Here is a 288,358-nt window from a genome sequence, read left to right as displayed (position 1 = left end):
AGCCCACTTGGGCAAGATGTATGAAATTCAAGAATAATGTGATTATTAACATTTGCACTTTGTGATGCCCATATGGGCAAGATTTATGTTGAAATTTTTTTTCCCACATTATTTGTCGTTTATTTTGTTATGCACCGGGCATTAGTTCTAGATGACAGCCCACTCGGGCAAGACTCAATTATTTCATTTGTGAATAGATATAAAATATGAGCCGATGCAGTGCTATAACTAGTATTTAAAAACATACTGTGGTGATACTTGTGTTTATGAATTTTTGATCATTCTAAGATGGCGACTACAAACTGGTCTGAAATGACTAATGAAAGTCCTCTTTCCTTGTTTATGAGTAAGATATGTAAATAGCACTTTGCAATGATCACATTCACCGTGACCAAGCCTTAGTGGCGAAACGCGTCGGTAGGGAGCTGCTGATTTCGTGCCTCTAAATAAAATCACTAAAGCATCAAAAGCAGCCTGTGAATTTCTTCGAAAACGGGAGGAAAAAGGTTTTGTGCATATCGAGGGTGTCCGGCACCCGCACAGGCTCGCCGTGACAAGAGACGAGGAACAGCCGGGAATGGTTGTCAGTGTATATATATATATATATATATATATATATATATATATATATATATATATATATGTGAAAAGCAAACGCCCAGGAGCTTGGGAAAGAACACGACCTCACTCTGCCCTCCGGCCTTTTCATGCAATATATATATATAGAACTCCACAGTCCTGAGGCACGAGGGGTAATGGAAATTAGAGTGCCTTTATTCCAAATATGGGTAGCAGCATAACGCGTTTCGTCCAGGAAACTCGGACATGATCACATGATGACACTCTGCCGATTTTTGCTGTTTTTGCTCCATTAAAAAGAAGTGCGGATGAAATGTACCTGCTGTGGGCTCTCTTTTTGCAGGCAAACTTTGCGTTTAGATGTTTGCGGCAATGCCTGAGCCGTGTGATGAGCCCCGCTGTGTGGGCACCCCTGCTGAAATGTCAACCGACATGGCGGCATTACGGGGCAGGTAACGCAGATGGAGGAAGCAAACAACAGCCTGAACGTCACAGAAGTGTTCTTTTGCAACCCACTGGGGATTAATTTGAGAAAATAGGAATGACTACACAGCACCTCACATGAGGAATACTCAAACACTACAAATACCAGTATGCCACGAGAGTGGCCACGCCCACATGGGCGGGACATTGTGAACTTTGGTGTGTTATTTAATTTGCCTGGAAGCCATTCAGTAACAAAGCCATAAGCCCGTGAGGAAGTGCTCGAGACGCACGAAAGGCAACCCAGATCATTCATATCATAGTTCAATACTTGCATCGTTGTTACGTTGGGGAGAGAATCAATACGTTCAAAAACATACTCTAAAGACTAGCACTTGAAACAGGTACAATACTTATCAATGCACTGAAATAACCTGCTGTACAGAAATGAAATAGATCTGCATGTTCATGAACTACACTATAAACTTTACAACGCTGTCTTTAACATTTCTGCTGTAGACTGTTATTCTGAAAGTGATGCTGTGCAGGGCACTCTGGCTACCTCCCTTCAATTGCGTAACCTGACCTTTAAGGAAATGTTTCCTGAACGAACTGCCTCTGGGAGGTGGGGGCCCTGTGAATGCCATCACTCTGGCCCTCACAATGTCAATTGACAAGACACATACCATCAAGCAAGACATAAAACAGACACGTACGACAAACATCTTTTCTGTGACGTTCTTGCATCTAAAAATGTTGCACCAAAACTTATTAAAGTGCATATATACAATAACACTTCCCTTCATCAATCTTTAAATGAACTTTAAACAACTATAAATTGTAACAGATATTCAATCCTATTTTGTTAATATACATTTAAGTATATGCATTCCCTTCCATTCTCCGCTGCGAAGAATACATTTCTATTTTTACCAGTTCTGTTCATACCCACAGAAAACTGTTGTTGTAGTGTGTGGTTTAGTCTTGGCGCAATGCCTGGAACCTGTGGCCAGCCCACGATCATTATTTCAAAGCCAGTCCAAAAGAGTTTTCCTTATCCCTTCAATGTATCATATCATCAAAGGCCGTGCTGGCCATTTCTCAGTAACTATTGTTTTTTTCACTCTTTGTACTCTACAAAATTATCAGGCGTTCCCTTCCACCTATTTGTCTCCTTTCCTGTCTCATTAGTTCTGTGTACCCTCTTCTTTGTTCTACACATAATTTCAGAAAGTCTTTAGTAAAGGACTTGAGATCTGCTTTGGACCATGGGACATGTACAAATGCCACTTTATTTCCCTCCTCCCCAGGTGGAGGGGGCACATTTCATAGGGGCATTATCAATGTGGTGCGTTGTGGGCGCTTGGAAAGAAATCTGTGGACATAAATTTGGCTATATCCCAAATATAATATGGAGAGAGGGGGGCTGTTCCCATATTCCGTGTTTGTCTTAGGGCCAAGGCTTGTGGCTCAGAAGCACAGTGGGCCTCAGGACCATAGCCCATTAAGATGCGGTATTGTATTTTATTTTTCTGTGCATAATTTTAACAGCTCATTTTTCTTTCAGCAGAACTTGGAAGGTGCATAGGCTGCATCCTGTCCCATTGTTACAAGAGAAGCAGTATTTGAAACATCCTGTCGAAAGTTCTATTTCCTGAACTTCCCCATTTATGAGTTTGTGCGCAAGAAATTTGCAAAAGATCTGGCCATCATGGGACAGCTTGGTGTGTTGTGCCCCTGTGGTAGAGAATGCAAGTGCATACATATGTATTCAGCATTGGCAGATGTATCCTTTCCAAAACACATTTACTTTGCACTGTAAGGGTAAACACACTTCAGCGCACCCCCCACTTCCTCACAGAGAAGAAGAGTGCTCACTCACGTACATTAATCTAACTGAAGGGATGTGTCTATTTTAAGATAACGGGGCTGTTAACACTGCCTGGGAGCACAGCAAATGGACGTGTCACCTAGTCTGTTACAAAGAAACAAGGGAACCCAAAAGGTATAGTATAGGGACCTTGGGCAGTATCATATTATAGAGAACATTGGTCCCTATTTTTGGAGCAGAGATTACATTCATATAATAATCATACTCTAAATAGTTAGTATGTCTTTTGTCCAGCCGGACAAGAATTTATTTTTCAAATAAGAACAAAATTAAGGAGTTGTTTCAAACATTAGATGACAAGTGGGCACAGCCGTGACCCACAGAACATTGAGACACAACAACGAACACAGAATGGCCAAAGGGCAAGGTAAAATACGTCTGTACACTCGTGTTTAGAATTTTACAGACTTACATCATTACTTTATACACCATTGCACATTACAATATTGCTTAATCATATTGCATATGGCGTATAGGTGTCGACGACGTTTCGATGCCAGCACTAGATACTGGGCATCATCCTCAGGACAATTAGATCAATCATTGTTGTCTTAAATAATACAGTTACACAATGCCTTTATCACATTACTGCAGTGAAAGTGCAAGGGCACATACGGGCGGGCGCGATGGCTCGCATTCAGTGCATGTGCGGGCGCGAATACTCGTGTTCAATATTGGAGGTCGGCCAACTGGTGGGACCGTGAATGTTGGGGGATCTCACTTAATATAGAAATCTCAGATCCAAACATGTGCGCGATCGCACGATTTCAAAAGCGGGAGCTCAACAGCATGTCCGGCTGCACGGTGTTGAGTTTGGGCACAGAAATCGGTGTCCTCATGTCAAAGTCAGATCAGTCAAAAATGAAGATGTACAGTCAAATTTGATAACTGATGAAGACAAGTATTAACAACAAAAATCATAAAACTTAAGAAACTTATTAATGCAAATCAAGGAAAACAATAAATTATGTATCCCTTCCGTGTGTGAAACAAGGCGTTCACCCCCCCTCCTTTTCTCAGAATCTGACACCTTCCACCCTTGAAGCTAGTGAGTGTCGCAGGCAAGACTGGAAACAGCAGAATTTCACCCTCCCTGAAACATCAGAAGTCTTGTGCTACCTATTTTCAGGTAGTTACTGCGTGGTCAAATATTTGCCCTCACCAAACCCCAGTGGTGAAGGTGACGGTGCAGCAGATACAACCCAAGTACAAAGCACATCATCAAGGTGCGAGGTGAACCCTGAATCATAAACAGCAAGAGAATACCAGGGGAGTATCTGCAGTTACAACCCCTCGCGACGCTGGGTGTGCTCAAACTGAGACAGCACCATGGGCCCACTTCCGAGAATTTCCACTGAATCCTCCTGACCCTGCTCCCACAGAGCAGGGTCCCCAGACCTATCAGTCTTGTTGGAGCACCACTGGCTACCTAGAAACACAAATGTAACCCTGATCTAAATTCTGAATGAAGCACCAGCTGCAAACAGTTCACACCTCTAACTAGTATTTAAATCTGGAGGGGATGCTAATCACCAACCCTCCGCCAGTCCCTCCAACAAAGGTCCTAAAGGGGCTTGTCCGCCCACTCATGACTGAGTTCCCTCAGAACTCTTACTAGACAATAGGGGTGCTCTAGCTTTGATGGCACCCTAATCTTCCCTTTTCTGTCCCCTCAGGAACAAACAGATGCAGGTCCCCTCTGGACCAGAAAAAAAAGCTTGGCAATGAATGCCCACACACAGGGCCGTAAAAAGAATACACAGAGCCACTGTGGAGACATAGGCAGCAGGTGAAGTGAACAGAGAATTTTTTTTTTACTGCTCGCAGTCTCCACCAAAATGTAGAAACTGAAAAGATCTGTAAAACCCAAAATCATAACTCCTTCACAACCACCTGAGTAAAATAAAGAGAGTTTATTTAACGTGCACGGGAGCCCCAGATGGGTGTTGAGTGCTTGAATAGCAGAAGTAAAACACAAGCATTTATAGACGCAGACCACAATATTTCATTATAATTTGTCTGTGTAACAGGTCATGTCTAGGCCCTCATGTCCCGGCAGGTGGTGAAGAAACATTTTGTGCTCAGAAACTTACTGTGCATTGTTACACAAGAATACATTGGAAATCACGCTATGTGCACATGAAAAGTCCAGTGTATCTAGAGCAAGACAGTTAACTAATACATTTATGCCCAAATGCAATCACAATGGTCTACATTAGCTGTTGTGGCTGTATACACTTTTGAGGCCTACAGGGCCTGTTGCTAATGCAAGCAGGCAGAAATGTAATAACATGGAAATGTAATCATCGTGCAAGCCATGCAATGTGTCGTGTTGCAGGCAGCTTACTGAAAGCAAAGTTCTAACTCTTATTTAAACATGATATCAAGCAATTATTATATTTGTATATAATTCCCATCATCATTGAATTATCACGATGTCAAATTATACAAAATGGATGCCACCACTGTTATCTAAAATTAGCTTCCACACTATAAATATCAATGATCTTGAGAGGAGTTCCCGAATTAAACATGGGATTACAGTATATTCTGAGCTACCTGTTGTAGTCTGTGTAGGGTGGGTGACAGTGAAGCTCTTCCTAGGAGCATAAATAGGCAGTAAAAGGAGAGGATTAGGCGTTTTGAGGACCGAAAGCCCCTGACTTAATGTGGTGATGGTTGGAGAAAGGCCACCTCTTGAATAGGTTTTTCTGGTAGTGGTAAAAATTTCTTAATAGGGCAACAAAAAGAAAGGGATGTTTACTGTGTATGGTCATTTGAAAGAGAGAATAGGTGGTACGTGGAGAGGACCAACCGTGGTTGAGATGCACGAATGCAGGTCGATCCATGAAATGGCAGACTGGTTGGTTATATTCATAAATCGAGGGTCCTGTGACTGGTAGACAATCTAGAGACCGTGAACAGACCTGGTCGGCATCAGGAATGTTGACAATTTAATGCATGGAATAAGAAAGTTATAGGCTTGTGGTGAGTGAAGGGGATGGGACGTTAACGACAAATAGGGGATGGGCTCATTTGTTTAGGAGGTAAGAGAGATAAGGTTTATCACTGTGACAGTAGGAGCATGTTGATTTGTATGGCCCACGTGGCCAGGGATGCCTGTTGTTATTTCTCTCCTGCCTCCACAATGACCTTGAGTACGAGTTTACTTGTCCTTCGTCTTGTCCCTAAATTATCACTTTGACACAATTTTCATTAAAAGGTCTTGCCAGGACAACTTTTCCACCAAATTCCACAAGAGTGTCGTGCCCACTTGTCTTGCTCGGTCATTGCAATATGGGGCCGGTATAACAACATTTTCCATGAGTGCCTTCAACTCCCAACGCAGACTATTGGAGCCACTCAACCAAGCTCAAACATTATCCTATTGTCCCCATTTCACTGCTCCGACTGAGACGTCAGAGGCGAGTGGAGAGACTGAAACAGGTTGCCATGGAAATCTTTTTATTTCAAACGGGTGCTTTCAAAAACAAATATGTGAAGTGGCCAATATCCAATACTGTCAGCAGCTGCAGTTGTAGGCAAAGAAAATGAAGCTTACTAAAGTCAGGAATGCGAAGGAGTTCGAGCACTTGGGGTACAGAGGCTCTTGAGAGACTCACATGTCAAGGACTAGTTGAACCTATGCTAAAACTGCTTCATACAACCAGCGTGTGCAAACACACTCATTAGTCTCCGTCAGGTACTCTTTATTCCTGCCACAGGAAGTCTCACATCAATGCTCTTTGCATTGTATTGTATTGTGGGTGTATACAGCTCTTGCTAGTTACTACTTTCGACAAGGCATTAAAGAGCTTTTAAAACAAACTCTCAAAGGGGGCGTCATGTGTTTCCTTTTGTAAAAAAAAAAGATCTACTTTTAAATAAGAATTGTATCTGCCAACTTCAATATGAAGATAGACAGGACCAAGGAAAGATTTTAGCTTAGTGTAACATTTTTTTTATTTTATGTTTCCAGATACTTGATGGGCAAGTATTTCCTGAAACTTCTGAGTCTGACATAGTAGTTCTCAACTTAAAATGTGTTGCATATTATGCCTGCATTATACAAAAAAACATAATTAATTGTCATTTGAATTTTTCTTTTGGGGTTTTCCCTATATTCGTATTTGTATTTTAAACGTATTCCTAAATGTTCAAAAATACACACGGCATTATTATTAAAAAAAATGACACAAAGCAAAGCAACAGTTCCTTATGTGTGATCTATTGTGCATTGTACTTCATCAAAGGATTTTAATATAAAGTGTGTTGGAGGTCTGATAGAGAAACAAGTATACACAAATGTATAGTTGTATTTTTTTTTAATACAAACTTTATTGGGTTTTTCATTTTATTACACTACATTCCAATATTATTCTTCGGTTAAGCATTTAACTTCTGTTATGTAAGCTCTGCAAACATAAAATGGTACCTCTCAGGTTGGTCAATCCAATCCAAACCCCCAAATTAAGGCACACATCATTGCAAGACATTATGTCAATGATATGTATTTACAGTAATTTGAACTTCGATCCATCAACTCCCTCCCCAACTCCCCTCCAAACCTGGGCTCTGATTGCATAAGTTCTAAAGTCGTATTTACGTCCCTCTTCAACATCCTTATTGAGACCGTGACTCAGTTTGTGCAAAGGTCCCCCCCCCCACTATCACTGCAGATCATCCATGCACATCTTGAGCATGTTTCCGATTACTGTGAGTATGGAACATCCGGGCATTGTCTGGGTTTCTGCCTTTGAGGGCCTCCAGTATTGTGTCCCACTCTATTGATATTGGATTTTTACGGAGTGCACTGGCTTCCTCCCTATGCAAGGCTCCACTTTCTGCTCCCGCCGATCTGATCAGGTCACTATGCCATGTATGTAGTGAAGGAGATTTGGTTGATTTCCAGCGCATGGTGATAGACCTTTTAGCTACCAACAGCGCCAAATCTAAGAAACGCAACTGGACTTTGTGCACCTTTCTACGTTTACTGAGGCCCAACAAGCACTCTAGTGCCATACCCCATATGGTAAGATGTGTAACTTCCTCGACAATTTGTTTAACCCCTCTCCAGAACTCTCCAAGGTTCGGGCAAGCCCATAGTATATGGAGCAGGTCAGCCTCTAATAACTTGCACCTGGGTCATTGACGGGTAGTGGATGGGTACATCCTCTGTAGTCTGTGTGGGGTCAGGTAGGCTCTGTGTACTGAAACCACCTCTTTATCCTCACAGATTGTGGATCCACCTACCTACCCTGATGTTTCTGGATATGCTCATGACGCAATTCACAACAGTGACAATGAGTATGTCCAAATGAAAAACAAATACAAAAAACCTTTTGTGTGTCTTTTATGTTGTGTGTTTTGTATGTCTCTCTTTCTTACAGGTCAATTTGACTGTTTGGGGCTCCAGGTGACTGCACCTGTCTGAGCCAGTCTTATCTGACAACCAAACTAAAGGTGAATTTTTGCTTTTTTTCAGGGCATGCAACTGCATGAACCAAAGATACCGCTGTAGGCACATTGATAGCCTCCGTGTAATCTTTTTCACTTTTTAATAAGTAGAATTACACCTTTGAATAGAAATACGTGAGTAGGGTTGGGAAGTTGTGCCCCGTCCTGAAGAAGGAACACCAGTTCCGAAACATGTCGACGCACACCAGAGGTCTAGTCCCTAATTAAGACTCTGAACCTCGCCTTTTGCACACTTTTTAACAGCACCAGCTAGGGGTATGGAATAAAGTTTTTTTCACTACACCCACTAGCCAGGTACTTTTTAATTTCTCACCACACCCTCCACTCACATTAATCCCCTCACGTGCACTCAACACACACCACACATAGTCACTACTTGTCAACGCTCCCTCGTAGTCGCAGGTCGTAGCGTGCCGCAAGCCCTTAGCGGGGTGCGAAGACCCCGATGATGAAGCATGACACCAAGGGGCCTGTTGGTGTGTGAGGGGTATTTTACACTACACTGAGTGCTCCCCATCACTGTGGTGCACACTGGCAGTAGGATTCTCCTTGTTTATTTATCAGTGCCCGTGGAGAAGGAATCCTATCTCTTTTCTCTACCTCCCTTCGTTGTTAATTTAGGCTCTGTGTATAATCATGCATTGTATGAATTTTAACTTTGTGTTTCGGGGTATTTTCCTTGGGTATTCCAAGATATCTGCCCACTCTCTGTCTGTGAACTCCCGTCCCATATCCGACACCCATTGTTCCCTAAGAGTGTCAAGGGGGAGCCTCACTTGCACTCAGAAACTTAAGTATAGCCACTTAATGAGGTGGCTCCCCTCTCACATATAATATAAAGACTTAACTAGTTCATGTGTCGGAGGTTCTGGCCGGGTGGGAGACCATTGCTTTTTAACATAATGCAGTAACGCTTCATGCGTCACATATGATGTATTGGGAGCCCCCATTTCCTGTACAGAATTGTCATGGTCCATGAGCATCTCACCGCTGAAAAGTGCACAAATGTATAGTTGTATAACACTATGTAATTGTCCAATAAGGACAATCGAGGTATAACACAATCAATATTCGTAGCAAACAACCCTAACCATACCTTCCCTACTGTATTGTCCTTTGGAAGATTTGGAACGATACCTGAGACTACTCTGAAATCTGCCTTTTCACCTCAATTTTAACCCCAGGTCAAAAGCAACCATAACAACACTGCTGTGTTATGTCTATTTGTTTAGCTATTCACCCATGAGGGTATCCAGGTCCTTTCACAGGTGGGTCGACGGGAGCCTCCAGGAGAGATTACTTGAAGAGCCACGTCTTCTGCATCTTGAGGAGCACAATCAGTGATGAGGAGATTCTGATATGATGTGGGCAGTTGTTCCATGATTTGAGGGAGATGGCCGAGAAAGCACGACCTCCAGCTCTGTTTTTGTGTTTGCCGGGTACATGGGCTAGTGAGAGTCTTGCTGAGCAGAGGTATCTGGGAGGTTGGTGGAAGTGTACATGGCTCCTGAGGTAGGCAGGTACTATCTTGTGTAATACTTTATCTGTGGAGTTTAAATTGAATGTGTTTGTGTATGGAGAGCCAATGAAGTTCTTTAAGGTGTCTGGTGATGTGGGTGTGGTGAAGTAGGTTGAGGTTGAGGTTGACTTGCAGTGGCATTTTGGATGGTTTGGATCCTGTTCAGGAGCTGTTTGGTGATAACTGCGTAGAGTGTATTGCCATAGTTGAGCCTGCTGGTTTTCACGGTCTGTGTGACTGTTTTCCTAGTGTTCTCCAGTGGTCACATGAAGATTTTACTCACCATTCTCAGGATGTGAAAACAAGTGGCGGTCACCGCATTTACTTGGAGGGCAATATCAAGCTTGTCATCTCTGATGATTTCTATAGATTCATGTAGATGTTAAATAGGGTTGGACTGAGAAGTGTCCCTAATGGGACTCCACAGATGAGGTTATTGGCTTCTAATGTGTAGGCTGGCATGCTGAATTTTTACATTCTTCGTGTGAGGAAAGAACAGATCCAATTGAGGGCTGGTCCTCGGATGCCTGTTTCATGTGATCTTCAGATCAGGGTGGAGTGGGAGACCGTGTCGAAGGCCACTTAGAGGTTGAGCAGAATGAGGGCTGCTGTTTCCTCTGTCAAGGGTCCTGTTGAGGATCATCCTGATGTTGTTTGTGCGGCGAAGAGGGCTGTGTTGGTGCTGTGATAGGGTTTAAATCCTGATTGCATGAACTCTAGGAGTTGGCGTGCGTCAAGGTGGTGCAAGAGTTGCTTGTTTATGGCTTTCTCCATGACCAAGGCTGGGTAAAGAAGGAGGAAGAATGGACACTAGTTTCCTAGCTGGGTGGGGTCTAACCACTCCCGCACTGAGTGAGGTCTCCTTGATCCCATATAATCAATGGGGTGAAAACAGTATAAATCATCAGTCACAAGAGTTATGTTGGTAATTTGAGACAAATTGACACATATGGCATGAAAGCCATTCATCCCTCCCCATCACCCCTTTGTTTGGCAATGAGAACTTTTTCGCGAAAGGGATAGGGCCACTTTTTAATCTTGGAAGAAGGGGAGTTGCTTTTTTCTACAGGGGCACCATTAGGGCCTTTAGGAATATTAAACTGGCGTACATGGCCCCTGAAATAAAACATTTTCATTATATACAACTCAGACATTGGGCAATGCAGCCGGCAGTTATGGAGAGAGTAGTGAGTGCCTGAAAGGCATTTGAGGGGTTCCTTCAGAACCTCACATCCACATAGTGCCTGACCTCAAGACTATATGTTACCCTGACCACCCGTTATAGTACAGATACATTTGCCACATAAATGGGAAAGGGAGCTTGTGCTCTCTTTGGATGACAAAAAATGGGGGTAAGACTTTCTCGGAGCAAATAACTACACAATACATGGCCAGGGAAAAGAAACAATCCACAAACCCCTATTCTAGTGCATTCAATAGCACGGTTACACTGAACAGACTTTTTAAAACCTGAAAACTGCTGGCGGGGGCTTGTAGAGCCAGGTACACTCTTGCCTATAATATGCAAATGCCTGAAGCTAAAGAGGTCCTGTACTGATATTCTAGATGGGATTAAACAGGCTACTGAAAGCGAGATGGGAATTCTTGGCCATCCAGCATAAATTTCATACCCCTTACACTTAGTTTGGAAGAAGATATATCTCATCTACTGCTGGTAGTGAAAAAAAGTAATCTTATCACTGTGGGTTAACAGCAGGGCACTGACGATTGAAATGTGGCTACAGAGACTCGAGGCACCATTGTGCTATGAGAAATTGCCGTACAGCACCCTGGGTCTAGAACCTGTGTACAGTAAATTGAGTTAATTAAACTGAGGAACCTAGTGCTACACTCCCTAATCCGAGACGACAGCGGTCTCACTTGTCCTCGGAGATTGAGATTTCTGTACCTCCTAGACATAACAGTATATGTATAATGTGAGACGGTGGCCTGTGCATATATTGGCGATAAAGATGAGGTCTGTTTTGACACTATGCTGTAGGAACTGTACATTAGCTAAGAGGAGGAGTGGGATGTATCCTCGGGGTTAGTGGGAGAGGTAATTTTCACAATGAAACACACATCTCAGTCGTCCATGTTGTCCTTTCATGAATGTATGCACAACACCTCCTGCTGGCTCAGTGCAAATTTCCTGATATTAACCATTGACAAAACTGAGGTCATATGCTGCTTCACGGGTAAACCCAGTACAAAAGGGGGTGGTGATGGATGGAGCATCTGAACCAATCAAACACTCACACCCAGTCAAAAGATCTGGGTTTGATCCATCACCGTTCTTTAGCCCACTCTGCCACCCCAGTTCAGACATGGCTATATGCAAATCAATCTGACCCTGTGCCTCATGGGAACAGTCCAGCCCGAACTGCCAAGCCATGCCTTCCCTGGACCGGAAACAAGCTTCCGAGGACCGGTTTCTGGCATTCCAGCCGTCTTCAGCCCAGCTTGCTTGAATCCAGTGGCAAAGTGAGCAAGGGACTCACGTCTGAGCATACCCTGCCACACTTATGGCGGCCAAAGCAGTACAAAAGGGGGTGGTGATGGACGGAGCATCTGAACCAATCAAACACTCACACCCAGTCAAAAGATCTGGGTTTGATCCATCACCCACTGCTGATGGACATCTGTCCCCTGAAGACAATTTGGTCCCCGTGGTTACCATGTTGTTATAAAATCTGGGAGTGTATTTCAACAGCGGTCTCTCTCTCTCTCCCTCTAGCCATGTCAACCAACTCTTGTCCAACTGGCTTGCTTTAATTGGAACACTACATAAAATCCCCCTTCTACTCTCACCACATAGGAGCGTAGAGTGTGTTGTTGAGCAGATTGGATTATGGTAAAGCTGTGCTCTTGGGTGCACCCAGCTATTTCATTCAATGCATGTACCATATAATAGTGGTTCTAAATCTTTTGACTTGTGTGGACCACTACTTCATCTTTACTGGAATGCAGGGACCACTTACTGAATCATTATTGGAGTTTGGAGACCAGCCTTTATTCTCATTACTGGAAGCCGAAATTCCCAGCCTACGCAATTTCGAGGATTTGAACTGCAAAGCAATGCACAAAAGTACAGACACAAGCATTCATCAAACAAAATACTCAAATGATAAACCATTTTATTCAATCCACTAAGAAAATAGAATTTTTTTTATATTTTAATGTGAAGGTTGGAGCTTTTCTAAATTCAGCAGACACACCCTTTGTTCAGATTTTATTCTGTTTGATGCACTTGCACTGTTTCGACGAATCTGAGGATCCCAACTTAATTTTTGGCCACCATTTTCAAATTCTTTTACATTTACATATACAGAACGCTTTTTAAACTTTAAATTTTCACATTTTCCTCCTTATTTATATACACATTATTAATCTGTTTTTTTTTATAAGCAGTCAATGACTTCCTGAGTAGGTGCAGCGGACCCACAGAGGTCCCCAGACTACAGTTAAGAACGGCTAACGTATACAGTCAGGCCCAGCCCAATCTCTCCTGCTCTCTCCCTGTCATGCAACGCAGCGCAGCCTCATTGGGGACTGCGCTGCGCTGTCTGACAGTTACGAGAATCTGGGCCATAGTGTTTTGTTTCCCTACTTTAGTATTTGCTTTGAAGGCTGCTGAACTGGTTCATTAGGAGCAAAATATCCCTGAGGTTAGTAAATTGACTCTCCACTGTTTCAAATAATATCATAATAATCAAAGAATATTATTATAATCAAATAATATTAGATATATGGACAGACAGACAGCTAGATAGATAGATAGAGAGAGAGAGAGAGAGAGAGAGAGAGAGAGAGAGAGAGAGAGATAGATAGATAGAAAGATAGATAACCCGTGGCAGTCACCATTGGATAGTTAGTTAGCACCACGTTTCCATAGGAAACACATTTTTTGGTTTGCCTATAACATTGGCTCAGTTTGACTAATTCGCTCAAAACTTTCCACAAAAAAGTCTCATCCACTTAAGCTCCTTCTTGGAAAGGTTTATGGTGGTCCCAAAACGCATTTTCCTAATGCAGTTTCCCAGAGAAAAAATAAACATGGCTACAGCCAAAACAGCTAATATGAATTACACCAAATTTGGCAAAAAACTAGATGTTTGTTCAGAAAGCATACTTTTTGTGATTCGGTGTAAATCCTTTCATTACTTTTGAAAAAATTAAAGTTCAAAATGTATGTATATTTTATGCCACAGAGAATCTGCAAAACTAACAAATCGAAAGATATGATCTCATTGGTTGCCACCACATCAACAAAAATGTGGCACCAGCCATTTTAGGACTCGGGCTTAGTACCCTGTCCTAAAAAAAGTTTATAAAGAACATGTAGGTGGGAGGGTAGCGATACCCTACTCCCCCAGGCCAGGTGGGGCCAAAAATGTAATTAAAAAAAGAAATTACATTGAATTAGTCGCAGATCTACAAATACCTTGTAAAATGTTTTTCAAAAACATGTGCTCTGGGCTTTTCAAACAAAGCCCCACCCAGGTGGGCCAAGGCCTGGAGTTCAGCGCAATCTTTTATTATGGGAAGGGGGATGTGTGGGCCACCTCCCTGATCCTCTTTGAGGCCCCAGGGACCCCATCTTCCATGGTTGATACATAAATGAAAGGGGAGGGGGTGTGTAGCAACCCTTCCCAAGCCTTCTTGAGGCCCAGGGGACGCAATTCCCTGGGGACGATATTTAAATGAAAAGAGGGAGCAGGCATGCGTTCTCCCTCCCTGTGCCTCCATGAGACCCCAGGAAAGTATCCCACTGGGACTTGGCGATGGCAGGCATGATACCCCCCCTCTATGAGCTATACTATCTCCCTGGGGACCCTTTCCCCTAGGGCGGGCTCACTCACCGTGTTCTGGGGACCCAATCCAGAAAGCTGCTCCCACAGGATGGGAGCACAAAGGTTTCTCCCTACTCATGCTGTTGCAGGCAGGGAGAAACAACATTGCTGTCACCTAGCGGAAACTGAAATAAAAGCTCTTCCTGCCAGGTGAGAGCAGTGTTTGTAGCTCCTGCTGTACCCAGTATGGGTTCTGGCAGGGGAGCTGGCAGAGCTTGAGGGCCTTGGGGCACCATCCTCAGCCCCTAACATTGAAATTGCTGTTGTGTGCCGTGGGTGGGCACCGGGACACCACAGTTTCAAAATGTAAACTAAAGAAATGGTTACCGGCTCCTGCATGGCCCATAGACCCCCTTTCAAGGAACTGGTGGGGCTGCAGGGGGCCTGGGGCTTCCCCGTGACCCCAAACAAAAATTAAACTTATTGCTGGCCCGAATGGGCACCGGGACACCCAAAACAAAATAAAAAAGCCAGAAAAAATTAATAATAAATGAGCGGCAGGAGCAGCTCATCAATTATTCATTGCTCCAAGCAGGAAGCGCCCCATAATGCCCTGCAAGGGCCTTTAATGTTATTTTTGAGCCTGGTGATGCCCCCTAGAGAGGTCACTACAAAGCATTTTTTTTATGTTTTTGGGGCTGCAGGAGGTGCAGTAGCCACCTCAGCCACATTAGAAAGTAAGTCTGTTGGGTCATCAAATTCATGACCCCAGGAGAGTTAAGCATAGTTTGTTAAGCAATCCTAGCTGGAGCTCTATGCTCTTCAGCTGGAGTGCAGCGCTCTCCTCTGGGTGTTTTTATGGCACATTTTGTGAGCTAAGAATGTAAAAGAAAGACTCAAAGACATATTGATTTTTTTAAATAAAACTTTATTAAAACTTTTTATGTCAATCAATTGACACAGCCAATGTTAAAGATTGCACTATGTGAATTAATGACATACATTTGATTATAGTTATCAGTGATTTTTTGACAAAGACAATAGGTCTGCTTTATATATGTTCATATCCTGACCCCTTGATAAAGTCAATGGAATAACATTTTATATGTTGATGTTCTGTGCCTTTAACAAAGTCAGTAAGTCTGCCTTACTTAAAATAACACCCTTTAAATCATAACATCACATAGTCAGCCTGCACATACACCTCAAGGGCGAAGGCAGTGCCCAGCAATGGTTGGGAGCCAGCGAGGTGTTGGTTGCAGGTCCTGGCTGCGGTCCATATGCCGATGCACAGAGTGTAATATATTATTAACATTGTTGAATATGGGGAGGGCCCATATTTCAATAGAGATGAAGCCTTTCGTGAGTCATGATGCCAGTCCCCTCCCTTAACAATGGTGGCGTATTACACTCTGTGCATCTGTATATATCCTATGGCATTCTTACATGTGTATTTTTTTTAACATAAAGCAATTAATCTAGAACAGTATGCATGGGGTTAAATCACAACAAAGATATATCTTGACTGTTTGGAGAGTTGTTTCCCGTTGTAAAATAATTGTTGCATGGAATCTTGTGAGGCCGTAAAAAGTGTTTCCCACGTGCCAATCTTGTTATACTCTGGTAATAAACTCAAATTTGGTCTTTGCCCTATAGTTCATTGAAGGTGAGGTTTTTGTCCAGGGTGAATCCAAGTGACTTGCAATGCATGATAGTTGGGGTTTGAGGCTACCACGGTTAATGTCATTAAGCCAGGTTTGGAATAGATGTTGCTTGTTGCACTTGGGGCCAGATGTAGGTAAAACGTATTTACCGATTCTTAATTACCGAATTTTACCGATTCGGTAATTAAGAATCGGTAAATAAGAAGGGGGGGTATGTAGGAACATCCAGATGTTCCATTTACCGATTCGGTAAATATCTGTATTTACCGAATCGGTAAATACCGACCGGTAAAGCTCCATTCATTCCTATGGGCTTTGAAGCCCATAGGAATGAATGGGGCATTACCGGTCGGTATTTACCGATTCGGTAAATACCGATTTTGACAAAGGTGCAGGGGGTGTCACTTTGACACCCTCTAGCACCCCCAAAAAAGGTTCGGGGGCCATTTGGCAGGCATACCTGCCCTAAGGGCAGGTCTGCCTGTCATATGGCACAGGTGTGCATGCACACATGTGCATGCACACCTGAATCGGTATTTCACCATCAAATTGAATTTGATGGTAAAATACCGATTTCTTAGGCCTTGTGGGACTCATAAGAGTCCCACCTACATATCAATTTTACCGATTCTGTAAAAATACCGGTCGGTAAATTTACCGACTGGTATATTTACAGAATCGGTAAAATTACCGATTTGCCCCGTTTCTGTCCTCCTACATCTCGGTAGCCAAATACCGGTCGGTAACGGCCGAATTCGGCCGTTACCGACCGGTATTTGGCTACTTACATCTGGCCCTTAGTGTGTCTCAGTGGAGTTGTGATTCAAGTATGTGCTGGACATCCAGGCTTGGGTGAGATGCAGATAGTGTATGAGACTGTGGATGTTTGGAGCAGAGAAGACATTCAAATAGTGTTGTATTTTACTGGCACATTGGTTAATTTTAATGGTGTTCTTCTAAGTAGTTCCGCGCAACAAATGATGGCTGGAATGCTGAATTAATCAAACATTCATCCCCAGTCAAGAGATCTGAGTTGAATTCATTGTTCTTTTGCTCACTACACCACCGCAGTTTGGACCCAACCATATGCAAATCAGTCTTAACCCTGTTCCTCATTTGAACAGTACAACCCGGGTGGACTCAACCATACTCTGGAGTTCAGAGGTATTTTCAACTGGATATAAAAAAGGGGTCCACATCAGTTAGAAACTTCTGGGGTATTGCCAAAAAGATTTCTCTGTATTTTGTAGATACCCCTTACAGGATAAAAATACCCTTGGATAGTTATTGAAAGTGATGTTTCAAGCATCCATAGTCTGTTGCCGTTCTGGGTGGCACTCCCTTGTGAGTCTGAAACAGAATTACCAACCCATTTGTGATCAGGGCCCAAATGCCAACGCAGCCCTTTTACTGACGACCAAGCTCCATTCACTCTGAAAGGGCACACAGGAGCCCAGTGCAAGCCAGAGCGCTTCAGGGTAGGAAGCGCTTTGTAAATGCTGCAATGTATAACAATTCTGGGACTTGTTTCACTATACGTATTCTAAACATGGGCACGGGAGCTGCAGTCAGCAAGGTTGTGGCCTAATGGCTAGAGGGATCGACCTCAAAGCTGAGGAACCAGGGGCCATATTACCAAGGTGAAGTATCGCCGCTTTTTCGGCGAATTGTGCCGAGAAAGCGGCAATACTTCTAGCGCCCTATTAACAAGGGCATGCTAACGCCTGCCTCAAGCCCACTTTGCATGTCAGCAAGAAACATCGCTAATGACATGCAAAGTGGGCGTTCCCACGTCCAACCACATGTAAAATGTGGTTGGAGGTGGTAACACCCTATTACCAAGGCAGGCGTTAGGAGAAGGAGACTTGCAATAAACTCGTTTATCGCAGGTCTCCCAACGCCTGCTCTGATCAGGTGTTAGGGCATTGATAACATGGGGGTGTGGATCATAAAGCTGAATCCACCCCCCCCCCATATTATCAAGGCACACATTAGCGCGTGACAACAACGCTTGTTTTCACACGCTAATGTACCCTATCGCCGTCTATCGCCGGATTGAATATCGCCTACGTGTTGCGTGTTGATAATGACGCGCTAACACGGCGATAAAATCCGGCGATAGCCGGCGATAGGGAAATGTGCGATGTGCGTTTTTTAATGCACATCTTGGTAATATGGCCCCAGGTTCCCATGCAGGGGCCTGTGTCGGCCTCATGGTTACAGCCCGGTGGGTTCACTCAGCCTTTCAACCATCTGAGGTCGATAAAATGAGTACCGTTGGGTAACAATAAACATCTGGGGCCTCATTTATGAAGGCCTTGCGCCACTGGTACGTCACTTTTTACCATTTTAAAAGTGACGCACCGGTGGCGCAAGACCTTCATAAATAAGGCCCCTGTTATTCAGCTCCAAGATACTTATGGGTGAACGTGCGCTTTACAAATACACGCTATGTTATGTGTCTGTCTGTAGCAACTGGCGTACTTCAGGTCTAGTTCGCGCTACATATAATTCCCCCCAAAATAATGAAAGGCACCTGGCAGCTGTGGTTGTCTGTCAGAATTTCAACATCACAAATCTTGTCCTGCAAAATATTGAGTGCCGAATATACTGACTACCGATTTATCACCTAGGTAAATAGATTTATTTTTCGTAACTCCTCAAGTTACACACTTTGATGATACATTCATCTTCAAGGTACACAGATGTGTTAATGAATAGTACTAATTCCATGGTCGATATTTTTGTCGGTTGATGTTAAAAACATGATATGCTGGTAGTGCACCACCAGCGGTGGGTGTGCGGTAATATTAAAATGAGTGTTTAACTTTGTGATTCACACACACGACATTGCAACGCGTATTCATCATACTTGCTGACGTAGACCATATCAGAGGTTTATTTTGGGCATTTTGAAAATTAGGAGCGGATAAGGTCAAAGGTAAACGACCTTTTTAGCATTTACTGAACACCTCACCGAATGGCGCTCAGCCGGTGGTGCATGCTATGGGTTTGAACGTCTGTTTAATAGCCCGAAAGGTATTCACGAGGACGTTTACACCCCCACGGAGTGTGTGAGGAGACTACTAATTGGTGGCTGCTCTGTTAAACATTTGCCAGTCACCAGTACTGGGTGTTATTTTTAATCAGCCTAAATAGTTGCATTTTTTTACCGTGTACTGTCTTGCCATTGTAATGCCCCTTTAATAGGAAAATAAAATGTGGGTGTTTGAATAAAATGTACACTGTTAGCGCCGAAAAGGGCTTTAACGCGGCGCATTTCCCTACACGATTCATCAAAGTAAAGTGCGAATAGTTCAGCCCTTCACTGACGAGGCACAGAGCAGGTGGAACAAATTTAAAGTACCTTCATTTTATTGGCTTTTTAGAAGGACTCCTCGACTTGTATTCAGATTGCATGTTTTTTTTACTGAAAATCCATGAGGGTTGACATTATTTTGACTTCATACCGTTTCTAAAGTCATAAATCCTGTCATTGAACAAAACACGTGTACAGTCTTCCAAAGAACAAACATTAAAGGTAAAGACTATGGAAGACGGGCTCATTATATGCACAAAGGGTGTTATCGGAATAACTTCCTATCTAATTAAGATATGTGGAAATTGTTGACGCAAATGTCTTCGGGCCTGATTTAGAGGGGGCATTTGTGGGAACTCTGCCAGAAATAGCGAAGTTCCCTTCCCCGACTTCGGGCCTGATTTAGAGGGGGCATTTGTGGGAACTCTGCTAAAAATAGCGAAGTTCCCTTCCCCGACTTCTTCATTCCCTGCCATATTATGTAGGCGTGTGGAGGAGGGATCCTTTAGGGTGATCCGCATTGAGCTAAGGCTCCATGAGGAACAGAATTGAGTTGGCTGCTCGATTTAGGGTGGCCGGCCCACCCCAGTTTCCCGTCGGACATAACTCCCCCACGTCAGAAACATTTAAAGGATGTGGGTACTGGAAATGCCCTCCCTCTGTAAGGGTGCATTAGCAGGACCCAGATACGGTTCATGGAGGTAACAGATGCAACCAGTGGAGTAACCGGTGGAGTAAGCAGTGGAGTAACCGGTGGACTAACAGTGAAGTAACCAGTGGAGTAAGCGGTGGACTAACCAGTGGAGTAACCAGTGGACTAACCAGTGGAGTAACCAGTGGACTAACCAGTGGAGTAACCAGTGGACTAACCAGTGGAGTAACCAGTGTAGTAACCGGTGAAGTAACCAGTGGAGTACCTGGTGGACTAACCAGTGGAGTAACCAGTGGAGTAACCGGTGAAGTAACCAGTGGAGTACCTGGTGGACTAACCAGTGGAGTAACCAGTGTAGTAACCGGTGAAGTAACCAGTGGAGTACCTGGTGGACTAACCAGTGGAGTAACCAGTGGAGTAACCGGTGAAGTAACCAGTGGAGTAACCGGTGGACTAACCAGTGGAGTAACCAGTGGAGTAACCGGTGGACTAACCAGTGGAGTAAACCAGTGGAGTAACTGGTGGAGTAAGCAGTGGACTAACCAGTGGAGTAACCAGTGAAGTAACCAGTGGACTAACCGGTGGACTACCAGTGGAGTAACCAGTGGGGTAACCGGTGGAGTAACCAGTGGACTAACCAGTGGACTAACCAGTGGAGTAACCAGTGGAGTAACCAGTGGAGTAACCGGAGGAGTAACCGGTGAAGTACCGGTGGATTAACCAGTGGATTAACAAGTGGAGTAATGGGTGGAGTACCAGTGGAGTAACCAGTGGAGTAACCGATGGAGTAACCAGTGGAGTAACTAGTGGAGTAACCGGTGGAGTAACCAGTGGAGTAACCAGTGGAGTATCCAGTGAAGTAGCCAGTGGAGTAACCCATGGCATAAGAGGGGACAGAACAGAGATAAAGAGAAGGAGCAGAGCTACGGGGAAGCCCGGCAAGGGGATATATCTGGATGGGAAGATTCAGTGACATGTTCCATGCACCGGGTGGCCACCACCATGACATATGGAGTCGCCTCGCGTGAAAAGGGCTTTCTAGAATGGCTATAAAGCTTAACGTCAGCGGACTGCCCAGTGCCAGAGTGGCAGACAAGCCAAACATCTTTTCATTGCCACACCAGGGGTTGATGGAACGCTTTGTTTTTCCCTTACTTATTAGTAATCAATGCTCACTGAGCTAAATATTTCCCTTATTCATCTGTAGGAGCTATTACAATATAACGAGAGAAACTCAAATTGAAAATACAATTAAAGAATTGAAAACAAATATACAGCATTAAAAACGTTATGAAAATGTGTCAATCACAAGATATTGGGATCGTGTTTAAGTAACTCCTCTTAAATTCCAGGCATCTCCTGACTGAATTTACTTGGATGGCGCACTTGGTTCAAATGACACATCATAACCCTGTGTTCCATGTGGAAATGCTAAAGCGCCTTCCTAACATGTCTCAGAGAAAAGGATAGTCATAACAATAGAAGGGGTACACCCTAGAGACATGGCAATGTCTCTGAAGTCAGACAGGAGGTGCACACAAAGGAAAAAGATGGACAAATTCTCCTTTTTTAAGAAGACCCCTCACTCACCAACCTAGTTGGTGACATGCTTCATCATCGGGGTCCCACCCAAACAGCCAAGTGCCGTTCGGGTGAGCTGAAACACCTGATTACAGTGCAGTGGGTATTTTGTGATTGAGTGAAAAAAGTGAGTGAATTTAAAAATTGGCCAGTTTTAACTCCTTGACGGGAACTATTTATTCTGGAGCAACTAAACAAGGAAGGAAACGCCTTACAATAACAAGGACTCATAAACAGAAGGTTCTAACAACCCCTGTATCAGTGCTTAGCATGAGCCGGTGTCAACACCATACTTGGAACGATCTACCATATGGTGGCGCTGCTCATATAATTTAGAGATGAGCAGAACAATGGTTGTTTAGGAATACAATATACATTTAAAATTGTTAATACCTACCTCCCGAGCCATTCATTTAGCTTTGGGGACCTGAAATAATCGGAACTGTCACATTTACTTGCGAGAGAGATGGTTAGTAGATGTTTTGGCAGCAATGTCAAAGGCGATGGGTGGTGTAAGCTGCAATGGCCTCCTGGTCAGAGCCCTGGCACTTAATATGTTACACATTATCACTGCCCTGTATAAACCCCAGCGAGTATGTAATCTTCCTCTTTTAAATGCTGCATCAACAACCACGGATCCCACAGATCCACAACGAGAAAACAGCTCCTGAGTTCAACTCACAAAACTCCTTTTCAGAAGATCTTCACGCCTGATTTTCTGAAACAAATAAATTAAAGTTATTTCCAAGAAAGCTTCTAAACGAATAATATAACATGCACACGGGTATCTTCCTAAGACTGCAATACAAAAACAGCATCCTATCCCATATAATCTACCAATTTTTTTTTATATATTGTAGAGCTTATAAATTGGTGCCTACATAATATTTTCTTTTTGTTTGATAAAGATTTATACAAACAAATAAGGGGTGTGGCAATGGGGGCCTGCTTCTCCCCCAGCTACGCATGCTTGCATGTTGGCTGGTGGGAGGAGCAGGTCCTCAAAACCACCCATCGGGCACTCTACGATACACATATTGTGTCATACCTGAGATACATAGATGATGTGTTCATTCTGTGGAAGGGTTCCAAAGAGGAAGCTTGTAGATTTATAGAGGAAATTAACAACAATACTCTTAATCTCAGATTCACTTCCCATATTCACACAACAGAAATGGAATTCCTAGATGTAAGGCTGTATGTCAAAGATGAGAAAATTGAGATCACCCTATACAGGAAACCCCCTTCTGGCAATATTACCTTACATGCGACCAGTTCGCATCCAAGACACCTCATTGCCAGTATTCCCTACGGAGAAATCCTTAGGTTGAAGCGGATTTGTAGCAATGAGGTAGATTTTAAGAATTGTCAATCTGAGCTGGTCAGACGGGTAAAAATCAGGGGGTATTCAGATAAAATTCTCACAAAGGCTATGTAGAAGGCTAGTAAAAGATTTAGAATTATTAATGAACATTTAATTAAAAAAGATATTGTCCATGAGTCAGTGTATGCAAAGTACTAGCAGCAAATACTTATTCCTATCCAATGCAATCAATTTTCATCATTTAACAAATACATTAGGTTTTATTTATTGTTGAGAATGGCGATCTTTGAATGATTAGCTTACTCTTTTTTCAATAGTCTCACTCAGGCCGCATTGAATGTTATTGAGCCTCTCTATCCTGTTACTCTCACACTGTTCCCAGTTTATGAACATTGGTTCTGTTTCAGTGTGGGAGAGCTCTTTTTAATTATGGTCAACCTCAAGTCTTTTTCTATATCTTTTTCACTAACGTGGTGGGCAAAGGGTGCATTAGGGGTACAGCACAGTATCTATGTTGGCTTATCTTGTACCAGATTTGTTGCAGTCTTGCCAATGTATAGCAAGTTACTGGGGTATATTATTGCACAAATAACATTATGTTATATCAATGTAACTGTACAGTGTGATATATGATAAACTCTATAGTCAAATGGTGTGGTACCACATGTCAAGTCACAAATGGAGTAATGTCTGGTGTTGCAGTGGTCATAAATAGTGGTCCATTGATTAGGGAGTAGGCGGAAGATTTCTGTTACCTTAAGAAATGTATTAGTGCTAAAGATTAAAAAAAAATACGTTGTGGTTTTTAGTTTGCCAAGGTGGCCCTAACCATGGTCATACCATGATGAATTTGCCAACTATCAATAGCTTGGGTTTCTGTCATTCGCTGGATGTGTTATTACTCTGCTATTTTCGCAGGTGAGTGGCCATGCACCTTTTTTGTTTTTGAACTTGATAATGGATGCTATCATTATTCTTTATGAGTCTGCCACTTAGAATTTTTACTTAGTAGGGTTTGTTAAGTTTTATGACTCCATATTTTCTGTATCTGAGCCTTCATGGCATTTCATTGTATTTTTCTCTGAAACTCAATTTAAGTATTCTGTATTAACTGCACTTTTTGCATTATGTTGAGTGTAGACTTTAACCGCTAGATCAATTGGAGATACTGGAGAGGAATTATTTTGGTAAATTATCCGAGTGATTAAAACTTGGGGATCAGATCATAATTGGGGTTCGTCACCACAGCGGAACTGGCCAAAAGGAGGTTGCTCGGGTGCAGACTCTGAAACCTGAGCAGGAAATATTTGACTGCTGATTTCCAGTCAATGTTGAACTCCATCTGTTATTCTAACATTTTAGAGTTTGACCGGTGCCTTCTCACTTTATTGTGGCATATGTGGAATCTGCACTCATAAGAAACTATTTCCTATTTAAAAGTAACTTTTCGCGGGGCGTGGTCTTGCTACACATGGAGTGAGATGCACGCCGAGGGAGCTCCTGCCAGCTGCTGCCTTAATAAGCTTTTAAAGTGGGATTGAGGCTTTCCTGGTGACGCTACATGGAGTGCCTGGACATTTGAAGGGATTAGGCATCCCCTGTCCATTTGGCACCCGAAGCAGATTACTGGTGACAATACCCTCAGCGGCCCAAGGTCGGACCCCAGCCAGGGTACCTGTAGCCGCCATCTTGTGCCTCCCATGCATTTCAGCAACCCCGGCCAGCGTGAGCCAGCACTACCACCACGGTGCCACACCCGGGGACCACATCGGATTTTCTGGGGTCCGGAGTGAAGGTGCGGACGTCCGGACCTCCCGCTTTGGCACACGGAGGGTGTGCTGTACTACAGTTGTGACCACTGTCGCCATCTTGGGTCCTCCAGCTCTGTTTCTGAGAGTGGGCTGCGGAACCTGAGCTGTATGTACTGCCATCCCTTGGGTCCCCTGCAAGTGTGCCCGGACACCGGAGGCCCCGGGACACCATTTGCCCACATGGCGCTACCCCCTGGCTACTAACAATGGAGTGTTTGGTGGCCTGGGAGTGGGGGCCTACCACAGATGCCCGCAGCCGCCATCTTAGTCTCTCCTAGGCCCCGGGGAGCTACGGAGGACGGGGGCCTGTCCTTGACACAGCGCAACACCCTGGAGCTCCTTGACCGACCCCCTGAAGAACTGTAGCGGGGGTCTGGCGACTTGGTCCCATAGCTCAAATACACGGTGAGTGCACCGTTGCATCGCTGCTGAGACTGCTGTGTGTCTATCCTGGCCCTGCCTGTGCAGCATGAGGGAATACGTTCCTGAACTCTCTGCAGATTACTCAGCGTAGCGTCTGCCTTCTGGAGGCCCTGCAAGACTGTTTTTCGGGCTGAGGTGATTGGCGACGCATACTGGATTCTCCCCCAGCACACCATCCCCTTCTTATGCTCATGGCACATGTTGCCACCAGGCTCTGATCTGGGCATATTGCTGTTCTGTCTACACCCTCCTGAAGGCCGGCTGGAGGGGCCTCTCTCCTTTTCCATACGCCTTAGAGACTCAAGTCCTGCTCGGTGCCCATCTACTCAGTATGGAGTGCGCACATCTTGGGCTCCTCTGATGCCAATTCTTTGAACTCTACAGCCAAGACACGTCGGAGCGGCCTGGTGTCTTGCTTGGAGGGCTTGGTCTAGCGCTGCCCCACGTCTGAAGCTCCGTGTGACATTCCTTTTCATGCGCCTCCATGGGTGCTCCCTCGGTCCTCCTACGCACCCTGCTTTGGCTCCTGTGGGGTGTGGGAACCGGCACCTATTGAGAATTCACGGGGGGACCCGCAGATCTCCCACCTTCATCCTGCTGGCACCTTGGACTCAATTTCGCAGCTTGGGAGGGACTGGGGGCCATGGATCCTGGGGGGTTGGGCCTTCGCTCCCTACCTCTTATCGGCGGACAGCCACACTATGGTGGCCTTCCTCTTCTTCGGGAGGAGACATCCAGCCCCCTGCGACACCCTCCTGACCTGGCCTCACGTATGGCGCGTGGGTGCCTGAGGGGTCATGCCACGCTCCAAGGTTGGGAAAGACACAACTGCACTCCTGAAAGACAATCCTGTAACAGCCTTGTGGAACAAACCGGGCTCTACCTCTGCTGCAGATATGGCTTCCTCAACCGGGGGTCATCCGATCCTGTCACCCAAGCTTTTATGGCCAATTTTATGCAAGAACTCAAATCTGAAATTAACTCCCTACGAACGGAGGTACAATCTTGTGTTAAACATTTTAGGAGAGATGTTGCAAAAATTGGAGGGAGAGTTGACGACCTCGAGAAAACGGTTGACGCCCACACAGAGGATCAAGAGCAACTTTCGCAACACCTGGCCCTCTTGGAGGAACATCACATCGAGCTCCAAACCAAGCGGGAGGACTTAGAAAATCGGAGTTGCCGCTACAATCTGCACCTGAGAGGTGTCCAGGCTGGAGCGGTGGGCTCTGCTATCATGACCTTTGTTGCGGATCTGCTCCACTAAGTTTAGAGGGGATGATGATGCCTCCCCGCCTGTGCTTGATCGAGCCCATCGTGTGTCAGGCCCTCCTGGTCACTCCGGCTTCATTCCTGACATATTGGCCAGGGTCCATTTTTTCACAGAATAAGAGACCATCCTTAAGGCAGCACGTTACAAGTCAGAACTAGATTACAAGGGCTCTCCTATACAGTTGTACCAGGACCTTGCTCCAACCATTCTTCGTCGCTGCAAGGACTTCAAACCCATTACAGATAAATTAAGGGAGTTGGGCTTCCAGTATCAATGGGGCCATCCCTTCGTGCTCAACTTTCAATGGGAATCGAAATGCTGGTTGCTGAGATCCTTCCAGGAGGCTGCTCAACTACTAAGCCTCCCGGTCGCTACTCCACTCCTCCAGTCCTTCACGATTGCCTTCTCTGGGCCGCAAACCTGCAAAGCCTCAATGGGTTAGTATCTCGACTCCGGCGCCTATCTAATCGGGGGGAGCGCTCTGCCTCTCAAGCCAAACAGGACATTATTCAACACCTTCACTCCATGGACAGTGGGCGGTCTCCTTCCGGCTCTCAACCAAATGAGATCTGAACAACTAGCCACCTCTTAAACATGCCATTGACCTCCGTCGCCTCCAGCGACCCTGTGGAGAAGGGTCTGTTCTTCATGCACCTGGCTTGTCCACCCCTTGCCCGGTACACATCAAGGCAGTGGTGCCGGTGTGTGCTTCCTGCTGGTGGTGCTGAGTGCCTGAGACCCACTCCTCCTCCTATTCCTCGGAGAGTGACATCTCTGGGATGGCTTGTGCCCTTGAGCCTAGCTTGCTGCTGGACTGGAATAGGACATGTTGGCCTTGTTGGCCGTTGTTTAATTTGGATATCTTATCTGTTTCTTCTTTTTCTTCCTTTCCTTCCTTCCGACCTTTACTTCTTCTGCCTCGAGGGAAGGGGCGCCTTGCTACGAAATGTACGTCACTGTTAGATCGAGGGATGTTGGAAGGTGTATCGGCTCTTCTCTGTTTTCTGCTAGGTAATGGGGCAAATATTGAATGTATTTGCTTGACAGGGGGGCCGGACGGGGAACGTTGAGGGGTGCTGTTCTATAAGTTGTCCTCCCCACATGCGATAGCACTTGTGTATAGATTGCCCTTACCATGACTTCCGTACCCTTCCTGAAATATATCTCCCTGAATGTAAAAGACCTTAACTCCCCTAATAAGCGTTGCCAAATTTGGTGTTACCTATTGCAACAGAATCCAGACTTTGTCTTCTTACAGGAGACCCACTTGTTAAAGGCCGAAACCTCCCGCGTGGCTTACCCTAAATATCCTTTCCAGTATTGGACGTCTGCACCTACCAAAACAGCTGGGGTGGCCATCTTGTGCAGGGCAGGCATCCAATAGGGAAACTCCAAAATGGTACGTGGCAAAGATGGTAGATTCTTTAAGCTAGAGGTTCGGATAGGACCATGGACACTCACTTTGTAATATCTAGGCCCCTAACCAGGCACAAGACTCCTTTATTCGGGACACCCTGCGAGAACAGTTAACATATAACGAACATCAGCTCATCCTGGGGGGTGATTTTAATCTAGTGTGGGATGCGGGACTAGACCGTAGTGAAGGCTCGTTTCATGGAGCGGGGGCCATGTCCGCTTCTTTGAAAAAACAACTAACTGATCTTGGTCTAACAGACATATGGCGATACCACTCCCCAATTATGGAGATGAGGCGCCCTCTATGCCCCTGCCAGCTGCACAGCTGAAAGCGCCATCATGGCAGTCTTATTCTCAGTCTTTTTTATTGCTTAATCATCATTAACCATTTTCTCAACAATCTTTTTCGGTTGAACTGTATTAGTTCCAATCACACGCGGAATTATTTGCCATTTTCCAAACTTCTTATGCTCCAATCGTGACCATCCGGACTTAAAAAAGGAACACAACCAATGCCACAATTAATCCACGGCAGTGCTTTTATAAAAAAAAAATGCATTTCGGGCAGTCAAGTGCCCTTTTTCAGGGTCACTGCCGTGAATTTTTAAAAATTCTTCCAGCCTCTGCTCCGTCCCAAACTGCCATTATGGTGCTTTCAGCTGTGCGGTGGCAGGGGCATAGAGGACGCCTCATCTCCATAATTGTGTTTACTCAGTGTCGTTTGGGCAAAGGCACTCATGCCAGTTTGCACGCGCTCTTGGATTATAGGACAATGTTTAGACAAATACAAAAAGACGGTGTGCATCCCGACCCTCAAAATTGATACCACTCCCCAGACACGCAAAACTACTCTTATTACTCACACGTTCATCAATCTTATTCCTGTATAGGTTATTTCTTTGTGTCACACCCCCTTTTACATGACATCCTCTTGGCATCTATGTCCAATATCTCCATCTCGGACCACGCCAATGTGGAACTCTTGCTGCACGATCATACATCCCATTCACGCCATCCTCCCCACTGGAGACTCCTCCCTTCAGGATCCCGTGGACTTATCTGAGCTCTGTGACTCTATCACATCTTATTCCTTGTCCAATTATATACCTGAAACCCGCTTCCCAGTGGTCTGGGACGCCTTCAAGGCCACAACTCGGGACTATATCACCTCCATTGCGATAGCTCAGGCTCGGGAGGCTCGCTTGCTTGAGGATAACCTGTCCAGCGACTTAAAAGCGCTGGAAAAACTCGATCAAGAACATCCCCTTGTGCTTCATAAACAACGCCTAGCCGTGCTTCGTGGCCAACTACGGGCCCATAGGACTAACACAGAGGAGCAAGCTCTCCTGGCCTTAAAGCAATGCTACTATGAAGGGGGGGACAAGTTTGGCACGGTCCTGGCTCTCCGCCTTCGGAAATGGACCTCTAAGGCTCACATCACCAAAATTAAATTTGATGATGGCACATGGGCAACCACCGAAGCCGCCAAATTGAAGGCCTTCCATTAGTATTACACATCTCTTTATGCACGAGACCCACCCAACTGGGACCAGATCCAGCCAACACTGGTCCCTGATCAGTAGTCACCATGCGCAACTCCTGGAGGACTCGCTCATGCTGGAGGAACTTACGGGTGCACTCAAGGATCTCCCTCTTGGTAAATTCCTGGGTCCCGATGGCCTCCCAGTCTCCTTTTATCACACTTTTACCCCACAGCTTCAAAAACATTTACTCTGCCTTTTTAACTCTTTCTCTGACACTGGAGGGCCCTCCTCCTAAATGACTTTGGCTGAGATCGCATTGCTAAACCAGGGAAGGTCCCCACGTTATGTACCTCTTTCCGCCCCATCGCGCTTCTAAACACGAAACTCAAACTATATACCAAGATCCCCGCTATACTACTCGATCCACATCTACCTGGACTTATTGAGCCAGATCATGGCAGGGCATGGATAACATGCGGCGCATTAGGCATTTGGTCGGAAAGTCCCACCACTGGAATATACCCGTGTGTCTGTTTCACTTGATGCTGAAAAAAGCATTTGACCGGGTGGACTGGGCCTTCCTCCGGGCAGTCCTACATAAGATAGGGCTGGGACCCTAGATGATTGCCAGGATCATGGCTCCCTACATCTCACCTCAAGCCCAGGTGCGAGTTAATGGTCAACTTACGGGCCCCATTCCGTTCACAGGGCATACGTTAGGGGTGTCCTTTATCCCCTCTGCTGTTTGCCCTTATTGTTGAGCCTCTTGCCATCATGATACACTAATCCCCTGACATTACGGGCATAGTTCATTGAGGCGTGGACCATAAAATCGTTCTGTTCGCAAATAACCTCCTTCTTACAATATCTAGACCACACTCCTCCTTACCTGCCCTTCATGGGCCGCTTCAGTCTTTTGAACTGATCTCGGGCCTTAAAATCCACCACGCCAAATCTTGGGCCTTGAATCTCACAATCCCTGACTCGGAGCTCCCGCACTCCAATCCCTGGTCCTGTACCAATGGGCATCCCATTCCATTCAGTACTTAGGTCTCAATTTGACTCCCACCCTCAACACGAGGTCACAAGCTAATTGGCAAGAATGTAAAAAGGCCGTCCTAGAGGAATTGCGAACATGGAAATCTCTTCCTATTTCATGGCTGGGCGTGAACGCGATTAAAATGTTGGTGTTCCCGTATATTTATTTCAAACCCTGCCCACACCTTTTCCGCAGCATCAGATCCAGAATCTTCAGCACGACCTTACCAACTTCATGTGGGGAGGGCGATGGCCATGCTTTTCCAATAAAATTCTTATGCTTCCAAGGGATATGTGGGGGTTAGCATGCCGTAATTTGATGGAATACTACCTGGCCTCCCACCTTCGAATTATACCAAACTGGACTGCATAGGAGAGCGAGAAGGTTTGGTTTCATATGGATAGGGTGGTGGCCTGCAGGCCCATTTGAGATCTCGCCTGGCATTTGTGGGAGGTTCGGCCATGCAGTGCCTATATGGCTATCCCCACAAAAACTGTACTGGATATTTGTGATAAGCTAGCACTGTCCAGGGGTCTTACCTCTTTCCCTTGCCCTCACACCCCTATAACACTCAACTCACACTTCCCGCCTGCTCTGAATCCACTCGCCTTCTTGGCCTGGCCAGATGGGGATGTCAGACACTCCGGGACCTCTTTCAGGGAGATGTCTTCAAATCCTTTGAACAATGTAAAAAGGACTTCCATCTCCCAGAGGGAGCTAGGCTCCAATATCTCCAACTTCGGCACTGGGTACAGGCATCATCCTCCATGCAGGCATTCACTCGTCCTTTTACCCCCTTTGAACGACTGGTGCACTCTTTTGATGGCTCCAGGGGCCTGATTTCTCGCACCTACCAAGTTCTCCAACACGCCCCAGGGTTACTCTACATACCTACCCGTCACGATGGCAATCCAACACCAACACAGACATTACGCCTTCCCAATGCGACCACCTAAGGCGCGACATCCTGACGGTTTTTCATAGCATCTCGCAGAGGGAAACTGAATACAAGGTCATGACACAATGGTATTACACTCCCCACAAGCTGCACAAAATGTTTCCCAGATCTTCCCCTACCTGCTGGAACTGCACAAGATCTGTTGGGGACTTTCTCCATATCTGGTGGCACTGTGTGCTCTAATCCACGTACTGGAAATAAGTTCTTTGTCACATCAAACAGGTGCTTGGTTACCCATTGCCCGAAATCCTGTCCACAGTCGTCTTAGGCCTCAAGCCAGTGAACCTACTTGCCAGGACACACAGGGATTGGCATCTAAGCCTGCACATACTCGGCGCTGCTAAACAAATCATAGCATTATATTGGAAGAAAGCAGAACCACCTCCAGTGACTGTTTGGCCATGGAGTTACTCACGGCGCGATAACAACTTTGGGATACCAAATTTACAAAAATTTGGCAACCATTGATAGAATATTTTAACAAACTGGAAAACGCACATCTTCAGCCCCCGAAGCTTCGGGCTCTACATCTATTTGAAGACAACATAATCCCCGCTGATGTGGACAGCCTATGGGGGCCCAATAGACATGCCCATTAACACCTACACTACATGGGGCTACTCTTCTAAGATTTTACACCCCTTCCCAAATATGCTCACTCCACTTCGCAGGGGGTTGGTTCATGGACCCGGAAATGACTGGTCCCCAATGCCTACACGTCACACAGCTCCCTCCTCCAGTTGGGACCTTTCACCATTTAGGCACTCCACACAAGCGGGTCAGCCTCTCTCCCCCATTAAGGCAATGTTAATGAACAATGATAGCCTTGTGAGGCGCCACTGCTTTATTTTTTACGTATTCACTCGCCGATCTTCTGGAATGTTTTCTGCTGTGCTCCTCTCCCTCTCCTTCTCTCTCTTTGGTCTTTTCCTCCTTTTTCTCTTTCTACTCTTTCCATTTTAATGTCCTTTATTATCTTGATTGTTGTAATGTCTTTTTTGCTTCGTATGCTCAGTTAATAGATTTGAAACAAAAAGTAACTTCTCCCTCCAAGTGAGGGGCCAGACTGTGAACTCTTCTTGCGCCCTGAAACATCTATGTCACTACATTTTGAGAATAAAACTTTATACTACAATTAGAACCAATGACTGCCAACATAAGATAGTGAATGTGTTACACATATGAAGTATTCTTGATTTGGGGAGGCACCTCTAGCAAACTTAAGTTTTTCCACTTCTGGCATAATAGTGGCAGTCCAGATCTTCAGTCATGGCCTTGGACCCGCCCCAAATTACACTACTTGGACATAATGCTGAACATTGAGAATAATATAATGGATAGAGCTCTGGGAGCTTGTAAGTCATATTCTGCATAAACATTTCAGAGAATGTCCAAACAGTAACACATTGTTCAGTTACTGTTGTGCTAATACTAAAGCCCTGCCAACATTTAACTTTGTTTAGATGTGGGGGAGGAAGGGTGATGTTTTGAAGGGACAGGGTCTGGAGTGAGAGCTGGGCTTTGGGCCGAACACCCCCAGACCAACCTTGGATAAGGTTAAGGGTCAAAGAGTAAGATCCGGGCTTAGAACCGGCGCTGCCTAAGCTGTCCTTCCCACTCACCCAGAAAAACAAATTACAAAGGTTTCTGAGACTGGTGATGACTTCCTAGGGAGGTTGTAAAACCTCTGGTGGATGTCACCTGCACAGGCACTCCATACAATGAGCTGGAAACCCTCTTACTCTGTAAGTGAGTAAGTAAAGTTTATTGTTTAGTTAAACCCTCTTGCTCTGTATATATCCTACGGAATATTGCGTCTGTGCTGGGAAATCATGTGAAGTGAGCTGATATCACGTGATAAAAGGTGGCACTGTGTGAGTTGGCAAGTTAGATTCTGGGGGAAAATCTTCACCTTCATAAACAAAGCGTAGGGGTGCACACTAAAAGTCGTAATTTCTTCTAATTAAGACAAAACATATACATATCTGATATTATATTATTTGAAACCACTTGTAAGTGTTAAGAAAGATTAAATTGGCCATCGTCAATTTCACTTTTTTCATGTCAGTTTTTACCATTAAAGCTACTCCATCTGCACAGACAGGCTGAAAACAGATATCAGCTATGGTGAAAATGTTCATACCAGCTCTACACTGCAGGAGGCCGTAACTAGAATTATCTAAATACTTATCGGCAAACTTCATTATCCTGAGTCAAGGCGCTTCTCGGCCAAGTCCTTACCAATGAGTTGGTCACACCTCAGACAGCCCTTTGCAAGTGCTTGAGTTTCCTTGTAATCTTTCTTTAATTTTGACCGTAATTATAAAGACCTCTCCCTCTGTAATGTCGTCCTGAGTGGTATCAAACAAAGAATATTGTTGGTGCCAGTTACGGGAGAAAAGATGGCATGTGAATGTGAAGAGGAGCACCTTAACTTGGGTACTGAAATGTTGCCATAATTAATGAGATCATACCCCCTCTTATGTGCTCCTTGTCCCAGTCATCACCAATGAGTATGTGAACAAGCAATGGCAAAGCCAATAGGTCTCACCTATGCGAGAGCTATTGGCATTGGCAATGTGTTTTAGTCATGTTGTACACCAGTGTGGCTGCTGTTCAGCTTGGCTAAAAGTTAGTGGTGTGGAGTGAGCTGGGGTGGGTTGAGGTAGATTGAAATGGGGTAGAATGGGGTAGAGCTGAATGGGGTAAATTGGATAGAGTGGAGTGGGGTAGATTGGTGTAGAGTGGGCATACAGTGGGATAGAAAGGAGTAGGGTGGATTGTGTGAGATTGGGTGAGATTGGAGTGGGTAGATTGGGGTAGGGGAGTTGGGTAAATTAATGTGGTAGAATAGTGTGGGGTGGGTTGAACTGGAGTAGACTGTGGTGAATTGGGGTAGATTGGGGTGGAGTGGGCTAGATAGGAGTAAGGTAGATTGGGGTAGATTGAGGAAGAGTGGAGTGGGATATATTGGGTAGATTGGAGTGGAGTGGGGTAGATTGGGGAAGAGGGGGGTGAAGTGGATTGGGGCGGATTGGAGTGAAGTGGGGTAGACTGGAGTGGAGTGGGGTAGATTAGAGTGGAGTGGGGTACATTGGAGTGGAGTGGGGTAGACTGGAGTGGAGTGGGCTAGGTAGGTAGGGTGAATTCTAGTAGGAATGGAGTGGGTTAGATTAGGGCAGTTTGGAGCGGGGTAGAGTGGAGTGAGGTAGATTGTGGGGTGTGGGGTAGATTGGAGTGGTGTGGGGTAGATTGGAATGGGGTGGGATAGACTGGGGTACAGTGGAGTAGATTGGGGTAAACAGGAGTGAGGTGGATTGGAGTGGGGGAGTGGAGTATATTTAATTGGGGTAAATTGGGGAGGAGTGGAGTGGCGTAGAGTGGGGTGGAGTGAGGTAGACTGGAGTGGAGTGGGGTAGACTGGAGTGGAGTGGGGTAGATTGAAGTGGATAGATTGGAGTGGGATATATTGGGGTAGCTTTGAGTGGAGTGGGGTTGATTGGGGAAGAGTTGAGTGCAGTAGACTGGGAGATATTGATTTGGTGTGGGTAGATTGGAGTGAGGCAGATTGGCTAAAGAAGAGTAGGGTACTTTGGAGTGGGGTAGGATAGATTGGTGTGGAGTGGATTGGGGTGGAGTGGGTTAGATTGAACTGGAGTGGGGAAGATTTGAGTGGCATGTGGTAGTATGGAGTGAAGTGGAGTGGGGTAGATTGGGTTGAGTAAAATGGAGTGTGGCAGATTGGGATAGAGTGTAGGAGGGAAGATTTTTAGTGGCATATGCTAGTATGGAGTGAAGTGGGGTAGATTGAATGCAGTAGAATGGAGTGTGGTAGTTTGGATTGGGGTAGGGTGGAGTGGAGTGGAGGGGGATAAGTGGTGTGGAGTGGCCTGGTGTGGATTGGAGTGGCGTGGAGTCGATTGGCATGGTGTGGCATGTCGCAGAGTGCCTTAGAGTGGAGGGGAATAGAGTGGAGTGTAGTAGCGTAAAATGGAGTGACGTGGCATAGAGTAGAAGGGCATAGAGTGGGATGGTATAGTGTGCAGTGTGCATGGTGTGTTAGCGCACTGCCATTACAGACTACACATTTTCATTTGAAAATACCATTACCTTTGCACCAAAATACGGTTTTACTGCACACAAACGATAAAGTGTTCAAATGTCATCACCTAGTTCATTGATGTGTTTTTGAACGTATTCAAATATTTGTTTCCACCACTCAGAATTACAAAAAAATTCTTCATTTGTATTAACACCGATGTATATTGAGAAATATCAGCACAGTTCATTTTTTTGTTGTGTGCTAGAAAAAAATCTCACACCTTCTCCTCTTACATGGGTACAAAGCTGAATTTTCACATAAATTCTCTCACTTTAAAGTCAGAGAAAGAAAAATAAACCGCAAGATCCCTTGAAGAGAGAGCCTTACAATTGGCCTCTGACTTTGAATGCACAGCAAATGTGACAACATACGAAAAATATTTAAACACCCATTTACAGAAAGTGAGTTAGTGGAAGAATACAGCAAATAAGGTTTAGGCAACAATGAGGGACGAACTCAAGCTGGGTAGCCTAAAGCAAATAAAGCCAGCTAATAGAAAGCCGGAAAATGTTAGTTACAAGCCAAAAGGCCAGTAGTAAGCAACAGAAGAAATGCATTCCTAGGTCAGCTTTCGGATCTCCCCAAGATGCCTTTAGCAAACCAGACAGCTGCACTGTCTGGTAGGCTTCGACCTAAAAAACACTAAGCTGTCATAACAATATTGACATGCGAACAACATTTAATTAACATTCAGAATATTCTAATTTGTAATGCACATTACATATAAATGATGCTTTATTTTTCAATCATGTTATATTGCAGCCTTAATAAAGTCTGAAAGGACGAAACACACTGGTTGCCCTGATTGACCTAAGTAACCAGCTGCTCGTCCTGCATAAGTGGGACCACCTACGATGAAGGAAAATAAATCCAAATTTATGAACTGAACTGAACTTTATGCCTCTTATAACAACTATGTCCTTTTAATTTTCCATCTTCGGAGAGGATGGCATCCAAATGGTAGAACTTTGTATTGGAAGTGGTCCTCCCTTACTGCATACCTCAGGTATTTGTGAGACAACTGGTTCCCTGGAACTTGAAAAATATGCATTCTGTAAGTCTACTGTTGCCATAAAATATCCTTTTGACATCAACTAAAACATTGCTTGAAACATCATTCTGAATGAAATGTAGCAGATATATTTATTGAGGATTTTCAGATCGAGTACTAGCCTAAATTTCCCCTCTGGCTTTGGTACTAAGAATATTATCGCATAGAAGCTAGAATTTCTCTGTCATTGAGGAACTTGTACAATTGCTCCTTTTTCCAGCGGGTCTGGAATTCCAAACAGCATTGCTTGATACTTCTGATCTGTTTTCAGAATTGGAATCTGTAGAAAGTGATATTGGTGAGGCGTAATCTATGGAGTACCTGTCCTCCAGCCGCGGCCCGTGCAGGTAAGAGCGGTGGAGTGGTGTGGCTGGATGGGGGCGGATTTCGACAAATGGCGACAAGGGGAAATTATTTATTTACTTTATTTTCCCTTGTGGTCGTCTGTCGAACCCCCCCAACCCAGCCCCACCGACCCACTGCTCTTACCTGCATGGGCCGCGACTGCCCTCCTCCACTATTTTGAGGACTCAATCGTCTTATACAACTTTCTCCCACTGCAGAAAACAGTTTGCTGATCTGCTGCCCACTTGCTCCACCTTATAGTCAGAGTTCATGGTTTGCTTGGTGGAGTTGTGTTATGACCGAGATGTGTTACCAGTGTGGTTGCCCCGCCTCAAGCCCTGCCTCTAACAGGACATTAAAACTCTTGGACGTTTTGATTCTTCTTTTTTTTAATGAAAGATTTCTTCAATGCTGGTACTCTCAAAGGATATAGCATTTTTTTTTACTTCATCTCATATCTGAACAATTTCGCTTGACTATGTACCATACAGTCTGGGCCCTAACAATGGTTGTGTATGGATTAAAGACCTCTTTGTTTGGTCTGGTTTCGATAATGTTAATCATAGCAGTCTTCTCCCTGTCTCCCTGCCATGGCTGCCCCAGGTGCTGTGGCCGACACCCATAAATGAGTCAAATGTGGTATCAGATAGAACTAAACTTACAACTTTATTATTTCCAATAATTCTGTGTGGTCCTGCTGTTCCTGTATGTAATCAAAGAGAGTGTGGCAGTCTTTAAGCAAAGCGTGGGCAGCACATGCTGCATAAGTGTTGGCTTTTAAAGCATAAGCTCTCTCGAATGTTTCTTTCTCCTTTTTTCCACCTCATCTGTGAGGTAAGCCTCTTCCAAGGCCAGCGAGGAAGATGCTGCCATATTTGCCAAAATGTAGTTACCATTTGTGGTTTGTGGAATTTCTTTCTCAAACCTTTCAAAGAGGTATCTTTTTTTAACAAAAATCTAGGAAAGGTGACCTTTTCTTTACCCTTCAATTCTTTTAATAGCATGTGCTTTACTACATAACCTAAGGGCAATGCATATACCTGTGATACTATATACTGTTAAAAAAATCTCCTTGTAGCTGGGGTTTTTGCACAAACTTCAAAACCTCCATTATATGCTCAAACATACCCTGCAATTGCCATTCCAGCATATTTCCCTAACGGCGTTCCTCCAGGTCCCTGTCAGGGTCTCCATCTAGCCTCTGCCTGTTGTCTTGTGGCTCCTGAATAGCAGTATTTACTCCTTCTTGTATCACAGATTACAGATGCTGCTTGGAATTTGTGAATGTTTCCTCAGTCTCAGCCCCACAGGCTCCTTTGTCTGCTTCTGCTTTTCTGCCCATTTAGCTGGCTCATCAGCTGACACAATGTAGCCGCGCTATGAACTGACTGTGTTTATATAGGGTGTCCTAGCAGCAGCTTTCTTCTCGCGAGATGAGAGCTGCTGCTAAAACCACAACGTGCCTCTGCCTAGATCAATATGTGTGCATGTGTTGAGTGCACAACATAGACCGGGATTATATGTCAGGACCAGAGGCTCAGATTATGCTTCTTTCTCTTTACTAGCACCCCTCAGGGGCTGATGAAAACATCAGAAAACAGTAGAAATCTGAAGTAAACTACACATCACATAAACCCTAATACCATGCCCCCACCACAGTCCCCAATGATCTTCTGTCAGAGTAGCCAGAACTGAGACACCATCTTGACTGCATCTTTCATTGCTGCTCCACAGTCAAGAAGAGTGTCTCTCACATTGTTTTTCAGTGTTGCATTTTAATCTGTTTAGCTGTGTTGCGTTTCAGTATTATTGTGCTTGTATGACTTGCTTGCTGTGTGGCCTGGTATTACAGTGTGCACCCAAGAGGCTAACAACTTCTGTCTTCGCTGGTTGCCGCAATAATTTGATGCCGGCTCTCCCTTTTGGCCACAGTGTATTTTCTTACATCTCTTGATTGTCAGCATGTGTAGCACCCTTCCTCACACCTTTCAAAATCTTTCAGTGATTTGTGCGGGCCTCTTCTCCTGTGGTAACCCCACTTGGGAGTGATGAATGTGCAAGTAGCCCAATTGGGCTACCCGCTTGTGTAGTCCTCTTTTACTGTCTTCTGCCATCGCTTCTCACGTGCTCAACCGCTCCCTGTGGTCGTCTACACGCTTACAGCTATGGTTCCATCCCTGGGCTGCCATAACAGGGGCCTAAAGGATGTTCTGCTCCTGCATGATGCCCTGACTGACACAGTCTTCTCAGGTCTGTAACAATTATTTTGGCACCTATTGCTTCTGTCCTGCCAGGCTTGCCGGACCCGGCATCTTGCTTTCCTCTGGGGATATTGTGTTTTGGTGACTTGCTTATTGACTCTTGCTGCCCCCCCTTTTTTCTTTACAACAATGTCAGACTGTGATCCTGTTGACCCAAATGACTATGAGACCTACGGGCCAGAAGAAGATATGGTGTACTTTATTGATGATTACCTTGTGGAAGTTTTCAACCACTCTATGTAGCATCCTTGGGCAAAGACGTCCTCTGCCCCCCTCTTCCGCGCCCGTCAGGCTCCTCGCAGTCATTGACAGCTCAAGAGCCAACTAACCAGTGGCCCTACACTGAGACTATTGCTAAATGATCGCAAGGCATCTTAGGTGAACACACTTAAAGTGTAAAGGCAGTGTCTTGCAACCAGAAGCCAGAACTTCCCTCTGACTCAGACTCTGACTCTCCTTCTTCCTCCCTCTCTGATCTTACCAGACCATTGTGCCAGTCCCCTCCCAGACAGCTCCCTGTGGTCCATCCCTCATAAACCACTGAATTTTGAGCCAGACGAAATTGTCCACCCAAGATTTTCTGACTGGACCCCAGCCCCTTGGTGGCCGCGCAAAAGCTTTGAGAAAGAAGTGCGTAATCACCCCAGGGCAGAATGTCCCAAACTGGATCTTCCCTATAAAATGTTGAAACTCCTGGCATAGATCCAAGTATGCTCACATTCCTGAACAAATATGCCTGCGATCCTAAAAAAGGAATTGACCGGGCATTATGAGCCTGTCAGGACAAGTTGTCCTTGTGTTTGCTTAGGACAAGTTGTTGGACATCTCTGGCCCCATGGCAAAAATATTGGAACTAGCCCTAGATGCTCAGGAGACTGGTAAAATTGTGATTCCTGAAGTACTTGCCTGCTGGGCCCAGCGGGCAGTGTGTCTCTTCTGCAACACCACTTGTGCCCTCACTTTGGAGAGACGCAAATCGGTCTTATTGACAATCGACCCCAAGCTGATTGAATTAGCCACATCGGAGGCTAGCTCCCTGACTGAAGGGAAGCTCTTTGGAGACTATTTCATAAAATAAATTAGGCAGTTTGTCAATTCTTTCAGTGTCCTCCACAAGGCTCACTCCTACCTCAAAAAAGTATTTCACCCCCTTTTCAGACAAGCAGGCCAAAGATGCTTGACTGGCTAAGCCTTTTCCCAAGGTCCTCAGAAGGGCTCCTGTTTTCTACGTTGTGGGAACTGGCAAGATGGCTCTCAAGTGAGTTTCTTCCCCTGCAGATCTATGGGCTTCGAAGATCATTTCTATAGGAGTGGTGCCAGTGTCCCCGTGGCCTCCTTCAATGCTCAGTATACAGGTAATTCCTTTTCCTGGTATTCCCTTGAGGGGGGCAGGCTACATCATTTTATGCACAACTGGAGAAAGATTTCTACCAATGCATGGGTTCTGGAGACTCTCCAGGGTTACCGTGTTGAGCTCACTCAAACTCCTGTTCAACCTTCTCTCCCCCCCCCCTTTCTATTTTTCCCAACAACAAATGAGCATTATAGGCTCAGAGATTCAGGAGCTTCTAGCGAAGCAAGCCATTTTTTCTTCTTGTCCACATCCCAGAAGTTTCTGCAGCACTGTCTTTCTTGTCCAGAAGAAGGACAAGGGTCAGACACTGGTGCTCAATTTAAGACAGTTCAATCAGTATGTGGTTTATCCCACTTCAACATGGAGGGTATTCATCTCCTCTACAATCTTATCCAAGAGGGAGATTGGATGGTCCTCTTGGACTTAAAAGACGCATCCTTCATGGTTCCTATTTTTCCTCCCCACAGGCACTTTCTGAAATTCCAATGGAGGTTCCAATGATTCGATTACCTAGCTCTTCCTTTCGGGCTCTTGTCAGCCCCTTGGGTCTTCACGATACTTAATGAAGCTGGTGATTGAAAAGTTGAGAGTGATAGGAGTGCAGTTGATTATCTATGTCAACTACATGATCCTCTTGGCCCAGTCCCAGGACACACTACTTCTTCATCTCTCCTCGACAATGTCCCTTCTGCAGGAGTTGTGTTTTGTTTTCAGTCCCAAGAAATCAGTGGGGGTTTTGTCTCAGCAGATGGAACTCCTATGCTTCCAAGTAGATTCAGTCAAGGCCCAGCTTTTACTCTGGGTTTCAAAGATGAAGCTGAAGAAAAGGGAACTGAAGTTATTGGTGTGCAAACAGATGGTGTCATTCAGATCTGTAGCACGTTTTGTGGGCCTTTTGACTTCCTCCATGCAGATTATCTTTTCAAGACTTCTACACTACAGGACTCTTCAGTGCTTGAGGATTCATCACCTTTGACAACGGTTGACATATGATTGTCAAGTTCCATTGTTTCAGGAAGCCAAGGAGGAGCTCATGTGGTGGTTGCAGCACATGGAAGCCTGTAAAAGCAGAGCCATCTTCTGAACCGTTTCTAATGCTTTTATAGACTACAATGCCAGTCATTGTGGCTGGGGTGCCAGATCTGGATCATTTTCCATAGGAGGTCAGTGGTCTACAGATGAACTTACCTTTCACAAAAACTGCCTTGAGCTGCTGACAGGATCTTCCGCAATAAAGACTCTATCCCCAGGAAGATCAACTGTTGCATCATCTTCCGGATTGACAATGTCTCTTGGTCCACTATCAACGGACTAGGCGACGCCAAGTCACAAATACTAGCGGACATGAAAAGTATTTCTGGTACTTCTGTCTTCAACACAGGATCACATTGGTGGCAGAATACCTCCTCGACAGGGAAAATGTTGTGGTGGACTGGAAGTACAGGTGTTATGGTGGATCACTGCGATTGAAAGCTCTATCTTCCAGGTCTTTCAGATGATTCATCATGTGCTAGGCCCCTGCCAAGTGAACCTGTTTGCCTCCATACTGAACTGTCAGTTGAGAGATGTATACAGTTGGAGACCGGATCTGGCTGCAATGGCCACAGATGCTTTTCTTCAGGATTGGGCGACACAGGTGAACTATGCATTCCCTCCCTTTTCAATGATCCCCAGGGTTGCGGCTCAAGTCAGATGGAAATGAGCGATGTTGGCATTGGTCACTCCCATCTGGAAAACCCAGTCATGGTTTCCAGTCTTTCTGGAGATGTTGATGGATTTCCCGCTTCCTCTTCTGTTGTTTCCGGAACTGTTGAAGGATCCATCAGGAATATTTCAACCTATTCTTCTCCAGAACCAACTAGCTCTCCTGGCTTGGAATATCTCAGGAGACAGGGCCAGATTGCTGAAACTACAGAGGAAGCTGCCCGATACCTACAGCAGACCTGGGCTCCAACCACCCACAAACAACATGCTTCGGCATGGAGGAAATGGGTGGGTTGGTGCTTACAACAGATTTTGGATCCCGTGGGGTCAGATCTAAAGGATGTAATCAGTTTTCTGTTGGAACATGCCTATTCGGGCTGGTATTACAGGTCAGTAAATAATTTCAGATCAGCTATATCTGCTGGTGATGCCTAGGTGGATGGCAAGCTGGTAGGTATGCATCCTTTAGTTTGTAAACTGCTCAAGGGTTGCTAGTACGCCTAAACCCACATATGCTCAGTTATGAGATATGAATTGTGTTTTAACCCTTTTGACTTGACAATACTTTGTTATATATGACACAACTTTCAGCTAAACTGACAATGTTATTGTTTCTCATTTCGTGTGGACAGGTTTCAGATGTGCCTTAAATTTGGCAAGTAGGTTATTTTCTCCCAAAGGTGTATGCTTTACTATTTCAAGATGGACTAAGACTACGCTAAAGTGTATTGATTATTCAGCTTATTCTCATAATAGCAAACTTTGAGTTTAAATGTTTGAAAACATATGACGATCGCACACTTGTTTGTTGGACCGATTTGTTCGGAAAATTATTGTTGGCGCTTCAGGGACCGTTCAAGCCAGTGTCACCTGCGACTCTGGCCCGGTGGGTTAGATGTGTCATGGCGGTAACTGAAATTAGTATTTTTGTGTATTATGCTCATTCTACTAGAGGCCTTTTGTGCTGTGATCTAGATTGGAGGATATTTACGAATGGCTGACTGGTTGTCTGATTCTATTTTTAAGCAGTTTTACTATACACCTATTGCACATGCAACCTCTGTTTGAACCATCATAATCTGAGCCTCTGATCCTGACAATTTTTTTTTTAAATTCTAACTTTGGAACAAAAGTTTTCGATTCTATTAAGGACACGGAGGTGAGGCTTATCCCACCCGTTTTGGATCAGGTAAGATTGCTCGCCAGAACTTGTCGGGTTGGCATATTTATGCAGTTTGACACCAGAGGTGATAACTGTATGTTCTTTTGCCCATCCATTTAATTGGAGAACAGTTTCATGTCATTTGTTCTGATTTCAGAAACTGAACAAAACCAGGAGTAAGTTGCTCTTGATTAAGACCCGAATTGGTGGTAATCGGATGGACCCTGTTGTCATAGAGAGGTTTCGTTTGGATGTGGAACGCATGCCAATTGATTCCATATTACGGCTGGTACCATTGATGTTCTTGGTTCTTTGGATCTGTTGGACTTTGGGTTTTTTTCTCACAAAGAAAGAGGTGGTCAAGATGGTGCCTCTCAGTTTTGGCAGTTCTGACAGGAGATTATTGGTGGACTGTTGTAGGAGGGCGCGGTGTAAGGGTTCATGGTACGTGTAGTTTACTTAAGATTTCTGCTGTTTTTTCTACTGTATTCTGATGTTTTCATTGGCTGCTGTTTGGGCCTAGTAAAGATAGAGAAGCATAATCCCTGATTAAGTACCCCTAATAGAATCAAATATTCTTGTTGCAAAGCTAGAATTTATTTTGCTACCACCTCTTTGGGGCATCCAAACAATGCGATAACAAGGCACTCGAACTGCTCCCCAGCAATGCACATGAGCGGGTAGCCTTTCTTGTCCCGCTGCATCGCTAAACACTATAACGGGAGTAAACATTTAGAAAATAAAATAATTTATCCATAAAATTGATGTACCTGAATAACCCGTTTACCACTCAGACGTGTAGCCAGCAAGACACCATGAGAGACGGAACCGTCTTTATAGTTAAGGTCAAAAATAATAAAGAAAGTCTAGTGGGAAACCGAAGTGCTTGTGCAGGCAGTTCGTGGGCGTGGCCAACTCATTGGTATGGACTGGGACGACTAGCACATACAAGGGGGAAATGAGAGTATAGTTGGGTGATGGGGCCCCATTCTGCTCTAAAAGCTCTAATTAACCTATAGCCCACCGGGAATATCCTGGCTTTTACGTCTGAGAGGTTTAAAAATACAGGATAATTTACTCAGGGGCGTAGCTTGGTCAGAATGCTTTGGAGTGTGGGGGGGGGGGGTGGTGAGCTTTAGATTCCACGACAATCTCGCTGGGACATCTTGCAAAAACATATTATATGAGAAGCAGAACATGAGGGGGGCTTAAGGGTTAGCGAAAAGAAAGAAGTGCGGATTGTATACCTAAAATGCAAAAGTTTTGAAAAGTAATCCGAATTTTGCAAAGCCTTCAAAAAACAGATGAGAACAACAGTGTGTGTCTTTTTGTCAGTTTGGACATGCAAAAATCCATAGTGAAATCCGACAGACACCTCACCATACCCAAATGAAAGCACTTGTACCCATCTATTTACTACACAATATATTTTTAGGTGGGGTGTAACACCCCAAACACCCACCCTGGATCTGCGCCCCTGAATGAATTTACTGTTCAAACTACAGTCCTTGTCTAGATAGGGAAACTACTCTTTAGTGTGCCTTCCTTTCAGTCTTGACAGACAGGCAGAGCTTACACATGGTCAGCGACTGGCTGCCGCCCCCCCCCCCCATCCGACCACACCAACTCCCAGAAACATGAACATGAGGCCTGGTTATCTTTGGAAGGCGGGGGCTAGTCCACCGGCCGTATTTATTAAGATATGAAATTAAAAAAGGTTTTAATTGCATGGTCAACAATTTATACAAAAATCAGCAGGACATTAGATACAATATCGTCAACAAGTTTGAGAGGCTAACCTTAACAAAAACTCTAATACATGTTGTTTCCTAACTGAATCTAACATCCTCATCTTGATTTTTGTATCCTACATTTCTGGCCATATGGCAAGGTCGCTAACCGGTGTCAGGTCCTACTAGCTGCGCCTCACCTAGAGATGTGCGCATGCGCAGCCGGTCCCGGTAATTACTTCGGTCTACGCCGTGAACTCCATTTACCCACTAAAGGAGGGCCCTTACTCTGCGCCATCCGGTGACGTCATGAGTATGCGCGCGCGGGGTGGCTACCAGCCTAAGGAAAGCATGACTACTCCAACCCGCGCCCCTTTGAAGCATCAGTTACCTTGCCCCTGGAGTTCTAGGAGTGGCCAATGGCCCCTCCCCCTGGGCGGGAACCTCCATAGGATGATGCCCGCCCCCTCAGACCTTAAAAATAGGTGCTCACCGGTCATGACCTTACCGCATGTCCCATACCTAATAAATACGACGACCTGTGGGAAAAATTCTAATGGACAACTACTCTGACTAACACATCAAAGCATTACTGTAAGGCTACAAAGGGAAAAAAGGTCCTAAACATCATTGCAAATCATAAGATATTTCAGCATAGTACACAAACAGGAGAAAAACTTCCTCAACACAATTGCAGATTATATCATATTTTACATTTCACTAAAAGGGGAAAAATTCCTAAACAAAGCATCATCAGCATAATATCAAACTCGACAATTTCCCTGAGCATTGCCATGATGGCAACAGTCACCTCAAAATTACACACCTAACACAATTAATACAGAATCAACCATTTTTTGTTCCAGGGATGGTGGGTGGGTTAACAAAGAAGCCCCGAGCGCGGGGCACAACACGCTGTGGGGGAGCGTCCAGGGACAAGAGGGTCTCCCGGGCGCTCCCCGCCTCTTTATTCACAAGGGGCCGGGTGGGGGTGGCGACGCCCCCGCCCAGCCTCTCCAGCAGCACGCCCCCCCTGACCCGGACATCCTACCCTGGTATCCGGGTCAGGGAGGCCGCCGGCCAATCGGTGGCGGGTCGCGCCCATGAGGGCCCGCCCCACCATCAAGAGGCACTAAAGGTGAGGCGGTCGCCGCGCCGCCATGCGGGCGGGGGGGCCAAGGGCCCCCCCTTTTCACATGGTCAGCGACTGGCTGCCGCCCCCCCCCATCCGACCACACCAACTCCCAGAAACATGAACATGAGGCCTGGTTATCTTTGGAAGGCGGGGGCTAGTCCCCCGGCCGTATTTATTAAGATATGAAATTAAAAAAGGTTTTAATTGCATGGTCAACAATTTATACAAAAATCAGCAGGACATTAGATACAATATCGTCAACAAGTTTGAGAGGCTAACCTTAACAATAACTCTAATACATGTTGTTTCCTAACCGAATCTAACATCCTCATCTTGATTTTTGTATCCTACATTTCTGGCCATATGGCAAGGTCGCTAACCGGTGTCAGGTCCTACTAGCTGCGCCTCACCTAGAGATGTGCGCATGCGCAGCCGGTCCCAGTAATTACTCCGGTCTACGCCGTGAACTCCATTTACCCACTAAAGGAGGGCCCTTACTCTGCGCCATCCGGTGACGTCATGAGTATGCGCGCGCGGGGTGGCTACCAGCCTAAGGAAAGCGTGACTACTCCAACCCGCGCCCCTTTGAAGCATCAGTTACCTTGCCCCTGGAGTTCTAGGAGTGGCCGATGGCCCCTCCCCCTGGGCGGGAACCTCCATAGGATGATGCCCGCCCCCTCAGACCTTAAAAATAGGTGCTCACCGGTCATGACCTTACCGCCACAGGCCAGCATTGTTAACCGACGATCTGGCCTCCCCCCATATAGACCCAATTCAGGAGCGCACTTGTTTGGCAAATCCCTCCAACCAGGCCCAGATATTGTTAGACCACAAGACATTGCCCGCCTCATTCAAGTGGACTCCATCCCCCAGGTAGTACTGTTCACCCCAGATACACCCATGTGGGATCGTCTGCAACCGGGGGGCTCGAAATAATTTGTCCAACTGTGTGTTGATCCTCTTTACCGAGTGATTCAACGCCCTGACCGAGTCCCCCCCTCGCCACTGCCATCGAGGGATGAGTTACGACCATACTACCATGCAACCCGGGCAGGTCCTGGCCACCCACCCCGCAGTGGAGATAATCTCTTCAATAAGAATGCGTCTCCCCAGTTTGGCCAAATCATTCTCCCCCAGGTGAAGTATCACCACTGACGGGGGGACGTGCCGTCGCGCTAATAGTCCCTGGAAGAAGTCCCTAAACTGGTTGAGACATAAACCCCCTCTCCCGAAGAACGAGATGTCAAACCCCTGTTGCGCAGCTCTTTTCTTACGTTCTCCTGAAAGAAAAACACATTCGGCGCGTCTCACATAGGAGTGACCCACAATCCAAACCATTTTCTTGTTGTGATCCTGATGCTTATTCCGCGATGGTGTAGATCGTTGCTGCCCGACGGCAAGTTCCTCCCCTGCGTGACAGGTCTGAGAAACTGCAAGAAACCAGAAATAAACCAGGCGTGAGCACCATCTCGTCACAACATGTCAATCCGCACATAGCGTTTGTAACATTCAGAGGACCATCTCCCAATTTTCTTCACATTCTCTACCGGGAGGCCCCTTGCTACTGCCTCAGTTGCTGCCCCAATACTAAAGGAGTGAGTGCCAAATTCCTTGGGGTCAAGACCTGCCTGTCTGACCGTCAGCCCTAATACTCTCCTGAACTGGTACCTAGTCAAGGGCGTACCGTCGGCGTGACACAACAGTGCACCTCCCGCCGCACTCCCCCGCTGCCCACGGAAAACTTCCACATGCGCCACTGGGCAGCAAGGATTGGCAAGGGCCCGGTGGAGCACTATGGTGTGACCCCGTGACTCCTGGTCAGTCTTTGATTTCTGAATGGTCACCCACATGGTGTCTTCCCTGATCCTTACACAAGCCCCTTGTAGGCCGCCCTGCAGATCAGTCTTGGACGCTGCCACCAACTCGCCAATTCTCAGGGCCCCGTAGAATGCCAAGGAGAATGCAGCTTTGAAAAGAAGTACCTCCCACCCCGAGCTACAGACACTGTCAAGCGCGACCAGTAAAGCCGACAGCCGTGCTAGCCCGATGGGCTTTCTCTTATCTGCTGGGTGACCCTGTAAACGGCGCCAAATCCTTAATGCCTTGCGCACCATGAAGGTGTTAGTAGGATCTCGCATGCCCTTAGTCTGTGCAAAGAAGGAGACCGCCGCCCTATGCCTGCTTGCAGCTGCTACTGAACGTCCCTCCCCATGCATCGAACGTCCCTCCCCATGCATCCATTCTAAATAGGCTGCAAAGCCATCCTCCTGAGCCCATAGCACCTCCCAATCCTGACCCAAGAAAGTACAGTAAGACAAAAACGCCCCTTCGTAAGCCGTCTTGGTCCTGGGGGCTAAGCTAGCAACCACGAGGTCCTGTAGTCTGGGGCACCAATCTGCCAAAGTACTGCTGGGAAGTGCGCTGGCGAGGGGTCTGCTGTAGGAAGATGTTCCCTGAAAACCTGCATTTTAAAGCGAGAGAGGGAGTCAGCTGCATTATTGAGAATGCCAGGGACATGCTTGGCCTTGAAAACCACATTCCATTTTAGGCACTGCAACACAATCTCTTTTATCAGGCGCAGTATGAAAGGACATCGTGCCCCCTGTTGGTTTACACATTGCACCACTGTCATGTTGTCTGACCAGAACACCACTGATTGATTACATAAGTCTTCGGGCCAGACCTTCAATGCCACCCAAATTGGGAAGAGTTCAAGGAAGCCAATGTTGGTGGTCAGACCCCATGTTCTCCATTCTTCCGGCCAACGCTGGGCGACCCACCTGTTCCCCAGGATGGCGCCAAAGCCCACACTACCAGCAGCGTCTGTCCATAAACCCAACTCTGCTGATGTTGTGGGAGGACCGGGCCACACTACCCTGCCATTGAAATCCTCCAAGAATGCCATCCATATAAGCATATCCTGGCGAACCTCAGACGACAGCCTAGTGCGGTGATGTTTCTCCCGTAGTCCTTTCATTGCTTGGGCAATGGATCGTGAGAAAGGGCGTGCCATCGGGATGACACGTAACGCGAAGTTCAGTTGTCCCACCACTTCCTGTAATTGTTGCAAGGAAACCTTGTCTTTGCTTAGGCATTGACGTAGCGCTGTTCTAAATTTGGATACTTTGTCCCTGGGCAATCTGAAACATCCCTCCACTGAATCAATCTCGATACCAAGAAATTCCAAGCAGGTGGTCGGGCCAACAGTTTTCCCTGGCGCAAGCGGAACCCCAAAAGCCCGCATGAGCACGCAAAATTCCTGCAATGCCCAAGCACACTCCTGAGAGCCCGCCGCACCCAAGAAAAGAAAATCATCCAAGTAATGCATGACCTGCTGGTGGCCCGTCGCCTGTCTCATGACCCATTCTAGAAATGAGCTAAACATCTCAAAGTATGCACATGATATGGAACAGCCCATGGGCATGCATTTATCCATGTAAAACCTGTCCCCAAACGTGAAACCTAGGAGATGATGATCAGCCGGGTGAACCGGGAGGAGACGGAAAGCTGATTCAATATCTGACTTTGCCATCAGTGCCCCCGGACCCATGGCATGCAACAGGTCAACCGCCTGGTCAAAAGAGGCATACTTTACACTACAAATCCCCTCCTCAATGGCATCATTCAAAGATGCGCCTCTAGGCGCTGACAGGTTGTGGATCAGTCTGAACTGACCCTTCTCTTTTTTGGGAACTACTCCTAGCGGTGAACACACAAAATTGGGGACAGGCACCTTCCCGAAAGGGCCAGCTATCCTGCCTAGAGATAGTTCCTTGTCAATTCTTGCCGCCACAACTGATGGGTTGTGTTTCACTGATAATTGGTTCTTGCAATGGGCGCTGCCTGTGTATCCCCCCGCCGGGATCCTAAAGCCTTGGGAGAAACCTTCCTGGAGTAGAGTGGCTGCTGTGTGGTCGGGATATCTATTTAACCATGGGATCATTGCCAACACATCTACCGGCGTAGGGGTACCCAACTGGTTTGTGTTACACTGGCTTCCCTCTTCCCCTCTGACCAGTGTTCCCGTGCTTGGACCTGCAAGATGATTCTGGGTGTGAGGGGTGACCACAGGACGAACAAGCGTGTTTAAACCTACAGGTGCCCGGGGCCCTTGTGCAGGTGCGCCTATTAAAGTCCCAGCACACTCCTTTCTTTTCTGACCCGCCGGCCCTATACTTCCCGGGTACCTCACTCGCTTGGGGGGTCCGAAAGGGCTGTTGAGGTCTGGCGGAGAACACCCTGACCGCACTGGTGGCCTGAGGGGGGGGGGGAACTATCTGAGAACTGCCGATGCCATGACATTGAATCGACTGTATCCCATGCCAATGATGGGTTAAATTCTAAGGCTTTCCTGAAATTTACATCGTACCCTTTCCACGCATCCCCAGAGTACTGTTCACTCCATCCCACAATCCTGCTGTTGTAGCACGCCAATGGCGCCTGGATATTAGGAGGTCGTTCGGCCTTGATAGCCGTGAATACTGCAAAAGCCCTAATCCAGTTAAGTAGCGTTTCCTCCACCCTAAATCTAGAACACTGTGCCCTCCACTCGCTTGGATGCATCCACTCTTTCAGTGTCTTCGCATGCTCCATCTCCCTATTATCCAGCAACAATGAAAAAATGTACACATATTTATCGGCCCAAATCATCTCCTTCACAGTCTGCGACACATGTTGTGCCAAATTCTCCCTTCTGGAAGGTAAAGAACCATCCCCCAAGAGAGGCAGTGCTACCTCCTTACCATTTTCAGGCACCTGGGCCGGCTGCCCACTAACTCCATTCGGCTGGGCGAGACTGGAACCTGCGAGGGAAGAAGATGAGGGCACTGCAACACTGTCGGCAACTGTTGCCGATTTAATCTTTTCCACGAACTTTGCCGCCTCTGCCGCATGATCTGAAGAAGCGGGAAAAGCCCCCCCCTTCTGTAGCCACGGCATCAAGGCCGTTATCTGAGATACCAATTCAGGAGGCATGGAGTCTAGGTTACCTGCTGGGACAGCAGGTGCCACTGGGGGTATGCCCAGTGGTGCAGGCGTAGAGGGCAAGGCGGGTGCCGGTTGCGGCAAGCCTGTAACCGGGATCGGGACCACAGGTGAGGGGGCAGGCCCCGCATGTGGGGCCCCCGGCGGTAAGGCGGGAGCCGGTGCCGCGGGAGCTGGAATTACAGGCGTTGCTGTAATAGGGGCTGGGACGACCGCTAAAGGTGTGATAGGTACCGGAACTACAGGCCCAGAGGCAGGGGCAGTATACCTGGGTTTCTTGGGCTTAGACTTCTTAGGCGGGGTAACAAAATCCCCCCTTGGCACGGGTGCCGCCCTCTGGCGAATAGGCCTACCCGATGGGCCAGGGGCATCATCAAACCTCTCATTAACCAGGGCCTCCAATTCATCAACCTTCCCCAACCGTTTGTTAATTTCGCCCATTTCCCGCATCATGGCCCGCATCATAACCTCCATCTTGGACCCTCCTTTACCACCCCGCAATCCTGGCATGTTAAAAAACAGCTGCCTACACTCCTAGTGTCACAATTGGGCAAACTTGTGTACCTTTACCAGATGGAGGATCTCCAGGGGGCTTTCAGCACCATGCAACGGCAACCGCAACACCACCGGCTTGTCCGGTTATGTAAGGGGGTGAGTAAACCTAGTGTAGACCCACCCGGCGGCTACCAGGAGCAATGAAATGCTAGCCCCCCGCTCTCCTCTTACCGACCAATCCTGTGTTTCTCACTGGAACAACCTTCTTTGCTCCGTCACACCCGGTGGCTAAAGGCCGGATGGAAGCGGCTGCCCTTGACTGCCCAGACCGCACAGTAAGTTATTCCTTCTATCCAAAATTATCGAGCCGGGCAGGGGATAACCAATGAGTGGCCCGATGTTACCACCACGCTCCCGTGTCCCCGGCCCTCGTCGAGCACTGCAGCCCGCCCCCGACCAATACCTTAATTCGCCGACAAGTACGGAAGTGACTAGGCTGAACTTCCTTCAATTCAAACCCCTTCGGCGGCAGCCCGTCTGCTGACTCCGTGCTCCGATGCGACTCCGGACCCAGCAGCTCGCACCTTAATTCGCCGACAAGCACGCAAGTTACCACGCCGAACTTCCTTCAATTCCAACCCCTCCGGAGGCCGCCCGTCTGCTGACTCCGTCCTCCGATGCGGCTCCGGACCCTGCAGCTCGCACCTGAAAAATTAATAAAAAGGATTATTTAACAAAGAAGCCCCGAGCGCGGGGCACAACACGCTGTGGGGGAGCGTCCAGGGACACAAAGAAGCCCCGAGCGCGGGGCACAACACGCTGTGGGGGAGCGTCCAGGGACAAGAGGGTCTCCCGGGCGCTCCCCGCCTCTTTATTCACAAGGGGCCGGGTGGGGGTGGCGACGCCCCCTGCCCAGCCTCTCCAGCAGCACGCCCCCCCTGACCCGGACATCCTACCCTGGTATCCGGGTCAGGGAGGCCGCCGGCCAATCGGTGGTGGGTCGCGCCCATGAGGGCCCGCCCCACCATCGAGAGGCACTAAAGGTGAGGCGGTCGCCGCGCCGCCATGCGGGCGGGGGGGCCAAGGGCCCCCCCTTTTCATACGGGTACGTGGGTGCACGTGTTTCATATATTTGCATACGCAGGAGGCGGGAAGGCTAGGAGGCAGGAAGGCTGGTGGATAGCTCAGTGAGTAAAATGCTTCCTGTGGTGATCGGCAGGTCTTAGCTCAAGTCCTAGCAAGACAAACTTAGTGATTTTTGGCTCCGAGTCGGAAAGTTGAGTATCATTAAATCAAGTATTAGAAACATTTGTTATCAGTAGCGACCTGAAACAGCAGAAGCGCTGTATCAATTTGTTACTAATATACAGTCAGCCATAAACTCTAAACAGCTCTGGTGCATAATGTGTTTGCCATTATTTTACTCCAATGATCTACACGTGTTCTGATGCTTGAGATTTTTATGCAAAACGCGTAGTTTGTATAACAATCCAATCCCTTTTCTGTGCCAGACATTACACTACTTCATACGCATTTCTCACATTCTTTTGGACTCTTAATGCAACATTTAATTGTTCAGCATATGACTGTAGGAGAACCGGAGCACAAAAGATGTGGGTAAACAGACTCCAGGGACTGCTGCTGCTCGGGAACAAGGGGTCTCCACAAGCAGATTGATTTCGAATGCTTTTCATAATTATTTTTCTTTAAATATTGACATTCAGACTCGTTTTCTCGTCTCCCATAGAATACCCACAGGCCTGTCTAACCCAGCAACACCACAGATAGGAAACAAAGCGCTCTTTTTAACTTTTCAAGACTGAGCAGGCCGTATGTGGGCGCTTCCGCATAACTGCATAAACAATCACTGGTGGTGCACTCTGTACTTGTCCAGTTTACACAATTAAGTTGGTTATGGTATCCTTTGAGTGGAATACAGTATCTTGAGAGGCTTGGAGGCAAATCATAGGGTTACACAATGCTCCAGACTAGTATTTCCCTATTACAAGCCTCTGCACCCTGGTGGCCTGGTACTTCGGTTCAATACATGCAAACCAAGACCACAACTCCCAGAATGCATTAAACTGTACAGTGAAACCAGGGCACAAGTCGGGGGTACACGCAGGTGGACGGCGTCCACCCACTTTTTTAACAGGGTGAACGCCGTCCTCCCTGCCAAGAATTTGGGCCCCACTGAGTAATGTACTGCACTCGTCCCGGTGTAATTTCCCAACACCGGGACACTTTCAGCAGCGCCTGCCCGTTGGCTGCTTTCCATCTTCAACAAGCAACAACGTGCAGGCAGGGACAGGGTTTTCTTATTTAAGTCTCCTGCTGGACCCATAGCAAAGGCCGAATTTGAAGGGCCATCAGGCCTCCTTATGTTCGAGTCTCTTGGCTGGGAGCAGTCAGGAGCCTCGCCCCTAGAATCAAAAGCAGCAGAGGGGAAACAAAGGCTCACACCTTGTTAGCACTTCACACATACTTAACAGAGGCAGCTTTTCACTTTGTTCAGTCCCTGTTTAGGAGATATGCATGCACTGTAAGGATGTCAGCTGTGTTGGTCTTTCCCAGTATTTACACAAAGCAAATTGCATTTATATAGAGCTTACTACACCTGAGGAGGCCTTGAAATAATTTCAGTACCACCATTTTTTCTTGTATAGCCCTACTCATCCCAATGCAGAGTGTCAGAGCACTTTTCATCAACACGTGCATATTACTTGTACAAACAATTATATACATTTGTAAATGAATGTACAGGATGTTTTACATAAAACTGGGGTATTGCAAGGTGTAGAAGTCACATTTCATCTTCCATAGATCACTGTGCTATTATCCTCGCAATCCGCTCAAACATACACATGATAGACCCGCTAAACATGTATGTGAGGGCTTTAAATCTGATGTCTCTTTTTGTGATGCCACTTCCTGTAAAGTTTTGGCTTGTGATGCCACTTTCTATGATGTCAATTCCTGTGATGCCATGTGTGATGTCATGCGCCGTGATGTCGCACGCAGTGATATCACTTGCATACTGCCTAACTAGGTTAGTATCCCCACTTCTTTTTTTAGGACCTGTGCCCTGAGTGAAACCCACGTCCAGCGATTGAAATGGGCTTAGCACACATAATGACAAGCTCCTCCATGTGATTCTCTGACCAGATTCGAATCCAGATTCATCTGTTCAAGTTTGTATCCACACAAGGTGTAGGTCAAGCATTTGCCTCAGTGGAGGATTGATATATGAAAGAGAAGACAAAAGACAAAATATCCCTGTGGAACTCTACACTGCAAGTTGCGGGTGGATGATGCAATAGATCCTATGCAAATCTGCTGACTTTGTGGAAAATCATCTTATCAAATGGAGGGCCAGGCGCCGGAACACCTTCCCAGTCCTTTACCCCTTCTAAGAGAATATTGTGATCCACCATGTCATAGTCAGGCAAGAAATCAAGGAGAATCAAGAACAATTGTTGGCCTTCATCACCTGTGACGAGGATCTCCCTTAATATCAAAGTTGGTTCTTTGAATACTTGCGACCTATGTTCAGGATGCAGTTCTTTTCTACTTACTTTTTAAGTTTTCTGGTAACTTCCCTTTTCAAGACTTGGCTTGAGAACGGAAGATTGGGAATGGGTTTTCAGTTGGAAAGCACTTGAGGCGGGTGGGGGGGTTTGCTGTCGGGTTCTTTGTGGTTGGGGTGGTTATTGCGTATTGCAGTCGATTTGCAAATGTACCACTAAGGAAGGAGGCATTGCTTAGATATAAAATCCACTGAGAGTCCTGGTAACAGTTTCTTTATATATACAGTGGTGAGGAACAGTCCTACTGCATTAGCGGGGAATTTCACACTAGGTTGGGGGCTTAAAGGCTGCACTGATGACTGCTGCCATGGGGCTGAATTTGTAGTGGAGCAGTGCTTTCATCAGCACTATTCCTATATGTACATATTTACATGTATATTGATACCGAACAGCCTAGGGTATGGGCAAATATGTCTAAGCACTATCGCTGTAGGCCACAAGCCCATGTGCCACTTTAACACATAACATAGGTCTCCAAACACAATGGAAAATCACATGAGCAAGGACTTAAACAAAATAGCATAGAATTTGATGGGCAAACCCTCCGATCTGGGCACCTTGCCCTAGCCAGTGCCTTAATAGCTTCCCCTCACTTCTTGGACTGTCACCCCCACCCCCGGGAGATAGCCACTGCAAATGGCAGCCTATGTGTTCCAGCAGCTATGACATAGTTGTAAAGGGCCAGAGCATCAGCTGCTCCCTTCTGTGCGTCGAGGTGCGTATAGCTGCATTAATATTAGTTTGGATATACACCTGGGGCCCTTTTATGTATAGGGCACACTTTCCCTGTTTGCGCCCGGTGACTTTTTCACAGGTACATCGGGTGTAAACGGGGAAAGTGCACCCTATTACATAGAATGCACTGCCCCCAGGGCAGCAGCGCACGTATGCTGCCCTGGTGGCAGAGCATTCAAGTGAAATACGGAGCAGCTTTGAAGCAGCCGCTCCATGTTTCACTGTGCAGGCAGCAACCCACCAGCACTTTCAAAGGGGATTAGAGTTCCCTTTCAGGTGGGTGCAGTGAGCGACTGTGCCCGCCACATGCAAGGGGATGTCTGGGGGGTCTATTGGACCCCCTTTCGCCCCTCCAGAGGGCTATCAGGAGGCAAACTGACAGTGCGCCACCTTTTGGGTGACGTACTGTCAGTTTGCCTCCTGAGAGAGCGTTTGCCTCCGAGCCCACGTCTATAATGCGGCATGGGTGCAAAGGGAAAGGTAGTCTCTCACTTGCATGGGGCACACCCCCATGCAAATGAGGGAACGCCCTCTTGAGAAAGCGCTAGCGCTGTATGCGTGCCGGCGCTTTCAGTATTACAGAAGGGGCCGCACAAGCGTCTGCGGCCCTTTCTGTAATGCCAAAGTGCCCCAAGGGTGTGCAAAGTGGGCGCAAACGCCCATTTCGCCCCTGGGGCACTTTGCATAATACAGCCCCAGGTAGCCATTTGCACCGTGTGTTTAAAGGATCAGAGTGATTCACTTGTCAGGGTTAACCAACAAAGTTAATAATATCCCACTTTATCGTGCTCATTTTGAGCCTTGACGATATACGCATGGTATTCATAAACTTTGAGCCGCTCATTCATTTCAAGGAATTTTCCCTTTCCGCCCTCAAATGGTCCGGGAGTGCTGGAGTGTCTGCCAGTTTTAGGCAGGGACAACCGATTTAGAAGTTCTTTTTACCTAGCTATCTCAGTATGTAATTGGTCGCAATCCCCTGACATTTTGGCAATATAATGACAGTGGATAACCAATTTAAACATCTCCCACTCCACCAGCAGGGAAGAGGCCATGTCCTTGTTCACGCTGAAGCAGCTTCATATTATGTCCCCCAGGACAGACATAATGGCAGTTTCCTCCAAGGCAGCAACTTTAAGTTTCTATGTTGGGTTACAGGGTCCAGCAACGTCCCAAGTAAGTATCAGCAATAACAGTTGGGGGCCGGAGTGAGTTTTCACAAGGTATTCAACCCATATTACTCGTTCATGCAGGCTGGCATGCCCTTCTTCTCGCGCAGTGGACGCACCAAATGCAAGCCCATCTGCGACCGTCCGTGGCTGGCCGGGGCCTGGGGCCAAACATTATGCCCATTTTATTGCCTGCACAGCATCTGAGCTGAGACACCTACACAGTAACTGGTCCAACAACACTAGTGATAGGGCTCTTATCAACAAAATAGGGATTCTTAACCTCAGAGATTCCTTTCCAGAGTTCTCTGCCTCACCTGCTGATCAGGGTTCTCCCGCCACCCAGAAAGACCCACCTGAACCTAACACCCACAAGCTTCAGGCAGAAGGGACCGTGGTAATAAGCTACTTAAACACCAGATCGATGGTTAAGCACCAACTCAAAATCTTTCAGCTCCTTGACTCCGACAAACCAGACATACTTCTCTTGTCTAAAACCTGGCTCACTACCGAGTCTTGGCCTGATATCCTTGCAGCAGTTCCCATAGGCTATTACATACTTCAGGTCAATAGGCCCTCTGGGAAGCCCCGGTGCAGGGTTGCGCTATCGTCCACCATAAACTCAGGTTTACTGCTCGAGGTATCGCTGGCATACCCTCAGTCGACAGCCTCATTTTGAAATTTGAATCACCCCAATCCCCTTTATCTGTGCTCTTTTCTACCGACCTCCCCACCACATGCCCCCTTTTCCCCAACTGGTAGGTGAAATGATTTCCCAACTAGTCATTAATCATGCCACAATCGTTATTATCGGAGACTTCAATTACTGGCACACTGACGCTCAGGATAGCACCAGCTCAGTTGAATTCATGGATCTCCTATCCGGTATGAACTGCACTCAACATGTGCATGTTGTCACCCATATTAAGGGACATATCCTGGACCAAATCTGGACCTCCAACTTAGAAATTACACAATCACTAATCTCTCCATGTACATGGTCTGACCACTCCCTTATCACATTCACTATGGCCTGTACCCCCCTCATTAAACCTTCCCTGACGGGCAACCACCTGACTAGAAACTGGAATCGGGCCAATATTGGTGACTTTTGTCCACTACTAAAAGCCACATCACCTATCGAACAAGATTCCCTCTGCAATCAGGTAACAAGCATCAAGCAATGGCTTGAATCAGTCAGCGACAGTGTCGCCCCCTTTAAGAGAACCAAACTCAAACGCCCTCATGATGCTCAACGCCGGTTCTCTGATGATCTGAAAATAAAAAAAACTAGCACTTAGGCAAGCCTAGTGCATCTGGAGACGAGAGTATGCCCCAGATAAAAGATCCACCTATGTAACCCTGCTAAAAGACTATAACTACTCTATCCTCCAGACTAAGACAACCTACTTCTCCTAAAAAATTATGAACTCAGCCACTAAGACCAAGGACAGCTTCTCTATAGTCAACGAGCGGAATCCGTAAAGAGCCTAGGGGTCATAATCAGCAACGATCTGTCTATGAAATCTCAGATTAGCACGGTGGTATTCACCTGCTTCTTCCACCTACAAAGAATCCAGAAGATCTGTAGATTCCTGACCATCGAGGCCTTGACCTTAGTCCTTCTGGCCTTGGTCATCTCTCGTATTGATTATGCCTACTCACTCTATGTCGGCATTCCGGCCTACCAACTTCACTGTCTGCAACTGGTTCAAAACCAAGCAGCCAGGCTCATTTTCCATCAACCCAGACACCAACATGTCCACCTCCTGATGAAGAGCCTCATTGGCTTCTGGTGGCTAAATGCTGTGCATTTAAACTGGGCTGTACCATCTTTAAAGTCCTTGCCAGTCATGGCCCAGCATTCATCTTGTCTAGGATCCATAACTATGCCTCCTCCCATATGAACTGGCTTACATCCCCACCTTTAAACGGAAAAAACACAGTGGCCTCAGATTCTCTTTCCTGGCCCCTCAATTCTCGAACTCTCTCCCATTGAACTGAGGTCAGTAACATCTTCCGCCCAATTCAGAACACTCCTTAAGACCTTTCTGGTTTCTCAGGCATATGAGTAAAGCTCCTGTAATTATACCACTGTCGCCTTCCCATTTCAACGCCATCAAACCGCTTGGTGTAAGGGCACTCTACAAATACTTTAACATAACATAACATTTGTGCAGTGCAATCAAATGTGTTGAGATGAAGGGACAAGTCATGCATACTGCAGTAGTAGGAGTAGGCACTGCCACCAGGGTTCTGGGCCCTCAGGAGACAGTGAGGACCCACTCTATGGCCCAGCGGCGAAAAAAACATGTGCACTTTGAATCAGGGAGGAAGGTATGGTGGTGTGTGATCTTTTCCCGGAGTACATTGGCAATGCAATTAATGCCTCCTTCACCAGTCTATCAGTGGAAAGTGTAACATTGTGGTAATGTGAGATGCTAAGGTGGTTAGGGAATTCGGCTGGTCAGGGTTTCGGGCATAAACATTCATTAAAGCTATGTCCTTACAGTCAAGCTTGCCTCTAGTACGACAAGGCAACCAACCAGGTCTAATGACCTCAATTTGAATTAAGAATGGTGTCCCGGGTAGGACCCAAACAAACACTCCCGTAGCAGATGTTGTATAGATAGTAACACATTTTCCCTGCACCAGCTCATCTGCTGTGGCAGCCCATTTTAGTAACTGGGATTTCCTGAAGAAGAGCGACCTGGCCTCTACGCAGTTTGACAAATGCTTGAACTCTATGCATCCTAATACGTGAATTGAGGCTGTGTACATTCCAGGTAATGAACCTCAAAGTAGGTGCAGTGCTGCTCCTAGAAAGTAGAATGCATGGATGGGTCCCGCCCACCCCATGCCCACCCCTACCTAGTACACCCAAACATAGAGGTCGGTCATGAAGGAAAAACACTTCCCAGTGGAGAATAAAAACAAAAGCCCACTACAGTGGGTAAACAACAAAAACTCATCCCAACTGAACTCACCCAGGACAGTTGGCCTGTGATGCTCCAACCAAACTATGTTGAATCATAATTAAGGCTCACAGTTTTCCGTTTTTACGGATTTTTACAGATAAATACAGACAGAAAACAGTGTGTTTTCTGTTTGCATTTATTTTTAAAGGTGGATAAATACAGAACATTGTGGTTCTTTTAAGTCAGTTTGTGCTGCCCTTAATGAACTATATGCGAACAGATGAGCAGATGGACAGCACGGGAAATTTAAAAAAAGATGCAATTTCAATAAATAATGCCATACATTTGTGGTATAATGCTAATATTTACCAGTGGATATTTTGTTATATATAAGCGGCAGCTGAAATAGCTAAAACAGACAGTAATCAAAGTATGTGTGCGCGTCTATCAGTTAAATAAATATGGAAACATACAGTTTTACCACTTCATTTATCCGCAAAACACAAAATAAATATGGATAAATACAGATAAAGTGGGCAAAAAATAAATATGGATAAATACAGACGGAAATGCAAAAAAAGAAAATACCATAAACCGGGAGCCCTAATCATAATGTTGTTGCTCACCAGTGTGGTCACAGTGGGCTGGTCACTCAAGGTTAGAGAAAAAAGGAGGGGGGAGAGACACTTGATAAAGGAAGTGAGCTCTCACTCACCAGGGCTCGCACCCTGAGTTTTAAACACCACAAAGGTTTAACAGTCACCTCTGCCATAAATGCATGAGGGGCCCCACAAGATCCCATTCCCCCCTAAGAACACAAGGAGAAATGTAAGCTCATTAAATAATGTCATCTGCAGTTCTAGGTTTAACCTTAGGAAGCAAAACACTTGAATCTGAGACTGGGACGCTCTCAGTACCAGAATCAGAGTCCTCAACAGAGGAGACCCCACTCCTCCTATTCTCAGCAGTGTGGTCCATCAGTGCATCTGCAGTCTGAGCCTGATCCCTGCTAGCCTGGGCCCTGCGCTGTGTGGGTTGACTGTCCTTCCATCTCCTCAATCGGGTCTTATTGCTCCTGCAAGGAATGGGGAGGGGTTCTGCCACTGCCCTGGGTGACCTTGGGTATTGTAAGTGCCAATCCAGTCCCAGGCTCAGTAGGATTATCAAAGAATGTAGATTTAACATTAAGCTGCAAACTCAGTCTTAATGTGAACAGGAACACGTATGGGGTGGATAGATCTCTTTTTCACTGCAGTAAAAGATATCCTGAGTTTCTACACTGTCACTGTATAGTCAGGGAAAAGTGAGACCCTCGCAACTTCCACCAGAAAGGGGTCCGCAGTGCGCCCTTGCCACAATAAGTAATCTGCAGAAAGTGCAGAAAGAGCGCTGCCATTGGTCGCGGCGGTGCTCCAGGTGCAGGGTGGTGAGCCAGCACTCTGTGCACTCTCTAAGGGTATAAAACTTGGGGAAAGGCCCTCTGCGGCAAACACTTCCCTCAACCAGTTCTGAAGGAAGGCAAACATGGAACCACCTTCAATGTTGTCAGGCAGTCGAACAAGTATGATGTTATTGCATCTGTCCTCCTGATCTTCAATCCTGTATTTTAGGACTTTAATGTGTTCAGACACAGTAGAGGGTATGCAAAAACAACAATTGATGGACAGAATTCAGTCCTAGGATGCTTGTTTCCGGTCCAGGGAGGACCTGGCTTGGCAGTTCGAGATGGACTGTTCCCATAAGGAACAGGGTCAAGACTGATTTGCCTATGGCTGGGTTCAAACTGGAGTGGTGTGATGAGCAAAATAATTATGAATTAAACCCAGATCTTTGAGACTGGGGGTGAATGTTTGCATTGTATAGCACTCAGTTCATCAATTGTTTCTTTTGCATTATGTCGCCCTAAGTGGGAAGGGTATGCCCAGACATGGGTCCCGTACTCACTACACCACTGGAATCAAGCTAGCCTGGCTGATGAAGGGTGATGCCCTGAAACCGGTCCCAGGATGCTTGGTTCCGGTCCAGAGAGGACCTGGCTTGGCAGTTTGGGCTGGACTGTTCCCACAAGGAACAGGGTAAGACTGATTTGCCTATGGCTGGGTCCAAACTGGGGTGGTGTGGTGAGCAAAAGAATGATGGATTAAACCCAGATCTTTGTGACTGGGGGTGAATGTTTGCGTTGTCTAGCATTCCGTCCATCAATTGTTTCTTTTACAATAGTAGAGAGTGTGGACACGTGTTCTTTAGTAAAGGGGTCAAATCCGACAAAGACGATTCCACTTTGTGCATTCAGTCAGAGATTTACCGGTGGTTGATCCTCAGTAGGCTCAGATACACCACCAGAGAAACGATTTTATTTTCCAGAGCCTCCATCTTGTAGCCTATATCAGCCAGGATAGCATACATTTAAAAATCTGGCGCTGTTCAGAGGCAGTGGAGGGAGCAGAGACTGCTGTGAAGGGAGAGCACAAATTAAACGATACACTCAGGAAACCATAGTGGGGAAGCAGGTACAGAAACAGGACTCACACAGCTCAAAATGTCCTGCTCGCAAGTAGCAGTTTAAACTCAAGTCCAAGGCAGAGTCCAGATGGCAATTGATTGTGTAGGGACGGCCCTTCAGTCACAAAGGGGCATTACGGGCAGCAGCTAATGTCGTAAGCATTAGTGTCACGAGCTCTACAGGGCAAGAAGGGACCCAAGATCCCCACAGTTATGCGAGGTGGCCCCATCAGAGTGCTGCGCCATAAAGGAAGCCCCAGAAGTTGGGTAACTATTTCAGGTTATTCCTCTAGTTGGGGGGTTGGCTGCAGCACGGGCCATCCAGGCTGCAGCCTGGGTACTCAGTAAATGAGGGGTGGGGTAAATTGGCTGCTCCTCAGAAGGGCCATCTCATCCTGCAGGGGAAGTCAATGATGAGGAGCCAGTGGAGGGGCGCATGGGCTCTCGCTGAATCGGGCTAGTCTCTCGGGGCTGCGACTCCAATTCAAGCTCCATCTGACCACAGTAGCCGCTCTTAGGTCTGCACCATGGATGAAATCACCTTGCAGCCCCATCTTGAACAGCATGGTGCAGCAGTTGCTGTAGACCTCCAGCCAGCTGCAAAGGCAATGGCACAGACCATCACCTCTCCTGAGTCTCCTCAGTGCGGCCAAGTCACCCTCATACTTCAAGTCAGAACCCAGGCAGCAGAATTAAGAGAAAGGCCCCAGAGGATATGGAGAGCTCTTTGTGGTCACTCCTCACAGTGTGGCAACTTTCTCCATGCATCTCCCCCACCCAATGCTTTCTAACTTTGTCACTGTCCTATTGTTGTCTTCCTCCATCTTTGCCAACTTTCTGCTTTTCTCTCTCTTGGTCTGGGCAATGCCTTAAATTGAAAAAATAATCTTGGGCCCCAAAAATGTGTGCTGGTGTTGAGCCACTAAAAACAGCTTCACAAAGTAAGAACTTCTAAAGTCTATGCCCTCAAGAATGGTAAGAGTTTGAATAAACAACCAGAATGTATGCACCCAGTCCTTCCTGCTTGGTCCTTATGAGGGTCTGCAGGAAGAATGCGGGTACAACAATGCATCACTCTACCGTCCATCCTTTAGTTACCAAATGTATGATAACCATCAAGCACTGGATAATCAGTGGCTAATTTGTAAAATAATAAGTGCTGGCGCCCAAAGGCACTGCCTACCTCCAGCTGTCGTTCTTGCAGGTTCTTATTGGATTCTGCTTTCTCCTCTTATGACTGTTTTTCTGTCTTTCTCTTCCTCCTTTTTTTCCTTTTGTGTTTTTCAGTTTCTTGGTTGCTGTAAAGATCTGCTGAGGAAACATAAGTGCTGGTCCCCAAAAATGATTTCATGTGAGCCCCTCCTGCACCCACCAGCTCAAATTAAGTACTGTAGGATATCCTTCCTTTCAATTCCGCTTTACCTCGCTATGGTTTATATTTGTTTCTTTACTGCTCCCTCTCCCTGCACTTATCCAGCTCTGTCTTCCTTATTTTTCTTCAATGCTCTCGCACTTTTAGCTTGTAACCCTGTGTGGACCCCTCCCTTTCTTTTTCTAAACAGATTTCTTGCACTGCCTCCTCTTAGAGGCGTTACAATAAGAGTCTTCATAAATGTGGTTATTGTTTTACTTTTAAAACCACTAAAATACTCATCAATCCACTTATCCTATGTCCTCTTGATTTCAGGCTACCCCATCTGTCAGTGCCTCCTGGACGTTTTTGTATTTCGATGCTTCCCCTGAAACTCCCAGAAATATCCCAAATATCCACTCCAGGGAGGGGCAGGTTTACTACTGTAACTCCAGCCCTTGAATATTTGGGGAAAGTGCTAGTTTGTGAGCATTGCTTTACATTCGGAAAATGTGGTGATCAGAAATGCTTGCTTGTCAGTGCAGATGCTTGAAATACAGTGGCATGTGCAGCAGAGCCTCTAGGGCATTCCTAGATGAGGGAACTTAAACAGGTGGAACACCCATACCTCTTTGCTGTACTTACTGCACATTCTCTTGCTCGTCTATGTTATTTCTTACTTCTGGTATTCGTCTTCCTCTCTCTCTCTCCATAAGACTGCAAGTAGTTTTTCTTTTCTGCCGTTTAATGGCTTCCATTTCACTCTTGCCTACTATTCCGTTTTCCATGTACTGCCTTCAGGTTGGCTTGGTTCTTCTCTCTTACTTTAGTTCTCTGCATGCTTCCATATTCACCCTTTACTCGCCCCTCAATTTCTCCCTGCTGCTCCTTGCCCTCCCCGTTCCTATCCTAGTCCTTTCTCCTACTAGAATCCAATTGCCCTTTGGCACTCTCTTCCCCTTCCTTTCACTCTACTTCTTCAAACAATTATTTCTGATCTTTAATACAAAAAAAGCCACTTTGCCTCCAGTTCTTGCGCCGATCTGTACTTGTTATATGTAGAATTTTCGATTGACAACTGTGAATTAGGAAAGAGGGGGCTCATTCATAACCTGTCAGCACCTAGGGGCGCATCATTAAATGACGCCATCAATGAAGACATTTGTAGCGTTAAGTATGCGTCCTTTGACCAGGCGGTGGATATGTTGAAGACTCTGGGACCTGGAGCCTTGTTGGCAAAGTCGGATATTGAGTCTGCTTTCCGGCTACTGCCGGTTCATCCCCTAGATCAGCATATGCTAGGTTTCTCGTTTCAAGGCAAATTCTATATGGATAAGTGTATGCCCATGGGTTGTTCTGTTTCCTGCGCCTACTTTGATAAATTCAGTTCTTTTTTGGAATGGGTTTTTAGGCAAACGACAGGGCACCACCAGGTCATGCATTACCTGGATGACTTTCTCTTTCTAGGGTCGGCGGGCTCGCAGGAGTGTGCGTGGGCATTGCAGGAATTTTGCGTGCTCATGCAGGCTTTTGGGGTCCCGCTGGTGCCGGGAAAAACTGTGGGTCCAGCAACCACATTGGAATTCTTAGGCATAGAATTGGACTCAGTCGAGGGTTGTTTTAGATTTCCTAAAGACAAAATCATGAAATTTAGAGCAGCTCTCCAGCAATGTTTGGCCAAAGACAAAGTGACACTACATCACCTACAGCAGACTGTGGGCCAGTTGAATTTCGCACTGAGAGTGATACCCATGGCACACCCATTCTCCCGCTCAATCTCGCAGACCATGACGGGTCTGCGGGAGAAACACCATCACACGAGACTGCCGGCCGAGGTTCGCCAGGACATGCGGACTTGGATCGCATTTCTGGAGGGCTTCAACAGCAGGGTAGTGTAGTCCGGTCCCCCCACTACATCTGCAGAGTTAGGATTATGGACTGACGCTGCGGGCAGTGTGGGATTTGGCGCCATACTTGGAAACAAGTAGGTGGCACAACAGTTGCCGGTTTGGTGGGAGGAGATTGGCCTGACAACTAATATAGGTTTCCTGGAACTATTTCCAATCTGGGTTGCATTGACAGTTTGGCCTAATCAGTTGTGTAATCAATCTGTAATTTTCTGTTCTGATAACTTGACGGTAGTTGAATGTATCAACCAGCAGGCGGCACGGTGTAAGATGATACTTTGCCTACTGAAGGAAATAGTGCTGGTGTGCATGAAACTCAACATACAGTTTAAGGCCAAACATGTTCCAGGGGTGTTAAATAATGCAGCTGACACACTCTCTCGCTTTAAGATGCAGGTATTCAGGGAACATCAACCATCCGCAGAGGTGACGCCTACACACTTCCCAGAAACACTCTGGCAGATTGGTGCCCCCAGCTACAGAACCTTTTGGCAGCTAGCTTAGCGCCCAGGACCAGAATCGCTTACAAAGGGGCGTTTTTTCCTTATTGCACCTTTTTCGGGTGGGATTGGGTGGAGAGATGGGATCAGACAGGGAATTTCACTAAGTACTTAAATGCATTACACAAGGAAGGGCGCTCCGCAGCGACAGCTAGCCGGCACGTGGCAGCTGTTTCTTTCTTTGCACAGATTAGGGGTACCAAAGATCCTATGAATAGTTTCATCGTGAGGAAGGCACTAAAAGGGTGGCGGCGCCTCCAAGCAACCGCCACGGACACGAGGCAACCGATAGGTTTAGAACGGCTGGCATCATTATTGAATGCCTTGTGTGGCATCTGCAGTTCATCAGGGGAGGTGCGTCTGTTCAGAGCCAACTTTACACTAGCCTCTTATGGGGCATTCCGAGTAGGGGAACTGGTGGCTAGCAATAAGCTGGACCAGCTAGGTGGACTCCAACTTGAACACACAAGGATATTAGGTGATACACTGTTAGTTACCATTAGGAAATCAAAAACTGATCAGGAAGCCCGTGGTGAGGGGCTGGTACTCCATCGGGCACGGACTAATCCATGCTGCCCTGTGATGCATGTAGAGGCCTTCCTCAACCAGAGAGTAGGCACAGTAGAAGGGGCATTATTAATGCATGCAGATGGTACCCCACTTACAGGTTTCAATTCCAAAGGGTACTGGCTATGACAATTGACAGTGCTGGTTTAAATCCGAAAGATTTTGGGACCCATTCGTTCCGAATAGGGGCTGCCACTGAAGCAACTGCTAGAGGGTTACACAATAGCAGTGTGAAAAGGATTGGAAGATGGTCTTCCAACTGTTACAAGCGTTATGTGTGGCTGCATATGTTGTGAGGGTGGCAGACTAATTATGCTGATACCTGTCTTGTTTGTTTGCTTGTATTTCAGTTTCTCGAACCTGTCACGCGGGAAACATCCTTTACAACGCAACTTTTACCACGCAGTGCCTTTACGACGCAACTTTTACAACGCAAACCATTACAACACATTGCGCTGGGGGGCGCTCTAGGATAGGGAATAGATTTAATTTACTATCTAACACCTTCCCTACTATCCACGGGGACTGGAGTTGGAATAATAAATTAAACTATTCACTATCCAGCGCCCCAAAGCACTATGTATTGTAAAGGTATTCGTTGTAAATACCGCGTTGTAAAGGCATGCGTGGTAAAAGCATGCGTTGTAATGTCATACATCCTGTCACGCAGGGCGGAAACTGCCGTCGGCACATCACCAGCAAATATCTTCATCACAGCGGACCCAGACACAGAAAAAGGAGACACAAGTTGTATGGGTGGTTGGTCATTCATTTGTGAAACATGTTAAATCTGTTTTTCTTACAAATAACTATAGACAGAGGACGGAGCAGGGAGATTTCAGGGTTTCCTTTCATGGTAGGGGGGTCTCTGCCTCAGTCAAATTAGGGGTTCTTTATGGAGTTGCTCGACAGACACACCTCGCCGCCCACAGTTGTTATCTTACATTTGGGCGGACACGACCGGGTAAAATTGGGCAGGAGGGTACTGATGGAAGAGATAATCTCGGAGGTAAGCTGGTTAGCTAAAACATGCCAAGGATGCACCATAGTTTGGTCCCAGATGATTCCTAGACTCAGATAGAGGGGGGGGACTCCAATAAAGTGTTGAACCACTCGGTAAAGAGGATCAACAACAAGATAGAGAAATTATTTCGGTCACCTCAATTGCAGAACATACCACATGGGTGGGTCAGGAGGGGACAGTTCTTCTTACAAGATGGGGTCCACCTGACTAGGGCGGGCAACAAACTATATCTGGAGAACATCTTGGCATGGCTAGGGGGGATTCTAGGTAGGCATGACATTGCAGAGTAGGAGGATAGGGGGGGGCCAGATAGTCGGGCAACTATGCTGGCCTGTGGCGGTAAGGTCATGATCGGTGAGCAGTCAATTTAATGTCCTTAGGGGGCAGCGCCATTCTTGAATGGGGTCGCCCAGGGGGAGGGACAAGTGGTCTCTCCTAGAACTCCAGGGGCGGTACATCCACTTGGTTGGATGGGTGCGGGGGAGGGGGAAGTCACGCGTTCTTTAGGCTGGTTAGCCACCCCGCACGTGCACTATGACGTCATTAAACGGTGCAGAGTGCAAGTGCCCCCCTTTGGTTAATGGAGTTCATGGACCGTACGGGGTAACCAGGAGGGGGGAAGTACCCTCTCGGTAAACGGGCCCTCTGCGCATGCGCACTCATACATGGGGGCGTAGCTGGTTGATAAGGATCTGACACCAGTTAGCGTCCTTGCCGTAGGCCCAAAAATAGGTTATGCAGAAAAATTAATAATGTGTGATTATGATCCAAAATATTAGATTTGTTTAGGAAATACTTTGTATTTGAAATGTGTTAAGGTTAGCCATTTGATACCTGTCTACATGGATTGTAATCTAATGTCAATCATTTTTTCTGCATAAATGATTCTGTAAATATTGTTTATTTCATTTTTTTTAATTTGTTTTCATGTTTTAATAAATACGGCCGGGGGGTCGTGAGACCCCCCACCTTCCAAAGAAACTCATCTCATGTCCATTTCTAATAATTGTGGGGATGCACAAGACAGGGGAGGGGGATGGTCGGTAGTCCCTGACCATAAGGAAAGAGGGGCCGCTCTGCCCCCCCCCGCACGTATGGCGGGGCACTGGTCCCCTTTCCCCTTGACCTCGATCGGTGGGGGGTGTGCCCCCGCCGCATCTTGATGACGCGGCGGGTGCGCCTCACCACTGATTGGTGCCAGCTCCCCAGTTGACCTGGAAGCAATGGAATTGCTTCCGGGTCAAAGGGGGGGAGCCAAGGGGCGGACCAGTTGCGACTGGTCTTCCCCGAAGGGGTTAAAAGGCCGGGGGATAGCGGGAGGCGTCCTCTTGTTCCCGCGCTCCCCAGGCCTTCCCTTTACCCCCCAGCCTCCGCGAGGCTGCCAACATTTATCCCCACCCTCCATCCCCTGAAGCAGATTCTGGTGCTTGTATGATACTGTGGTTGTATTGTTTTATGCTCTTTTTTCACAGTAACTGTTTTCTGGCGTGAACTTTTTCCTTAGGCCTTTTTCCCGTTTACAGGTCAAACAATTGTCGTATTTATTGATATTCCTTGGTCAGGCGGTAAGGTCATGATCGGTGAGCAGTCAATTTAAGGTCTTTAGGGGGCGGCTCCATTCTTGGCTGGGGTCTCCCAGGGGGAGGGACAAGTGGTCTCTCCTAGAACTCCAGGGGTGGTACATCCGCTTGGTTGGATGGGTGCGGGGGACAGGGAGTCACACTTTCTTTAGGCTGGTTAGCCACCCCGCACGTGCACTATGACATCATTAAACGGCGCAGAGTGCAAGGGCCCCCCTTTGGTTAATGGAGTTCATGGAGTGTACGGTGGTAACCGGGAGGGGGGAAAGTACCCTCTCGGTAAACAGACCCTCTGTGCATGCGCACTCATACGTGAGGGTCCTGCTGGTTGATAAGTATCTGACACCGGTTAGCGACCTTGCCGTAGGCCCAAAAATAAGTTATGCAGAAAAATTATTAATGTGTGATTATGATCCAAAATATTAGATTCGGTTAGGAAATATTTGTTAAAGTTAGCCATTTGATACCTGTCTACATGGATTGTAATCTAATGTCAATCGTTTTTTTCTGCATAAATGATTGTGTAAATATTGTTTATTTCAAATCTTTTAATTAGTTTTTATGTTTTAATAAATACGGCCGGGGAGTCGTGAGACCCTCGCCTTCCAAAGAAACCCCTCTCATGTCCAATTTCTAATAAGTGTGGGGTGCACAAGACAGGGGAGGGGGATGGTCGGTAGTCCCTGACCATAACGCAAATGTTTTTCACTGAGGATTTCGAAGCGACATGATATTAAACACAGTGAAATTTTATTTGTCTATGATGTCACTCAAAATCACAGAGTGAAAAAAATCCTCTTTTTTCAAAGTGTACCATCTGCAATTTCATATTCTGCATTGCCCTCCGACAACCTCTACCCCTGCTCTGATAAGCACAGAAGGAGAGGCATCGTCTGGTAGCCTAGCATTCTGGTCTTCAATGTCGGAATAATCCCTGTGGAGGTCCCTAGGCAGCCGAAATTTAGGTTCCCCTCACAAATTATCAATTAATACCCAGTGCACTGAATATTATTACAAACTGACAGCTGGCAGAAGATGAGCTTTTAAGTGACAAACTGTTATTCAAATCTGATGTCTCTGGTTTATATACATTGCAATGGGTCCATTACATTACTACAGTGTTGGCTCTATAAAGTTTTTTATGTAAAGTTTTCGTTTCTTTGAGTTGATTTTTTTTTTCTCTCTTTTGGAAACAATTTAAGAAAGCTTGATTGTAATTTTCTTTCAAGATCAAATCAATATTATTTTGCTTCGTTGTCCCAGGGCCCCTAAAAAGAGTTGGACACATAGGCCGGTGCCTTCTTAGCCTATTCGGTAATTCAAAACTGCTGGTGTTTTGTCACCCACACCCACTATTACCCTCATCTTTAAAATATTTAAATAACTGATATCCCGTCATGTTCACCCTCAACTTTATCCTCCCCACCCTGTGCAAATATTTAAAACATTTACTGGTGTCCTGGTACCCACACCACCTCCAACATTTCCTGCCCCTTCCACAACAAACATACAAAAATAATTATCTGACAACCTTACATCCTGGCGGACCTCCCCATCAAACTCTGTGCATTTCCACCGCCCTCTGGTCTGTAGAGACCTATGGGGGGGCTGTGGTTCACAGCCAGACAGGACCTGGGTTTTAGTGCTCTGGGCTTCACTGCTCTGATGTCAGAGCAGTGAATAATCAGGTTTTGAAACCTATGTTTATGCTAGTGCATCGATAAATAAGGGGGTCATTACGATGACAGTTAAACTGCCACTGGAAGCCTGCCGGTGGCGGTTTCACCACCATCGTAAAGCACTTTTGCGCCCACCAAATAACAGTGGTGGGCAGTGTGCTGGCGGACGCAAAGTCTATCTGCCACAGGCAGGGCCGGACTGGGAACCTGGTAAAGTGCTCAGCCGCCTCTGCCTGGGGGGCTGGGGTTGCCGCCGAGCTCTTGCTAGGGCCGGTTTTCGGGCCAATTTTCTTACAGGGCCGATTTTGCAGCTATGCTGCAAAAACGGCCCTGTAACAAAAACAGCCCCCAGGGGCCCAAAACCGCCCCCCACATGTGCGGCACACCGGGGGATTGCCCGGTGTCCTCTATGGCCAGTCCGTCCCTGGCCACAGGTAATAGTTACGATTGACTTGCGGACCCACCCTGCATCAACAATATGGTTGCGGTGCCTAGCAGGCACCGTCCACAATATTACGATGCTGCCTCCCCACCAGCCGGTGTATGGCGGTATAGCCACCATTCTCAGGATGGTGGGGATTACATTTGGGGGCCGTAGCAGGTCCCTCTTGTGTTGGGGGAGGTAGGTGTGCATTGGGAGTACCTATGGTACCCCCCTACATTTCCCTGCACCACGTGGCAGGCACCGTGTGGTGCCTGCCACAGAGTGCAGGGAAATTCAAACAGTGCATTTCGGACATTGCTACGAGTGCTGCAGCCAGCAGCATCCTCCACAATGTCAGAGATACACGATGTGACCGCCACTTTCGTGGTCGCACATAATCTCATGTGTGGGACTGCTGCATTACAGGCAGACGATCCCAAGCCCCGGCACGATGCCATCGTAATGACCCCTATGTTATTATGCTTCTCCTGGCGCAACATTTTTTGCACAGTTATTGTAATAAGTGATTTGGATAAAGCCCTGTATGGAAAAAATAAAGTGCAATTAGATGCGTCATTCACAATTTTTTTTGTGAAACGGCCCAGCACATCAATTGTCTTTTAGGCGAATATATTAAAACGTTTACACTTAGAAGTACAGATTTTTTTACGTATCCTCCTTCGTTTGCAAGTCAAGTCAAAAAGGCTTTATTTCGATAAAATTTATCATAAAAGCTTTACATTAAAAACAACACAAGAAGACAAATGTGCAAAAAGTTTGTGTGCAAATACTTTAGAAAAATTTAACTATTCACTTAAAAAAGGCTTTTCATAAATTATTTTAAAAAGAATTAAACAGTTAATTTAAGCCTTTTGGCTCTAATAGACCAAGCCCATGCTAAAAACTTGGCTAGAACACAAGCATACAAGGTGCGACTATCAGACATTAATATGCGTAAGGCCTCCACATGACGTCTAGTGCCCAGCTGGCGGCACAAGTGTTTGAGCCATTTCTTCCTAGGCAGAGCATACTCTCCACACTCAAACATAAAGTGCGCCACTGTCTCAGGTCTATTTGTACATACTGGACAAAATTCAGTAGTTTGTGCAGGTGATTTCCACCGTGATGAAAAGGCATGCAGAGGGAGAGTTCCAGCTCTAAATTTAAAATAAAGGGCCCTATCAAAAGGTTTTTCAATAATGTCCAGGTACAATTCCCGTTTCGGTAGGTCCTTAAATTTCAAAAAATCCTCGGTGAGTCTGCCCAGGGATTCATTAGAGTTCCTTTGTAATGTAACCCAATTCCAATAAAGAGTTTTGAGGGTTGCTTTTGGGGGGGAAGATCTATCTACCCAGGCTTCCTTCAAGCCCAAATTGGTTAACAAAGACTTCATATCTCTCAACCATTTGATTTTGTGCCACCCTGGTAGAGACATGATTTCTGAGAGGCCCTGCGCGTATTACCACAGACGTGCCCATAACAAAAGTGGGCGTAATTTTGCTAGGTCGTCAATGGGACGAGAGCCTAAATCCAACATTAATGGGACCATGGGAGTGCCTTGCGGGAGTGCCATAATTGCCCTGCAAAATTTCCTCTCGGACTTGGGCAATTCATTGGTGATAGAAGAACCCCATAGCTCTGCCCCCTAGAGAGCAGAGCTCACCCCTTTGGCTGTATAAATTTCAAGGACAGCAGCTATCGGTCTAAATACACAAGATCGTTGTTCTTTCAGCAGGGCTCCTGTTATTCTCTTGTGATTAAGCAACATCTTGTCAAGGTGTGGGCCCCAGTGCATTTTGTGAGACAAACGAATGCCCAAGTAGTCGAAAACTTCTACCCTCCCCAAAGGTTCTGCATTCAGGGTAGGCGGGTGTACTGTTTTCGAAGGTGGGTTCAACACAAGGTATTTTGTCTTGTCAGTGTTGATTACCAGGCCTCGCTTGGAGCAGAAGGATTGGAAGTTGTTTAATAGTCTTTGTAGTCCCATTGGAGTTTTAGATATTAAAAGCGTATCATCCGCAAAGAGGAGGGTCGGTATACCCTCTCCAGCCAGGGATGGTTCGTCTGAAGGATGTTTTCGAAGATGCTCGACCACCCCATTTATGTAAAGAGAAAAGAGGGTGGGAGCTAGAACACATCCCTGGCGGACTCCTCTCTCAACCGGGATACAGCTAGTTTTTTCGCCTTCTGCTCCCCACCTTATCTGAGCAAAACTTTTTTCATGTAGCCTAACAAGTAATGAGAGAACATTGGGTGGCATCCCCATATCATCAAGAACTCTCCATAGGGTTTCCCTCGGTACTAGGTCAAAGGCAGTCTTTAGATCGATAAACGCGAGGTAAAGACTGCCTTTGCCTATGACCACAACCTTCCAATACACCATCATCAACCTGAAGGCTTGCTCAATTGTGCCTGTTCCCACTCTAAATCCTGCCTGATAGTCTGAAAGGATTTTGTTTTCGTCTATCCAGTCTAAGATTCTGATCAATAGTACCTTACCAACTACTTTTTGGCTAACGTCCAGTAGACTGATAGGTCTATAGTTAGACGGATCTTCCCTGGCACCTTTTTTATAGATGGGAACAACCTCCGCCCCCCTCCAAGATGAAGGAATCGGAGCTCCCCTGCAGATGGCAGTAAGTAAGCAGTGGATAAGTTTGCCCCACCTCGGGATATCTGATCTCAAGAGATCCCCAGGAATGCCATCCGGACCAGCAGCTTTTTGGGGAATGATGGTACTTATGGCATACTCCACCTCCTTTAGTGTGAAATTGAGTCTTTCGAATTGGGGCTCCCCTACCAATGGGCATCTACTCAGGGCCCTTCCCTTCCATTCAACAGCATTAGGGGCATAGTTGTCAGTGGGGTCAACTTGACGAGTATATAATTTGGAGAAGTGGCTAACCCATGCCTGACTTGGGATGCTACATGTTATAAGATCACTGTCTGGTCTATTTCTGGCTCTGATTGTGTCCCAGAAGCATTTTGGATCTTTTTTAGAGCTGGCCTCTTTAAGTGCACGCCAGTACTCTTCTTCCCATTCTCTTTTTGCAAGTGTTAGTATTCTCTTGTGATCTTTTCTAGCCAACTGGATTAGGGGTTGAAATTTACTCTTAACGGCCTCTATTAAAAGAGATTTTGCCCGTCTACATGAAGACGTGTACCAGTCATGCTTTCCCCTGGGTTTGTGATTGGGCAGGTTCCTCCCTGCGGGGCCTTTTACCAAAAATACCTCCCCTATGGATTTTACGACCGCCTCAAAAATGGGTGTAGCTTTTTCAGCTGACATATCCAAATTGGTAGTATCTAATTCCATTTGTGAGGCCTTTAGTAAATCATTTATGGTGGAGAGTTTAAGCACGTCAGCAGAGATTTTACACCACTTTAGGCGTCTACCGCAGGAGGAAACCATTGTACTATGTGCACATTTGGGTGGGGCCACGATTGTTTTCCTTAACCAGGGATTAGATAGAGATAGGGATAGCGAGTTGTGGTCGCTTTCGACAGTAGGTATAACTATCATATCTTGCAACAGTCCCCAAAGTTTTAAATCCAACAGGATATAATCAATCCTTGAGGTTTGATTAACTCGATTGAATGTGGGAGCACCCATGCGATCTGACAAAGTGCGGCCATTGGTAGCTCTTAGGCCGAACTCTAAAGTCATCGCGTTTAACTGGATAGCATTTCGGGACCATCTTTTTATCGGAGGGATGGTTAGTGGTGGAATACCCCATTTAGTGTCATCCTCATCTAGGTCTGGAATATCAACCATAGGAAGAGGCTCATAGGTACAGTTAAAATCGCCCGCTACTAGGGTATGGTCACCTTCAGCATGGTCTCTAAGTTGTGCCTCAAGGTTAGTTATTACCAATGATGCGGCCCCATTTTTAGTGCCTCTAGCATAGACATTATACAGGACAAGGGTTAAGCCCCTACTGGGGTTTCTCAGTATGATTCCAAGTATATCTGGGCTATTAACCTGCTTAGAAGATATGCAGCAGTTAAGAGAAATGCTTACCCAGATAAGGAGCCCCCCTGAGGGTCGTCCCCTCCCCCGTATTGCTTTCTCAGCGGGTATGAAATGAGTTACAAAACCTAACCTATGGAGTGGTTCGACGCTCCAAGTCTCCTGAAACAGGCACATTTTGTGCACATCGACCAAGTCATTCCATTCTGGCAGACCCAGTTTCCTATGGATCCCTGCAAGGTTCCAGCTAAGGACTTTTATAGCGTCCTTATCAAAGTTGCAATTATTTTTGGTATTAGTATTAAATTGTATTCCCAGTCCATTATTTTTGTGGTTATGGGAAATTGGCTGGATGTTACTGGGAACTGTGCTGGTTATAGGATTAGAGCACTCGGATTGCGAGCTAACTATCATGGATGTCACCTCCCCCCTTTTCGGGTCCAAGGATAGGGTGCTGGTTGCTTCAGGAGTAAGCCAGTCTACATCTTCAAGGGCACAAAACCTATTCCAGTGTGCGAACTGGGATAAAAAGGGGTCGGCTACAGGAGGGGCCTGCCAAGGTAGTTGCCATTGGAGGAAACTATGGTGTGGAGCTTGTAAGTGTGCTCTATTGATTGGTAAACCTGACCTCGGGTATGTTGTCTAGGAGCCAATGTATAGAAGTAAGAAAGGGGGAATGGGTGGATTCCGGTGCTAACTCCACTGTTGTGTGTGTTGCAGATATAATTCACTACTGCTGGGTTCTTAAAATTAATAGTAATGACATCCCCTGCTATTGTTTTGATGTTCCTACCTATCCACTCTCCTCTTCTGACTGCTAGTATTTCTCCAGTCATGTATGGGGGTAAAGGTCTATTTATCTGTAACCATTAAGCGCATTTATTTCTTAGCTCGGCAATGGATTCCCTTCTTCCTTCCTTCAGCGGTGGTACACCCGTCAAAACCACCACAAAGGGTGATGCTTCTGGTGGTAGATTGAGTGTCCTGAAGCGAGTTGGTTTGGACTTTGCCTCTTTGTTTATAGTAGGTGTAGAGACTGATGTTGTATGTTTCCTGGTGCTTTGTTCGTCCTTGCCTCCCTGTTTAGGAGGTTTGCTTGTGCCAGAAGCCTGCTGGGGCTGTGGGTTAGAGGCAGTAATAGAATTTGAGACAACATTCGAAGCTTTCTTCCCAGTGTGGGTCGAATGATGCGTGGCTGGCGCTGAGTTTACTGGGGCTGGTTTAGATTTAGAAAGAACATCCTTTGCAGGTTTGCTGGATGGTCCCCCCAAAGACCCCACTTTAGTGCCCTCTTGAGGTATTATGCCCGCATTTCCACTTTGCTTATTTGACCCAAACCCTTTAGTGTTGACTAATGATGTCAGTCTGTCAATTTTTGACATAAGAGGCTTGATGTGTGCTATAATCGTATCTTCAAGATCAGCTTTCAGGTCGGCTACCATGTTTGCCACCCAACAAGGTATGCCTGGTGAGGAGTTGGAGGTTGGAGTCACTAAATTATGATTGCGTACATTAGCTTTAGGTTTTTTCTTGCTCTTGTGGACGCTACTTGAGGTGCCTGCGCTCTCTTTTCCTGCAGTTGGATTATTTGACATTTCAGTATCCCTTGTGGGACTAAAATCAGGAAGAGTATTATGGAAAGACCCTGAGAGCTCGGTAGAAGGCTGGCCGCACGGGAGCTCAGCAAAAGAGGCAGTGATTCCAAGGCTTAAGTCCAGATCATCAGCAACATCTAGAGATATAGCCAAGGTGTCGACTGCTACCTCCTGAGAATCGTGCACAAGTATTGTTGGAGGTAGAGATAGCCTCCTTTCTGTGCTGGCTATAGCAGAAGATACTGCCCCTATAGTCTGTTGTAACATAATGTCAATTGCAGTAAGGGTGGGGACTGGTTGAAGGTTGGATTCCTTTAATTTGGTTTTCGATCGAAGAACAGGCATTCTTCCAGATTTCAAACCCCTCCTCATACTGTATCAATTGGCCAAGGAAGAGAATATGCAGGTAGAATGGCAAGACCAGTATTGGGGTAGATGCAGAGATGGACACTCGGTAAGGTATAAGGATAGAGAGCACTGTACGGGCAGTAGCTAATTAGCTAGTTACCTGACCGGTGTGAGAGAAGTGGCCCGGCCCGGCCTCGTCTGGCCTCTGAGGGCCTCAGAGGGCCTGCCCTTTGCCCGGGCTTCGCTCCGGGCGTCCCGCTCGCGTCCCACAGAGCGGTCTCTGCTCCTTCTTAAGTAGCCCAAAAGGAGGGCGGTGGGCGGGGCTAGCAGGGGGCGCTGGCCGGATGTTGGTAGGCCACGCAGGGACTCCTGGTAGAGCGAGTCCCTGCCGCGCTTCACCCCTGTCGATGACTCACCGCCTCACTGCCCCCAAGGTCCGCCAGGCGCACTCTCCCAACGAGAGAAACACGCAGCGGCACCCGCGCAGCGGCACCCGCGCAGCGGGTGCGGCAAGGAGCAGCGTCCGTGGCAGAGAGGACAGGCTCAGTGCTCCAGCAACGAAGGATTCCGCAATTAAGTTCAGGTAGGCACTTCTGTGCAAGAGATAGCGTGTTCCCACTTGGTCCCCGGGTAGAAGGCTCTTTATCCACTCGCTCTGCCGGGCGGGGGGCGGGGCTAGCAGGGGGCGCTGGCCGGATGTTGGTAGGCCACGCAGGGACTCCTGGTAGAGCGAGTCCCTGCCGCGCTTCACCCCTGTCGATGACTCACCGCCTCACTGCCCCCAAGGTCCGCCAGGCGCACTCTCCCAACGAGAGAAACACGCAGCGGCACCCGCGCAGCGGGTGCGGCAAGGAACAGCGTCCATGGCAGAGAGGACAGGCTCAGGGCTCCAGCAACGAAGGATTCCGCAATTAAGTTCAGGTAGGCACTTCTGTGCAAGAGATAGCGTGTTCCCACTTGGTCCCCGGGTAGAAGGCTCTTTATCCACTCGCTCTGCTGGGCGGGGGGCGGGGCTAGCAGGGGGCGCTGGCCGGATGTTGGTAGGCCACGCAGGGACTCCTGGTAGAGCGAGTCCCTGCCGCGCTTCACCCCTGTCGATGACTCACCGCCTCACTGCCCCCAAGGTCCGCCAGGCGCACTCTCCCAACGAGAGAAACACGCAGCGGCACCCGCGCATCGGGTGCGGCAAGGAGCAGCATCCGTGGCAGAGAGGACAGGCTCAGGGCTCCAGCAACGAAGGATTCCGCAATTAAGTTCAGGTAGGCACTTCTGTGCAAGAGATAGCGTGTTCCCACTTGGTCCCCGGGTAGAAGGCTCTTTATCCACTCGCTCTGCCGGGCGGGGGGCGGGGCTAGCAGGGGGCGCTGGCCGGATGTTGGTAGGCCACGCAGGGACTCCTGGTAGAGCGAGTCCCTGCCGCGCTTCACCCCTGTCGATGACTCATCGCCTCACTGCCCCCAAGGTCCGCCAGGCGCACTCTCCCAACGAGAGAAACACGCAGCGGCACCCGCGCAGCGGGTGCGGCAAGGAGCAGCGTCCGTGGCAGAGAGGACAGGCTCAGGGCTCCAGCAACGGAGGATTCCGCAATTAAGTTCAGGTAGGCACTTCTGTGCAAGAGATAGCGTGTTCCTTCGTTTGCTTCATTTTTTTAATTATACAAAAAGGAAATTCACAGATTCAACAAACGATTCTATAGTAAGATTGCCACGATACTTCACGCCTATATCAATCTAAAATATAATAAATATCAATTTAAAAACCAATAAATAGAAAAAACAACCCACCAGGTCTACAACCTCAACAATTAGACAAAGGCGCCCCGATTCACAAATACTTTGGGATGAGGAGGTATCTCATACTGCTGTAGTACAGCACTGGCGTACTCCTGGGATGCGTGAGCAGGCCAGGAGTACATCGTAAGTAACAGAAAAAAAAAACAATTATGAATCGAACACACCAACTCCAGCCCACTGCGTGGCGCTCCCTTGATCTGTTTTCGAACGTTGTGTTCACATGTTACATTCAACATTTATAAGTGCCCTTTCACATTATATAAACCTGCTTGGTAGCTGGCATGGCTATGCGTAGTTTTTTTTGCCTTGCTTTTGTTCTAACTGCTCCTCTGACGATTCCACCGCCACCCCATCCCTACACACACATACGCACACACACACGCACGCACACTTGCCGTAGCCCACTCAGTGTTGCATATGCACGTATGCATATGTGTCCTTGCGGGCACAGGGCTGGCATTGTTGTCAAGATCCGAAGCTGACTGCCAGTGGAGCCCGGCCTTTGTCACCAGGGTGGGTTGGGGCAAAAGGGGTGGGGCAGAGGTGCTCCTGCATCGCTAATGTCAAATACCACGAACTTTCTCCTCTCCCCGGTGGGCGTCGCCATGGCATTCCAGCATTCTGCCGCCTGCCCACTGCATTCTGCAGGCTGGGAGAGCAGCCACTCATCAGTGTGTGTATGCCGGGCACAGCCGATCTCCACAGATCCCGAGGCTGAATATGAAAGTTGATCACTTTCAAAGTCCCGACATTCGCAGCATCTCCTAACTGTTCCAGCTTTGGGCCTTCCTCTGTGGTGCAATGGCGCTGATCTAACCCTGCAGCACCTGTGGGGTGCTATATTCTGATTAAGGCCCTGAGGAGAAACGGAAGGATTTCGTTTGACGAGATAAAGCCAGGTCCAGAGGGAGCCGCGCGCCGTTGACCATGGCCAATTCTGGATTTCAGCTGCTGGGCTACTTCCTGGCCCTGGGGGGCTGGGCCGGCATCATCAGCACCGCGGCGCTGCCCCAGTGGAAGCAGTCCTCCTACGCCGGGGACGCCATCATCACGGCCGTCGGGCTGTACGAAGGGCTGTGGATGTCCTGCGCGTCGCAGAGCACCGGGCAAGTTCAGTGTAAGGTCTACGACTCGCTGCTGTCTCTGCACGGTATGTGACCACAAACAGGCAGCGGGGGACACGCAAAGCTCCAAAGGTTCTGTGTTGTTGTTGTCAGATTTTGGGGCAGATTTGCAAGCCTCTTGCGCCACGTTTGGGTCACTTTTTCCATGTTAAAAGTGACGCAAAATCTGCCCCTTTGTCTTTTACGCTTTATTTCTAAAGTGAGTCAGAACATGAATACTTTGGGGCTTATTTTTTTACAAGGCCCTTGCGCCACTTTTGCGTCATTTTTAATCTCCGAATTAGGGCATGTTTTGCCACAGCAGGGGTCGGAAATGTAGGCCAGTAATTGCCTCTTTGTGTTTCCGAGCTCTGCTTTTTTAGAAAAAACGTGAATTAACTTGGACATTTTTCAGGTTCATGCACTGAAGATGCGAAAAAGACGTGCACAGACCCCTCCATTGATGGCGCAATGCAGACCCTTAGAGCACATTATAATGCGGCCTGATAGGTGGAATTCATAAGTCCCGATATTTCTCAGAGTTAGGGCTGGATTTTGAGACACTTCATCTCCGAAACAGCGAGCAGAGGTTGCCCTTTTCTGTTTCTGAACTGTGCTGTCTGACATAATGCTCGAACTCAGAGAAATAGGGTAAATGGATTCACTTTGAACACTGCAGGCAAAATAAAATAAGGTTCACCTAGGCGTTGAACATACGCATCCCATTATGACTTGGCGCACATCCTTTGACTAATCTTCCATGGGTTACCTCTGTAACGTTCCGGAAGGGTGAGGAGCTCTTGCCTCTGAAATATGCCATTGTCATAAAGGTCACGACCTTGAGTTCTGACAAGGCCAACTCAGCATTCCACATGTCTGAGGTGGGCACAGAACTTGCTGCATGCAGCTCTAAGAAGTGGCAGGAGTGCGGTATGAAGCACTATGTGAAAATATGTTTTTGTTTGCAATGTTTAGGCCATATTTCACAGAAGAACAAATGTGTTCTTTTCTCCTAAGGTAAGGCAATACCATGTTGGCCCAGTTCACAAAGGTATTTACTAGTATATGAAATGGTATTCTAGTATTCATGCATTCTTAAATAACTTTGTGGATTGGCACCAAGTTACCTAAAATGGGGAACATTGGACTATTCAAGGGCTATTCATATGCAATTAGTACAACCAGAGATTTGCCCTCTTAACACATTAAGGGCCTGATTTGAAACTTGGCGGACAGGTTACTGTGTCACAACAGTGACCGATATCCTGTCGACAAAATATAAATCCCATTATATCCTATGACATCTATTATTTGATTCACCGTGATAAAGTAACTGGTCCAATGAGTTCTAAATCATGCCCTATCTAATTTGGGGTTGGACATTTTGGTGTTGATTAATCAATGTATTTATGAGTATTTCATGTAGTAATTCCATCCAACTACTTCAATCATAAATGACTTTGTGAATCGGCCCCCTAGGTGCACAAAAAATATAATGATCTCTGCTCACAAAGTTTGGAGTGAGTCCCCTGTGTCTGCCATAGCTAGGTTCGTTGGCTATTTGATCGGTACTGAAACATGTTTCTGTATCACAATATGTTCACAGTTATTGTTGTATTGCTAATGCTAAAAATATACAGTGAGGAGGTGTGGTGAGCAACAATATTTGTGCTTGTTGAGATGCAGTTGAAAATTCAGAAAAGGCAGATGTTCTTGGAGCCTCCAGTGAGTAAAGTTTTGTACTTGAACTATTTTAATTTACAGTAGGCATGCTTTTCTTGATTCTTCGGTCTCTGGGACTGTTGATGCTCAACAAAAATAAAAATCAAGAATCAGCAACGCCAATAGTTCTGGCCGTCTTAAGATGATACAACAATTATATGCCACAAAATGGAAACAAAGGAAAAATATTGTTGTGTAGAATAATGTGGCAGTTATATGCTTGCAATAAAATGTTAAGTTAAAAAAAGTAACTATTACATATCATTTTCCTAGAACAGCACACCTGCTTTTTAGCAAGCAGGTGTACTTAGAAAAGGTAGCAAAACTCTTTTTAGCCTTTTTTTGCAGATTTATATAGCGCAAACTCGACCCAAAGGTATGGGAGTGCTTTACATGAGCGCCAGTTACGTTACACAAGGACTCATTCATTTTTTGGGTTGGCACGGGAGATTGAGGGCCAGATGTAGGTAATTCCTATTTACCGACTCCTAAATACCGACTCATACTGAATCGGTATTTAAGAGTCGGTTAATAGGAAGGAGGCAGATGTAGGTAAAAAATTACAAAATCTGTAAGAGTCGGTATTTACCGAATCGGTAAATACCGATTCGGTATTTCACATTGATTCCTATGGGCCTTGAAGCCCATAGGAATCAATGTGAAATACCGATTCGGTATTTACAGATTCAGTAAATACGGAATCCTGCAAGGGTGCAGGGGGTGTCACTTTGACACCCTCTAGCACCCCAAGTACAGGCATGTGTGTAAGGGCATGTCTGTGTGTCACATGGCACAGGTGTGCATGCACAGATGTGCATGCACACCTGAATTCGGTATTTTACCACCCAATAGAATTGGGTGGTAAAATACCAACTCTTAAGGGCCTGTGGCACTCTTAGGAGTGTCACCTACATATGGATTTACAGAATCGGTATATTTACCGATTCGGTAAAATACCGAAGTGGTAAATTTACCGAATCGGTAAATATACCGATTCTGTAAATTCAGACCCACCTACATCTCAAAAGCCAAATACCGGTCGGTAACGGCCGAAATCGGCCTTTACCGACCGGTATTTGGCGACCTACATCTGGCCCTAAGTGATTTGCCCTGAATCACAGGATCCAGTCGACCCAGAGGCTCGAACCTTGGTTTCCCAGCTCCAAAGTCGGCAGTCTAGCCGTGTAGTCTTAATATATTCTAGAAAAATATGATGGTGCACAAAGAAAATGTACTATAGTTGTAGCACTATTTTAACCTGAATACATATTTCAATCATATAAGATTAATTCTTGAGAAAATATAAAAAATATAGAAAATGGAAAGAAAAAAGCATTGACATAGAAAAGTATTTTCCCAGCACAGCCTTAGCAATAAATTGCACGTCTTTAGAGGCAGATTTGCGTGTTTGGTCAGGTAAAAGGTAATCACCCACAGTGCAAGAGAGTCAGTGGCTGAAATGTGGTGACCTATTAGCACATTTTGTATGATGTGGTGGGCAGCAGCAACATGTGGATAATCGATTTGCAGACCAATATTTGAAAAGGGCTGACCAAAATCCCTTCTATGACATCAAGGTGTTCTCTTAATCCCTCTTCTTTTTCTTGATTGGTTTGATTGTAATTGATAATCTACACTACACTAGCCATATGATTTGCAATATGTGTAGCTCTTTGGAAAATGTCTCCCCATGTTCACTCACAAAATCTTGATAAGGTGACTTACTGTTTTCATTGAGGGCCAGATGTACCAAAGTGTTGTGTTGCCCTCGAGTTATGCACAGTAATACACGGGCCACGCAATACTAAAGTCAGATTGACAAGAGACGCAAGGCCACCTTGCATCGTCCTGCAGTGCTTGGTAAACTGGGGGAACGCAAACAGTGCAGGTCACTGATTTGCGTTACTCTGTGCCAGAGAGAAGTTCCATGGGTGCAGGGCGGGTGTACCCACGCATCCAAACATGGATTTTGGTGCATTTCTAGACTTACCATAAGTGGTAGACAAGGGACAGCATCAAAATACCACACCTTCCCAGGAGAGTTGTAACATGGAGAAATATCTTTATTTCTCCTCGTTTATTTCTCTTTCTACACGGGCTGCATTCTGCAGCACACATAGAAAGAGAAGAAAGCCTCAGGGCCTGCAATGTAGACACCCTTGCACCATGACGGAAGAGTTCTGCATATGTACTAGGTAGCCAAAAGTGTGCCGGTGCAAGAATAGGACAGGAATGTGCTTCATAGTGTTAAATATGACACATTCCCCCCCTCTCCCTTTCACGCAGCGCAATCAGGTTTCTTCCTGCATTGCATGAAATATTGATAAATTTGCCCATAAGTATTTATTGTGTCTTTTGTTACCCCAACAGAGACTAAGTGAGCAACACAGCTAGCCCAAAAAATATTGGTGTATGCTCAATATTATTGTGGCAGACCACGGAGGCGTTATGGAATGTTATGTAATGTTACGTTAATGGGTATTTGTATAGCACAGCATTTATTCATTTCAAGGCATTTTGGTGCTTTGTGAAGACATTGATCTATAACGGTTATTCATACAGCAGAGGGTCTCCACTGTGGGGGTTTTCTCCTGTACCACATTGGGGTAGGGAAATGGTTTAGGGGGGCACTATCCCACATAGGTGTTCCATAAAGGGGAATTGGTCATTGTGACTTCATAGTCAAACTCCTGTGAATGTTAAATGCATGGTTGGTTGTTTTTGCATTATGGTTCACAGCGCAGTGAACCTCTGGCTAATGCATGTTAACTATGGCAGGGTTGTTGTGTAGGATCAATGGGTCTTGTCCCCTTCCAATCAATCTTGGTGTTTGTTTGACAGAGTCTACCTAGAGCAATGTTTGTGGATCTTCATCTAGTTTTGAGGCCCTTAACCCTGTTTGAAGGAGACTGGGACAAATTCCAGGCTTGCGAGCTCCCATTCTTTACCTTAAACTCTGGACTGTGTGATTCTCAGTAAATAACCTACATTCTTGCCAAGGAATAGTCTGCTTTTTACACCTTCTATTTAGATATCTGTCGGAGAGATCTGCGGAATGAAAATCTAGGTGGCCTGATGTGTGGCTCAATTTTGCCGTAATGTATTAAAAGTTACTGATTTCTTAAAAAGAATATAGAATTGCAAAAGGTAGGTATGTTCTTTGATATTTCCATCAGACACTCTTCTCTTTTCTTTGTCCCTTTTCCTGTGGTCTTCCGGTGTCTGTAGTCTCTGTAGTCAGGATGATGCCAGGACGATGGTCACCCAGAGTCTCTCAAAAGAGAACAAAATAGGGGTAAGTAGGGTGTCCACGGCTTTTGTATTCCCATCCCCACACCTGTATTAGGCAAAATTTGGGATGCTGGTTCAATCTTAGATCCCCGTTCGGTAAGGGGTTTGCTCTATCCCTTGGATACAGGGACTATGCTGTGCACCCCGTGAGGATTATCAAGGAAATCAGATTACCCAAAAAGCAAAACAAAAGGAAAGACCATGGTAATAGCCCGTGAAATACAAAAGAAAATCAAGGAAAATAAAACCCCTTTTCGCATATAGGGCTTTCCTGCGTTTTGTCTATTGGTGGTGTGATTTTAAGGTACATATAAGCACTTTTGAATCATGGTAATTTCCCCTCAGGGCCCCTCTCCATCTTTTTGTCGGACCCTTCCTGTTCCACCCCCCTGCTCGAGTCACCTACCGCAACTGCCGCAACTCTCCTGAGCTGTGGCAGCTTGACAGCAACCTCCGGTGGCGTCCACCAATCTTCACACCAGACCTCGGCGTCTCTGTTGTCCTCCACTCTACTGGGCTCTCTTTCTCAATCAGCGTGGCATCTTCTTCTTTCTTTACCATCTCGTTCCTCCACAGCTCAGCGTCTTCCTCGTTCTCTTCTGCTGCTTCTGGGCATTTCCTCCCCTTACATAGTGTTAGTCCCTCCTCCCTGGTCCTTGAAGTCATTGCCCAATCATCTGCTTCTTGCGTGGAATGGCTTCCTTCCTGTGTGGAGGAGGTGGGGATCCAGGTTGAGTCTTGCCTTCCCAGTGGAACCTCGCAATCATCGAAATACAGGAAATCATGGCATACGTCGGGTGAGTGTTCGACCTTGCTCCGATCGTCCCCCTCACAATATCTTTGTCTTCTACCTTTAATCTTGAGAGTAACATGGCCACCCATAACTAGAAGGAGCCAACTTCTCTTTTGTTTGTTGGTACTCTGCAAGAAATGGAGAACCTGAGAACAATAAAGTCTATACATTCTGATCACCTGGCAAAGGATAAAGCTGATGCCATGCAACTATACTGAATGTCAAAAGGGCCTTATATGATTGATAGCATAATTGTTGGAACACATAAGGATTTATACAGCGCAACTAATCACCCGAGGGGTATCCAGGTGCGGAAGCAGGTGTGACGGTCCTCTGCAAGATTTTAGTTGAAGGGCCAGGTCTTCAGCTTCTTGTAGAATTTTGGCGATGAGGAGGAGGCCCCTAGGTGTAGCCGAAGGATGTTCAATGTTTTGGGTGAAAGGTATGAGAAGGCCAGCCATCCTGTTTTGCTTCTGCAAATGTGAGGTGTGTGTGCAAGAGAGAGGGGGAGAGGCAGAGCATAGGTTTCTGGTGGGCTGGTGGAAGTGGAGGCGGGAGTTGAAGTATTTTGGTCCAATATTATGCAGTGCCTTCCATGTGTGTGTGAGGAGCTTGAATTGGCAGTGTTTGTGTATTAACTGCCACTATAGATCCCTGAAGTGAGGTGTGATGTGGGTTTACCAGGATAGGTCCAGGACGAGTTTGGCGGTGGCCTTCAGAATGATCCGAAGATGGTGGAGGAGTTGTTTGCGGTTTCCAGCATAGAGTGTGTTGCCATAGTCAAGTGTGCTGGTCATTGGGGCTTGAGCGACTGTACATCTGCTGCTATTGGGAATCTTTAGAAGATTTGTTTAAGGATATGCAGCATGTTGAAGCGGGAGGAGCTGACTGCGTTCACTTAAGCTGCCATGTTGAGTTTGTCATCTAATATGATGCCCAGGTTGCATGGTTGGTGGGTGATGGAGTAGCACTGAGTTCTTATGGCCACAAGGTGGAGCCCCGGGGGGAGTTTTTGCTCCTGAAGATCAACATTTCAGTCTTATGCGTGTTGAGTTTCAAGCAGTTGGTTCTCATCCATTCTGATACGTAGATCATGTATTTGGTGAAGTAGGGATCTGGTCGAGGAAGATGGAGAGGATGAGCCGGGTGTCATAGGCATAGGAGATGATGGAGTGCTGTGGGATTTGATGATGTCTGTGAGTCGTTTCATGTAAATGTTAAACAGGGTAGTACTGATGGGTGATCATTTAGGGACTTCGCAGATCAGGTCCTTGGGCTCTGATGTGTAGGGGTGAAGTCTGAGTCGCTCTGTTCTCCTTGTGAAGAAGAATCATCTACATTCTACGGCAGAGCCTTGATTTCCTGTATTGAGTAATCGTTTGATGATGCTGGAGTGTGTTGAAAGCTGCAGAAAGGTCCAGCAGTATGTGCGTGGTGGTTTCTCCTTGGTCTAGAATGGTGCAGATGTCATATGTGGCAGCAATACGTGCTGTCTCTGTACTGTGATTGCTGCAGAATCCAGATTGGTAGTGATTGTGGAGATTCAGGTCTTGGTCGATTGTTTTCTCTATCACGTTTGCTGGGTATGGTAGTAGGGAGATGGGCCTTAAGTTGATACATTTGTTGGGGTTAGCCAATGGTTTTTTAGGATGGCTGTGACTACAGCATGCTTCCACTTCTATGGGAAGGTTGCAGCCTTGATGGATGAGTTGATGATGTGAGTGAGGAATTTACTGAGCTCGAGTCCCCCTTGGTTGTAGATATGGTGTGGACAAGGGTCTATGGGGGCCTAGAGTGGATGGTCATCATGATGGAGGTAGTGTCTTCATCAGTGGGTATTCTTCAGTTGGTTAGGTGTCTGTGTGAGGAAGGTGTACGCTTTGCTGATTAAGTCCTCTGGATTTTGTTGCTTATGAAGTCGTGGGAGGGGTTGTTGGCATCTGGTGTGGAGAATTCCTTGATGTTGGCAAACATTTCTTTGCTGATTTTGGATCTGGGTTTGATCCTATCTGTGAGAGCTCTTTTCTAGGTATCTCTCAGGAGGTGTTGGTAGTGCCTTGTAAGTTGATCTGGCCTCAGCGTAGTGGTTGGTTCACCACTTCCTATACAGCTGTCTACTCACATTCTACAGTCTGCTCACATTAACATGGCAGAACACCACCTCTCAGACATTGAGGATTACTCAGCCACTACAAAAAATGCTTGCAGATAGAAAGGAAGCTAGAGATAATTAAAGCTCAAAACCAAGATTTAGAGGCTCTTTGAAGAAGAAATAGCAAATGCATATTAGATGTGTCGGAGACAACAAAAACGGCGAAGATGGAGACATATAGCAAATTTGTACAAGTAGATTTGTTTACTATAGTGCAGCTTCTGCACAAGGCACAAGGTCAGACTGATTTGCATATGGCAATGTCTGACTGGGGTGGTGAAGCGAGCTAAAGAATGATGATGGGTTAAACCCAGATCAGTTGACTGGGGGTGAACGTTTGATGTGCTCAAGCGCTCCGTCCATCATCCCCTTTGGTATTGCTTTGTTCGCCCTAAGTTGGCAGGGTATGCTCAGACGTGGGTACCTTGCTCACTTTGCTACTGGATTCAAGCTAGCCTGGCTAATGCTGGCTGATTAGCCTGAAACTGGTCCCAGGATGCTTGTTTCTGGTCCAGGGAAGACATGACTTGGCAGTTCGGGCTGGACTGTTCCCATGAGGCACATGGTCAGACTGATTTGCATATGGCCATGACTGAACTGGGGTGGTGGAGTGAGCTAAAGAATGATGATGGATTAAACCCAGATCAGTTAACTGGGGGTGAGTGTTTGATTTGCTCAAGCGCTCCGTCCATCATCCCCTTTTGAATCGCTTCTACATAAGCAGCATGAAGTAGACAAGGTTTTTCCACTGTCTCCATTTTCCCGAGCTTCAGTCTGGCAGTTCAAGAAGTATGACAGGAGTCTACAACTGTGAACAACAACCTCCCGCAGGCTGTAATCTCATATGCCATGCTTTATCCAGCCTGACTGAAGGAAATGCTGCAGGGGAATCTCCATGTCTTTGTGAACCCCAAACAGGTGGCTCTCTTCGTTTTAAAATGCATGAAGGGGTGGAGGAGATGGGCTATGGTTATCTCAATGTATTATTTATCTGGGAGTCAGATGTGTGCTAAGAAAACAAAGCGTATTGCCAACTTATCACCTATACTATCAGAGGGCTTAAGTAACCCTAGTAAATCAAGGCAAGTCCTTGCACAATTTGATAGGCATTGTATTACCATTGATGTGGCCGTACCCTAGGAAATGGACCTGACCAGAAACCTGGAACAACAATTAATGCATAGCTGGAGTGTTCAGGGATTTTTTTTATCATAACCCCCATAACCTAGTATTTTTGCTATTTTAAACAGGCATGGCATGTCATTTCACTCTCTGCAGTGGCATAATCCAGGACCCCAACACCCACAGTGCAGGGGGGGCGAGATACAGGGGGCCCCTCAGCACAATACCCCGGCCTGAGAGCTCCTGATTTGGTCAGAGGGGGCCTGCTCCGTGTACTTTGCAGGGGGGGGCCTCAAGTTTTGTTATGCCACTGGCTCTCCGAATGTTATGATAGATGCGGAAGGCCAATGTGAAGGCATAGTAGGAAACTCATAGATAACCATTGTCAATAAATATTGCCTTAATATGGATTGCCCCTCCTTTTTAGGTCGAAATCTACCAAGCAATGCAGCTGGCTGGTTTGATAACAACGTCTTGGGGACATTTGGAAAGCTTCCCTAGGAATACATTCCACCCATTGCTTACCATTGGCTTTGTGCTTTGTAAATCAAATAAACGTGCTTTCTATTTGCAGGCTCTGTTTCTTTTAGGCTGCTTAGCTTGGGGTTGTCCCTTCCCTTGCCCAAATCTTATTTACTATATTCTTCCACCAGTACTGGATTTCTGTAAACAAGCCTTTACATCTTGTTCTTATCTTGTCACATTTGCTGTGCAACCAAAGACACAGGTCTAATGTCAGGCTCTATCTTCCTTGGACCTTGGTGTTGACTTTTCTTTCTCTTCAAAGGGAGAGGATTTATGAGATAATCATGCTGGATACTGACCTATGCTGGACAAGGCTGTACAATGTAATATTTTTCTATTTCACAACAAAACTTAAATGACTATAAATGAACTGTGCAGATATTTCAGAATATATCAGAATTAGGACACAATTAATGAACCACATTTTCAGGTAATTCTAAGTGTAGTGGAAGCAAATAACATAATACAATCAAAACAAACCAATACACTAGGTGATGGGATTCCACACCTCATCTTTTGTGCGCTGTATGCCTTCATCAGTGAAACAGTAGGTCTGTGCAAATGTAATGGTCATTTCAATTGAAGATGTGTTGTCTGTAAAGGCAGTACACTACCACACCGTGCAGACTCCACTTTACCATTCTCCACTTTATTGTGCACATTCCACACCCCTAAACTCTACACCACTCCACACTGTGCCGCTTCACGCCTCTCCACAGTGTCACTGGACTGCATTTTGCACCACTCCATTCTACGCCTCTCTACTCCATACCACTCTACTATATGCCATGCACTCTACTCCACACTATTCTACTATGCACCACGGCACTCTTCGACACTGCACTCTACACCACTCCAATCTGTGTCACTCTACTCTATGCCAATCTACTCTGTAACACTGCACTTTGCATCACTGCACTCTTCTCCAATGCACTCTAATCTGTACGACTTCCCTCTTGGCCAGTATACTCTATGCCAATCCACTCTATGCCACTCTAATCTACTCTGTACCACTGCACTCTACACCACTCTACTGTAAGCCACTGTACTCTACTGTACACCACTCCACTCTACTCTGAAACAATCTACTCTGTGCAACTGCACCCTCGACCACTGCACTCAGTGCCACAGCACTCTGCACCACGGCACTCTACTCTGCACCACTCCACTCTATGCCACTATTCTGTATTCAGCAACACTCTACGCTACTGCACTCTAAGCCATTTGAACTCAATGCCACTTCTCTCTATGCATCTCTACTCTGCACCACTCTACACAACACCACTGTACTCCATGCCAATGCACTCTATGCCAGTTTACCATACAACACTGCTCTCTATGACTGTCTGCTTTGCCACAACACTCTCTGCCACTGCAGTCTATGCTAGTGCACTCTACACCACTGCACTCTATTCTGCCCCACTCTACTCCATGGCACTCTACACCAATTTACTCTATGCCACTACACTCTACGCCAGTCTACTCTGTATCACTCCACTCTAAGGGAAATACCCACGCACACTGGGATTCTTCAATTCCTCTGCTTCCCTGTCCATCTGCCGTTTTTTAAGGAAGTTCTCTATCGCCCAACACAGGTCTCCTCTCACATGTTCTCAGGGTTGCTGAATAAGTCAGCCCTTCCCAGGTGCCATAGGCAATCCCTTACATACTTAAGGTAGGGAATATGATTTACGTGATCCAGCGAACGGCAATCAGTTAAGATATCCTTACTTAGTGCGAATCCCTCACTAAGCCATGAATTCATCCACAAAGATAGGGATGGTAAGTTAGCAGATCAGAAAGAAAAGCCAAACCCATTTCTTTGTGGACTATAATAGAGGGGATACACTGCAGTAGACATACAAAATGTTTTAAAAAAGTATTTTCAACAACTTGGAGTTCATCATGCTCTATATAACCTCATATCTCACTACCATAAGCCACCTTATTAATGCACATGGCCTTGTAGATCTTCAAAGGGCCCCAATAGGTCTAGTTTCCAGCCTCAATGCAAAATTTGAAGATGGCAGATGCAAAATTGAAAATGGTAGCATTGGCCCTAACAACTTCCTCTTTTTTCTTACGGATGAGGGGATACGAGGTCATGGCAGCATCAAAAACTACTTCCAATTATGAAAAGACATTGGTCATAGGAACCGGCGTTGATCCCACCACAAATGTATAAGGTTTGCTGGGACGTGAACCTATTTGCATTACAAAGGTTTTGTCATTGTTCACTAGCAGGTCCAAGTCTTCCATAAAGCGGACAAATGAGGTCAATAAAGTTTGCAAACCCCTGTCTGTCTTAGCCATGGCGTCTTCCAGCGTACAATAGTACTGGAAGACTATGCCGGCCCACTTGTGGACAGTCAGTTTTCATCTTCACAAGGGTCTGCTACAAGTTATTGATATACAGATTAAAAAGGAACTGTTCATTGTTTTGCTGTTCTCCCTTGCTCGCTTTTAAATTGCCCGCTCATGCAGACACTCGCAAAGTAATTTTCTCTGTTGCATTTTCCGCGCTTGTGACCCATCGTTGGACAGGTGCCGGCATGTGGGAATTCCCACCTTCATTGCCATTTGTTGTGCCCCTCATATGCCTTGGCACCCAAGAATGAGCAGAACGCAGGTACTGTCTTCATTTTCTTTAGTCTTGTATCGCCCTCTGTGCTCGCAGGCATGCCATCCTCACTGCCCTCCTTGCCTGGTACTGTGCCAACCTCTTCCCTGTCCAGAATTGGTGTCAAGTGGCTGGCCCCTCCTTTCACTCTGGTGCAGGGTCTTCAGGCCCTCTGCACCCACATCACGATATTCCCCATTATTAAGTAAATCATTTGCTTTGGTTGACTGTCAGGCATTGCGATAAACTGGGGAATATAGTATTCTCAGATACTCCTGGTACTAAAAAATTTACCATTTATTTACCTCTCAAATATCACAACACATCTGTGAAATATTTGAGTGTCCAGATCCATCTTGATACCAGCCAGGACATCAGGGTTAATGACCTGTACTAGAATTGATGAGCAAGTCTAGTGATGGATTCATCTTCCCCTTTTGCGCCCGGTCTGGGAGGCACTGATTTTATTGGCTCCCCAAACTTCTATACTTGCCCCTACTAAGTTGTCACTTTTTTCTGAGATAACGACTCTATTGAAACTCGCTTGTGCTGAGAAGCAACAATGAATGCAACGCATTATGTGGGATTTGCTAACTCTTCCCCACTAAGATTCAAAACCTCTAGGATTTGAATGCTACTATCCTTGTGCTCTGAGGCACATTTTGCTCATTATTGGTTTCACCCACGCTGTTCCCCTCTGATCTAGTAGTAGAAGCATTCACAGCTCACCTCTGTTCTTTGTCTATGATCTTCTGTTGTACTGGGAACAGATCTTTAAACACTTTTAATTCAGTGACCTGCAATGTTTTCAGAGACTGCCAAAGAGCACAGGTATGACATTACAACGCATGCTTTTACCACGCATGCCTTTACAACGTGGTATTTACAACGAATACCTTTACAACGCATAGTGCTTTGGGGCGCTGGATAATGAATAGTTTAATTTACTATTCCAACTCAAGTCCCCGTGGATAGTAGGGAAGGTGTTGGATAGTAAATTAAATCTATTCCCTATCCTAGAGCGCCCCCCAGCGCAATGCGTTGTAAAGGTATTAGTTGTAAATACCGCGTTGTAAAGGCATTGCGTGGTAAAAAGTTGCATTGTAAAGGATGTTTCCCGTAATTTAGGGGCTGATTTAGAGTTTGGCGGCAGGGGTACTCCATTGCAACAGAGCACCCTCTGTACAAAACTTGAGGCCCGCCAGACCAGTTTAGAGGCGGGTGGACCTTAAGCCTGTCAGCGACGGAGCCTACTGCTACTCCGTCTCCAATTTACTCCTTTTACGGGCCGACAAAGCAGTAAAAGATAAATAATAATAACCCCCACACTATGAAATATAACTCTCATGTTGTGGGGGCTGTTAGTTTTACATTTTTCAATATTAAACTCCTGCTTTGGGAGTTTGTTTTTGAAAAATGTAAAACAGCCCCCCCCCCCACCGGAAAACTCTAGATTTGGCGTGCCATCCCTCAGGATGGCAAGAGCAATGCCTGCCATCCCAAGGGGTGAAACTCAAAATTAGCCCCAGAATTCTTTATTGCCCCCAGCCAGTCTCTGTTAGGCAATCCCTCACTCTCACTCACATTTGACACCATAGTTAACTCAGCTTTACAGGTTGGGGTTGAGATCACTAGACAACATCTTCCATGAGGTTAGTTTTCTACTGCTGCAAATGGGTAAGGAGAGTGCATGCTCCTCACCACTAGATCTTTCTGTACTATCGCCTACGAGGTTCATGTTAATTCCTGTATTCCTTGTTTCCTCAAGAATACTCTCCGCTCTCACTCTTTTACAAAAGCAAAAAGAACAAATGATGAACGAAATGCCAAAAAAATGAAACATTACTGTTTCCCCGTGTACCTGGTCGCACCACCATATTATTTCCTATACGATATCTAGTATTTCCCCTCCTAAAAATCTACAGGAAAGAACCATTTGGCCAGAAACTGGAACATTGTTAACATTAGCGATTTCTACTCACTGTTAACTGCCACTGCCGCTATGACACAGGAATCCCTTGAAACTCAGGCTAAATATTTTGAGACATGCCTCAAATCTGCAAGCGATCAACTCGCCTGGCTTAAGAAAATTAGAATAAAGTAACCTCATGATGTCCATCGTTGGTTTTCCAATGACTTGAAATTGAAAAAACTGGCATAATGACAAGCCGAACGCCGGTGGAGGCAAGATTATTTCCCAGAGAAAAAAGCTCTTTATTTAACCCAATTAAAAGAATATAAAAGAGCTATTCTCCAAACCAAAGTAAACTATTTTCCCCCAAAAATCACTAATTCGGCCAACAAGTCCAAAGATATCTTCTCTATAGTAGACGAACTCACCAACCCAGATAGATTCACCATGAAACTTGTTCCATCGCAGGCTTTATGTGACTCTCTTAATTCTTATTTCATCAAGAAAATTGCCTCTATCAATGGTAGTATCTCTCCTCCCATTTCTACACTGCCATTGCCTGACCTATGCTACAACTCAGCTTTACTAGACCAATTTCCCTTGATCTCTAAGGAATATTTTTTCACTTTAATTAAAAGAACTAGCTCTGGCTTCCCCACTGACTGTTCATATCGTACTTGAAGCTTTACTGACCTCCTCGGATCCTCCCCTTTTATTTCTCAACACGTCCCTCAAATTGGGTATTGTCCCGGCACCCTTAAAACTGTTGAAATTGTCCCCATTCTGAAGAAACCCAATTCGGATCCTCTGACTCTCTTCAATTTTCGTCCGATCTCTTTGTTGCTTTACTTAGGTAAAACTTTAGAAGCTCATGTGACAGACTGCCTTTGTTCTTTTATCCAACAATCTCACTTCCTTGACTCTAGCCAGGAGAGATTCAGACCTGCCCACTCAACCAAGTCAGTCATCCTTGTGGTCATGGATGAGCTCAGAGGGGGAGCTGACAAGGGCCTCACCCAGGCTCTGGTACTCCTGGATCTATTGGCCAAGTTTGACGCGGTCTATCATGGTCTCCTGATCGACCACGTCAATCTGCAAGATTAGCAGATTCTTGACCACTGAGGCTTTGACTCTGGCCGTATTAGCACTGGTAATTTCACGCATTGATTATGCTAACTCACTATATTCTGGTATCCCGGCCTACAAACTACATTGTCTACAGTTAGTGCAAAATCAGCCAGCAAGGCTGATTGCTTGTCAGCCTATGCGACATCATGTCAAACCCCTTATGAAGAGTCTACACTGGCTCCCGGTGGCCAAACGCTGTACATTCAAGCTAGGATGCACCATCTTCGTAGCCTTATCTGGGAATGGACCAGACTTCATATCCTCGAGGATCCAGCATTATACTCCTTCCCACAATTTACGCTCCTCCAACTCTAATTTCCTGATCACCCCCTCATTTAAACGTAAAAAACATGGAGGGCTTGGATTTGTGGTCCTGGCCCCGCAATTTTAGAACTCGCTCCCAATGGAAGTAAGGCTGGCAAACCCTTATGAACATTTCAGAAAACTGCTAAATACCTTTCTATTTTCTCAATCATATCAGTAAGCCTACTGTGCTGTGAATGCTGCTTTTTCCCACTGACCTCAGCGCCATGAAACTGCCTGGTGTACGTGGCCTTTATGAGCTCTTTTAACGCAACATAATATAACATTCACCCCCAGTCAGAGATTTGGGTTTAATTCATCATTTTTTGCTCACAACGCCAACGCAGCCTGGACTCAGCCATATGCAAATCAGTCTTGACCATGCTCCCCTCTCACTCTTTTACAGGCTGATAACCAGCCTGGATGGGAAGCTCCTTGCCATCAGACTGTATACTTTCATGCAGAATGAATTTGTACACACTGCAACAGTGGTTAAGGGCAAATGGGAAGCAGACTTGGGACTATCCAACTCAAAAAAACAGTGGGGCTTTTGCCATGAATCAAGAATAGGCATTGGATGAACCATTTTAACCCCTTCCATGCTCATGACGAGCTCAGCTCGTCATGCAGTACACTGTTCGTGTGCTCATGACAAGCTGAGCTCGTCATGAACAATGGTAAAAAATGAGTGCCAGCGCTGAGGGGGAAATCCTGTAGCATTGATGGTGTTAAGATCATGTAGAGAACTTAAAATACTCCAAAAGGCCTGCTGACAAGGGATTGGCGGGAAACTCAGGTTTGCCAAAAAAGGTGTACCGGTACTGTACACCCAACCCAATGCGCACGACTCAAGACCCGTAAGGTTCATTGAATCATGTGAAAATTTCATCTGGCTCAGTAAAATTAAACATGCATTTATTTATGCTTTTCGTGAAATCAATTAATATAATTCTTTCAGTTGATGTACAAAAATAATCAGCCTCGATTAGAAGTGTGTTGCTCATAACAATTTATACATATATATAGACAATGTTGCATCATAAACGTTAAATCACATTGCTTCTTTTAGTGCCAATATTTCAGCTGAGATCATGTTTCATTCCTAATACATTTTAGCTGTGAACCCTTCTTCAGGGAAACTGTAAAATGGAACATATAAACGTTTATATGATTTGACCTGTTGCGGTCCAGGAACAATTCAGTTCGAATTTTTAGTTTGTGAGTACGTCGTGTGCAGGCTAAATACACTGTTTTCGGGAGACTAAGGTTTACCATATGCTAATATGATGCAGCCAAGTTCTGTATGGCAATGGAAAAAGTTCAGACTCCTACCCCCAGAGATCTTTCCAGGATCATATGGTACTGGTTGGACTATCTTGGAGGGACATTTGGAGGAAGATTACATTCATGGAATTGGACACTGTTGAGAAAATAAATGTAACCAGACAGTATATTTTTGGTTGGAGGTCATGGGAGGATTGAGTATTATGATGAATCCTACTTCTGATCAATCAGTGCCAGTGATTTTGAATCAAATATACTAGATATTATAATTAAATATAAGGATGTTTCCAGGACAGATTGGGGTGCATTAAAGGCCTTGCCCATAAACATGTTGTGAAAGAAAATGTTGTACCTGTAACTGATGAAGAGGGTCATTTAGAGTTTTGTGGAGTAAGAGAACTGTTGTTAATGGGTAATTTGACCCAGCCACAGTCACAGTTCACTATCTCTATTTAGACTGGGTCCCAATGGTGGCACTTTGCCTGGCTCTACCATCAGGAAACTCTCGCCTCACAGACCATCAGCTACAGTTCATTTTAGAGTGGGATAAGCACCAGTCGACTTCACTGCCCGGGAAGAGCATTTTGAGCATGGATTTGGCCCATTGGCCCTCATGTGCAGTAAGAAACTGCACCATCTATGCTATGTTTTTTTTTTTTCAAGAATACATTCTTGCTTTGGGAGTTTATCCTTGTTGTTGAGTAGCCGCAAAGCTTGGCTGCCTTCAGTGGAGCTGCCACAGCACTACTCCACTAAAAACAAAGATTCTAGGCAGCGTAGCTGTGATCTCTCTTTATGGAGGTAGATCTTCTGCTGGTAAGGCGGAGGTAATGGCCTCCACCGATATGGCAGCCTGGCAGACCACCTGCCACCCTGTAAATTCCCTCCCCAAAATACAGCAAATTATTGTTAAAGGTAATTGCCAAATAGTCTTCCTGGCTTGATTTGTGGGCTGCATACCCGCAAACTGACTGACACTAGACTCAATGCAGTTTACCAGCCTTGTCACCCCTGCAGTAGGATATTTGTGCCTACCTTTTGCTTTAGCATCAGAAGCTGCTGCTTTTCGTAAGAAAATGTGTCCTATTCAGGAAGGTCTATGGTGTCTGTGAATTCAGATAGACAGTTTTATGTGTGTGTATGTGTTATAGTATGCTCTTTTTATGAAGTGTTTAAAGATCTAAAAAGTATTAGAACATTGGAATGTTGGGAGCTCCATTGAAGACAATGGAGTGCTCCAGGCTTGTTATGACCTGTAGAAGCCCGCAGCTCGAAAAATCCAATGTTGTTCTTCACAGCTGTTGCTGTAAACAATTGCCTCACAGAGCCCAAGGAGATTTCAATCCCCTCTGGATCAGTGAGGCCATTGTTTTATTTGTTAGACCATTCTGTCCTCAAGTGGCAGATTGCTCTAATAGCCTCATAGCCCTCCATAGTTGGCTATACCAGCATTAAAGTCCTGCTCCCTTGCTAAAGGCCCTAGCCGAATGCTGGAGCGGGCATTTAATGACAGGAATAGCCCTCGACGTTGGGCTATAACGCTATATTAGAAGATTGGAATGTTGTGCGCTCCGTTAAAGGCAATGGAATAGCTCCGGCCTTCCAATGGCTGGTAATAGCCCAGAGCTCCAACATTCCAATGTTTGCCTTTCACAGCAACAGCTGTGAACAAAGGCCTCACAGAGCACGAGGGGATTTCAACCTCCTTGAGGCCTTTATTTTACTAATTAGAACATTCTGCCCTGACGGGGCGGAATGTTCTATAACCTTATAGCCAGCCATAGCTAGGCTATACCGGCCATTAAAACGGTAAATAGACAAAATATCGAAAAAATATATAGAATGGACATTATATCGAGTACAAAATATAGAATGGACAAAATATTGAATGGACATAATATAGTGGTCAATAATATCGAAATGCAGGTAAGTAATATCGAAGTACATAAAATAGGCATTAAAATATATCGAATTCTTAATAATATCGAATTTGTTTAAAGTGTTTTGATGTTAGTATATGTGTTAAAAGTGTATAATAGTTTTTGTAATGTATGTTACATTTTTTTAAAGTAATACATTTTATGTTATTAAATTTTGCGTAATTTAATTCTGTAGCGAGTTGTGGGTTTATAGGGGAATAGGGTGGGAAGTATTTTAATTATAGTAAATTAAATATTAATTTTTAGGAATTAGTCATTATTTTTAATTTAATTTTGCGTTTTTCAGTTCTGTAGCGGGTTGTGGGTTCAAAGGGGAATAGGGTGGGAAGTAATTTAATTGTAATTAAGTAAATATTTATTTGTATTTCTTGGTATTGAAAATTTATTTGTTGGTAATGAATTTTTATTAATTGGTAATGAATTTTTATTAATTGATTAATTGATGATTATGTTAATTGTATTAATTTAATATTTGTAGCTGGTTGTGTGTTATAGGGGAATATGGTAGGAAGTAATTTAATTGTAATTAATTAATTATTGAAATTATTTTTGTGTATTGGTAATTAATTTACTGTTAATTATGAATTTGTATTTTTTTATTATTTATTAATTTTTGGTTTTGAAAATGTATTGGTTGTTATTGAATTTTTAATAGAAAATTAATTAAAGAAAGTAATATTTATTGGTATTTATAATTAATTAATTATTACATATTTTGTAATTGATAATTAATTTTAATAATTTTTTATTGGCATTGATCATTAATTTATTTTGTTTAATATTAAATTATTACTTTCCCTACTGTTGCACTCACTGGAGTGGGAATAGTAATTTTTACCCCTAAGCTATCCAGGGCTTTCCCTATTGTTGCACTCACTGGAGTGGGAATAGTAATTTTTACGCTCCCGCTATCCAACGCTTTCCCTACTGTTGCACTCTCTGGAGTGGGAATAGTAATTTTTAACCTCCCGCTATCCAACGCTTTCCCTACTGTTACACTCTCTGGAGTGGGAATAGGAATTTTTACCCCTACGATATCCACCGCTTTCCCTATAGTTGCACTCAATGGAGTGGGAATGGTAATTTTTACCCCTACGCTATCCAACGCTTTCCCTACTGTTGCACTCAATGGAGTGTGAATAGTAATTTTTACCCCTACGCTATCCAACACTTTCCCTACTGTTACACTCACTGGAGTGGGAATAGTAATTTTTACCCCTACGCTATCCAACGCTTTCTCTATTGTTGCACTCCCTGGAGTGGGAATAGTAATTTTTACCCTCCCACTATTCAACGTTTTCCCTACTGTTGCACTCACTGGAGTGGGAATAGTAATTTTTACTCCTACGCTATCCAATGCTTTCCCTACTGTTGCACTCTCTGGAGTGGGAATAGTAATTTTTACCCTCCCGCTATCCAACGCTTTCCCTACTGTTACACTCTCTGGAGTGGGAATAGTAATGTTTACTCCCCCGCTATCCAACACTTTCCCTACTGTTACACTCACTGGAGTGGTAATAGTAAATTTCACCCTCTCGCTATCCTACGCTAAAAATATAGAATTTTTTAAATTAATATTATGTTAATATATGTGTATTAAAAAATAAAAAAATTATGTTTATTTTTTTTCAACTTACATTAATTATTTATTATTTTTAGTTATTTAAGTATTTTTAAGTATGTTTTAGTTAAGTATATTTATTATTTTATCAATTTTACATTACTTTCAAGACATTTAAAAAATTCGATATTTTGACTAACTATATTTTTTTATAACAATATTTTTGATTCAATATTTTTGTACTTACCTGTTTGTAGATAGGAATTTGACATTTTTGCATTCTATATTTTCTCCACAATATTTTGGTAGGTCGATATTTTGGCATTCTATATTCTGTCAGTGGTCCCATTAAAACATTCACCTCGGGCCTTTAATGCTGGAGCAAGCCTTCAATGGCAGGTATAGCCCACATAAGGCTATAGAAGAATGATTCTTGAATGAAAAAATTTGAATTTGTAATGACTGGTGTTCAAAACTAGGTATATTTGCTAACATCAGGAGTCACATTTTCTGTACCTAACTAGAATTGTGTGGTTACGGCTGATACCAATTCCACAGAGTAAGGAGTGGAACTGTCTCAATTTGTGTCATTTTCTGATCACACCAGAAGCAGTCAATTTCAAATCTGACTTCGTTACAATTATAGAGCATGCATCTCATCCAGTTCATAGAAAGCAGTTACAATTCTGTTTGGGACTATGTGAACATAATGCGCCATTTGTGGGTGAGGTTTTTTTTTTACTTACAGAATGTCAAAATAAGTTATTGTGGAAAAGCGCACCATTTGTTCAGGGGCTGATACAAGAAGAAACATTTCTTGGAACTAGGACAAGTGTTATGTTTTGTAAACTAAATGAAGTGTATATTTGCCTATAATGCCATTCCACTTTCTAAGGGCATGTGAATCTCAATTTGTGGTTGGGCCAAAACACAATGTTGCATTTGTTTCCAGGACAGAATGGTCTGAAGAAAAACACTACCCCACAATTGAGAGTGCAGCTTTGGCATCTTTTTGGGTTGTTGAATACCTCAAGCCATGTTGGTGGGAGTCTAGATGTATTCTTCTTCCAAGACTATAAGCTGTTTGTTGGGATGGGGTGGTTCTGCTACTGTTTCTGCCCGACTTGTCTGTCTTATGTCAAAGTTATATGAATATTGTTTTAAATTAGAACATGATGCTGGTGGTAAGTTCTTATTCTGAGTGACAGGTCCTGTTTCTTGGAATGAGGGGCCTTTGTAGGTTGAGGCAATGGAGATCAGTAACATAATGGACAAGGTGTAAAATTTAGTTAGGAGGAAGTGGCCGAAAAGGAACAAATCTGGATTTTTTCCTGTCACCTATTTAGAACGGCAAGGAAGACTTACCTGTGATGTGCGAGTTTGTATAAAGAATGTTACAGATTTGTGCCACCAGAGAAGATGAGATGCAGATTGGTTTCTCTGATATGTTCTGGTCACAAGTGAATGATGGTTATTAAGATAAATTTGTGATGAATGTATTTCTGACTTTTAGAAAGGTAGTGGGGAGTTTTTTGCAAAATAGTAAAATTCTGACACACATTTGAGGATGCATAATGTTCATTTATGATGTGTGGGTGCTTTTCGGTTACTATCAATATACTTGTTGAGGAGTTTAATATTCCACTTATAGATAAGACATTTATGATAGTTCTAACATAAGTTTTTAGGTCGAGCTCTCGAGACCTATTGCAGCTAAGATGCCTGTCAAGGGAGGACAGACAGGTGCACGAGCTGCTCAGGGTCCGTGCACGAGCTGCTCAGGGTCCGTGCACGAGCTTATGCAGGCCGGCCGAAGGCACGCACACACAGCATACACACAGACAGACGCACACATGCACGCGCACACACACACACACACACACACACACACACACACAGACACAGACACACACGCCAGCCCCCCGCACCCCCCCTTACCTGCCGCCGCTGCTGCATGGAATGACCCACATCTTCTTCTCCTGCCTCGATCTTTGTTGTTTCTCCTGGATCATTTACTGCTTCCTCCTCTATATCTTGCCCTACCTTCTTCGTCTGCGGCGGTCCCAGGGCCGGTCCTAGGCATGGTCTGTATGGGCAGCTGCCCAGGGGGCCCCGCAGATCAGTGGGCCCGGCCCGACATGAAATGGGGAAAGTGCACTCGCGCAGGCAGGAAGTGGAACTAGTGCACGTCACAGTGCGCGCGCGCACCCCTAGTGGTGGTGGTGTCGTGGCGGTGCATACGATGTGGATGACTTTTTCTCGACTTGGGCTGAATGCAATTAGTAGTAAGACTGTAACTATAATTTGTAGGTATCGGAGGAGGGCAGACGTCTGCGTGTTCAGTGTGCGCAGTTTTACTCTAATCTTTTAGTCCTCTGTTTAATATTCCTCTTTATGGCAAGCTTCAACTCTGGGTATACGCCCCATACCTTTGAGTGCTTTATCAGTCCTTTGTCGATCTTCATGTATTAGCTGACACGATGTTGCTCACATATTTTCTATTTAAGAGACATTAGCTACTAGTTCTCGGCTGAGACCATTATTTATAAGCTGATTCTTACTGTCAATCAGTTGCGATTCAGCACGTACATTATCTGTGTTGTGGGCCCAGGCTTCATAGTCCCCTTTTGATTACTTCTCCTAGTTTCAATCCGCTGTTTATCTCTGTGATTTTTCCTCCGCAGCAATATTTAAATTTGGCTATAGATACGCTGCGTCTCTCGTGCATTTTCAACTATGGTGGCCATTTGATCTACTGCCTCGTGGCCCCCTATCGTGTTTTTGATATCCAGAGAAGACAAACTATCGCTGTCTTCCAGGTACGTCCTTAGTCCATTTACGCACCCTTTCAGGAATGTATCTTCGCATTTTTGAAATAAAGAATTGCGCTTCTACTTCTCTATCTGGTTTAGAAATTGTTCCGCTTTATATCTAGGGAAGTCAGCGCTGTGGCGTTTGAGCTATCATTTAGCGCGCCTGACGAGCCGCTTGCCAGTTCATGCGACATCCCTGCATCGAACACACTACCCCATAGAGTATTTCTGGTATGCTACTATTTTATACATCTCTTCTTCTTTCTTGTAAAAGCACGCAGTAATAACATGAGATATATACTTTAATGATATCTATACTGTCTGTACTTTTTCTAGACGGTCTATTATGTCCATAAGATTATCTGCGGCGTCATGAATATCTACAAACCCTGCTAGGCGTTGTATCTCGAAAACCTACAACACTTACCTTGTGACTCTCATTTCACCTGCACACAGGTATGCTATTTTTAGAATTGAGCATTACCGTTCGTACCCTAGTACATGTATGTTTAGCACACCTGTACCGTTTAATATCTCTGTAAACAGTCAAGTTGAGAAAATGGAATTAGTGCATATAGGCAAGATGGCTGACAGAGCCACGGTACAGAGATATTTATGGAACATCTATCATGGACTTGTTTTGTTTTTCTATTCCTCTATTTCTTTCTTTTTAAATTTTTTATATATTGGTAGACAGTTATATTGTCATAATGGTGGGCTAATTGGACGATATGACCGTGATCTTTCCGTACTCTCCCCTCGTGATCCTGCCTCATCTTATCACCTTTTAGTTCTCCTCCCTCCATCTTCCACTTTTTCCATCGATGTTCACTCATCTCCCCGCACCCTTCTCTCATCTTTAGATCCCATGCCATCTCCCACTCTCCTTCCCCCTATCTAGTCTTGTGTTTCCTAGAACTCGCAGGTATTCAGAGAGTAGGAGGCTTCTGAGTTTCTAAAAGCACTTTGCACTCCAGGAGGTCTAGCCCACACAAGAACAGTCATCCCCCTTGAAAATCATCCTTCGTGTGCTGAATCGCGACTCTCCAGTTCAGGCGTGTGTGCTCTCTAGGGCCCAAGCATGATTAATTGTTGGCAAACTGGCCTGACCCCTACCTAGGCTAGTGACCTCTCTGTGACAAAGAGCCATGCCTTGTGGACTACCAGATCCTGTACACCTGTGCTTGCATACATTCAGTTCATAGTGGGCACTTCACACACATACACACTGCACCCTCACACACACTGTACACACTGCACCCTCACACACACTGCACACACTGCACCCTCACACACACTGCACACATTGCACCCTCACACAGACTGCACCCTCTCACACACTGCACCCTCACACACTGCACCCTCACACACACTGCACCCTCACACACTCTGCACCATCACACACTGCACACACTGCACCCTCACACACACTGTACACACTGCACCCTCACACACACTGCACCCTCACACACACTGCACCCTCACACATTGCCCACACTGCACCCTCACACACACTGCACCCTCACACACACTGCACACACTGCACCCTCACACACACTGCACCCTCACACACTGCACCCTCACACACTGCACCCTCACACACACTGCACCCTCACACACACTGCACCCTCACACACACTGCACCCTCACACACACTGCACCCTCACACACACTGCACACACTGCACCCTCACACACTGCACCCTCACACACTGCACCCTCACACACACTGCACCCTCACACACACTGCACTCACACACACTCTGCAACCTCACACACTGCACACACTGCACCCTCACACACTCTGCACACACTGCACCCTCACACACTCTGCACACACTGCACCCTCACACACTCTGCACACACTGCACCCTCACACACTGCACCCACACACACTGCACCCTCACACACACTGCCCACACTGCCCCCTCACACATACTGCACACACTGCACCCTCACACACACTGCGCACTGCACCCTCACACACACTGCACACGGCACCCTCACACACACTGCACACACTGCACCCTCACACACACTGCACCCTCACACACACTGCACCCTCACACACACTGCACACACCGCACCCTCACACACTCTGCACCCTCACACACACTGCACCCTCACACACACTGCACACACTGCACCCTCCCACACACTGCACACACTGCACCCTCACACACACTGCTCACACTGCACCCTCACACACTGCGCACCCTCACACACTGCACCCTCACACACTGCGCACCCTCACACTCTGCGCACCCTCACACTCTGCGCACCCTCACACTCTGCACACCCTCACACTCTGCACACCCTCACACTCTGCACCCTCACATACACATGTTTCCTAGAACTCGCAGGTATTCAGAGGGTAGGAAGCTTCTGAGTTTCTAAAAGCACTTTGAACTTCAAGAGGTCTAGCCCACACAAGAACAGTCACCCCCCTTGAAAATCATCCTCCATGTGCTGAATCGCGACTCTCCAGTTCAGGCGTGTGTGCTCTCTTGTCATGTATTCCTATAGGTTCTGAATCGATCCCCCTATTCCTGACCCTATTCTGGTTAAACTAACTATCAAGTTAACTAACAGTCAGCCCATGAGGCAAGAACAGCCCCCATGATGCAGATACCGTTATCTGACGCAGTCACACTACGGCACAGGAACGTGTTATCTGATTAGGTCATAACGCTTGAGATCTAATTAGACAAGCGACATTCCTCCAGCCCCTGATAAGGCATACGACGTTCTCATAACAAATCAAACCTATGACAACCTGGAAAATCCGTGCGGCCATTGTTTTGATTTCACAGAGAACTTCAGTAAAAGAATGTGCTAACGAGCAAGTCGTATGACATCTTTATTGACGTATCTATGTCCATCCTTACGTCAATCTCGGCACCTTTAAGGTATAAATATTGCCGATCTTGCCCTATGCAAACACACGCGTGGTGACAAGACGGAGCAGCCATACTTGCCGAAGCCGAGAGCAGAAGCAGACCCCGCTGGCGCAGCCCTGCCTTCCTGACGCGCTGAGAGACGCGCTGCTATCTCAAGCCGAGAGACCCAGCACCGGCGTTTCTGGGCAGCCCTCGCAGGCAGCCTGGAATATCGAGAGCAGAGAAAGAGATACCATTCCTCATTCATCCTAAACTTCCAGGTACAGAACTGAATAACCCCTCCCAGAGAATTCTTTAGTTATTCACTTGGCAAAAACAAACTTAACTTAAACTGTAACTTTCTATTCCCGCCCACGCATTAGACTTAGGTCAGGTACACGGGGTAGGCGTATTTAGAAACACCAGTTGAGTACGTTTAGTCAAATGTATATGTGTATGTAAATATATTTTAATCATTTTAAACATCATATGGCTCAGAAACCATATCAATGTTTTTACAGTATTATTTTATACTATTGCTTTTAATGTATGCACTTTACTTAACTATAAGTATTGCAATAATATCGATCCATTTCTCTTGTACGAGAAAAGAGACTGATCAATAAATAACACCTTTTTATTGAACACGCCCGTCTCTTCCTTTTCTCTACAATCTGATGAGACTAAGAATGCACGTACTGACTGAGTAAAATAATTGCCTTGTGCTCACACGACTCTCGAGATTGACTCTTGATTAGGGGAGAGCAAAGTTGTCATGTTCTATGGTTGTCAGAAACTAAATCCCTTCTTGTCTAATCAGGGGAGTTAATTCTTTCCTGAACATTCGAGAAAGTTTCTAGCGAACTCTGAGCTACGCTGGCAAACCCAAAAATTAAGTCTAGTATCGACAGTAGTAGACCTAGTTAACGTCTGGTCTAGGCCTTTACTGCTGTAGGTATTATTCCAATGCGCAGAGCCTATTGGGAAAATAGGAGCTACACTACATGGCGCCCAACGCGTTTGGAAAGGGCGATAAAACTAACGTAAGACATTTAGAGTAACTCAGTCGTGCTTTCTCACTCAGACCCCTTTTCCCATTATACTCCAAAGACGTCTGGAGTGGGTGAAAGGTAATATCCTCCAAAACCTCGCAGGAGGGAACTCCTATGTATGGTTCTTGGTATAGTCAACGTTGAAGGATAAAAACAGTCCCAAAATATTGTGCATCTAATCTCTGTTTCCATAAAGAAACCTGATCTGCAAACAAACATAATACCATCCTGTCTGTAAAATGGCAGAGAGTGATGATGAAAGAGAGGCAGTTAGATTAGCAACTGAACTCGCAGATGCTGATGCTACCATGCAAGCAGCAGACCCGAATATAACACTCATTCCGGTCATTAAAAGGAGATCTATAACCTTAAAACTTATAGAAAATGGACTGACACCTAGAGGTGGCACAGTCATATTCGTAATCGAGGCACACGAATATCGGCAGACAGAGGTATACTATTCATGGATACATTTTCCAGCAGCAAATGCTGTAACAAAGTACTTCCACTATTACAAAGTAGAGGAACCTCCTGAAACGTACACTCCTTTCGAGGAGGTGGAAGTACCACTCAAATTCCAAGAGCATTTGCTCTTATTTGATGGCGCCCTAATACATAACAATCACATTACAAGGCTCGGTCCTTTAGGTAGACCATGAGCAACGTGGCCGGTCTTAGCCGGATACACACCACATCCAGACATTGATAGGATGACTGCAGCTGAGCTGTTAATACAGCTAAAACAATTACTAAAAATTCATAGACAATTAGTCCAGTATGTAATGCGGACTTCAACAATTCAGCCAGCGAATAAACTTCCACAGCTGACCCCTCACCAGGGGAACACAAATAAAATTACACCACAGAACATCCAATCCTGCCTAGGTAAAGTTCCAGCTAAACGGGAACAGATACCATTCTGGTTGGCACAGAAAATCACCCAAATAGAGGCGGTGTTTCCTGACACCACCCCATTAGAAAAACACAGGATTCTGACTATATGTCTCCCAATGGGAATCGCACCACACATTGAGGACTGTGACACTTGGGGTACAGTCTTTGCTTCCATCTACACAAAAACGCACGGTGTTCCATCGATTTCGGTAATACCAGATGTGCTAAAACAAATTCAAGATGAATACGGTCCAGAACCTGCTTTAACTCTTGGTATGAAATTACTAAAAGACTTCAAGCAGGTCTCGGCTATATTATTAGCCAACATAAAAGGTGAGGCAGCAAACGTGGCGATCCGCCAGAGGTTAAAAGAGACAGATATAGCAGACCAACCAGCTGAAATTGCCAGAATCATAGAAAAATCCTATGAAGAACTAGGCAGAGATAGTCTAGGTGGAATACCAGTAAAACCGCAACTGACTACAAGTCCAGAAAAAATACTTTTTAATAATAATTCACCAAAAAAGAACTGGGATGGAAACAAACAATCCAATCCTAAAGAAAAGAAATTCCAGTCCCGAGGGAGGTCTCCCAGGTGAAGAGAGAAATCTCCAAACCAAAGACAGAGGTCACCGCAGAGTGACCCCTCTGGGAATAGATATAACCTTAGAAATAGGGATAATATTAAAAAACCTGATAGATATCAAGACATTGATACACGTCCCTCTCAATCTTTTCAGACTTCCTCGCAGAAATCGGAAAGAAGAGGACGATCAGAAGAGCACGCCAAGTCCAAAGACAAGGAACCTGCTCAGCTAAAAAAGAAATTACAATTTCCAAAAAAGAAGGTAGCCAGTATCAAGGTAGTTAAAAATGCAGAGAATACTGAGGACACAACTGAAAAACGGAGAATGGGCTCAGACAATGCTAGACAGCGCAGCAGAGGTGAGCATAGCTCGCAAAGTCCTTATGAATCATCTGGAGACAGTGGACACGAATGAATACCTTCAAGTGGAAACTGCAGACACCAGAGTTAGCAAGCCCCACAAGATATACGAGATAACATTACGTATAGAGGGAGATAAGACTAGGAAAATAAGGGGACTATTTTGGGATAATCTCTCCAAGGGCTATGATATCCTACTAGCTGAAAAAGACTGGCCACCAGAGTTTGTCAGGGAGTGCCCTCATGGCGAAGAAGCAATTATGCCTGCCTTCTCGAATCATATCCCGATTCATAAAAAATATACACTTGCTAGAAAGTGGGCAGTGGCTCTAGCACCTGCTTTATATAAAAATCATGTAGGATGGGATGAGGATTCTCCTCCTCACAAAATCCAGTTAAAATCACAACCTACTGCACAAAGGCAGTACCCAATTAAGCAAGAAGCTAAAAAACAAGTAAATGAAATACTAGATCAGCTAGAATACCAGGGGGTGATTGAAACTTGCACCTCACAAATGAACAACCCTTTGTTTCCGGTCTCCAAACCAGACAATTCATATCGTCTAGTTTTGGATTACCGACACCTTAACACATGTTGCAAAACCTTTGCAGTGCAAAACTCACACAGTGCTGCACTAATGAATAACATAGTGCGCAAAAAATACAAAACAACCTTGGACATCTCCAATGGATTCTTTTGTCAAAACATAGCACCAGAGAGCAGATATTTAACTGCATTCTCAGTAAATGGCACTCAAAAACAATTCTGTCGGTTAGCCCAGGGGTACAAGAACAGCCCGGGGGTATTCTCAGCGAGAGTAACAGAATTACTACAACTATATGATGATGAAGCATTATCTTATGTCGATGACATTTACTTAACAGATGATGACTTGGATACTCACTTGAAAAGAGTGAACACCATAATACTTGGGTTCGCAGCAGAGGGTTACAAATTCAACTTTAAAAAGTCCAGAATTGCCCCTCTGACGGTCCTATTCTTAGGATATGAGTTATCAAGTGAAGGCAAAAGCCTGGCAGACAATTTCCTAGAGAAATGTGCCGTAATCCAAGCGCCTAGAACACTAAAAAACTTACAGTCGATTCTAGGTTTCCTAAATTTCGGAAGAACATACATTGCAAATTACGCAGAAAGGGTCAAACCCCTTTATGATCTAATTAAACCAGACTTTAAAAGATCCAGTTGGACTCAAACACACACAGAAATTTTGAGATCCTTACAAACAGACATGCTAATTAAAACAAAATTAGAAACACGTGATAACACACGCAATCTTGTGATTCGAATCATCCCAGGGAGATGCGGATTCACATACCTGACTTCTAATGAAGGAGAAAAGGTACCAATTGCATTCAAATCACACTTGTACACTAAGGCTGAAATGAAATTTAGCCCAACGGAAAAAATTCTTACAGCAACACAGACAGCTATAGCAAAAGAACGAGCCCTGGCACAAGGTAAACGAATAATAATCGTGACACCAATAGCAGCCTTAGAGGCGGTAACAAAGGCAAGCATTCCAAATGCTAAAGCACTCCATCCAAGATGGATACAATGGGCTAACTCTCTTGCTGCAACAGACGTGGTGTACGAATTTGATCCTTATTTAAAAACACAAGAATTTCTCCAATATGAATTTGAATGTCCTCCGCCAACCGAAATTCTGCCTCTAGATCACTACGGCTGTATAATATATACAGACGGATCAGCACAACCCGCAGTAGGGGGTAAACAAGCTTACAGTGCTGCGTGCGCGATTGTTAAAGGTCGTTGGCACGAAGGGAAATTTAAACCAACCCTCACAAAAACACAATCCCTAGGAGATTGTACAGCTCAGCGAGCTGAACTACTAGCATTCAAGATGGCGCTTGAAAATACCGATCGAGAATTCCCCACACTCATAGTGTGCGATTCGTATTATTGCGTTCAATCTTATAATGAATACTTGCAGATCTGGCTTCAGAACGGTTTCAAGGATGCGAAAGGTGGCACAATCAAGCATAAAATGCTCTGGGAACAAGTAGCTCTTTTACAAAAAGAACTACCAAAGACTCACGTGATACATACACTGAGTCATCAACGTGATGGCGTTCACGTTGCAGGGAATTCATTGGCTGATGAGGCCGCGAAGGCAGCTGTGCAAACGGCTTCCGTAGCTGCCGTCACCAGGTCAAAAACAAAAATAGACAGCGAAATATTACAAGCTGTCAGCGCTTCAGAAAAGGATTCGATAGAACCACTCCCTAAAGGCTTTCCAGTAAAATACTCATACATAACTGATGCAAACAATGTTCCTTTTGCTCAAATCCCTGGAGTGGGGGATAGGGCAATTCCAAACATGGAACATAGGTTAGGACTAATAATAGCGGCACACGAAGGGCTTGCTTCTATCTATGCTGGCGTCTCAGCCACAGTATCATTATTAAAACAGAGATACTGGTGGCCACAAATGAGAAGACAAACGAGGAACTATGTTCTAGCATGTGAAATATGTCAAAAAATGAAAGTATCAACGGTGAGACGTCCAGCGCAGACGCCCCTTCTAATCTCGGATAAACCATTAGCCTGTGTTTATCTAGACCACTGCGGTCCCTTACAAAGGGATGGTAACTATAAATATATCTTGGTCGCAGTGGACTCATGCACGAGATTCATATGGATGTGGCCCCAGCGAACGGCTGACGCCAGAACTGTTATAAAAGATTTGCGAGTCTTTATCGGCACATACGCAATTGGCATGCTGCATTCGGACAATGGTCCTGCTTTTAGCTCTCGGGCTTATAAGGAGGCCATGGTCAGCATGGGCGTGCAATTGCGGTACTCTTGTCCATTTCACCCTGAGGGGAACGGAATTGTTGAAAGAAAAAACCGTGACATAAAGCAATCTATAACGGCAAAGGTATTAGGTTCGGGAGCTGGGTGGGTCAAACATCTAATAAGTGTCCAACGTAGTCTAAATAACTTGCCAAGAAATTCTCTGAAGGGATTCAGTCCGTACGAATTATTATTTGGAACTAGGATGATTATCTCTGACCTTGATAGTCAGACTTCAGTGGTGAAAGAAAAAACCTTTGATGTCAAAGACCGTTTGGCTATTTTGCAGGACTTAAACAAAACAAGAAAAGACCTGAGCAACATACAGTTGAAACAACAGCCAACGACCACTGAAGAATCACCACCTGTCCCAGCAAGACCTGTCTGGATTCCAAAAGTCGGGGATCTAGTCAGGGAAAAGATCGCGGTAAAGAAGGAATTTGGGCCTTCCTACAGAAAAGCAGTTCCTGTCTTGTCTGTCAACGGGACAAGATCAGTTGTACTACCGCCACTTGCTGGAAAAAAGGAGAACCGAGTTGTATCCATCGACCTGGTAAAACCACAACATGTGGCCGATAACAAACAGTAGGCCAAGTGGACTCCCAATAAGTAGCAGAACACCAAGGTTTGCTACCAGTACAGAGGTCCTAACGAAGAGGCTCATCACATTTGAAACGCCTACAGAAGAACAACAAAGACTATGCAACAATGCAATAGAACTCAGACCTCTGACAACCCAAATAAAAACATTTAGCAGAGACACACCAATCTACAATGAAGTACCAAGTGAAAATGCAAGAAACAAAAATCCTGAAGCAATTGGAACAATTGACAGAACTGCATCCGGGTACTTCATCAACTTCGATGATTCCTCTGAAGACTTCAGTGAATCAAAGACACAGCCATCATCAAAATCCTTTAAAGACAAAGCGAAGGAACTTTTGAAACAACTGAAAGAAACATATCTGGTTTCTCCATGGATTGAATTTTGGGTGGGTTTTGGTGCATTTATCCTCATACTTTGGCTCATCATGGTATTTACTTTGGGACGCTTCATTGAGGGAAAATATGCTAAAATGGACACAGCAAGTCAGAACATCAACTTGGTCCTCAAACCACACACATCTTCACACGTCGAGAAAAGAGAACTTTCTTCAGAACTTTCTTTAGCCAACTTCACAGCCAATCCGATACTTGGTGGGGTAGCCTGGGACAACACTGACTATGAAATTTATGGTCCGGTCGAGATCCTGAAATATCCACACCAAATCAAGATCTCCTTGAGTGATTTTGCAAAACCAAACTCATTTGCTGATGATTGGGACTTCGAAAGCATTAACCACATGATGTCTGACTTAGTAATGTCTGCTAAATTTACAAAACATGATTATTTGCAAGGTTCTACAAATTATGATAGTATGTATTGCTATAACCATTATGGTAACCATTTTTTACATAAATCTGCACAACCTAGAAATGTTTTAAATTATAATCAATGGGAACATTGTGCTACACCTCCAAAAGGGAGCTCTAGAACCGTATATGACAAATATTCATATTTTTCAGGTTTTAACATAAGTAATGCTGAAACATTTTATTTTAAATTGTCAAATAAGACAGGGATGAAAACCATGATAACCAACACAAAATTGATTTATTCAGACTCATTCTTTGAACAAATGAATACTTTTGGATTTGATTATTGGGACAAAAATGTTGATTTGAAAAGTGTTTGGGGTACAAAAGATTGGCAAGTACAAGGTTTAGAAGCTTTGTTTAGAGCCTGCATGATCCCAGAACAAATGATATTTTTAAATGACACTGTTCAACAAACCACCTGTCTTGGATTAGCCAAAATCAAAGATTTAAATAAACCGTCTATTCCAAAGCCAATAATGTTTAGCAATAACTCTGATACAGATGAAGAGATAGACGTAAACCATATATTAAACCAAAACAGAACACATCCTGATTGGAAACAATGGTTGATCTGGCCCACAGATACAAATAACTGTCAAGATAGATTCCTGAATAAAACACAGGGTTTCAAAATGACCAGGCCAGACCCTAGATATCCCCAAAGACATCACCCAGGGATAATAACAACCTACAGTGTGGGCAAATTATGCCTTCAATGGCTACAAACTTCCACACTGCCTGAAATTAAGCAACACCTAACTTTACTTACTGATGGTGCTGACTTGCGTGATTTCATAATGGGACCACGCAAACAGCGTCAAAAGCGTTTCATAGCAGCCTCTGTATATGCAGCATACAATGAGGCCTGGAAGGTTACTCAAATTGAGACAGCAGAAAGAATACGGGAAATTGACCGTATTAATTTGGAAAAATCACTTTCTGTAGTGGACAATGGGTTAATGACTCTGTCCTCCAGAATTTTTTCATTGGACAGCATTGTGTCGTCAGCAATCGATATATTATCGCAAGACTTACTGTTATTACAACATGGTCAGTCACAATTGCGTTCTATTGTACAGCTTGGCTGGACGTTACAAAATCTGCGTTCAGGCTATGTGCCTTGGCGTTTAATCAACACAACGTCACTATTCCAAATCTTTAACCTTACTGATAGACAAATCGGTATGGCGCAAAAGGGTGCTGATTATACAATCTTGAGCATTGAAAAACTAGAAAGATTACCAATGACAATGTCAGAACGACCTGTCAGTGAATGGATAATACACGGAATCATAAATATTCCAATCTCAACCTTCAGGTTTCAATACTGCCAAAAATATATACAGGCTGGCATGTACGAGAAATTGGGAAAGGGGTACCTTAAAACAACTTGGAACCTGCCCTATTCACATGCATGTGTCAGTAATAAAGGACAGAAAGTGTTTCTTAGTGGCAACAATTGTGCTATGTCACTAAGCGGCACGCTTCTGTGTAACGTTATTAGTTTGCACGGAGCCTGTGAAGGGAATTCATACAACCTTTCATGTCACCAGCAAGGCGCACCTGCAACTGAAATAGAACCATTCTTTCAAAGACTCTATAATGGGAGTTACATTCTTATTGTAGACTGCAGATGTTGTAGTCTTATGCCCGGGACTCCTTATCTAGTCACTACGACGGCGAAGGTCAAGTGCTGTGGACGCTCTTTATTCCCCAGCTCCTTTCCAGACAGGGAGGCAAGGGCATGGCCCAGTTTGAAAATTACTTCTATTCGAATAGATACTTTAAGCAGAATGAAAACAGTGCTTCTTCAGACGCCTACAAGGCTCACGTCATCAAAAGAAACGTATGATCTACAAGTCGCAAGGACGACTGCAGAGATACATACATTATTATCAACTAATTCCCCCGTACATTTCGCGGAAATCCTGAGCGAAATCTTAAATATTTCTGATACCACTGGGGTCTCAAAGGTATTTAAGACAGTATTTTCGATGGCATTAACACCATTCAAAGCCATACTGGGTATTTTTCCAGATTTCGTCGATTCGATTTTTGGCGGACTTCCCCTGATCTTGGGACTAATTGCAGGAATCCTATTCTTAGTCCTTACTTTTTCGTTATGGCAACCCATGTCACAGATCAAACTCTCGCGACAATGGAAGATACGATCCTAGCCATTGGATACCGGGACCGGATATAAAAAATCCTGGGACTATCCCGGCTTAGAGACCTGAACATGACTTGGTTTCTATCATTTCGACCAATGTGGCAAAGATATGTTTTACCTGTATTGAGATGTCTGCTATGCGGAGAAGAATGCGTGTTAGACACCTGTCTGACGCTACAATCGGATGCGCCAGTGGATGCAGATACACTGTTGGTTCCTACCAAGGTTCACGCTTAGTGCTGCCCTCAAAGGCTACCAATCCTGATGACGGCATTCCTGGAATCTTCACCACTGCGATTGAAGAGTAGTGAAGTTCAAGATGAAAGCAGCATCGAACAGGTACGACCTTCTGTCAGCAATGCGAATCAGAATGTCAATGCAGACAATCATGCGCACGAATGCATGGTTACCCCTATTTCCGACTTAGTGGAACTTTCTCATGAAGCTGTTGACAGTTTTTTCGAAAGCCTGAATGATATGATGTTCTCTCCAGAACAGAAATAGAGACTTTTGAGTAAACTCGCACACGGCGTTCCCTGAATTCGGCCTTCAACTTTAAAAATAAAGTCACATGAACAATTCTTCCCACCAGTTCACGGACAACAATTTTTTAGCAGCCCCAAATTATTTTTCACAAATTTTTCGGGACACTTATCTTCTGCTTAAAGTAAGAAACTATTCCTAGAGAACTAAGATTTCTATTTTTAGATACTTTATAAACTTTAGTTGCCCGTTGGGATGTTCACAAATATTTTATTATGTGATGAGATGGTCTCGAACTTCCTTTCTGTATAGCCATATTAAGAGCCATTTCATGTGTATTTCTCATATACCAAATAAGCAATAATGCATACAAATGCGTGTTTACTTTTGCATTTAATTCATAGCTTAAGTGCATACAATATATATGACTGCAATTTTTCAGTATATTTGAAAATTTCAAAATGCATTTATGTATTTTGGGGTGGTAAGGTATACACTATACTCTATAGTATGTTGTACTATGTTATACTATGCATAGATTAGTAAATATGACCATAGTTAGCGTGGAGTGGGTGTCATGTATTCCTATAGGTTCTGAATCGATCCCCATATTCCTGACCCTATTCTGGTTAAACTAACTATCAAGTTAACTAACAGTCAGCCCATGAGGCAAGAACAGCCCCCATGATGCAGATACCGTTATCTGACGCAGTCACACTACGGCACAGGAACGTGTTATCTGATTAGGTCATAACGCTTGAGATCTAATTAGACAAGCGACATTCCTCCAGCCCCTGATAAGGCATACGACGTTCTCATAACAAATCAAACCTATGACAACCTGGAAAATCCGTGCGGCCATTGTTTTGATTTCACAGAGAACTTCAGTAAAAGAATGTGCTAACGAGCAAGTCGTATGACATCTTTATTGATGTATCTATGTCCATCCTTACGTCAATCTCGGCACCTTTAAGGTATAAATATTGCCGATCTTGCCCTATGCAAACACACGCGTGGTGACAAGACGGAGCAGCCATACTTGCCGAAGCCGAGAGCAGAAGCAGACCCCGCTGGCGCAGCCCCGCCTTCCTGACGCGCTGAGAGACGCGCTGCTATCTCAAGCCGAGAGACCCAGCACCGGCGTTTCTGGGCAGCCCTCGCAGGCAGCCTGGAATATCGAGAGCAGAGAAAGAGATACCATTCCTCATTCATCCTAAACTTCCAGGTACAGAACTGAATAACCCCTCCCAGAGAATTCTTTAGTTATTCACTTGGCAAAAACAAACTTAACTTAAACTGTAACTTTCTATTCCCGCCCACGCATTAGACTTAGGTCAGGTACACGGGGTAGGCGTATTTAGAAACACCAGTTGAGTACGTTTAGTCAAATGTATATGTGTATGTAAATATATTTTAATCATTTTAAACATCATATGGCTCAGAAACCATATCAATGTTTTTACAGTATTATTTTATACTATTGCTTTTAATGTATGCACTTTACTTAACTATAAGTATTGCAATAATATCGATCCATTTCTCTTGTACGAGAAAAGAGACTGATCAATAAATAACACCTTTTTATTGAACACGCCCGTCTCTTCCTTTTCTCTACAATCTGATGAGACTAAGAATGCACGTATTGACTGAGTAAAATAATTGCCTTGTGCTCACACGACTCTCGAGATTGACTCTTGATTAGGGGAGAGCAAAGTTGTCATGTTCTATGGTTGTCAGAAACTAAATCCCTTCTTGTCTAATCAGGGGAGTTAATTCTTTCCTGAACATTCGAGAAAGTTTCTAGCGAACTCTGAGCTACGCTGGCAAACCCAAAAATTAAGTCTAGTATCGACAGTAGTAGACCTAGTTAACGTCTGGTCTAGGCCTTTACTGCTGTAGGTATTATTCCAATGCGCAGAGCCTATTGGGAAAATAGGAGCTACACTACACTCTAGGGCCCAGGCATGATTAATTGTTGGCAAACTGGCCTGACCCCTACCTAGGCTAGTGACCTCTCTGTGACAAAGAGCTATGCCTTGTGGACTACCAGATCCTGTACACCTGTGCTTGCATACATTCAGTTCATAGTGGGCACTTCACACACATACACACTGCACCCTCACACACACTGTACACACTGCACCCTCACACACACTGCACACACTGCACCCTCACACACACTGCACACATTGCACCCTCACACAGACTGCACCCTCTCACACACTGCACCCTCACACACTGCACCCTCACACACACTGCACCCTCACACACTCTGCACCATCACACACTGCACACACTGCACCCTCACACACACACTGCACACACTACACCCTCACACACACTGCACACACTGCACCCACACACACTGCACCCACACACACTGCACCCTCACACACACTGCACCCTCACACACACTGCCCACACTGCACCCTCACACACACTGCACCCTCACACACACTGCACACACCGCACCCTCACACACTCTGCACCCTTGCACACACTGCACACACTCCACCATCACACACACTGCACCCTCACACACACACTGCACCCTCACACACTGCGCACCCTCACACTCTGCTCACCCTCAAACTCTGCGCAACCTCACACTCTGCGCACCCTCACACACTGCGCACCCTCACACACTGCGCACCCTCACACACTGCACACCCTCACACTCTGCACTGGATCATACACTCCAAATACCACTCAGTGCCACATATTTACACTGCACTCAATGCAACATACACTCCAAATACCACTCAGTGCCACATAATTGCACTCCACATAATTACACTGCAATCAATGCAACATGCACTCCAAATACCACTCAGTGACACATAATTACACGCCACATAATTACACTGCACTCAATGCAACATACACTGCAAATACCACTCAGTGCCACATGATTACACTCCACATAATTACACTGCACTCAATGCAACATACACTCCAAATACCACTCGGTGCCACATAATTACACGCCACATAATTACACTGCACTCAATGCAACATACACTCCAAATACCACTCAGTGCCACATAATTTCACGCCACATAATTACACTGCACTCAATGCAACATACACTCCAAATACCACTCAGTGCCACATAATTACACGCCACATAATTACACTGCACTCAATGCAACATACACTCCAAGTACCACTCAGTGCCACATAATTACATGCCACATAATTACACTGCACTCAATGCAACATACACTCCAAATCCCACTCAGTGCCACATAATTATATGCAAAAAACACAGTTGATGGACAGAATGTAGAGCAATGTCATACATTCACCCAGGTACAAGGATCTGGGCCTAAATCCATCGTTTTTGTGCACTCCACACCACCCTGGGTTAGACACTGGCTATATGCAAATCAGCTCTGACCCTGTGCCTCATGGGAACAGTCCAGTCCGAACTACCAAGCCATGTCTTTCCCAGACCGGAATCAAGCATCCAAGGACCGGTTTCTGGCTATCAGCCTTCATTCAGCCTGGATAGCTTGACTCCAGTGGTGTGGAGAGCCTGGGACTCACGTCTGAGCATACCCAGCCCACTCGGGGTGAAAATTGCAAAAAACACAGTTGATGGACAAAATGTAGAACAATGTCATACATTCACCCCAGTACAAGGATCTGGGCCTAAATCCATCGTTTTTTTGCACTCCACACCACCCTGGGTTAGACACTGGCTATATGCAAATCAGCTCTGACCCTGTGCCTCATGGGAACAGTCCAGTCCGAACTACCAAGCCATGTCTTTCCCAGACCGGAATCAAGCATCCAAGGACCGGTTTCTGGCTATCAGCCTTCATTCAGCCTGGATAGCTTGACTCCAGTGGTGTGGAGAGCCTGGGACTCACGTCTCAGCATACTCAGCCCACTCAGGGTGAAAATTGCAAAAAACACAGTTGATGGACAGAATGTAGAACAATGTCATACATTCACCCCAGTACAAGGATCTGGGCCTAAATCCATCGTTTTTTGCACTCCACACCACCCTGGGTTAGACACTGGCTATATGCAAATCAGCTCTGACCCTGTGCCTCATGGGAACAGTCCAGTCCGAACTACCAAGCCATGTCTTTCCCAGACCGGAATCAAGCATCCAAGGACCGGTTTCTGGCTATCAGCCTTCATTCAGCCTGGATAGCTTGACTCCAGTGGTGTGGAGAGCCTGGGACTCACGTCTCAGCATACCCAGCCCACTCGGGGTGAAAATTGCAAAAAACACAGTTGATGGACAGAATGTAGAACAATGTCATACATTCACCCCAGTACAAGGATCTGGGCCTAAATCCATCGTTTTTTTGCACTCCACACCACCCTGGGTTAGACACTGGCTATATGCAAATCAGCTCTGACCCTGTGCCTCATGGGAACAGTCCAGTCCGAACTACCAAGCCATGTCTTTCCAAGACCGGAATCAAGCATCCAAGGACCGGTTTCTGGCTATCAGCCTTCATTCAGCCTGGATAGCTTGACTCCAGTGGTGTGGAGAGCCTGGGACTCACGTCTGAGCATACCGGTCTGGGAAAGACATGGCTTAGTAGTTCGGACTGGACTGTTCCCATGAGGCACAGGGTCAGACCTGATTTGCATATAGCCAGTGTCTAACCCAGGGTTGCGTGGAGTGCAAAAGCACGATGGATTTAGGCCCAGATCCTTGTACTGGGGTGAATGTATGACATTGTTCTACATTCTGTCCATCAACTGTGTTTTTTGCAATTTTCACCCCGAGTGTGCTGGGTATGCTCAGACGTGAGTCCCAGGCTCTCCACACCACTGGAGTCAAGCTATCCAGGCTGATGAAGGCTGATAGCCAAAAACCGGTCCTTGGATGCTTGATTCTGGTCTGGGAAAGACATGGCTTGGTAGTTCGGACTGGACTGTTCCCATGAGGCACAGGGTCAGAGCTGATTTGCATATAGCAATTGTCTAACCCAGGGTGGTGTGGAGTGCAAAAAACGATGGATTTAGGCCCAGATCCTTGTACTGGGGTGAATGTATGACATTGTTCTACATTCTGTCCATCAACTGTGTTTTTTGCAGTTTTTTTTTCACATAATTATATGCTACATAATTACACTGGACTCAATGCAGCATACACTCCAAATACCACTCAGTACCACATAATTACATGCCACAAAATTACACTCTACTGAATACAACATACACTTCTCATATTACCACTCAGTGCCATATAATTACACACCTCATACTTACACTCTACTCAATGCAACATAGATACACTTTATCTATCTGTCTATCTATCTATGGCCCTCACTCTATCTGTCTATCTATCGCACTCACTCTATCTATCGCCATCACTCTATCTATCTATCGATCGCCCTCACTCTATCTATCTATCTATCGCCCTCACTCTATCTATCTATCTATCGCACTCACTCTATCGCATCACCATAGCGTCACTCAGCACCACCACAGCATCACTCAGGGGCACCACAACATCACTATGCGCTACCACAGCATCACTGTACGCCACTGCATCACTCGTCGCCACCACAACATCACTCAGCGCTACCACAGCATCAATCTGTGCAACCACAACTGGTTCAAATATGCTCTCTCAATGAATCAAAGCTTTATTACAAATGTCACAAAAAGATGTAACTATTTCACTTCTGTTCTTGGTTTTTCGTCAAAATAAAATAAAATGAACATAATCTTCACAAAAGTTATTTACAAAAGCTATTGCCATTATAAATTACAGTAACTTTTATTTAAGTATTAATTATTAAAAAAAATAAAAGCCATTTTTATTTGTAATATCAATACATCTAAGTCACATAAATACAACACATATTGCATTACAAATGCTATAGGTGTCATATTTGCGAAAGATAAAACTATTGGCATTGTAAATGACAAAGCTATTAATTTCGCTATTTTCAAAACCAATACATAAATACAAAATTTGTCATTTACAATACCAATAGCTCAAACTTTCCTAATGCGAGACCTATTGCATTGCAAATGCTTGTTTATAAGTGGTTTTAGAGTGAGTGGACGTGGCCCACTGATATAGTGGTCGATTAGGATGGCGGACGGACTTGTGTCCGTCTGCCACCCCCAAGGTGGAGAGACCGACCGCAGGTACAGCGGCGGTCCCTCCATAGCAATTAGGATGTGACCGCCACCCTGGCGGTCACATCCCATATATTTTACATTGCAGCGGGTGCTGCTTTGAGCAGCACCCGCCGCAATGTAAAATATGCATGTTTAACTATGGCATGCACAACTTGGCAGGCACCGCGTGGTGTCTGCCACCTTGTGCATGCCGAAGCAGAGGGGTACCATAGGTACCCCCCATGTGCACCCCCCAACACAATGGGGGTTCGTAACAGGCCCCCAAACACAAAGGACCACATGCTTTTCCACGGCGGAAAAGCCGCCGTGGAAAAGCATGTTTCCGCCTGCATCATAATATGGCTGGCGGTGTCTTGCAAACACCACCACCATATTTGGGTACACACACCGTGGATCAGCGGCGGACGGACTTGCCATCCGCTGCTGATCCCACCGCCATCCTAATGAGGCTGGTGGTGTTTTCGCAGTCCATGGTGGTGAATCCGCATCCTCCAGGCCGGCAGTGGCTTCCGCCGGCCCGGAGGATGCGGATTCACCGCCATCCTAATCGGCCCCATAGTTCTTTATTTTTTACATGAAAGGTGCTGTCTTTACCCATAGTTTCGCATAATGGAATTCAATGTACCTTAAATGTGGTGAAGACATTTTTGCAATATTGTAGTATTGCTTATTATCAACATGCAGAAATAATTAGCTGTACCATCAAAAACGGGTGGAGGTGGCCATTTCCAGGGATATGAATTTGGTGACAAGTTTGAGAGAAAGATTTTCTATCTACCACTGTATGTCACACTGTATTACAGGCGTTTTTTTTTTCCTTCAGAGCTGTTTAGAAAATAGTTCTTGTTACTAAGTTGCAACCTGGTTAGTAGTGGGACATTTTCAAATCCAAAATTGAGTATTCCAATTTGATTGAGGCTAAGAGAGAGTTGAACAGAGAGGGCATAGTAAAGTTGTCTATGATAAGCATAACGTGGCGAAAGAAATACTTCCTCATGTTGGATATTTTGTTAAGGTGAGGAAGACTGATCTGATTAAGAAGAATTTGCTGACATTTTTACAAGTGCAACACATTGTAGGAATTTTATGGAATGATGTAAGAAAAATTATTGAACCTTAGTGGAGCAAGCGGGAAACATCCTTTACAACAAAACTTTTACCACGCAGTACCTTTACAACGCAGGAATTACAACGCAAGTCATTACAACGACTTCCACTGGAGGGAGCTGTAGGATAGGGAATAGTTTAGTTTACTATCCAAAACCTTCCCTACTATCCACGGGGACTGGAGTTGGAATAGTAAATTAAACTATTCACTATCCAGCGCCCCCCAACGCAAGTCGTTGTAACGACTTGCGTTGTAATTCCTGCGTTGTAAAGGCATGCGTGGAAAAAGCATGCGTTGTAACGACATACATCCGGAGCAAGCATTGTCTTATGGTTGCTAGTAAATGCTGAAATGAAGAGCTTTTAGGATTGTCTTTAAATTATGGGGCATTCAGGTGTGAGGACAATGCTGATGTTAAGTAGACTGCCATAGCTATTTCATCACTGAATGTTGAGTTAGATGAGTTGGTGGATATCTTTCATATGGATGTACCTGCAAAGGACGGTGCTTCTAGTAAAATAATGATTGATTTACTAACACTTCTCTATGATTTGTATGAACTTTGATATATTTCTTAATTTTGCGTATTTGTTTTTTTGTTTCACCTTGCAGGTTTTTGTTTATTTTGACTTGTTGAATTATTGTTGTTTTTCTCCCTCATTTGCATTGTTACATCCAAAGGGTTTATCTACCACCTTACATGGGACCTTATTTATTTAGCACTTGTGTTTACATTCTATTTGAATAATTTGCTAGCAGTTCAATTGCTGCTGGTGAGCCCTGGCTATTGGACAGTTGCTTCCTGTATTTAAGAGGTGCCAAATCACAGTGACTCTCTACTTATTGATAAACAACCCCATTTCTAATCTGTTCCTGGACTTGTCCATCTTTAAAATTACTCTTCAGTAACCTACAACACTCGGGTCCTCTCTTCCTCTTGTTAGTCTTTGTCAAACTCCACATCTTCTAGGTGTATCTGAATGCCCCTCTATGTCTTTTGCTTTTGCTTGAGAAGGTATCAAGGAGGTTTACCTCTTAATAACAGATTGATATTAAGTGTACCATCACCAAAAATACTGCTGTTTTCATAACTGTCTGCTTCGAACATGCTGCCGCCAGCCTCTGTGCACTGAAAAGGTCAACCAAGGGGAGCTTCCTGAGACTGTTCTATTTGTCTGCACTTAAGAAGATGCAGAAACATGAATTATGGCCTTGGTGGAATCACCAAGCAAAATGAGGTACAGTAGAGATCTAAAGAATGTAAAGCCATAGCCAAGCATAGTCATAACAAGGGAAAACATTCATTACTGATGCATGCAAAAAAATAATTAAGTAAAAAATAATCAAAGCTGCATTCCAGCATGTTTAAATATGAAGGAATCAAGAAACCTAAAGGTTATTTGTGCTGTAAATTAGCCTTCCAAAACAAGCAATTTTCACCTGGAGACCTAAGCAGAGGTCTGAATTAACATTTTGAACAATCTTCAAATCCTATTACTTTTTATTTTACTTTTTAAATCAAGAGTTTTTTAATGTGTCACTTAACGTCAGAGCTGGATGACATAAGTAAGTTCCATTAGAACATTCAGCGTGCAATACTACCACTTGATGGGTTTTTGAAATATCAGTCAACTGTTGAGGAGCTGGTATTGACCTATGGCCATCCTGGGTGTGGCGTGAATAGAAGCAATAATTTCATCTGTTTGCATCATATTTTCCTCTACCGCAACAAAGTTCATTTTTAACCCATTCTGCATAATGTCCTTGAGTAGTGTTAAGTCCAACATTGCAAATAAAACATTTAAGCTGTGAAGATTTTGTTTCCAACATATATTTGCGCAAATTTGAAGTCTGTTAAGGGAGAATGTTTTTGTTCCAATGCGTCTGAATCTTAGCAGCAAAAGTATCATTTATTGTATGATTTTTTTTATTCCTAAATGTATTTTCTTCAGGACTGGTTCTCCTTGCTGGGACATTGTTTGTCAGTATTAATTTCAAAGTTTTTTATTTTAGTCACCTTTTCAAGTATGCCCCACGACAATGAGTTCTATAAAGCATATTTATTCTAGGACCCTATAAAAAGTATGGGATTTCTGAATTTACTTTTTCTTCAAAATCAACTAAAGCTAAGCCACTTAAAGTGTGTAGTTTTGCTAGTGCCCCATACTCTAGTCATTCTTTAAAAACGTTTTTGCAAATGTTAATTAATGCAACCCCAACAATAATTCTTTTAGATTTATATACTGAACTTTTCCCATCTTATATAGAAGTCTTTAAACACGAAGAAGCAGACCATTATTTCTGATTCGTCAATGTTATTAAACTTTAATATGATAAATTCAGCAATATCTTTGTTGATGTAATAAAAGTGATCTCTGCCATTGTTACATTTATGTCTTTTTTACTGTATTAATGTTTCAGTGAGAATGTACACATACTTCAGAATAATTCTCCTATCTCAGCGCTTTAGACCACCACTTTTAGTTTATTGTTAGTTTGTTTTCAACGTGGAAATAGAAATCCTTGAAAATCTGAACAGTCAATGGATGATAAGACAATGATAGGTTGTCCTTTTTGGGGCATTTTTCTTTGAATTCGGCGCACTCCTCAGTGGCACACATTACAGACACTGGGTTTCAGCAATAATAGTTTAATAGTTTCTGTAAAACGTGGTACAAAAGTTTCTTTTAGAAATATATTACATGGAACTGTGATAGTTTTCCTATCTGATGGTCTTGTAAAATGTAAAATGTTTGTGCACTCACACATATTTAGACTATCTTGTCTTATATTTGAAGATTTTATTTTTTGAGATTTTCATATGACATGGTGTCATACTGCTGACTTGAAATGTTTGATTTGTTCATTTCACACCTACAGAATGGGGTACACTTTCGTCTTTTTTGTATTTTCACATTTGACATATGACATTTTTATGAACAAAAGCCAAACCTGATTCAATCAAACTCTACTCCATAATATGATGTGAGTGTTGGATGCCCCTCCTGCTCGATATTCTTTACACAAACAGTAATGTATGACTTTTTCCAGTGGTTGGCATTGTTGCATATAACATTTAACATATCTTGAGATTTATGTTGGTAAAAATACAACACATTTACTCGGGCTATAAAACCTAACTCTCAAATACAATGATTTCAGTGCTTGGCAGGTTTGCATTTACTTACTCAGGAATAAATGTAATTCACACTGTGGATCAGGTTTATCATAGTATTGTGTTGCCCCTGCGTCACGCATGGTGTCACAAGTGGAACACAATACTAAAGCCAGATTTATGAAGCAAAGCAAGGCCACCTTGTGAGTCCGTGCATTGCTTGGTAAATCTGGAGCAGCACAAAGCAGCACAAGTGGTTGCCTTGTGTTACTCTGCCCATAGGTGTTCCCACACATCCACCCATGGATTTTAGCATATTCCTAGATTTTACAAGACTGGTAAACCAGGAAATACGTCAAAATGCTGCACCTTTCCAGGGGAGGCGCTTGAGGAAAAATATATTTTTCTTATTGTTACCTCTTTCTAAGTGTCCTGCATTCTGCAGTACACTTTGAAGGAGGAAAACAACCTCAGAGGATTGATTTTGTGCAGGAGGGTTTCCCATCCTGCACAAAAGCAATTCTGCCTGCAACACAGGCACACGTGCACCATGTTTGGTAGATGCTTGCCTTTTTGTATTTTTTTTATTTGTTTGAGGAGTGTATTATTTTTGAGAGATGTTGGAAGTGATTTTGTGATTCGTAATACATTTTTTCTCTTCGTACTACCTTTGAATGTGTAGCTATAGCATTAGATAAGTTATAAGTAAGTTTAAATGTGGTACTCTCTTCTTCATGTCTTTATTAATCAGGGTTTTCGCTTGGGTGTAAATGACTTCTAAAATGTGATAGAAATGTTTGTTTTGCAATCTTTGGGTGTTTTTGTTTATTTTTTTAACTAGAATTATAGTTACTAGAAAATAAAGAATTAATAGGGATGACCTTTTCTGGTAATTATATAATAAATGTTGGTGTGGTTATAATGCACAGCTAATTACATAGGTAAACAATGTATCATTGTACTTTTTGTAAGTAAGCTGTGAACCATTTATAGAGAATTGGGCCCATAAGAATACTAACTGACTCATTTAAAACTTGATGTGTATGTGGTGGTGAGCCTCAGCAAGGCCTACCAGTGCAAGGGATACCCCCTTCTCTGCACAGAGTCCTCAGACCATTAGGAAGAAGTTGGCACAGAAACTGGAATAGAAAATACAGAGTTTATTAAACCGCATGAGGTGGAACTACATTCACACAACACCCTTCGGTAATGTATGACGTAGCACACCGAATGGAAGGAACTTGGTCCTTTTATACCCACACAGAGGCTCAAATGAAGGCGGTACAAGTACAAATGCTGGTTTTAGGTACATATAAGGTAATACAGAAAATGCACAGTCAACAAGTGGGAGGAGCTAACAGTAGCTAATTCTGGTGAACACATCCTGACATTTACAAACTACAACAGCTACAAGGACAGCTGCAAGCTCAACTGAGCATGTGCGAAGCAGGAGAGGCTAAATATATCTTGTCTCTAGGCAGATTTCAGGAGCAGTTAACAGGAAGGTAGGACAGAGCACATGGCGAGCACATGGTAGCACATGGCAAACAAAATGGCTGACAGAAATACAAAATGGATTCCGCAAAACGGACAAGATAGTCTCTAAAACCAGGATGGCTTCAGGTAATGCTAACCTAGTCACTGCCAAATTACAACAGACAACCCTTTTAGTATTAGCTGAAGACATTCGTTTATCTGGGGTAATCTAGATATGCATCCTGTACATTGATGCTCATAATCTCAGCTATTTCTTTATTTAACATTTGTTGTTCAATACTTCTTTTGGCAGGTGTGCAAGCAGTGAGGCACATAGAGCAAAGCATAGGACCACATTGTATACACGTACAGCATGTAAATAGTATCACCAGTAGTATACAAGGAATAGTCAGTAGCTTTCAGCCCCAAGTAATAAAGAGTGCCCATAACCAGTTCGAAAATGTCCATGTACCAGTCTCTGGGTGAATTTCTGCAGCAATCTTATGCAGTTTAGAGAGTGCATCATATACTGAAGGTGAGTGATCTGGTATAAATACGCAACAACTGCTACTGATGATGTGACATGCACCACCTCAATCAGCCAGAATCACGTCAAGCACTATCCTATTCTGGAGTGCTACAATCCTTGCAATTTGTAGTTCCTCTGTGATGTTCCCAAGTGCCATAGCTGTTTGATTGGTGACAGCTTCCACAACACGAGTCAATCGCCTGATCTTTCTGCTATTCAGTGCAGCACCCACAAAGAAGAACAAACCCAAATTGAAATTGACATATTGTTGCAAAGTGGTATCCGTCTGATCAACCTCATCTGTACTTATTGTTCATTTGTATCTATTCTTGGATATGTCATTATACAACTTTAAATCGAGGTGATATAACGCATGTGCCAAAAAGGCAGGTGGTAACAAAAATGATAAGCAACATACCCCGGACCACCCAACAGGTAATTGATAGAATCCTTTATTACCACATACAAAATAGTTAATGTGCGACGATGTGAAACTACAGTTATTAGCACCTTCAATAGTCAATGTTAAAATACAATCACTCTGTCCTACTGGAATTCTTCCGGCACTGCCAATAAATAAATATGCTTTAGCTCTAGTCACAGAAATTACAAAGGGTCCATTACTTTTAATTGTTCTCATATTTGTGAAGACATATGGTGTCGAAATATTGTCCGGTTGATACTCCTCCCATTCCCATTTAGTCCCCTTAGCTTGAGGATAACCATCTTCATCTTGATAGCATACTTTATTCAACCGAAAGATAATTCCACCTACTGAGGGCTTTCCAGAAGCAAACAAAAGTGCAAACCAAGCTTGACATGAACCATTATGGGAAAACGGTAGAGGAATAAAAGGTGTTCCTCCTTTCTTTTGGTGTGCAGGTATCATCCCATACACCCAACAGTTGGTAGTATACTTGGCGTTATGCGTATGATGCAACATCTGGATGAATTTGTTATTTAGGTAGGATTGTCGATGCTTCTGCTCATGATAGGGAAGTGTGAAGTAATAGTGTTCCACTGGAGCTGGAGTAATGACAACAAAAAGCTGTCGAGCAGGAGCCACTTTCTCAATGAACCAGATGATTATTGCCATAACCATCAGAGCAACAACAAACCCTACAGCACAAATTAATCTTTTGTTATTCATTTCAGCAACAGCGATGATTGATCTTTCTAAAACTCGTTGAAAACAATCGTTGGAGCTCTTTTCCCTGGGCAGCCGTTGATTTCTTCACCACGGGCCAAAACGGGTGTGTTGGAACCTGGGATGTCAGGTCACCTAGGGTAGCCTGGCCTAGGGTAAGACACAAATACTAGAGGCACATGTGCGAAGGTTGCAAACCACCCAGCAGTAAATCAACGCAATAACACCTAAAAATGACACAACACCATTGTTGGAAAAATACGTGCTTGTTTATAAAAATATTATACTCTGCTTTATACCTTTGGAAATTACAACTCAGCACATACAGTTGTCATGAAATTTAGTGATAGCACTTTCAGAAGTATCAACTTATCTCATTAATCAGCATCAACAGTACGTTTCATTTAGTCAGGAATATTAAAAGACTTTCTCAAGTTCACAGCACAATCCCCTTACTGCTCCATTTTCAGATGCAGAATTACACTTCCCACCAACTCCACTCCTTCTGAGGACAAGCTGCCACAAATTGTCAAGCACCAGAGGCTAGAAGAGAATGTCACAGAAGACTAAATAAGCCTCAGTCTCCTTCTGCTCCTCATGAATATCTTAAGTTTCCTGAGACTGTAGTCTTGGCAGATGTGCGGTTATACCAGTTCCTCTACCCCTTTCCAAGCGCAGGAATCAGTTAGCGCTGCACCACCTTAGTTAGTAGGGAGTTGAACGACCCAGGGCACAGTCAGCTCTCCTATGCCACCCCCTTGGGCTTCCCCGCTTACTTGTCAGTGGGCCGGAAGGTGCGTTCCACGGTAACACCCCCTCGAGGTAGGGTTATTTCTGGGCAGAAATCGGGCCTCTTCGCTCCCTCACGGAGGAGCGGAGGCCCTTGTCAGGGAAACTTGAGGCACTTCGTCAAACACCAGCCGCTCGGCGGAGCCGCTCCTTCCTTGGCGCTCTCTCGCAGGGCCTGCCGATGGTTCTCCCACCAGGGCGCAATCGCGCATGCGCGGAAGAGAGGCGTCTCGGCCTCAGAGACTGCTCCGGGGTCCTGCCACCAAGTAGCGTCTTCACCGCGGGCCTGCTCGACCCTAGGCCCCTCCTGTGCTAACCACTGGCTCAGCTGAAATCATGCGCAGTAGCGCTAGAGAGAGTTGGTCAGCTTGCTAGCTTTTCTCTCTCCTTTGGAGGCGCTGACACGGAGCGCGATCGATGCCCCAGGGGTCCCGCTCTCAGTTTAAACAAAGAGAACTAGATCCTAACTCCTCACTCTTCTACCTCATAGGATGAGAGGCTTGCCACACGCCACAGGACCAATCACTAGTAAGGAAACCTCAATTTCATTTAGAGGAGGTGCTTCCTTCTCACACTAGAGAGAGGAGGGGGGTAAAAGGGGGGCTCCTCCAGGATAGAGCCACAGAGCTCTTCTATAGCACTAATCCTCTAACCCTCCTTACTGGACAGACTTAGGGGCACAAGGGATCTCTTACTTCAGTTCCCAGTGCAGGGTCCTTCTCAGCTCCACAGACTACTGGAATTAACCCCCTCACCTAACTGTCCAGGATCAGCAGGATGAACTAACTTGGCTAGGACAACAGGAATGGGAGGTAGAAAAGCCTTGACAGAGGGCTACCCTTGTAGAGCAATCCACCCTTCAGGATCCTACCACTACCAGTCCTCAGCCTTCACTCTAGCTGCTCCTCACTGACAGACAAAATGGCTGTCCAGCATTCTGCCTTTTATAGGCTGACCCTCAGAGGTCCAGAAGGGACCAGAAGGTTCTGGAACGCCCTATTCTACTCTATGGGACAGGTACTAGGTTTGGCAGTTAGGACAGTTGGTAGCCACCATTTTGTGACTCCAACTATTTCCCTGTCAGAAAAGGCCTCTAGGCCTGAGGTGAAAAACTATGAGAGGGGGTACGAACACCTATCCCCTTGACCAACACCTTGAAAAAGCTAGTGGACACAAAAATTAATAAAGGCTCGAGGGGCAAAAAGGGGACAAAATAAATAATAAATTGGAGGGACTACGCAAAAAGCCAGACAAGTCTAACACGCGTCCCCCCCAGCTGAAAGTGGGGAGAGCTACCCAACCCCTTGGGAGTCCTCATCACTAAGGCGGAAATACCTGGAGAGACCGTCTGCGTTGGCGTGGTCCACTCCAGGCCGATGTTCCACCCGGAAGTCCATTCCCTGTAGGGAGATGGACCACCTCAACAGCTTGGGATTCTCCCCCTTCATCTGCATTAGCCAACGAAGGGGGCGATGGTCAGTCTGAACCAGGAAGTGCGAGCCAAACAGGTATGGCCGCAGCTTCTTCAGAGCCCACACCACCGCAAAAGCTTCCCTCTCAATTGCACTCCACTTCTGTTCCCAGGGAAGCAGTCTCCTGGATAAGAAGACCACAGGCTGATCCAGGCCCTCTTCATTTAGTTGCGATAACACTGCCCCAATGCCATGTTCTGATGCATCTATCTGGACAATGAACTCCTTGGAGAAGTCTGGTGCCCTCAGGACCGGTGCTGCACACATTGCCTGCTTCAGTTTCTCAAAAGCTTGCTGACAAGCTTTCGTCCAAACTACCCGTCGAGGTTGTTTCTTTGAGGTGAGCTCTGTGAGGGGCGCTACAATAGTGCCATATCCCTTCACAAAGCGACGGTAGTAGCCTGTGAGGCCCAGGAAAGCTCGGACCTCAGTCTGTGTCTTGGGGGGTTCCCAGGCCATGATTGCCTCAATCTTTGCCTGCAGGGGCTGCACTGACCCCCTACCCACCAAGTGTCCAAGGTACACAACCGACCCCTGCCCAATCTGGCATTTGCTGGCTTTGATGGTCAATCCAGCTTGTTTCAGGGCCTGGAGAACTGCTTGCAAATGTTGCAAATGGTCCTCCCAACTGCTACTGAAGACAGCAATGTCATCCAGGTAAGCAGCAGAGAAACTCTCCATTCCAGAGAGGACCTGGTTCACCAGCCGCTGAAATGTGGCAGGGGCATTTTTGAGCCCAAAGGGCATCACGCAAAATCGGAAGTGTCCCTCAGGCGTAGAGAAGGCTGACCTTTCCTTTGCTCCATCTGTCAAGGAGATCTGCCAGTACCCTGAAGTGAGGTCAAAGGTACTTAGATATTGGGCAGCTCCTAGCCGGTAAATTAATTCATCCGCCCTAGGGATCGGATGAGCATCAGTCTTTGTAACTGAGTTCAGTCCCCGGTAATCCACACAGAACCTCAGTTCTGGTGTGGTGCCTGGTGGAGCGGCTTTTGGCACTAGCATCACCGGACTAGACCAAGGGCTGTTGGAAGGTTCTATGACTCCCAGCTCTAGCATCTTGGCAACCTCTCCATGGATGCTAGCCTTCACCTTGTCGGACAGCCAGTAGGTCTTCGACTTCACTGGTGGGCTGTCCCCTGTGTCCACATCATGGGTACACAGGTGAGTCCTTCCCGGGACAAGGGAGAACAACGTAGAGTACTGCTCCAGTATCTGGTGGCAGTCCTCCCGCTGCTCAGGAGTTAGAGTGGGAGAGAGAATTACTCCCTCCACTGACCCATCCTTCTCTTGAGACGAGAACAAGTCTGGGAGAGGTTCGCTTTCCGCTTCCTCTTCCCCATCAGTCACCATCATCAGGATGACCTCTGGCCTCTCATGGTGGGGTTTGAGGCGATTGGCATGCAGCACCCGTAGGGGCTGTCGAGGGGTCTTAAGATCCACCAAGTAAGTGGCCTTACCCTTCTTTTCCAACACCTCAAATGGGCCTGTCCAACGATCTTGAAGGGCACTTAGCTCTCCAGGTTCCATCACCCACACTTTCTGGCCAGGCTCCAACTCCACCGGGTGAGCATTGTGGTCGTACCATTCCTTCATTACTGCCTGGCTGGCCTCCAAGTTGTCAGAAGCTTGCTTCCACAACTTTGCCATTTGGCTCCGGAAGGCCAGCATGTAGCTCACCACATCCTGAGGAGGCTTTCTGGGAGACTTTTCCCATCCATCCTTCACCAGGCTAAGAGGTCCACGCACAGGGTGCCCGTACAACAGTTCAAAAGGGCTGAAGCCCACTCCCTTCTGCGGCACTTCTCGGTAGGAGAACAGCAAACAGGGCAGGAGGACGTCCCATTTCCTCCGTAGGCTCTCAGGCAGACTTCTTATCATGCCCTTCAGGGTCTTATTGAACCTCTCTACCAGTCCATTGGACTGGGGGTGATAAGGAGTGGTGAACCGGTAAGTCACTCCACACTCCTTCCACATCGCCCGCATGTAAGCTGACATAAAGTTGGTCCCCCTGTCGGACACAACTTCCTTGGGGAATCCCACTCGGGTAAAGATCCCCATCAGGGCCCTAGCCACCACAGGTGCAGTGACAGTCCTCAGAGGAATGGCCTCTGGATACCGTGTGGCATGATCCACCAGAACCAGGATAAACCTGTGACCAGATGTTGTTGGAGGATCCAATGGCCCTACAATGTCGATGCCCACCCTTTCAAAGGGGGTGCTAACGACTGGAAGTGGTTCCAGGGGAGCTTTCAGCTTCACCCCTGTTTTCCCACTGGCCTGGCAGGATACACATGTCCGACAGTAAGTGTTGGACGACACTTTCATTTGAGGCCAATAAAAGTGGAGGACAAGCCTAGCAAAGGTCTTGTCCTGACCTAAGTGTCCTGCCAAGGGTATAGCATGAGCCAATTCCAGCAGAAAGGCTCGGTATTGTTGCGGGACTACCAAGGCCCTTGATGAGCCAGGTAAGGGTACCTTGGGTTCACTGTAGAGGAGTCCATCCTCCCAGTAAATATGGTAGTATCCCGTAACATCACCTGCTGCCTGGGCTTCAGCCTGACGCCTCAGTCCCTCAAGGGTAGGGCACTCCCTCTGCCCCTTACAGAATTCCTCTCTGGTAGGTCCTCCCTCCACATGCCACTCAGCAGGGATGGGTAAATCCTCCAGAGAGTCTACTTCCCCCTCCACAGACTCCTGGTCCACCACTGCAGGTGGCCGATCCGTCACATGGGGTGCGGAAGCCGAAGCAGGCTCTTCCTGTCTTCGGATCTGTCCCTTTTTGGCAGCGGGTTGGGCCATTGTTCCAGGCTCCAACCCAGGCGAACTCCCTCTCCGGGCAGTCGCAGACCTTGTGCTCACACAGGCCCAGTCAGGTGTACCCAGCATCGCAGAGTGCGTCCGGTATTCCACCTCTCTCCAAGTGTTGTGCTCCATGTCATTCCCCAGCAGACAATCAACTGGCACGGCAGGGCTTACGGCAACTCGAAGTGAACCTGCAACCCCTTCCCACTCAAAGGGAACCTCAGCCACTGGATAGTGGCCCATTCTGCCGTCAGCCATCGCGGTGGGCTGGAGTACATGGGGAACCACCTGCTCTGGAGATACCAGTTGACTTCTCACCATAGTCATACTGGCTCCTGTATCTCTCAGAGCCTCCCCTCTCTGGCCATTGATGGTGACCCATTGCCCATACTTTGCAGTATTTGAGGGGACCTGGATCTTAGGAACCATCTCCCGTTCTCCCAGGGACACTAAGGTGACACCCGCCCACTCAACCCCCTTATCTAAGGGCAACTCCTCCCCGAGCGCTACACTAGCTACTCCCGGTGGTTTTCCTCCGGTGGGAGGGGGTGGTCTCTTTGGGCATCTGACATCTCCCTTATAATGTCCAACACCACCACACTCAAAACAGTGGAGAACCCTTGGCTGCTGGCTTTGGCCAGGATTAGGGTTTCTGGGCGGGTTTACGTTAGGGGTGAAACCTGTTCCCTTTCCTTGGAAATTGTTTTGGGGACCTTTAGAGAACTCCCTCTTTTTATCTCCCCCCTCCTTCTTCTGGGGGGCGCCCTGTCTGGCCTTTTGGGAATCCCCTCCAGTCCCCTTTGAGGACACCCGGGTACTTGCCCAGATGTCCGCCTCCTCTGCAAGCTTCCGGGGATTGGTCAGCTTGCTGTCCACCAGGTGTTTGTGCAGCTCGGGAAAACATTTCTCAAGGAGGTGCTCTTTCAAAAATAGATCATACAACCCCTCATAATCCTTCACCTCACTGCCCTTGACCCAGCCCTCCAATGCCTTACGTGCGTAATCAAGGAAGTCCACCCAGTTCTGGGTGCTTAACTTGTGGCTCCCCCTGAACTTCTGGCGATACCTTTCTGGGGTAAGCCCAAACTTCCTTACTAATGCTAGCTTCATGGTGGGGTAGTTGGTTTGCTCCCCTGGTTCCAGGGCCAGTAAGGTGTCCCGACCAGTAGGAGGCATGTACTTATACAAACCACCCCCCCAGTGCTTCTCCTGCACCCCATGGGCTCTTAAGGAGACCTCATAGGCAGCCAACCACTTGGCTATGTCATCTCCCTGACTAAAGCTAGCAATAAGGTCTTTTGGCAAATAGGGTCTGGACTCCCTGGCTGTTTTTTTGGATTCGCTGCCACCATTCATTACAGGAGAGGGCCCCCGTTGTAGGGCCTGGAGTTCCAACTCTTTCAACCTGAACTCATGAGCCATCCTCCTCTCTTCCTTCTCCTGCTCCAGCTTAGCCAACTCCCATTTTAATTGCCTCTTTTCCCTCCTGTCAGCGAGCTCTGCTTCAGTTAAGCTTCCCCCAGAGGAACGACTGCCCTTCCTGGAGTAGGACACTGGTCCTGGGATTAGGTTTTCCCCCTCAGAGTGGAATAATCCTTCTATCTCCACAACCGTGTCCCGGTCTGTCCCTTCATCCTCCTCCTTCCCTTCTTTGTGTGCCTCCACCCAAGCCCTTAGACTGGTCTGGAGTTCCTCCTTCTTGGCACCATGCTTAAAAAATACCCCCATTTTGTGGCAGAAATCTTTCAGCTGAGCCACAGAATAGGTGTCTAGGTTTTCTAGTGCAAACTCCATTTTACAATAGACAATACCAAGTTATACACACAAGGGAATTTGACTTGCAAGGGCAACCTGAAGCTACCTCCACCCCACCACCAGGAACAAATTTGGAAAAACAAAAGCACAAATTAGGAGGGCCGCTAGGAGAAAACTCCTGCTGTAGTCTAGTGAATTACGCTCAATTACTACTGAGTAGTTGCAACCACAGTCAGAATCCCACCACTGCACACCAACTTGTTGGAACCTGGGATGTCAGGTCACCTAGGGTAGCCTGGCCTAGGGTAAGACACAAATACTAGAGGCACATGTGCGAAGGTTGCAAACCACCCAGCAGTAAATCAACGCAATAACACCTAAAAATGACACAACACCATTGTTGGAAAAATACGTGCTTGTTTATAAAAATAATATACTCTGCTTTATACCTTTGGAAATTACAACTCAGCACATACAGTTGTCATGAAATTTAGTGATAGCACTTTCAGAAGTATCAACTTATCTCATTAATCAGCATCAACAGTACGTTTCATTTAGTCTGGAATATTAAAAGACTTTCTCAAGTTCACAGCACAATCCCCTTACTGCTCCATTTTCAGATGCAGAATTACATTTCCCACCAACTCCACTCCTTCTGAGGACAAGCTGCCACAAATTGTCAAGCACCAGAGGCTAGAAGAGAATGTCACAGAAGACTAAATAAGCCTCAGTCTCCTTCTGCCCCTCATGAATATCTTAAGTTTCCTGAGACTGTAGTCTTGGCAGATGTGCGGTTATACCAGTTCCTCTACCCCTTTCCAAGCGCAGGAATCAGTTAGCGCTGCACCACCTTAGTTAGTAGGGAGTTGAACGACCCAGGGCACAGTCAGCTCTCCTATGCCACCCCCTTGGGCTTCCCCGCTTACTTGTCAGTGGGCCGGAAGGTGCGTTCCACGGTAACACCCCCTCGAGGTAGGGTTATTTCTGGGCAGAAATCGGGCCTCTTCGCTCCCTCACGGAGGAGCGGAGGCCCTTGTCAGGGAAACTTGAGGCACTTCGTCAAACACCAGCCACTCGGCGGAGCCGCTCCTTCCTTGGCGCTCTCTCGCAGGGCCTGCCGACGGTTCTCCCACCAGGGCGCAATCGCGCATGCGCGGAAGAGAGGCGTCTCGGCCTCAGAGACTGCTCCGGCGTCCTGCCACCAAGTAGCGTCTTCACCGCGGGCCTTCTCGACCCTAGGCCCCTCCTGTGCTAACCACTGGCTCAGCTGAAATCATGCGCAGTAGCGCTAGAGAGAGTTGGTCCGCTTGCTAGCTTTTCTCTCTCCTTTGGAGGCGCTGACACGGAGCGCGATCGATGCCCCAGGGGTCCCGCTCTCAGTTTAAACAAAGAGAACTAGATCCTAACTCCTCACTCTTCTACCTCATAGGATGAGAGGCTTGCCACACGCCACAGGACCAGTCACTAGTAAGGAAACCTCAATGTCATTTAGAGGAGGTGCTTCCTTCTCACACTAGAGAGAGGAGGGGGGTAAAAGGGGGGCTCCTCCAGGATAGAGCCACAGAGCTCTTCTATAGCACTAATCCTCTAACCCTCCTTACTGGACAGACTTAGGGGCACAAGGGATCTCTTAGTTCAGTTCCCAGTGCAGGGTCCTTCTCAGCTCCACAGACTACTGGAATTAACCCCCTCACCTAACTGTCCAGGATCAGCAGGATGAACTAACTTGGCTAGGACAACAGGAATGGGAGGTAGAAAAGCCTTGACAGAGGGCTACCCTTGTAGAGCAATCCACCCTTCAGGATCCTACCCCTTCCAGTCCTCAGCCTTCACTCTAGCTGCTCCTCACTGACAGACAAAATGGCTGTCCAGCATTCCGCCTTTTATAGGCTGACCCTCAGAGGTCCAGAAGGGACCAGAAGGTTCTGGAACGCCCTATTCTACTCTATGGGACAGGTTCTAGGTTTGGCAGTTAGGACAGTTGGTAGCCACCATTTTGTGACTCCAACTATTTCCCTGTCAGAAAAGGCCTCTAGGCCTGAGGTGAAAAACTATGAGAGGGGGAAGAACACCTATCCCCTTGACCAACACCTTGAAAAAGCTAGTGGACACAAAAATTAATAAAGGCTTGAGGGGCAAAAAGGGGACAAAATAAATAATAAATTGGAGGGACTACGCAAAAAGCCAGACAAGTCTAACAGGGTGTCACTACACTACGCAGGGCTGATCCCCCCCTTGCCACATCGGCTCTCCGTTTCACTAACCCAGGAGGGTAGCTCAACCAGTCTTTTTCAGCACTGCAGATTCTTTCCTTGGTCTCAAGTGGTATCGCGATTTTCCAGGAATCGTGTGGTTCGGGAAGACTTCCGCAGACTCGTCAGGTGAGATAACTTGACCTTTCTCCATCTCCAGAAGCTCTCGATGATCAGTCAGCACAGCAGGTTCCACCAAGGCAGGCGACACACGCTTGCAATGCATGCTGTGGACACAGTTCTTTTTGTTCGTCACTCGAACTGCTGTCCTTGTAGCCAGGAGCACCTGCTCCAGACCTCGCCACCTTGCCTCCAAGCTGTTCGATTTGTCGAAGACCTTGACCATCACGTGCTCGCCGGGACGGAGTTCATGAGCCTCACCTGTAGATCTGTCAGGAAGCGCTTCTCGAAAATGTTGATGAATAGAGATCAAACTGTCGGTTAATTGTGCCAAATAATCTTTCAACAGAACACAGGGAACATCATGTATGGGGCGTGGCTTAGGAACTCCCCAAATGTTCATCAGTCTCCCAAATACCACCTCATATGGTGTAAGCCCAGATCGTGAGTTTGGCACCGATCTTATGGATAACAATGCCAACAGTATTGCATCTGGCCACTTTAAAGACGTGGAAGCCAGTATTTTCGCCAACTTCAATTTTAAAGTAGCGTTGTACCTTTCCACCAATCCTGATGATTGCGGGTGAGAGACTGTATGGAACTTCTGTTTGATCCCTAACCATTTCAGGACATGCTCAACAACTTGCCCAATAAAATGAGGTCCGTTGTCACTCCACAAAAGATTACAAACACCATATCTAGGGAAAAACTCCTTTAGAAGCACCTTTACTGTGGTGAGAGCAGTATTATCCTTTGTAGGGTATGCCTCTATCCATTTGCTAAAGGCACATACAACCACTAGGACATATTTCAGATTATTGAAGCGTTCGAGTTGGATGTAATCCATCTGCAAGACTTCAAAAGGTGCGGTTGGTGTAGCAAACCCTCCTGTAGGAGTCCGTGTCCCTTTTCCAGGATTATACTGCCAACAGATCAAACAGGACTGTACTTCTCTTTTAGCTGTGCTGGCAATTTCAGGATGCTCCCAAACTTGTGTAAGCAATTTAGTTATTGCTAGAGCTCCAACATGTGCCGGCCCATGTGCCATTTGAACCATAGGTTGTAAATAGGCTGCAGGCAATTAGCACTTATTCATTTCTTTATACGCCAACAGCCCTCATCATCTAACATTCCTTCTTTAGACCATTGCTCAAGTTCTTCCACAGAGACAGATCTCTGTATATCCAATACTTTCTCTCCAGCATCATGCCAACGCTAAGCTTGTGATTTTACTACGTACATGGATGTAGTGCTTCGCTGCATCGCAGTCTCATGGGCTACGCGGTCTGAAAAGGCATTGCCTTGTCCTATTTTGTCAAAAATGTTCTTGCGTGCGCTACAGTTCATAATAGCAACTTTCTTTGGGTATGTAAGTGCAGTCCAGAGATTATGCACTAATTCTCCGTGCATTATCTGCATCCCGTGGGATGTAAGAAAGCCTCTTTCCTTCCAGAGTAGGCCAAAATCATGAACCACTCCAAAAGCATAGCTGCTATCAGTGTAAATGTTCACACATAAGTAAGTGCTAAGTTCGTTCACACGCTAGTGTCAAAGCTATTAATTCAGCTGCTTGAGCCGACTTCTATGGTATGCGAGCTGTTTCCACTACTGTCTTAAGTGTTGTAATTGCATAAGCAGCTGAATTCGTGCCATCTGGTAACTTCATACAGGACCCATCAACCCACAGTTCCCCATCTACTTCTGGAAGGGACGTATCTTGCAAATCGATGCGACCCTTTGTCTGTTCCTCAGTAAGGAATATACAATCGTGAGGCTCCTTTGACTGAGACTGAGTCGCAGGATATGGCAACAAAGTGGCTGGGTTCAGTGTCGCGCTCCTCTTCAAGGTAATATGAGGTGCTAACAGTGTCAATTCGTATCCCGTCAGGCGAGCACTAGTTAAGTGTTGTGTCTTGGTCTGATTCAAAAGGGCATCTACTAAATGGGGTACTAGCACCAACAGTTTGTGTGACAAAACTATCCCTTCACTCTGACGTATGCACACTGCTGTCGCTGCAACTGAACGGAAGCATCCAGGCAACGCACGAGCAACAGGATCAAGAACTGCAGAAAAATATGCACAGGGACGCTGCTTGTCACCGTGTGTCTGTACTAAAACTGACAATGCGCACCCATCTTTCTCGTGTACATAGAGTGTAAAAGCCTTTGTATAATCCGGTGTGCCTAACACTGGTGCAGAACAAAGAGCTTGTCTTAGCTGACAAAAAGCATTTTGGCATTCATCTGTCCATGGAAGGGGAATCGGAGTGTTTTTAGTCAAAAGTGCTAGCAGGGGGTTAACAATCTGTGAAAACCCAATATCCATTGCCTACAAAACGAAGTCAAACCAATGAATGCACGGACATCTTTCTGTGTGGAAGGTACTGGGGTGTCTAATATTGCTTGAATGCGATTTGGTGTCCGTGCATGGCCCTCCTTAGACAGAAGGTGACCTAAGTAGGTTACCTTCGGTCTACAATATTGCAATTTCTTTCGTGATACTTTATGATGGTGTGTAGCAAGAAAAGAAAGCAAAGACAAAGTACATTTTTCACACTGCTCAGGCGTATCAGCTGATGTCATCGACATATTGTATGAGAACCACTCCTTCAGACAAAGTAAAGGAATCGAGTTGTCGTTTTAAGGCTTGACTATAAATACTCGGACTCTCAGTGTACCCTTGAGGAACTCTACAAAATCTGTATGATCGATTATTCAAAGTGAAACCGAACAAATATTGGCTATCAGGATGAATAAGAATCGAGAAGAAAGCATTCTTCAAATCGATTACAGAAAATGTAGTTGCTGTTGGAGGGACCAAGGTAAGCAATGTCCTTATGTCAGAAACTACAGGGTACTGCGGTACTACAATCTTGTTGACTTCTCTCAAATCGACGATGAATCTATAAATCCTAGTGTCAGTATCTTTTTTCAAAATGGGAAGAATCGGACTATTGCAAACATTGTAAGAAACTTCTTCCACAACCCCCACCTTAATCAAATCATGAACAATGCTTATTAGTGCTTCCTCTCCTTCTCGAGAAATCTTACACTGAGGCAGTCTTGGCAATGAAGCACCCTCCTTCACACTAATATGCACTGGTGGAATAACCATTTGCCCTACATCGGTGTCTGAAGTAGCTCACAAGGTACTAGGGAGTGAAGCTAATGCAATGTCCTCTTTAATAATACAGGATCTCTCAATCACAGGGTAGTTGTCATTCAGAATAACCCGTACTCCTTCCGGAGAACATCGTATCGTAGCCCTGAAATATTTGAGCATATCAAGACCCACAATATTATCTGGTGTGTTTGGAGAAATCAAAAACAGACATGGAGCAGTAAACTTATCAACATGGAATGCAAGTGGTTGTGACAGTGGGCTAAGGGAAGGTGTTCCATCGAAACCTATCGATGTAATAGTTAAGCCAGATAGGGGAGCCCTAGGAACCAAGTGTTTAGACAAGGCGCTACGAGTAGCTCCTCTATCAACCAGAAACTGATCAGTAGAACCCAAAACATGTGCTGTAACATAGGGACCCCTCTGATCTACTGGAACTTCAACTGATTTCTTACCCCATCCTAGGCAATCTTATGCATAATCAGAATCTTGAAAATCAGACGGCACATAGTCCGACATTTGATATTGGTTCTGTCTATCAAAAGTGTTAAACCCATCCTGTCCACGTGCATTAGCATCAAACTTAGCGCGATCATTTGTGCTTCTTCTAGGCTTTGAATATCCTGAACGATTTCTCATTTGTCCCCGACCACGTGGACACTGCTGAGCACGCAGTACTGGACAATCAGAAAGCCAATGTCCTAATTTTTTGCTGTACGCACACTGAAAAACAGACAAATTCGAACGTGTATAGGAAGGAAAAGACTAACCATAGGATCCACGTCCACCTCTATCATTACCCCTAGAAGGCGGGCCATAAGCTTGAGCCAACATAACCTTTGTTTTCAACTCTTTAGACTTTTTATCCTCATTACTTTTGGCTTCTAATTCTTGTCGTTAAAAATACTGAGTCATATTTAGGAGAGAAACCGGAGAGGAAGTAGTCCAGGAGCTTTCACTCGCCTTTAGGCGACTAGCTATTCCTGGCAAAAGGTTTGCAACATATTTATCGACGAACAGATGCCTACCATTGTCATCTGTCAATGACTGGCCACTAAAATCGTGGAATGCTTCTTCAAAGCGTGTGAAGAAGTCAGTAACCGATTCATCTACCTTTTGCTTGCAATACGCTAACATTGTCCAATCTATCTTTTTAGGGGGAATAATCGTCTTTAACTTAACTAATATAGCTGCTGGAAGATTTAAAATTAACTGACACGGTTTCTGTGCAGGTTCTCTATCTTCGTCTAACTCCTCTAAATCTTTCCACAATGCTCCAAATGTCGCATGATCATCAACTTTACGCACAGTTCTCCACATATCAGGCAGTAATATTAGCCCAAAAAACAGATCAATATCAGGCAAAGTCATAGTACAAGAGCTAATGGCACCCTCAACTTCCTCATAAAAGGCTGCTGGATTCATTTGCGGATCAGACAATGCATTTGTAAGGGCCATAACATCTGCTCTATTCCAAGGAGTGTAAACCCAATTATAAATAAAGTACCCTTTCGCATCGGTAGAAGTCTTATCATCATTTGTACCCGCTCCCTTAGGAGGAACACATAAAGGCGCGGCTTCCCGCATGGGTTCCACTTTAATTACAACATTCTTATCTGTTTCAGGAGTAGAAGTTCATGCCATGTTGATTCGGGGTGTTTGTGCAGCTGCATCTGCTGCCTTTTTCTCCTCTCGCAAACAGGCTGCGTCAACATGCAGTTTAACCAAGCGTCTGATCGTGTCAGCCACCTGGGAGAAGGCAAAAAGACCGTTACGCAATTGTTTACAATCAGTTGCTACATCATCGGGCTCCATTTTTACTGAATATTTCCTGTACCGTTCAAAAACCTCTGTGGCAAATATCTCGGTAAAATATATTTGCTCCCTTTCCGGCCAAGCTTTTATATTATCTAGAAGCTCAGAAGCAGTTTTAGTACTAAGAACGGCTTTACGCGCAGCAGATCTAATCTCAGACGCAAGCTCAGCAGATAACATTGAGCGAGTTTCTCGAGCTTTGTCCGGGTCTGTAGGAGAGTCCTCATCCGACTCACAAGGAGCAGAAGGAAGAGTATACGGAGGTGAACAACGATCTAATAAGAGAGAATCATCTTGGGGTTTATTAAGAATAAGATGAAGAGGACTACGAACAGCGTATTGGCCTTGTACCTGTAAATGACGCTCCCTATCTTCCCTCTCTTTAATTTCTTTAATTTCCCTATTTTTCATTTCCAAAGCTTTCGCATGAATGGTCTTACGTTGTTCTTTTTCAATCAAGGCCTGCTCACGCTTCATTCGCTCACGCACTTCTTTCTCCCATATTCGCACACAGTCAAACATATCTTGCCGCCTTTCGCTTAAACATTCGTTGCTCCACATACTGAATCTTTCGCAAATCAAATGGCCCATGCATAGGACAATGCAACTCAGGATCTTTACGAGTGTATTTGTTCCATAACGTGCTGTACATTATGGAAGAAATACCATAATTAATATACATTTCCCTATTAGGCGTCCCCTCGGGGGGGGGCGGTTGTGCTTCGTCGAGTCTCAAATTGGTACCACTACAAAAGCAACATATCCTACGAAGTGTGCTGAAAACAGGCATGTGAAAAATAGTGCAAAATATGCAGTATTATAATCAAAGTAGTGCTTAAAGTACTCTTCGTACGTTGCGCCGTTCAAACAAATTCAAATAGAGAAAAATCTCCTCATTACCTGCCTATATGAATTGCAATACATATATAATTGTCAAACAAATGCTAATATTGGCAAATCGTACAAACAAAGCCGCAGTAAGTGTTACTAAACTACCTTACCAATCAAAGGCATCAAAAACCAACAGCAAGTGCCGCAGAACGGCTCTTACCAATCAAATGGTGTCCAGGTTCCAACTGCCAAGTTCTCAAATCGACCAAATGGTCACTGCACGGCGAATCAACAGAAGAGATCTCAGTCGAGGACCGGTGCCACCTGGATGGTCAGATCAGAGAGAAATGAAAAACTGTTTGCCAAGACTCGGGTCTCCTCAGGCAGCGATCGCGTCCAAAGCGAGATTCCAATCCTTCGTCTCAACCACTCCTTCGGGCATCCGAGTCGCCAATGAGCCCCACATTGGGCGCCAATTTGTGGTGGGGAGCCTCACCAAGGCCTACCAGTGCAAAGGATTCACCCTTCTCTGCACAGGGGCCTCAGACCATTAGGAAGAATTTGGCACAGAAACTGGAATAGAAAATACAGAGTTTATTGAACCTCATGAGGTGAACCTACGTTCACACGACACCCTTTGGTAATGTATGACGTAGCACACCGAATGGAAGGAGCTTGGTTCTTTTATATCCACACAGGGGCTCAAATGAAGGCGTACAAGTACAAATGCTGATTTTAGGTACTTATAAGGTCATACAGAAAATGCACAGTCAACAAGTGGGGGGAGCTAACTAGCTAATTCTGGTGAACACATCCTGACATTTACAAACTACAACAGCTGCAAGGACAGCTGCAAGCTCAACTGAGCATGTGCGAAGCAGGAGAGGCTAAATATATCTCGTCTCTAGGCAGATTTCAGGAGCAGTTAACAGGAAGGTAGGACAGAGCACATGGCGAGCACATGGTAGCACATGGCAAACAAAATGGCTGACAGAAATACAAAATGGATTCCGCAAAACGGACAAGATAGTCTCTAAAAGCAGGATGGGTTCAGGTAATGCTAACCTAGTTGCTGCCAAATTACAACATGTAGGCTGCTGGGCATTCCTCTGGTCCTCTCTCCAGGAGACAAACTGCAATTAGCCCACCAGTACATAGAGCCTGAAATATTGTGAGGTCAATGGCAATATCTCCATCAACCTGGTAACCTTCCCATTTGCTAGAAAGGGCTCCCAAGTTTGATGAAGAAACATACCTGTGTCTTGGAGAACCAACACAAAGCCTGCAGAACTTCATTAAGTTGGACAGGAACATCTCTGGCATTACAAGATCATGCAGCTCATACATGAAGTTGCTCACAGGTGCCCATCAGAAGTTGCAGGGCTGAGTCCTACACTCTAGTCAATTTAGTGACCATGAGGGTTCACCCTGACAAGTGTTGTGATTGTTCCTTGATGTGGGTAGTCACCCATCTCAAACAATAATCCAATTTCTTACAATAGTGTTCATTGGCTCTATAATCTATGATATATGTCAAGTAGACATGGGCAAAGGTCCCTTGTGGATTTAGCAAGACAAAGTACCAGAGGCCTATCATTTGAAAATATGTGTATGGTGACATTGGGAGTCATTCGAAAGCTACACATGATCTGTCATGAGCAAGCTCGAGTGTGCAAATTGAGATACAGCAGCATGTAATACATGTATTTAGGTAACTGTGACTAATCTAGAGAATAGTTACTTTAACTACGATTTCTCCATCACACTTTGTGTCTGACACTTTGCATTCAGACATCAAGGAAATGACAAGGCCCTGTGAATTTTAGACATGACGAAACAACAATCGCAATCCATGGATGAAGGTGTAGAGTTTGCATGTACGCTACTGTCATACTGGTGATAATGAGCCTCCACCTAAGCTTGGAGTTCCAGCCAAGTTGTTTTTAAAGACTTTCCTGTGCAGTGGGGTGAGCCAGGGATAATGAGTATGTCGTTGGAAGGATACCCCCAGCATGCCTAGTGCCTTAAGAATGCCCAGATCTACAGGTCCTGCCAGCACTTCTGGCTCTCCCTGGCTTAACAAGTGCCTCCCATTGCAGTGCAAAGCTTGGTGATGTCTGTCCATATTGCCAGGTGTGCTGTGTTGCACAGCCAGGAGTCAGGGCCCTGACACAGCTGAGGGTGGCTCTGCAGGATTTTCTCATCACCAATCTCCTCTATTTCATGTGGGGAAAAGTTGGGTATCCTCCCATCAGTCATTTTGTGGGCTTCTGAAATGCATTCAACAGCAGCAGGAGGATTGTGAACTTACTCTTTGTGACGGCTGGTGGAAACTCTGCCTCTGCTACATAGTTCTACAATGCATAGGCCTAGGAATTATTGGAAACAGAGAGGGTGTGATTAGGAAACATGCCTGTGGTACCACAAAGGTACCAACACAACACTTTCCAGTGAATCCACAAAATTGGAACAAATGTGTGACGTATGTAGGTGTACTCCTACATGCATTTCGTGTTTTTCTCTGCACACAACATGGGTATTACCTTATCCAAGGGGATATTACAAGTGTGAGAGAGTGATATGTGTCCAAATGAATATTACATTTACAAAAGCAAGTTTGGTCGTATGTGCTGACTGTGCCATAGTCCACCTTTCATCATTGAATCAAACATGTCCAACCACAGGGATGCAGCAACCAAACTAGTCGTCAGGGGAAATGTGAGTCTACAGGTTGGCCCAACACCTTCAGACCTGGACGCGTGGGCTGTGGCCCATGCTGAGAACTTGGGGCCATAGATCAGAGTAGAGTTATAGATTGTAAGCCCTTTAGATGTCAGTGTAGTGCAGCAGGCAACTATCTGCAATGATCTTACCCCTGCTTCAGAGTAATACTAGCGATACAAAAGGGGGTGATGGACGGAGCATCAGAACCAATCAAACACTCACACCCAGTCAAAAGATCTGAGTTTGATCCATCACCGTTCTTTAGCCCACACTGCCACCCCAGTTCAGACATGGCTAAATGCAAATAAGTCTGACCCTGTGCCTCATGGGAACAGTCCAGCCCGAACTGCCAAGCCATGCCTTCCCTGGACCGGAAACAAGCTCCCGAGGACCGGTTTCTGGCATTCCAGCCGTCTTCAGCCCGGCTTGCTTGAATCCAGTGGCAAAGTGAGCAAGGGACTCACGTCTGAGCATACCCTGCCACACTTATGGCGGCCAAAAGCGGTACAAAAGGGGTGGTTATGGACGGAGCATCAGAACCAATCAAACACTCACACCCAGTCAAAAGATCTGGGTTTGATCCATCACCGTTCTTTAGCCCACTCTGCCACCCCAGTTCAGACATGGCTATATGCAAACCAGTCTGACCCTGTGCCTCATGGGAACAGTCCAGCCCGAACTGCCAAGCCATGCCTTCCCTGGACCGGAAACAAGCTTCCGAGGACCGGTTTCTGGCATTCCAGCCGTCTTCAGCCCGGCTTGCTTGAATCCAGTGGCAAAGTGAGCAAGGGACTCATGTCTGAGCATACCCTGCCACACTTATGGCGGCCAAAAGCGGTACAAAAGGGGGTGGTGATGGACGGAGCATCAGAACCAATCAAACACTCACACCCAGTCAAAAGATCTGGGTTTGATCCATCACCTTTCTTTAGCCCACTCTGCCACCCCAGTTCCTGACATGGCTATATGCAAATCAGTCTGACCCTGTGCCTCATGGGAACAGTCCAGCCCGAGCTGCCAAGCCATGCCTTCCCTGGACCGGAAACAAGCTTCCGTGGACCGGTTTCTTGCATTCCAGCCGTCTTCAGCCCGGCTTGCTTGAATCCAGTGGCAAAGTGAGGAAGGGACTCACGTCTGAGCATACCCTGCCACACTTATGGCGTCCAAAAGCGGTACAAAAGGGGGTGGTTATGGACGGAGCATCAGAACCAATCAAACACTCACACACAGTCAAAAGATCTGGGTTTGATCCATCACCGTTCTTTAGCCCACTCTGCCACCCCAGTTCAGACATGGCTATATGCAAATCAGTCTGACCCTGTGCCTCATGGGAACAGTCCAGCCCGAACTGCCAAGCCATGCCTTCCCTGGACCGGAAACAAGCTTCCGAGGACCGGTTTCTGGCATTCCAGCCATCTTCAGCCCGGCTTGCTTGAAACCAGTGGCAAAGTGAGCAAGGGACTCACGTCTGAGCATACCCTGCCACACTTATGGCAGCCAAAAGCGGTACAAAAGGGGGTGGTGATGGACGGAGCATCAGAACCAATCAAACACTCACACCCAGTCAAAAGATCCAATGTGTACCGGAAAAGTCTGGATGTATTAAGTCTTCTAACGGTTTCAATCTGCCTAACTGCCTAATCAGGAATGTAAGCACTGCCAAAATTTAGAAAACCCAATATGTATTTTAATCTTTTCAACATAGCTGGGGGTTTAAGGAGCGCACACTTCTCTAAGAAGTGTGTCACATGGCTTTTGATTTACTAACCAACTCATATCCTAGAAAAAGGACGTTGAGATGGGCAATTTTGATTTTTATTAATTAGTTTTGTAGCCCATGTGGACAAACCCCAGAAATATATAGTCTACTCTTGTCAAGTGTTTTATGAGGTCATCATTCGTCAGATATATGTCATTGACATAGGACAATGCCTGGTCATCAAAATATTGTAGTAGCTCTAATACTATGGCTAGAAACAGCACAGGGATATTCCTATACCCCCGGGGCAATCAAAAGAATTGCCTCTAAGAGCCTAGCATGCTGAATGCAGTCAAATATCCTTTTCCAGGCGCTATATTTTGGCAGAAAAATCCTTTACAGATATTAAGTGTTGTTTTTCATTTCTTCCGCACAAAGTTGTTCATTAGTGCAGCACTGTGTGCATTTTGTACTGCAAATGTGCGAGTAGCTGTTATTAAATGTCTTTAGTCTAATACAAGGTGGTATGAATGATAAGGCTTCATTACAGGAAACAGGATTATGTAATAATGAGGTGCAACTTTCTATTACACCTTGGCATTTAAGTTGTTGGAAGATTTCCCTAACTTGTTTTTTAGCTTCATGCTTGATTTGGTTTTGTCTTTGAGGCTGTGGGGTTGCCCTCAGTGGTATTTCCTAGTAAGGGGAACCGTGATCCCGCCCCACATTGTTGTGGCATAACACAGGAGTTAGTGCTAGAGAATATTCCTTGGAATATTAGTATTTAACTGATTCTGAAACGAGGTCGGAAAAAGCAGGTTAAATTACAGTTTCCCCGTTCTGGCACTCCATTATGAAATCAGGTGGCCAATCGTTTATGGCCAAAAGAATATTATAACCATGGGTTAAGTCCTCCTAAAAGAGAACATTAATGTTTCTGGGTACGTCCCTCTCCAATTGGAGTTTTATTTTGTATAAACGATGTGAGACACTTAGCCTATTATCCTGTGTTTCCACTGTGATATACTCACTCAATGCTACTCCCACCAGATAATCCATCAGGATCTGGCAAACTATTGTGACTTCTGCTGCGCTGTCCAACATTGTCAGTGCCCATTCCCCGCTCAGAAGCAGAGTCCTCAATACCCGGGGCATGCCTGACCTTAAGTTCGGCTAAGGCTTGGAAGGCTTTGGTTTATCTTCCTGTTTAATGTTGAAGTTAGATGAGCATTGTCAGTCCTTTGTCGGTTTCACATGCTCTTCCAATCTGCGCTCTGACCGTCCAACTCTCTCTGAATGTTTTTCAGATTACTTTTAAAAGGAACGAGACAAATGAGTATCAGTATCCTGATACCTGTCAGGCAGTCTAATACTATCACAGTTTCGCAAGTTATAGTTTTTTTCAGTGGCCTCCTGTTGTTGAGCCCCACCCAGAGATTTTATTTTGCCTCTGTTTTTCTTATTGTCCCACTTCTTCTTCGTAGAAGACTCAGGTGCTTGCTTACGCTTGTCCTTTTCTGAGTTACTTTTTAAATGTGGTATATCAGGCCTGGCTCCCAAATTATCTCTACCCAGTGTAGCATAGGTTTCCTTGATAATTTTAAGTAATTCACGCTCTTGTTGTGGAGGGGCCAAATCTTGTATGTGGTAGTGTATAGTCAACGCTGATGCTTTCCCCTTTATGTTACTCAACATAATGGCAGATACTGCCACAAAATTGCAGTTTCATCCCCAAGTCCAGGGCAGTTGCTGCCCCATACTCATTCTGGATCTGTTTTAGCACTTCAGGAATAACAGCCAATAAAGGGATACCATGTGTTCTTGCATATACTGCAGCAAAGACTGTACCCCAAGGTGTGCAGTCTTCTACAGAGGGAGCCATCCCCATTGGCAAGCAGGTGGTCTGTATTCTGTGTTTTTCCTGCGGTCCCATCTGGTGAAACACTGCCTCAGGGTAACTTGTTTTCTGTGCAATCCAGAACGGAATCTCCTCCCATGTTATGAGAACTTTTCCCATGTCTGCATTTAGTGTTTTTGTGCTGATTCCTGGGGTAGCCAATTGTGGTTGTGCAGCTTGAGCAGTTTGTGCAAGGGTAAGTGCTAGTGTTTGCATAACGAGCCATGTAAGACATCTGTATAAAGTTAGTAAATCTTGTATAGTGTCTGCTCCTATGCTGCTGATAAATTATCAGCGTTAGGATGCAGTGTGTATCCGGCTAAGACTGGCCATGTGGTTCCCTAATTGCTAAGGGGACCAAGTCTAACGTTTTCTGTTGTTTGTGGTAGGGTGCCATTAAGCCAATTATTATGTTCTTGGTATGTGAGTGGTATTTCTATTTCTTCATTTGGTGTATAATTTTCTGGTATTTCACCCACTTTGTACATGTGAAATACCTGTGTGGTGTTATCTGCAGCTGGGAATGTTACCCGATAGAACACCTCAGTCCTAAATGCTTTGTGACACTCAACCACGAAGGTGACAACTCCAACCACAAGTACGAGACCATGTTGTAGTAATTTCTGAGTAAACGCATGTCTGCAGTTCTCCGCAATGTTAATCCCTCTATCTTCATACATTATTTTAAATCAATAAATTAATTTACCGACTGGGTAACACAAATGGAGTAGAAAAAACACACATAAGGGAGTTCCTCAAGAATCGAACAAATCCATTGTAGAGTTTGTTCTCTTTGTTTCTCCTCTCCTCCTTTCATGAAATCACATAATTCAATGGTGTCAATACCAATGTACTCTTCTCCAATATTAAAATAACACAGGAGCCGTGGTAGGAAGTCTCAAAACAATTCTCTTAATTATTCTTCAATTAATTAAAGAAATAGCCAGACCAACGCGTTTCGTCCTCCGAGAGGACTTCATTAGGGCTGAAGAAAATATACATTTGTACATTTACAAACATATCTCAAAACACATGATACCAAATAAATCATTAATTCATTACAATGTATAGACAATGTTACAACTAACACACACAGGCTCCCACCCCACCACTTCGACAGACAATACAAATGTAAAAACAATACTATGCATCACTTATTACAAAAACATTGTTTTCCTATAAAATATTTAACACATAATTCCACCATTAAAAAGATATCCATCCACCAATCCCCAATTTTATTGAAAAAATAAGCTTTCATCCGCATGGTGCCTGCCACAGTGTGCAGGGATGTTTACAAACATGCCTTTTAACATTGGGGGGTGTGCTGCGGCCTTTTTCTGGGCAGCAGCACTAGCATCAATGCAAAGAGGCATGTTTCAGACTGCCTCCACGGCGTCGGATAGTAATTTTGGTGGGCGGGACAGCCGACTACCTTTCAGCCGGTCTTGTTCCCTCAACGATGGTGTATTGTAATCAGCCCCTATGTATTTCCAAAATGAAAGGGGAAGCTTAAAAAGGTGCACATGTTTTTTGTGAAGAACAGCTAATGAAAATACAACCTGAACCTTTCAGCTGCATTCACATTTTGAAGACCTATTTCTTTTCTGGCTATAAAAGAAACCCAAGTTTCATACTGTAAAATGCACATATTTCATTGAGTGTTATTCTTATTAAAACTACAACTAATGGTAAATTATTAACAAAGTTGAACTAAAGCTGTACTAAAGGTTGATGTCACTTTAAATCTTATTGTGTATAATGCATGAGTAATATTTAATAGGTTGGGGCTAATTCACAAAGGTAAATTTGGTTGTAAACATACGTTTATGACAGAATGTATCTTTTTACACCTGCTAGGAACATATAAATAGATTTCTGGCATGGTTTTATGAGTGTAGGTTTCTCTGACACTAGTGTGAACAAATCTACACTCAGAAAACCCACTCATGGGGTGGAAGAGGGCATTCTAAGGTGTGGTTTGCCTTGAAAGTTTCAGGGTGCAAAAACGTACTTTTATCATTTTATGGATATTTTCAAATCTCTATCTGACCCAATTCCATTCTGGAAAATCGTCAGTGATTTACTCAAGTACAGGGCTGGTGTAACTCACCTTCGAGGGTGGGGAGGACCTCGAACAAATCAGCCATGTATCTGGTGGTGATGGGAAATCTCCCTCTCCATGAAGAAACACAGTCCAGAAAGGCTTTTTGCTGTTATTCATGAGGGCACTTCCACCTATGAGCAGGGAGATCCTTGGTGCAATTGCAAGTTTGTAGTGTAGTTTAAGAATTAAAACAAAAAAAGTGTTTACAACTTTAGTTGATGCCATGAAGGCATTCTAGAAATGGCACTGCATTGTTAGATGGCTCCTTCTGTACTTAGCAGTGTTAATGCTTCTCATACATGCATTTATCATTTCTTTAATCTACTGTTTTTAATTGCAGCTCATATTCAGACTTCACGGGCGCTCATGGTGGTCGCTGTTCTTCTTGGCTTCGTTGGTATGATCATCAGTATTATGGGCATGAAATGCACAAAAGTTGGCGACAACAGCCCAATCACAAAAAGCAGAATTGCTATTTCTGGTGGTGTCATGTTCCTTCTTGCGGGTAAGTGATTTTGTGATAGATTACGCAACCATGTGTTCTGTGGTCATGAGATCAATATAAACTAATGTATGATGTTTTATGTAATGCCATGATCAGACCCAGGCTTCATGTAGCATGTAACTAAGTAGTGTCCGCACCTTTAAACATCATAAATCACTAAATTTCGGTTTGTCTAAGTTCAATTTTCTACATTGGTATATGGCAATATCTTATTCAGTCCTTAATGGCAATATATCAACAAGAAAGAACATGCTTGCTCCTAGACTTAATTTCTACTAGAGATAGTAACTGTCTATCAGTAAAAAATGTGATTTTCCTCCTAGTTGTCCAGCAGGGATATTCTCTGAATTCAGTAATTCAGCACCTTTGCGGGATCTCAAAATGCATATTCTCTTTTAAATACACATGTTTTCTATTTCATTGAAATCAGTTAAAAAAGAAACTATTCGTGCAAAATTAAGGAGCTTTTCTCTTTGTTTATACAAACATAACCCAATTAGCCTGAACAGTTCTGATTAAGTATTTTTGAATAAAAACACCATCTTAGAAATACAATTTTGAAAGAAAAAGAGAGCAGGGAATGGTCAATAAATTGACTGTAAACAAGATAAAACACGACTCGCTTTCAGAACTCTGAATGGTATCTTACTACATCATGCCCCGGAGGAAGTCTCCCAGGCAGTTGGATTTTAAATCTCAGACTGATTAAGGATACAGCAAGAACCATATTTCTAAACTGTGGTGCTGGTTTTTAGAGTGGCTCTGGGACATTACCATAGTGGGGATATCTCGTGCCATTTGCTCGTCACCCTTTGCTCACCCGACCACAGTAAAACACTTACAAGTGACTGGTGTCCACTGCGTAGCTTTATTATTATATCAAAACACCATTTCATTTGTGGGTAAAACCTCCCACATTGACCATTTTTATTAAATTGACCTTTTATTAAATTCACACATAAATGATGCGCTCCATACAATATGCGCCACAGGTTAACATGTATTTACAATTCAGCATCTCTAGAGGCGTGTTGTACCAGCAGGACACAACACCACCCCCTTTCTAAGCACCAGCTACTAGGGTAGGGCCAGAGAGTCCGGGACCACCAGCAGGACGGCCCCCTCTCCCGCCAGCCCAGAGCCGCCATAACTGCCTTCCCTGCTTCAGGGTCATCCATTTTCCGGCCAAAAAGAGTCCCCCGGCCTTTTCTCTTATCCGGGACCCCGCCACTCACTATTGAACTTAGGGATGGGTGGGTGGGCAACTGTTGCTCCGGCTAGCCTCCCTGTGCTGAAGGCAAGAGACAAAGAGGGCTACTCCCTGGGGCACTGTGATTTTAATACCTTTTGGGGGGAGGGCTCTCAGACGCCCACCTGGCATCTCACATTACTGAGAGACCCTCCCCATGACATTCGCCTGGGGAATCGAAACTCTCCAGTAGTAGCCTGGAGAATCGAAACTCTCCTGCCAGGCACAGAATCCCACTAAAGGCCCCCCTCCCCTAGCCGCGGGGGTGGCCTCTCATAGTGGGGATATCTCGTGCCATTTGCTCATCACCCTTTGCTCACCCGACCACAGTAAAACACTTACAAGTGACTGGTGTCCACTGCGTAGCTTTATTATTATATCAAAACACCATTTCATTTGTGGGTAAAACCTCCCACATTGACCATTTTTATTAAATTGACCTTTTATTAAATTCACACATAAATGATGCGCTCCATACAATATGCGCCACAGGTTAACATGTATTTACAATTCAGCATCTCTAGAGGCGTGTTGTACCAGCAGGACACAACACCACCCCCTTTCTAAGCACCAGCTACTAGGGTAGGGCCAGAGAGTCCGGGACCACCAGCAGGACGGCCCCCTCTCCCGCCAGCCCAGAGCCGCCATAACTGCCTTCCCTGCTTCAGGGTCATCCATTTTCCGGCCAAAAAGAGTCCCCCGGCCTTTTCTCTTATCTGGGGCCCCGCCACAGGGAAAGAAGCTCCTCTGGCGCTCTTGCCCTCCCCCCACACTAATGCTCTGCTACTCTTCCAAGGTGTAAGGCAATGGCCCCCAGAATGGTTTGCACAAACACTTCCAACCCTGCCTTGGACAGGTCCGTCCCCCCTGACCGGTACTCGTCTGAGGTCAATGTCTGCAGCAGGCTATGTCTGACAACATGTATCGGCGACCCCCTCAACAGTTTTTCAACTTCCCTGTTCATTTTTCTCACCGACGTGTTCACTGCGGGTGATGGAACAACACCCCCCCATACTCTCCGAGTGAGCACCTCCGACCAAATAATTGTAGTGCCTGGCAATACCTTCCTGATCCATGCAAGAAGAGAGAATAAGGCCTCCTTGGCTCCCCTCCTGCCCCCAGGGAACATGCTTTCCGCCCCTGAGTGAATAACCAGCACATCTGGAATAGGCAAACCTTTGTTGGGCGCACTCCGCAAATGAGATGAAACATCCTCGGTCCGCTGCCCCTCAATCCCTAACCAATTATGGACAATTCCCATGGCCTTTTGCATCTTGTCCACCCCGGACTCTCTGAACCATTGCCCTGCTCCGAGTATGACCGAATCTCCACACCTGCATACTTGCGTCCTCTGACTTGCCACCACTGCGTGCGAGCCCAAAAAAGAATAGAAAAGAAAGAGATGCATAAATACCAATCTGCTGCAAATACCAACACTACCTACACCAGCTGTGGTCGCACATAGCGCTCAAAACACGATGAACTCCACCTGCCCATCTTCTTAATTGCGCTTGATGAGAGTCCTAATTCCGCTGCTGTAGTGGCCGCCCCAATACGGAACGAATGTGATATGAAATGAGCTATGTCCTCACCCAATAATTCCATAGCCCGCTTACATATTCGTGTGAACTGGAATCTCGTCAAAGGTGTACCATCTGCGTGCACCAACAGCCTATCATCATCACATCCTGGCCTAATCTGCAGGAACCTCCCCATCAACATCACCGGGCAGTAACCCGCCCCCTGAAGTGCTCTTAATTGCACCCATACCCCTTTCTCCAACGGGTCTGTTTTTGACCTCCGCACTCTCACCTGCAGTAATTCTGCGGCCACCACCACATCCCCCACAGCCATTCCCCCTTGTTTGTCCATCTTGGAGCTTGGCACTAGCTCTGATATCCGGAATGCCTCAAAGAATGCTAAAGAATAGGCTAAGCGTAAGAATTGCTCCTCATAATGTGACCAACATACCTGTGGTAACACCCCCAAAATATTCACCAACCTTTTGGAATCTATTGGTCTCCTGGTATCCTTCACCTTTGGAGCCAGCCGCTCCCAACCTCTCATAGCCCTTCTAACTCTAAGGTCCTTAGTGGGATCCGTTACTCCTTTTATCCCCGCAAAGAAGGCTATTGCCGACAATTGTCTGCGCACCAGAGTCAAGGACCTTCCCTCCTCTCTCTGGCTGACTATGAACCTGAGAACCCCCTGCGGTGTAAACTCCCCTGCACCCCCGTTGCTCTGCAAGACTGCTATGTACACCTGCCAAGCCTTTTCATACCTACTCTTAGTCTTGGGTCCAACCGAAGCCGCTATGAGATCGGAAGCAATGGGGCACCAAGCTTCCACAGACTTTCCGGGAATGCCGTCATCTGACCGTCTGCTTGTGGCCATCGCGCTCTGAATTCTGTCAACTTAAAACGAGACAGGGAGTCAGCTACTGTGTTCACCACACCTGGCACATGTTTGGCAGTAAAATGCACATTACGCCTGAGGCACTCCCGCACCAACACTTTCAACAAACGGAGTACCCACGGGCATTTTGCCCTTTGGTTGTTCACCCCCACGACCACTGACATACTGTCTGACCAAAACACAATTTGTTTATTTTCCAGCAATGTACCCCATATCTGAAGCGCCACTATTATGGGAAATAACTCCAGGAATGTGATATTGCAGACCAACCCTCTCCTGAACCGATCCTCCGGCCAATGCTGCATACACCACCTTGTTCCTAGCACTGCCCCAAACCCGACACTGCCCGCTGCATCCGTATAAAGTTCTAATTCTCTATTGTCCTGTGCCGGTTGTTGCCATATCACTGAACCATTGAAGTGCTCCAAGAAATCCCTCCATGTGACCAAATCATCTTTCACTTCAGCTGTCAGCCTAGTGTGGTGGTGTTTTTCCTTCAATCCTGACATTGCCCTGGCTATATTCCTTGAAAAGACCCTGCCCATCGGTATCACCCGCAGTGCAAAATTAAGTTGGCCCACCAACACCTGCAATTGATGCAGTGTAACCTTGCGTGCCCTTAAGCATTGGTCCAGAGACCCCTCAAAAGCCTTAATTTTGTCCTGCGGTAATCTGCACACGCCTTCCACCGTGTCTATCTCGATACCTAAGAAAGTCAATTGTGTCACTGGTCCCTCTGTCTTCCCTGTCGCCAATGGCACCCCCAATGCCTCCACCATCCGCTGAAAACCCACCAATGCCTCGTGACAATCTGACGAGCCTGCCGGCCCCATAAAAAGGAAATCATCCAAGTAATCACGATCTCTTGCGTGCCCACTGCTTCCCTCACTGTCCATTCCAAAAAACGACTGAATGTTTCGAATATTGCACATGCAGTTGAACAACCCATAGGCATACATAAATCCACAAAGAAATTGCCATCAAATGTGAAGCCTAGCAATCTAGTGTCATCTGGATGCACCAGCAAGAGGCGAAAGGCTGACTCAATATCAGCTTTAGCCATCAGTGCCCCCCCCTCCCAATCTCTGCAGTTTCTTAATCGCAGTGTCAAAAGTGGTGTAGCGAACCGTACACAAATCTGGATCCAGCCCCTCGTTGACTGACTTGCCCGATGGACTCGACAAGTTGTGTATGAGACGATATTTCCCCACTTCCTTCTTTTGCACCAGCCCCAATGGTGAACAGACCAGGTCCTGCCTTGGCAATGTCTGGAAAGGACCCGCCACCCTCCCCAACGCTATCTCCTTTTCAATTTTTTCCCAAGTCGCTACTGGGTTCCTTATCACTGACAATTGGTTGCGAGGGGGAGCTGCACTTGGCACTGCGGCAGACGGGATGTGAAAACCAGTTTTAAAACCTTAATACAAAAATTGTGCTTCTGCCCCCCTTTCATATCTGGCGAGCAGGTGTGCTAATACTGGCAGGTGTATGGGAGTGGGCAAGGTCTGATCTTTATTGGGCAGGGCGAGGTTTTGGTTGAGCGGTAGCTGTGGGAGGGCGGTGTTCCTTGGGCTTTCCCCCTTTCTTGAAACACTTAATCTCTGGGTGCCCGAGCATCCCACAGAAGGAGCAAATGTGCTTGAACTTACATGCTGTTCCTCTATTACATTCATTCTTGTTGAATTGCCAACATGCTTGCTTCTTGTCCCCGGCTTCCCTGTCTCCCCGAAAGGAATGTGTCGGTTTGCTAACTGGCACCGCCGAATAAAATTCTCCATGCCATATATTAATCTCCCGCTGGTCCCATGCTACTTCAGGCCTCACTGCTTTCATCTGCCTGAACTTTGTGTCATATTGCAACCAGGACGTCCCCTGAAATTCCGAAGCTGCCCCATGAATCAATGACATGTAGCTTATCAACTGAGCCGCCAATGAAGGGAACCGCTCGACCATAATTGCTGCGTAAATAGCAAACCCAGTCACCCAGTTCTTCAACGACCATTCCACCCAAACCTTTTTTTGTTTCAGTTCCCCATCTTTACCCGACCTGGACTTCCCCGGGACCACACCCGCATTAATCAAATCAAAGACATCCACATATTCCCCTTTAAAGATCTTCTCCCTTGTATCTGCAGGCACATGCCAAGTTATACTTGCTGACGGTGACACTGCCAATGAAGTTGAACCGTATAACACCGGGCTATGTAGTAGAGGAGCGTGCACCGATGCCACCGTCGCCGGGGGGGGCGGTGGTGTCATCGTAACTAGCCCCGCCCCCGCGGCCCCTGAGTTACTCACTGGGCCCTGAGCCGTGGTAGCCACCACCATCGGCGATTGCAATAATCCCCCTGACTGGACCCACACCTGAGCCACCCCACCACCTTGTGTCGCCACCACAGGGGCCTGTATTGTTTCCACCGGAGTCCGCGATGCGGTACCAGACGCGGCTCCCCCCTCCCCATGTACCCCCATATTTGGCTGGCTACCAGCCTCCCCGGTTGGCCCTGTTGTCATCACCGCACTCTGTGTATGCCCCCCCATAAGGGACAACCCGCCTTCTTCTGAGCCTGTTTGCGCGCCCACATAAGTCACCCGCATATTGTCCGTGACCACCAGGGGCTGGCCCACTGCCATTGCCTCACCTGGAAGGGTCGCTCGCGATTCCGAGACCCGCTTGGTCTTCCCCTGATGCGTGTCTTTAAAGCGAATAGGCGTCCGCCGTACGCGTTTTGGCAAGGGAGGCTCCTGCTGCCCGCTTGTTCCTGCATCCTGGGATAGAGTCTTCAGGGCCCAATCGATACCTCCTTTCTTTGCGACCTCGCACAATGCCGCCAACGAGCGGAATTCCTCTGTTGTTGCTGGGGCCTCCTTGCCCCCCGTGTCCTTTTGGGCGGCATCCCGTCTACTAAGAAAAAGAAGGCAAAATTATTAACTGGTCAATACTTCCATGCCCCTTCAACAGGCCTTGCACCGGCGTGCCTCTTTTCCCCGTGCCTGCCACGCCCCTTTTACCCGGGCACCAGAGTTACTTACCGCCCTAGTGCCCCCCCCATCCACAGGTAAGTACCCCAGGGGTATTGCGCTCCCCCCAGACAATGACATCACCTGCCATGCCCATCAATCCCCTATTTGCATGCCAGCATATCCACCATTGTCGCGCTCCTTCCTTAGCTTATGCCCCCATTAGGCCCCCAACTATTATTAAACCAATTTGTAGCCCAAATGCGCCTTTTTATTAATTAAATTCCATGTTGACCCACTAGCGGCATTATGCTGTAATTGTTATCATGCTGACCCACTAGCGGCATTATGCTGTAATTGTTAATATTGTCACTTTTGGCTCATGGAACTCAACGTTTTCTTTTCCAATATTTTGTCCTCTTGTGATTTTCCCCTCATGAATCATTACTGTGCCTATTGTGAAGCGCTCTGACACCTGTGAGTAAAGTCTGCGCTATATAAAAAAGGAAGACAGCGCCCCCTCTGTGCCCGGACCGCGCTCCCCAGCTGCGCCTATTATGAAGCGCTCTGACACCTTTGGGAATTCGGCGCCATATGAAATCGAGGGCAGGGCCACTCCGTGCTACCGGCCGCGCATCCCCAGCAGTGCCAATTGTGAAGCACTCGGACACATGAAGGGCTCTGATACCATTCAGGTAAATTCTGGCCATGTCGCTTTAAGACAGCGCCACCGCTTTGCAACCGGGACACGATTCTCGGGAATCCGAGACAAACTACCTCCCCCACGCCCACAGATGCGGGCACACACGCTCTAACGCATTTGGGTAGCGCTCTGACACCTTCGGGTAAATTCAGCGCTATAAACTTGGAGACAGCGCCACCTACATGTAACCGGGCCGCGCTTCCCCATAATATCATAAAATAACCTTCACCACAATTAAACACATTTTTGGGGACAGTATTGACCGGCCTCGAACCCTGCTCTCTTCAGCCCGAAGACCGAAGCCTCTCTCTGCATGCCACGCGGTCTGCCATCAATCTCTCCTCTCCCCACAACGAGCTGCGCCCCCCGTGTCCGCACTGTCGCTGCCCCCCTGCCATGCCCATATAGCTCCATATTTACTAAAACAATATTGATAAAACCAGCATACACTTTAAATGAAACAACAATTTTTTGATAATACCAGCATCCCCTTGAAATGATGCCTACGCCGAGGCTCGAACCCGAGTCTCCCGGCCTAAAAAACAGCCGCTTTGTTCGCTACGCTAAGGCCTCTCACCTTCTGACTGCACCCGCGCCGCCGGGCCTGTCCCTTCACCGCTTGGCAACTGTTGCTCCGGCTAGCCTCCCTGTGCTGAAGGTAAGAGACAAAGAGGGCTACTCCCTGGGGCACTGTGATTTTAATACCTTTTGGGGGGAGGGCTCTCAGACACCCACCTGGCATCTCACATTACTGAGAGACCCTCCCCATGACATTCGCCTGGAGAATCGAAACTCTCCAGTAGTAGCCTGGAGAATCGAAACTCTCCTGCCAGGCACAGAATCCCACTAAAGGCCCCCCTCCCCTAGCCGCGGGGGAGGCCTCTCAGGAAGTCAATCCTAGAGTGAGAGTTTGTTTAGTATTGCTTAGCAAGGGTATATACTGATCTCTAGATTGTAGCCTAGCAAATGTGTGTAACAGAGAACCTTCCTCATTAGGGCGGCAGTGGCTGCTTTCCAAGTAGTAGAGTGAGCCTGCCCTGGGTTTATGCAGTAAGGGCCTATTGCCTTTCTCGAATCGGATGAGGATTAAACAGATTATTCATCTAACTGGACTTTGCTCTTTCTTCCTGGTTCTGGCTCTTGGGTCTGACCGCGTGCACAACCACTAGATTCAGAATATCTTCCAATTGAAGGTGTATAAGCATTTTATACTTCTTCAGGATGAACATGCAGTCTTCTGCAAAGCTTTGGAACTTCTATTGAAAGCACTCAGGGTCTAAGTGGTTAAGCTCAGTGATCGTACACTGACAGAGAAGAATTTTGAAGTGTACTTGGCATCTTAGAGAGGAGGCCTGGTCTGCGGGTATATCTCCTGTGTAACTGGATAGATATCTGCAGGTGATCCAAGTACCACCTTTGGCATATCCAGTCAGGAGCAATGAAATTATCTTGACCACGTACTGCCTGAATGTGGAGATCCCCATAGGTAGAAGTGGGATTGAATAAAGGTTTAAAGAACTGTTGTGGACTAATCTATCAAAAGGACATTTCCCTTCGAATAATCATCTTGGAACCTTGAGCCATACTCTGGGCATTTAAAATTTGCTTCTATGGTGAACAAGTTCCTAATTGGACTTACAAACAGAGGGAAATGGAGGTTAGCATATTAGAAGAAGGGGGGAGTGAATTATCTTTTTCAAACCTCAGGGAAATTCTGTTAATGTCTGCTGCTTTCTAGTTTGCCAGTAATGGATTAACAAAAAATGGAAAGCAAGTGGACTACCCTCCAGGCCAAGTATTCCTCTTTCCGTTTAGCGAGGAATTTATGTTACGAGGAATACTGGTACAGTTTGTTCTGGTGGACGTTAATGCACAGCAGCGGCTCCTCCGCTATGGCGGTGGAACATTGCCCCCTGCGGCAGACTAAAAATCCAAATGATTATTATTTTTTTTTGTCCATTTGAGTCTTGTGGTAGGGGGGTACAGCACTGCAGCAGGGCGTGGGGGAGTGTTGGTCAATGCTGTCAGTGCACATGATGGTTTGGCTGTCTGTCTTAGGACTGCCAAACTGTCATGCACACTGACTTCTCTCCAACCCAGCTGCCTTGCTGGGTGGAGAGACCAACAGGCACAGGCTCCCAGTTTCCGATGGTTCGCAAAACCATTGTGCTCTGCCCAATCCCAAAATTGCTCTCATGGTGAGAGCAGCATCTGGATTGGCAGCAGGGGAGTCTGGGAGCTTGTGCCCAGAGTAGCAGGAGAGTGGTGAGGAGAAGAGCACCGAGTGTCGGGGAATTGTTTTTTTAAATCTTTGTTTGCTACTGCCTCCTTGCTTCTGTTAATGTACAGGTACCCTTGCAACGTGTTCTTTTTGCAACACATCATCATAGAGAATAGACAGTTGATATGTTTGCTTGATCCTATCATCTTAATGTCCCATTTCCAGACACCGTTGCTCTTCTAGACAATGCTGTTAAAGTATCATAAGCGGTCTGGAATTCACAACTGGGAAAATGCACAATATAATTGAACCAAGAAGTGAGGAATCTTGTGTGATCAAGTGATAAGACTTTGGTCCTGATATAGAGCTTGACCGACAGGGTACTCCAACATCAGCATACCATCGCCCCCTTGCAGGATGGTTAAATAAAGGTGATTGTCCGAATATTGGGGCCCATTACGATCGCGGACGGACTTGCGTCCGTCCGCGAGCCCTGAGTAGGAGGGAACGTCCGCATGTCCTGCGGTGTTCCCTCATGTGCAATTAGGATGTGACCGCCACCCTGGCGGTCACATCCTCTATTTTTAACATTGTGGCGGGTGCTGCTTCAAGCAGCACCCGACACAATGTTAAAAATGAAAGCTGTGCATTTGCATGCACAAAGCGGCAGGCACCGGGCGGTGCCTGCCGCTCTGTGCACGCAAATGCAGGGGGGTACCATATGTACCCCCCATGTGCAACCCCCACCCCCCTTCACCCCTGGGGGCCCGCAACAGGCCCCCAAACAAAAATCCGTATGCCTTTGCACGGCGGAAATGCCGCCGTGTAAAGGCATAGAACTCCAGACATCCTAATATGGCTGGCGGTGTCTGAGAGACACCGCCACCATATTAGGCCTTTTCCGCCGCGGTTGTAAGCCAACCGCGTCGGGAAAGCAGCGGACTGAAACCAGGACCCACCAGCCATCGTAATGTGGCGGTGGGTCTTTGGTGGGTCCGCAGAGGATTTTCCGCATCCGCCGGGCCGGCAGTGGCTTCCGCCGGCCCAGAGGATGCAGAAAATCCTCCATCGTAATGTGCCCCATAGTGACACTTGTTTCTGAAGCAATCACTGTCACATTTTTTTGTCCTGACCACTTCTGAGTTTTGAATAGTTTGTGAGGAAACAAGAGACAATGGGGCCTATTTACAAAGGTAAATTCCCTCACGAGGAAATCGACATGTGTAAATATACTCTCGCACTTTGTAGTATCTTTACTACTTTTGGATAATCACTGTTTCCAAGTGTAAAGTTACAGACTTACATGTCAGGTGGTGGAACCTAATGTACAAGTGGCAACTAATAACTTTTCAACCATACACAGAGTTCTCTTCAACTGTGTTGGAGATCTCCCTATAGTGAAGTATAGGGAAAACATTTATTTAGATTGAATATATTTAATTCAATTGCAATTATTTTTTTAAAGATTTTTTAAAATTCCCATCTAAACTAAAATGCTTATATGTATTTATTTTGTATTCAATACTACTAAAAGCTATATTTACAATGAATGTGAATTAATTTAATTATTTAAAAAATGAAAAGTACACTTATTTTCAAATTAAAATAGGGTATTAAAATAAATCAAATCAAAGAAACGTTATTTGATCCATTTAAGAATACTGATCATAAAAGTACAAAGCAAAAAAACATTCATAATGGAATCAGTTTGGACACAATTCCTAATTTCATTCTTAATGCCAAACGTGTTAAAAAGACGACTAAGTCTGAAAGCTCATTTCATAAAAACGAATTGCAAATGTCCAAATGACAATTGGGTTAATAAAACAAGGGAGTCAATTATCAATATTCACAAAGCATGTGCATAACAGTTTTCCTTCTCCTTATACATGCCAATAAAAAAGTAGCTACTTCGAAGCATACAAATAGATCCGAGAGTTTCTTTAAAAGTATAATGCCTGGCGAAATTGATTACAATAAATTTTCTTTAAAATTCGGCGTAAAAATCGAATACATTCATTCTTATAAAACCCACGAAAAGAGTATATGAAGGTCCGACTGCTCTGAGCCACAGTCACAGGAGCAAGGTACCAAACCAGTATGTCTAAATCCAGTTGCGTCCTGTGGAGGGAGTTCCGTGGGGAGGAAAGGCGGGCGGGAAGGGGCAGGGTGGGGGGTAGTAAACACAGGAATATGGATGTTTGGAGGTAAGTAAACAATTAAATAAATAAAACGAATTTCATAGCGCTTGGTGCATCGCATTTTGCGATGCAGGTTGCACAACGAAATTGGTATTATTTATTTAATTGTTTACTTACCTCCAATCATCCATATTCCGGTTTTACTACCCCCCACCCTGTCCTTCCTCGACCTGCCTTTCTGCCCTATGGAGCTCCCTCCACTGGCCGCAACTGTCTAAATCTCTTGTAGGAAAACCCAGCATGAGCGGTATTAGGTTCAACCGGAATCAAAGCAAGATAAATCTGTCCTGCAAGTTTCTTATATGGTCTAAATATGAGAAACCCCCTGATGAAATTCCTGGAGAGGTATGATACAACATCACAGTGACCTTAGAACAATTTGCACTTTGGCACTCATACATCAATTTTTCTAAGAGTATAGGCCTCAATTTTCCCTTTGTTATCGTATTGCACAAGTTTGGCTTAACCAAAAGTTTTTCCAATCCTTTTGTCAACAGTAATGATCTTACATACCAAAGCCAGGGAATTTTACAAGTATTGTCTTGGTTTACACAATTTATAACATGACTTGAGTCAGGTTCACTGTGTCTCTGCACCAGATTGAGTGCCACAGGAGTACCGGGGCGATCTTAATGTTGTTGATCAGCTACTGGATTTCTAGTTCATGATGATAGTTGTTATTAGAATATAAAATAGGGACTGCATAGAGATTCCTATAAAATCCATCCTCCAAGGATTAGAGTTGGGTTGCCATAGCCATTCCCCGTACTCCTGCCCCGTAGGTTGCTGCTGGTACTATTTTCGCTTGGTATATTTTCCTTATTGATGATAAAGGTTTAGACCTTAATCTTTGTGGAAAGATTCGGATTGCTGACATTCCCCGCTCCATTACTATCGCTCTGTTAATCACCATAGGTACCCATGACTGCTTTTTGTCAAAATAATCCTCTAAATATGCAAACAAATCTATAATCTCCAGTTTCCATGGGCCTATTGTGAAGTTCAGGGATCTTTTTGAGGATGAAGTCCCTGCAACAAGGACACAGGACTATGTTTCGTTTACCTTCAAGCCCAGAGAAGACATGAATGCGACATAGGCCGTTATTAGCCATTGAAGGGCCAGCCCTGTTCTTTCAATTAAACCTGCATCATCAGCATATGTTAAAATAGGTATGGGAGTGGGGCCAAATTTAGGAACGTCTGGGGTTACTTCTAGAAGAGCTGCTTCAACTCCATTTGTGTATACAGAAAATAAGAAAGGGGCGAGTACACAGCCCTGCCTAACTCCCCTTTCTATCTTAAATAGGCGTGTCAACTCTCCCTCTTTCCCGTATCTGACATGGGCAGTGGCATTGGAGTACATTTGTCAGATGAAGCAGATTATTATTGAGTCCACCCCTAAAAGCTCCATTAATTCCCAAAGCTTTGAATGAATGACACAATCAAACGCCTGGATTAAATCCATCAATGCCAAAAAATCTGTATTTTTTCCAGTAATTAATGATAAATTGAGGCACTGATCCATGGTGACCCTACCGGACAGAAAGCCATACTGTGATTGCATGAGAATATTCTTTTCGGCTGCCCACTCTTCCAACCTATTTAATAGTAGACACCCCATGTGTTTTGCCATGGAGTCTGCTGGAACTGGCCCTTCTTGCAGGGTCATCCTCAAACTTTTTGTTTCTTCCTCCCTTATTTTTCCTGACCCGTGGCTGTTGGCAATAGGACTCTGCGCACTTTACCACTGCTGATCAGTGCTAAAGTGCATATGCTCTCTGTGTAAATTGTTATTCTGATTGGATATACATGATTGGCATATTTGTATCACCATGAAGTCCCTAGTAAAGTGCACTGGGTGTGCCAGGGCTGGTGATGACAAATGCTACTAGTGGGCCTGCAGCACTGATTGTGCCACCCACTGGAGTATCCCTAAAATGATGTCTCAGGCCTGACACTGCAGTGCCTGTGTGCAGTTTAGTACTGCCACGTCCTCCTGGTCAGTGTCCCCACTGACAAGGCCTAACCCTCCCCTTTTTGTGCGCATCAGTCACCCCTATGGAAGGCCCAAGGTACCCCCCTGGGCAGAGTGCAGTGTAGGTAAAAGGTAGAGCATGTACTAGTGCAGGTGACATGCTCTCGTAGTGAATGGCAGCCATTTTCGTTTTTCACTATTGTAAGGCTATCTTGCTCCATAGATTAACATGGGGGATGCTGGCTACAGTGGCTTCCAGTATTTCTTCCTATAGGAACAAGATAGGACATAAGTATCTAGTATCCCTGAACTCATAATTTAATAACACATCTTTTAGGAAAGGTTGTTTTTAAATCCTGTGTTTGAGAACAGCACTTTTAGAAAGTTGCTGTTCTCTTGTCTGACCCTTCTGTGTGCCTGGGCCTGTTTGTGTATTGACTGTCTGGTTTGAGAGTGACAGGGGCTAGGGATTCCCCAGGAGGCTGGCTGAGTCAGCCCTAGGCTGAATGACTGCATTTGCAACTGGAGTGGTGGGAGGAGTTAGCACCTGTGCCTGAATAGGGCTGTGCCTGCCTTCCACAATGCTGGCTCCACCTCCTGCTGGGCGGCTGACGACCCTGCCCCTCATTATGAAGGGAAAGAAGAAGCCAGCAAAACAAAGTACTCAGGAAACACCCAGAACTGGTTCAGACCGGGCTCAGGACCCACATGCACAGAGAGAACAAAGTCTTTATGGGTATAAGTACAGGACCCCTGACAACAGAAAATTAGATCATCCTGGAATCAAGAAGGACCCTCTGCCAAGGAGAAAGCTGAAACTGAAGAAGAAAGACTGTCCTGCTGGTGCTCTGCTGGACTGACCTGTTGCTTTGCTGCCAAGGAGAGGGGAAGGACTTTGCTGCTGAGCTGTGTCCCCTGTCTTGAAGGAATCTCCAAGGGCCTAAGTAGAGCTGGCTCCCTGTTCTGAAGTCCCAGGAACAAAAGGACTTCACCCCCAGCTTCCCTGAACTCTGCTGAGAGAGTTTTGTCCTTCCCAGAGTGCTTGATCCAGTTGTGGGACCTCTGGAAGTTGTACCTGTGCTGGGAAGCTTGAAACTAAGCTTGAGAGACTTTTGAAACTGAAAAGTGTTGCATTGCTCGCTTGTGGAGCGCATCCCCGACAGTGCGAGAAGTTTCCCACCGCTACGGAGGTCGAGATCGTCTCAGTGCCTGACGCCGCTGGCAGAGATGTAGCATCCTTTGTTTGCGGGATGCACCAGACCAGTGCGGGAGAATCGAACATCGCTGCGAGAGTCGTCGCAGAGCCTGTCGTCGCTGGGTGAGATCGCCGCACCGCTTGCTTGCGGTCCGCATCACGTCGCTGCGAGCATCGTCGCAGAACCATCGCGTTGAGGAGGTCGAGAGAGAGGATCACCGCTGGACCGCGCATCATCGCCCCGGAGATCGTCGCAGTCCCTACGAGATCGTCGCATCGTGCCTTTGCGAGAACAAACTTCCTACGGAACCTACGCACCGGAATCCATACAAGTGGTCTTCCTCCCCATACAGACCAGATTCGTCGCATCACGCCCGCTGCTGCAGCGGGACTGTCGCATCGCCTCCCCAGGGTCTCAGGAGCAATGCATCGCTTGTTTTCCACCGCACCAGCTTCTGCTTTTTGGAACTTTGTTGCAACTAAAAGGTACTGTGAGTAAACGTGACACAACTGTGAACTTTTCACGCATCAGTAGAGAATTCTATCGCAACGTAGAGAATTCTATTGCAACCTAAAGAATTTTAACGCAACCTTAAGAACTCTTTTGAAACCATATCCTTGAACTGTGTATGTTGGATTTTTGTCGTTTTGGTCTTGTGTAGTTTAGATTAAAATACCTTTATTTTTCTAAACTGTTGTGGAGTCAGTTTGTGGTGTTTTAACTGTGTTACTGTGAGTGTTGGTACAAATACTTTACGCATTGCCTCTGGTTAGCCTAGACTGCTCATGCCAAGCTACCTAGAGGGTGAGCAGGGGTTATCTCAGAGGGTTATCTCCTTGCCCTGACTAGAAGCAAGGGTCCCTATTTGGACAGTGGTACCTACCTCTGCCAACTAGAGACCCCCAGATCTAACAGAGTCTAATAATGAAATTGGCCTATAATTCGGGGGGTTATCCTTAGGGCCCTTTTTATGGGTGGGAACAATAACACTGGTCTTCCAGGAATATAGTGGAGTCGTTTTTGCTATGCCATTAAAGATGTTTGTCAGTAAAGGGGCCCATAGATCTTGGTAGTCAAGAAAGAGATTGATAGGCACTCCATCTGGGCCCAGTGCCTTATCCCTAGTACACTTACTCAGGGCCAATTTTGTCTCTTCAACTGAGAATATCAGTTTGCTGCAACCATTCAGTAGTCCCGCAGACAGTGGCAAATGTATTGCAGGTAGTAAAAATCTGTTCGAAGTGAGCCACCAATGTGTCTTTGTTAAGATGTGAATATAGGGAAGGGTCAGTATTATTTTTAAAGAAGGGTGCGTTAAAGGCAGATGTGTCGGCTGCTAGGTCAGGGGAGAAGCTGTGCCGGTGGCAACAGAGTGGTACCCTCCTCCTTCGCATGAACATCCTTACATCAGAGCACGCCAGGGGCTCGCCATGAAGACCCTCATCGGGGTGTACTCGGGAGCCCTGCGAGGAGCACCCATTCTATGACAAGAATGAAAATGACTCATCTTTAGTGGCAACAGAAAAACTATTTGGAGGACCTCTGGGCCAAGAGGACAACGCCAAGTGGATGGCGGGAGATCGGAAGCAACAACCACAGTTCCAGAGGAAGGGTTACTGGTTGCAGTGCATGAGGCTGAGGACGGAGCTTCGGGATAGCCTGAGAGCCCGAGAGTTCCGGAGACGCCAGAGCAGAGGAGAACGAAGACGAAGGCTGTGCTGTGCTGTACAGGATACAGCCCAAGCACCTCGAGGGACGAGAGGAATGCTTTAAATGTCCACACCACGGCCCAGGAAATGCGTTGTGGTCAAAGGCAAGTACTAAAGAAAACCCGGGGTTCTGGTGGAGCTGGTGGGGCACTGAGTTATAGCAGACACCTGGGGAACAGAGAACAGTGCATGTGGGACTGCATGTGAGCGGAAGGAAGGAGGAGAGACAGAATCCCCTCACAACAAAGGTTGTAGCCACAGCTTCCCTCCCTGCACAAACACCCCTTGCCTGGTGAAGGTGGCATTCTGGTGAAACTCCTAGAAAGAGTGACACATTTCTAAGTCCTTGTTTCCTTGGATTGTTTTTTTCCTTGTTTTATTTACTCATTTTGGGAGTACTGGACGAAGTGACGCATCATGAGAAAAAAAGAGACCAAGCACCCCCCTGAGAGACTGATTGAGTCTGAGGAGCATCAACGAGATCTTGCCACACCGCTGCCAGAACCGGGGACTTCATCCCCCAGGAGCCTTTGTGCCAGGAGGCGCAGTCGTGGGTCAGTTGCGCCCGGAGGTGCATAGAATCACTGCGGGGCACCCGTGGCACGGGACGTGCGCCGGCATGCCCGACCACACCCGTCAAAGCCTGAAGGAGACTGGGCTGGGCTGGGCCCCTCTCTGACATCTGGTCCTGTTCACCTTAAAACGCCTTCTACCTAGTCTGCCGGACATCCTCAGTGGGTAAGAGAAAGGCCACAGTTGATAAACCAGGGGAGGGCATTGTAATCACATTAGATACGTTTTTATCACGGGCATCAAATGTACTTTCCCATGAGATCGAGATGATTGAGCGCTATCTTTTGAAGGGAGATGAGAGACATAATGTATCTAAAACTTTAGCCCCCCTTTACTCTAGTAGAGTATCATCCCACAGTCTGGAACAAGAGGTGACACTTCCTTGGGGCAGCCCTTTCACGGCCACATTAAACCCAGTACCATCTACCCCTATTTTAGGTAACCAACCGGCATCCAAAAGGAAAAAAACTGCTAGAACTGTGAAGGGCAATTCTGTGGTAACTACAAAACTAGCTAAACCGTCAATGCCCACAAATCCGGTGGACACTATCAGAGTGCATTATTAGAAGATGAAGCACTATGGAAAAAACTACTGGAAGAGAAGGTCTTTAACTTACTACAGCCGATTGTGTCTCGTCTGATTAAAATAGAAGATCAACTTCCTTCTTGGGAAGAGCAGGGCACAAAGTGCCTGAAACCTGGGGGTTTATTGCAGCAATCTGGGGGACTGCAATTTCAAACTGGGGTAAATGTGAAAGCAAAAGCGGAAGATGTTCAAAAACAAATTCAAACTCATTTAACAGTCTTTAAACCTCAGTGCATATCTAATTTGACCAGATTGAATAAGGAGGGTCAAATACCTGGCATAAGTCGGAGTACAAGGGTGCACGCTGTTTCTATGTCTGAGAGGGGATCAGCACAACGAGTGGAGGGACTTGGGTGGGGGGGCTAGGGTTGAGAGTTATCCGACAGCAGATCTAACTACCCCATGTCATCTGAAATAGGCCGAACCCCTCAAATTGATCAGGCCGTATATACATTCTTAGATCTCTCTCCAGGTTCCACACCACTCGTGCTTATTCTGGTAAATGTTCCTAGATTACGAGATGGCCAAAAAGTATCCGCCCAACAACTTATAGATAAATCGCTACACTTGTTAACTACCCATAGTGATAGTCACAACAGAAGCTTACATTATCATATCATCATGGCAAGGAGAGTGGGATGAATGAATGAATGAATGAAAAGCAATTTATAAACGCGCTACTAAGCCCGAAGGCATCAAGGCGCCTAACCAAGAAGGAAATCATAAAAAGGCAAATCCAGAGCTAAGGGTAGGCTTTGGCAAATAGCCAGTTCTTAAGGGCCCTCCTAAAAGCTTGCATTGAGGGAAGGGACTTAATTTCAGCCGGCAGAATATTCCACAACTTTGGAGCAAGGCTTGAAAAAGCTCTGCCACCCCACTTGGCTCTACGAACGCGGGGGACTGCTAACAGAGAGTTATTGGCAGAGCGCAAAGTTCTGGAAGGGGTATAAGGGACCAACAGGTCTCTTATGCCTCCAGACCTGTTTGTAGCCAGAGCCCCATAGATCAAAACACAGGGACTTAAAGGAGATCCTGGCCTCGATCGGAAGCCAATGTAATGTCTTTCTCGCAGCAGTGGCTGAGGCACGCTTAGGTAAGTCCAGTACAAACTTGGCTGTGGCGTTCTGCACCATCTGAAGCCGCAGTAACAGACCCTTGTTGATACCTAGATATAAGGCATGGCAATAGTCAAGTCTGGAACCTATTAATGCTACTACAACTTGCTTTCTGGCCTGAGGGGACAGATAGTGCTTAATCTTCCGCAAGATATTTATTATCCCCCAACAAGTGGAGATAGTCCTGTTTACTTGCTGACCCATCCCCAGGGTTGGGTCAATCATGACTCCTAAATTCCTGGCAAGGGCATTGGGTACAGGGCAAGCTCCCAGAGATGTAGGCCACCATTCCGCAGACCAAATGTCCTCCTTTCCACCAAACACCAGAATTTCTGTCTTCTCGCCATTAAGCTTCAATGAATTGCAAATCATCCATTGAGCGACTGCCTCCATACAAGATCTAAAATTGGAGGCAGCAGAGATGACAGGTTGGGCGAGAGACAGCAAAATCTGAGTGTCATCGGCATAGGAGACTACCTACATCCCATATGATCTGATAAGCCTGGCAAGTGGGGTCACATAGATGTTAAAAAGGGTCGGACTTAATGCCGACCCCTGAGGGACCCCACAATGCACAGGAAGGGATGGAGATAGAAACTCCCCCAGCTTAACTCTCTGTTCCCTCTGGCCCAGGAAAGAGGCCAGCAAACTAAGCGCGGGCCCCTCAACCCTTATCTCCCTCAGTCGAGATGTTAACACCGAGGGAGACAGAGTATCAAACGCAGCCGTGAGATTTAACAGGATAAGGAGGGTAGTCTGGCCCTTATCAACTCTGGTGCGGATGTTATCAAGCACTATGGTAAGGGCCGACTCCGTACTATGCCCTCTCCTAAATCCATGATGCGAATGATCCAAAAGGCCAGAGGTTTCCAGAAAGGCTGCAAGATGCTGGTTAAGATGGGTTTCCAGCATCTTTGCAGGGGCTGGGAGCAGCGAGATGGGGCGGAAGTTTTTAAGAATCCCCGGATCTAATGTGGGCTTTTTTAATAGTGGCTTAACCACTGCTCTTTTCCATTGTAAGGGGAAAATCCCATCCTTCATTGCCCTATTCATGATCTCTAATAACGGAGGCAGAAGAGTCTCCTTGCATTGTTTGAGGAGTTTCAGTGGGCAGGGGTCTAGGGGAGACCCAGACCTAGTCTTGTTCAAAAGGACTTCGAGATCCTGGAGGGAGAGGGGTGGAAAATTGGACAAACACCCTAAGGACTCTCATACGCTCATATTTCTGGGGAAACCTACAAAAAGGAACTTAAGCAATATCATAGGGAGTGTGCTGCAGCTCGTGCAGCCTATGTCACCCAGACTATCTCAGCCGCATCAAACAAATTGAGGACATTATTTAACTTAGTTAAAGAATTGGCAGGATCTAAGTCTACTGCTGATCCCCCCTCTTTGAACAATGCTCAATGTGACGAACTGGCTCAGTTTTTTACAAACAAAATTGAAAGAATCTATGATGATATTTCTAAGCAGCAATCGGAAGAAACAAATAATAATACTGCCAATAATAATCAGCAAACACAATCTGAGCTAACATATCTCCCTCTAATTTGCTGGCCTGAGATTACTATCCAAAATCTACAAGAAATTGTTAGGAAACTAAAATCGGGCTCCCCGGTAGATCCTCTCCCTGTGTCAATACTCAAAAAACTTGACACTAGGCATTTGTCCTTAATCTGTAAAATCTTAAACCAGTCCCTTGTCTCTGCCACTGTCCCTATATCATGGAAACATGCTAAGGTCACACCATTGTTGAAGAAAGCTATGGCTGACCCTAAAGTTCTGGGTAACTTTCGCCCGATCTCCTTGTTACCCGCATTTTCCAAACTTTTGGAAAAACATGTTTATTACTATCTGGCCCACTACTTAGAGATAAATGACATCTTCCACTCCTCTCAGTCGGGCTTTCGACCCGGTTACTCAACCGAGACTACCTTGCTGGGGTCGTAGAACATCTGCGGAGCTTAGTTGACAAGGGACTCACTACTGCACTGATATTACTTGATCTCAGTGCAGCATTTCATACCATCTCGCACAGTATCCTGCTCAACTCCCTTTTTGATGTTGGCATAAGGGGAAGTGCTCTTGAGTGGCTAACCTCTTTTTTAGATCAGCGTTCTTTCCAAATTAATTCCAACATAGGCACCTCTGGTGTCTATCAGTCCCCTTATGGTGTCCCCCAGGGCTCGGTGCTTAGCCCCCTGCTCTTTAATTTATACGTGGCTCCTCTTGCCCGTATCGCGGAAAATGAAGGCCTAACCATGTTTAGTTACGCTGACGATTCGCAAATAATCTTCTCTCTGTCCAGTACAAACAAGGACTTACCTTCGCCCCTGAAATCTGGCCTTGCCAAAATCGCAACCTGGATGCGGACCAATCTGTTGAAACTTAACGGAGAAAAAACAGAGGTTCTAATCTTTGGCCCCAGCCATGATCTATGGAATGCCTCTCACTGGCCATCCAGCATGGGCCCTCTTCCCATCCCATGTGACCAAGTCCGGAACCTAGGTATAAATATCGATAAAGGACTTACGATGCAGCCTCAAGTTGGAAAACTTACTGCCATGTGTTTTGTAATCCTGAGATGGCTCCGTAAGATTATATGGATGCTCCCGGAAGACACCAAGAAATCTGTAGTCAATGCCCTAATTACCTCTAGGCTTGACTACGGGAATGTCCTTTACCTAGGGGCAACCCAAGCTGTAATGAAACGACTGCAGCGTGTACAATATGCTGCGGCCCGTCTATTGCGCAAATGCCATAGAAGAGAACACATGTCGGAACACCTAAAAAATTTGCATTGGCTTAAAATTGAGAGCAGAGTAAAATTTAAGACTCTCTGTTTCATGCATTAGATAAAATTTGGTTCTGCCCCAAGATACCTAAAATCCCTAGTTCATGTCTATCTTCCCACTCGGCATCTCAGATCCTTTTCTCAGGGCCTCTTTAACGTGCCTAAGGTCCGGCTTTCCAGAATAGGAGGCAGGTCCTTTTCCTACCTAGGTCCTAAGTTATGGAATTCCCTCCCCCTAAAAATGCGCACTGAAACTAATCTTGTTACTTTCCGTAGATCCCTGAAAACCTGGCTGTTCAACCAGTAAAACTGGCCTGGCTATCATCTCCCTCCCCTCCTCTCCTGCACTCAATCTTTCTACCAGCGCCGGGAAACCCTTCTTGGGTAGCTGTAGCGCTTTACAAATCAAATAAATTAATAAATTAATTAAATTAAGGACACCTCCTCGGGTGGTGTTAGCGGGGGAATAGATAAGCACGGAGAGATAAATAATGAGATCCGCTGTAGCTCTAATGCCGCATATATGTCCACAATTTTAGACTGAAAGAATTGTGCAACATCATTGCAGAGCTGCTGTGAGCTGACAACGGGATCTGGCACCTTCAAAGAGGTGAGCGAGTCTACGATCTTAAATAGCTCTTTCGGCGAGGTGAGCGAGGTAGTACGGATCGTAAAATACTCTTGCTTAGACCTTATCACCCCCGCCTTATAATTTCTCAAGAGGGTTTTATGATTTTCCCTATCCCGCATATCCCAACTAGTACTCCAGAGACGTTCCTGTCTCCTTACTCCCTGCCTAAGGAGTCTTAAAGGTTCAGAGAACCAGAGGGCCGAGGGACTTTTCCTGGCAGAGTAACGCAATGACACTGGGGCAAGTTCGTCAATAGCTTTTTTAATGGCACTATCCATCATAAGTACTGCCAAACTTACATCCTCCTCCGAGGAGATCGCCAGACTGGGCAATCTGGGGGCGAGCGCATCATTAGTTATATTCTTAAAGTTATGCCTCGGTTCCATTTTACTTGACTCGTTCCCCTTGCTATTGACAGTGGCTATCATTAATTCTATAGGGACAGCGTAATGGTCGGACCAAGAAAGAGGGATAGGAGTCTCAATGGTCAACCGGGTGTCATTCGAGAAGACCCCATCCAACGTATGACCCGCCTGATGAGTGGGACCCTTAACTAGCTGTTGCAACCCACAGGCAGAGAAGGTATCTAATAGGGATAGGGTTTCATTGGACTCCAGATTTTCCAAATGGAAGTTCAAGTCCCCCAGAACAGTTAAATGCTCACAGCCGAAGTGAGGCTCTAGAATGTTGAGCATATGATGGCCAAAATCCACTCTAGTCCCCGGGGGTCGATAGATGAGAAGGCCCATAAACGGAAACATGTATGATCCGTTGATCGAAAACTGAAGGGCCTGAAAAGCGTCCTGAGGTACTGATAGTGAAGTGATACGGCAGGGATGGGTGGGTCCCTCTTTGAAAGCCCATTCTGGTGACTGTGTAGTAGTAAATTTGAATGATGATGTAATACCTAGGATGCTTTTGGCTGAACTCCGTGAACCTGGTCATCACAGGTCCCAGATTTTTATTACATCACTGGAGTACTTCTATCTCCATCCTGCCCTTACTAAACAACATTTTGGAGCACTGTCCCAAAAAGGAGCATGATACGTAATGAGGTAATTAACTTGGCTAATAGACATAATTGGGACTTTTTAGTCGTAGGAAATAGATTAGCCTCGCTTACAGACCTGGAGGCTTGTGACTGCCTACCAAGTGTAGATTTAAATCCAGAAACACAGGTGGTGGTAGAGAACTCAGGGGACCCCATAACTCCTATTTGACAATGCTCTACTAGACTAAAACCTAAAGCAGGGGAGCCTGGCTTGTATGTGAAGTTAGCCACCTGGAATTTAGCTGGCAAAGCTACAAAACTGGAAAACCCCCTATGGTTAGCACTGTGGCAGCATCAGGACCTTTTATGTTTCCAGGAGACGTGGTCTAGGGAAGACATTCATGTAGACAGTTACTGTTTGTACCAAACTAATGCTGTATCGTATGCAGCAGGAAGAGCCAAAGGAGGTCTCTTAACCTTAATTTCTAATACATTATCAATTAAGGTAAAAAACATTCTTCACCCCAGTCCACAATTCAATTTTTTGTATAGATTGAGTACGATATATACCAGGACTGGCTTTTAATATATTTTTATAATAATATTTTAACTGACTCACAATCAGTGATAGGTGCCAGAGAATCCAAACTGAACAAAACTATGCAACCCCAGAGAAAGAAAGTGGTTAACTTAGTATGGGTAGGAGACTTTAACACGCAGCCATGTAAACATCAGCTAAATAAAATGTGTGGCCTTGTTGATAATGAAATCCTTATATATATTTTAAAAGTAAAAACAAATTACATTATTTTAACAATATTTCCTATGGGGTTCTCTTTTAAGTCCCTGCATCCATTATTTTCTATAGAAGGGTGATGCAGTACCAGTGGTTGGCCATGTGTGGTGCTAGGCTTACTCCTGTTCTGACCTGGAGTTCTGTTACCACTATTTTGGGTACGTTTGTCTATATCAACTTTAGAAGTGCAGTTTGTGAATAGCAGTGGGATTTATCTTTTCTGGTCTATACTTTCCTAACCCTCCTCTGCCCCTTAGTTCCTCCTGAACCCCTTCTGGCGCCTCCCTACACCCCTTTCATTTTGTAGTAGTTAGTCCTCATTTTCAAGCCGCTCCCGTTGGTCCTTTCCATATTTTCCACTAAGTAGCAGCCTTACATCTGCCAATAGAGAGCATAAAAGAAGTGGAAGTGGAGATTTCTATTAGCAGGCTTTTCAATTAGATTTTGTAGCAAGTATGTGATACTACTGTATAACTACTTTATGTACTACAAAATGCTGTTTGTCAATCGGGCCTAATTTGTCTGTGTGTTGTACTGCAGAAGGCCTATCATCACTTGCAAGTTTTGGGGCACTTTTTGACAAAAGAAGGGTTCCAAGAGCCAGTGATTGACTTTAGAAAATGTCATGATCTGCTTTCAACAAATGGAAGATGCTTCCACAGCCATGCACTTTAAAAAAAAAAGAAAAAAAACAGCAAATTTTCTGCGAAAAGGCAGGACATTGCCTTGCTTATGTTTGTTGCCAGTACGTAATCTCACATAGCATCTATTCCTTGAGTAGATTGGACCAACAGTTTCCTTCCTGTAAACTGGAATTACTAGATGCGTGCAGACTGGAACGTACGTAGCTGCATTCCTAGTTCCCATATCCCCACTATTCTGCTTGCATGTGCAGGGGCGGCCTTAGGCATGTGCAAGCTATGTACCTGCACAGGGCCATCAAACCCCAGGGGCCACCACGCCAATATATATCCGTAATATAATAATCCTCTGAGGATGGATACATATTTGCGTGGCGGCCCCTGGTAGGGATTTGACGGCCTCAGGCTCGGTTCCACTTCCAAACACCTTCCTGAGCTCCGGGGGCGGCTCCGCCCCGCCCCGCACAGCCCGGACCCCCTCTTCAGGGGCCCCCTACCTACGCTCCCTGCCCAGGGCCGCCATGAGCCTAGAGCCGCCCCTGGCATGTGACACCGAATGTGGAAGCTAGGATTGTAAAAAATATTCTCTAAGCGCTCACATGACAACATTGATAGCAGGCCATGCCTGACATGGACTGACACCTCTTTGCAGTGTCCGTAAAGACCCTTCATAAGTCAATAACGATCATCAATTTCCTAGAACTCACCAACTCTGATGTCTCTGATGGACGTCCAATCCTGTTTGATATCAAAACGGAAATATGCCAGCTTCTTGGATTTCTGTCTCTTGACCCATTTGTTTACTATTTGCAGATCACGGGAAGGATAAAAGTCCTGTTTGACTTCCTCTGTCTTTGAAGAGCCAGGGGTGAACACCTTTGTTCATTTCGTATTTGAGATTAAATGTAGCCTTTTTTTCATATAAAGATGCTTTCTCAACCAGCAGATCATTACTGTACAAACATCACAGTGAGCTCCAGTTAGATGGGCTGGAGTGGATGCGGGGCCTTTCTGCTCCTCGTGTTAGTCTGGGCAGAGGCAGCGTTAGTCCACTTCTAACCTCTCTGCCTGATGGACAAGTGCAGCATGCGGGCACACTGTTTAATAACTCAAGCACCTGGCCTGTAGAGTGCTTCTTTCTTGCAGTGGATACTGCACCAACGACGTACCCACCTGACAGGCACTGACTGCTGATGTCCCAGGTGAGCGATGCCATATGTGTGTGGCAGGGCCCCCTTGAGTTACTAGGGTGGCAAAGAATCCCTTCTTTGGGCATTGTAATTCAAGAACCCTCACCCATGCAGGTTATAAAGGTGTGGTACATTGGGTGTTGTGAGATGCTAGACGTTGTAAGGGATAGCACTGTAAGTTAGTGGATATTTTAAGGGAAATTAGATTCATAGTGTGTTTTTTTCTTTTAAAAAGTAGTCATTTGTACTATGGAGTATTTATCTAAGCTAGAGTTATCAATGTATATGGTGATTTTTTTATGGATATGCCAGTCTATGCTGGACATTGTATTGTGTCACTTTTTTGTTGGGTATTACCATCAACTGGAAGCCTTTGCTTCTGTCAAAAAGCGTTCACACCACTTAGTGGGCATTCTTTTAGTAGGGTAATAGAGTTGTGGCTAACTTTGATGAGTACAATGGGTGCATGACAGCCGGTGCTAGGTGTTATGTAGTGCTGGTGCCTGAGGTGGCCACTATGCACAAGTTGAAATAGTGACACTGTCCAGCGACTACTTCTTAATGAACAGCAGCAGTTTATTCCAGCCTTAATAAAGCATACAAATAATATAGCATAAAAACCCTGATCTTTAACTTCATTGAATTGATGAACACTTTAGTGGTAGTATTAGTCCGGTTGTTACGAATGGGTGCAGTGGCGGCCGCCACAAATAAAGGGCGGTGAGGTTGGGGGGAGCGCGAGGGGGTGTCACGTGGGAGGGGCAATAGAAATAATATATTTTATTTAGCTTATCTTTCGCCACAGCCGCCTCCAGAGTCGTGTTCACTGCCTCTCCTCCTTCTGGGTCCCAGCAGCCCCTGGGACAGACTCCCATCCAATCCCTGTTCTGCAGGGCAGAGCGTGGATTGGCCTGAGCGGGCTCAAAAGACACCCTGCTCAAACCAGGGAGTCTCTGGGAGTTTCTCCAGTCCGGCTGCTCAATGCAGTTGGACTGGAGAAAACCTAAGTGCACATGTGTGCTTTGGTTAGCCTGAGAGGGCCAGCTAAACACACATTAGCACTTAGGGAGTGGAGGCACCGAGCACTCCTCCTCCCCATCCCATGCCTAGGCCCGCCCCTCCCTACAACGCTGGCTAAGAGCAGGCAAATGCAAACTAAAATGATGCACAAACATTGTTTTATTTTACATTTGCTGGCTCTAAACCAGGCAGCGGGGCGACACTCCTTCGCCATTGTGAAGGAGCCACCGCTGAAGGGGTGGCATGATGAACTGAATGTTATATAGTGGGATACTAAAGGTAGATATTGTAGTTTGGCTGGCCGTTGTGAAGAAGGTGCAACTCTTGATAGTAACTGCAAGCATTCAGCTCTATTGGCCATCATAAAGTAAAGGCACTATTACTATTGATTCCTAGGATTAGAATAATAACCAGTTACCACTTTCAAGAGGCTATTTCAAAGTGGTTGTTTTCTTGAAGGCTACTCAGAAGATGTCAGCCAATGCTTGGCCTTTTGTCGAGTTGGTAAGTTCTAAGAAATTGATGATCGTTATTGACTTATGAAGGGTCTTTACGGACACTGCAAAGAGGTGTCAGTCCATGTCAGGCATGGCCTGCCACCAATGTTGTCATGTGAGCGCTTAGAGAATTTTTTTTACAATCCTAGCTTCCACATTCGGTGTCACATGCAAGCAGTGTAGTGGGGATATGGGAACTAGAAATGCAGTTACTTCTGTTCCAGTCTGCACACATCTAGTAATTCCAGTTTACAGGAAGGAAACAGTCACACTACTTTCTCTCTTTAGTGCACCAAATTATGGAATTTCCTACTTGCAATGCTTAAAGCCACATAGATTCACTTGGAGCTCCGAAGAATGGTAAGAATGCAGCGCTTCTCCAAAAATAATTTCTGAAACCATTTCACTTATCCCTGTAACACCAGAACATACATTCACTCACCAGTGTGGCCCATATCACTGTGAGTTTCGTACACACAATTTCTATCTCACTCTTGGAATCAGTGAATCTCAATAGAGAGCTGCTGTATCATAGTGAAATGTCTAAATTAACTAAACGTTTATATTATATACATCTGCAGTTTTAGAAAGTTTACCATGGTTTTATCATCAGAAAATATACATTTAGGCATATCGCCGTAAGGGTCGATGAGTCTGCTAGTAAGAAAATTAGGCGTAGGAAAACTCGAGACCAGCTTTAATTTCCCATTTATCTAATTTTATTAGAGCAATTAACATGTCTAAAAGTTTCTTTTCTTTATTTATTTTCTTAATCTTTAAATGACATTAAAACAAAAGTTTTTAGTTCAAAACAGTTAATTTCATTTATTTTAGAAAATTTCAGAAAATAACGATAGCAATTTTTAGGTTCAGAACGCAAGTGTTAGCAAAAGTCAGATAGTTCCCAAAGTCCATTCTCCTAACTCACTAACTAAAATCCCTCATTAAAGTGCCATTCCTGCAAAGAAAAATCATAAGTCAAGAAGAGAGTTCTTACATCACAGGAACATCAGAAATCCGGCAGCATCTCGGGAGGAAATCAAGAAGACGTTTTTTTACCCGGTAAAATCAGCACTTGTTATACCTTTTTCACTAGCTCTATCTATCTAAAAGAGTATATTTTAAACAAAAGGCGAGTCCTCATTGGTCAGTTCAGAGGTGGATGAGCATAATCTCATCTCCACATTATACAATTTCTTCCTGTTAGGGGTTTTTTAATGCCCCCATTGTTTCTTCAAGTCTGGCCTAGTCGAGTTTCCTTAACTCGCAACTTCAAGCAATATTCTCACATTCAGAACCATTGCTCTCATCATTTGGCAGCCATCTAGACTTCCAGGCCATGGTGGCCTTAACCGCCTTCTGCACAGGCCCAAGCAGCTCACATTTATTCTCATCTCTCCGGCTGCGCATGCGTTCTGTCTTTGGCTGTCACAGTAAACTAGTGACTCCATTTTGTCACAGGCCTCTCGAGTCAGAATGGGAACTATCATAGAAACAAACACAAATAAACGTTAAATTTTGAAAAATAGCCTTTCTGTTTACCTCCCCCCTTACTAAGGTTTTCGCTATTTGTAGTTACCTAGCGGATAAGCGACACTTATGCGTAATATACTCACTTTAGGTCCCGTTTCTAGCCACAAATACATAAACAAAAGCACATTTATGCTTCATTCCATTATATCACTGCAGCATATTAGTACAGAACACAACAAAATTACACGGTTAGTTAATTATAATTGCAACAAAAGCAGAGATTAGTTTCCCACGTGTTTATACGTCCAAGTTTTTATTCTCGGTTGGTTATTCTCATGCACATCTCTATTAATTAACATTACATGTTATCGAAGTGTGACTTCACAAGGGGTATACAAAAGGTTGCTTCTCCACCTTGGTCCATCAGTAACAAGTCGGCTATTCCCAACCTGATCCATCAGAGAATCTGTATGATCTTGTTCACAAAAATGAGTGCCAAGACAAATATTGGCCTCGCTGTCTATAAACAGATTCCCAGCAGTACTGTCTAATGATAGAGGAACAACCAGACCAGCCCAATCCTGCTACAACATCCCCTTTCAAAGATGTAGGAATAATCAGTTCAGTAAGTTTTTCACAAGTTAGCATTTAAGATTCTGTTGTGGGGTAGGTATTTGTCTATGTAATTGTACATATCTCGGTGTAGTGTGCTATACGTAGGAATCAGTGCTTGAACACACCACAGGGAGGTAGTGCAATCATACAGTGAAAAATGCTATCCTGTGTACAAATAATGTTGTTCCTTCATACAGTTTTACATCAGCAGATTGCAAATTATCTCAAAATGCCTCATCTTAAGTCCCAAAACGATGCCTAATAAAATTGATCTTCACTTACTAGTGAATGTTTCTTTCTCTTTCTTTTCTATTCAGTGGACCTCTCTTTACCCTCAGTCCTCTGTATGCCTCACCTCTCTGAATGTAGTCTACCCTAAGCTATGTGCCAGTGTGCCTACTCTAACCCTGGGTTCCGGAGTTCTGCCCAATGTTTCTGTCTCATTATACATTGGACATGTTTTCTTCTGATGCTGACAATTTTGGATTTTCTGCTTTGAAAAAAGGAATGAGGTAATTGTTGAAATATATATTTCACCATCATATAATTAAGTCATTGATTGCTTAGCTATGGCATAGCCAGCACTTGCTGTTTTATAATTTTCTCTTTGTCTTACGGCAGGTTGGGGTGGTCAGCACAGACAACAGCAGGGAGGGTGGAAGGGAACTGGCAACAAGAACGCGAAGATTGAGGGTGTTAGGCAAATGGACGGAAAAAAGCAATATGACGCACCCAGCACCGGCCACGTCATAGTGCTTTTTTTCTTATGGCGGTTTGGGGGCAACCCATACAACGGGAGAGGGGGAAACAACACAGACAATGGAAGGGTGGGAGGGGAAGAAGCAACATGGACAAGAGAGTGGGAGGGGAAGAAGCAATATGAACAACATGAGGAGGCAGTGGGAAGAAGCAATATGGACGAGGATGACATGAGAAGAAGAAAAAGTACCTCAATCACAGTGCAAGCAGCAGAAGGACATTAATCAAGAAGAAGCAATCATTACTTAGTCCATCTGCCACACAAAAGAAGACGAAGTGAAGAGGGCACACACTTGCTAATTAAGATGCAGCAACAGAGAGTGACAATGAAGCCAACAAATGGTACACAGTGGGCAGGCTGTAAGCCCCTTGTTGCATACCATATCTCTCGCATGTGACAGTGCATGAGCACTGTCTTAGGCGAGACCTAAAAAATAATTTCATGTCCAGTGCTAGCAAAAGCTGAACAAAAATATTGCAGCAATGTAAAATAGTTCAAAAAGGAATTGCTTTGAACATACAGTGCACAGATGAGCTATAGAATTAAATGTGTAATGCAAAAGTGTACTTTTCAAAAGGAAAGTAGTCCCTCCAGCATTTCAACGTAAGAGAAAAGATACCCCACAAACACCCTGTAGCAATAAGATGAGGATAAAATACTGCAGAGGGATGGTCCAATATGTGATTGGCAATGTCGAAAGGCAATTGCTAAATGTTCCTTAGCAAAAAAGCACATAGTTGAAGAGGGCGAACCAAAGGCCATTAAAGTATATAAATAATAATGTAGGTTTGCCATGAGCAACGCAGGTGCCATTACACATAAAAGCTTCAATCCACCACAAGCGACAATGCAGAAAAGATTTGTTATTCCTTTTTTAAGAATGAACAATAGCAACGAAATGAGATTGGTACAGTTATACCTAAGTAAGACACTTTGTTAAGCTAAGGCTTCATTCATAAAACTCAAAATGGTTGTGGTTTATCATGATTGAACTAAACTTGAGTGAATGCCTAGATCTCTTCCTAGGAAATAGCAGCAGAGATTTCAGCGAGCTGTAAAGAGACTTCCATTTGAGTTGGCTTTGTCTAATCTGTAGTAAAATGTATGGTCATCCACAATAATGTCAATATATTGATATGATAGTTAGTATGAGAGGATTGTTACCTCTTCCATTGTGAATTAGGAGGTCCATGAAGTTCCTGCAGACCTGTCATGTTTTCCCTGCGATTCCAGTAGCTGAAGGAAACCTGGAGTGGTTATTAGGAATTTCATTGTGGAAATTGGATCCAGAATTACTGATTCCCACCATCATTTCCAGTTTACCATTGGCTTGTCAGGATTCATTCCCCAATCCCATTCCCTAATCCCTGTTAATTCTACACCTCAAAATTAATGGAAACCTGTAATCATTACCTCCGGGGATGGGGAATTAACAGTCCCACACCATGGTACTAGTTATGGCACCCTTAAAGGTCTAAGGAATCCGACCAGAAGAAATGTAGAATGTTCCAAACAAAGCCAAACTTGTCTTGTGTCCACTTCATTGTCATCTCTCTTCCAAAAACGTTGCTGCGTTCCCAGAAATAATGTATGATTGTGCCAGAGAGGAACGGTATGTCCCTGACTAATCTCTAGACTTTCTGCAACTCAGATTTTAAAGTGTAGGTCTGTCTATTAATAAGAACATCAAGTGCCTGAGACCGGTGGAGCAGTGTAGTAGTTGTGGAGGAGAGGCCAAATGACCAAAATCCAGGTAACAGTGCCTGGTAGCTATGGTGCTCACACACCCAAAGACTGAAAGAGCAAACCCTAAAACCATTCTCCTAGAAGTTAAGAGAGTTTCCCAAAGAAAACAAAGGATGCTAAACCCCCAGAAACACTGTCACTCAGGTATTGCTTGAAACAGTAACCGTCCTCTCTACATGCCTGCCCCCATGACACAGGTTAAGGGCTTCTCTTTAGTATTTCGGTTTTGTCATTTGGTTGGAAATCCTAAAACCTTGGAGTTACTTTAAACTCTAATATCGCTAATATAGCTGGAGTTAAAAGTGCAGTTAATAGGGTCTTAGTAATGGTAATGAGGTCCTTGTACAAACACTTTCTTCTTGATCAAGCTGTCATTCTTGCCACAAAGCACTTTAAACCAGTTCAAAATGAACAAGGTTGTTAAGAATATAAAGCATTGAATGAGGGCACCTAACTGAGTTTTATGATGCTACACTATCGCAGTGAATAATCAAAGTATGCCTTTAAGATCCAGACTCTTGCCGTTCTGAAAATCCACAAAAGTCATCTAAACGGCTACTTCTTCAAAGTCGCTTTCTGTTGATGTCATCCCTTGGGCGTTCAACACAGACAATCAAGGAGGTCATTTCCTTAAGTCCCTCCTCACTCATAGTATACCTTCCATGGAGGGAGAAGTTAAAAAGTTAGGTTATGGCTTAAATGGCCTTTATCCCTGGGTGGGTCACCTCATAGATCATGACTTGGACAAAGAAGAGAAGTTAGTACAATTAAGATTTCCAGTAAGTAAGCAGTCCATTAACTGTCATATTTAAAGAAAAGGCAATACTTTAGGTCTCCATCAATGGGTTGAGAGAATACAAATTAATAGTAGGTCCAAACAGAGAAGGTAATCACGAGACATAAATACCAAGGGGGTTACCCAGTGCAAGCAGATGGCACGCTGTGACTAGCTCTCCGTGCACCATGAAACAAACACAGAAGGCTGAGATGAATACCACTGCAGCACTGGAAAGGAGGAACACTAGATGGAAAATACAAACTCAACAAAAGGGTAAGCAAGAAGAAAATGAGAAACAGCAGGAGCGGGAATAAAAGAATTGAGAGAATTGAAACAAATGGAAAAACAACAAATGTTAAGGAGCTTGTCAAACAGAGTATAAATAAATGCAATTAGCGAAGAGTCACAATAACTGTAGACAACTACTTTCAATGTTGTATAAGCACGCTCTGTGATTCGAATTATACTCAACATGACATGTTCATATACTGCAAAATAATAAATGCACATTAGTGTTATAAAGTTCATCTACCAACAAGCTATCACTTTCTCATTTTAGGGGCCGATTACGATGCGGAAGGAAATGGCTCCGACCGTGGGTCTGAGCTGTTCCTTCCAAATCGTAATCAGCTGGTAGGATTCCTTTCTGACGACCCACAAGGATGGTGTTGGTCGGAAAGGAATCCTACCGGTCATTTCGACTGTCATCCAATGATCTTGGAGAGCCCGTCCGAATGACTTCAGTAATCCCAAGGGGGGCTCTCTCTGCCCAAGGGATTACAATGTTGGATTCCGAAAGCCTTTTTGTGCCAGCCTTTCTGACGCAGAAAGGCTGTTGGAAGTCTTCTTTGGGGGCCCCCAGCAGGGCCCCTATGGGTGCATTGCTTCCTTTAGGAGGTGCCCTCTGCTAATCCTTGCACCTCGTGGCAGGCACCGCAATGGGATGCCAGGGTGAACTGCACCTGCGATTTTACATTCGGAGCATGCATTCTGGCCGGTTTATGGCTGGAATACATGCTCCCAATGTAAAATATTTGAATGCGACTGGATGGTGTTCGGTTGCATCCTAATGTGCTGGTAAGGACCGTTGACCAGGTGTTGGTCAATCTCTTGACCAATGCACTTTTCACACCTCTTGTGGACATAACAAGGTGGGAATGTATGAATTCATGATTCTCAAGGATGACTCATGAAAATAGGATTCAATTGTGAAGTCTAAGGGGCATATCATCAAGAGGGGGCGATAATTATCGCTAAGCGCACTTAGCGCTAGGATAATTATCGCCACCCAACTCTGAATTTTATCGCTGAGATAGCATGCTATCAGCATCGCTTATCTCCACAGCAATAAAAATCAGAGCTCAAGCTGCCTAACTGTGTGATTATCGCTGGATAAGCTGATTATCACGATAGCTTGCTGATAGGGCCTCACATACTTAGCCATGATATCCACCTTCCAGAGGATATCATGGCTAAGTCAGTTTCAAAGCAGGCGTAAGGAAAGTAGCGATAACAGAGGTTAACGCTACTTTTCTTGTCGCTATGCTGCTTTGCGTGAGGCATGATAAAAGGAGAAATGTCGCTTAGCGACATTTCTCCTGTTAACCTGGGGAGAAACTGAGATGCAAAGTGGGCGTTGAGGGAAAGGGCGAAAAAGAATGGATTCACGCGTTAGCGTGTCCTTGCTAATAGGGCGATAGAATTATCGCCGCTTTTCGGCCGAAAACGGCCGCAAAAGCGCCAATAATTTTTTAACGCCACCTTGTTGATATGCCCCGAAATCCTTAAGTATAAATATTGTCCTAGAATTATTCTCTGTATCCAGTTTAGCCTTTCGTTAACTTTCAGGAATAACAACAATCTATTTATATTCTAAGACTTCAAAAAGGCCGTCACCTTTTTTAGTCTCATAAGAGTCCTGTGGCTTCATGGGACATGCAGTCGTCCTTGGCTTAAGTCATGTGTCTCACTTAGAGCATTCTTTGGAGCTACAAATCCTTTTTCCATGCGGTGCCCATGCTCTATGCATAGGGCCAGCCTCTCCTGCTTCTGAAGGTGCATACATTCAGGACAGTCCAAAGTAATGTGTTTCAATGCAAGTCCAATGTGAAGAGGTAAGTGTGAACTTCTCTGAAAGAATTCGACTTCAGGGAAAAACGTTAATTTGCTTTTTCATTTGAGGTTCAAAAACTTGACTGACATTCCTTATTTAATAAAAATGCACTAAAAAAAGAATTATTATGGGGACCCACCTTTTCTCGTGCTAATTTTTCTCCTCACTTTCACCATCCTTCATCTCTCTGCCCCTCCAATGTTAATCCTCTTCTCCCATCGATTTTGTTTGAGGATTGTTCTTTTTAAATTTTTCATTTTTTTCCTCGTTCCCCATCAATACATTGAATGTATCACTTGCATTTCTAGTCCTGCGCGGCCTTGCCCTGTGTCCGTGCTCCATGCTACTCCTGCGGTGGTAAGAGGGCACAAAATGAGGAAATCCACTGTGTCTGTGCTCCATGCTACTCCTGCGGTGGTAAGAGGGCACAAAATGAGGAAATCCACTACCCAATTTTAATAAAAGCATATTCCTCGCTAGTGGAGAGTGGCCTTTGAAAGCAGGTGTGCTGTCCGAACAAATTGACCAGAATATAGGAAAAATTGAATGATTATCTGGGAAAACTATGGGGCATATTTACAAGGGCTTTATCTCCGCTTTTTGGGCTTAAAAACCCAAAAACGCGGAGATAAAAATATCGCCCTATTTACAAGAGGGTGCTGCTAACATGCATAATTGCATGTTGGCACCCTTTTGCACTAATGAGATGCAAAGTGGGTGTTCCTGACATACACTACATGTCGGGACATCAATAGCACGGCTTTGCGCTATCAGCAAGGATGCCCAGCATTTTAGCAGACGTTAGTTTTTGGAGAAAACTGTTATTTTGACTTAGCCACCCCTAACATAGGGGGTGGATTGTGCTGATACGACCCTGTGGGTCGTATCAGCAAGGTTATCGCCCTTTTGCAGGGAACATCGCTGTTTTTTCAGCGATGTTCCCTGCAAAAGGGCGATAACCTCGCTATCTCTGGAATTGTTATCGCCCTGGAGTAACGCATTGTTAATTATGCGCTACCAGGGCTATAAAAAGCAGAGATAGCCTGTTATAATCTAATTATCGCTAAAGCACGGCCAGCAATAATTATCGCTGGTCATTGCTAATATGCCCCCTATATGCTCCTATTGTAGGGGCCGGTTGCGATGTTTTGTGTCATGAGTGCACGGGCTCCACTGCTACCTTGTGAATGGGGGGGGAGAGATTTTGAGGCTGACGGGGTGTGGTGCTGCAATGAGTAATGCTTACTGTCAATGTTCTTGTATTTGCTCTATTTGCAATAAAATGATCTTCAGAAAAAGTTTATTCCTCATGCTGTGTATGCTATTTTTAATTGCTAAGTCTGTTCTTTTTAGAAATGCTTGTAATTGTTAGTGTTATCTTATTTTTTATCCTGGGTGTTGTCTGATAGCAGGTTTAGGAGCACTAAAAACATCTACATTTGTCTACTTAGCAATTTGTTAATTTAGGCTTTCTTTAATTTGCCGTCTCCAACTTCAATATTCATGTAGACAGCATCTAAACAGATCACATTAAAAGGATTAGCGACTTTGCAACTCCATCACTGAGTAGGAGTTAGAATGTAGATTTTAATGTTCTGATATTGTTGCTTTAGTTTTGAAAAAAAGTGGGTTTAGGGAACAAACACCGTGTATGAGCAATTTCCTTGATATAACCAACAATGTGCATTCGTCTACCAAAGAGCATTCGAACAAAACAAAACAAAACAAAGTTATATCTTCAGTAGTACATAGGAGTAACGAGTAAGCAGCTTGAGAGTATGTTTTCAGAATCCAAGAAAAAGCATATTTTTTCGCTTTCACGTACAAGAGTTACTTGTGAAATGTAATAAGAGTACAATCAATATTATTTCTTGCAATTTGGTCAGCTCCAATATATCAATACAGTTTTTGATATTCTGAAATAGTTGACATTTTGTTTCTACTCTACATAATGTAGATGGCTTGTATTCAACGTTCTCAATTTCTAATGAATTTGTGTATTTTATCTATTTTTAGGTTTTTGCACATTGATAGCAGTTTCATGGTATGCATCACAAGTTACAAGTGAATTCTTCAATCCGAATACGCCTGTTAATGCCAGGTAATTCACCAATTACTCTATTATTAGGAAATAAATTATTGTGATCTTTGATATAACTTTAATGAAGTCCAGCATAGTGGGGTGGGCACTTGTAGGGAATAAATTATCCAGTGTCTTCGTTTCGTTTCTCAATTTGTCTGAGTAGTTTTGTCTTCTTTTCTCTAAATCTCTTGAATTGCAATAGGGTACTGGTAGTTAACCATTTGATCACATTACATGGACTAGACATCTTACCTGCCTTTTGTGTTTGTAAAGGTGGTACAACCTATTGCCATTGATCTTGCGTCCCATATTTAAAGTTTACAAATCCATTAGTTCCAGTTACTAAGGCACAAACATTTTGACGTCAAATCCAATTGCCAAACCTTCAGAGATTTGATCTCTGTAGACCTCATTTCAAGTCCCCTGGTAATTTCATGGGGTCAATAATGGAAGTTATATGCCCCGTCGAAATTATAACATATGCAGAATCGCCACAGACCTTGCGTGTTTCACTTGTAGATTTTAGCTGGTGAGGGTGAAACTCTGAGGAGAAACGAGGAATTACCATAGGAATCAGACCTAAAATTACTTATTTTCCTGGTAAATACGACATTTGAAAGAGACCCACACGCAATTTCCTGCAATTTCTAGGAAGCAAGAGGAGGAACATCTAAAGGTCATTGGGGCATATTATCAACAACTAGCGATATTTATCGCTAAAGAAGCTTAGCCACATTTTTTTTATCGCCAAGCATCGCTGGATTTTATCGCAGAGATAACGTGCTATTAGCAACGTTTATCTCCAATGCGATAAAATAACCGGTGGTAGCGCCGAAATGCGTGAATATCGCTGGAAAACCAGCGATATTCACTATTCATCGCCAATAGGGTCTTAGCCAGAATATCCACCTCCCATTGGATATAATGGCTAAGAACTGGTCTGAAAAGGGGGTGGTGATGAACAGAGTGTCTGAATTAAGCAGACCACTCTTACCCAGTCCAAAGATCAGGGATTGATCCATCACCGTTATTTATCTCACTGCCCCATCCCAGCTCAGAACCTGGCTATATGCAAATTAGTCTGTCCCTGGCCCAGTGCATCATGGGAACAGGGCAGACCAAACTACCAAGCCAATTCTTCACCAGAAAGGAGACAAGCTACCGGGGACCGGTTTCTGGCATTTCAGCCTCTTCGGCCCGGCTTGCTTGAATCCTGATGGAGCAGTGAGAAAGGGACTCATGTCTGAGTATACCCTGCCACACCTATAGTGGCCAAAAACGATTCAGAAAAGGGGGTGGTGATGAACAGAGTGTCTGAATTAAGCAGACCACTCTTACCCAGTCCAAAGATCAGGGATTGATCCATCACCGTTATTTATCTCACTGCCCCATCCCAGCTCAGAACCTGGCTATATGCAAATTAGTCTGTCCCTGGCCCAGTGCATCATGGGAACAGGGCAGACCAAACTAACAAGCCAATTCTTCACCAGAAAGGAGACAAGCTACCGGGGACCGGTTTCTGGCATTTCAGCCTCTTCGGCCCGGCTTGCTTGAATCCTGATGGAGCAGTGAGAAAGGGACTCATGTCTGAGTATACCCTGCCACACCTATAGTGGCCAAAAACGATTCAGAAAAGGGGGTGGTGATGAACAGAGTGTCTGAATTAAGCAGACCACTCTTACCCAGTCCAAAGATCAGGGATTGATCCATCACCGTTATTTGTCTCACTGCCCCATCCCAGCTCAGAACCTGGCTATATGCAAATTAGTCTGTCCCTGGCCCAGTGCATCATGGGAACAGGGCAGACCAAACTACCAAGCCAATTCTTCACCAGAAAGGAGACAAGCTACCGGGGACCGGTTTCTGGCATTTCAGCCTCTTCGGCCCGGCTTGCTTGAATCCTGATGGAGCAGTGAGAAAGGGACTCATGTCTGAGTATACCCTGCCACACCTATAGTGGCCAAAAACGATTCAGAAAAGGGGGTGGTGATGAACAGAGTGTCTGAATTAAGCAGACCACTCTTACCCAGTCCAAAGATCAGGGCTTGATCCATCACCGTTATTTATCTCACTGCCCCATCCCAGCTCAGAACCTGGCTATATGCAAATTAGTCTGTCCCTGGCCCAGTGCATCATGGGAACAGGGCAGACCAAACTACCAAGCCAATTCTTCACCAGAAAGGAGACAAGCTACCGGGGACCGGTTTCTGGCATTTCAGCCTCTTCGGCCCGGCTTGCTTGAATCCTGATGGAGCAGTGAGAAAGGGACTCATGTCTGAGTATACCCTGCCACACCTATAGTGGCCAAAAACGATTCAGAAAAGGGGGTGGTGATGAACAGAGTGTCTGAATTAAGCAGACCACTCTTACCCAGTCCAAAGATCAGGGATTGATCCATCACCGTTATTTATCTCACTGCCCCATCCCAGCTCAGAACCTGGCTATATGCAAATTAGTCTGTCCCTGGCCCAGTGCATCATGGGAACAGGGCAGACCAAACTACCAAGCCAATTCTTCACCAGAAAGGAGACAAGCTACCGGGGACCGGTTTCTGGCATTTCAGCCTCTTCGGCCCGGCTTGCTTGAATCCTGATGGAGCAGTGAGAAAGGGACTCATGTCTGAGTATACCCTGCCACACCTATAGTGGCCAAAAACGATTCAGAAAAGGGGGTGGTGATGAACAGAGTGTCTGAATTAAGCAGACCACTCTTACCCAGTCCAAAGATCAGGGATTGATCCATCACCGTTATTTATCTCACTGCCCCATCCCAGCTCAGAACCTGGCTATATGCAAATTAGTCTGTCCCTGGCCCAGTGCATCATGGGAACAGGGCAGACCAAACTACCAAGCCAATTCTTCACCAGAAAGGAGACAAGCTACCGGGGACCGGTTTCTGGCATTTCAGCCTCTTCGGCCCGGCTTGCTTGAATCCTGATGGAGCAGTGAGAAAGGGACTCATGTCTGAGTATACCCTGCCACACCTATAGTGGCCAAAAACGATTCAGAAAAGGGGGTGGTGATGAACAGAGTGTCTGAATTAAGCAGACCACTCTTACCCAGTCCAAAGATCAGGGATTGATCCATCACCGTTATTTATCTCACTGCCCCATCCCAGCTCAGAACCTGGCTATATGCAAATTAGTCTGTCCCTGGCCCAGTGCATCATGGGAACAGGGCAGACCAAACTACCAAGCCAATTCTTCACCAGAAAGGAGACAAGCTACCGGGGACCGGTTTCTGGCATTTCAGCCTCTTCGGCCCGGCTTGCTTGAATCCTGATGGAGCAGTGAGAAAGGGACTCATGTCTGAGTATACCCTGCCACACCTATAGTGGCCAAAAACGATTCAGAAAAGGGGGTGGTGATGAACAGAGTGTCTGAATTAAGCAGACCACTCTTACCCAGTCCAAAGATCAGGGATTGATCCATCACCGTTATTTATCTCACTGCCCCATCCCAGCTCAGAACCTGGCTATATGCAAATTAGTCTGTCCCTGGCCCAGTGCATCATGGGAACAGGGCAGACCAAACTACCAAGCCAATTCTTCACCAGAAAGGAGACAAGCTACCGGGGACCGGTTTCTGGCATTTCAGCCTCTTCGGCCCGGCTTGCTTGAATCCTGATGGAGCAGTGAGAAAGGGACTCATGTCTGAGTATACCCTGCCACACCTATAGTGGCCAAAAACGATTCAGAAAAGGGGGTGGTGATGAACAGAGTGTCTGAATTAAGCAGACCACTCTTACCCAGTCCAAAGATCAGGGATTGATCCATCACCGTTATTTATCTCACTGCCCCATCCCAGCTCAGAACCTGGCTATATGCAAATTAGTCTGTCCCTGGCCCAGTGCATCATGGGAACAGGGCAGACCAAACTACCAAGCCAATTCTTCACCAGAAAGGAGACAAGCTACCGGGGACCGGTTTCTGGCATTTCAGCCTCTTCGGCCCGGCTTGCTTGAATCCTGATGGAGCAGTGAGAAAGGGACTCATGTCTGAGTATACCCTGCCACACCTATAGTGGCCAAAAACGATTCAGAAAAGGGGGTGGTGATGAACAGAGTGTCTGAATTAAGCAGACCACTCTTACCCAGTCCAAAGATCAGGGATTGATCCATCACCGTTATTTATCTCACTGCCCCATCCCAGCTCAGAACCTGGCTATATGCAAATTAGTCTGTCCCTGGCCCAGTGCATCATGGGAACAGGGCAGACCAAACTACCAAGCCAATTCTTCACCAGAAAGGAGACAAGCTACCGGGGACCGGTTTCTGGCATTTCAGCCTCTTCGGCCCGGCTTGCTTGAATCCTGATGGAGCAGTGAGAAAGGGACTCATGTCTGAGTATACCCTGCCACACCTATAGTGGCCAAAAACGATTCAGAAAAGGGGGTGGTGATGAACAGAGTGTCTGAATTAAGCAGACCACTCTTACCCAGTCCAAAGATCAGGGATTGATCCATCACCGTTATTTATCTCACTGCCCCATCCCAGCTCAGAACCTGGCTATATGCAAATTAGTCTGTCCCTGGCCCAGTGCATCATGGGAACAGGGCAGACCAAACTACCAAGCCAATTCTTCACCAGAAAGGAGACAAGCTACCGGGGACCGGTTTCTGGCATTTCAGCCTCTTCGGCCCGGCTTGCTTGAATCCTGATGGAGCAGTGAGAAAGGGACTCATGTCTGAGTATACCCTGCCACACCTATAGTGGCCAAAAACGATTCAGAAAAGGGGGTGGTGATGAACAGAGTGTCTGAATTAAGCAGACCACTCTTACCCAGTCCAAAGATCAGGGATTGATCCATCACCGTTATTTATCTCACTGCCCCATCCCAGCTCAGAACCTGGCTATATGCAAATTAGTCTGTCCCTGGCCCAGTGCATCATGGGAACAGGGCAGACCAAACTACCAAGCCAATTCTTCACCAGAAAGGAGACAAGCTACCGGGGACCGGTTTCTGGCATTTCAGCCTCTTCGGCCCGGCTTGCTTGAATCCTGATGGAGCAGTGAGAAAGGGACTCATGTCTGAGTATACCCTGCCACACCTATAGTGGCCAAAAACGATTCAGAAAAGGGGGTGGTGATGAACAGAGTGTCTGAATTAAGCAGACCACTCTTACCCAGTCCAAAGATCAGGGATTGATCCATCACCGTTATTTATCTCACTGCCCCATCCCAGCTCAGAACCTGGCTATATGCAAATTAGTCTGTCCCTGGCCCAGTGCATCATGGGAACAGGGCAGACCAAACTACCAAGCCAATTCTTCACCAGAAAGGAGACAAGCTACCGGGGACCGGTTTCTGGCATTTCAGCCTCTTCGGCCCGGCTTGCTTGAATCCTGATGGAGCAGTGAGAAAGGGACTCATGTCTGAGTATACCCTGCCACACCTATAGTGGCCAAAAACGATTCAGAAAAGGGGGTGGTGATGAACAGAGTGTCTGAATTAAGCAGACCACTCTTACCCAGTCCAAAGATCAGGGATTGATCCATCACCGTTATTTATCTCACTGCCCCATCCCAGCTCAGAACCTGGCTATATGCAAATTAGTCTGTCCCTGGCCCAGTGCATCATGGGAACAGGGCAGACCAAACTACCAAGCCAATTCTTCACCAGAAAGGAGACAAGCTACCGGGGACCGGTTTCTGGCATTTCAGCCTCTTCGGCCCGGCTTGCTTGAATCCTGATGGAGCAGTGAGAAAGGGACTCATGTCTGAGTATACCCTGCCACACCTATAGTGGCCAAAAACGATTCAGAAAAGGGGGTGGTGATGAACAGAGTGTCTGAATTAAGCAGACCACTCTTACCCAGTCCAAAGATCAGGGATTGATCCATCACCGTTATTTATCTCACTGCCCCATCCCAGCTCAGAACCTGGCTATATGCAAATTAGTCTGTCCCTGGCCCAGTGCATCATGGGAACAGGGCAGACCAAACTACCAAGCCAATTCTTCACCAGAAAGGAGACAAGCTACCGGGGACCGGTTTCTGGCATTTCAGCCTCTTCGGCCCGGCTTGCTTGAATCCTGATGGAGCAGTGAGAAAGGGACTCATGTCTGAGTATACCCTGCCACACCTATAGTGGCCAAAAACGATTCAGAAAAGGGGGTGGTGATGAACAGAGTGTCTGAATTAAGCAGACCACTCTTACCCAGTCCAAAGATCAGGGATTGATCCATCACCGTTATTTATCTCACTGCCCCATCCCAGCTCAGAACCTGGCTATATGCAAATTAGTCTGTCCCTGGCCCAGTGGCATCATGGAACAGGGCAGACCAAACTACCAAGCCAATTCTTCACCAGAAAGGAGGACAAGCTACCGGGGACCGGTTTTCTGGCATTTCAGCCTCTTCGGCCCGGCTTGCTTGAATCCTGATGGAGCAGTGAGAAAGGGGACTCATGTCTGAGTATACCCTGCCACCCTATAGTGGCCAAAACGATTCAGAAAAGGGGTGGTGATGAACAGAGTGTCTGAATTAAGCAGACCACTCTTACCCAGTCCAAAGATCAGGGATTGATCCATCACCGTTATTTATCTCACTGCCCCATCCCAGCTCAGAACCTGGCTATATGCAAATTAGTCTGTCCCTGGCCCAGTGCATCATGGGAACAGGGCAGACCAAACTACCAAGCCAATTCTTCACCAGAAAGGAGACAAGCTACCGGGGACCGGTTTCTGGCATTTCAGCCTCTTCGGCCCGGCTTGCTTGAATCCTGATGGAGCAGTGAGAAAGGGACTCACGTCTGAGTATACCCTGCCACACCTATAGAGGCCAAAAACGATTCAGAAAAGGGGGTGGTGATGAACAGAGTGTCTGAATTAAGCAGACCACTCTTACCCAGTCCAAAGATCAGGGATTGATCCATCACCGTTATTTGTCTCACTGCCCCATCCCAGCTCAGAACCTGGCTATATGCAAATTAGTCTGTCCCTGGCCCAGTGCATCATGGGAACAGGGCAGACCAAACTACCAAGCCAATTCTTCACCAGAAAGGAGACAAGCTACCGGGGACCGGTTTCTGGCATTTCAGCCTCTTCGGCCCGGCTTGCTTGAATCCTGATGGAGCAGTGAGAAAGGGACTCATGTCTGAGTATACCCTGCCACACCTATAGTGGCCAAAAACGATTCAGAAAAGGGGGTGGTGATGAACAGAGTGTCTGAATTAAGCAGACCACTCTTACCCAGTCCAAAGATCAGGGCTTGATCCATCACCGTTATTTATCTCACTGCCCCATCCCAGCTCAGAACCTGGCTATATGCAAATTAGTCTGTCCCTGGCCCAGTGCATCATGGGAACAGGGCAGACCAAACTACCAAGCCAATTCTTCACCAGAAAGGAGACAAGCTACCGGGGACCGGTTTCTGGCATTTCAGCCTCTTCGGCCCGGCTTGCTTGAATCCTGATGGAGCAGTGAGAAAGGGACTCATGTCTGAGTATACCCTGCCACACCTATAGTGGCCAAAAACGATTCAGAAAAGGGGGTGGTGATGAACAGAGTGTCTGAATTAAGCAGACCACTCTTACCCAGTCCAAAGATCAGGGATTGATCCATCACCGTTATTTATCTCACTGCCCCATCCCAGCTCAGAACCTGGCTATATGCAAATTAGTCTGTCCCTGGCCCAGTGCATCATGGGAACAGGGCAGACCAAACTACCAAGCCAATTCTTCACCAGAAAGGAGACAAGCTACCGGGGACCGGTTTCTGGCATTTCAGCCTCTTCGGCCCGGCTTGCTTGAATCCTGAGGGAGCAGTGAGAAAGGGACTCATGTCTGAGTATACCCTGCCACACCTATAGTGGCCAAAAACGATTCAGAAAAGGGGGTGGTGATGAACAGAGTGTCTGAATTAAGCAGACCACTCTTACCCAGTCCAAAGATCAGGGATTGATCCATCACCGTTATTTATCTCACTGCCCCATCCCAGCTCAGAACCTGGCTATATGCAAATTAGTCTGTCCCTGGCCCAGTGCATCATGGGAACAGGGCAGACCAAACTACCAAGCCAATTCTTCACCAGAAAGGAGACAAGCTACCGGGGACCGGTTTCTGGCATTTCAGCCTCTTCGGCCCGGCTTGCTTGAATCCTGATGGAGCAGTGAGAAAGGGACTCATGTCTGAGTATACCCTGCCACACCTATAGTGGCCAAAAACGATTCAGAAAAGGGGGTGGTGATGAACAGAGTGTCTGAATTAAGCAGACCACTCTTACCCAGTCCAAAGATCAGGGATTGATCCATCACCGTTATTTATCTCACTGCCCCATCCCAGCTCAGAACCTGGCTATATGCAAATTAGTCTGTCCCTGGCCCAGTGCATCATGGGAACAGGGCAGACCAAACTACCAAGCCAATTCTTCACCAGAAAGGAGACAAGCTACCGGGGACCGGTTTCTGGCATTTCAGCCTCTTCGGCCCGGCTTGCTTGAATCCTGATGGAGCAGTGAGAAAGGGACTCATGTCTGAGTATACCCTGCCACACCTATAGTGGCCAAAAACGATTCAGAAAAGGGGGTGGTGATGAACAGAGTGTCTGAATTAAGCAGACCACTCTTACCCAGTCCAAAGATCAGGGATTGATCCATCACCGTTATTTATCTCACTGCCCCATCCCAGCTCAGAACCTGGCTATATGCAAATTAGTCTGTCCCTGGCCCAGTGCATCATGGGAACAGGGCAGACCAAACTACCAAGCCAATTCTTCACCAGAAAGGAGACAAGCTACCGGGGACCGGTTTCTGGCATTTCAGCCTCTTCGGCCCGGCTTGCTTGAATCCTGATGGAGCAGTGAGAAAGGGACTCATGTCTGAGTATACCCTGCCACACCTATAGTGGCCAAAAACGATTCAGAAAAGGGGGTGGTGATGAACAGAGTGTCTGAATTAAGCAGACCACTCTTACCCAGTCCAAAGATCAGGGATTGATCCATCACCGTTATTTATCTCACTGCCCCATCCCAGCTCAGAACCTGGCTATATGCAAATTAGTCTGTCCCTGGCCCAGTGCATCATGGGAACAGGGCAGACCAAACTACCAAGCCAATTCTTCACCAGAAAGGAGACAAGCTACCGGGGACCGGTTTCTGGCATTTCAGCCTCTTCGGCCCGGCTTGCTTGAATCCTGATGGAGCAGTGAGAAAGGGACTCATGTCTGAGTATACCCTGCCACACCTATAGTGGCCAAAAACGATTCAGAAAAGGGGGTGGTGATGAACAGAGTGTCTGAATTAAGCAGACCACTCTTACCCAGTCCAAAGATCAGGGATTGATCCATCACCGTTATTTATCTCACTGCCCCATCCCAGCTCAGAACCTGGCTATATGCAAATTAGTCTGTCCCTGGCCCAGTGCATCATGGGAACAGGGCAGACCAAACTACCAAGCCAATTCTTCACCAGAAAGGAGACAAGCTACCGGGGACCGGTTTCTGGCATTTCAGCCTCTTCGGCCCGGCTTGCTTGAATCCTGATGGAGCAGTGAGAAAGGGACTCATGTCTGAGTATACCCTGCCACACCTATAGTGGCCAAAAACGATTCAGAAAAGGGGGTGGTGATGAACAGAGTGTCTGAATTAAGCAGACCACTCTTACCCAGTCCAAAGATCAGGGATTGATCCATCACCGTTATTTATCTCACTGCCCCATCCCAGCTCAGAACCTGGCTATATGCAAATTAGTCTGTCCCTGGCCCAGTGCATCATGGGAACAGGGCAGACCAAACTACCAAGCCAATTCTTCACCAGAAAGGAGACAAGCTACCGGGGACCGGTTTCTGGCATTTCAGCCTCTTCGGCCCGGCTTGCTTGAATCCTGATGGAGCAGTGAGAAAGGGACTCATGTCTGAGTATACCCTGCCACACCTATAGTGGCCAAAAACGATTCAGAAAAGGGGGTGGTGATGAACAGAGTGTCTGAATTAAGCAGACCACTCTTACCCAGTCCAAAGATCAGGGATTGATCCATCACCGTTATTTATCTCACTGCCCCATCCCAGCTCAGAACCTGGCTATATGCAAATTAGTCTGTCCCTGGCCCAGTGCATCATGGGAACAGGGCAGACCAAACTACCAAGCCAATTCTTCACCAGAAAGGAGACAAGCTACCGGGGACCGGTTTCTGGCATTTCAGCCTCTTCGGCCCGGCTTGCTTGAATCCTGATGGAGCAGTGAGAAAGGGACTCATGTCTGAGTATACCCTGCCACACCTATAGTGGCCAAAAACGATTCAGAAAAGGGGGTGGTGATGAACAGAGTGTCTGAATTAAGCAGACCACTCTTACCCAGTCCAAAGATCAGGGATTGATCCATCACCGTTATTTATCTCACTGCCCCATCCCAGCTCAGAACCTGGCTATATGCAAATTAGTCTGTCCCTGGCCCAGTGCATCATGGGAACAGGGCAGACCAAACTACCAAGCCAATTCTTCACCAGAAAGGAGACAAGCTACCGGGGACCGGTTTCTGGCATTTCAGCCTCTTCGGCCCGGCTTGCTTGAATCCTGATGGAGCAGTGAGAAAGGGACTCATGTCTGAGTATACCCTGCCACACCTATAGTGGCCAAAAACGATTCAGAAAAGGGGGTGGTGATGAACAGAGTGTCTGAATTAAGCAGACCACTCTTACCCAGTCCAAAGATCAGGGATTGATCCATCACCGTTATTTATCTCACTGCCCCATCCCAGCTCAGAACCTGGCTATATGCAAATTAGTCTGTCCCTGGCCCAGTGCATCATGGGAACAGGGCAGACCAAACTACCAAGCCAATTCTTCACCAGAAAGGAGACAAGCTACCGGGGACCGGTTTCTGGCATTTCAGCCTCTTCGGCCCGGCTTGCTTGAATCCTGATGGAGCAGTGAGAAAGGGACTCATGTCTGAGTATACCCTGCCACACCTATAGTGGCCAAAAACGATTCAGAAAAGGGGGTGGTGATGAACAGAGTGTCTGAATTAAGCAGACCACTCTTACCCAGTCCAAAGATCAGGGATTGATCCATCACCGTTATTTATCTCACTGCCCCATCCCAGCTCAGAACCTGGCTATATGCAAATTAGTCTGTCCCTGGCCCAGTGCATCATGGGAACAGGGCAGACCAAACTACCAAGCCAATTCTTCACCAGAAAGGAGACAAGCTACCGGGGACCGGTTTCTGGCATTTCAGCCTCTTCGGCCCGGCTTGCTTGAATCCTGATGGAGCAGTGAGAAAGGGACTCATGTCTGAGTATACCCTGCCACACCTATAGTGGCCAAAAACGATTCAGAAAAGGGGGTGGTGATGAACAGAGTGTCTGAATTAAGCAGACCACTCTTACCCAGTCCAAAGATCAGGGATTGATCCATCACCGTTATTTATCTCACTGCCCCATCCCAGCTCAGAACCTGGCTATATGCAAATTAGTCTGTCCCTGGCCCAGTGCATCATGGGAACAGGGCAGACCAAACTACCAAGCCAATTCTTCACCAGAAAGGAGACAAGCTACCGGGGACCGGTTTCTGGCATTTCAGCCTCTTCGGCCCGGCTTGCTTGAATCCTGATGGAGCAGTGAGAAAGGGACTCATGTCTGAGTATACCCTGCCACACCTATAGTGGCCAAAAACGATTCAGAAAAGGGGGTGGTGATGAACAGAGTGTCTGAATTAAGCAGACCACTCTTACCCAGTCCAAAGATCAGGGATTGATCCATCACCGTTATTTATCTCACTGCCCCATCCCAGCTCAGAACCTGGCTATATGCAAATTAGTCTGTCCCTGGCCCAGTGCATCATGGGAACAGGGCAGACCAAACTACCAAGCCAATTCTTCACCAGAAAGGAGACAAGCTACCGGGGACCGGTTTCTGGCATTTCAGCCTCTTCGGCCCGGCTTGCTTGAATCCTGATGGAGCAGTGAGAAAGGGACTCATGTCTGAGTATACCCTGCCACACCTATAGTGGCCAAAAACGATTCAGAAAAGGGGGTGGTGATGAACAGAGTGTCTGAATTAAGCAGACCACTCTTACCCAGTCCAAAGATCAGGGATTGATCCATCACCGTTATTTATCTCACTGCCCCATCCCAGCTCAGAACCTGGCTATATGCAAATTAGTCTGTCCCTGGCCCAGTGCATCATGGGAACAGGGCAGACCAAACTACCAAGCCAATTCTTCACCAGAAAGGAGACAAGCTACCGGGGACCGGTTTCTGGCATTTCAGCCTCTTCGGCCCGGCTTGCTTGAATCCTGATGGAGCAGTGAGAAAGGGACTCATGTCTGAGTATACCCTGCCACACCTATAGAGGCCAAAAACGATTCAGAAAAGGGGGTGGTGATGAACAGAGTGTCTGAATTAAGCAGACCCCTCTTACCCAGTCCAAAGATCAGGGATTGATCCATCACCGTTATTTGTCTCACTGCCCCATCCCAGCTCAGAACCTGGCTATATGCAAATTAGTCTGTCCCTGGCCCAGTGCATCATGGGAACAGGGCAGACCAAACTACCAAGCCAATTCTTCACCAGAAAGGAGACAAGCTACCGGGGACCGGTTTCTGGCATTTCAGCCTCTTCGGCCCGGCTTGCTTGAATCCTGATGGAGCAGTGAGAAAGGGACTCATGTCTGAGTATACCCTGCCACACCTATAGTGGCCAAAAACGATTCAGAAAAGGGGGTGGTGATGAACAGAGTGTCTGAATTAAGCAGACCACTCTTACCCAGTCCAAAGATCAGGGCTTGATCCATCACCGTTATTTATCTCACTGCCCCATCCCAGCTCAGAACCTGGCTATATGCAAATTAGTCTGTCCCTGGCCCAGTGCATCATGGGAACAGGGCAGACCAAACTACCAAGCCAATTCTTCACCAGAAAGGAGACAAGCTACCGGGGACCGGTTTCTGGCATTTCAGCCTCTTCGGCCCGGCTTGCTTGAATCCTGATGGAGCAGTGAGAAAGGGACTCATGTCTGAGTATACCCTGCCACACCTATAGTGGCCAAAAACGATTCAGAAAAGGGGGTGGTGATGAACAGAGTGTCTGAATTAAGCAGACCACTCTTACCCAGTCCAAAGATCAGGGATTGATCCATCACCGTTATTTATCTCACTGCCCCATCCCAGCTCAGAACCTGGCTATATGCAAATTAGTCTGTCCCTGGCCCAGTGCATCATGGGAACAGGGCAGACCAAACTACCAAGCCAATTCTTCACCAGAAAGGAGACAAGCTACCGGGGACCGGTTTCTGGCATTTCAGCCTCTTCGGCCCGGCTTGCTTGAATCCTGATGGAGCAGTGAGAAAGGGACTCATGTCTGAGTATACCCTGCCACACCTATAGTGGCCAAAAACGATTCAGAAAAGGGGGTGGTGATGAACAGAGTGTCTGAATTAAGCAGACCACTCTTACCCAGTCCAAAGATCAGGGATTGATCCATCACCGTTATTTATCTCACTGCCCCATCCCAGCTCAGAACCTGGCTATATGCAAATTAGTCTGTCCCTGGCCCAGTGCATCATGGGAACAGGGCAGACCAAACTACCAAGCCAATTCTTCACCAGAAAGGAGACAAGCTACCGGGGACCGGTTTCTGGCATTTCAGCCTCTTCGGCCCGGCTTGCTTGAATCCTGATGGAGCAGTGAGAAAGGGACTCATGTCTGAGTATACCCTGCCACACCTATAGTGGCCAAAAACGATTCAGAAAAGGGGGTGGTGATGAACAGAGTGTCTGAATTAAGCAGACCACTCTTACCCAGTCCAAAGATCAGGGATTGATCCATCACCGTTATTTATCTCACTGCCCCATCCCAGCTCAGAACCTGGCTATATGCAAATTAGTCTGTCCCTGGCCCAGTGCATCATGGGAACAGGGCAGACCAAACTACCAAGCCAATTCTTCACCAGAAAGGAGACAAGCTACCGGGGACCGGTTTCTGGCATTTCAGCCTCTTCGGCCCGGCTTGCTTGAATCCTGATGGAGCAGTGAGAAAGGGACTCATGTCTGAGTATACCCTGCCACACCTATAGTGGCCAAAAACGATTCAGAAAAGGGGGTGGTGATGAACAGAGTGTCTGAATTAAGCAGACCACTCTTACCCAGTCCAAAGATCAGGGATTGATCCATCACCGTTATTTATCTCACTGCCCCATCCCAGCTCAGAACCTGGCTATATGCAAATTAGTCTGTCCCTGGCCCAGTGCATCATGGGAACAGGGCAGACCAAACTACCAAGCCAATTCTTCACCAGAAAGGAGACAAGCTACCGGGGACCGGTTTCTGGCATTTCAGCCTCTTCGGCCCGGCTTGCTTGAATCCTGATGGAGCAGTGAGAAAGGAACTCATGTCTGAGTATACCCTGCCACACCTATAGTGGCCAAAAACGATTCAGAAAAGGGGGTGGTGATGAACAGAGTGTCTGAATTAAGCAGACCACTCTTACCCAGTCCAAAGATCAGGGATTGATCCATCACCGTTATTTATCTCACTGCCCCATCCCAGCTCAGAACCTGGCTATATGCAAATTAGTCTGTCCCTGGCCCAGTGCATCATGGGAACAGGGCAGACCAAACTACCAAGCCAATTCTTCACCAGAAAGGAGACAAGCTACCGGGGACCGGTTTCTGGCATTTCAGCCTCTTCGGCCCGGCTTGCTTGAATCCTGATGGAGCAGTGAGAAAGGGACTCATGTCTGAGTATACCCTGCCACACCTATAGTGGCCAAAAACGATTCAGAAAAGGGGGTGGTGATGAACAGAGTGTCTGAATTAAGCAGACCACTCTTACCCAGTCCAAAGATCAGGGATTGATCCATCACCGTTATTTATCTCACTGCCCCATCCCAGCTCAGAACCTGGCTATATGCAAATTAGTCTGTCCCTGGCCCAGTGCATCATGGGAACAGGGCAGACCAAACTACCAAGCCAATTCTTCACCAGAAAGGAGACAAGCTACCGGGGACCGGTTTCTGGCATTTCAGCCTCTTCGGCCCGGCTTGCTTGAATCCTGATGGAGCAGTGAGAAAGGGACTCATGTCTGAGTATACCCTGCCACACCTATAGTGGCCAAAAACGATTCAGAAAAGGGGGTGGTGATGAACAGAGTGTCTGAATTAAGCAGACCACTCTTACCCAGTCCAAAGATCAGGGATTGATCCATCACCGTTATTTATCTCACTGCCCCATCCCAGCTCAGAACCTGGCTATATGCAAATTAGTCTGTCCCTGGCCCAGTGCATCATGGGAACAGGGCAGACCAAACTACCAAGCCAATTCTTCACCAGAAAGGAGACAAGCTACCGGGGACCGGTTTCTGGCATTTCAGCCTCTTCGGCCCGGCTTGCTTGAATCCTGATGGAGCAGTGAGAAAGGGACTCATGTCTGAGTATACCCTGCCACACCTATAGTGGCCAAAAACGATTCAGAAAAGGGGGTGGTGATGAACAGAGTGTCTGAATTAAGCAGACCACTCTTACCCAGTCCAAAGATCAGGGATTGATCCATCACCGTTATTTATCTCACTGCCCCATCCCAGCTCAGAACCTGGCTATATGCAAATTAGTCTGTCCCTGGCCCAGTGCATCATGGGAACAGGGCAGACCAAACTACCAAGCCAATTCTTCACCAGAAAGGAGACAAGCTACCGGGGACCGGTTTCTGGCATTTCAGCCTCTTCGGCCCGGCTTGCTTGAATCCTGATGGAGCAGTGAGAAAGGGACTCATGTCTGAGTATACCCTGCCACACCTATAGTGGCCAAAAACGATTCAGAAAAGGGGGTGGTGATGAACAGAGTGTCTGAATTAAGCAGACCACTCTTACCCAGTCCAAAGATCAGGGATTGATCCATCACCGTTATTTATCTCACTGCCCCATCCCAGCTCAGAACCTGGCTATATGCAAATTAGTCTGTCCCTGGCCCAGTGCATCATGGGAACAGGGCAGACCAAACTACCAAGCCAATTCTTCACCAGAAAGGAGACAAGCTACCGGGGACCGGTTTCTGGCATTTCAGCCTCTTCGGCCCGGCTTGCTTGAATCCTGATGGAGCAGTGAGAAAGGGACTCATGTCTGAGTATACCCTGCCACACCTATAGTGGCCAAAAACGATTCAGAAAAGGGGGTGGTGATGAACAGAGTGTCTGAATTAAGCAGACCACTCTTACCCAGTCCAAAGATCAGGGATTGATCCATCACCGTTATTTATCTCACTGCCCCATCCCAGCTCAGAACCTGGCTATATGCAAATTAGTCTGTCCCTGGCCCAGTGCATCATGGGAACAGGGCAGACCAAACTACCAAGCCAATTCTTCACCAGAAAGGAGACAAGCTACCGGGGACCGGTTTCTGGCATTTCAGCCTCTTCGGCCCGGCTTGCTTGAATCCTGATGGAGCAGTGAGAAAGGGACTCATGTCTGAGTATACCCTGCCACACCTATAGTGGCCAAAAACGATTCAGAAAAGGGGGTGGTGATGAACAGAGTGTCTGAATTAAGCAGACCACTCTTACCCAGTCCAAAGATCAGGGATTGATCCATCACCGTTATTTATCTCACTGCCCCATCCCAGCTCAGAACCTGGCTATATGCAAATTAGTCTGTCCCTGGCCCAGTGCATCATGGGAACAGGGCAGACCAAACTACCAAGCCAATTCTTCACCAGAAAGGAGACAAGCTACCGGGGACCGGTTTCTGGCATTTCAGCCTCTTCGGCCCGGCTTGCTTGAATCCTGATGGAGCAGTGAGAAAGGGACTCATGTCTGAGTATACCCTGCCACACCTATAGTGGCCAAAAACGATTCAGAAAAGGGGGTGGTGATGAACAGAGTGTCTGAATTAAGCAGACCACTCTTACCCAGTCCAAAGATCAGGGATTGATCCATCACCGTTATTTATCTCACTGCCCCATCCCAGCTCAGAACCTGGCTATATGCAAATTAGTCTGTCCCTGGCCCAGTGCATCATGGGAACAGGGCAGACCAAACTACCAAGCCAATTCTTCACCAGAAAGGAGACAAGCTACCGGGGACCGGTTTCTGGCATTTCAGCCTCTTCGGCCCGGCTTGCTTGAATCCTGATGGAGCAGTGAGAAAGGGACTCATGTCTGAGTATACCCTGCCACACCTATAGTGGCCAAAAACGATTCAGAAAAGGGGGTGGTGATGAACAGAGTGTCTGAATTAAGCAGACCACTCTTACCCAGTCCAAAGATCAGGGATTGATCCATCACCGTTATTTATCTCACTGCCCCATCCCAGCTCAGAACCTGGCTATATGCAAATTAGTCTGTCCCTGGCCCAGTGCATCATGGGAACAGGGCAGACCAAACTACCAAGCCAATTCTTCACCAGAAAGGAGACAAGCTACCGGGGACCGGTTTCTGGCATTTCAGCCTCTTCGGCCCGGCTTGCTTGAATCCTGATGGAGCAGTGAGAAAGGGACTCATGTCTGAGTATACCCTGCCACACCTATAGTGGCCAAAAACGATTCAGAAAAGGGGGTGGTGATGAACAGAGTGTCTGAATTAAGCAGACCACTCTTACCCAGTCCAAAGATCAGGGATTGATCCATCACCGTTATTTATCTCACTGCCCCATCCCAGCTCAGAACCTGGCTATATGCAAATTAGTCTGTCCCTGGCCCAGTGCATCATGGGAACAGGGCAGACCAAACTACCAAGCCAATTCTTCACCAGAAAGGAGACAAGCTACCGGGGACCGGTTTCTGGCATTTCAGCCTCTTCGGCCCGGCTTGCTTGAATCCTGATGGAGCAGTGAGAAAGGGACTCATGTCTGAGTATACCCTGCCACACCTATAGTGGCCAAAAACGATTCAGAAAAGGGGGTGGTGATGAACAGAGTGTCTGAATTAAGCAGACCACTCTTACCCAGTCCAAAGATCAGGGATTGATCCATCACCGTTATTTATCTCACTGCCCCATCCCAGCTCAGAACCTGGCTATATGCAAATTAGTCTGTCCCTGGCCCAGTGCATCATGGGAACAGGGCAGACCAAACTACCAAGCCAATTCTTCACCAGAAAGGAGACAAGCTACCGGGTAGTCTGGTCTGCCCTGTTCCCATGATGCACTGGGCCAGGGACAGACTAATTTGCATACAGCCAGGTTCTGAAACTGGGATGGTGCAATGAGCTAAAAAACGGTGTTGGATCTAGCCCTGATCTCTTGACTGGGTGAGAGTACTCTGCTTAATTCAGAGACTCTGTCCATCACCACCCCTTGTTGTAAATAATTTTGTCCACACTAAGTGTGGAAGGGTATACTCAGATGTGAGTCCCTTGCTCATTGCACCATCAGGATTCAAGCAAGCCGGGCCGAAGACGCCTGAAATGGCAGAAACCGGTCCCCGGAAGCTTGTTTCCTTCCCAGTGTAAGAATTGGCTTTTGTAGTCTGGTCTGCCCTGTTCCCATGATGCACTGGGCCAGGGACAGACTAATTTGCATACAGCCAGGTTCTGAAACTGGGATGGTGCAATGAGCTAAAAAACGGTGTTGGATCTAGCCCTGATCTCTTGACTGGGTGAGAGTACTCTGCTTAATTCAGAGACTCTGTCCATCACCACCCCTTGATGTAAATAATTTTGTCCACACTAAGTGTGGAAGGGTATACTCAGATGTGAGTCCCTTGCTCATTGCACCATCAGGATTCAAGCAAGCCGGGCCGAAGACGCCTGAAATGGCAGAAACCGGTCCCCGGAAGCTTGTTTCCTTCCCAGTGTAAGAATTGGCTTTTGTAGTCTGGTCTGCCCTGTTCCCATGATGCACTGGGCCAGGGACAGACTAATTTGCATACAGCCAGGTTCTGAAACTGGGATGGTGCAATGAGCTAAAAAACGGTGTTGGATCTAGCCCTGATCTCTTGACTGGGTGAGAGTACTCTGCTTAATTCAGAGACTCTGTCCATCACCACCCCTTGTTGTAAATAATTTTGTCCACACTAAGTGTGGAAGGGTATACTCAGATGTGAGTCCCTTGCTCATTGCACCATCAGGATTCAAGCAAGCCGGGCCGAAGACGCCTGAAATGGCAGAAACCGGTCCCCGGAAGCTTGTTTCCTTCCCAGTGTAAGAATTGGCTTTTGTAGTCTGGTCTGCCCTGTTCCCATGATGCACTGGGCCAGGGACAGACTAATTTGCATACAGCCAGGTTCTGAAACTGGGATGGTGCAATGAGCTAAAAAACGGTGTTGGATCTAGCCCTGATCTCTTGACTGGGTGAGAGTACTCTGCTTAATTCAGAGACTCTGTCCATCACCACCCCTTGTTGTAAATAATTTTGTCCACACTAAGTGTGGAAGGGTATACTCAGATGTGAGTCCCTTGCTCATTGCACCATCAGGATTCAAGCAAGCCGGGCCGAAGACGCCTGAAATGGCAGAAACCGGTCCCCGGAAGCTTGTTTCCTTCCCAGTGTAAGAATTGGCTTTTGTAGTCTGGTCTGCCCTGTTCCCATGATGCACTGGGCCAGGGACAGACTAATTTGCATACAGCCAGGTTCTGAAACTGGGATGGTGCAATGAGCTAAAAAACGGTGTTGGATCTAGCCCTGATCTCTTGACTGGGTGAGAGTACTCTGCTTAATTCAGAGACTCTGTCCATCACCACCCCTTGTTGTAAATAATTTTGTCCACACTAAGTGTGGAAGGGTATACTCAGATGTGAGTCCCTTGCTCATTGCACCATCAGGATTCAAGCAAGCCGGGCCGAAGACGCCTGAAATGGCAGAAACCGGTCCCCGGAAGCTTGTTTCCTTCCCAGTGTAAGAATTGGCTTTTGTAGTCTGGTCTGCCCTGTTCCCATGATGCACTGGGCCAGGGACAGACTAATTTGCATACAGCCAGGTTCTGAAACTGGGATGGTGCAATGAGCTAAAAAACGGTGTTGGATCTAGCCCTGATCTCTTGACTGGGTGAGAGTACTCTGCTTAATTCAGAGACTCTGTCCATCACCACCCCTTGTTGTAAATAATTTTGTCCACACTAAGTGTGGAAGGGTATACTCAGATGTGAGTCCCTTGCTCATTGCACCATCAGGATTCAAGCAAGCCGGGCCGAAGACGCCTGAAATGGCAGAAACCGGTCCCCGGAAGCTTGTTTCCTTCCCAGTGTAAGAATTGGCTTTTGTAGTCTGGTCTGCCCTGTTCCCATGATGCACTGGGCCAGGGACAGACTAATTTGCATACAGCCAGGTTCTGAAACTGGGATGGTGCAATGAGCTAAAAAACGGTGTTGGATCTAGCCCTGATCTCTTGACTGGGTGAGAGTACTCTGCTTAATTCAGAGACTCTGTCCATCACCACCCCTTGTTGTAAATAATTTTGTCCACACTAAGTGTGGAAGGGTATACTCAGATGTGAGTCCCTTGCTCATTGCACCATCAGGATTCAAGCAAGCCGGGCCGAAGACGCCTGAAATGGCAGAAACCGGTCCCCGGAAGCTTGTTTCCTTCCCAGTGTAAGAATTGGCTTTTGTAGTCTGGTCTGCCCTGTTCCCATGATGCACTGGGCCAGGGACAGACTAATTTGCATACAGCCAGGTTCTGAAACTGGGATGGTGCAATGAGCTAAAAAACGGTGTTGGATCTAGCCCTGATCTCTTGACTGGGTGAGAGTACTCTGCTTAATTCAGAGACTCTGTCCATCACCACCCCTTGTTGTAAATAATTTTGTCCACACTAAGTGTGGAAGGGTATACTCAGATGTGAGTCCCTTGCTCATTGCACCATCAGGATTCAAGCAAGCCGGGCCGAAGACGCCTGAAATGGCAGAAACCGGTCCCCGGAAGCTTGTTTCCTTCCCAGTGTAAGAATTGGCTTTTGTAGTCTGGTCTGCCCTGTTCCCATGATGCACTGGGCCAGGGACAGACTAATTTGCATACAGCCAGGTTCTGAAACTGGGATGGTGCAATGAGCTAAAAAACGGTGTTGGATCTAGCCCTGATCTCTTGACTGGGTGAGAGTACTCTGCTTAATTCAGAGACTCTGTCCATCACCACCCCTTGTTGTAAATAATTTTGTCCACACTAAGTGTGGAAGGGTATACTCAGATGTGAGTCCCTTGCTCATTGCACCATCAGGATTCAAGCAAGCCGGGCCGAAGACGCCTGAAATGGCAGAAACCGGTCCCCGGAAGCTTGTTTCCTTCCCAGTGTAAGAATTGGCTTTTGTAGTCTGGTCTGCCCTGTTCCCATGATGCACTGGGCCAGGGACAGACTAATTTGCATACAGCCAGGTTCTGAAACTGGGATGGTGCAATGAGCTAAAAAACGGTGTTGGATCTAGCCCTGATCTCGTGACTGGGTGAGAGTACTCTGCTTAATTCAGAGACTCTGTCCATCACCACCCCTTGTTGTAAATAAGAACTGGTCTGAGCAGGCATTAGTTTTCAGTGGTATTCGCGCTTACCGCAAATTTTTTTATCGCTACGCCTGACTTGTTAATAGGCGATATCGACGTTAGCGTTGCTTTCTGTCGCTAACTGGTTGGGTATGTGTAGTAAATTAGCCAGGCCACATAGGTAGTGTAGATGTAGAAGTATTTATTTAGCTTAGAGGAAGCACAGCGACAGGGAGCAGTGACAGGAAACCAACTGTCAAAGCAGCACATTCTTAGACAAAGCCTGGAACCATGAGGCTAACAAGGTTCTAAGTACAGGTGCCTAAGGGGCACAACACAGAGAATACTACATTATCCTCTTTTCTATGGAAAGAAAACGAATAGAAATTGTTCGTTGAAAAAGAGAAGAAGAGATCAAAAAGCAAGAAGAAAAGAAAGGAAAAGAAGATGGAGAATAAAGTAGAAAATGCATCTGATAACAGAAACAGGACAATAAGTTTACATAGCAATAATCTGGTACGACAAAGTCAAAAATGCAGTAATCATTAATCTGGTGTAACAAGGTTAAAATGCAGTTATCTGAACCTGGCAGGAATCCCACAAGTCCTGAGACTCCTGCGAAGCTCTGACCCACAAGTATCAACAATACCCTTTCCCCTCTCATCAACAGAACTAGGTAACACATCGCTACTATTGATCTTTACAACTTTACAGATGTTCCACCAATCCTTGTTGTTCACACGCACAGCATTCCCACAGACCTTGTCGACTATTAATGGTTTAGAGAACTTACTTCTTCCCTTGGTGACATGAACAGAATCTTTTATGCGAATGACATCCCCAGCAGATATGTTATGAGGCACAGATCTTTTCCTCTCATCAAAATAAGTCTTCTGTTTCCTCTGGGCTGCCAAAACATTTTGCCTCACCACATCATCAATGCCATCCATCACATTCATCTTCACCCACTTGGACATCCAACCTGGACAAATTTTCGTAGAAGGTTTCCTTCCCCTTAAAAGTTCGAAAGGAGAAACCCCAGTAGAAGAATGCGCCGTAGTACGGTAAAACCATAGCATGGAACGTACTGCATTCTCAACAACACACTTGCTGGCGATGGCCCACTGCACACAATTATTGAGCACTCGATTCATCCTTTCCACAAGGCCATTGGCCTGAGGATGATATAAAGAACTTTTCTTGTGACCAACACCACCCTGTTTCAGAAAACACTCAAACTCAGAACTGACAAACTGCACCCCATTGTCTGTCATGACTAGAGAAGGAAAACCCTCCCTTAAGAAAATATCCTTTAAGAAAAGAATAACATTAGCAGAGGTGGGCTCTTTAACAAACCGAATCTCTGGCCACTTGGAGTAATAATCAATGGCCACAATGGCAAAACGAGAAGAAGAAGGTAAAAGATAGAAAGGGCCAACTAAATCAACCCCAATCTTCTCCCACGCTCTATCAGGAAGTTGAATGGGTTCCAAGGGAGGTGTCCTCACCTTGTGACTTTTGTCAGAAGATTTGCAAATAACGCAATTATCAATCAAAATATCTACACACAAATCCATCTGTGGCCACCAGAACACATCCCTCAACCTTCGTTTTGTAAATGTTTTCCCCAAATGACCTTCATGAGCGCCTTCAACTAGACGTTTTCTTAAGCTCTCAGGAGGAATAAGTCTGCCACACCGCAGAAGAATACCATCTTCCATCGTAAGCTCATCAGCAATCTTAACATATGTTTGGAACTCTCCAGAAACATACTTCTCCTTTGGCCAACCAGACTTCAGGTAATTAGCAACCTGAACAAGGACCTCATCCTTCAACAACTCCTCCTTCCACTCAACTTCATTTACGGCACACATTCCTTCAAGATCAGCTGCAGCAACAAAACAATCTTCTAGATCATCCTCTTTTTGCATTTCACAATCACTCTCAGTTATGGGAAAGCGTGAAAAATAGTCTGCCCTGATGTTCTTAGAACCAGGGAGATACACAATGTTGAAGTCATACTGTAGTAGTTTGGTGGACAACCTCGCAATTCTGGGAGTATGTTCTTTGATTTTCACACCGGACAGGATAGAGACCAAAGGGCTATGATCCGTTCGAATCGTGAAATGGCTGCCCCAAAGAAAAGGATTAAACTTTCTGACAGCCCACCAGCAAGCTAAAAGTTCCTTCTCGATGACCGAGAAATTGACCTCAGATCCACGCAAAACTCTTGAGGCATAAGCAATTGTATTATCAGTCTGCCCATTTTTTTGAGTAAGTACAGCCCCAAGACCAAAACCACTAGCATCCACTGTGACAACACATTCCTTGTTGGGGTCAAAAGGTTTAAGTACATTCTCACTCACCAGCTGCGACTTGACCCACTCGAAAACTTCTTGACAGTTCTTGTCCCAGACAAAAGGCACATTTATTTTTAGCATATTGGTGAGAGGCTGAACTCTAGATGCATAGTCCTTGATAAACCTGGAGTAAAATTCACTAAGTCCTATAAAAGACTTCAAACCAGGTTTATCAACAGGTGAAGTGGCGTCTACAATGGCTTTAACAAGACCAGGACGTGGTTCAACCCCCTTGTGTGAAACTACATGCCCTAGAAATTCCATTTTTTCTTTTAGGAAAACACACTTCTCAGATTTCAGTACAATACCTTTGTCTTGCATGATTTGCAGAACTTGACTCAAAGAAAAATCATGACCCCCTTTGTCTTCCCCAAAGATCAAAACATCATCCTGGAATACATTTACCCCAGGGACATCTTTAAACATCTGATTCATTAGTCTCTGAAAAACTGCTGCCGCCGACGCAAGGCCGAACGGCATCCTGCAATATTGAAAACTCCCAAAAGGAGAGACAAAGGCAGTCAGATGTTTAGATGATTGACTCAACACCACCTGGTGGTAGGCGGAAGCCAGATCCAGCTTGGTGAACCACCTAGCACCCCTGGTAAGAGACAACAAGTCTGTGATATTTGGTAAAGGGTGTGAGTCAACCAAAATGTTCTTATTGACACTGCGCAAGTCCACACAGACGCGCAAATCGCCATTCCTCTTCCTGGCGACTACCAGAGGAGACAACCACAAGGATGACTCTATGGGCTCTATAACTCCTTTTCTGCACAAGTCATTTAACTCCTTTTCAAGAGCATCTCTCACACTGAAAGGAACACTCCTGACCTTATGCTTAACTGGAACAGCCCCATCCTTGACCCTTATCTTGTGGTTGAAACCCTTTATCATGCCAAGACTGTTCCCGAAAACAGTAGGAAATTCTAGAATTAACTTCTCAATATACTCATTAGAGTCTACAACTGCAAGGCTTTCAAAATAGTCAGACGATTCATCGATACTAATCTGTTCCTTAGTGCCTGGTCTTAGGATCATCTTAAATAACCCTTGGTGAAACCACCCCAAGATGTTCAAGCCTTTAATGGAAACATAAACTTTCCCAAAAATTTTCCTACCCCTGAACTGAATAATGTCTTCAAAAAACCCATAAAGAGATATTCTGTGTCCTTCATAGGACACAGGAGCTCTGTCTGGAGGTAACAACTCCCTTTCAGGCCAAGTTTCATTAAATAATTCTTGAGTGATCATTGTAACTTTTGCGCCTGAATCCACTAATAGAGAAATGACCTTATCACCAACTTTAAAATCTTCATAAGGATCAACACATTCTGAGGGATCCCCAATGATGACACCATCATCCCGAACTACTATGACCATATCCCTAGAGTCGCCTTGAACACAGTTGATGGAACCACCATCATCTCGTACTACGACAACCATATCTCTGAGGTCGTCTTGAATGGAGTTGATGGAATCAGGATCCCTCCCAGTCCCACCATAAAATTCTGTGACATCTCCAACCACATTAACATTGTTTTGCCCTTGGTACTTATTATTGAAAGACGAACTCCCTTGTTTGGAAACTTGACAGATCTTGGCAAAATGTCCAAACTTCCCACAATTACGACAAGTGGAATTTCTTGCAGGACAAAATTTGTTGTTCTTGTTATGTGAGGGATTGCCACACCTGTAGCAAATGTCACTCCTAGAGAAAGCATTTTTTTCAAAACGTTGGGGACTGGTAAAACTACTCTTTTCAAAACGTTGCTGACCAAAAGCCATTCTATTGTCTTTGTTCTCCTTAGTCCTAACTATTGAAACAGTCTCTTCAGTCTTCTTCTCAAGTTCCTTCACTTCTTTTTTAGACAACTCTATACTCTTGGCCACACGGATTGTTTCTTCAAGAGTTGGATTGCCCAATGTCAGTAGTTTCTGTTGAATTGACTTGTCTACACATTTGCAAACATATTGATCTCTAATCAGTTGTTCTCTGAAACCTTCAAATTCGCATTCTGCGCTCAACAGTCTTAAACTAGAGATATAAGTCTCAACGTCTTCTCCAGGTAGCTGGTCTCTTTTAAAGAACTTGTGCCTAATTACTACTAGACTAGGTTTAACATCAAATCTCAGTTCTAGTTTCGTCCTTGCTTCGACATATTCATCCGGATCATCTTCTGCGTTGTTCCTAACTAAAGGGGGCAAATGTTTGTAGATCTCTCTCCCTTCAAAACCCAGAGAATGTAGCAAAAGACACTTTTTCCTTTCAGCGCGATATCTAGACGCGCCTATCGCACCCAAATAGGTCTCGAAGGCATCGAACCATTTCTTCCAACTAATGGGTGGATTTCCTGGCGTCTCCAGAAATGGTGGTGGTGGAGATACAGACTGCATTTATGTTTGCAATGTGAAAAAGATTTTTTTTTTTATTTTATTTTATTTTTTTTTAAATTTCACTGGAGTATTATTTGTTTCTTTCCTGCCTTTAATTTTGTTTATGTGCCCTGTCGCTGTGATTAAAATTGTTTATACAGTATTTGATAGTAACGTTTGAAAAGAACTGAATGAGCAACTAATGGCATCAAATTGCTCTGTTTTGCATTTTCAGCGCATTTGCTTTTGTGTGTGCACCAAAACGCACTGTTCATTGCTTTCAGCACATAACCCTCTGTTGTGAACAGCCGCTCTGTAGATTGTTAGTCAGACGCGTCTATTTCATTGCGCGAAGCTTCGTTGTCAGGGAGGTACTTGGTTGTTAGGGTCGCTTAGTGGACGTGTAGTCAGACGCGCCTCTTCCAAGACGCGAAGCTTCGTTGTCAGGGAATCACTTGGTTGTTAGGGAGGCGCGAGTAACATGCGTTGTTATGGACGTGCTCACGTGACTGAGATGACGCGCCCCTCTCGGGAAGCGCGAGAGATTAAGTGCGCACTACCAACGATGTAAAACTGACGTCACGAACGTCGCGAGCGCTCGCCAAAGGTCAGTTTAAAGTCCCTTTTACTGTCTGAAACGCGCTGATATCCCCAACAATGTTAAAATTTCACTTATCTTGTTTCTAAAGTAGAGCGGTTCCTTTTTCACTCTTCAGACGTCCGATTTCCGTTTGTAAGAAAACGAGGGTGTGCGAGGCAAGGCGGTTGGGTTCTTTACCTTCCTCCAAGCAGCATCGTCGCCAATAAATTTGTAGTAAATTAGCCAGGCCACATAGGTAGTGTAGATGTAGAAGTATTTATTTAGCTTAGAGGAAGCACAGCGACAGGGAGCAGTGACAGGAAACCAACTGTCAAAGCAGCACATTCTTAGACAAAGCCTGGAACCATGAGGCTAACAAGGTTCTAAGTACAGGTGCCTAAGGGGCACAACACAGAGAATACTACAGTATGCCCACTTTGCATGTCATTAGCGATAAATATCGCTGACATGCAAAGCGGGCCCCAAACCGCTCGCTATCACCTAAAAGCTGTCGCTAACTGATGTTAGCGACAGCTTGCTAATAGGGCGATGAAATTATCGCCGATAATTTCATTTCACCTGCTTGATAATATGCCCCATTGTTTTTTGGTTTGTCTCATAAACTAAATATGTAGAATAGATTTATGCATGTGTTATCAATGGGATTTGTGTTCAGTGCATCAGATGCAAATTCATTGATCACAGGGAAAAGAAAGAAAGAAGCATTATGTCAACATAATTAAATCATTATTTTTTGTTGCTAATGATGAATTGTTCCTTCGACTGCAAATAATCCTGGTCCTAAAATTGAGCTTCTACGGTGTGTTTGTGCATTATGGGCACTCTTTTGAAATGCTGCTTGCAGTTATATAAGCTCCCTCTAGCTTAACCGTGTTACTGAAGGAAAACATTTAAGATAGACGTTGACAGTTTTATATGTAAAGCCAAAATTCTTTTGAAATGGCTTGTTGGCAGTTTAATTCCCCCAACCATGCTCCTGGCAATTTGCCTTAATACTTTTATTCATTCGAAATGTAGTTAAGCGGCCTCTATTGTAAGGGAAGATTCATTTCACATAGAAGCCAGACCAGTCAATCGCATTGAAAATATGAGCCTGCCTGACAACAAAGCAAGATGGCTGGAATCCCGGAGAGCTCGTGAATCCGTCATACAAACTCCATATATCAAAAACTTCATCATGATGGCTCAGACCACCCTTTACACCAAGGCAGCATTGGAAAGAGGGCAAATAGAGGGGATACAGAGAGGAGGAAGAAATCCAATGAGGTGAATGATCTGGTATAATAGGCCCTTGGCATCTTCTACCCATTCACTCTACCTACTGGTCTAAGGCACATCTGAAGTCCCTTATCCACAGACCTACCAATGCCCGTGGTAAGATAGATCCTCCTCGATACATGTGGCGTTGAGCTGCTTTACTGATGGAAAGAGAATGAGATAGTACAGAAAAGACTTTTAGCACTGAGAAGCCCTGTTGAGGTCAACTATGCACTCTATAAATCTCAGACATAAACATAAACTGCATAGAGCAGAAAGTGACATACAACTGCACCTCGGAATGGAAGCTGCAGCATGGAACACCTCAGAAAACTGGATGTTGATCATATAGGCAATGTCAATTCTAGCTGAGAGGGAAATCCTGGGCACGTGGTGTAAGGTGGTGTACATTCCGAACCAAGTAACGGGCGGTAACCTCAGCAAGTCACAGTAAATAGTCACCATAGAAGGGTGAGGCAGAGGACAGAGCTAAGGACCAAAGAAACAGAGAAACATCTACAGAGGAGTCATTAAGGCAACAGCAGCAATGTTGAGCATTGAAGAGTGAACTGAAATGCACGATCCAGTTAACTAAGGACAATAAAGACACAGGGACCGAATCTCAATGGGATTTACGACTCGTAAAGTTACGAGGGCGGAATCACCGCATTTGTGGGGGAATCACCGCACATGCGGCGGAATCACTGCGCTAATGGCGGAATCTCCATTCTGAGCATCGCAGCGTGGAGATTCTGCCTAGAGTGTGGAGTTTCCACTCGAGTGCAGAGGCTCTGCAGTTGTAACTTTACGAGTCATAAGTCCCTTGGAGAATTGGGCCCATAGTGCGTTACACATAAACCTTCCTGCAGTTGTGACTCAACACAATAACACTCCCCTACCCCCCCCATTCAGAAAACTCTAATTATATCATTAGGCCAAAATAACGTTTTATAGAGGTACTGCAAGGTCAGATGATTCTTCTACGCTTGAAGGGGTAACGAAGAATGCATTCAGCAGAATCCCAGTCACTCCAGACCTCCTCCGCTAAGCATGCCCCAATGGAAATGTGGGAGAAGAGTAAAAGAACAACAAAAAGGGCAATTTAAAAACTATAGGGTTTATTTACAAGCCCCTTGCGCCACTTTTGCGTATTTTTTTTGTAACCGTTTTTCTTCATCAAATGACACATATAAAGCAGGGCTCTCTACCCCAGAGACCTCTGCACAATCAATAGACAACATCATGACTTTTACTTTTTTAAGGAAAAGAAAATGAAGCAAGGATGTAGAAGTGCAAAACAGATGAAAAATACCTTGGCGAGAGAGATCCCCCTTAAGGCGCCGCTCAACAGCGTAAGCTTGGTCATCCCGATTCCGATACCACCACTCATTTAGAATGAGTAACTGTGATGCATTATATAATAGGGCTTGATATCTGAGGTCGCCAAGCCACCGCAGTACGTGGATAAAAAACATGTCCGCAAAGCGACTCTCACCGCACCTGCTGCCCATAGGAACTGCCCCAATGCTGAATTCACCTGTCTAAACCATTGGGGGGATCGGGTAGGGATAATTCTGCAATTGGTACAGTAAGCGAATAAGCGCGACCATCTTAAATATGGCCAATGGGCCATAGAATAACAACGGCATGCGGAACCAGACCTTCAAATCCTCCCGGGCACGTTCCCAGACTGGAGCCAGGTTCGTCTCCCAAGCCACCGCGGGAGAGTCAGATAGGAATACCCCAAGGTATTTCCTACCATCAGTAACCACCCGGACCGACTAAGCCCAAGCACCCATGCCCGAAGTGTTCCAGAGAAGCCATAACATGGATTTGCTTGGATTCAGTTAGAGACCAGACAATTCTCCAAAGATCTGCATAGTGTGAAGCGGTCGCGGACCGGTTCTAGAAGAATAGCACGTCGTCAGCATATAATGCAATGCGGTCCGATAACCCATGAATCCCACTCAAAGCCCGTCACTTGCGCATCCATACCTACCCAGGCAGCCAATGGTTTGACCGCCAACACAAACAGATAGGGAGACAGTGGGCAACCCTGCAAGGTACCGCGCCGCAGGGTAAAAGTGGAGGAAACAGCACCAGCCACCCATGCCGATGCAGTAAGATCAGTGTAGAGCAGAGCAGGGAAAGGTAGGACATGAAACACAGGCCTAAATTTAGGAGTCGTAGCAGAGCGAAAAGGTACACCCAGCGAAGGGAGTCAAATTCCCGGTCCATATCAGCCAGTAGCAGTGTTGCCTGGTCACACCTCCGCAGAACGGCCTCGATAGCCACCTGAGCACGGCATATAATATGTCGAGTCGCCCCCTGGGGCATAAACCCGGATTGATGTGGGCCTGCAGGCGGTTAGCTAACACCTTGGCCAAGATTTTGGCTTCTACATTGAGGAGCGAAATAGGGCGATAGGAAGCCTGCCTATCCGGGGGTCTGCCTGGTTTATGGAATACCACAACTTTATCATGCCTCCAATCCAGAGGAAGGCAACCCCGCTCGCGTGACTCCTCCACCACCCTAAGGTAGTGAGGTCCTAGCTGCAAAAAGAACTTCTTAAAAAACTTGCAGGGGAACCCATTGGGCCCCTTTGCCTTGCCCAAATTGAGGTCTCCTAGGGCTGCACCCAATTCCTCCTCCATAAGCGGGAGATCCAGCTCCATGCTCACTTCATTAGGCAGAGCCCGAGGGGGAAGATCATGCAAAAACCGGCCAATCTCGTCCACATGGAGACATTCTTTGGGGGTGTACAGCTCCATGAAATATGTAGAAAAACGTTTGGCTATCTCTAGGAAATCTGTAAGAGGCCTTCCATCTGGGCCCACTATCCCAGGAAGAGGCTGAGCGTGAAACAACCCCTGACAAAGTGTATGGAGCATCTTACTGGATATATCTCCCCATTGATATATTTGGTTGCGGGTGGCCAACAAGGCAAGGCGAGCCTCATCCATAAGAAGGGCAGCATTATTCTGTTGCGCCATTAGTAACTGCTGCTGTATATGATTTCCTCCTCCCGCCCCGACTACGATTATCGAGGTCACCAAATTTCATCTCAGCTTGTAGCAGGACCTCTCTCCGAGTCATACGAGCTACAGCACAAAAGGAAATGTCTACACCCCGCAAGGTAGGCTTCATCGCCTCCCATAGAGGTTCAGCTTCCGAGACCAACCCCACATTAAATGTCAAGTATTGATCCAGCGCGTTCGCAAGGCACTCCCTATAGTCTGTCTTCTAATAATAATAATAATAATAAAAGAATTTGTAAAGCGTCTGGTTAAACTAGAGAAATAGTGCGTCCCCGCGCTGTGGATGGAGTCCACAAGGACTCCTGAACACAGACCCACAGAGAGGGAATGGGACAGGAAGGACAAGGACCCCTCAATTCTAGTCTTTAGGGAACAAGTGGGTCTTAAGTTTGAGCCGGAACAGCGTTTCAGAAGGTTCCATCCGAAGTTCAATGGGGAGTTCGTTCCATTGTTTGCTGGCTAAATACCTAAAAGAACGACCCCCCATCCGCGCTTTACGGATACGGGGTGCCAAAAATTGCATGCTACCCATAGATCTCAAAAGGCGTTTGGGATGGTATATAGTCAGCATCTTTTGGAGGTAGACCGGGCCTTTGCCCTGTGCAATACGATGGGTCATGCACATGGCTTTAAACCAAATACGTTCCCGAATGGGGAGCCAGTGCAAGGTCTGTAAAGCACGTTTCCCAGACGACTTCCTAGGCAGGTTCAAGACAAGCCTGGCAGCCGCATTTTGGACACATTGGAGTTGGTTCAGGCCTTTTTTACTTAGGCCACATAGCAGAGAGTTCCCATAGTCAAGATGAGAAGTGACCATGGCATGCACTAATGTTTTCCTCGCTGTGATGGGTAGTAGGTCTAGGATTTTATGTAGAACCTTTAGTATGCCATAGCATTTACCCGCCACATTTCCAATTTGTTGGGAATATGAGAGGTTATTGTCCAAGAGAAACCCCAAGTTCTTCACCGTATCAGAAGGATTAGGTGTAGGACCCAGGTCAGAGGGCCACGAGGCCGGCGTCCAGATCGAAGGAGAAGAACCAATCACTAAAAATTCTGTTTTATTCCCGTTGAGGCGAAGACAATTGGTCTTCATCCAGCCGGCGAGTGCCACAAGACAAGTGGAGAAATTATCTGCAGTCTCTACTGGGTTATGAGATAGGGTGACCACCAGTTGGGTGTCATCGGCATATGACACGATATCCACCCCATAGGATTCCACCATCCTAGAAAGGGGTTCCATATACAGATTAAACAATGTTGGGCTCAGTATAGAGCCCTGAGGGACCCCTTGTCTAAGAGAACGAGGTGTGGATTTAAAAGGGGGGCAGTGTACTTGAAATTTCCTGTCTGCCAGAAAAGAGTCCATCCATTCATAGGCTGACCCGGCTACCCCTACCTTGCTCAGGTGGGCAAGGAGCTTAGAGTGCGACACGGTTCCACGTCGAAAGACGCCAGCGGAAGGGCCGCACCGCCCAACCTATTTGCAGCGCGAGAGTAATCGGCGAGTGATCAGACAGACCCCGTGGAAGAATATTCGCCTCCACCACCCAGGCCGCAACTGCGCGGGAAAAACAGATAATCGATATGAGAGAAGGAATTGTGTACCACAGAAAGATAAGTGTAGCCCTGGGTCAGGCCATGCATCCGGCGTCAGGGATCCACCCAATCAGGCCCCAAAACCAATGCAGAGAGTTTTGTGCCCTGGTGAGCCACTGCTCCCTCCCCGGGTCTCCAGCGATGCAAGGTCACATCCAAGACATCATTCCAATCCCCCCTATCACGGACAGGCCATCCGGCATATCCGCCCATATGGTCATGAGCTGCTCAACCAGTACCCAGGATAATGGAGGGGGGGCATAAACACATCCCAACACCACCGGTTCCTCCCTGATTGTGCCCCACAGAAACAAATAGCGCCCCTGAGTGTCAACCCACATCTTAATATGTGTGTAAAGGACACAGCGATGTATCAAGATCGCCACCCCCATGACCCTCGTATAAAGCCAGCATGAAACACCTGCGTGAAACCATATCTCTGGAAGCAGAGCACCTTCGAGCCCATAAGATGTGTTTCTTGTAACATTTGTATGTCGAAATGGGCTCTCTTAGCGTACTGGAGAATTGCCCCTGCTTGATTTTGTCCAGGGCACCCCTGACACTCCAGCTTACCACTCTGAGGGTCTTGAGAGAGACCCGGCCCCCCTCAGGTGAACCAGCCATTGGCAACCCCGATAAAGAGGAAATGTGCAGAAAAGGACGTGTGGTGTGTGGCTAGTGATCTAGTAGTGTAGCAATGTAGTGCGACTTGATAACAACAACATTACCATAATCCAAAATAACCCAACAAACCCACACCCTACACTTCAATAACGATGAAGCATCTGTCATGGTGGGTGCCACCTGCAGACCACAACAGGGAGTCCCGGCACTCCTCAGCCAATGGATCCCCAATGTCCAGTCCAAAGTCGGTGGGCAGCCCCTCCGCTGGAAGCCCAACAGAGAAGTCGGCCTTCACATGAACTCCTCCGATCCATTCAACAGTATCCATGGCATCAGGGGCCGAGGATTCCTGGATTCCGAGGAGACCTGCCGAGAGTCCAAGACGGCCCGCGCAGAGACACTGCAGGAGCGGGACCGGCGATGGGATCTGGACCGCCTATGAACTTTAGGTTTCAGTTGAGACTGCTTACGAGATGCCTCGCCAGAGGAAGAGTCAGAGTCTTGCCTAGGCGGTGAATGAGGACGCAGTCGCATCGTCTCATCCATCCATTGAAACACCTCCTCCGGCATGTCAAAGAAGTGGGTCCAGGAACGATAGACCACCCGCAGCCGGGCCGGATACAGCAGAGCATATGGAAGCTTGAGATCTCTGAGTCGTCAGGATGGACTGTCTTCATTGTTGGACCAACTTTGTGTAGTCAGGGAAGATCAAAATACGTGCCTTCTCAAAAAGCAATGGTTCTATGGCCCTGATAATTCAGCAGCCTTGCAGTGACTGGCCTCGGCGGGCCCCTGGCAGTGGTTTTTGCATGAGGGCGCGATGAGCCCACTCTGTCACAATGCAGCGGGACAGGGACTCCGGGGGGAGCCAACCCTCCAGCCATTGAGTAAGGAACCGTTCCATGTCTCCCGCCTCACATTCCTCCGGAAAACCCACAAAGCAAAGGTTATTGCACCGGGCCTGGCCCTCCGCATCCTCCACGCGTGTCGCCATGTTCCGCTGGGTCGTCTCGAGGGTGGCTACCTTTTTTCTGTAGGGCTGTAACCTTGTCCTCCACCCCCGAGATCTGCGTTTCGGTCTCCGTGATGAGGGCCACTGTATTTCGCAGATCCTGGCGGAGGAGCATAACGTCCGAGCCTGTTGCCCCGATCTTGGCATCGAGGGCATCTCGAGACTGTGTAATCGCGGCCATGAGTACAGCATTGTCCGGCATCTCCGGGACCGCTCCTTGACCTCCCACCAGTGTTGTCTCGTCGGTCCCAGGGTCCGTGAATTTGTTCAGCGTGCTCTGCTTAGCAGAGCCTCCCCCGGCTTATCTTGTGTGATTGTGTCCACTGGGGCCTCCCAGTGCCTGACCACACTGCGCCAAACTGACCAGCTGTGGCTCCTGTGGACCCCAGAACAACCGGTGTAGAAACACTAGGGTACTCGGCGGGGGGGGCCCCAAATGCTGCAGATCTGGATGCCACGCGGCCCGATATGGCCGCCGAACATGGGATCCCAACAGATCTCAAATAGGAAGCAGGAGGGGCCCCCAGAAAACACACCCAACACCGCTGAGGGAGGACAATGGCTGCCTCAACGGGGAAAAGGGGGGGGTATGCACCCCACGCAGGCCACTCTGCATCTCCTCTGAGTTTACACATGTACAAGGCTAGTCACAAGAGTCAAGTTCAGACAGCTCCCCCTCCCCCACCAGGGGGCCTCCGATAGGTTCGACTCTGCTCCACTGGGCTCTGGGCACACCAAGGGGCTTAGAGCCACAATCGCGGTGGCACTGCGTAGTCACCCCCGCGTGACCCGAAATGACCGGCGGTGCGAGGGCACGGCAGCACCAGGAGAAATCACACTACCTGGAGCCCCCAAGCCGCCAGCAGCGTTGATGTAGGCTCAGCCCACGGTGCAGAGCAGTCTCAGGGCTGGATCTGGCAGACAGCACTCGGCGCTCACCGCGGCCCGACTCAGGGCCGAGCCTCACACCACCGATACCCAGAGGCCGCCTCGCCCGCCCGATCTCCTCACCGTGCAGTCGTTCGTTACGGGTGGCCCCCGCCGGCCCTGCAGACGTTCCCGAGCCCCTTGAGCGCTTCTTGCTTCACGCCAGCTGCTGATACTGAAGATGGCGTCTCTCTGCCTCCTACAGGCCACGCCCCAGGCCGTCTCAACCTCGGGGTCTCCCAGCGAGATACGGGGCAAAAAAAGGGATCGCTCTCTGCCCCGAGCGCACCACAGCTGGGACGCGATCAAGTTTCACCAAACGAAGTCAGAGGGAAGGATAAATGCAGAATAATTGTGCAGGCTGGACGGAGCTCGCCTAGCATACGTCCACCATCTTCGCTGCTAGGCCACACCCCCCTTTTGCGTAATTTTTAACATGGGAAAAGTGATACACGGGTGGCGCAAGGTAGTGGCAACTGTGCAGGAAACTACGACAGGATCTGGAACACACTGAGAACAGGAACAACTCAGACTTCTGGTATTGGCTCTGAAATTATACAAAAATATGCAAATCAGAGGACTAAACTGTGCTTTGATGGGAGAGAATACATATGAATCTACCTCACAGAGAAGCCTGTAACGCAAATGAGAGGCTGGGGAACGTGATATAAAGCCTAACATAAAAAGTTGCACGATTACCAGTTTGAGACGTTATAGGAGGACCCACAACTGAAGGTGGTTAAGAGTCACAGCAACAAGTACCAAAAAAAAAAGATTTCGGAAAAAGAAAAAGGTGGAGCTGAAAATTAGATTGCATGTGAGGTAAGTGGAATAAGGCTAGGAAAGATAGAAAGATCACAGAGGCTACCATTGCCTAACACGAATTAAATTACAGAACAAAAGGAGAAAACGGTTGGAACTCACAGAAAAACCTTCCAAGCCTGTGGAGAGATGTTAAAAATGTTGGTTAAAGTAAAATGTTGCTAATATAATAGAAGAGATAATGCAATTTTTGGTGACCTGAAGACTGTGCCTGCCAGAGCACATGAGGTACTTTGAGGGAGAACAAAACTCGTAAATTAATGGGAGAGTGTGGAAAAGTAAATTTTGCCATGTTCTGTGTCCCTACGCTTCATCCATCATATGTTATGTGTGCATGACCAATATGCATATGTTATTCCCCATGCCTGATTAATGACGCAATTCCAGTTGTGTCCACCTCTAGTATGTTAGTTTCCAGTCCTCGTGAATACTACGAATATTAGGCCTATGTAAAGTAATGTTGCCACGTTTCTTAGTGTGCACGTTATTCCATTATAAAATCCCCGTTTCCAGGCCTCAAAAGGGCCCGGACCACAGATTCAGCTCCTGTCTCCTGAAAGCCTCGCTGAGGAGCGATACAGCCCCCACCTGTATCCTCGACCCTTCACTTACTTCCTGCCTCGCAGTGCCCGGTGCAGCTTGGCTCTGCCTCTGAGTCTGCCAAAAGTATGTTATAGTTCCAGTTATCAGTTCAGTCCTCCTCTTCTGCATTCCTAAGCTACTGAACTGCATCAATAGTTTCCGTCATTGTCTAGCCTTCTCGTCTCCACGTTAGAGAAATACTGTATTTAATGGTCATTTAATATTCTTCATCACGCACTACATGTAGAATAATGCATGGTCCAGTCTTAGAGTCAAGTTAGCTTTTCCCCTCATGACTTCTAGTTTATATCAACATGTTCCCTAAACATCAGATACCAGATAGGGTTTAGGTACATGTCGCTCCGACCCTTCAGACTCTAGTCTCTGCTCCTAGCACAGAGTTCATAGCCCCCAGCTTCTCCTAGTAACACGTCATTGCCAGTTTTCGCGCACCATTAGGTTAGAGGTCCCGGCTCCTTAGGTAGCCCCCTCCAAAGTTTCCGCCCATTTCATGACATATTCTGTTACGTTTGCATCACATGTCTATGTATACTCCCAGTTACACCTCTTTTTACTGTTATCTCTCGCGACTGCTACGCGTCACGCCTTCTGCTCCACCTACTGTTACGCCTACTGCAATGTAATGCTATGTGTTTGCGCTATGTATATAAATCAATGTTTTGTTATTGAAAGTTAGCGCGCTCATCCCAGACCCAGCCCCGGCAGCTGCCGGGCCTTATTGTCCTATTCCTATGCAGGTTGTCCTGATCCTGTCCTTATGCTGTAATAAACCTGCAGAAACTCCTACTACCTCGAATCTTGACTCTTATTTTATTGAGCTATCTGTTATGCTATAAGTCAAGTCAAAAATAGGGTATTATTTATTTATTTACCACATAATGGCGCCCGAATAGGGACTTGCCCTTTTCCCACGCGTCGGTGAAGCCACGCCGACCCCCTGACCCTCTGCAGTCGTGACGGAACCATACCGTGCACTGGCAGATATTTCTGCTCCAAGTATCCCTCAGGCCCACGGAGGAGACGGAGGAGGCGGTCCAGCATCCAAACGAGACGGTGGAGGAACGCGGCGAGTCCCGACCAGAGCCCAAGCCGAGAGTCCAAGGTCCGAGGTATCCGGAGGCCCACCCGTAACTGAAGTCCGAAGTCCGAAGTCCGTCGTAGTCCAGTCCCGTCCGAGGCCTTCCGTTCCGTGCTGCCCGGTGAGTACCATTGCTGGGGTAGTATCTAGACAGGACCAATCTAAATTGACTCCTGGTCCGTGGGTTGGTGGTGCCCAGACTCACAAACGAAGTGTTCACCTAGGTGGATACGGGTCTTGATGCGTCCCTTTATGGGACCGGTATGTTCCGTACTGTTACAGCAGTGCATCCAGTAACTCTAGTCTGTTCCGTTCTCGAGAAAATCTGTTCTATTTCTGTTCTCAGTATTCCAGGTAATATTCTGTTCGAACTGTTATTTATAATGTTCTTCATGTATTTTACTGTTGTGGTATGAGTGCGATGTGATTTCGTGTTTTTATTGTGTATTGTATTGTGTCCAGATTACAGTTCAGTCATGCCTATATTTTCCAAGTTACGTCAGTTAAAAACTAGAAAAGGTCTATTAGAGGAAGCGGTTCCTGTCCCGCCTAGGGACAGTCCAGGTCATTTTATGTATCAGAAACATGGCATAAGCGCCATAATGTATCTAGATTTATGGGTAGAGTATACCAAACAGTTAGAAGAAAAGTATAGATGGCCCGTATCGGGTACATGGGATGCCGAATGTATCATGCGAGTAGAAGAAGCATTATGGAAAAAGAAAGCCAGACAGTCACAGAAAGATGCCATCGAGTTATGGCGCAAGGAAGCTCATAGAAGAACGGAAAAGGAAGTCAGAAAGTCAGAGTTAAGTAGAGAATCCCAAGAACGAGCTCAAGAAAGAGAATTAATCGAGATAGGTGAACAAGTCAAAGCCGAACAGTCAGACAGACAGAGGCATGCCCTCATTAAGGGTATGTATCCTCTTCTTGCCGAAGGTGTGCCAAAAGCGACCCCAGAGGCATCTAGTAATTTCCCGCCACCATTAATTCCGACCAAGCTACGTCACAAACCGACCGCAGCTGATATTTTTATTTCGTCCTATCTGGACGACACAGTCCCCGAATATGCAAATCCTGTCCGCGCTCCGCCAGTCCCTGTAAACCAGGTAATTCATGCTTCTCCAGACACCGGAGTACCTGTTACGGTACCCCCGGTCCAGCCTACAGTTCCATTTCCCACTCTGCCAGGACGAAGAATGTCAGTCGACGATTCTAGTCTAGGGGCCGCAGGGGGAGGTCTTCCTCAAACCCCGCCGCCACACAAACGTTTATCAGCACTCGAATTACATGCTCAAGCATCACAGCGTACTCCTAAAAGTAATAAGTCTGTCACAGAAATCAGACAAGCCCTTAACGAATGTGTCTATGACGCAGTCCCAGGCGAGTATAATATGGTTTTATATTCCGTACGTGTAAGGAGGGTGACCGAGTATCTAGTCACCTTACCGAATATGAAAGAAGATCTAGACAGAATATATCGTTTCATCCGTACAGGGGATGATCCAGAAAGTATTGGCGAGATTATGTCTCAAAGGAAAGCCGAGATTCAGCTCATGATATTAAAGTTCCTGATCAATTGTTTAATAAGAGAACAAGATTACCCGTCTAAGGATCCCGCCGAAATGAGAATCCTGACAAGGTGGAGTGATAATATAGCCGAGGGTAAGCACAAGACCGTCAGTGCCATGGAGAGTATGTACAAGAAAATTCGTAAAGAAATAATAAGGTTACACGACCAGCGTAAAGCAGCACAAGTAAGCGAGAAAGAAAGTATCTCTGATCCTGAAGAGGAAGAGAACGAGAATCCCGCCAGAATAGCGTATGTAGGAAAATCCAGATTTCCAGATCGCCACTTACGTCTAGAACCCAAGCCTATTTTTCAACATCTAGTACCAGAACAAGGTTCCCTAGAACAAGTATTTCAAGCTACCGATCACATTCTGAAATCACGAGTCGGTTACAGTGAACTAAGTACTATGCATGAACAAGAACTAGCCCGATCAGCAGTCCGATGGATTACTGATTCTACCACTTTTCCAGACGAAATAGTGGCACAAATGTTTCTGAAATTGCCCCCAGCCGAGCAACGACTGGTGGGTATGTATATGATCCAGCACCTCATTACTCAGTATGAGGGTCAACATTCTGATCCAGGCCCGTTGCACGATATCCTGAACGAGTTACTCCAGTATAGATGGAGAGGTCTAGGTACCGATTTAGTTAGTGTCATTCTAGAACAGCGTCACAAGTATAGAACGTTTTTGAACCGGCATTTTGTTCATGTCTCACCCCCAGAAAGTAAATCATTCTACATAGACAGACAGAATCCGTTACGAGAAGTCCACCCAGTCCAAGGGGCGGGTGGCGTAATGCAACGAGTGTTTGTATACACTCCGATTTCAAAGATGGAACTTCTTGAAATGAAGAAATTAATTCCCTGTCATGACAAAGATCCAGCAGGGTTCCATAGAGAATTAAAAGACATGCTCCGTATGGGAGAATACACTTACCCAGATATCATTAAAATGTTAAAGGTCCTGTTACCCGCAGGGGTGTATGAAAAGTTAAAGGAAAAAGAATGGGAGGTGGGAGAGAAAAAGATCGATTGGGCAGCTCTAGAAGCTGAAGACAAGGCACGAGTACCAGGTACCGGTCTTGGAGATAAATGTAAAGATTTACCAGAATTATTGATTCAAGTTTTACCCAGATTATTGACAACTAGGAAAGAAGACTGGGATGCAATCTCAGCCTGTAAACAGAAGCAAGACGAGGATATTAGTGATTTTTATTCTAGATTTGAAAAATGTTTCAGTATCAACAGTGGTCTCAAGACAAGTAGTGAGTCATACCCTCATCTTTTCGTTACTAAATTAGTCGAGAATTCAAGTCCGCAAATTAAAAATCGAGTTTTGAAAGTCGAAAGCACCTGGCAAGCAAATACTCCGTCCCAGATGCTCCAGATGCTCCAGTACCACCAGAATAGAATCAGAGAAGAGCAAGAACACGAGAGAAAACGTATGAAAGACACGAACATGAAAGTGCTAGTTGCACAATCTGTTCCTCAAGACAGTCAGAAGAGGGGTCCGAATCAAGCCAGTCATCCTGCAGCTCCCGTTAAAGGGAACTGCAATTATTGTAAACAGCCAGGTCATTTTATAAACGAGTGTGCAGTTCTGAAACACAACATAGCTACTGGTAAGACTAAAGAAAGACCACGTCCGCCGAGGCAAGAACAAGTTTCACAGATTCCTCAGCCACAGAATGCACAACAGACAGTTACAGTACCGCAGCCCATTGCTGCAACACAGCATGTTACATCACAGATGTACCAGTATGCACAGTCCGAGTATCCAGAGTACCAGTCATATTCATGAAACAGCCTAGAGAGGGAGGTAGGCTTGCCTCTCATCGAGATACCTGTAGATCAAGAAGGTCCCTATGTTCACAGTCAAGTATTAGGGAAAGACAGAAAGTTTCTGATCGATACAGGGGCAAGTAGGACCACAATAAGTCACGCCGAAGTTCCAGGGGCTCCGCTCTCAGGCTCAAGAAATGTTTCCCTTGGATTTTCAGGAAAACCCATCGTTAATGAGATATCTAAGCCAGTTACTCTAGAAGTAGGTCCATTGTCCCGCACTACTGATCTGTTACTTACTAAGTCATGTCCAGAAAATCTATTAGGTATTAAGACACTGAAAGAGTTAGGTGCAGTTATTTGCTGTTCCCCAGAGGGAATACGTCTATTCCTCCGTGACTTTAAGGGTCACTATGTGTTACGAGATTTTGATTCAAGATTGTCTAATGTTCCACAGCATTTATGGGCGCAAGGTCCAACTGATGTAGGTTACATGCAAATCACACCCCATCGTGTGACTCTCAAACCAGGTGTAGTGTTACCCCGAATCAGACAGTACAGATTGCCACCTGAGGCTGTAGCAGCCTTATCCAAAATTATTGACGAGCTCATGGCTCAAGGAGTAGTTGTAGAAACTGACTCCAATGTATGCAATTCTCCGATCATTCCAGTCATGAAACGTACTGATCCGAATGCACCCCCAGTATATCGATTAGTGATTGATTTACGAGAGCTTAATAAATGTATCATTCCTCAGTACCCAGTTGTCCCAGATATTTCTTCCCTGTTAACTGCTATTGATTCCGAAGCCATGTTTTTCACTGTCATAGACCTCAAGAATGCATTTTTTAGTGTTCCAATTCATCCAGACAGCCAGTTTCTTTTCGGATTTTGTTTAAATGGAAGGAGCTATATGTTTACACGCGCTCCTCAAGGTTTCACGGAAAGCCCTAGTATTTACAGTCAAGCACTCAAGAGACAACTAGACAATATTCACATGCCAACTGACACTGCCCTGCTCCAGTATGTCGATGATCTACTGATCACAGCCCGTTCTGAACGTGCTTGCGAGCGAGCATCACTTACAGTTCTGTATTTTCTAGCCGAGATGGGGCACAAAGTGTCACCTTCGAAGCTTCAATTCTGTGTCCAGCAAGTGGTATACTTAGGACACTTGCTGTCCAAGAGGGGTAGGCAGTTGACACCAGACCGTATCCAGTTAATAGCGAGTCTTCCCCAGCCCAGAACCCAGAAGGAGGTACGTGCCTTTATCGGCCTTACTTCTTATTGTAGACAATGGATTCCCCAGTATGCATTTCTAGCCAAGCCACTGATACAGTTAACGACACAGGAGGCAGCCGTATCGACTGTCCTCCCTTGGACATCTGAACATACACTTAGTTTTAACGAGTTAAAGAAAGCTTTATGCCAAGCTCCAGTTCTAGCTACACCGAACTACAGTAAGCCTTTTACACTTTTCGTTACTGAACGGGAAGGTACAGCATTATCTGTTCTCACACAAGATCAAGCAGGTCAATACAAGCCCTGTGCTTATTTTTCGAGCACATTAGATCCAGTCGCCCAGGCGTTGCCTGCGTGCCTCAAGTCAGTTGCAGCCACAGCACTAGCTATCAGACAAAGTGATTCCATAGTTTTAGGACATTCCTTGACAGTACAAGTCCCACATTCAGTAGAAGTTCTTTTAAACCGAACACAAACTCAGCACTTGACAATTGCACGTTTAACAGGTTATGAATTGACACTGTTCCAGCCACACATAGAAATCAGACGCTGCAACGTTCTGAATCCTGCTACACTGTTACCATCAGTTAATTCAAATCCAGACCCACATGACTGTGTGGAAGTAGTTAACATTACGACAAAGCCAAGACAAGACCTGACAGACATTCCGTTACCAGATCCCGACCTGACACTTTATGTGGATGGTTCATGTATGAGAACTAGTACAGGAGAACTAGTCGCCGCGTATGCAGTGACTACTGACACTGAAGTTATCAAGACACACCGTATTGACACCCTGTCCGCTCAAGCAGCAGAGCTAGTCGCTCTGACACAAGCCTGTATACACGCCAAGAACCTGAAAGTTAATGTTTACACAGATTCACGTTACGCATTCGGAGTTGTACACGACTTCGGAGTGCTCTGGCAGGAGAGAGGTTTCATGACTTCTCATGGAACCAAGATTCAGCATGGTCTCCTTATTCAAGCCCTGTTAGATGCCATACATTTACCGACATCTATTGCTATCATGAAATGCAAAGCACATACGAAAGTTACTGATATTATTTCCCAAGGTAACGATCTAGCAGACCGCACAGCCAAGCTTACAGCACAGACTCCAGACATTCCAGTTAATCTGACACATACTCCAGATCCGATTACATGCATGACAGTTAAGGACCCTACACAAGATGTCATAGATATACAGTTACATGCTACTCCCGATGAAATCAAGAAATGGTCTGAACAAGGAGGGGTTCAGACAGATCAAGGATGGTTAACGAAGGGTAGAGCCACATGGTTTCTCCCCGATTCTATGGTTCAAGTCATTATCAATACCGCACATAGTCCAGCACATTTAGGAGAAAAAGCTATGTTAGACAGTATCCAGAACATTTGGTTCAACAAGCATTTACGAGCTGCAGCCAAGCAGAAAGTCCGTACCTGTATGATATGTTGTCAGTTTAATCCAGGTAAAAGTGTCCCGGTGGAACAAGGTGGTTTCCAGCCCCCTGACCACCCTTTTGAGGTCCTCCAGATGGATTATATTCAAATGGAGCGATGTCGAGGTTTCAAGTATGTCCTTGTAGTAGTATGCGCTTTGTCCAGGTGGACAGAAGCATATCCAGTCCCAGATTACACAGCCGCGACCACTGCCAAGCAGTTGGTTCGTGAATTTTTCCCTAGATACGGACTCCCTAGAGTCGTATATTCTGATAACGGTCAGCCATTCTCCTCAGAGTTAATGAAGCACGTTTCCCTGTTGTTAGGGTACCAGTGGAAGTTTCATTGTGTACGCCATCCAGAAGCAGCTGGACTAGTCGAAAGGCATAATCAGACTCTGAAAATCCGCATTGCAAAAGTCTGTAAGGACAAAGGTGTGGACTGGTTAATAGCTCTGCCAGTCGCTTTATTTTATATGCGCATGGTCGCACATTCCAGATCAGGTCTGTCCCCGTATGAGGTCGTATTCGGCCGCCCCCCTAACATGTGGGGTACTCCTAGACCCCGAAGTATTACCGATGTTTCATGTAATATGCTGACAGATTACCTAGCTTCCTTGATGTCTGCCCTCAACTCATGTCGTTCACAGGTTGCCGCCGCATTTCCAGACAATACCGAGGTGGCACCGCACGAGATCGTTCCAGGCTCCCTTGTGATGATCAGAAATTTCGACAGATCAAGTCCGCTGGAACCACGTTGGAAGGAGCCACGTCAGGTCCTCTTGACCACCCGAACTGCCGTCAAGTTGGAAGGCAGGAAGGGGTGGGTCCACCTTTCTCATGTAAAACTTTTCAAAGGATTGAAATCAGTCTCCAAAAACATTTCCAAGGATTTCCAGGATTCAAAGGACTGCCAGAACATTGTTTTAAAGGACTGTCCCGCACAAGACATTATTACAACCCCTCCCTTGTTAGAGAAAACTCCGCAACAGGAGTATAAGTTGAAGCTCAGGTCTAGTAAAATAAGTCAGTCAGTTTGATTGTATAAGTCCTCCCCTAGGTGAAACGGTTAGACTGTTTCTGACATGTATAAAATAGACCCCCATAGTGAGAGAGTCAGTCGAAGTTCACTTCAATGTATCGTTTTTCTGAGTTTCATATTATTTCTCAGCATAATGATTTCCTGCACTAGTTACGCACTTTTCCTGTGTTTTCCAGTTCCTCATGCAAATATGTCTACTAATGCTACAGTAGAGCACACGTTTAGTGATCTGCCTCCTCACGAATATTCTTACCGCCTCGCTATGCGCAACAACACATTTATCCGTATGTTACATTATTCACACCAGACCAGCAATGCCACTAATTGTTGGGTGTGTGGTCGACTCCCCCCTTTCCAGACACCGAAGGGAGTTCTGTCACTTTTTCCTTATCCATTCTCACACAATGGTTCGTGTGGAGCATGGTCCACGTTAACGTCATCCTCAACAGATATGTCTTTTCTTAACAGTACATGTTTTCCAGACAAGCAAGGCTTCCCCCACAGAACAGGTTTAGATCTAGAAAATGAAGTATATAATTTAGGTAATTATTCGTCGAATTTCATGGTCCTGAATGTTCAGTCTGATACTACTCCAGACTTACCTGCTATTTCAGTACTACCAGTCAAAGGCGAATTATGTGTCCGTAGTTATGGTTCTGTACACATAGGTCATAGTGAATGTACTACTGTTATCAAGTATAGTGACAGTGGGAAATCTATTTTCAAAGCTTCACGTCATTCTTATTTTATTTGTGGTCAAACTGCATATGTCCGTCTGCCCCTCGATTGGGAGGGAACCTGTTACATTGCCTTCCTACTGCCACCTGTTTTCCTAGCCCCACCTGACTATCATAGGAATTCCTTCCTAGTACATACCAGACACAAGAGAAATCTCCCGATTGTCGATTATACTGAAACTGCTGCAGAGCAATTCATTGATATTGATAAAGGTGTGTTCCCTTATTTAGGCACAGTTGTAAACAGTAAGCTAATCCGTAGGTTAACAAGAACCCTTGAAGCAGTAGTAGATGAGACTGCCTCCGCTCTAGGTAACTTAACCGAAGAGCAATCTGCTATGAGATTTGTCGTTTTGCAAAATCGTCTCGTCCTTGACGTCATACTGGCCGATAGGGGCGGGGCCTGTAGAGTCCTCGGATCCAGTTGCTGCATTTTCATTCCAAATAACGCGCCGTCTGTTTATTCAGCTATAACCAGACTCCATAAAATTGCCCATCTGTTACACCAAGATCCAGGCACCTGGACATGGTCCGGTTGGTTCTGGAATGTAATTTCCGCATGGGGATGGAAAGTCCTGTCCTTTTTAGGTATTGCAGTAGCGATCATATTTAGCTGCTGCCTCTGTATACAATGTGGCCCTGCGATTTGCAGCATGTGTGCTACCTCTTGTATTCCTAGTCCCAAGCCCCGTTCTAAATCCCGTTCCAAGACAATTCGAGACGAGCAAATGATACTGTATGAAATGATAGATGGTATCATGAAAATTGATGTTTCCTGATGGAAACGTAGTGACAAGGAGGGAATGTGGAAAAGTAAATTTTGCCATGTTCTGTGTCCCTACGCTTCATCCATCATATGTTATGTGTGCATGACCAATATGCATATGTTATTCCCCATGCCTGATTAATGACGCAATTCCAGTTGTGTCCACCTCTAGTATGTTAGTTTCCAGTCCTCGTGAATACTACGAATATTAGGCCTATGTAAAGTAATGTTGCCACGTTTCTTAGTGTGCACGTTATTCCATTATAAAATCCCCGTTTCCAGGCCTCAAAAGGGCCCGGACCACAGATTCAGCTCCTGTCTCCTGAAAGCCTCGCTGAGGAGCGATACAGCCCCCACCTGTATCCTCGACCCTTCACTTACTTCCTGCCTCGCAGTGCCCGGTGCAGCTTGGCTCTGCCTCTGAGTCTGCCAAAAGTATGTTATAGTTCCAGTTATCAGTTCAGTCCTCCTCTTCTGCATTCCTAAGCTACTGAACTGCATCAATAGTTTCCGTCATTGTCTAGCCTTCTCGTCTCCACGTTAGAGAAATACTGTATTTAATGGTCATTTAATATTCTTCATCACGCACTACATGTAGAATAATGCATGGTCCAGTCTTAGAGTCAAGTTAGCTTTTCCCCTCATGACTTCTAGTTTATATCAACATGTTCCCTAAACATCAGATACCAGATAGGGTTTAGGTACATGTCGCTCCGACCCTTCAGACTCTAGTCTCTGCTCCTAGCACAGAGTTCATAGCCCCCAGCTTCTCCTAGTAACACGTCATTGCCAGTTTTCGCGCACCATTAGGTTAGAGGTCCCGGCTCCTTAGGTAGCCCCCTCCAAAGTTTCCGCCCATTTCATGACATATTCTGTTACGTTTGCATCACATGTCTATGTATACTCCCAGTTACACCTCTTTTTACTGTTATCTCTCGCGACTGCTACGCGTCACGCCTTCTGCTCCACCTACTGTTACGCCTACTGCAATGTAATGCTATGTGTTTGCGCTATGTATATAAATCAATGTTTTGTTATTGAAAGTTAGCGCGCTCATCCCAGACCCAGCCCCGGCAGCTGCCGGGCCTTATTGTCCTATTCCTATGCAGGTTGTCCTGATCCTGTCCTTATGCTGTAATAAACCTGCAGAAACTCCTACTACCTCGAATCTTGACTCTTATTTTATTGAGCTATCTGTTATGCTATAAGTCAAGTCAAAAATAGGGTATTATTTATTTATTTACCACAAGAGAACTTTATTCTTTGTCACAGACTTTACCTGGCTGCAGGTTTTTCAACTTCAGAGCGGTTTCACAGAAAGATCGTCAGGCAGGCCTGTCCAATCCGAAGCCGTGGAAGCTGATTTACACACCACCTGCAAGGTTCTCAACAAATTATTTTTAGTTAAAAGGACAAGTTTCCCAAATAGCCAGACCTCCACCACACGCCGAAATCTGTCATTACTTCCTTGCTTGGCTTTTCTTGCCAGTGCTGCTAATAATATTCTAACTCCCAATGTTTTCCCCCAAAGGTTTCATCCCTTAAAAAATAATTGAAACGTGGGTGAAAAAGACACAGTAATGAGGAAAAGCATGCAGGTTTGGCAGTGGTGCTGGACAATTTTCAGAGTGGGGGTGCTGGCACTATATGTCACCTGACTAAACTTAAAGTGTATGTTAAACATTCAAATACTGCTTGAAGAAAGAGCAAGTGTTCCAATTTAGGAACACTCACTCAGCGGTAGAGTTGTGGTGGGAGTAGGCAAAGGATCCAGTGGAGCATTTTAGATCTGGTTTTCTCAAACATATGGCTACAATCAGTACTACTGTCATTTATTAAAAGTGCATTCCCCGTCGAAATGACAGTCTTTGGATCTAAATCACCAGAAACAGCCACCGAAATACGGACTCGGTTTTGATTGGGAAAAGTACGCTCCTAGTAGTAACCGCAACTCTCAATGTTCTGAAGTAAACAAAGAAGAAAAGAGATGAGGTGCCTCAACGCTGATGAGAATTTCACTTCTAGGTCAACAGATTTTATCCCAAACTCCACTCCATGGAAATATCTAAAGTGAGTAAGTTGCTCTCAGACTCCTGATTAATTTGTGTTGCCTGTTTTGATCTTAGTGTGTCCCATCATGAAAGCTTCCTAAACAGTTTGGAAAATCCCAAAAAAATATTGTTGGCGGGTCTGTCACAGTCCACTGTCCTCTGTATTTACCCCTTCTACAGTGCATAACCAATGTGTTTCAAAAAGAGAGATTTGATAAGTGACCTTAAGAAACAATTAAGGGCCCCACAATTGCCTACCATGTCCTGCTATCAGAGTTGGATCTCTGCTACTCCAAAAACGTGTTATTCCCATGAAAAACATTTTGTGCTATTTAACTTTGGAAATTGTTGTTTAAATCAGAAACATTGATCCGCAACAGAAGTAATGTACATCTTAAACCCTGGGGCATGTGAGGTTACAGCCATTAAAATCGAGTCTCATTGCACGTCACCTTGCACTATGCAGATGATGTTTTGCCATATCTGAGAAGGCATTGAATGATGCTCTGGAGGTGCTGCAAATGGCATTATGTCTGGGCTCAAAGTGCCCCTAGGAAAGACCTACCTGTACCCGTCACGGGGTAAACCTGGTGCCTTCCCACATGGGATGATGGCGCTACTGATGAGACTGGTGGAACACACATTTAAGTATGTTCACACCTAGAGATCGGAAACTGATTTGATTGATGGCAACATTCAGAAATCATAATGAGGAGTAGTGGGATCACTAAATATTTGGAGAAGGCTGCCTTTATCTCTGCAAGGCAGGATAGCTATTTCCAAGATGATTGTTTTGCAAAGGCTGTTATTTATTTGCGATAATACCAGTGAAAATGCCAAGACTGTTATTAGGTAAGATGAACTGGCTGCTGGCAGACTTGATATGGGAGGGCAGCACCATAGATGCTCATTGAAGAAACTAAAGTTACCTGTTGGGTGGTTGATTGGGTGCACCAGTCCTGTATCTGTATTACCTGGCGGTGCAGCTTCAATGGGTGGCTACATGGCCGACAGGCTCTGAGCTGTCGGATCTGTTTTATGTTGAGCAAGACTGTAGGGGCAAGTCACCAATGGAAGGCTTTCGTGAGCCTGAGCCCAAATGACTATGCACTATTGATGACAGTGGCATGACATTGCATGCTCTGGATGTTCTCACTATTTAGGACAAATACACCATTCACTGAGTAATTGTCACTGTGGTTGCCCACAGTTTCATCAAAATTGACAATACATTGATGTTAGGGCTTAGGATGCAGCCGGTGTGATGCAGTTTGTAGACTAAGGGCCTGATTTAATTATTGGAGTCCCCTGCGGACATTTCTAGCATTGGCAGGTACTACTGTCATGGCGATTCCTGTCAATTAATTGTAAGTTTGAAGGACGGCTCTGTCATCATGATGGAGCCATAGGGCAAACGTACAGCAATTTTTTTCTTTTCAGAAAGAAAATCCCAAAGAAGAATTTGATTTTAGAAAATAAAAAAAAACAATGCCCCATGGTGAGGGAGGCATTGAGCCTTTTTATGGGTATTAAGAGGGACCATCCAAACGCTACATCAATGCCATGCATAGGAGTATGGTTTACAGGGCGAGAAAAAGACTAAAACAACCAGAGGAAACTATTTACAGCAATACAGTTGGCATGAAGCAGTACATTTCAAGTAGAAATTTGGAAAACCAGGATTTGCAGCAGCAAAATTTACAGTGGCAAGATGTAACAAAACTGTCTATCAGGTGGATTTGTATACCATAAGATGGTAAGGCTCTGTTTATCAAGAGATTTGATTGATTTCAACAATCAATACCTCATCTTTGTACCTTGAAGCTATATGAAGTGAGGTACAGCATTTATAATACATACTATATAAGACTTTGTCCCAGATATTAGTGTCCCACAACATCCTGGACTCAATATGCAGTAGCCACACCCTGTACCTGCTCACCCTGTGTGCTAAGCCTGTACCTGGGTAGACCCTGTAACCCTTTGACTTGTGTCAAGTTTTCTTGTGATGCTGTCTATAGTGTTGCTTTGAATGGTGATGCTCTGAATTGTGCTGGGTTGTACTGTGTGGCGTGAGACTGCTCTGAGATGAAGCTTTGAATCATCTTCCCCTGACCTAATCTCTGAGTCACTCTTCTCCTCTAATTCTTCTAATTTCTAATTTAAAACATTTGTAAAGCGCGGCGTACACCTGTCGGTTTCTTGGCGCTGAAGGAGGGTATTAACTACTGAAACAAAGAGAAAACCGGTAGTAGAGTCGGGAGATAGAAAGGGTTATGCAGGGAAGGCCTGTTTAAAAAGAAACGTTTTAAGTTCCTTGCGGAAGGATACATAATGAGTAGACGCACGCAAGTGGTCAGGGAGGGAGTTCCAAAAAGTGGGGGCCAGGGTGGAAAAATTGGACCCACCCCACTTTTTACGCCTGAAGCGTGGAATTTGGAGAAGGGACTTAGTGGAGGATCGAAGCTCTCTGGGGGGAACGTAATCTTTTATAAGTGAGGAAATGAAGGCAGGGGCGGTGCCTTGACGGGCCTGAAAAACCATACATGCGGTTTTGAACAGGGAGCGTTCCTTAACAGGTAGCCAATGAAGCTCCCTGAGGAGGGGTGTGGAGTGGTGGAAACGTGGAAGGCCAAAAACCAGCCGAGCAGCTTGGTTCTGAACCAACTGTAATCTCCTTAGGCTATATGCTGGTATGCCATGATAGACGGCGTTGGCATAGTCCAGCCGTGATATCACAAGCGCGGCCATGATCATTTTGAGTGCCTGAGGAGTGAAGAAACGGGAGACAGTGCGGATAGTGCGGAGGGTAAGAAAACAAGAGGAAACTACAGAACTGATTTGAGAGTGAAGGGTGAGCTGATTATTCATTTTCACCCCCAGTGTTTTCACCGTGATTGAAGGAGTGGGGGCGGGACCAAGAGTTTGGGGCCAGAAGAGAGGGTTCCAGGGACTGGAAGAACCACCAGTGAGGACCAACTCGGTCTTATCCGGGTTCAGCTTGAGGTGGTTGTGGTTCATCCAGTCCCTGATGAATATCATAGTGTGCTGAAAGCTAGTAGCAGAGTGAGGGGAAGAAGATAGATCAAAGATAAGCTGGAGGTCATCCGCGTAATTATACACGGTGACCTCCAGCTGTTGAAGAGCGAAGATAAGAGGAGAAATGTAAAGATTGAATAGTAGGGGAGACAAGGAGGAACCCTGGGGGACACCACACGTGACGGGGAGTGAGGTAGTTGTGAGATCTCCCAGCCGGACCGCCTGGGTGCGGTCCCTCAGGAAGGAGGAAAGCCATACCAGGGCGGAGCCCTCGATTCCAGCCGCCTTGACACGGGACAGTAGGATGGTGTGGTCAACCGTGTCAAAAGCGGCGGAAAGGTCGAGGAGAACCAGCGCCTGGTATTTGTTGTCATCCATACCCTTCCTGAGGTTGTCCAGGACTGATACCACGACTGATTCTGTCGAGTGCCTCGGTCGAAAGCCTGCCTGGCGGGAAGCCAGCCCCCCATTTGCCTCAACGTGGGTGCTGAGAGTCGTGGTGACATGGCGCTCCAGCACCTTGCCCAAAAAGGGCAGCAGGGAAATGGGACGGTAGTTGGCTGAGATGGATGGGTCGGCGCCAGGCTTCTTAAGAATGGGCACTATGATGGCTGATTTGAGCGTAGGGGTCACTACTCCCTGCGCTAGGGAGCTGTTAAGGAAGGCAATCGGGGGTTCGGGACAAGAGGAGTAAATTTGTTGGAGAATTCGTGCCGGACAGATATCTGCCGGGGACCCTGATTTCACTCTAGGGAGAATCTCCAAAAATGCCTCTTCAGTAAGTGGAGGGATAAAGGTAAGGAGGTTTCGAATAGCCGGAGGAGAAGGGTCAATAAAGGCAGGAGAGGGGGGGGAATGTTGGCCTTAATAGTGGTGATCTTATCCAGGAAATAAGTGTTAAGTTGATTGCAGAGGGACTGAGATGGGGGGATCTGAGGTGAGGCTCTGTCAGAGTAAGCCAAGTCCTGCACTATGCCGAAGATCTCCCTAGGTTTATTATCGGCAGATATTATTTTAGTTGAAAAGTAAGAGGATTTGGCGGCAAGGATTGCGGTCTTATAGTCAGTAAGAGATGACAGATAGAGGGTTTTTAATAAGGGACAATAATTTTTCCTCCAGCGCCTTTCAGCTTGTTGGGTGGCCACTTTTAATTCTTTCAGGTGGTCATTAAACCATCTATTGGATTCCTTGGGACGCCGAACGGAAATGCGACGCAGGGGAGCCACTGAGTCGCACCCTCTAGCCAGCCAGGTGTTAATAATGTTGGCTTGGGAGTCAGAAGAAAGACCGGAAAGATACGGAGAGAAGTTCCGTAGGTTGGACATCAAAGTTGGAAAGTCGACTCTGTTCCAGTTCCGCGCCCAGGTGTTTTTGGCGCGGGGGGCTTTGGGTACCTGGTAGAGAGAGATGGAAAAGGAGATGAGAGCGTGATCAGACCAAGGGCAGGGGGAAACCGATACCGGAGAAACTGAGAGGTTAAGGGACCAGACCTGGTCAAGTATATGACCCCGGGAGTGAGTGGGGACAGAAATGTGTGACTCAAAATTTAAAGATGTAAGGAACTCAGTAAATTCTTTAGAGGCTGTGCACTCGGATGAGTCTGAGGGCCAGTAGTTGAAGTCCCCGAGTACCAGGACCGATGCGTAGTTGACCACCATGTTGGCCAGAAGATCTTGGAATGCCGGCAAAAACGAAGGCAAGGGCTGGGGAGGACGGTACATTAAAAGACAGGTAATGGGGGGGGAGAAAGCAAGGGAGCGGACTATAAGAAATTCGGTGGAAGGAATAGGGGGAGAGGGAACGGTCTGAAACTTTAGTTCCGCCCGAGCTATCATTGCCACTCCACCACCAACCCTGCCTGCCGAACGATCGGCACGTAAGGCCACGTAGGAGGGGGGAAGGATAGCCAGGAGAATGGGAAGGGAGGAATCGCAAAACCAGGTTTCGGTCAGGAGCAATAAGTCAGGCTTCTCAGAATCGAGCAAGACAAAGAGCTCATGATGGTGCTTGACCGCTGACCTGGTATTCAGTAAGAAAATGGATAGCGAAGGGATAGGAGGGATATGGTCAGGTAAGCAATGGCGTTGAGGGGGAGGAGAAGACGGGAGGAGCGGCAAGGTAGGGGCAGAAGAGGGTTCGAGCCCTAATGAAAGGATGTGACTCCGAACGAGGTTCGAGAGCGGCCAGTGGCCTTGGAGGGTAGTAAGTTCTTCCGTGGAGTACGAAATAAAATTGGCATGGCGTCGTGCCCCTGCTTCCTGCCATATTTCTCCTCCTGAACAGTGCCTTAAAGTTTCATCTGGCTTCACACTGAATCTGAACTAGATTCATATGAACTGAACCTCTCTGAATGATGGCACCATGAATGGTGTTGCTCTGAACTTCACTGCTTGGAATAGTGCTCTGAACTCCTCTGATTCGTTTATGCAGAACTGTGCTCTCATCCTAGTGTCCTAATGTTCCATGCAGGTAGGCACTGCATCTAGCAACTTCTCCAATTAACGCATAATACTATATTCCACTCTTAAAATGTTGAGTTATCCCCATTCTGCTCATCCTTTGAAGCATGTCTCTCACCTTGCTCCTTTGAATTCTTCTCTTTTTAAAAATGTGCTCATAAGAAAATGCTCTGCTCATTTCTGCCCAAATCATTTACACCTACTGGAGTTCTTCCCCTCATAACCCCTCTTTCTAATCTGATACTCTGACTGTGGCTCTTCTAAATCTCTCAAGGGCAGGCCATGTCAGAAGAACACAAACGTGAGCCTCATGCCACTGCTAAAGCACAGTATACAAGCATGATCACCTGTTTCCTAGGGAGATTTGCAGACTTCTCTACCCCCCTACTCTCAAAGGAGCACAGCTGAGGCACCACATTCCTTGTCCTCCTGTGACACCACATCATCTTCCCCCTCTTCCCCTTACATGTCTCCTGATTTCAGCGCCTACTCCAACAGACCTTTCCACTTTCCTGTTGCTGCTTACCACACCAGATTCTGCTAGACCACTCTCTGCCGCTACCTCCATCAGCTTTCCTATCTACCGGTTGTCTGCTTTATCCCCATTTCTCTTTGCAGTTAGTCCTCTCACTCCTGTTACGATCACCCTCAGAACACTATTTATTTAATCTCTTGATTTATATACTCTCTCTCTCAAACTGTAGAGCCTGCATTCCAACAACCCTGCTTTTTCTAACCCTCCTCCTCTGATTCATACTCCCCATAAGAGTACCCACCAAGATCTGATCAGGTAACCTAACTACCCCCTTAATGCCTTACTCACCCCACCCAACACTATCACTTCTATCTTGCTGAATACTCCTCACTATTTGCCTCTCTCCTCACGTTACTCACCACTCTTTACACATTTTGCTGAGAAGGCATCGTAGGCAAACCCTTTTGTCGCAGGTACACAGGGAGAACTGTGCCACAACCGGGGCCATGGCCAATTCTAATGGCACTGGAAGAATGTGTATGGAAGTCAGGAGTAAGCCACAAGCACCACCTTTCTTCAGTGGTTGGTGGGTGCTCACTCTAACGGTAATGAAACAAGGGTACGGTGCAGTTGACAACTCAACAGGCTCTACACTCTACTCATGGACCCAAGTGGACTTAAGGTCTTACTACACCACTGCACAGTTCACGAGGGCAGGCTTTTTTCTCCTGTGTTTGTCTTAGATGCTACAGGTCCTTGTCATGCACAGATGGGTAAACCCTGACATGGTGGGCAGAGAATGTGGCAATAGTTCATTAAGCCATGTGAAGGGGCACAGAGAGGTGGTAAGACGGATGAATCAGATTGATCCACTGAGGATGTACAAGTAGCTGGAGGTTAGAAGATCACCTTGTGCTCTATACATGCTCTAAATGCGGACCTGGATCCAAAAATGATTGCAGGATGGCAGCGGCGAATGAGGTGGAGGAGAGCTGGAGACCTTAACAAGCAAAGTGCAGTTTGCAGAACTTCTGTTGAAGGTAACTGCAGACAGAGTGAGGGCACTGGATGGGTTTGCTGTGAGTTCCAACTAAATTGAAGACAATCCAATCTTTTAAGAGAAACATGGAGATGCAATGGTAAAGCTCGATGAGTAAATATGGCCACTTGACAACTTGGGTAGATGTACTCAGCTATGGGAATCCCAATTGAAATTACTGCAGAGTCCCTTTGGGGCAAACATAGGTGCAGTGGTGACTGACTTGATGGCCATACAGCCAGCAGAGGCAGAGGAAATGGTTAGTCCTTTACATACTAAACAAAGTGGCAGAACTCAAATGGAGAATTCGGTGGCACTGTGATGTCGGTTATAAACTCGGCATAGTGAAGGGATTGGATAAGCAGACACAGTTCTTTTTCGGTTCTGTACACTGCCTGTGGTGTAGGACATGTTTGAGCTGTCTAGTCAAAGTGTGCCTAGGGGATGCTGCTCTGGCCAGAGCAATAAAATGGTTTTGTTTTGAGTAATGCTTCTTCTTTTGTCTCTCTGTCATCCCTCTTACACCTGAGGGCTGTACCGATATATGTTGGCTTCCAAGTAGGCACAACAGCCCATTAAGAAATTCTTATTTGAAATATGGTGTTCATCTCTTTTTACAAGATATGACTGTGGACTGTGACTGGGAATTTGTGTGCTGACACCACAAAATATAGTTAAAACATACAAACTAGGGCAACATCTTCTCCTGTAATATTTTATGATCAACTTTCGGAATGTGATAACAGCAAACGCCAGTGAGACTGGAGATCTTATTCAACCTTTCATTGATGGTAACCCTGTTGTAGGTATCAAAGTCACAAACGTCTGAGATGTGCTACTAAGGATATAGTATTTATTAAGGTATGAAATTCGTGAAGAAGCATAACACTGAATAAGTTGGGGGAGATTTGCATTGAGGAAGTGGCTTATCCGATCTCTATTTTACAGGAGCTGTTTCACAATTTTACTTTCATGGGCTTACATGACTCGTGGTGAGATTGGAAATGTGGAAGTAAACTAGATAAACAGCATCCGATTTTCTCTCGTGATAAAGGGTCTTATATTAAGGTGCTTTTTTATGTGTCTTGGGCGACATGGTTGTCACACTGGAAACAATTCTGCATGAACATGGGCTCGCTCTTGAATTTCAGCATTTTTAGTTTTTTTAGAAATTTGATGAGGCGCATACATAGCTCCAAGAAGTAGATCGGGGCTCGAGAAAGACATTTTCAGTGTTGGTTGCTATGCAGAGAGGGTATTGTTTGTGTTGTGTCAGGTTGAAAGTGCATTAAGGAAACCGTACGACAGAGAGTTGCGCGGAAACATGTTTTTGGGATGGTTTTAGTCAAACCACTGTATATTTATCTTTCCCATATTTACATAACACATACATTATTTAAGTATGTCACACCTCTCCATATTTTGAGGTACGGACAGGATAAATTCTCTACTTTGATCAGATACTTATGCAAGCCTTGTAGGGGCCACAGCAGGAGGAACGTAGAAAGAAGTATACACATTGAAAATTAAGGCAGATGTAAGCAGGTAAAGTGTTGCTAGGTCAGTGAGAAATACAAAATGTATTCAGATTAATGTCATCGTCATTTCTCAAAGGGAAAGATATAAGGAAATACGGATAAGCTCTTATTACTCTTACTTTAATAACGCATTGTTTGTTTGGCCTTCCCTTGGAAAGAGGGAAGGCCAAATAATAATAGAAGTAGGAACTCTGATGAACATCTGGCTCGCAGCTATGAATTTGATTCTCGACTAGCTGACTTTCAAAAAACAGAACATTTGCTTTAAAAAGTAGTAATGGAATGTGTAAGTTTTAAGAATAATGTCAGAATACAAGCAGAAGAAATATTCTTATGAAAAAAAGTTTTATGATTTTGAAAGGAATGTCGCTAAGGAAAGTGGTTTGTTCGATTTACTACTGTTTGAGAGCAGCTGAGCTGAGCAAGAGCCGAGCGAGAGCCGTGAGAGAGCTACACTCCGCTCTCAAGACCGGAGCCGGAGCCGCTGGGCAGTTTCTCTACGGCCGGAGCCCGCATCCGAAGCCGCTAGGCGCTTTACCTGCGGCCGGAGCCGCCAGTCATTTTTTGAGAGCGGCCGGGCAGCCTGGGACGCCAAAACGCGGCGGAGAGCCGTTGGGTTGTTCTCTCTGGGCCGGAGCCGCTGGGCGTCTTTTTCTCGCGGCCGGAGCCGCTGGTCAACTTAGAGCGCGGCCAGAGCTGCCAAAAGTTACTTTGAGCGGCGGGGAGCCGCTGGGCTGCTCTCTCTGCGGCCGGAGCCGCTGGGCACTTTTCTTGCGGCCAGACAGACAGGTTTGAGCGCGGCCGGTGCAGCCAAACATCTCTTGGCGCGTTGTGGGGAGCCGCAGGGGGGTTTCTCTTGCGGCAGGAGCCGCTGGCCACTGTCTTCGCCCCTGGAGCCGCCAGGTACGTCTTGGTGCTGCGAGGAGCCATAGATTGTTTTTTTTTTTTTTTTAGGGCGGGAGCCGCAGGCTATTTTCTTAAACTATCTGTGGGTAAAGCATTGGATTCCGTTCCGGGTTTTCACCGCAGTGAGCAGAGAGCAAGTGAGGACGCCGAGCTGACAGCTGGAGGGTCAGAGCGGCGGGACCCTTGCGGACAGCGGAGCTGGACAGAAGACCAACAGCCCTCCGTGAGTACCCACAGCCCATTAGCCTAAAAGAAGCACCCCAGGGAGAACTTAAGGAATCCCAAGGGGGCTCTAAAAAGACCACATAGGATACTACAGGACTCAAAGGCACGCCACCTACGCAACCATTAGAGGGGCCTTGCAGTTGTGCTTATCTGCCTCCCACACTACTATCAAATTACAGCTACGACAGCTACGACGGCTGCCCGGCGGTGGGTGCATTGAAGTAGTGACACACGGAGTAGGAATCATTTTACCTCTGTGCTCACGCTGGGACAGTGAGACGCTGATTTTTCCCTGCTTCTGACGCCACTGCTCGCGGAACCCGCTTCGCGGGTCCCGCTTCGTGTGGGGCATTGATCTATAACATTACTGGCGAAGCTTCTTGAGGAGCCTGTTACCCGACGCATAAGGTTGTGTTAGTGGGTGTTTGTTCGTGCAGGGCTGCGAGCGAGTAGCGGGCGCAGGACTTCAAGTCCCAGGAGCGCCCGCCAGTCCCAATAGCCAGCACCTGGGCCGCTCTCCCTGCAAGCTCCTCCCCACCATCGTCTCTTTATAGACTTTTGCTATTGGATACCTGTTGGACCATTTTACCTCTGTGCTCACGCTGGGACAGTGAGACGCAGATTTTTCCCTGCTTCTGACGCCACTGCTTGCGGATCCCGCTTTGCGGGTCCTGCTTCGTGTGGGGCATTGATCTATAACATTACTGGCGAAGCTTCTTGAGGAGCCTGTTACCCGACGCATAAGGTTGTGTTTGTGGGTGTTTGTTCGTGCAGGGCTGCGAGCGAGTAGCGGGTGCAGGACTTCAAGTCCCAGGAGCGCCCGCCAGTCCCAATAGCCAGCACCTGGGCCGCTCTCCCTGCAAGTTCCTCCCCCCTCACACTAACTACTTAAATGCAATAGCCTAGCTAGCCGGGAGAAGCCTGGGACAAGGGCGGGACCGACTGAGACCGACAGGGGCCGATTGAGGCTAGGCTGGGCCATACCCCTCTAGTCCTTCTCATTTTCGACTCTCTGTGCTCTTCTGTTCAAAGTTATTGGCTTGTAGGCTACACAGTTTTTATTTTATCCTATTTAAATGTTACATTTTATTTTCTTCCTAGTTAATAATGACGACAAAAAAATTAAGATCAGGAAGAGTATTAGTTGGTAGAGTCTGCTCCAAGACTAAATCCAACCCCTTACGGAATAGAGATGGGTCAGCTTTACAACTAAAAAGCAAATGTCAACTTTATTCTCTATGGGATAAGGGAAAGGACAAAGTAGTGCCGGAGGGCCATGTTGAAGATATTAACAACAAAGAGCAGGTGTGGGATTCTGTTGTTACTAAAGGTGATAGTACTTTATCTGGTATAGCTGCCCTGCCCCTTACAGACGAGTTATCTTATAAGAACCAAATGGGAGACGTTGTGTATTTATGTGAAAATCAAGCTAAAACTGTTAATGCAGCAGATTTAGGTAACATCTATGCCTCTTCTACAGCGGCTAGAGCAGATAATTCCCTTCTTCCTCTTAAGGCAGACCAAAAAACCCATCCTGATACATTACCTTCTGCAAACTTCTTTCCTGAGGACTTCACTTTACCTGATATAAACCTAGAGTCCCAGAAGCAATTATTTAAAGTACAGAATCCTATTATTACACAAGACATAGCAGCAACCCCCAGGTTACATCTTTTTAGTAGTACTCCCTCTAAAAATTCTGAGTTCGCTATTTCTCAAGTGAATTCCTTCTCTAGCCCCGTTCTCATACGAAATGAGGATCCCCTTAACATGTATCCAAGTAACGATAACGTAATATCTAAATCCCTAATTTCGCTAGAGCAACTCATCTCGTCTATCCTACAGCTTCTGGAAAAACTAGTTAGTGGGTCGGATAATGTATTTGATACAGTAACCCTAATTCTAAAGGCGCTTCTGGGTCATAAAAAAGGATCAGAAGTTGTTACACCTTTAAAAATAGTTACTCCAACAAAAAATCCCAGTAAGGAAGTAAATGAGGAATTACTACCGGCCGCAGTTTTAGATCCTCTGGTTAAAATACAGACTCACACAGCGGTTATTTCCGAACCTCCCAAAAATAGGAATGAGTATCCTACTAATGGTAATTGTGTAGCCCTTATTGACCAGGAGGTTGAGGCCTTGACGATTTCAGATGATAATTTGACTACGATTCCTCCTCCCATTTTTCCTATCTTTATTTCTCAAATAAATAAAGAAACCCCTACCCCTACCGTTTCTCTGAATAAGGTCTCTCCGATAAAGGAGAAAAAACCTATAATAGCAGTACCAAAAAAACAAAGAGGCAAAAAAAGAAAACCGCACCGTAGATTTTATCAAAAAAGGCAAAGGAAAATTACCTTTGATTGCGATCAAGAGCCCTCTATGGAAAACTCTAACCCAGAGGTCTCTGAATCTAATTTGTTGTATAACCCAGTGGGATTCACAAAGTTGATTCCTACAGAGATACAACATGATTCTCTGCTTAATTTAAGTCAGTCATGTTCTGATGAGCAGATTAAAATGGTGAATGATCCAAATCCACAACCAATTCCTGATCCAAAACTAAATCAATCCTGAATCCTTTGGCTATTCCCTTCTTAGATGTGGCCGTAATTGAAAATGCCTCAAAGATGGTACCCAAGAATAGAGAAAATGTGGACATCCTCTTTCTAGATTTTATACCTCTTTTTGACCCAGATCTTATTCTAAATAGATCCGCATTGGTTAAATGTTTTGGTGAAATAGAGAGTTTAAAACTAATCCAATCTGTAGACTTGGATACAATAACACTAATAAATGTAGAGGGTGGAAAGATAGCACGGGCAAAATTCTACTCCAAATTGGTAGCAAATTATGTTCTCCAACGGGCTGAGGAACTTCAAATAAGGGGGATTGATGTTGTCCCTTTCTTTCAGGTTAAAATAGGAAGTAAAAACCCCCAAAAAATGGCATTGTTTCAGGGTATAAATTCCGGTCCTTCAGATGGATCCTTTGTAATGCCTGAGGAATTAAAAATATGTATACTAAAAAAATGAGCGACAGGTGGTTATAAATAACCCTCAGGCTATAAAACAAATTATGGCAAAGGACGCCGATTTGGAGTGGAATTGGCTCCCTGCAATCTTATCAAATAAATCCGGCCTCTCCTCAAGAATGAATTCCCATTTTTAACGCTGAATTAAAAATATTATCGTGGAATATTGCTGGACTATCACAGAGCCAAGAGAAGTTGTTATTTCTGCAATCTATAGAGGCAGATGTGATCTGTTTGCAGGAAACTTGGTTGGCGGGGAAATTCCCGGGGGTAAAAGATTTTTATGTATTAGAGGGTAGAGCCACCCCTTCTACGAGAGGGCGTGCGAAGGGAGGGCTAGCTTGTTTATTGTCCAACAAAATTAATTGGAATTATTCTCATTATATGGATCCGAATAAATTATTTCAGGTAATAACTCTGACGAACTCAGCTAAGGATGTCCATCAGAACTCATTTGTGCTAATAAATGCCTATATACCACCAGATTTATGTTATAATACTGGTATAAAGACTATTTGTTCTTTTATACAGAATCTTCAGGAATCTAAGTCTCCCCCTCATATTTTATTATTGGGAGATTTAAATGGTAAAATATCCAATAGTGCCCTGGATTTATTCAGGAATAAGCTAAAGGAGGAAACACTCCTGATACCAGAAGCTGTATTCCCAGAGAATATTAAAACTAATAAAAGAGGGAAAATAATCTTGGAGAGTTTATCCGAAGTAGATTGTATTATAATTAATGGTAGGCTTCCCTCAGATAGTCCCGCTCATTGTACTCATAAATCAAGGAATGGTGGCTCGATCCTTGATTATATGATAGTAGATAGCTCCTTTTTTAGTTCTTTGAAGGATTTGACTGTACTTATCACTGATCTCAGTGATCATAATGTCTTGTCTGTCAAATTAAATGTAATACCATTCCAAAGGGAAGCATGGAATATCGGGGAAAACTTATTGAATCTTAATACTAAAAAAGGGATTTGTTATTGGCACCCAGGGGCTATTAAAAGCTTAGTCAGGATATTGGAATACACAGTAGAGAACTTACACCTTTGGGAAGGGAATGAACTACTGTGTTTCGTTTCCTTTCTACATACTTTACAATCTAAAGCAAAAAAGTCCCCTCCCGGGAGAATAACTCCAAAAACCCCTTCTGACCTTCGTTATTTAAACATAGAAATAAATAAATTGGTTAGGGATCAGTATCTCTCCCATATACCCGAACGCAATCAAAGGATAACTCTCTTAAGAAGAAGGAGAAATAAAATTAAGGCCAGATTAAAACGAGAGAAAGAAGATGCCCTATGGGTTAAACTCCGTGAGGCATCCAGAAGTGGGCAGGTTAAGACTTTCTGGTCATTAATCGGAGAAGGATGTAGGCAAAGGTCTAGACCCTTGCCGATATCTATTAATGAGCAGTCTTGGGTTGACTTCATTCAGCATCTATATAGTGGCAATGATGTGATGTTTGACCCAGGTAAGCTACAGGACGATTTGTTACCTTATGGACCTCCATCCGAATTGGAAATTGTTTCCGCCATTAAGAGTCTGCGCACATCCGGTGCAATGGGCCCTGATGAAGTCCCAATCTCTGTGCTAAAATCTCATAGTATTTTATGGGGAAAAATGTTATATCCAGTCTTTAGACTTTGCTTCACCAAAGGCATTGTTCCGCAATCTTGGAAGGGAAGTTTATTGGTCCCCCTCTTTAAAAAGGGGGCAAGAGATTCACCCCAAAACTACCGACAAATCGCCCTCTTAGATGCCATCGGTAAGGTTTTCGCCAAATGCTTACTTAATTCTCTAAATGACTGGGTATCCTCGACAGAAATACTACCACTTGAGCAGACTGGCTTTAGAAAACAACACGGTACCCTAGACAATCTTACTGCACTCCAGGTTTTAACAGAAAAATATATCAAAGTCCGTGGAGGAGGTGTATATGGTGCTTTTATTGACTTCTCTACGGCCTTTGATAAGGTGGACAGATCTCTGCTGTGGAGGAAGTTATCTGATCTAGGGATGCCCTCAAGTTTATTAAGGTTAGTTATTGCCCTACATACAGACACTTGGTGCAGAGTATTAATGGGAGGGGAGAGAGGTCTTTCTAGGGTTATTCCTACGATTAATGGACTTAAACAAGGATGCTTATTGGCTCCCCTTTTGTTCTCACTATAAACAGCTGATCTCCCCCAGGCCTTATTGCTATCCGGCAGTGGCATTGCTCCAGTTTTAGGGGGAACTCCAATAGTATGCCTAATGTACGCGGATGACATTTTAATTTTGGACCTTACCCCAAAAGGCTTGAATGGTCGCTTATATGCCCTAAATACATACGCTGAGACCCATTTCCTAAAAATAAACATTTCAAAAAGTAAAATAATGTGTTTCCGGGGAAGGAAAAAACCTAAATATGATAATTACTGCTGGTCTGTTGGAGGGGAAAGACTAGAAGTAGTGAAATCTTACCCTTTCCTCGGAAAAGTTGTCACGAGTAGTTTAAGTGACACAGCCCATATTGAGAACAATAGCAGGAAAGCCCTTGTTCAAGGAAAGAGTCTAGTTTCTCTCTATAAGGCGACAGGCAGAAGGCACTTTTCCATTTTGCTCGAGGTATTCCGAGCAAAAATTCCCGCTTCCCTCACATACGGACTAGAAACAGTGGATATGACAAGTTGGAATTTTTTAGATTCAACTGAAGGAAAAATATTACGCAACCTCACCTCTGTAAGTACAGCGAATTCTACGTCCTCTTTGAGACTGGAATTCGGTCTACGTAGTTCCTGGGCCCAGGCAGTTGCGAGTGTGGTGCATGAACTATTAGGTACCTTTAATGTTTATTCTTCAATTGTAAGGAACTTTCGACAGGCAGTTGTATTATTACAGTTAGATGAATTAGACCTTTTCTCACTATCCGCAGCACAATTGAAGTCGGCTTCTTGGGAGCTAGGCTATAGAATAGACAGAGGGGCGAGTAAATTGAAGAGAGGAATATTTCTTACTAATAGCTTTTGTCAAATGAAAAAACCTCAGCTATATATATCCTGGAATCTCCCTCATGGAGGCCGACGATTTACCTTATTGCTAAGGCATAATTTATTCCCTTTGAATTGTCTTCTGTCTAAATGGTATGGCCGCTCCGATATTTGCGATTTTTGTAATTTAAATTCCCAGGACGTGTATCATGTCATTTTTGTCTGTCCGGCACTCATGGTTTTTAGACGCAAATGGTTAAGACCTATGTGTCTTCAAATGGGTATCTTTACAGACTCTGATTTTATTGAAGCAATGTTTAACCCGCCAAATAAAATGTTTTGTTTTAAATTGTTCCATTATTTTAAATGTTTTTTGTCGCTATATTGACAAATTGATATTATGCACTTTCTCTTATGGAATTTTATCGTCTTTTTCTGTTTGTTGAATTATTATGTGGACCTCAATTGAGTTCCGTTATCATAAATAAATAAACTTGAAACTATTGTAGTAAACTAATGTTGCTTTTTGTTGTACTGTAGGTATGAATTTGGGTCAGCTTTGTTTGTCGGCTGGGCCTCTGCCAGCCTCACCATGCTGGGAGGATCATTCCTTTGCTGCTCCTGTCCCAATGAAGAGAGAAGAGGACAACAGTACTACAGACAGTCACAGCCTTCCACCAGCAGAGAGTATGTGTGAAAAACCGATTTAATATGCATCACTTGGTTCCAAAGTGCTTAGTACCTTTAGCTTTCATAATGTATACACCGACGCCATTTTGTCTTGCATAGCGCTCTTTGTAAATACATCACAGTTGGAGGAAAGTAATTTTAGATCTGTAGCATTGTTACCCCTTCCCTATCTCTAATTTTTTGCTACTTGCAGAAACTTCCAACGCATCAGCTGATTTTGCTACATTTGTGAACACAATGTCGGGGAGTCTCTCCCCATCTCCCCCCATGATTCTTTGTTTGTGTTTCACGTTTTGCAAGTGGTTTCATTTTGTAAACAATTTAAATTTATTAAGCGATATTATTCGTGGCGTGGGTTGGTAAAATCTTAGCATGGTATTTTTATGGTCTAATGACTGTCATGTAGCAAATAAAACTATGGGGCCGATTATGATCATGGTTTTCCCGCATCCTCCGGGCCGGCGGAAGCCACCGCCGGCCCAGAGGATGCGGGGAAACCGCTGCGGAGCCTCGAAAGACCCACCGCCACATTAGGATGGCTGGTGGGTCTGGCATTCCGTCCACAGCTTTTCCGCCGCGGTCGCCTTCCGACCGCGGCGGAAAAGCTCTAACATGGCTGGCGGTGTCTATCAGACACCGCCAGCTATATTAGGATGGTGTAAAAGAGATGCTTTTCCGCGGCGGCTTTTCCGCCGTGGAAAAGCATACGGACTTTCACTTCAGGGGCCCGTTGCAGGCCCCCTGGGTGAAGGGGGGGTGGGGGGTGCACATGGGGGGGTACCTATGGTACCCCCCTGCGGTGCCTGCCGCTTTGTGCATGCAAATGCGATGCATGCATTTTTAACCTTGCGGCGGGTGCAGCTTGAAGCTGCACCCGCCACAATGTTAAAGATAGAGGATGTGACCGCCACCCTGGCGGTCACATCCTAATCTGCTCGGAGGGAACGCTGCAGCCCTTGCGGACGTTCCCTCCTCCTCAGTGGTCGCAGACAGGCTCAAGTCCGTCCGCGATCATAATCGGCCCCAAGGTGTGCTTTTCAAACACAAATGCAAAATTAGACAACAGAATGAAACACATTGATTATTCAACTTTGTCCAGTCAAATTCCCTATTGTTTGCACAGCCATTTCAATATAAAAAAAAACACATTATGTAAGTGAATTAAAAAAAATCCTATACAATATGTAAAAAGCATCAGTTCTATGATTAACGGATCTTTACACTCTATCCTTAACACTTTCCCCAGCCTCCACAGAGAGATTGGGCTGCACTAAATGGAATCCAACTACATAAAAGTAATTTATTTTAATCAATGTGTTTTACCATAAATTGTAAGACATCATAAATATAGTGGATATCAGGATGTCAAGCAGTGCTTAATTTAATAAAAAATGAAGTGCCAAAGCCCAAAGTATTTTTTCGTGAGTGCAAGGCACCTATAGCCATCTCAGCTCCAAAGCTGACAAATGCTAGTGACGAGTCATACCTATGTACTACTTTAAAAAAAGTAAATCACATCACCATTGAGGAATTCTGCAAAACAAAAATAGGCCCACAGGCCCACCATATGGTGTATAAATATTTGTTGGTGTTTAGAAAAAGGTGCCGGTGCCTTACACTGGCAGACGCTGGCTCAAATTAGGCGCTTATGTCAACGGTTTTTATTGAAAGCTACAACCAAGATCCTTTCTATGAGGTGAGTTTTAATGGTTTACATAACTTGCACACCTATGCCAAACTGCAACAAAAAAGTTAGAATGCTTGTTTTGGCAACTTTCAAGGCCTGATCAACTAACGTATTTTGAGCTCCAGAAATACAACAGGGTGATTCTAAAAAGACATGCTAGATTACAAGAGCGTAAAACATATGTGACACTGCCTCACACGAAATCACACATGACGCAAAGTGAGCTATCAGGGTATAAACCACTACAAACCAAAGTTTACTTTTATAAGGTGCACAGCTTTTGGCTGTCACTTTTAATGTAAATCCATACACCTCTGTGGAAAGTATTTGCAGTCAGCTGCTGGTGAATTGATTCACCACCATGCCCAGGCCACAGGACAGCCACTGAAATTCAACTTAATTCTTCAAACATTGTCATTCGCACCAATAACTTTATAGCATTAGGGGGCACATGCATCAAAGCCTTTTGCGATCGCAAATAGTGCAATTAGCAAAAATCTGCCGTTTGCGATCGCAAAATTAGCTTATGGGATGCATCAAGGGTGAAGGCCCTCGCAATTTGAGAATTCGCAAATATTTGCAAGTTCTCAAATTGCGATTACATTTAAGGAATCGCATTTTGCGATTACTTAAATGCAATGCATGAAAGTTTTAAAATTAGCGATTTCGCAATTTGGGGGAGCAAATTACCATAGAGTTGAACTTCATGGTAATTTGCAAAAACTTTGAAAAATGCACTTTTGTGCATTTTTCAAAGTTTCATGTTGGGAACACACATGCCCTTAGTGCATGTGTGTGCACAACAAATGTGCGCTGATTAATTTCAGGGGTGCAACAGGGTGTCCGTTGGACACCCCTGCACCCTTGAAATTGCATTCTCAATTTGCGATTCGCTAATTGCTAATCGCAAATTGAGAATGTCTTCCCATTCATTCCTATGGGCCTCTAGGCCCATAGGAATGAATGGGGAGGTATTCCTTAATTGCGACTCGCAATTTGCGAGTCACAATTAAAGAATGTTTAGAAATCACACATTTTTCAGCGATTCCTTCATGCATAGGCTTTTGCGATTTCTTAATTGCGATTCCTTAAAAAGCGCAATTAAGAAATCGCAAAAGCCAACTATGATGCATGTGCCTGAAAGAGGATGAACGCACATCCAGCAAAAGGCATCATGATGAGAAACAGGCCATGCTCATTGGCTGACCAGAGGAAATCACCTATTAAAAGTAGACATATTATATAATGATACCATAATAGACCAAATTGCCCCAATTGCTCACTCTTTCATGGTGCAATCATGTAGATGAAATGCTCAAAAAAGATGTAGGTCAACGTAATGTTAGGGCCTCTTGCCTCAGAGCAAAATCAGCATTCTTCCCCAGTGTGACTCACAAAACAAAAAGGCTGAAAGCCTTCTAGAAGAGGGCTGTCCTGTGTGGTAGCAGCCACTCATATTGTGTAAGTGGTGAGACAGGGGCGTGGATGGGGGAACACAAACCCCAAAAAACAATTATAAATAAAAAAAATTGCACGTACCTTGCTCCTGATCCTCGCGTACCATGGGAACTGCTGTACACTGCGCACGACAGCACTGCTCATATGCTGATAATACTATTCCCAGTATATGAGCAGCACTGGGATTGGTCTGAGCGCCTCGGGTAAGGCTCAGACGTAGACTGGAAGCTTGTGTTGGTTTCTCCACCCAGCTATACAACACAGCTAGGTGGAGAAAGGTTAAGTGCTCTGGGGCCGTCCAAACCGTCATGTACACTTGGCAGTGCGTCAGTGTGGGTGGCCACGCCCCTCCCTCAGCAGAAGTTGCAGCCAGCAGGACGAAAAATACAATTATAATAAAAAAAACATGTATTATCATTTCACTTTTGTCCTTTACCCCTGCTGACTTTCAGCAGGTGGGTGACGCTCCTCCACCTGTATTAACCTTACATTATTTGTTCATTTATTGTCAATTTTCCTGGAAATACATCCTATAAAGTATGCTTTCTTCGAAGTTGATTAAGATCACCACCATATGAATGAAGCTTCTATCTCAGAGGAGCCGCCCCTGGTCCTGTGTATGCACATGAATCCTGTCTCATGTTGCACCTGATAGTGCCTTCCAGGTTTGTAAAATGCCTTTTGGGTTGTCATCTGCGCTGTTTTTTAAATGTCTGGGTGTCATCTGTTCAGAATAGAAAGGGGGCTGCCTGTGTACATTCTTAACCTTCGGAGTTTAAAGAGGACATAATGCTATTCTGGACAATGTGTATGGGAAAATAAAAAGTGAAAAAGTAGAACTCTCAGGAAGTATGGATTGTTTATATAAAAACATGTGAGCTGGAGAATTTCTGAAATTTAATTTCCAATAAAGTAATAACGCCATACCCCGATTAATTCTTGCTATAGTTGGAGATCCTCTATTCAAAGGCAGTAGCAACAACTCTCTGCCCCAGTGGCAGTGTGAGTTCTTTTTGTTTTCGTTATGTGTTTTTTACTGAGGATATATAGAACAAGAACACTTATAAAAACAGGTGTAACATTGTAATATAATGGTTACCAATCAAAGGTTTACAACTTGTAAGATATGGGAAGGACAATAAAAACCATGAAATAGGAAAGAAGATTCGTTTTATTTAAAAAGAAGGAGGAGATGGAAATGGAAGAAGAAAGAAGAGAGAAAGAAAGAAGAGAGTAGGAAAATATTGGGAAAAGAATTAAGAGGGAATGTACAAAAGAAAGAAATATAACTAGTTAAGGTAACGATGAGTGCAAGGCAGCCGCGGCCGGTAGTGGGAGTACCGGCCAGGCGGTGATGTGGGGAGGGGGAGGGGCAGGGTGGGGGGTAGTAATGTATGGATTACGGACTTTAACAGGTAAGTAAACATAAAAATAAATAAAACGAATTTCGTTGCTTGCACTGCATCGCATTTTGTGATGCAGTGCAAGCAACGAAATTCGTTTTATTTATTTTTATGTTTACTTACCTGTTAAAGTCCGTAATCCATACATTACTACCCCCCACCCTGCCCCTCCCCTCCCCACATCACCGCCCGGCCGGTACTCCCACTACCGCCCGCGGCTGGTGCAAGGATAGTAGATAAGTAGTAAAGGGTAACTATTATGACTCTGATTTAATTTCATGACATAATGATATTGAAGAGACAGTACATATTCTATGTTTGTCACAGATAAAATTCCACCATGTTAACTCAGATAACTTAGCATCTTCCCAACAGGAGACTATAACTTTAAAAGCAAATGCAATAAAAAAGATGTTCGAAATCAGCTGACATAGATCCTAGGATAACATTTTGACTGAGTAATGATATGTTACATTGAAATATCTTGAAACACTTTGATCAAATACTTTTCCAAAACTTAGATACCTCAGTAAAATAATAAACTAGATGCATTAAAGTACAATTGTAAGTGAAACATGAACAACATAGTTGGGAGGCAGACAAATCAAATTTAGAAATAGATTTTGGGTTAATAATGAGTCTATTATAAATAAAAAGTAGAAATTGGGTAATACGGGCTGTAGGGAAGTGCCCCTTTTTGCATGGTTACACCCCAGTTACTAGAAAAGATAAACATAAAGCTATTGTGGTTGTGAAATGGCGGTCCTAGAAGTCATTGTTGGAATTAAAAAATCAATCCCTATCCAGGTGGTTAAAGCTGAACTGGTTTTGAGTCACAGCAGTTGCTACGTGGCTTGTCTGCACGAATGTGGCCGCAGGTCACTATGTGATATGCAATTCATGATTTTTATGGTTCTGGGTTTCAAATATCAAAATCTGTTTGATGGCTGGTACAGTCTACTGGATATTTTGCACATTTTCCATTGTTATCTAAAACAATCAAAAGTTAAGTGAGTGTTACTTTGCCAATGATTAAAATGTACAGCCCTATGTGCTATTTACCAAAGTTAGAAAATAGTGTTCACAAATTGTGCTCCGCCCGTATGCAACCTGTTTGCAATGTACTAATAGGTTTTATTGTAAAATCTTCAATCATCGGTTTTGCAGAATGACTTGCTAAAAATATAATTACTAGGAATGTTACGATCCACTGAGATTGGCTACAAATTCACATGCGATGGCAAGCAAGAAGACAGCAGCTCACCATCTTTACCTTTGCTTTCCCATAATGGGGACATGTTCCCCTTTGTGCATCAGTTAACACCTCCTTTGAGGAGTCATCAACTTTTCCATGATTTGCAACCACAATTACCGTCACAAACTATTAATGCATCTCATTTCAATAGGCAATTAGGAAGGGACACTCTTTCACACCACTTCCTAATTGTAAATGCCCCTTACACACCCATTCCTAATTGCAATTCAGAATGAGTCTGTAAGCCCCTTTTGAAATTTGGAAATGTCTTTCTGAATCACAAAAGGGGCATAGTAAGTTGAAAAATATCATTTTGGGGTTGCAAACACTATTATTTTGGAAATTGCAGGGTTTTCAACCACAAAATCATTTCATCCATCTGGCCCCTCATTAGCAATCTTCTTTCCAGTGATCTATGTGATGTATACACACTCTGTAGCAAAAGGTTTGAGAAAAACTTGCATTTGAGTTTCATTCAATGCTGTATCAATAGACACAAGGTTCTGTAAATCCAGATGGGTGTTGTGCAGCTCCGGACAATGGAACAACGCACTGAATGAGCTTCCATTTTTCTTTTGTTTTATGCATAGAGAAAAATCTTTTCTGCTTTCAGTTGCAGCTCCTTGAGGGAGGTGGTGGGCGGGGGAAGCGCAGGGTGGGGGATAGTAAACTCTGGCACACGGCCGAACGGAGTTAAGTAAATAACTAAATAAATAAAACAAATTACATTGTGCGCGCTACAACGCCAAATGGCGATGCAGCACGCGCAATGAAATTCATTATATTTATTTATTTACATAACTCCGTTCGGCCGTATGCTCGTGTTTACTACCCCCCACCCTGGCCCTCCTCCGCCCTGCCCCACCGCCCGCATCACTCCCTCAAGGTGCCACCACTGTCTGCTTTGATTGCTTGAGTGCCCTTTGTACAATAATGCTACAAAAACAATTTAAATGCAAAATTCTGTTCGCTCATTTTTGCAGGTTTGTGAATGACTGACATCATGTCTTTCTCAAGAACATTGCAATAATGTAATACAATTATTTAAGCATATAATGTGGCAAAGTGAAGAAACAAAAACCAGGTTGTGACAAAGTACATTTAATGTACATAAATTATAATGAATTTTTCAATCAATCATAGCATTTGTAAAGCAAACTATTTACCCGTGAGGGTCTCAAGGCGCTGGGTGGTGGGGAATGCTGCTTCTGCTCGAAAAGCCAGGTCTTGAGGGAGTCTTCTGAAGGTCAGCAGGTCTTGGCTCTGCCGTAGGTTGGCGGCGAGGTGGGAGAATGATTTGCTACCTGAGGTCGCTCTTCGGATGCGGTGGACTGTGGCAAGAGCGAGGTCGACGTAGTGAAGCTGGCGGGTGGGGGTGTAAAAGCTGAGTCGGCTGTTGAGGTACGCTGGCCTGGTGTTGTGGAGTGCCTTGTGTGCATGGGTGAGGAGCTTGAAGGTTATCCTCTTGTCGACGGGGAGCCCGTGCAGGTCTCTCAGGTGGGATGCGATGTGGCTGCGGCGAGTGATGTCGAGGACCAGGCGTGCAGAGGCATTCTGGACGCGCTGAAGCCGTTTCAGGAGTTTAGCAGAGGCTCCTGCAAAGAGGGCGTTTCCGTAGTCCAACCTGCTGCTGACGAGGGCCTGGGTGACCGTTCTTCTCGTTTCGGTGGAGATCCACTTGTAGCTCTTGTGAAGCATGCAGAGGGTGTTGAAGCAGAAGGAAGAGACTGCATTGACCTGCTTAGTCATGGAGAGGGTGAATTTGAGGATGACCCCTAGGTTGCGTGCATGGTCGGTGAGTGTTGGAGCTGTTCCCAGTGCTGTCGGCCACCAGGAGTCATTCCAGGCTGAAGGGGTGGATCCGATTATGAGGACTTCCATCTTGTCCGAGTTCAGCTTCAGTCGGGTGTTCCTCATCCATTCGGCGACGGCCTTCACTCCTTTGTGGAGGTTGGTTTTGGCAGTGTGGGGGTCCTTGGTGAGGGAGAGGATCAGCTGTGTGTCGTTGGCGTAGGAGATGATGTTCAGGCCGTGCAGTCGGACGACGTTAACGAGCGGTGCCATGTAGATGTTGAACAGCGTTGGGCTGAGGGATGAGCCCTGGGGTACGCCACAGATGATCTCGGTGGCTTCGGAGCGGAACGGGGGGAGGCGGACGCTCTGTGTTCTGCCGGAGAGGAAAGAGGTGGTCGAGTCCAGGGCCTTCTCTTGGATCCTGGCGTCATGGCGGCGTGTTCGTAGTATGCAGTGTCGGACCTTGTCGAAGGCGGCTGACAGGTTCAGGAGGATGAGGGCCGTGGTTTCTCCGTTGTCTATCAGGGTCCTGATGTCATCGGTGGTGGCAATGAGGGCAGTCTCGGTACTGTGGTTGCTGCGGAACGCAGACTGGAACGGATCCAGGATGCTGTTCTCCTCGAGGTAGCGGGTCAGTTGTTTGTTGACGGTCTTTTCGATGACCTTCGCTGGGAACGGGAGCAGGGAGATGGGCCGGAAGTTCTTGAGGTCCTTGGGGTCCGCCTTGGGTTTCTTAGGTAAGGCGTTGATCTCGGGGTGCTTACAGCTTTCCACGAAGGTTGCTGTCTCGAAGGAGATGGTGATGGCTTTCCAGAGGTGGGGTGCGATGGCGGTGCTGATTTTGTTGAAGATGTGGTGTGGGCATGGGTCTGACGGAGATCCGGAGTGGATGGTGTTCATGATCTTGATGGTGTCGTCGTCCTTGATGTTGGTCCAGGCAGTTGGTGTGGATTGTGGTCGTGGGGGCTCTGGTCTCAGAGTTTTTCATGGCGGTCGTGGCATTAAAGCTGTCATGGATGTCTGCGATCTTGCGATGGAAGAAGGTGGCGAGCGAGTTGTACAGGTCTTGCGAAGGTGGGAAGTCGTTGGTGTTGGAGCTGGGGTTGGAGAGTTCCTTCACAATGTTGAAGAGCTCTTTGCTGTTGTGTGCGTTGTTGTCTAGGCGGTCTTTGAAGAAGGCCCTTTTGGCTGATTTGATGGTGTCTGCGGGTGGCGTTCTCGTGGGCTGCGAAGCTGTCTGGTGTTCGTTCACGTAGCAACTTCTTCTCCAGCTTTTGGCAGGTTTGCTTGGAGGCCTGGAGGTCTTCAGTGAACCAGCTGGATTTCTTGCTTGTGTAGCTGTTGGAGGATTTCTTGAACGGGGCGAGGGTGTTGACACAGTCGTCGATCCACTGTCTGAAGGTGCGAGTGGCGTTGTCGGCGTCAGTAGGGTCGGCGGGTGGGCTTTGGGCGAGGGTGGTGGTGAGCAGGTCTTCTGTGACTTTGCTCCAGCAGCAGCGAGGCATCTGTTGGGTGCAGTGGTGCGTGCTGGGTTTCCGGAAAGTGAAGTGGATGCTGCGATGGTCGGTCCAGTGGAGTTCGGTGGTGTGGTTGAAGGAGACGTGGGGGCTTGTGGAGAAGATGGGGTCGAGCGTGTGGCAGACGGAGTGAGTGGGTGTAGTGACGAGTTGTCTGAGTCTGAGGTTGGCTAGGTTGTCGATCAGGGGGGTGGAGTTGCTGTTGTTGTTGTTCTCAAGGTGGAAGTTCAGGTCCCGGAGGAGGATGTAGTCCGTGGAGGTGAAGGCGTGTGAGCTAACGAACTCGGTGATGGAGTCCCTGAACTGTGTTCGAGGTCCAGGGGGTCTGTAGATGACTTTTCCTCTGAGGGTGGTGTTGGGGTCGGTGTGGGTTTGGAAGTGCCGGTGTTTGGCGGTGCTGAGGGTGTCGTCGGTGCTGTTCGAGACTCTGAGGGTGTTCCTGTGGACGATGGCGAATCCTCCTCCTACTCCGTTGGTGCGGTCCCTGCGGGAGATCTTGTAGCCTTCCGGGATGGCTATGGCAATGTCAGGTGCCGAGAAGGGTTTCAGCCAGGTCTCCGTCAGAAAGGCGACGTCGGCGGAGGTTGAGTCGAGAAGGTCCCAGAGTTCAACAGCGTGTTTGTGGGCGGAGAAGGTGTTGAGAAGGATGCAGCTGAGGTAGTTGGGTTCTTTCCTGGTCGTGGTTTGGCGAGTCGTGTGATGGTGAAGCTGCAGTCCCGGCAGGAGAAGGGTCCTTGGATGCGCTTCGGGTGGCCAGGCAGCAAGCGTGTTCTCGTCTGGTGTTGAGTGCGTGGAGGGTGTTGGCGTTGAAGTGGCGTTGGGAATCGTGGCGGCAAGGGGTTCTGGCGCTGCGCAGTCCAGGCGTGGATTGGCGGAGACGGGCTTGCCCTCTGCGCACCTTCGGAGCGTCAGTGGCGCGCCCACACAGTGGCCGCCATAAGAAGGGGAGGTGGGAGGGAGGAGCAGCTTGGAGGCAGGAGCGGGCAAGTGGGAGAGCGTGGGGGGGAAGGGCCACAGGGGACTTAGCCAGGGACAGACTAATTTGCATATAGCCAGGTTCTGAACTGGGATGGTGCAGTGAGCTAAAAAACGGTGATGGATCAAGCCCTGATCTGTTGACTGGGTAGGAGTGTTCTGATTAACTCAGATACTCTGTCCATCACCACCCCTTTTTGAAATTACAGGGGACTTAGCAGCAGGAACTGGAGAGAAGAACGGCCGGGATACAGAAAAGAAAAGTGCACAGTAATGGCACAGCTGGGAAGGGGCCCCAAGGGCAAAACACACAGTGAGCTTACAAAAAATACAAATTACAATAAAAATAAAAATACAGGAAACACGAGCAAGAGCAGGGAGGGGCACGAACCCCTGACAGCAGCAGCGGCGGCAGCTGGGCTAAGGCACGGGCACACAGGCGGCGCTGTGTGGTGTGGGGAGTGACCTACCAAGGTCAAGGGTCGCTGTGCAGGCTATTGGTTTCATTCTGAATAATTTTAAAAATTGTTAATGTGTTTTGTGGATGATGTAGTCAGACTTCTTTTATACTGCTGTTATAATGCTGTTTTATAATAGTTTATTGAATATAAGAATTCATTGATTGAGTTGAAAAAAATGTAATGTTCCGGCAAATCTCTCTTTCAAAAATGGAGATTTAAAATATTGAGAATTAAAAATTTAAATATCGAGGATACAATTTTAATCAATGTTTATAATATTATGCTCAAACTTCTAATAGCAATTATGGCTAAAGCCCTAGCACAAAGGAGCACTCTGAAGGACTCTTAAATTCTATGTCAGTATAAAAGTTGGAAAACATGGTAAGTGCTTTTAAGAATCCCATATCAGGTCTAGGATCAAAGGCCAAAAGGGGCAGTGATTGAACCTCACCCTCCTAAGTTTGGCCTTCTGAAGCAAGTGTGTTAATTAATAGAGTAAGCAGGATCTGCTACATGATCTTTAGTAAATCACATCTAGTCACAAACCAAATATTATCATGCTTCCAGGGGGTGCCTTTTTTATTCATTCTCATGTAGATGAATAACACCCACCAAACATAATAATCTAGATAGGTCAACAGATCTGCAACAGGACCACCAACACTACCCAATAATTCCAGTTAATTTAGACAAATCTCTTGGGTGATGCTCAAGCCAAATAACCCTATTTGCATGTAAGCAACTTTGCTAGACCTATGGCCACACCCAACAAAGTACTAATAGATCCAATCATCAACAACAGAATATCGAATAGCTCAAACTGCCTGCTACTTGCCACTACTTCAAAACAGCACCAGACTCCAGTCTGCAATGGAATCCTTGAATCCAGGAAGAAAAGATTCTGAACTTAATTGATGGTGCCGTGCCATTGCAATTGCAGAATGTGCACCATATGAATGTATATAACATAACGTAATGTAATCTTTCCTACTCTCAACATCCATCTAATGTGAAGATCTATGAATAATTAGAATATTGGAATGCTGAGAGGACTAATAGAGACAAAAGAGCAGCAGTGGATCATACACTTTTGTATAGGCCAGGGCCGTCTTAACAGCAGTATAGGCCCCGGGTAAAAGCAGTGCACTGGGTCCTGCCGGCACAACCACTCACAGGAATAACAATGTTTAACAAAACATTTGTGTTAAACTCTGGTATGCAGGTGGCCACTATACTGGTGAGGCCCCGGGCAATTGCCCAGCATGCCTATGCGTTAAGACGTAAATGATAAGGTAAGGGGTGCCTTCAAGGGAATTTATTTCTGATGATTATTCAAATTGAATGGGCTCAGTTCTGAGGACAATTCAATGGTCCCATGATTGAAAATTGAATCAAAGAGTCAATTTCTTCAAGTTATGTAAACATTTCAAAATGTAAATACGCACAATCTTAAGGAACAAATAAAACGGGTGTATATGAAAATATTGAGTTTATCACAAAGAAAATAAGGCAAAAATACATACAAATATAAAAACAGAACCACAGGAATATCTGTAATAAATCAATATATAACACTGTGGGCTCTGAAAACACCTTTCCTTTCTATCAAACTTAAAACTTGATTAGTATTAGGAAAACGTACCGCCTTTTCTTTGATTCAATTTTCAATCAGGGGACCATTGAATTGTCCTCAGAACTGAGCCCATTCAATTTGAATAATCATCAGAAATAAATTCCCTTGAAGGCACCCCTTACCTTATCATTTACGTTTTGCCCAAGCCCTCAAGGGTAGTTTGGGTTGCTCACTTGTATAGACCATGTGTTAAGACGGCACTGGTATAGGCACACTCCAGGCAACATTGGGATGCCCTAATTTACAGCCTCTTAGGCCTTCTCTGTCTCCTGCATCTATATAGAATTTGGGGATCACACACGCGATAGAGAAGGAGACAGGAGTGTGGGTGAATGCATACAGCGAGTCTTCACTCCTCCTGTGCTGCACAGTATCACTGGAACTGTAGAAGGAAAAAAGGGGGTAGGAATTTCCTCTTGGCTCCTGTGTCTCCCTCAGCTGGTCCTGCTGTCCGTGTTTGACTGTTATTGCTGTGGTCGTGCATGTAGCAGGAACTACATACACACCTGGAGCTGTGAAAGGCTCAAAAACGTCATAGTCGCTGGGGGTTTGAAGTCCCATGTACTTCCAGAGAGGTTTTTTTTATGAGCACATTACCCATTCGTGGGGCAAATATTTTTCTAGACTTTTTGATAGCCTTCCATAGTGGTCTATACTGGCAATTAAAGTTCTGCTCCCTTGTTATTGGCTCGCAGACTTAGACCTATGACACTAGAACAAGCCTTTAATGGCCAGTATAGTGCACTATGACAGGCTATAAATTTATAATATGTATTTATTTAGCAACAATGTCTGACTATATGTAAATTATGTTCACTTCAATATCTCACCTACTCCATTGGGAAGGTTCTGGGTTTTACATTTATTGAAAATGCCACCATCAGGACAACATATTTGTAATTTACTGCATGCTTAGATACAATCGTTTGGGTTCACCCCAGTGGTCTGGGGAATAGGGAACTCAGAGCAGCTAGGCACTTCTTGTAGAAAGAATTACCTGTTGTGCTAGGAACCTCAGGAACCAACAACTGCAAGCTCCCTCCAGGTCAAGATCCTCCTCCTTAGGGAGATCAATTAGGAATGAACAGCTTTGAATTGATGATCCAATTTCAGCTCTTTCATACCCACTTTGCCCAGATCACTGGCAGTGCACAGGCCGACTCATCCAATTTGTAAATGTATTTACACCTAACCAAATATTCAGGGATAGTGATGAGTGTTTTAATATTGTAAAATAGTTTTAATATTGTTACACAACAGGTGTGCACTATTGCTACTGCAAAATCTCTGTGATACCCTATCATTTGTCATATGTAAGTTCCTGTTTTGGTCTAAAAGAAACTTTTTTATGAATATTACATGACACATAAAAACATTTCTCTGCAAAATGGCTGTTATAGACTCCTTACACATCAACGACATTAAAAATAGATTAAATTAAACAGTATTTAAAACAATATTTAAAATAATCAGTTTAGGAATTATTCAAGGTCATCAGGGCAAGACTCGCAGAACAGACCTGGCTCTATAAGGTGGCTCCCTTAAAGGCTGGGGCCCGGGGCCAGAGCCCACTTTGCCCATGCCTTAAAACGTCTCTAGGTGAAACATTTTGATTCTATCAGTCAACACCACCACTGTCCATTATATTAATGGACAAAACAGTGTGGGGTTATGGACCTTAAGTTGGGAAGTGATTTGCTTATGGAAGGGGGTCCATTGACGGGGAATCTTCATGGTAACAGCTGACATATCAGGTGCACTCAATGTTCGGGTGGATGCTCTCAATCATCTGTCACTGGAAGACCAGGAGTGTTGATTGCATCTCGAAGTAACGTAGTTAATCTTCTCCAGTGTGAGGTTTCCATTCATCAGTATTTTCCTCATGGCTCATAGCAGGGAGTGTTCTTCTCTAGGTTCACCACCAATTCCGCTTCTGCCAAAAGTACTACGAAAGGTGTGGGAGGATCGTGAACAGCTCATTCTGATTGCTCTTGTCTGAGCACCAATGATTTGGTACTACGATTTGTTTGCATTCAGCACTCTGTCACTCCTTCCTCTCCTGGTAGACTAGTTCTGGTAAGAGGGTGGCCACATCCTCCACCACTATCCCCAAATGCTGCAACAACTTGCTTGGAAGTTAAGCAGTGCAAGCTGGAGTCCCTTTGTATTCCTGATAAAGTTACAGATATCATTTTGGTGGGTAGGAAGCCCTATATCATATCAGTCTATGCAGGCCCCTTGAAAAAGTTAGTTCAGTGGTGAGAGTAGGAAGACCTCAACCCCTTTATATCTCACCTTTCTTACGTCTTGTGGTTTGTTCTTTTCCTTGCACAGCAGGGTCTGGCAATGGCTGCATTTAAGAACTATCTGGCCGCGCTGCCTGCCTTCATGTGCCTCCCTGATCAATTTTCATTGTTTAGATCACCACTAATGGTGCATCTTCTGAAAGGTTTGCATTACTTGTTTCTTACCATTCCTTTTATTGTTTCTAAGTGAGATTTGAATCTATTTTTTACTATCTTGATGGGATCCGATTCGAGCTGATGCACAGTTACCCAGTTTGACTTCTTGCCATGGGAAATAGTTTTTTTTTATGGCAATTACTTCAGGTCCTCTCAGTTTGTCCACCTTTCAGTTTTATATGATGATAAGTTAGTGCTTTCCACTTGCTCATCCTTCCTACCCAAGGTTGTTCCTGCATTTCATATGGTCCAGTCTATTGCTCTTCATTCTTTCTTTTCTCCTCCACATCCAACTAGTGGATGCAGAGACTGGACCCCAGGCATGGGGTTTCCTGCTACATTGACTGCCCTAATCAGGACAGAGTGGAGGATGAGCCCTTTGTGACCTTCATTGAAGCTAAGAAAGGCACAGCGGGGACCAAAGGCACCATTGTGCCATCCTTTGTATTAAGCTTTGGTCTGCCTTAACCTAGAAAGATACCCCAGAGGGTAGTATAGCCCTCCAGGGGGTGCCCCACAGTTCTCTCCAGAGGCGTTGCAGTTGCAGACATCTGTTTGGCAGCTCCATGATCATCTTTGCACACTTTTGTCAAGCACTTCTACCACTCTTTTCAGGCATGTAGTGACAGGTGCTTAATGCTGTATTACATGACTCCTCTGGTTAACCAGAATCACCCAATTCCACATCCCAGGGTGGTATTGTTTTGGGACTCTTTCATAAAGTAAGGAATCTGCAGAAGATGTCACATAAGGACACTTCAGTAATGTCTGGTGGATACAAATTCTTCCCACAGGTTCCTCCCTGCCCCCCTCCTCCCTGGATGAGTTCGTGCTGCAACTGATGAGACTCCAAATATGCAGATATGTAATATTTGAATTTGACGGTTTTGTTGCTCTCATATGTCATGTCTGGTCACTTCGATGGGGCACTGAAAAATTATCAGGAACAGATGCCAGTGCACCAACTCATGCCTAATATACTCTAGAGTAACTTTGTCCAAAGGTGGAGTTGCGATTTAAGTCTCATGGGTGCACTCAGCAATGCTGCAGGGATATTACTGGAGAACATATTTCCCAAGCAAATCAGAAGCCTAGAAAGATAATTCATATACTGAGAAATCTGCTGGACCAGAAATATTGTTACCAAAGGTATGTAAACTTCTTCTTTCGTTCTCTGTCCCTTTGCTTACCCACTGAATGTATTTGTCTTGCTTCTACTCCTATTATTCATTCAGAAAGTATTTCATGTATCTTTCATGCATGATTACAAGTTATTATGTTAAATATGTGCCTGCTGAATCCTTGTTTTTATGAAGCTCTCTCTTTGTCTGATAATGACTTTCACATGCCTCAAATAAAAGTTATTGTCAGCGACTGTATACTCGAGTTGTACATATTTCCAGCTCTCATCTGTCCCCAGTAACAGGTACCTTCAATTCCTATAGGCTCTAAGCAATAGGTGTGGGCAATTCCGACATGCTCCCATGAATAGATATTTCTAACTACCATTCGACCTATCGTCTTGTATTTCTAGTTATTACATTACCCAAGCACAGTAAGAGGCACAGAACATTACTACAACTACTGACTACCAGTAAATGGGCATTTCAGTACTCCCATATCAGTAATAGTTATGTTTTGCATTACCCCAGTAGTTGGATCTGCTAGGTCCCATATTATGGCGTTAAGAGGTTAATGCTTACTATTAAGTGCCCCCTAAACTTGCGCTACCATGTTTCAGATGCCGCTAGCCTATTTTTCATCATCTGCCATTGACTCAGAACAAGAGAGAAAGGCAGAAAAGGGGTAACGAAGGAGTAACAGAAAAAGAGAAACAGTGACAAAGGGAGAAAGCATGAATACAAAATAATCTACAAGAGTAAGATTAAGAGACAGGAGCTGTAGGGTCGTGGATAAAAGAGGAATGAGGTGGATTCAAGACTAGACAGCCTTGATACCCGGCAACACTGACATACTGCAGCACCAGAAAACATATGGAAAAAATAATTGGGCCCCAGCACTTGCAGTTTTACAAACAAGGCACTTCATGTGTCTGACTTCCCCAATCTCCCTAGCTTGCCAGAGGCAGTGGTTACTTGGTAATATGTCCTGCCCTCTATGAGCCACAAACTCAGTGATAGTCATGAAACAGTAACATTGACCACAAAAATCATGTCAGTAGACTCCACGCCTTGATTTGAAGGATATGTCATGACTATTGGGGTTGCAAGTGCTCTGCTTGCAGAGTTAGGGCTCATGTAACATCTTTGGTCATGCCAAGGTGAACCTCTTAGCTTGCCACACTGTGGAATGGTGTGCCACTTGTTCTTGCAACCTGTGTGGAACGTTTGTTCCCTAAGTGCCCTAAGTGCGTCGGGTATGCCCAGGTGTGGCTCCCGGCCTCACTGTGCCGCTGGATTCAAGTTATCCTGGCTGATGAGGGAGAAACCCTGAAACCAGACCTAGGATGCTTGTTTCTGGTCCAGGGAGGACTTGGCTTGGCAGTGCGGTTGGACTATTCCCATGAGGCACAGGGTCAAGACTGATTTGCTTATGGCCTGGTCGAAACTGGGATGGCATGGTGAGCAAAAGAATGATGGATTTAACCCAGACCTCTTGACTGGGGGGTGAATGCTCTGATTTGTTTTGCATTCCTTTTGCTTTTCCACCCATGCATGTGCCTTCAAACATATTTAGTGGGTTACACTCTGGGCCGGACTGGCCCTAGTGGGCACCGGGCGTTTCCCAGGTGGGCCACCAGGGAGGGGGCCATTTTGTTACAGTGCCGTTTTTGCAGCATAGCTGCAATATCAGCCTCTGTAACAAAATTGGCCGAAACTGGCCCTCGCAACCAGCTCAGCTGCACCCCCAACCCCCGAGCACTTTGGCTGGGCCGGTTTTGGTTCCCAGTCCGGCCCTCGTTACACTGCTTTTGGTGTGTATGTTGCTCACTCGTGGTACATGTTGCATGTGCGTGGAAATTTCTTGATATGCAAGAGACACATACAGGTGTAATTACAACCCACATTTTTTTGTCTTGTGGAGTGCCTTAATGCAGGGATGTTTGCACATTTAGATCATATTTTCCACACATATTTTCTATGAATGGTAAGAGGTCGGAAGCAATCTGAGATGTGTGAGGGTTTGTGCACAGGTCTCCGTGATTTAACAATATTACTTTTTCACACAGGTGCCTCTGCACATAGGTTGATTGAATATTTTGCTAAGATTTAATTGTCTTAAAAAACTTAACCGATCATGGTAACGAGACAGGAAAATCTTTCATACATGTGGGATTTAAAAAAAAATTTAAACTAAAATTGTAAATAAAGAAAGTGTAAGGAAAAAAGAACTGTATACATGATTGGGTAAACATTTGCTTCACTGTACAAAATATTGTCCTTGATATTTTATTCAATAAGAAAGTTACACTAGGAAAGATGACGATTTGGCCTTTGGGTTTGCATATTAGAAGGATTCTCCCCTACAAAGATGGAGGAGTCCCACATATATATTAAAAATAGAAGTGACAATATATTTCCATTTATGTACTGTACTGCACCGTAAGACCCCCTCATGGTGGCATCGGCTATAAGAAGGAACGCTTGACATATGGTAGACAGCACAAATCCAGGCAAAAATCATAAAATAAAGGGGAATGTGAGACTCTGAGTGGAAATGAGCAATGTCATCTAATTGCTCATGCACATAAGCTTGTTTCTATGAATAATAAGGACACACACAAGCCATAAAAGTAATATTTCTTATTTTTTTCATAATTCACCTGTCAATAGTTGCCATGCTCGTCAACTTATATTTTCTGTGTAACATCGAAATAACTCCACTCTTTCTTTTTTAATTTCAGGCCCATCGTAAAAGCAGCCTCGACCGTGAGAGGGGAGCAGCAATACTTGTAGTTTGCTCTCCGCAGAAATGTCAAAATGTAAATTGGAACAGCAAAAAATATTCACAGTGACCATAACCAATGGTGTTTCTTTTTTAAAGTGAATTAACTGTGTATTTTTTAAATGTTGTGTAACCTAAATTAATGTTGACTTTTGTGAAGTATTTTTAGAGTACTAGTACACTGCTTACCGTCGCTTTTTTCTAATACAGTGAGTGAATCTTGTATAGTGATTCTTATAATTTATTCTGTATATGCCATTTCACCAACAAGTAAAATTGCCGAAGTATAGTTTGTTTTCATCTAAAGGTGACTATATTTTTACCCGCATTTTTTGTCATTTAAAATACGGTACAAGCCATTGTAAATCGTCTTCCAAAAAGTACTTCAAATAAAAACAAACGTTTTGGTTGATTTTCTTTTATTTAGTAGAACAAGGGCAACACCATTCCAATCTTTCGTATGTAGCGAATAAAAGAAATGTTTAAAACTATTTTTAAAAAGTATTAAAAGCAACAATTGGAAATTTTAAAATGTAAGGTAACCTCTGGAATTGCTTTTACCTGATTTCTATCTCATAAAAAACTCAAAATCAAGACCAGAATCTAAGAAACATCTTGATAAACTTCCCTAGTGGTTTTTGCTCTTCATTTATGGTCTCCGTACACTTATTCTATTGTTCGACTCCCTCAACTTTGGTTAGCGCTGGTTCAATCAGCTGTTTACCAAAACTTACTATTATCTCTACTTGACTATTACATTTACCAGTGGTTTACTTTGACCTATCACTACGGCAACATTGTTGTAAAGTCCAAATTGACTAGTACTGGAATTAGAATAAAAAGTCTACAAAGTTGAATTAAAGGGTTGCAATAACGGCCAGGTTGAAGTGAATATTAGGCTCAAGTAAGACTAATTCAAAGTACTGGCAACCAGGCTTCATCAAATACCTCGGGGTCGAATTTGGTAGCACTCTTGCTGAAACCCTTCAACGTAACAAAAAAACTACCTTGGATAAAATCAAAACGCAACTGGATGGGTGGTCCCCCCGCTTCATTACCTGGTGGGGAAGAATCGAGACCATCAAAATGATGATCTCCCCTCTAGTCAATTATCTAATCACCATGCTGCCCCTCACGCTATCCCCGAAATTTCATCACAAAGTAGACGCCGCACTCACAAACTTTCTTTGGAGAGGGAAAAAATCACTAATTAGTTTAAAGAAACTTCGCCTAGACAAGTCTGCAGGTGGAGTCAATCTGGCGGACTTCAAAAGATACCAAACTGCGTTTCTTGCCAAACAGGGCTCCTACTGGCTATCACCACCAGAGGGCTACTCCCCCGTGTGGCTTGAGATAGAGAAGGCCCTCCTTGGGAATGTCGCCCCAGCGACTGTCCTGTTCGCTAAATTAAATTCAATCCCCTGCTCGAGACCTATTTTTCTAAATACAAGATTAGCCCTTCTAAAAGTGGATAAGCTACTTAATGCCTCCATCTTCACGCTGGGAATCAATAAGGCATAACCCTACTGTGCTCTACAAAGGCAAACCATTATATAATCACCTCTGGGTAGAAAAAGGCATTTTTTTCCCACACCAATTATATGAAGGGACATAACCCCTCTCGTTCAAAGATCTTCAATCTAAATATAATCTTAACTCACTTGAGTTCTATACCTTCCTATACATAAAAACAGCGATCACCAAAGCGAATCTCTCTCCTAACCCCCCCTCCCTTCCGGCCTACCTCACCAGATTAAACAGGCTAGGCCAGCAAGTGTCATGGATCTATAAACTCCTACGCCCACAGCATTTCAATCTCACTGATCATGTTAAACAGTTCTGGACATCATGCTCTTCCTTCCCCATCTCCGACATGGATTGGGCCAAAGCCTGGGATTCCTGTATGCATCCCAAAATCAGCCCCACACTATCCCAAACTAAATTCTGGCTTCTTCATAAACCCTTTTGGACGCCGGCGCGTCTTTTTGCCCACAACATTAGGTTTGACGCTTTCTGCTGGAACTGTAACTGTGCAGAGGGTGACCTTGACCACCTTATCCTCCAATGTGAATGTGTTACCCCATTCTGGGATAAAGTCTTTGAATTTACTGATAAGGTATTTTCTTTCTCCCCACCCAGGGAACTACCCTACCTAGTCTTTCGGTTTCTCAAAGCCAAATCCCTCAAAGACAATTATAGGGCCTTACTTGACCTTCTACTCACGGCTGCCGTGAAGGTGGTCCTCAATAATTGGCAGGATACCCGGAAAGCTAACTATGCCTGTTGGTTAAACTGGGTACTTAGTCTCCGTGGCGCCGACAATACGGCTCTTATGCAATCCCCTTGGCGCCCCCCGCATAGGGGCTTGTGGATCACCCTTGACAACTATTTTAGTGCCCACAAGCCCCCATGAACCAACCCCTCGCTTCCCTGACCAACTGTTCGTCACCCTGACCTCACATGCCTACATTTTTCCTTGGCTGGATTCGCCTACCTGCATAACTGAACACACTGCAGCTCACTTTCTTTCATGACAACATCTGTGGACCAATCGTGCGATACTACGGCTGACTCCGTCACTCTATATGCTGTCTTATGTATGTTCTTCTTTTATTTTAGTAGCTTGTGTTGTATCATTTAGTGGTATGTTTACATTCTGGTATTTATCATCTTCCATTTCAGCCCTCATCCAATTATTCCACATCAATCGTATGTCTTAGAACCTATTGCTATCTAATGTATGTACCACATTTGAACGACTGTCATCATTCATTTTATTTTGTTGTTCTCTTTTATGTCTGAAACTTCCAATAAAAACTTTTGAAATTCAAAGTACTGAGGTTGATATATTGACATAAACGTATGCACACAACATTTCCAAGATTCCAAATAGCAGAAAGAACTTGCAGAACAAGTAATACATCAGAGCTTGATGGAAAGAGTGCAAACTTTATTCTAATGTCAGGTGGACGTTTACGTGACCATTGCCAGATTTGTTGCATTGTAGTGTTCCAGCAGTTTCCCTAAAGCACTGAAGCTGGACTCTTGTGTTCTCAAAGACATTTGAAAAACATTTTGTCTCTCGTCCTCACCATAGACCTTACTTTGTGAGAGTCGGTTCACATACAGAAGACCGACAACCCAACTTTGTGTGTCCCTCGCCCAGAGAAGGGCTATATTTATACCCGACCTCTCACACAGAGGAGCCTGTTTGAATATTGTGAATATTGTATTGAAGGACATACTTATTGCTGTAGCTGGATGTGGGTTACTCTTTGTTTTTTTTCTCTAAACAAAGCTGCACCATTGCAGGCTTCTTTGCCTTCATCTAGTTGTTAGCCTCTTCTAGGGGACTACCAAGATCAAAAAAATATAAACGAAAATCTCTTGCAGGGCATTATGGGACGCTCCTTGGTGGAGCAGTGAATAATAAAGGAGAGGCTCCTGCTGCTCATCTAATATTCATTTTATTAGTTATATTTTTGAGTGCCCACCTTGGGCACGCACACAATTTTTTATGTTGGGACTGTGGAGGAAGCTGCAGGGCCCTGCTGCCAAGTTACCATTGCGACGGGAGCAGGCCACTTTGTTATTTTATGGTGGGTGCCCCTGTGCATACCTTGGGCACCCACATGCTTGAGTTCATTGGGGGCTATACAATAAACTCTTATAGAAATACAAATAAGCAAAGCATGGCAACTATGGCATTCTAAAAAGTGTGAAATTTGTTTAGTATACACAAATTAAAAAAATTCTATACTATTCATACAGTGTGTGCCTACAAACTAGACAAAGCACATTGTTCCTACAATACAGCACAAATATTGATAGCAATACTAAAAACTACGTCGGGACCATTATTTATCATAAAAAGTAAAGATGACCATATTAAAAAGATCTTGCCTATGCAAGCCTAGTATAATATCCAACTGTAATTGCAATATGAAAGTGGTTCATGAAAAATGAAGTGACTTTATGTCCTCTAATTCCATACTTCCATAATACAGGACAAGCAGTCTTTTCTCTTATTATTACTTGTAAAACTCACTAACATCTTGCAGGTATAAAATTGGAATACAAATATGAAAATTAAATTAATACATGAATAAATACATGCATAAATCAATAAAATACATAAATAAATTAAATAATTTATAAATAAACATACAAATAAATACATACATAAATAAATGAACATCAGTAACCTGAGGGGATGACAAAGCCATAATCTTCCCTGCTCTGAAAACCTGCTACATTGTACGCATTTTGAAGAAGCCTCTGCTTAATCCCAGAACCCAGTCCATCATGGAATTGTTGCAAAGAGATTCTTCCTGGGTGAGTTCAGAGAAAAAGAAGAGTTCAGGCAACTTAATGATGACATTGAGGTGCAGAAACATGAGTCAGACAACCATCACCCCCCACCCCAAGCCCCTGCTGTAGAACCTTGGATCATAGGTGGACTAGAGTAGGGCTGCCATCCCCACCCTACATGGCACTTGGTGGCAATCCTCAACATGGTTATGATCCCATCTTCCTCTGGCATCTGTGTGACATTAGAATCCTGGATACTGAATTGGAATGTATTGCCTCCTTCATTATTAATCACCTTCAGATCATCTAGGTTCTACATTTCACCTCATTTGCTTGTTCCTTTATCCTTGGCTTTGCTGAGGGCTCTGGCATCCCTCAAATCATATATTCCAGGTCTACCTCAAGCATATCTCATCAGTTCCAGCAGGCATAACCTGACCCAATTATGTGGATGATGTAAACAGCTCTTGTTAAAAAAGCATTGACTGCTTTATGCGCAGATACTACCCTGCCGCCCAACAAGACAATATGAAATAAAAACCTGAATCTAAATCACACCAACGTAGACATTTGGACTTATGGATACTGATACTCCAAAGCATTGGAGCTACTGAGCTGAGAACCCTGACGGATCCTGGCACTATCTATAAAAAGCATCGGAATTACATTGTACTCTAATATAGTACTAGAACCCCGCATCAAATTGGCCAATTCTTTTTCTGCTGTCACCTCTGTACTGTGCCAATGCTCTCTAGCTAGGAGTACCCAAATGTCTTCTATGTAAAATCCAAAAGCAACAGAATGTCGTGACAAGACGTCTCCTGCACCTTCATCGTCTATCGCACACTAGCCCAGTTTTTTGTGTCCCTGCACTGGCTTACTGTTACAAGGAGAGCCTCTATCAACGCCTTCAGCGTCACCCACCGTGGACAACATGGAATACTGAATTCCTTACTTCTGAGAAAATGATGAACCTATGGGGCAGAGACAATGTGGCCCGCTACATGTTGGATGCTATCCTGCCCTGTATTTTCCCTCTCTGGAGTTATTAATACTGGGAGCTTATGGCAATTTTCCCAATTACGAGATTTTGGGGATTAACACGCAGGATCAGCGCTTCATCATCAATTTCCACATGTTTTTGCCTGGTATGATATCTGGGGATTTTGCTTGAACTCAGTAGCTGAATTCTCCTGGTGTTGTCTCCTGATCTACACAAGTACTGGAGATATAGTAATCCTAATGCAGCTGGTAACTTCCGCTATCAACCGTGTTAAAATGAAGTATAGGAGCGCAGAGACACTTGTAGATGATAAGTCAAGTAGATTTATTCACGTAGTAATCCTTCAGGCTCACAGTAACAAGATGACAATAAGATCCTTGATAAAGCCTGTAGATGCCCCACCAGGAGCAAGGTCCTCTCTGCTCAGCCCATCACACCAACTGAATCTCAGCTACATACAAACCAACCCCAACATTCCAAGTGACCTCACCACAGGCTGAGCAGACAGGCAGAGAACTACAGTGGAGAGACTGCATTAGTAAATAGCACATTACAACACATCTCCCCTTTTAATAAACAAAACATTCAAAAGAAACAGAAGAAGATAAGAATGAGGAAATGGAAGAAGATAAAATGCACAAGTTTGGAAAGAAAATACAAAAGCACAAGACTGGAAAAAGAATACACAAGTCAGGAATAGAAGCAGATAAAACACAGAAAATATAGAAGTCAGGAAAAGAAGAATGCATGAACAATATATAATACATCCCCCACACAAGTCAAGAAAAGAAGAATGCATAAAAACAATATAACACATCCTTCCCCCTTGATAATGATCATAAACACAAAAATGTATCAAGATGGTAAACACACTTTTGACAGAGAGAAGAAGAGGATGCACCACAAAAACAATGTAATACATCCTTACATCCTTCTCCTAAAAAATGATCAAAAACAAATATAGCAAGAAATCAAAACCGCACCAATTTCCTAAAGTGCTGCACAAATCTCAAAAACCAAGGGTAAAATACAATAGCAAAACAAATAGGAGAAGTTACACATACCAGAAGTAACCCCCAACGTGTGTACCCGTCACACACAGTCTAAGTAATGTGTATAAAACACAAGACAAAACTTAAAAATGTAGGGTATCCCTTAACCCAAAACAAAACTAGGGTATCTTTTAAACCCAAAACAAACTAGGGTAACCTTTTAACCCAAAACACTCATGAATCATACAATGAGTACCAATAAACTAAGAAATCCCAAAAATTAAGGGTAAATCTAAACAGATAAGAGAAGTGTGTACCCGTCACACACAGTCCATGTAATCTGTTAAAAACAGTACAAGCAAAACCTAAGTAAATTTAGGGTCTCCATTAACCCAAACCAATCCAGAGTAAACCTTCAACCCAAGACAGTCTCACAAAAACAATAGGTAAACCCCAACCCAATACTCAACACTCGCAAGTACTCTATGGGTATGTCTAAATCCAAAACAACACATTTTAAAAACCAAAAAAAACAGACATGCAAAACTCAAAAGTGGAACAGACAGAAGACCAGCTTAATATCAGAACTATATTAAAGAAACACTGTAAGATGCCCAAAAGATAACACAAAAAGCATATTTTGCATTAAAAGAAAACAAACATTATGCAACTTTTAACTTTAGAGATAAAAGAGCATAATAATACCATGCTGAGTAAACTTGTAAAAAATTACCCTAGGTGTGTGTGTCACCGTAGATAAGCCGAAAAGATGACACACTCTGTTTGACCATCGAACTGTGTTGCAAAGAAATGCATCTTTGGAAAACTGCAACAGGAGCTGGAGGGTAATAAATCACTCAACAGTGCCGCAATGAAAGTTTCATTCTCGAAGCACTCCGCTTAACTAAAACCATTGTCACCAAGAATGGCCATGTAAGAAGAACGAAAACAGAGTAGTTCACAAGGCTGGGCAAGATTCCAACACTTCTGAGGTGCTGGAAAACTCCTAAGAAGGACAACCATGGCAGCACGTAAATTACACTGTCCCGGGTGGATCACAGCATGTCAAGGCAGGAAAGCGTCCTCAAGCAGGCAGAACTGCGTGAATAGAATCACGTTAGAATGGCTGGAGAGCTGCCACTCGTGATGATTGTGGGCGCGAGAGAAGACAGCGCGAGCAGCAAAACGCACTTGGTAATGGTGAGTCTAACCGTTACGATTCCAAAACCTACAAATGTTAAAATGCTGACTTTCCTTCCGTTTTTTTTTTTTTTTTGGGCGGACAGCACAGTATCAAAACAATACAGCAAACGTTGATGTAAGTTTCCTCCTCGAATGTATTAAACACAGACGTAGAGAGGATTCATTTCCAGTAAATAAAATGTTTTTTTTAAATCCAGTAGATGGCAGCAACAATCTTCAGTAATACTCTTCCATTCACTCCCGAACTGCAAATAGATGCTTGACACTGCTGCCACAACGATGCGATCACTAACAACCTAGGTAGATGTGTTCAGAAAATCATTGTGACCGGTGATATGCCTACTAGTTAGTATAAACAATCCAGTCCCCAAACTCGTAGCGCAGACTATATATCCAACTATACAGCCAAATCCTTAGGGGGAAGTAAGTTTTCTGTGCACATATCACTACATCCAATGTTGAATAAGGGCAACGGCATCGCTGCTATCTATACTGATGTTAATGCCCAGCACACGTCGTTACCTCCACTGGAATGATGAGGCATTAAATTGAAGAAAAAAACCAAAACTTGGTTGAAGTGTATATCACATATCACAGCTGCTAATCCATCAAAGTCAGAGTCAAGCAGGGATAATGTAGCAGAGACAGTCAGTGATATTTCAAAGATAGCAAGCAGGCAAACAGAAACTGGCACTATCTAGTCAAAGGCGACCGTTGACAGGTTCACTGGTGGGGCATATGGGGTGCCTAGTTTCAATCAATCAATCAATCAATCATATCAGATATCATTTATATAGCGCACTACTCACCCGGAGGGTCTCAAGGCGCTGGGGGGGGGGGGGGGGGGGGGGGTCCGCTACTGCTCGAACAGCCAGGTCTTGAGCTGCTTCCTGAAGGCGAGGTGGTCCTGGGTCAGGCGGAGGTGGGTCGGAAGGGAGTTCCAAGTGTTGGCAGCCAGGTAAGAGAAGGACCTTCCTCCTGTGGTGGCTCTTCGGATGCGGGGGACGGCGGCGAGGGCGTGGCTGGTCGATCGAAGCTGGCGTTTGGGTGCGTAGAAGTTGAGGCGGCTGTTGAGGTATCCTGGTCCTTGGTTGTGTAGGGCTTTGTGTGCGTGGGTGAGGAGCCAGAAGGTGATTCTCTTGTTGACCGGGAGCCAATGCAGGTCTCTCAGGTGTCCGGAGATGTGGCTGCGGCGGGGGATGTCCAGGATGAGTCGTGCTGAGGTGTTCTGGATCCGCTGGAGTCTCTTCTGGAGTTTGGCGGTGGTTCCAGCGTAGAGGGAGTTGCCGTAGTCCAGACGGCTGGTGACGAGGGCCTGGGTGACCGTCTTCCTGGTCTCGGTGGGGATCCATCGGAAGATCTTTCGTAGCATGCGCAGGATGTTGAAGCATGACGAGGATACGGCGTTGACTTGTCTGGTCATGGAGAGGGAGGAGTCCAGGATGAAGCCCAGGTTGCGTGCGTGGTCTGTTGGTTTGGGTGCGCTGCCCAGGGCGGGGGGCCACCAGGAGTCGTCCCAGGCGGAGGGTGAGGATCCCAGGATGAGGACTTCCGTCTTATCCGAGTTCAGTTTCAGGCAGCTGAGCGACATCCATTTGGCTACGTCTGTCATCCCTTCGTGTAGGTTGGCTCTGGCGGTGGCGGGGTCGTTAGTGAGGGAGAGGATCAGCTGGGTGTCGTCGGCGTAGGAGATGATGTTCAGGTTGTGCTGGTGTGCAATGGCTGCGAGGGGGCTCATGTAGACGTTGAAGAGTGTTGGGCTGAGCGAGGAGCCTTGAGGAACGCCGCAGATGACTTCGGTGGCTTCCGATCTGAACGGGGGGAGGCGGACTCTCTGTGTCCTTCCGGCGAGGAAGGAGGTGAATGATCCACTCCAGTGCCTTTTCCTGGATTCCGACGTAGCTGAGGCGCTGTACTAGGGTACGGTGGCAGACAGTGTCGAAGGCCGCGGAGAGGTCCAGGAGGATGAGGGCCGCTGTTTCTCCGTTGTCGAGCAGGGCTCGGATGTCATCGGTGGCTGCGATCAGGGCGGTCTCGGTGCTGTGGTTGGCCCGGAAGCCCGACTGCGAGAGGTCGAGGGAACCGTTCGTCTCGAGGAAGGCGGCCAGTTGCTTGTTGACGGTCTTCTCGATGACTTTGGCTGGAAACGGGAGCAGCGAGATGGGGCGGTAGTTCTTGAGGTCGGTTGGGTCTGCTGATGGTTTCTTGAGTAGAGCGCTGAGTTCGGCGTGCTTCCAGCTCTCCGGGAAGGTGGCGATGTCGAAGGACGTGTTGATGATGTCCCGCAGGTGGGGTGCGATGACAGCGTCGGCCTTGTTGAAGACGTGGTGAGGGCAGGGGTCTGTCGGAGATCCGGAGTGGATGGAGTTCATCGTGCGGATGGTGTCTTCGGTGCTGATCGGGGTCCAGGCGCGGAGGGTGGTGGTGGGGGGCGGTGGTTCGGTCATGGCGTGCGTCGGTTGAGTGCTGAAGCTGTTGTGTATGTCCGCGATCTTGTTGTGGAAGTAGGAGGCGAGGGAGTTGCAGAGGTCTTGCGAAGGGGTGCTGTCGTTGTTTCCGGCGTTGGGGTTGGAGAGCTCTTTCACGATGTTGAAGAGTTCCTTGCTGTTGTGTGAGTTGCTGTCCAGTCGTTCCTTGAAAGCGGTTTTCTTGGTGGCGCGGATCAGCTGGTGGTGTTTTCGGGTGGCGAGCTTGAGGGCAGTCATGTTGTCCGGTGTTGGGTCTCTGCGCCAGGTTTCTCGAGTGCTCTGCAGTTCTTCTTGGAGCTCTTGAGGTCGTCGTTAAACCATGGGGCTTTCTTGCTGCCGGGTCTGCTCGGCGGGGTCTTCAGCGGAGCGAGGTCGTCTGCGCAGTCGCTGATCCATTTTGTGAGGTTGGTGGCTGCTTGGCTGGGGTTTGTTGTGCTGGTGGGAGGGTTCTTGTTCAGGGCAGTAGCGAGCTGGTCTGCAGTGATCTTGTTCCAGCTTCTGCGGGGAGCCTGTTGATGGTGATGGTGGAGCGTGGTCCTCCTGAAGCTGAAGTGGACGCAGCTGTGGTCCGTCCAGTGGAGCCCTGTGGCGTGGCTGAAGGCGATGTCTTTGCTGGAAGAGAAGATCGGGTCGAGAGTGTGTCCGGCGTAGTGGGTGGGGGTGTCTACCAGTTGCTTGAGTCCGAGGTTGGCGAGGTTGTCCAGCAGGGTGGTGGTGTTGCGGTCGTTGTTGTTCTCCAGGTGGAAGTTGAGGTCCCCGAGGAGGATGTAGTCGGCGGAGGGGAGGGCGTGTGGGCTGATGAAGTCGGCGAGGTCCTCGCTGAATTGTGTGCGTGGTCCCGGGGGTCTGTAGATGAGGGTGCCTCTGAGGGTGGTCTTGGGGTTGACGTGGATCTGGAAGTGCAGATGTTCGGCGGGTGCGAGGGTGTCGTCGGTGTTGGTCGTGATGCGGATGGTGTTCCTGTGGATGATGGCGATGCCTCCTCCTGTCTGGTTGACGCGGTCCCTCCGGATGATCTTGTAGCCGTCTGGGATGGCGATGGCGATGTCTGGTGCTGAGGAGGCGTTCATCCAGGTTTCCGTGAGGAAGGCGACGTCTGGGCCTGTGGTGTCGAGCAGGTTCCAGAGCTCGACGGCGTGTCTGTGGACGGAGCGGGTGTTGAGCAGGATGCACTTCAGGTGGGTGCTGCTGGAGGTCGGCTTGGTGGGTGCTGGTGTGGCGTGGGTCCGGTTGCAGGCGAACTTGCAGGAGTGGCAGCTGAAGGGTCCGTGGGTGCGTCTCGGTGTGGCTCGGTAGCATCCCGGGGTTCAGCCGGTGTTGAGAGCGATGAGGTCGGTGGTGTCGTAGGTCCGTCGGGTCGGCTTCCGTCGGTGGGGGCCAGGGGTCCTGGCACTGGGCGCGGTCCAGGCGCGGACGGGCGCAGACGGGCTTACCTTTGGCGCACCTTCGGCGCTCAATCGGTGCTCTCGCTGCGAGCGTCCGCTGCGCGGTCGCTCTGGGGGCGTCATAAGTAAGGAGCCGGGTGGGCGGGTCAGCTGGGTGGCGGGAGCGGGGCGGCCAATGGGCTGGTGGTGGGCGGGGCCGCAGGGAGGCAGCGGCGGGAACCTCTGGGCGTCCGGCGGTGGTTCTGTGTCCCTGGGTCAAGCGTGGGAGGCAGGGGGAGATCCGGGCGGCCCAGCGGCGGCTGGGTCGTTCAGCAGCAGCAGCAAGCAGGAGGCAGGCGACGGCAGGCGTGGGAAGCAAGGGGGTGACCCGGCCTAGTTGAAGGCGCAGTGGTTACTCCCTGGCTGACCCCGCAGGACCCATTAAGTAAGGAGCCGGGTGGGCGGGTCAGCTGGGTGGCGGGAGCGGGGCGGCCAATGGGCTGGTGGTGGGCGGGGCCGCAGCGAGGCAGCGGCGGGAACCTCTGGGCGTCCGGCGGTGGTTCTGTGTCCCTGGGTCAAGCGTGGGAGGCAGGGGGAGATCCGGGCGGCCCAGCGGCGGCTGGGTCGTTCAGCAGCAGCAGCAAGCAGGAGGCAGGCGACGGCAGGCGTGGGAAGCAAGGGGGTGACCCGGCCTAGTTAAAGGCGCAGTGGTCACTCCCTGGCTGACCCCGCAGGACCCCTTAAGTAAGGAGCCGGGTGGGCGGGTCAGCTGGATGGCTGGAGCGGGGCGGCCAATGGGCTGGTGGTGGGCGGGGCCGCAGGGAGGCAGCGGCGGGAACCTCTGGGCGTCCGGCGGTGGTTCTGTGTCCCTGGGTCAAGAGTGGGAGGCAGGGGGAGATCCGGGCGGCCCAGCGGCGGCTGGGTCGTTCAGCAGCAGCAGCAAGCAGGAGGCAGGCGACGGCACGCGTGGGAAGCAAGGGAGTGACCCGGCCTAGTTAAAGGCCTAGTTAAAGGCGCAGTTTCATCCATTCCACTTACTTGAAATCTTTAAGTCTTTAAGTCCCAATTCATTAAAAAAAAAAATTTAAAAGCACTTCTTCTTCTCAATCAGCTTCTTTTACTTCTGTTTCAAAAGTCAAATCTGAACAAGGTAGCTTCATGGGTTCTTTTTAAATTGTCGCCAGTGTTAAAATGAAGTATAGGAGCGCACAGACACTTGTAGATGATAAGTCAAGTAGATTTATTCACGTAGTAATCCTTCAGGCTCACAGTAACAAGATGACAATAAGATCCTTGATAAAGCCTGTAGATGCCCCACCAGGAGCAAGGTCCTCTCTGCTCAGTCCATCACACCAACTGAATCTCAGCTACATACAAACCAACCCCAACATTCCAAATGACCTCACCACAGGCTGAGCAGACAGGCAGAGAACTACAGTGGAGAGACTGCATTAGTAAATAGCACATTACAACAAACCGCTTCAGGGTAACCACAGTTGTAATGGGGGCCTCTTGTGTTAGGTGATACATCTATTTCCACAATGAAATCGAGACAAATCCTCCACTGTAGACTAAAGTTTCTAGATGAGGAGGCAAAACTATGGAACTATCACCCTGGCCATGTGCGGACCCATCAGGATCATCTGACATTTTCAAAGGACATAGCTGTGCCCCTACACTTGATATACTCTGTATGCAAGATTTCTGCAATTATACAGCAGATGCGGACTAAACTATGCTTTCGGGGTGACTACATTAGGAGGCCACAAAAGGCAAATTATGCGGGCTGATGCAGCATCTTTATTATTGGTATTACCTCATTATTGTGAATATTTTACACATTTTAAAACTATCAGGTCAAAGTTTTCATATAATTAGTACCACTTTGACACCCAAATATTAAGATATTAAGATAAGCCACAGAAAGGTGACCAGTCAGTCTTTGCGAAGAGCCCTCCGCTGCGAGGCAACACGTTGCCACACTTTTTGTAACTTGTTATCCATTTGAGTTGAAACAAAACAAAATGTGTTGAAATCTGAAGATTATGCAACAGCTGATGAATTATGTGACAAATCCATAATTTGAAGATTTTTGAGTGTTTCTCATGTCTTGACTGTTTCCATCCTTCACTGGTTGGAGGTTGATGTTGATTATAGTCGTTATTGATCAGGGAAAGTGAGCTATCAAATCTGGTGATCATTTGTCTCATGTTGATGTTTGCTACGAGGAAAACAAATGTTCTACGTGTTAAGTTCCTAACATAGTGGTCCTGTGTGGCCTTATTTCTCATTTCAGTACCCTTGAGTGACCTTGTATCTTTTCCTGACCAGGAGACTCATTTCATGAGTTCTCTAACAAGTGCTGTATCAGAATGTGATTGATTCCCAGATTGTGAACTCTAAGGCACTTGCAGCCCTTGCTGAGTGGGGAGCAAACTAAGTAAGACATGAGATGTGGGTAGTCAGTAGATGGAGGTCAATGGAGACACATGCTCACTAGAGTGTGAATGGTGGAGGTAGATGACAGGTACCTCAAACCAAATACCAAAACCAAGTATGGCCACACCAAACACCACATCAAGAATGGCTACCCAAACTATCCTCCTAATACCTCAGAATTTTAGCACAGAGTTTCACTTAGAAGAGCTCTGCCATACCATCCTTAGTAGTGTTTTCTTTGAATGCCTTTTGCATCTCTTGCAAATGTCAGGTTTACCTACAGCCTCTCTTGTGTATGATGACAAGTTAACAGGCATTTGAGACACTTGTGCTAGCCAGGCTATGGTTGCCACACAATAGACTCTGGCATCAACTGCCATTGAGTCACCACAACAATATCCTGTCTCCAAAGTGGAGTAAGTAGAGAG

The 288,358-nt window shown here is 45.7% G+C and overlaps 1 protein-coding gene across 1 annotated transcript; it reads left to right on the top strand.

Annotated features, from left to right (window-relative positions):
* Window positions 1-80,400: 80,400 nt before the first annotated feature.
* CLDN19 (claudin 19) lies at window positions 80,401-276,976 on the top strand. The gene is made up of 5 exons (XM_078642992.1): window positions 80,401-80,748; window positions 153,771-153,935; window positions 190,901-190,985; window positions 255,450-255,596; window positions 274,110-276,976. Exons 1-5 carry the CDS (start codon window positions 80,526-80,528, stop codon window positions 274,159-274,161), a joined length of 672 nt encoding a protein of 223 aa, XP_078499118.1. The 5' UTR covers window positions 80,401-80,525; the 3' UTR covers window positions 274,162-276,976.
* The last annotated feature ends 11,382 nt before the right edge of the window (window positions 276,977-288,358 follow it).

This window comes from Lissotriton helveticus, chromosome 5_1 (genome assembly GCF_964261635.1).
Source record: "Lissotriton helveticus chromosome 5_1, aLisHel1.1, whole genome shotgun sequence".
In the NCBI taxonomy this organism is placed as follows: Eukaryota; Metazoa; Chordata; class Amphibia; order Caudata; family Salamandridae; genus Lissotriton; species Lissotriton helveticus.
The sequence above is the reverse complement of the archived record's forward strand: the minus strand, read 5'-3'. Positions and strand labels throughout refer to the sequence as shown.

What these genes read in the sequence shown, in the direction of transcription:
- CLDN19 (XM_078642992.1), top strand. Translation starts at nt 80,526, where the DNA reads ATGGCCAATTCTGGATTTCAGCTGCTGGGCTACTTCCTGGCCCTGGGG. An exon ending in CTCGCTGCTGTCTCTGCACG is followed by an intron (nt 80,749 to 153,770) that starts GTATGTGACCAC and finishes TTTTAATTGCAG; the next exon opens with CTCATATTCAGACTTCACGG. An exon ending in AATACGCCTGTTAATGCCAG is followed by an intron (nt 190,986 to 255,449) that starts GTAATTCACCAA and finishes GTTGTACTGTAG; the next exon opens with GTATGAATTTGGGTCAGCTT.